General features: G+C 41.0%; 4 protein-coding genes across 16 annotated transcripts in view; 2 read left to right on the forward strand and 2 right to left on the reverse strand.

Moving 5' to 3' along the window:
• Positions 1-62786, forward strand: part of kcnab2a (potassium voltage-gated channel subfamily A regulatory beta subunit 2a) — a 279869-nt gene extending 217083 nt beyond the window's left edge. For 9 of the 11 annotated variants that reach the window (XM_052039399.1, XM_052039396.1, XM_052039405.1 and 6 more), the window contains 14 exons: positions 1396-1439; positions 3035-3072; positions 4494-4573; positions 21452-21496; positions 23681-23725; positions 23850-23893; positions 25168-25254; positions 30912-30956; positions 42281-42366; positions 51287-51407; positions 51793-51887; positions 52446-52566; positions 56334-56422; positions 61807-62786. In XM_052039399.1, the coding sequence (XP_051895359.1) occupies positions 1396-1439; positions 3035-3072; positions 4494-4573; positions 21452-21496; positions 23681-23725; positions 23850-23893; positions 25168-25254; positions 30912-30956; positions 42281-42366; positions 51287-51407; positions 51793-51887; positions 52446-52566; positions 56334-56422; positions 61807-61896 (1030 nt within the window). In that variant the 3' untranslated portion in view covers positions 61897-62786. The remainder of the gene's footprint in view (positions 1-1395; positions 1440-3034; positions 3073-4493; positions 4574-21451; positions 21497-23680; positions 23726-23849; positions 23894-25167; positions 25255-30911; positions 30957-42280; positions 42367-51286; positions 51408-51792; positions 51888-52445; positions 52567-56333; positions 56423-61806) is intronic. The other 2 variants (XM_052039407.1, XM_052039406.1) reach the window with 1 other exon arrangement.
• Positions 62787-72647: 9861 nt separating this feature from the next.
• On the reverse strand, positions 72648-149691 carry chd5 (chromodomain helicase DNA binding protein 5). 3 transcript variants are annotated; one of them, XM_052039345.1, is made up of 38 exons: positions 149353-149691; positions 134003-134145; positions 127679-127791; positions 123506-123756; positions 122830-122960; positions 122460-122586; positions 120547-120713; positions 119626-119850; positions 118233-118436; positions 115745-115953; positions 114812-114943; positions 113523-113631; positions 112983-113174; positions 110096-110296; positions 108727-108864; positions 105139-105260; positions 103878-104051; positions 103643-103784; positions 102034-102165; positions 101395-101512; positions 100073-100197; positions 98734-98962; positions 96172-96341; positions 95265-95439; positions 94506-94592; positions 94311-94399; positions 92576-92709; positions 91905-92049; positions 89672-89837; positions 87406-87467; positions 85798-85936; positions 84991-85134; positions 84172-84280; positions 83146-83278; positions 81216-81411; positions 76895-77055; positions 76223-76349; positions 72648-75413 (listed from the first exon to the last, which is right to left on the reverse strand). In XM_052039345.1, exons 1-38 carry the CDS (start codon positions 149411-149413, stop codon positions 75292-75294), a joined length of 5604 nt encoding a protein of 1867 aa, XP_051895305.1. In that variant the 5' UTR covers positions 149414-149691; the 3' UTR covers positions 72648-75291. The 3 variants fall into 3 exon arrangements, with proteins under 3 accessions (XP_051895305.1, XP_051895304.1, XP_051895306.1); XM_052039344.1 differs by having other exon boundaries at positions 127679-127797; XM_052039346.1 differs by lacking the exons at positions 76223-76349; positions 76895-77055 and having other exon boundaries at positions 127679-127797.
• Positions 149692-158955: 9264 nt separating this feature from the next.
• On the reverse strand, positions 158956-170257 carry rpl22 (ribosomal protein L22). Its single transcript, XM_052039298.1, has 4 exons — positions 170193-170257; positions 168720-168821; positions 163577-163698; positions 158956-159161 (listed from the first exon to the last, which is right to left on the reverse strand). Exons 1-4 carry the CDS (start codon positions 170202-170204, stop codon positions 159017-159019), a joined length of 381 nt encoding a protein of 126 aa, XP_051895258.1. The 5' UTR covers positions 170205-170257; the 3' UTR covers positions 158956-159016.
• A 223-nt stretch (positions 170258-170480) lies between these two features.
• On the forward strand, positions 170481-217769 carry rnf207b (ring finger protein 207b). Its single transcript, XM_052038999.1, has 18 exons — positions 170481-170522; positions 180220-180410; positions 186200-186332; positions 187470-187614; positions 189814-189895; positions 190545-190620; positions 192547-192672; positions 194297-194343; positions 195355-195427; positions 200250-200318; positions 203907-203975; positions 204071-204195; positions 210201-210387; positions 212697-212882; positions 214132-214183; positions 214848-214965; positions 215634-215729; positions 217478-217769. Exons 2-18 carry the CDS (start codon positions 180220-180222, stop codon positions 217659-217661), a joined length of 1959 nt encoding a protein of 652 aa, XP_051894959.1. The 5' UTR covers positions 170481-170522; the 3' UTR covers positions 217662-217769.
• Positions 217770-222798: the final 5029 nt, after the last annotated feature.

Consider the following 222798-nt stretch of genomic DNA (forward strand, 5'->3'; position numbering starts at 1 on the left):
CAGTGTAGAAAGCCAAAGAGAAAATACAACAAGAAGGGGAGTGATTATTGGAGGTGCAAGGAAGAGCCAGGGAATGTCCCTTCATAATTCTAAGAGGCAACGGGAAAAGTAGATGCATCTAGTAGTGGATCCTCATTGGAGGTGCAGGAAATTACAGAGGTCAATCCATTGAATATGGAGACTGTCATGTTGGAAGCTTGAGACAAGAGGATCCCTTGCTTTGGCTAAGAGAAGAGCAGAAGTATGGGAAAGAAAGCTGTGATTGTTGGACTTGTCAACCATGTTAGTGGAGGAGCCGTGATTAAGGAGAAAGGAAGACACCTCAGAGGTACTGGTGTGGAAATTCGCGTTGATGGAACAGATGCAATGAAAAAGAAGAAATAAGGAAAATAGAATGGAGTCCTTGCAGAAAGGTGTAGTTGACATAGCTGTGGGAGTGTATAGGCTTGTAATGAATATTGACTGCCAGTATATCCCCTAAGATGGAGAAATCAGGGAAGGGAAGGGGAAAAGCAGATGTCGACCCTGTAAAAGTGAGAGCAGGGTGGAAATTGGAAGTCAAAGTAATTAAATTTTCAATATCCATATGTATAGGAATCAATGTACTAGAAAAAGTAGGAGAAGGCCTGAAACAAGAACATTTCCGTGTATCTCACTAAGAGGAAGGCATACTCTGGACTTGTGTGAGTTACCATAACTACAGTCTTTGATCTGGAGAAAGTAACTGGAGTTGAAGGAGAAGTTGTTCAATGTAAGAACTTGTTCAGCCAGGCAATCACACTGGGATCTGAAATAGTTTGTGTCTAGAATTCCCCTACAGCTATTTTTTTCCAAAGACAAACAAGTTAGCAAATCGATAAGGTGTTTAGTTTGTAAAAAGACAATCTATCTGTTATTTATTGTGTGGTCAAGGTATATGTCGATCTTGAAATGAAGAATTGGCTTCTTGCTTAAATAGCAGTTGACGAATATACAGTGTGTTTCTGTTAACTATATTAGGTGACAATATTTAGTGCCGTCATATCAGCTTCACAGGAAGGATGATGTAAGTAAACTGAAAATCTGGAATGAACTATATGGTGAACTTACCAATAAAGCATTTTTCTAGATTTCTACAGTTTCATTACCAGGTAAATTTTTAATATAATGTAAGGATCTCCTTTCTCACTAAAGGATGAAATATTGAATTGCTAAAACCAGATTATGATGTTCAAGATCCAACATTAATAGTGTCAGTGAAGTAGGATATTTGACAAACATTTAGGATTGGGGAACAATAAGATACAACTTGATGGGAAAAATTGGAACGAGAACTCTAGTAATTCCTTTATGATATTTTTGACAAAATATTGTCTTCAATTATTGAATTTACATCATCTCTTTATTTTATCATAGGAACCTTGGAAAATCGGGTCTCAGGGTGTCCTGTCTTGGCCTAGGTATGCAAATATTGTTCTCATGCACAAACTAATAACAAACATTTTGATAACTTGCATATTTTCAGCTGGTGATCTTTTAGATTAAGAATCTATATGATATAAAAATATAGTAATTCATTAAAGATGTCAGTATTGTGAAAATATCATTTGGTTCATTGAAGATTATATCTCTGCTATGGTTAAAGGTTTCATTGAAACATATATATGTGTGTGTGTTATCTCTTCTATCATGAATTTTGATTTCCAGTGTTTATTTTCTATTACTTTATTTGAAGAGGTTATTCCAAGTTATATTTTTCTCAGTAGGAGTTTTATTACTCATACTATCTTATAACAGAAGTCTATGCTGATTCTAACAGCACACCCATCAGCTCCATTCCCCTATTTATCTCCCTACAACCTATTCGCTCTCACATACCCATCAACTCCCCTCTGATTCTCCTGTGACCCACCTACAGTAGGGGCAATTTACAGTAACCATTTCACCTACTAGCACATTTTTGAGAGGTGGGAAGAAACCAGAGCACTCAAGAGCAATGTACCTCGTCACAGGGAGAACTTGCAAATTCCGTGTGGATAGCAGCAGAGATTAGGACCAAGTCCAGGTCATTGGAGCTCAGGTATCGGCACTACCCTCTAATTTGCTCTGCTGCCCAACAGTTGGATGAATTTGCTTATTTCTAATTTCCCTTGGGCCTCTGCTTTTTTTGAAGTTCTTTGACATATTCAAGTTTATCTTACCTGTACTATTTGGATCTGAACAAGGCGTGGACACCATTGTCACTTAAAGTTAAAGGAACATATTAGGAGTTGTGCAGAATGTGACTGTGGCAACTCTGATCAAACTATGGACAGCATAGTGGTACCCTTCCTTTTTATTTAAAAAAACCTGACACTCTAGGGATGCACTCCCTCAAGACCATTAGCTGGTTAAGTAAGCTTTCACTGGATTTATAATTGTTGCAAGTGTGCTTTGTGGAGGAAGAAGAAGAAGAAGACGATTTAATATTTAATAGACTTTGAACATAGGAAGGTAGCAGATTGATTTGTTTCTTGGCCCAATATGCTGCTGAGTCCATAAAAGTACTTAATATTAGTTTGTCATTTTATTGATCTGCCTTGTGCCATAGGCAGTGGGTAGAATTTTCTTAATATGTTACTTCAAATGATTCTACAAATAGCAGTGAGTTTAAAATAATGGAATAAAACAAAGTATTGGAAATATTCAGCACATAAAGAAGCAACTCTGGAGAGAGGAACAAAGTTAATGTGCCAGGTCAGTAACATTTTGAGATGAAAGGCCATTGACTTGAAAAACAAGTCTGCTGATATTTCCATAGATGTTGCCGATCTGACTGATTAATTCCAGCACTTTTTGTTTCTGGTGTACAACATCTTCAGTATCTTGCTTTAAAACAATGGATACTGAATAGAAAAGATCTTTCCTTCCAGGTTAATGTAAATTGTTGAGCCTGCAGCTGACACATCAACTAAAATTTAATTAAATAACATTCAATACAATTGCATGTTTTATTTTAACATCTTATAAGCTGAAAACAGATTTTAAAGTTCTTAAACTTTTATCATTCCAACAGGAACATGGGTTACCTTCGGAGGGCAGATCACTGATGAGGTATGTCTCAATCCTGCCTTGACACAACGTGAGTTTCTTGTCACTATGGGTAGATTGAATGAGGTGGTCAATAGCATACAGCAATCAAAATATCATAACTTAAACTTCGCAGTTTTTGTTTGTTTGTAGGAATCAACTGAATCCCTTTTGCTAGTAGCTTGGTATCTCTGGGAGTCATCATTATAAAGCCACCAAGAACAATGGTAGGAAGACATGCCCATGCTATAATCTCAGTGCCATTTTTGGTTGGTTAGCAACCTAGCTCTGTTAAAAGATATGTATGGAAAAACAAAATTACTCATACGTGTAATATTGGAGTGTGTTACAGCAACAGTTTCCCAATGTACTCAAAGCTGATGAATCTAATGATAAATAGTTTGAAAGTAACAACATGCAACATGCTTTGTATTTCTCCATGTTCTTAGATTCTTGTAGCTCTGGTAGTAGCAGGCGAGAAGCATGTTGCTAGGTTTCACATTGCAGTATATTTGAAGGCCAACTTAGTGAATTAATATTTACTCCTAACTGTAAAATCCATTAATAAATAACAGTTAAAATAGTATTGAAAAATAAACTTGGCAAAAGGCTCAAAGGCTAAAGCAAACTGGAAAGTTTGCGAAAAGGAACATCAGTGGTTATTCATAATCGAATTTTTCAAAATCTTGAAAATTAAAGGAAAAACAAAGAAAAATTAGTTATCAAATCACTGCCAACTATTGTGAAGTTATTGAGTACTTCAGTAAATGTTTGACTAAACAGGGCTGTGACATCCTGCTTGTCCCCTGCCTGCAGGTGATTGTACCAAGGGGTAGTTTATAGGTAACAGAGGTAAAGGCAATACAGAACTATCTTGGAGATTCAGGAGTTGACAGCATTAGACACTGAAGAAAAACCATTGCTCAAGTTGCTGTGGTTGCATTCATTAAATCCTAATGGAGCCATGTGAGAGCAGTACTGGGCTGTAGAGCACTATTGGAATGGGATTAATCATACAGTCCAAGGACATTTCATTGGGCATCAGCTGTCACTGTATAAATAAACTGAATGAAAATAAGGCATGCAAGTACCTTCAAAGATGTACTATCTAATCTGAAATCCTCCTTTTGAAGCAGAGATTTTTCATCAGTATTACATTGAGTGGACCAAGAAAGAAATCAAAATCTTCAAGTATGTCAGTTGAAACAATCAATTATTTGTATCTCTGGTTAGGAGCTGTCTAGGTGGTAATCAAAGCATGGCAGAGGAATTTAGAACTAGCTCCTCTTGCCTAACCTCCCAAGGGCACATGCATCTGTAGGATGGTGTTATTTGGGTAGAGGATACAAGAGAAATACTTATTTAAAATATCATAATGGTTGTATGTATAGTGTTTATAAGAGCTGTCTGAATGTGTTCAATAATTATTTTTCCTGTCATTTCAGATGGCAGAACAACTGATGACACTGGCCTATGAGAATGGAATAAACCTCTTTGACACAGCAGAGGTCTATGCAGCTGGCAAGTAGGTTATGTGACCTTTGCGATCACTGTGGAGTAAAGCATGATGCACTAGTCAAGCATGTTTTTCTGCTTTACTTTTAATTAGGATAATTTCCCAGCCTAATAACTCAATAAACAAGGAATGCCCAACTATATTACATCCAGGCTGGGATTTTCATTGCAATAGATTGTTCTATTCCTCTTCTGCAGTGCTGGGATATCATAGCAGTTGATACATTTTCTATAGGTGCACTTCTTACAGTTGGTATTTAGCTCTGGACTTTGAGAACTATTGCTGGTAAATTCAAATATTTTACTGTGTTCCTTAACAAATACCCTGAAATAATAATGTCTCGGGCAGCAGCTATTATTAATTATAATGTAAATCATGTTGACCAATCCATGGTGCTTTAATACCTTACTATTTAACAATGAGGTTGAATTAAAGGAATGTTGAGAATGAATGATAGAACTGAAAAAAGAAATGCACAAAAATAGTCATGTTTAAAGGAAAAATATGTTAAATAATTACTGTATTACATTGCCACTTCATCAAATGCTGTCTGTAGATCAGCTGAAGGTCATGTGTACCACAATTCAATTTTAACTTTTTTTGATATTAATAGTTATTATTTTCTGATTTACTCAAATTTTGCAAGATACAAGAAAATGGGAACAGGTGTAGTCCATTTAGCCCTTTGAGCCTTTCCGCAATTCACTGGAATCACAACTAATCAGTAGTACAAGTGCATTCACGCACTTCTGCCATATATGGTTTAAAACCTTTGATTAACAACAGTCTATTACTCTCAATTTTAAGATTTGCAGTTGACATTTTTCCATAAACAGAATGGTTTCAAGCTGCTACTTACCTTTGTCTACAGAAGTATCTTTCCATTCATGAAAAGCCTGGCTCTAATGTTTAGACCATATCTCTTATCCACTGCTTGAGCAGCATAAGGATGTGTTTTCTCTGTGTTTATCCTTTCTGTTCCTTTTGAGTATTGAAAACCAATCGACTCACTTTTTAACATTCTAAATTCTAAGCTATACAACACTAATTTGCGCATTCTCTACTTGTAATTAAACCCTTAGAGTCCAGGTAGCATGATGGAAATTCTATACTTCATTCCATTCAAAGCCGGTAGGCTAGAAGTTTTTTAGTGTTTCAGTGCATAATGCAAAGGAATTTAATCTAAAGCCCTTCAGTCTGAGTTTTTTTGTGGAAGGGTTGCACACTTCTGAAAAACTTTCCTGGTCACACAAAGGCAACCACCCTGTGTGCTAATGTCAAACAGTGTGCAAACCATGACATTACTTCTATAAAAATACATTTCTACATTTGAGGTCCATGAACGGATGGGGCCTGCTGTTAAGGAGTCTTGTTACAATTAAATCCTCTTGTATTTTCCACGTTGTTCAATTTCATCTCCATCATCACTGTAGCCTGATGTCCAACTGTTTTAACCCCTTAAGATCATAAGAATAACCATTGAGTCCCTTGAGCCTCCTCTGCCATTTGATACGATCGTGGCTGATCCAATTTCTTCAAGTCAATCTGTCTGCCCTTTCCCCAATCATTCTCTATTCCCTTACTGATTAGCAATCTGTGTATTTTAGGCTTAAATATACACAAGGACTCTGCAGCAAGAACGTTCAATGACTTCAATGAGAGGAGAAATTTTTTCTCATCTCAATCTTAAATGGGTACCCCCATACTCTGAGACCACGCTTTCAAATTCTGAACTCTCCCATGAAAGGAAACATCCTCTCAGCATTTTCTCTGTCTAGCCCCCTAAGAATCTTATATGTTTCAATAAGATTGTCTCTCATTCTTCTGAATTCCAATGAGTAGAGTCACAAACTGTTTAGTCTGTTCTTCTAGGACAAATACTCCAAACCCGGGATCATCCTAGTGAACCTTCCCTGAACCACCTTCGGTGAAATGATGCTCACTAGTGCCTTGTATAGTTGCAATGAGACTTCCCTATTTTTATACTTCAACCTTCTTGAAATAACGTCTAATGTTCCATTAACTTTCCCTATTAACCGCTATATTTGTGTGCTAGCTTTCTGTGTTTTGTGCACTAGGACCCCCAAATAAATCTCTTTATGCTATAGCTTTCTGTACTTTTCTCTCAATTTAAATAATAGTTCTTTTGTTCTTTCTTCCAAAATGAACAACTTCATATTTTCCAACAATATTCTCCATTTGCCAACTTTTTTGCCCACTTACTTAACCTCTGTACTTACCCTTTCCCTCAATGCTGTCTCTTGCTGTAATGTCCTCTCCTAAACTGCCCCTTCTACTGTCCTCCCTGCCAGATTTCCTCCACAACCTCCAAGTAGTAGCATCTGTTCTATTACATGTGGTGCAATAGGATTTGGCTTCTGGGGGGGTCCTTGCACAAAACTGATGTGGTTCCCACATGCTGCACCATTTCATGTGCCTTTTGAGACGCTGAAGAATTCAAGCTCGCTATGCCCTTTCTAGGATGTGCAGAACCACATACATTAATTCAGATGTCGTCTTACTATGGCTCCAACTTTGCAGCATGACTTCTACATCCTTTTTATTTAGTCCTTTGGGTATAAAGGCCAGCTTTCATTGATTATTTTCTGTACCTATCCATAATCTATTTAAGTGGACCGGTAAGTCTCTTTGGACATCCATTAATTCTAGATTTTCACCATTAAAAAATTACTCTGTTCTGTCTTTGCTGAGTGCAAGATAGCTGGCAATCTTTTAAGGCAATTTACTAACAACGTCAATAATGTGTCTTCATAACCTTTAACTTTCAACAACAGCGTCTAATGGGTAACTTTATCAAATATCTTCTGTTCTCTTTGTGACTGTATGGTTTCCTCTGGGAGCTCCAGCTTCTTCCACAATAGAGTGGCATGATGGCACAGCAGTGGTGTAGCTAGTAGAGACAGTGCCTTGCAGTGCCAGAGACCCCAATTTACTCCTGAACTCGGGTGCTCGTCCCACATCCCAAAGACATGCAGGTTGATAGGCCATTGTAGATTGTCCCTAGTGTGTAGATATGTTGCAGAATCTTGGTGAAGTCGATTAGAATATAGGAGAATAATAGAAAGGATTAATGTAGGATGAGTGTAAGTTGGTAGCTGATGGTCAGTGGAAATGTGGTGGACTTGAAGGCTTGTTTCCATACTATATCTCGCTATGACTCTGTGAGTTTGCTCCCACAAAATGGTGGCACAACAATTAGTGATGCTGCCTCGGAGCTCCAAGGACTTTGGTTTGATCCTGATTTGGGTACTGTTGGCGTAGAGTTTTGCACGTTCTCTCCAAGCCTGCATGGGTTTCCTCTGGGTGCTCCAATTTCCTCTCACAATGGGGTAGCACTGTGGCACTGCAGTTCATGCTGCTGCCTTTGATCCGGAGACCTGGATTCAATCCTATCCCCAGATTCAATCTATGTTGAGTTTACATATTTTCTTTGTGACCATGTGGATCTCCTCTGGGTGCTCCTGTTGTCTCCCACATCTCAAAGACATGCTGGTAGGTTGACTAACTTTAGGAAATTGTTTTTGCCATTAACCCACATTAAGAAACAATCAAATGGGAATTGAAGGACACAGGGAAATAAGGACAGGGGAATGGGACTAAATAGATAGCTCACCTGGGAGTTGGCATTCGCCCAATGGAGTCAGTGGCCACCTCTTATGTTATTATAGATATGATTAGTCACTTCTTCAAAATAAATCAATTCTTTGAGCCACCTTTTACTTGTTGCCTCACTCTGATCAGCTGAAGATATTAAAATTTTTCGATTCTCTCTATTCTTATACTCTTGTACTATCCAAAGAAAATGTGTTAAAATTATGATGGATTTTAACTTTAATATGGATTGGGACAGGCATATAGCCTATATTCATCCTGATTTTCTCTTCCTCTTCACCATTTTTCCATGGTCATATTGCTATGTTGCTGGTACTAAATTAGCTGAATCCCCATAACTGTTTCAATATGCTGTCCTGTTTCTCTTACTGTTACGCTGATGCAGATATTCAATCTGTCTGCATTAATTTATTTTTATTTAGTTATCACATAAAAGTTTTCATGGGTGGGGGGGTGGAAGTCAAATTTAGTAACAATACTAAATTAGGCGGGGTTGTGAGTAAGATGAGCAGAGGAGGATATAAGGAGATTTCAAGGTGATGCGGACAAGCTGAGTGAATGGATGTGAACAAGGCAAATGGGGAATAATGTGGAATATGTGAGGGTCTCATTTTGGGTGCATAACAGAGAAAAGCAGAGTAGATTAGAAAGATGAATGTTCTGTTGACCTTTATTGCAAGAGGGTTTGATTACACGAGTGAGGATGTGTTATTGCAATTGTATAGAATCTGAATAAGATCACACCAGGTGTACTGTGTAAAGAAAGACTGAAAAAAAGAAAGTCTACGTATTCAAGCAAAGTGCATTGCAGAGATAGTAAATGAGTTCTTGGCATCACTTTCCCTCTTGGTAAAGAGAAATGCATAGTCTCAATAAAAAGGAGATATTTGAAAGCCTGGATAACCTGAAAATAGATTAAGATGTGGTACTAAAAAGGCTGGCTTCACTAGGTCCAGATGGAATGCATTTAGGTTGTTGAGGGAAGTAAGGTAGAAATTGCAGAGGTATTAGCCATACTATTTCAATCTTCCTTAAAGACCAGGATGGTGCTAAAGGTCTTGAGAAATGCACATATTATATTCTTATTCATGAAGAGATGCAAAGATATACGCAGAACGATAGGCCAGTCTGTCTAACTCTGATGAGGAAACTGATGGAAACGATAACCAGGACAAAATTTATTTGACAAGTGTGAATTAATGAAAGAAAACTATCATGAGTTTGTTAAAGCTAAACTGCATTTAACTGCAAATTAATTAACTTGCAGATGCATGTACATTTAACTTGATTTTGAGTGTTTTAATGAGATAACAGAGAGTTGGAGGGGTAATGTGTATATGGACTTTCCAAAGGTGACAGGTAATCACATCAGTAGAATTTAAGCCCATGGAGTAAACACAATATGGATACGAAACTTGATAGGAAAAATGAAGAGTGATAAACAGTTGTTCTTCAGACTGGAGGGAGGTATATGATGGTGTTCCCCCGTGCTGATGACATGAGCTTGGTGTATAAAATATAATTTCAAAATTTGAGATGACACAAAAATTAGATTGTATTGAAAATAGTGAAGAGCAATGTGACATAGCAGAATAATTTAATGGAGGAAAATGTGAAGTGATAACTTTTAATAGGAAGAACTAGGAGGGTTAACATAATCTAAAGGCTGAAAGGTTGCATGAATAGAGAGACCTGGATATGTATGTGCACAAACTTTGGCCAGTATCAGGACAAATCAAGAAAGCAATTTAAAAAAAAATTGTAAGGAATTTTTGGCTTTAAAAACAGACATGTGAAGTACAAAAACAATTTATTTAAATCATGTCCTGGCCACAACGAGAAGACCTGGGTCCAGTTCTGGGTACTGCATTATAGAAGGATATGAAAGCCCTAGAGTGGGTGGAAAAAAGATCTACCAGAATAGTTGTAGGAATGTAGCATTTTAAATAGATTAGGGAAGATTGGGAAGAGATTTGATAGAGGTGTTCAAGATCATGAAAAGTCTAGACAGAGTAAATAAAATGAAACACTTTCCCTAGATGCAGCAGATGAGAACCTAAGGGCATGGATTTAACATGATTAGCGAAGAGTGAAAGGAAATATAAGGAAAAGTTTTTACCAAGCAGTGATTATACAATCTGGATTGCACTATTTGAAAGAGTGGTGGAAGTAGATTCATTTGTGGCTTTAAAATGGATATTAGAGTGTTTGAGGGAAAAATAAAACAAGTGCTTGGCTAAGGTGAAAGAACTTTGAAAAGGACTAAATGACTTATGGCTATTAAAAAGCTGACTTGGCCTGGACGGGCTAAAGACTACCTAATTTTGCTGTATTGGTTCTATGCTAAGGGAGCCATACATAAAATGTAAATTCTGTTTTCTCCACAAGTGCTGACTGTTTCAAGTATTCCCAGCATGTTATCTTTCAGATTTCCTGGTATCAATAGCTTGTCCTTTTTGTTAAGTGATTTTATTAATGCATAATACAGGCATGAAAATCTGGGGAAGAATGTGCTTGATTATTGAAAAGTCAGTGACTATTTATAATTATCATATTTTAGTTCAGGTTGGTCAAACTAATGGTCATTTTTAAACCCATCTAAAATGGAATGCATGTTTTAATATTTTAAAAGCTCAGACTGATGTAGCCTTGTGCATTATTGATAGAGTTTGCTATTTTACAGCCACATTTCTGGAAAACTGCTGAGATTGAGAACTTGGGATCAGCAACCAAAAAGAGATATTTGGAAAATATTAGAGGAACATATATATTTAGGAGAATGTTACTAGTGTTCTTTCAAGCACAAGTCTCCCATTTTTATCTTTTGTTTTTCTGAGTATTCTTAATTGATGCATATTTGCAGGTAGATAGAAGGCCTTATAGAGAGTTCAATTGATCTATGAAAGTATTTTAAACTCCATTAATGTTATGAATATCCTGATCTTTTTAGTATAGATTATAGTATAGATGAAGTACTCCAAATCTACCTTAAATGATGGCTTGCCAAATTAAAATACTTTGTCATGATCATCTCCAGAATTACACTGGCAAAGAAAGAATGTATGTGTTTCCAGTCATTGGAGCCTTGTAGAAACTAAATTGGTTCCTGAGTTTTCTATACAGCACTGATTGTATGTCTATTGTAATTTTGGTTGTAAATCACTTTGAGGCATTGAAGATTTGTTAAGCAACTGTACAAAACATGTTCTTTTTCTACTTGCATAATTCTGGAGGTGAACACAACAAAGCATCTTAATTTGACTAACTACCATTTAAGGTAGATCTGAAGAATTTTACAATCTGAGTTTTACTCACTTTAAAGTACATAAAACAGCAAATTAAAATGTATAATTATATCAAAGTAGAATTGAAAAGTTGGCAGATAAAATGTTAAATATTTTTTAAAGGGGAAATTTAAAGCAAGCACAATTTCAAAAAACTCTGGATAATAATTGTTTGGAATAATCTGCCAGATAAGGCAATAGAGATTCATTTACTGAGGTTTTTGCCAGAATAAAACAAGATATCACAGGAAGTGGGTTAATGTACTAAAAAAAAGAATTCCTCTGGATTCACTGTAGGTTGTTGAGGGAAGTAAGGATGGAAATTGAACCTAGATTGCATTTATTCAGCACTTCTCTCAATCTCAAGGTATCTGAAAGGCCTCTATAAAGACTTTGAAGGTTTGTTAAGCTACAGTCACTATTGATGCAGGAAGCAAAATCACCTTTTTGCATGCAGCAAACTCTCAGAAAGGAATCTAATGAAGAGCAGATATTCTGTTTTTTTAATCAATTGAGCTACTGGAGTTGCTCCTCTTTGAAGTAGTACAATGGGATATTTTCTATTCCACAGTTGTATCTTCTATGTGTATTTTTGCCTTTTCATCCCTGGAATGGTGCAGCAGGCAGTAATGCTGCCTCACAGCTCCATTGATCCATATTTGTCATTGGCCTCCAGTGCTGTCTGTGTGGAACTTACCCGGAAGCTCCAGTTTCCTGCCACATTCCAAAGGCTTGCTGGTTGATAAGTTAATGAGCTTCTGTAAATTACCCTCTGTAGGTGGGTGATAAAGAATCAGGGTGGAAGTAATAGGCATCTGAGAGAGAATAGGTTGCATGGAAATAAATGGGGGATGGGATTGATGGGGTTGCTCTGAGAGCTGATATAGACTCAATGGGCCAAGTGGCCTCCTTTGTTGTAAGAAAATGTGAAATGAAATATGATTGGAGCCATGGAATGAAATGAATATTTGTTCCACATCATGCACATCATACTGTTCCAAAAAAAATCTAGAGGAAGAAAATTACAGACACTATTTAAAAAAAAATTCTTGTCTACAATGATTTGATGTACTATTTCAGCAGACGTACTAGTAATTTGAAATCAAGATTGTTTATTTAAATTAGCAAACACACTTTGAAACTAAATGATTAGTAATTCACATGCACTCCCATGCACAATCTCATGCGCACAAACACGCAAACACAGGGAAGCTACTGTGGCGACTCACCGTCCGGTCAGGCGAACCGGCTCGGCAGTCGGGTCGCGCAGCATCAGAGCGACGAGGCCCAAGATGGCAGCGGGCCTCGTCTTTCCCGAGCGACGGGGAGAACCTGCACGCGGGAAAGTCTTGATGACGTAGTACTTACGTCATTGCCGGTTGCTTTGGGCGGGAACAGTCTCCCTTAAGGGGCCCGCGCAAGGCGGGAAAATAAACCACTTCTTGTTCGACAATCCTCCGACTAGCATCTTGTTTTATTTCGCGGTAGCAACCGCTACACTACCAACATTAAGATTGTGGAAAATGACTAATTGAGCTTGCAGATACCCATTCCCATGTATTTGAGAATACTAATTACCTGATAGGATTCCTCATCAATAACACTAGGTCCAGTTGATTTGTTTGTTTCACAGATTGAGCACCTTGAATACATCCTTTAAAGCTGGTAATGAAGATAATTGTAATATCTTAATGAAGATTAGCCAGCCAGAAACAGAAAATCCCATCATTATTAATTTGGTACGGCACTGAGTATGACATTGTTATAAATGAAGGTATTTAATCAGAATAAATCAATGTAAAGTTTTGGATTGGGTGAGAACACATTGTAGGGGATTTCCTTGGGTAAGACTGTTCAAGACATCAAGTTCACTTTGAGAACTTTTTTAATTCTATTCTTTTTTAATTCATTTCTTTTATAGTTCACTGCAATCTGTTGTGTTACTGGTCCTTTCCTAGTGTAACAGCTAATTAAAACATGTAGGTGAGCTGATTACAATTGGAAGGCAAAGGTTTAGTTCAAGAGCTGCGCTGCTCAGCTTTGGGGCATCCTAGGCTTGGCCTGAGTGTTGTTCAGAGAAGTCACATGCGCTCTTGCTCCATTATTGTTTAATGCCTGTGAGACTGCACTTATAATACACAGTACAAATACTTGAGATTAGCATTTACTGTGCACATTGCATAGGCATTTATGAGGTTTGAATGGAAAGTGGCCTTCAGGTAAAAAAAATCAGCCAAGTTCCAACTGAATTACCAAGAGGAACCAAGGAGCCAAATGGCATATACCTTAAATTGCTGTTGTTATGTAGGTTCCTCACATGACAATAAAAGGTAGAATGTTCCAATAGTTAGTCCCATAAACAACAAAGGAAAGACAATAAACTTCTGGATATTATGTGACTTACAGGGGAACTTAAAGATTTTGGCATTCCCATATATTGCTATCCTTGTCCTAGGTGGTAGATGGGGAAGGTTTGTTTGTTTCTTAAGAGGCCTTGATGAGTAGATGGTATAGGTTACAGCCAAGGTGCATTAGTGGTGGAGACGGTGAATGTTCTAGGTGGTGGATGGAGTGCCAAACAGGCCAATTGCTTTGTCCTAGATGAGATCAAGTATTTGAAATATTTTCACCTAGAGAGCTTAGCTTGTATGCCTGGAGTTATATTCAGTACTTTTATAACCGATAAATTATTCAAAGAAATGAGGAGAAAGCATGTTTTTAATAACCTTACCATTTGTTTTGCCTGGATCATTTGCAGCAGTATCCTGGAGATCAATTACTGGTAAATCCAAATAATCCTACAGGTAACACTCGTCTATACAGAACTACCAATTATACACCTCCCATTTTCTTAAAAGCCCCGTGAGATTAAGTGCCAGGAAAAAACTTTAAAAATGGCTTGATTTGTGGTGAGTTGAATTTCATCGCCTGATCATCATGCTGGGTATTTGTTCTAATATTTATTTCCTGAAGCTCCTGTCTATATGGAAGGAAATGCTAGATATTCTATTAAAGACAATCCTTCCCAGATACAGTGTATCTGCAGTACTCACTTCATCACAAAGCTATCTATTCAGTCCTATCCCACAACTTTTTCCATGGAGCTGTCTGTATTTTTATTGTTAGATCTTTTATCTAATCAGATGCCAGGATTTTGATTAGATTTCCTTTATCCTTCTTTGCAGTAATAAAGTCTCTGTTTTAAAGTCTATTTGAAGCCTTTCCTCTCATTCCTAGTGTCAGCCTAACAGATATATTGTATTATTACCATAGACTTATCTTTCCTATAATTGATGCTCACTACCCCAATTGCAGTTTAGCCAATATCAGTTACGGTACATTTCTTCTTTACTTTTGTATTCATTTCCATTTATAAAAGCCTAAATCCATGTTGTCTTGTTTAATTGGCAACTGAAATCTTGTCTTTAAGATCTGTTTTCTTCTACTCTGAATGTTCAATCATATTTTGTCAATTCCATTCCTCTTTTTTTTCTACTGCGTGCTACGTTTGACCATATTTTTGCCCAATTTCCTAACCTGTAATATTTCTTTACATTCTTTTAGTTCAAAATGCCCCAGAATTACTGTCGTCAGCTATTTTTGATAGGCCCATTCAGGCTCTGAAAACAACTCTAGCTTGAGTTTTATCTTCTTGGAACTATTATGTGCCAATATTTGGAAATGGTATAGACAAGGACCTTGCCAACACTTGCTAAAGAATTTTCCAATATATGAAATATCTATCCTTCAGTTTGTTGCCACCACATTATTTTTAATGCCGTGAGCTTGAAATCATTTTAACAGTTGCCTGATGTATCAATCCTGATACAGGATTCCTGGTAAAATATCTTGCTTGTCATGCATGAAATCAAGAAGGAAAAAAAAACAAATAATTGATCTGTTCTGGAAAAGGACAATTAGCAATGTAAATGATTATAAAATTAATTACCTTGTTTTCTGTTTAAATAACTGATATGGCTAATTAAGATGGCTGCCAAACCAGTATATCTGGCTTCCAGTGTTATCTTTACTGAGGAGTAACTCAGTTTAGTTAAATAATCCTTGGTACAGGGAGATTGGGGGAAAAAGTTTTATTCTTGATTGGTGTCGAGCCTATCGTGATAAGAGGGTCAGGTAAATCTCGAAATCTGCTCTCTTGCTGAAATTTGATGTCTAGTTTCAAGAGTGGGCCATTTTAACCTGACTTAAATAAAATGTAATCTCAGCTGGCATAGAAAGGCAAAGCTGCTTTATAATTGCATGTCATGAATATAGTACTTCCTGCAAATTCTGATACTGTCAGTCATGCAGCAGTAATTTTCCAGGCTATAATGCATTGGAACTATTGTATTAATGGCATGTATAAATAGAATCTATACAGCCATAAAGAGCCTTGCGCACAGAGTTAGGATCTGTTTTAAAAATGACCAAACATCCTTATCTAATTTATTTTACAAACTGGATTTCATACAATTGAACAGTAAATAGGTTGCAAATATCTTCGACCTTCACACTTAAAAAATGATTCTAGGCTTTCTGAATAGTAATCATTAATTTGCGTGAACTGGATGACCGTTGTTGTGTTTCATTGCTGCAATGCTAAGGTAAAGGTATTTAAAATTCTGCACCATTAGAGAATGCAGGAGTAGGTCACCAGGCTCTCCTTACATTTACCTTGCCATTCAGTATGATCATGGCTGATCTATACCGGCCTCAACTCCTCTTCTTGCCAGTTCCCTATTACCCTCAATTCCTCGAACCTTTATATCTCTACCTTAAAAATATCTAATGATTTGGTTTCCACTACCCTTGGGGACAGAGAATTCCAGAGGTTCAGTACTCACTGACAAAAGAAATTTCTACACACCTAAGTTTTAAATGATCACCTCTCTATTTTGTAACAATGTCCCCTTGTTCATGACTCTTCCACTGGTGAAAACATCTCAACATCTACCCTGTCAAGCCCCCTTAGGATCATGTATGTTTGTTCCAGACCACTTTAATGATTCTTCAAAAAAACCTGCATGTAGTCGATGGATCCTTTTAAGTAATACAGAGGCAGGACTTCTGCGTACATCTTAGCCCTTATTTTTCATTTAGCCCATTCTGTTATAATCAATTTCAAAGAGGAAGTTGCATAGGGATGGGTGTCACTCATGCTCTTCTGTATCTTTGGGCACACATCACACACTTGCACAGAATGTTCAACAGTTGATTTGATAATAGATTTCAATCCCATAGAACACAAAAAAAACACACTTAATCTTCATCTAAGGGATGGAAGGTGTCAGTACAGAGTGCTATCAGGTGGCACTTGCTCTTCAATTACCTGCTTACTGATGCCAAGTCTGTGATATCCCAAGACCTCTCTGTTCAATGCTTAGTCGCAGCTTTGATCCAAACTTGGACCAAGGAGCTGAATCTCAGAGGTGAGTGAGAATGACTGGTTTTGACGTAAAGGCAGCATCTCAAAGTGTAACATTAAAAAGACTGGTGAAACTGAAAATCAGTGGACATCAAGAGGAATATACTTCAGTAGTTGACATAAAACCTCACACAAAGGAAAATAGTTTATAGTTATTGGGTCAGTCCCAGGTCTGCTTCATTCTTGACCTTACTTCCATCATTGGCTCAGAAGTGGGGAAATTAGCTGATGATTTAAAAAAATGTTCAATTCTATTTGCAATTCTTCTACAAATTGTCCATGCCATCATATAGAAAGACAAAGACAACATTCAAACATGCACTGATAAGTGGTAAATTACATTGGAGACCTAAAGGTGCCTGACAGTAACCATCTCCAACAAGGTATATTCTTGCTCTCGCCAAGTCCCCCACCATCAAATTTCTGACAGGATACCATTGACCAGAAACTCAGCAGGCCCAGCAAAATAAAAACTGTGGCTACATGGTCAGGTTGAGGATTGGTATCTTGCAATGTGTAACTGATCTAACACCCAAAGCCTTTCCACCATTTATAAGTCAGAAATCTGAGCATGATGGAAATTTTTCCACTTGTTTCGACGAGTGCAGCTCCATCTCAGAAGAAGCTCAGTACCATTCAGAAGAAAGTAACATTGGCACCCAGCCACTCCACTAAACAATTGCTTCCCTCCTTCACTGCTGTGCCGTGACTGTAGTATTTACTTCATTTACAAAAAACACTGCAATTTACTTCCTGAAGCTACTCCAACAGTGCCAACCAAACCAGTGACCTCTATCACTAAGAAGAGCAAGGGCAGCAGGTACATGATAACTCTACACTGCACATTCCACTCCAAGTTGCCCACCTCCCTGATTTGGAAATATACCACAGTTCCTTCATCATTGCTGGTTCTGACTCCTGGAACTCTCTACCAGGCAGCTCTGTGGGAGGACCTTCAGCAGAAGTACTACAGCATATCAAGAAGAAATTCTCAACTCCCTTCTGGAGGGCATTTTGAAATGTGCAAGAAATCAAGGCCTTGCCAGCTAAAACCACACTCTGAAAAATAAATTTTAAAAGTGCACTGTGCTTGATTTTCTAGGCCATTGCTCATTGCACAGTTCCCCTACTTGTAACACACTTTTCCTTTAAAATAGGTCATTTGTTGCTTTGTGCATGTTGTACTTTCATTGGTTTTTATGACAGGCTTAAATTATTTTCAGGTCTCTTATGGAAGGTAAGACTGTGTGTTTTAGGCAAGAAATAATAGCTTCTGAACTACAGGAAAGTGTTCAACTCTCATTTGTCTTGTGAATATTACTACTACACTTTAAGTCATGTACTTCACTTGGAAAATAGTGCATTGAGTTTATTATGCTTGTGCATGCATAATTAACTGAGAGTATTTAGTAACTAGAGCAACATTTTGCTATTGATTCTGAGGTTTCAGCACGTTTCAAGGGACAAATATTCTTACTTTAATTACCTATTCATGTTGCTGTTGTTGTTGTTATGTCAATGCTAATGATAATCTGCTCCTGGGCGCTTCTCCCATCACTTGAAAGGAAGTTTGGTTGATGGATGTGAAGTTGCACATTGTGAGCAACATGAATCTTTAAAAAAGAAATAAGCAGCATTGTATAACATAGTGGTTGTGATTAAAGTCAGAACATAAGCAGTGAAAACTTACTGAATATTCCTCCTTATATCCTCCAGTTATTCATACACTATTTTAAATACTGAAATTTTTGTAAGTTGGTGCATTTATCGAATGAGAAATGTCTTGATTTATATTGGGCTACTTGCCAGGGAGAAATCTTGCAAATAGCTCAACATTCAAAAGTACATGAATCAGCAAGCTAGAAAATTGCTTTACAAAATGCAATGTCAGCAAGGTTATAGTGAAATTGTTACTAAATTGGTATCTCTGAGACTGCCAATGGATAGCTGCTACAGGAAACGTGAGATTAATGTTTAGGTACATTAGGAATATTCTTCAGAAGAAACTGAGGCACATTGTGAGGAAAGTAAGGGGAACTTTCTTGTTTCTAATTATGTTGGGGCCAACTCTGTGTGTGTTGGAAGGGAAAATTCATCTTTGGTTGCTAATTCTAAGTGCATCCAAGCACGTATCAGCTGCCAGTTGTATTTATCTACACATTTGATTCCATTTTTGCAGCAGCTGATACATCCACATGCTCTTAGCTCTAGGGAATTTTTACTCTGGGTGGCTGAAATTTTCATTCTCCAGCATTAACCTGTCTTTGCATTAAAGTGTTAAAAAAAACACATCAATTATTTTACATACACAGCAAATTGATGAAATAGATTTCCTGAATTTTTTTAATTTGTGTGATTTTGTTTCCAAGCTAGTGTTGGAGTGATTGGCCTTGACTTACTAGGGGAAATTACATCTCAGAATACTTGATTGATGCAGTGGCCTTCAAGGCCAAATTATGCTCTTCATGCACACTATATATACACACACATATTTTTTTGCCCCTGGTTCACTTCCTGGACTCTGCTCAGCTGGGCCCAAAAGTAGATTGCTGTAATCGAACCCTCTGCATCACTTTCCAGCTATCCAATGTGGATGTCAGGTGAGGGTCAGACTCACTTGTGAAGCTGTCATAGACAAATAACTCATGTCATTACTCAGTTTTCAGGTTAATGCATCTACAGTTACTATTTGGTCAAATATTTTAATGGCACCACCCTTGAAACCATATCACAATAAAAGCCTATGACTAGAATTCCAATGTACCCATTACAGTGTACCACAATGGTGCAGGTGCTGGTCTCCAGTCTCAGTTTTTGGTTATTGGTCCACTACCTAAAACTTCAGTTTCACTCAAGGCCCAAAATCACAGACCAATTGGGAGTGGGAGGGCATTGGAATCTTTGGTTTTTAGGGTGGATTATTGGGATGTTTTCAGGATCTGGAGCAGGGAGATAGTAGATTGTTTGTGAGAGATGAAGGCTGATCAGGTACATGCTAACAGATTGCTTGAAGGGGGTAAATGGAATTGGGAAGATGGAAGCTGGCAGATTGCTTGGGGATTAAGGGGGAATGGAGCAATGTGCTGTGTATCTGGAGGCCAGCAGCATTAATGGAATTGGATGATTTTCAGACCGTCACTACGAGAGTGTCATGAGAGGTCAAGTGGTCAGGCATGTGGGAAACATGGTCAGAATGGAAGCCTGGAAATTGGCTGGTGTAGGGTGGGTTGTTTTGATGTGGGAGAAAGCTCCAATAAGTAGGTAATGTCTACCTTATCAATTTTTTTACCAATTTAATGGAGTTCTATTAAGTACTAATGTATGCTGTGGATAAAGGGGAACAGGTAGATGTACTATACTTAGATTTCGAAAAGCATTTGATAAGGTGCCACAACAAAGCTTGTTGCTGAAAATAAGACCTCATGAAGTAGGAGATAATGTATTGGTGTGGATAGAAGATTGGGTGGCTAATAGGAAATGAAGAATGAGCATAAATGGGTCTTTTTGTGGTTGGCAAGATGTAAGAAGTGGTGTGCCTTAAAAAATATGTTTATTACAAGGGGAATTGAATACAAAAGCAAAGAAGTTATGCTTTGGTTACATAGGACATTGGTGAGATCACACCTGAGGCTGGGTACAGTATTGGTCTCCTTATTTATAGAAGCATTAAGGCATTGGATGCAGTTCAGAGAAGATTTACTAGATTGGTTCCTGGAATGGGCAATTTGTCTTCAGTATTAGCTGGAGTTTGGAAGGGTGTGAGGAGACTTGATTGAAAACTAAAAGATCCTGATGACATGGAGAGAATATTTCAGTTGTTGAAGATCTAGAACTATTGGTCAATTTAAGATAAAGATGTGACACAGTTTTTCTTTGAGAGCCATCAGTCTTTAGAACTCTGCTTCCACCATCCTTTGAGAAACTGTTTTTTGATGGATGGGTGGATGGGTGAAAGATACATTCTTGATAAGCAAATGGGTGAAAGATAACTGGGGCTTGGCAGTAATGCGGTTATGGTCAGATCAGCCATGATCTTATTGAATGGCAGAGCAGGCCTGAGGGCCTGTGTGGCCTTCTCCTGCACTTAATTGATTTGTACCTGCTAGGCCTCCCAGTTTGTTCCTGTGATATGATGACCATGTTGTCCAAGTGTGCACAGTACTGGGCTCCCCAGGACACAGAAATGTGTAATTTCCTGCAGTGCTGAACAATGGTATTATCCTGTGCTGCTCCAGTGCAGAAATTGCATTGGTTCACAGGGGTGACTGACATCAGGAAGTGCCTGGCCTAATTTTTGAGTGGTACAAAATGACCTGGGAATGATTGTCATTGTGGTTCGCTGAAAATAAATTCTATTTTGTATTTAAAATAATTCATCTTAAGTATTTTTAGGTTCAAAACCACTTGGGAATAAGGTGAATAAAAGAGGAGAGAAAAGGGAATTAAAGCAGTGATACTAAGATGGAAGTAAATCTAAAAAAAATAACCTCCTTATCCAAATAAGCAATAAAATGTATTTAACCTCACTTTCTTCTTTTTCCACAGGGCAGAAATTGTATTGGGGAACATTATCAAGAAGAAAGGATGGAGGTAATCTTACAGTTGTTAGCTTGAAGTTTTGAGAATAGTTTGGAGATTATCCACAAATAATTCTATGGCATTACTGTGCAGCTTAACATTTAAGACTTGCATCGCTAATCTCACATGTTTCTCTAAGGTTATCGTTTATGACAGAAATGACCCTTTTTTTTAAACCAAACTGACATTGGAAAATTGGAAAAAGGAAGCCAAGTTAAAAATTGTTTCCTTAGCACTGCTATTTGTTTATGTAATTAGAGAATAACTCATCAATGCCATAACAAAGTTAATTGACATTTCATAACAATAGAAAAAGCTGTCACTGAATTGATCATGTTGTACAGGTAGTTCTGGTATAACGCATGTTTTCATAATGTGAATTGGTTATAAAGCAATTGATAGATTAGGGAACACTATTTGCATTATGCAGGCCACATTGGTTATGGTGTGGTCGCGGTTGAGAAAACCTGTTTAAATCTGTGCTTTGAAGGCATCTGCTACTATAATGCGACTTTCTAAAACACAACGTTTCTTAGGAACGTAACTAGCGCTTTATAGCAGAACTACCAGTATTGAATGTGTGCTCTATGTGAAAGTTTTAAGCCTTTAACTTCTCTTGTAGAATGCACATCAACAATGTTTTCATCTAGTAATAGATTAGGAAAAAAACAGAAGTGGAAGCATATCTCCATTGACGGATCAGCTCTACCTTCCACCATTCTCACCATGTGCTTTAAACCCTTTGCGCCTTGGAAACCTGCCCTCTTATTACTCAGCTTCATTGCATCTGTGATGAAGATAATTATATGTATTATGTCACCACATAATGCAAATTCTTTTTTTAACCTTGGACCATTGCTTCCTTTCAAGCATTGCCTGTTTATTTTTTAGTCAGGGACATTAGTGACATTGGCAAGGCTAGAATTTATTACTAATTTCTCTGGAAAGGCAGTGATAAGCAACCTTCTTGAACTGCTTAGAAGAGGTCACAGGTTTGAGAGGTGCTGTTGTGGTGGCCTAGGCAAGATACTAAAAGCAGTACCACAGTGCTAACGTGTGGTGGGGGAATAAATGTTTAGAGTAGCAGGTGGAGTGCAAATCAATTTGGCTTCTTTATCGTGGATGGTGCAAAGTTCCTTGAGCTTTATTGGAGTTGCACTCATCCAGGCATCTGGAGAATATTCCATCACATCCCTGGTATGTCTTGTGTATGCTAGAAAGCATTTAAGTTTCAGGAGGTGAGCCACTCTCCAAAGTACGCCCAACCTATGACACTGTCTTGCAACTGCAATATTTGTGTGGCTGATCCAGTTGAATTTCCAGTCATTGGTGGGAGTGCAGGATGTTGTCCAGTCAAGGGTAGCTCGTTAGACTTACTCTTGTTTGAAATGCACATTGTCTGGCATGTGAATGGTGCTTGAATGACTAGGTTTAACTGCATGCAAGCACAGACTCTCCTTTTCTGAGGAGTTGTGAATGGAACTGAATATTGTGCAATCATCAGCAAATGCCCCCTCATCTGACCCTAAGGTGAAACAAAGGTCATTAATAAAGCAGCTTTTGGTGTTTGGGCTAGGATAGTGGCTTGAGGAAGACACATAGAAATGTCCTGGTGCTAGAATGATTGGAATCCAACAATCACAACCATCTTCCTTTGGGCGAGGTACAACTCCAATCATTTGAGTGTATTCCCTTTGATGCCCATTGAATTCATTACCAGAACTCCAGAACTCATCGAATGCTGCCATGATGTCAGGGTCAGCCACTCTCATCTCACTTCTGCAATTCAGTTTTTTAGTCGAGGGCTGTAATGAGATCAGGAGCTGAAAGGTTCTGGTGAAAACCCAAACTGGATTTAGGTTATTTATTGAGTAAATCCCATTTGATAGCAAAATTGATGGCACCTTCCATCATTCTGCTGATGATTATGATGCATGTCCAGGGAACCATAGATTCAGAACAAGCCAGGGATCACCTGCAACTAGTCTTCACTGTTGGGACCTTTGTAGTGGTCCTTTTTATAGATGTGGCAGAAGACAATGTCAAATAGTATCTCAGATTACCTGAGTTAAACCCAAATGTCCTTTGCTGTATTGTTTGAACATTCCCATTGTATTAGCTTTGCAACACTGTACATAAAGCTTCAAATGTCAAATCGATTAAACCATTTGTCAACATGTTCTTTTCTCTTTGCAGACGTTCCAGCCTTGTCATCACAACCAAAATTTTCTGGGGTGGAAAGTATGTAACTAGTTATTTATGTATGCTTTAATGATTAAAATTGTTGTCTTTGAATAAATGCAATTAATAAGCTACCCAATGTTTATTTGGTAAGTAAACTTTAACTAATACTGTTCTTTTGCAGGGCGGAGACTGAGAGAGGACTCTCCAGAAAGCACATTATAGAAGGTAGCGTGTCATGCTGGTTAAAAGAAAATGCTGCTGTTGATAATTGGTTAAGTGTCCTCTTATGGAACAGTTATTTAAGGAAAACATGTTAAGAGTTTTTATGATAACATTATCAACCCTATTAACATCAAGAGTGGCAGATAGAAACTGGAATCTGCTTTAAGCAGAAATCCCATGTTCCAAACCAGGGAAAAGTGAAAAAGACTAAGGAGATGGTCATCATTTGCAAGGTCAACATTCATGCACATGCCTAATTGCTCTTGAAAAGGTGGTTCTGAGCTCTCTTCTTGAACTGTTGCAATTGTTCTATTGAAAATACATTCCTGTAATGCTATTGGGTAGAGAGTTCCAGAATTTAGATACAGTGAAATGAAGAATGGCAATTGTATTTTCAAGTCTTGATGGGGTGTGAATTGGAGGACAGCCTGCAGGTGGTGGTGTTTCCTTGTATCTGCTTTCCTTGTCATCCTCTGTGGTAGAGTTACAGGTTTGGGAGGTGCAGTCAGAATAGCCCACCTGAATAAGTGCAGTGTATTTTGCAGATGGTGTACAGTGCAACCAGTAAAGGAAGGAGTGAATGCTTCAGGTGGTTGATAGAGTGCCAGTCAAGTGGGTTGGTTTGTTCTGAGTGGATGAGCTTCTAGTTTTGTATCCGTCTGGCCAGCTGGAGAGCGTTCCATACATCTCTTGACTTTTGCTCTGTAGAATTATGTAAAGGCTTTGGGGGAATCAGACAGTGAATCACTCTCCACAGGATGCCAAGACTCTGATTTGATCTTGTAGTTACAACTCTTATGCAGCTGATCAAATTAAGTTTCTGATCAATGGTGATCCCCCCAGGTAGGGAAACTTGGGCATGGTAATGCCAAAGAATATCAAGGTGAATGGCTTGACTGTCATAGGTGAGTTAACATAAATCTGCATTGAACTCGAATATAGATGGCTAGACTCATTGAGGAGATGCTATTATATATCTAAACAGAAAACTGATTTCATCTTGTGCTATGCTGAATAAATGATGCTGACTTGCCTTCAGTCAACGAAAGATGAAGCTTTTGGTACAAGCATCATGATATTAACCCATTTCTACAAGCATAAAACATCCCTATCTTAAATTTCCTCATAGAAGTGAATTATAACATAGTTGATTTATTCTTGTTGTACAGCAGTTATCAATTTATTCTGCCAATTACACTACATTCTGAGCATGATAAGGCTCTGTAGTTTTGTTAATCCCATCTGTTTTTAATGGATATTTGTTTCTGCATTGGCAGGACTGAAAGCTTCCCTTGAGCGGCTACAGTTAGAATACGTGGATGTGGTATTTGCAAATAGGCCAGACCCAAACACACCCATGGAAGGTGAGTCGCATTATATAAGTAAAGGTATAACAACAACTTTTAATCTGTAGATTTTGAAAATGCACTCACTTTCTCTTCCTTTTCACACTCTACGTCAATGAGAAACTCTTACAGTAAAGGTTCAAGAAACATAGACTGGCATCTTCACAGCAATGACAGACTATTTACTGATGATTAAGCTGAAGTTATCTTTATATTAGCAAAATAATTATAGGGTCTCTGATCATTTAGTACAGAAATACAAATGTTGAGGATCATTCATTAGTGCAGATTATCTGTCTTACATGGGATTGATTTTCAATACCTATGCCCAAGTTTTCTTTTTTTCCGCTATCTTTTAAAGAATATATTCTTGTAATAATACAGTACCACAGATAGCAGCCAAATATCTAGTCCATAAGCTCTGTGTTTGAGGGGACATCTCAGTAGTGTTCCTACGTTTCTCTGTACACTAGCCTAATGTGGCTGGGTCTGATTTGTAAAACCCAACTACTGGCCTATCTGAGATCAGCTAAATCGGTAGAGAGCAGAAATTAAACCAAAAATCTTCTGGTCTTTATAGCTTATTGGTCATTCTAGATTCCAAACCTTTGATACGGTATATTTGTTAGAAACGTACAAGTGAAGTTTGAGGTGCATGTTCCATTTAACTGACATCTTAGTCACAGTGGGCTGAAGGGCCTGCTTCTATGCTGTACACCTCTATGACTCTATAACTCGCATACTAGACAATTCACTGGAGTGCCAAGAAATAGCATGAATGGACATGTGTAAATTCCATTCCAGAATTGATTTTAGTCATTTTGTTATGGGAGCATCCATACTCTTGTTCCATCATAGACAGGAAGAGAATTTATCACTGGATTATTGCTATGTACCACCTTGCAGATTTGGACAGAAATTGCACAACAGAACTATTCACTGCATTTAAAGGTCCAAGAGATCTGTTTTGGGAACAACATCAACAAGAAAAAATTGAGAACAGGGCTATTTTTGAGTTATTAAGGTATCAGTATTTATTTTCAATGGAAAATATTTTTAATTGGATGATTGGGTCTGGTGGTACTCTGTCTGATGTTTTGCTGCATGAGAGGGACGAGCACAATACCAGACTATTCTGCAACCAGTAAATCCCTATTCTACCACCCATTGATTTTTCGTTTATACAATCCAGGTTAATGTGTTAATGGATGCATCTGGAAATAAGTACTGAGTAGGACTTCAGGTGATAGAGGCAAAGTGAACATGAGATCATTTTTAAGTGCAGTAGAAGAGCTTGGGAAAGCCTGAAAGTGGAATGTTCGGACATCCTTGCTGCAGTTCTTAGATAAAGTGTGTACCAACTTCTTATTGGATACATCTACTTATGAAATTTTCTAATGTCAGGTGGTTTAAGGGGAGATGTGGTGGAAAATATACAGGATATAATTTCCATGAGGAGAAGGTTAGAATATTGGAGTGGGAGAGGGGTAGGATGGTATACTGGGAGAGGTAGCAGCTTGAGGATGGCAAGGTCAACATTATTTCCATTTCAAATTGCCCTTGAAAGGGTGGTGATTTGCCTCCTGGAACTGCGACAGTCCTTCATATAAAGGTGCTCCCACTGTGCTGGTGGGAAGAGAGTTCTAAGAATTAGACTCGGCAACAGTGAAGGAATGCTGATGTGCAACTTGGAAAGGAATCTGCAGAATGCTGGAGCTTGTTCTCCTTGGTGACTGCAAATTTGGGAGCTGCTGTTAGAGCAGCTGTAGGGAATAACAGCCGTGCATTTTGTGGGGATTGCCCACTGCAGCCGTACTGTGCCAGCAGTGAAAGAGTTGAATGCTTAGATTGGTAGATACAGTGTCAGTCAACAATGGTGTTTTGTCCTGGATGGTGTTGAGGTTCTTGAGTATTGATGCAGCTGCACTCATGTAGGCAAGTGGAAAGTATTACATCACATTCCTAACTTGTGTCTTGTAAATGGTGAAACTAATTGGCTTGTAATTGCATCTTTGTTCAAAGAGCTTTGGAATGGTTAGTTTTGAAAATATTCTGGTGCAATGTAGGGTGTTCTTGGGATGATGAATTGGAAGATCATTGGTCTAAATCTCTGTGCTTTCCACATATGTCATTCTTGACCGAGGGAATGTTTGTCATTAGGATTGAAGTGGAAAATATTCTACTTGCCAGAACCAATACCATTTAGGTGAGCACAGAATTTATAAAACAAAATGATAAATATTATCTCAGAAGTCCATTATGACTTTAGAATAATATGTTATTGAATTCCTTAATCTATTGCACTCTTAGTACAGTGATATTCTAAAGAACCACTGTTTTTGTTTGATGTGACAAAGCCTATGACAGTGCCACTTATGTGCAACATCATCACTAGATAAAATGACAGGACCATTTTTCTCCTCCTGCCAACAGCAACTGCTCTTTAGGAAAAGTTCCTGTTAAAGCTTCACTTCATCCAGCTATGTTTAAGTTATTTGAGGTATGATTTCTGGAACCAGGTCTGATACCTTTGAACCTCTTTTCCCTTTACTAACGTGTTAACCAAAAAGAAAAGCTTTGCTGATCTCAGCTGGGTTAGTAGTGGATAAGGGATAGTACAATCAACCAGCATTCCCATTCCTGGTGACAGAAGCTGAAAATTAAATGAGGATACAATCTTATTTGGTTATGATACTTTACATAGTTGAATAGCCTATTATCAGCTAGGCTATTGAGTTTTTGTGCATGGATACAGAGAGGTTAACAACTGTGGAATTTACCCCAAGATGGAGTCAACATCTTTGCAAGAGAAGGAAAATAAAGGAAAATTGGGGTGGCCAGAATAAGATATCTTTGAGTCTTCATACCAGCTCTGCAGCTCCAATCAGTGATGATTTACTTGGAGTTTTGAAACATGCCTTCTACTTTGCAATGTCTTCATTCTCCCCTCCTCCTCCACATTTTCCTCTGCCCCATCTTGTGTATAAAGATGGGCAGGATGTTCACCCTGAAACTCATGTATAGGGGATCACATTGGTGGTATGAAATTAATTTCCATCCCTCATTAACTATTAACTCTGGATGATCAATTGCCCTGTCATTATTCCAGATTTCCAGTAGCTCTATTGAAAGTAGCTGAAATGTGTTTGGTAGACATTTTGCAGATTGTTTTTGTTCTTTTGTTTCTACATATAATCAGATATAGAATATACATAAAGGAATTATGTTGCATAGGATGACTTTTGTAATACTGTATAACAACATGTTAACAAACTGCTAATACATTTTTAAATTGTCAGATTTGGAGAATTATTATAGTGAAAGTCCTTCACAGTTCAGTACAGAAATGCTCTTATTCAAACCAATCTGATAATGGTAGAGTTGATTGCTGGTAGTACTATTGTGGCATCACCATTAGTCTACAACAACTGGTTTATAAAACAATGTCCCTTTTGTCACCCTACATGAACTGTGAATGTGTCTGCTGGTTGAATGGATTAAACCAACTTTCAACAGGTGCCTGTCTAAAATTCAAATTTAAGGCTGTAATCTTAACTTCCCTCATGTAAAACTTGAAGTGGAATTACATCTGTATCATTTAATCATTGGCAGGCAAATTCATGGGTGTGAAAATGCAATTTGGTGTGGAATTTTGATTGCATGCCACCAGGACACATGATTTTGCACCAGAATGCAAGCAATTCATTTGTAAGATGTCTTGTACATTTTATAATAAGAATTGGCTGGATGTGTGTTTCATGTCACTTTGTTTTTGTGTCTTCATACACTTTACTCGGGTGATTGTAATATAAGGACATAATATGGAAGTAATATAAAGATTCACAGACTAAGTAACAGTCTGAGAAGAACTTCAAGTGATCATAATCCTCTGTATACCTGCTATTGATTAGAAAAGGGCTAACCCCAATCTTGAGAGGAGATCCCACAATGATTGGGAATGGGCATCTATACAAGTATTTTACAGGGTGTCAATCAGGTCTTTGGAACTGAAGCTCTGATCGTGGATTGTCTGGAGCAAGGTTTGAGTCCTGTACCAATTTCAGAGGTGTAAATGCTTAGCTGACAAACAACCATTCTTTCCTGAAAAGTGAGCATGATTTTTACTAACATCAGCTGTTCAGTGTTATCAACCAGCTTAAAGCATTTTTGTACTGAAAAGCTTCTTGTCAAATAATTAGAACTGATTGCCTCATTACAGCAGTTCAGCAACTCAGAATGTCATGTCTCCAGATATAGTCAATGTTTGAAGAGACAAACATTTGAAAAACAAAGACTTGGTTTTGCTTGGCTGGCTTGGCTAGATGTTTTTCATAATTTTGGTTCCCACGATATAAAAACTTTGCAAACCCAAATGCATTTTTTGGCATCCTAGTAACAGCTGTGAATGTCACATGTGTGACAAGTCACAAGCAGTTTTTATTTGCAGTTTTAGATTTTCACCATTTTTAGTAATTCTATTGAATCCTTTTTTTTGTATTTCTTGCCACTATAATTTTTTTCTCAACTCTCTTGAAAACCATTAGACATTATACTTTGAGATACATGCTTCCCTTGAATGCAAAACATTAAGAACTCCTGCTTGGAAAAAGTAGCATTGAGTTTTATATATCCAAACTCTAGTCTATGCTGAGTTAGCTGATATCGAATTCAGCTTAAAAAATCATAAAAACAGTTGAATAAACTACAGAAGAGACAATCAAATACATTCACTCTCATTCCAGGAGAATTAAATCAGGAGCAGGCACCTTGAATGAACTCTTCAACTAAAGGAGATAATTGATCAACCTTATCTGTGTGGCTCACCTGCTCACTCGATAAACTTATTGAACCATTAGGGAGCTAACTGAGATATTTCCTTGGATGCTTTTGTGTTTGTATTGCGCTGTTTGAAGCAACAAACTTAGTTCCTGCCTCCACCCCCATATTTGATTTTTGCACAATGGCTCTCCTATCCAAGTTTGGGAAGTGTGGTACTTTGCATGGACATTGGAGGGAATGAACACCAAGCAAAGGTTCATAAAAGTATCTGAAGATGTAGATTTAAGCAGATTTTTGAAAGGAAAAGAAATAGAGAGGTTATGAGAGAAGCAGAGAAGTTCACACTGCAGATGTCTGATTGCTGAAGGCTCTCTGCATTGGTGGAGAGAAAGGTACAAAGTCCAGAGGCAGAAAGACATAAATTAGGATGTTGCTTATTTTGGTGATATTTAATTGTTTGACAATCTAAATTTGTAGCTGATGTTTTACTTGCTGCCACTCCTACCATATTAATCATCTATTTCATGGTACATTTGCTCTTCCAGTTAATTTTGTCAAGTACGTTGATTGGTACTACATTTAAAATTTAATCTATGTAGGTAAACAAAAGGGATACTGTCTTTTAAACAGCATTTTTGTACCTCAACTGATAATGCTCTGTTTTTATTTTTACTCATACTATATTTAAACTTTTACAAGTTGAATGTATTTTATGACATGTGTTTCTAATAAAGGCAATCATTTCACAAGGCTACTGTTTTCTGAGCTGGGAAGTCATGTGTATATGTATGTATATGTAGAATTTAATCTTGCCTCTCCCATGCCCTAAATTCTGCAATGTAATGTGCCTTCAGCTATAAACTCTGGTTTTTTTTTAAATCTTTTTTTATTACCAGGGGATCCATTTAGTTCTTCAAAGTCAAGAACATTCATCATTGAAGGTACACAGTACCCAAGAAATGAGTATTAATACTTAGCTGTTCCGAGGCATTTTATGGGACAGATTGTTCGTTCACTCTGCTCCTACTTCCTCCCTTTCACCCAGAGAAGTAACCTCCCCATAAAATGCAACTTACCTGACTTAAAAACATCTTGCAAGTAAACAAAAATGATTCTGTCCTACCCTTTTTGCTTCTTATTTTTGAACATGTTTCTTCCTTTTTGAACGCCTCTATCACATTCCTAAACCATGCATGTTGTACAAATGCCAATCCATTAGGGTTTAGCACCTTGAATTTCTGTTAACTACATGCTTTCAGGTTTGCCAGCATTCATTTTGAATTCCTCTCATTCTGTGAACAGTAGTGCTGTGTATGGTAATGTTATGTAGATAGAATTAACATACTCTTAGAAATTTATGTGCTTCCTTTGTTTTACACAAGTCTTGTTTCTGATTTTGTTTGAAATTAAATTGAAAATCTCACGGCACCTTTAGTGAGTGTTTGCTTTGGCTGATTTTTTTTTAATTAAGTGTTTGCGAGATGTTAGAATTCATTTTACTTCTTAACATTGTGATCTTTGTTCCCCTCATTAACTTGCTCCTTAAGTTTTTTGTTATACTTATGAGGAATGTGTAACATGCAGGCTGTGACAACTTTTAGTCTGCAACAATACATTGCTAAAATGAATCCCCGTGAAAAGCAGCAGGCAGCCTTGCCATTTCCCTTTGCTAAATGGCACACGTCTGCTGAGTAGAATGGGGATCAAGGAAGCTGTTGCAGTTGTTTCTAAACTTGGGTAAGTATGAAACTACTAAACTGAAACCTGTTCTTCTGGTCACTTTGATTAAGCAGCAGGAAGTTTAGTTTATCCAAGTCATTTACTACCTCATGTTTTTGGTCATGCTAACACTACCTTGTAAACTAATTGCCTCAAAAAGGTTATGCATTACTAATATGCAGCTCTTAGATGGTGCTAGTGCATTGATTCAAAAAATAATTAAATATTTATGCTTGAAGTGAGCACATGGATCCCTACTCACCCTCCCACTTCTCCATGTCCTGCTTCTTCAGGAAATCTGATGGTGATTTTTGTGAAGTTTTTACCATTGGATTATATCAAATAGTCTTGAGTAAAATGTAAGTGCTGCAAAATGACCAAGTACCCAGTAAATATGAAGCCAACAACCAGATTAACCGCTTTACCAGCCTGCAATCATCTGCTGGTATGATTGATATGGTAGGAGCAATGGAATCCTCTCAAGAGCAATTGTCAAATAAGTGAAATGTGGTTCATTAGAAGGAGTGGGGTCATTAATACTGAATACAAAAAAGAAATGTTTGTTCAGCACTAATTACTGGCTGTTTGAAGCAGCTAACAATGTTTTTACTATTCCAGTTGAAGTGTTAACTATATTCCTAGAGACATCTAGTGTCACCAAATAATCTTATCCCAACTCCAGAAGAAGTTTTGTAGGCATGATCAAATCCACGTAGAAATAAATAAGGCTGGGCAAAATAAATGAAAAATGAACATCAGATTGAAATTTAAGTGTTTAAAATAAGTAGGATTTGATTCTATTTTCTGAATACCAGGTACTAGATTACAGTAAATAGAAATGGTTTCCTAACATATTTTGTGATATGTTACATGAGTTCTATTCAAAGCTGCCTAAATGTTAGCTTAATTCTAAGTAAATTTTCTTCAAACCTATAAACAAATTTGTGACAGTGAAGGGGTTTAGAATTGTTAAAAGCCATTTTGACCAAAACCACTGGGCTATGTTTAAAAGAATGACAGCTTGTGGTCCTGCTGGTGAAGTGAATTTATGGATGAGTAGCTGCGCCATTCAGACCAGGGAGCTGCTATGTTCATTTCTGAATCTGCCTTGAGTCTACTTACCATAGTCAAGACCTTAAAAACTGACATCAGTGGTCTGGGAGGGGGAGCTCTGTCAGGGTACTGCCCTGTTTACTGTCCAGTAACGCCTAAAAGCACATGTGCAGCAAGGACAGTATTGAACTCGGTTGAGATGTTTTCCACAGTTGAATAACCAAAATCACTATTCAATATTGTCTAAAAGAATTGTGGCAAATTGAGGCTTGCCAAATTAAATGTTATAATCACAGCCTAAATTTGCCATTATCACTTAATTCAGGACATGGCATTTAATGCCTATTCAGCCATCTGTGGCCAGTTGTTTGCATTGGTGAAAGTGACCATTTAGTGCAGGTTTCATTGTAAATTAGTAATTATTGCAGTCATTGCTATAGGTTATTTTAGTGATAGACTGGTACTGTTTTCAGCAAAGTGGGTCTGGGAAAAAAATTACTAAGTGAAACCACCACTGCTGAACAACTTTACAATATTTATTCCTCATTCAAACTATCCATGCAAATTTGCACCAAGATTTATTGTAAGGAATTGTTCAGCTACCTTGCAACTGCTTGATTCTGTTCCCAACCCTGACTATGTAGTAGTAATGGTTATAGAATTTTGGAATGAATAACTAATAGTAAGAAGGGATGAATAGATGGATTGTATTAATATTATGTTCATCCACATTAGTTTATTTGAGAGACCTGACATTTCAGAACACTGAAACTAAAGTGCAAAAGGAACGCAAGTCTAGAGAGAAACAGACATTCAATGAAATATTGTCTACCACTTAAATGCAAAGTTAGGGTTAGTGGTATAATAAAATATGATATTACTGTGCTAAGTATATATTGGGGATTGCATTAAGACATAATATGGATAGAATTGATGTTGGGTGATTTTATTTTAATTATCCCAAGCAAGACCAGAATAAAGGTACTGTGTGTGTTTAAATTCGAACAATAAGGAAACAGCAGTTAAAGCATAAAGTTTGATGTAAAAACATAATAGAATGAAGAATCAAAACTAAAGATGCTGTGATTGAAGAGGACAAAGTTCAGTTAGGCAAGAGGATATCTGGCCTAAATTAACTGGCAGAAATATCAGTAAACAGGTCAACAGTGGAAAATCTTCAAATACAAGATTGATCAAGTCCATATGTTCCAGCAGATATAAAAGAGATTTATCAAAGATTTGAGTTTCTTTAGTAAATACATAAAACCTAAACTAAGGGTTAAAATGAAGGCACATGATAAACATGGGTCAAACATGATAATCATGAAGAATACAGATGGTGTAGGGAGAAGATGAAACGGGGAAATTAAAAAAGCTAAAGGGGAATCAAAATTAACTAATAGATTTGTTAAAAGCCCATGTTGAGTCAGTTGTGATGCTATATTGTTTACTCAAAGTTGGTTGATGGGGTCTCATAGGAAATATGTTAGAAAAATCCAGATATTTGCCGTTAGAAAAAAATTGTAGCAGTATGAACACCAAGTTGGTTGACAGGAAGCAAAAGATTAGAGTAAATAGGCATACCCCCGGGGGTTACTGCTAGATACACATTAGTCCTCGGTATATATGGTTGATTTGGACGTGGTGGACTGCAGTCTCAAATTTGCTGATAACACCATCTTTCCATCGGTGAGGTCTGCAATAATACAAGGCATGGACACTTAAGAGAATTTTCAAATAAGTGGTAGGTGTGATTTAACATGCATTTATGAGGAGATTTATGAGAAGATCCATTATGAAAGTAGAAATAAAAAATGGTAACAAATAACATGTTATTTTCTGTAACTTTTCTAAAAGTAACATAATCTTGAGTTGAATAAAAGACTAGTTAGAAAACTTTTGAATTTGTATAGTTTCAAACTTCAGAATAGCCCAGAACAAATGAAATGCAATTTTGATTCATTGATTCAAAGGTAACATAAGTTTTGTGGCTACAGAATACAGTTAGATTTTAGGCATATTGTGATTGGAAGGACATTTAAACAATGGGGAATGCATGTCACTTGTTCTGCGGGTGACGTCAGGAATATGAAATTATGATCACAAGGAGGTACTTAAGATTTTATAACATTTTCAACTTAGAATACTCAGAATAAATTCAACTGATGCTTTTAAAATTATATAGTTTTTAATGGAGTGAATTGTGAAAGGACTATTTCCTCAGTTGGAGGAGTCAGAAATGAGGTGTCATTAATTTAAAAATGATCACAAAAAAGGGGTGTTTCTGAGCAGAGTAGTTTGTTGTCATGGTTAGTACAGGCACAATTAACAACAGAATCCAGAAGGTGACTATTCAGTTTATTGTGCCTGTGCAAGTTCTTTAAATAAGTTGTCAAATGTGGCCCACCCTCATACTTATCCCACATACGTTCCCTTTTCAAAAATTATTTAAAATTTCCTTTTTGTTTATGTAAGATCCGATGTTTTTAAAACCTGTTCAGGGAGGATGCAGTCCTGTGACCAATTGAGAGAGTCAAGCCATTGCAATCCTGGTAGCAGCAGCACCTCTGTACAGTCATGTAATACACATCTCCTCTAACTATTGTACCAGTCCATCACTAACAATTTAGTCCTAGCCTTCATGTTTTGTTTTAAAGCCTTGTCTATATTTTCCTTTCCATTTGATTAATTAAGAGTCTGCTAAATCATTTAATGCATCATCTGTGTGGTGGCAGTTCTAGCAGAATTACTGCTGAATTATTTGTGCTTTTGTCAATGGTGCATGTTATGCATTTCAACCATTGTCCTTTTCTTATTTTATATTTGGCCTATATATGCCTGTGCATAATTTTATGAAAAAGCCTGCATGATAACAGATTGGGCTGAGAAGCCGTGGCGGGTTTATTGAATGTTTTTTGGGGTTGTTTTTTTTTAAATATTTTATTCCACAAGTCTGGCAGTAAAAATTAAGATGTGCCTTGCAAGCAATGTATTCATGTAACAGAGCCAGACGGGATGGAGGGTTGAAGGAAAAGAGAGGGAGAAAATGGACGAGCTGTATTATGTAATTCATTAACAAAATATTTTCTTTTTAAATATCAATATTTAATGCTGCAATCTACTCTCAGCCCTACTGACTGTCTGCCGGATTCAGGCCTAAACATTTACTTTTGTACCATTTTACTGAATGTTTTTTTTAAATCATCCCTCTATACCAATTCACTAAATTCTATAGGTCCTACTGAGTTAGAGCAGCTTCGTCCCTTATTGTTGGCCTACATGAGACAATAGAACCTTTTTGTGGACTATATTAACAATTTTTGCACCAAAATACTACAGGAATTTAAATAGATTGCATATAATGCACCTGTATTCCAGGAATAGGGGTGCTCTAAGATTTTTTTTATGTGCTAGTGTATTTATTACCACATTAAACTGCTGATTTTAACAGGTTGTAATCATCACATCAGTAAGTTCTACCCCATGATGTGAATAGGGAGCAGTATCATCAGATTTCTGCTCCTATTTGTAATCTCACTAAAATGGAATATCATTATGTTGCATGAGGGAGATTCTGCAGAAATTATCTGATCCCAGTTTGTGTCAGTTAACTACACAGCATCAAACACCAATAGTGTAGAGCTGAGAGATATCAGCGTATGTACAAACAACTTTTAAATTAAAGCTTATGAGACAATTCTAAAATGGGCAGTAACAATCATTTTTCCTGATGTTTCCACTGGGGAAAAAATGCATTGTGTAAGTTTCAGAAAAATACTCCCATCATTTTTAAATAAATTAGGAATGGAGTGGAGTCAATTCATATCAAGATATTTCCATTTCAGTAGAGGGAAATGTACTTTACAGTATAATTTTCTGGAGACAAATGAAACAACAGTTAAAATATTGTTAGAAATAAAGCTCATAAACTGAGAATGGAGATATCTTTTTGTCCTAATATTTTAAAAATTGCACCAGTTCAAACAAATTTATAGAGTATTCTTTCAAGTACTCAGCATGTAGCCTCAGAGCCCATTGCAACAAAAATGAGAAATCAGTCAGCCCCACATTCTGTTCATTATCTGCAGACCATGCCAAGATAAAATAGAATCCATTTTTTCGGGTAGTTAGTCTGCTAATACACAATGCAAAGGCTCAAGAATGAAAAATGGCCACTAGGGCAAAGATACCAGGAGGAGTGCAGAATTATGAATCTGGACTCCTGCAAGAGGTCAAATGGCATGAGAAGGAAAGAAAATTGGCAAGAATTGAAGAGAATATCGGGTACAGTTTTTGAAGTGCTGCTTTGATTTGAATGCTTAGCACGTTAGACTATACTTTTTTTCTACATCTCTTAGCCCAGTCTTAACACATTGCATACAGGAATTCGGTACAGCTGGTCTGATGATTGAAACCAAGGCAACACCAATTTACCCTTAGGAATAAATACCTACTTATCCTTAGTGGTCCTGACATTCAGATTTTCTCAAAATTTGTGTGTTTGGTCTCATTTATTTTATCTATGCATATGTTATTGTTTATGTCTGTAATTTAATTTTGCTCTATGCTTTCATTTTCCCATTGATTTCTCACCCAGCTTAATTCACATGGGAGATGCTCTTTCATAGTTTGTTTTCATATATTAACATGGCAGCCTTTTGTGCAGCGGAAGGGTAAGATGAACCGTTTTCTCCCATCATTGGCTTTCACCCAGACACCTTGAACCACCCACAATTCGGATGAGTCTGGATTTTCCCACAGCCACCTTTCCCAGTTATACTCTATAAAGGGGATCTGTTACCAAGAACAGAGGCTTTTGGCCATGTATTTGTTACTTGTTTCCTCAGTAGTAGTTGGTGTAAAGTGATCCAAAATAAGCAACCGCGAGAAAAACAAGAATGTTTTTTCTCGCATGCAGCAGCTAAAAAAAAGAAATATCAGGTTAAATGAGAACCTATGACAGTTCTCTCAGATTAATGGATTGATTATATATAGCATATAGCTTATTTGTAACAAACGGGTAATTGCTAGTGAACATGAACATTTTACTGGGATTAGAGAGAATGATGAGGCAACAAATGTCATTAATGTAACAAGTTTAAAAATTTGTACTCTCCCTGCTACTCAAGTTAAAAGAATTTGAATTTATAAAGCACTTTTAATCCCCTCTATATGCTGCAAAGTGTTTCTTGTCTAATTTTTGAAATTCATTTACTAATGTTACATGGGCAACCTTGGCAGCCATTTTGCACCAACAAGATCCTGCCAGCTGCAGTAAAACAAAGTTACAGGCAATCTGTTCTGATGGTGTATACTAAGAGATATATTTTGACTGGGATATCAAGTATTATCCTTTTATCCTTTCTCCTCCAAAGAAAAGGAAACTGCTTAAACCTATTTTGAGTTTAAATTGATTACGCACCTGAATGATGCACCCCCAGTAGTGCAGCAAGCCGGTTTGGAGCAATGATATTGGTAAAAGCTGTGTGCTCAGTTTTGGAGGTAAAACAATACAGTTATTCCTGATGCTGATCTTAGCAAATACACAGCAACTTTGCATCAAAGTTCAGAGCTTTGTGCATTATGACCTGACTCCATTAAAGTTGATGGACATATTTGCCCTTGCATACAGTCAGGAGCACTTCATAAGAACTCCAATCAAGTGCAAACCACATTTTGTCAGCCAGTATGAAAAAACACTGACAACACCTACCACTTAGTTGTATTTGCCATGTGCCAATCATTTTGCTCTTTAGAAGGAGTGATCTACCTTGTTATATTACATTCTTGAAAAGAAATGATCCTTCACTGATTTTAAATGTAATATAAATGTAAATTTCTCTAATGTTGACTGTATAGTGGAAGAAAGATTCGGAAAGCTAAAGAGTCATCAAATTGGGCACGGACTAATCAAACGCAAGGCAAGAAAGTGATAGATACCATAGCATTAACTATTAAATATGGTTTCCTATTGTGAGTTCCTGTAGGCTGAGATTGCTAACAATGCAAATTAGGAGGACAAATTTTTCCAAAATTGCTGAATGCAGTTTTTCAACTCAAAGCCAAGTTCCTAGCAGTTCATAATGGCCCATCACATCATAGGAATAATCTCAACAAAAGTAATCACTTTGATTTGAAGTGAGGCTGATAACCTACCCTCATCCCCTACTCCCCAAACTCTGAGACTACCAAAGCTATCAATATGATCAGGGACATTGAATGTCTGTGAATATCAATGACATTTTAAAACAAAATACAAAGTTATTTAAATTTAACATCTTAAAAGCTAAAAAGTACTTCCATGTACTAATAATCATTTAAAATCATTAAAATTAACTTAAACATTAATAAAAACAATTGCTTATTTTTCTCTTGGGAGTCAATATCTCTGAATCATTTGAACCTGGCACAGGCCCAGCAAGCAGAGTTTCCAGTCTGAGAACTTGGACTCTGTGAGGAATCTACTGGAGCAGCACAAGGGCAGTTGTGGTAATGGGCCAAATGGAGATGCCAACACTAGAATCAAACTTTCAGATACATACCCAAATAAGTCCTGGTATTTGCACTGGTGTCAGGGCAGAAGATCTGCCTTAATAATTTTATACCAATTAACACCATGCCTGTTAGGAATTTTATTGAAGCTTCCCAATTTCACTTCACTTGCCCTTAAAGCTGGCAGCTAAAGAGACATTCAACAGTGATGATGTGCAGGTCCCAGAGTTGAAAGGTCAGTATGTGATCAACTGCATTATCCAATCCACCTCTGCAGTCATTTCTCGAGTAGAAAATGTGAAAGGAGCAAGGGTTTGAAATCTTCAGTTATTTGTCGATTAACAATCTTTAAATGAAGGTTGTTAATTTGTAGCTTTTAATCATTTCTACATGAGGAAATTTTTGTAAATATGGAATGCAGCCTTGTTTAAAGGAAGCACTCCATAGGAAGTTAAATCATTTAAACCGAAAAGGAACTAAATTGAATTACCATGTTGTATTGTGTTGGTTGGCTTAAGCTAAACTGGTATTTGGGACACCACCTTGATCTCAGCATTGTTAGGTTATAAAGAGAAACAACCAGGCAAAGTACCCTTCACTGACTGCTACTCACTGACCCTTGGTAGATAGTGTGGATGTATGAAGCGTAAGGATGACTAGATTGCACTTTGCTATGAATCCTCTTGTAATCCTGTTGGTCATCACTGCTTGTGTACAAATTTAACAGGGCAGAAGGAAGTGCCAGTGAAACCTTACAGCATCAAAGCTTGAGTCATTGGGAGAGGCAGAGAGAAATAGGAAGAATATTGCTGTTCCTTAGACATATTGAGTTTGGTACGGGAGGAAGGAAGCCCAAGATGTTTGCCATATATGAAAATCCAACTTGCAGCAAAGGCAATAAGTCATAATGGAAGAGGAAGAGTTTATCTTAAATACATCATGTTTGTGCCAGTGATCTGGCATATGTATATTTTTTTATCTGCTGCAAGTAGTCAACAAAATAAAAAATTGCAGTTAGATTTTTGAGTCTTAATAACTTGCAAATTTCACTTCCTTCAAGCCCAAGCAAATTTTTTAATCAGCTTACTTGAATTTAGATTTTGCTTTACTATTGCAATTTGCATTTGTGCACTGGGATTGAATTGTAGAGCAGTAATACTAGGAACTATTTGTGGCCTTACTCCCCTTCATTTCAAATAAATTGTGCTGCTTTTATGTGTCCCTGTTGTTCAATTTGTGGCTTGCTCATCTTCAGAGCATTAACCTAACAGCACTTCAATGATGTTCCCTGTTTTTCTTCCCTCCCAACAAAAAATGACAAGCAAGCACAATTAAGGAATACTATCAGGAAGTATTATTTCAGTTAAATAACAGGATTACTCCAGCATTTATAAAACAAATTTTGTTTTCCCTGTAGAGAAGTTCTGCTCTTGGATAGTGAACACCATTGAACAGTAATGTTCAAGCAAAGACAAGTTTAGACCTGCAGGCATTCAACCTTTGTTGCGATGCTCCCCGGCCCTTGAGCAATTTGTTGAAAGATAAAGCAAACACATTTACCTAGCATCTTACATTATCTTGTCATGTCCCAACATTATCATAATTAACTTTAAAGCTTTAATGTTGTTGTAAGGCAAACATGTTGGCCAAAGTCTACACAGCAAGATTTTGCAAACAGTGAAGTGAATAACCAAATGGTTTGTTTCTGGTGGTGTTGGCTGAGGGATAAATTATGTCCTAGGCACTGGGAGAACACATTTCTTTCCAAATGGTGCTATGTCTTTTTCACTTCTGTCTGAAAAAGTAGATGAGCTTCATTTGAAGTCTCATTTAAAAGAAGCCTGCAGTGAATGCATCAGTCTACATTATATTCTTAAATCCTATCCTTTCAGTGGGCAACACAAGGAGGAGGGAACACACCCACTGTTTGCTTGAGAAGTCTTTTAAAGTCATTAAGTACAAAGGAGAGGTTTTGGGGTGGCTGATTTTTTTTTCTTTTTGAGACATAGTGCAAGGAGAACAAGGGATGAACAGGTCCCATTTACCAATGAAAAAGATAATCTGCCTGAGCTGTCTTCTGAAGACTCCAAAATGCAGTTAAAACTTGCATGTTAAATCTTTTTTTTATCTGCTCTTGCAAAGTTTTGATTACTTCGTACTCATTAAGGTAAATGATACTAGTGGAATTCTCTTAAGTCACCAGGATTAATAAACGATGCTTTCAGGTCAGTTGTTATTAAAAGTTACTCGATTAACCTCAAAAGGGCATTTCATACTGAACCAAAAAGGCACTTTCACATTTCTTACACTGGCCATTCAATAGCTCCACTGAGATCACCAGCATATTGTCAGTTTTGTGCTGTGATTTTGTGCCCAACAAAAGAGCTGGACAGAACATGAATCCAGGTTCCAGAATTGAAAGGCCAGTGTCTGCACCACAGTCTATTTCAGAAGCAATTACATCTTCAAAATCTAAAATCTGCATTAGTTAAAGAAGTTGATTCAGATAAACAGTCTATTGTAGGTAGGCCTTCAAAAAAGGGATGTTGTCTCCTGGTTCATGCCAATCCTCACCATTGTTCTTGGTTTTACCAATACTTAATGTGGCAATACCTATCAGCTTTATTCAATAATGTACATGCCTTCTCCATGTTTCCTTTGCCTGATGCAGGAAAGTCAGATAAATTGGCTCATTCTTTCTTTTAATTTTTTCCCCATGTTTTCCCCCACACGTTTAGCCAAGGGAATCACTTTCATCATACACGCCTCTTCCTCATTTACTTTTTTAATCCAGCAATACAAAGGAATTCTGAGGGAAAGTAAAAGGTCAAAATGCCTCACGATTCCACTGTTGCAGGACAGATGTACACTGCTTGCAAGATGTCTTGCGGCAAAATCCCTGTTGTGAAACCAGTAGCAATACACGTCCATTGTATGGCACAGCCATTGTTATGCCACTTTATTAAAAAAAATAAATAAATTGTGTTTTCTCTTCTGACAGAAACGGTGAGAGCAATGACACATGTGATTAACCAAGGAATGGCCATGTACTGGGGCACCTCACGATGGAGTGCAATGGAAATCATGGTAAGATGAACATGAAGTTTGAATGTTAGGACAGTTCATTATATTTTTTTTAGAAACCATCAAGCCACATCTTGATTGCAACCTCAGCTTCTGACCTCCTATCCTCGGGTTTAATGGTTTCCTATATTATAGGTTTCAGCCCTTCACCTGAAGTTCAATTTTGAAATTGTCCCAACAGGATATCTCCTTATCACTGAACTCCCTATAATAAGCATGTATGTAATTTTCTAGCTAGAAAAAAATGTTTTTACATGTTGATAAGATGCTTGAAGAAATGAAACAAACATTTCTTTTAAATCTGTAATCTAACACATACCTTTAAGTTAAAACCAAATTAATTACATGGGTGTAATTGGGCAGCGCAGGCTCATTGGGCCGGAAGGGCCTGTTACCGTGCTGTATAAATAAAGTTTAACTGATTAGGAAAGTGATTTTGTTCAAGAATATAGGGATTAAAGGCAGGAACACCATGCACAGTTTGTGATCACCAAAACTTTGCTTTCTCCAACCAGAACTTTATGTATTTGATCAAATACAATGGTCTAGAAATTGCTCCATACCTTTTTGTTGTAACAGTAAATTAGCATTGTCAGTCAATCAACATTGTTGAGTTTTCCTGTGTTTCAGCACAAAGTTCCATACTGATATGTCACAAGTTCTCACAGTTGTACGATGTAACACAGCACGTGCAATCTTTGCAGGTAGTTATTAAAAGGAAATGTCACCAGACAAGCAACACTCTTCACACTACCATAAATGAATGAATACTACAATGGGGTGATCCCAGAATCATAAGAACATGGTTAAGCTGGTGAGAGTACCCTCAGAAGGCATTCTCCTTGTGCATGGGAACCATAGAGGCCTTCCAGGACCACAGCTAGAAAGATGTCAGGCTGGTCCCTGTAAGGACACGAGTACAGCCTATGAAAGTCTGCATTTTGGGGAAGCCTGTAATGCAGGCAAATGCTCATGCCAACCCTACGTGCTTCTGTGGCCTGAAGAAACAGTAGTTGAAGTGTCTCCTCCTTGAATATGATGTTTGCATGACCACTTCAATGCAGCTATGAGGAGTGAGCTTGAGATGTGGCAGAGATCAGCAGCAGTTGCCTGGAATGATCGTGACATTACAAAGCTGAGAGTTAGATTGACCCTGGCCTCCATAGGCAAAGCATTCAAGGTGTACGTGAGGTTGTGTTTGAATTCATAGAAGGGCCACAGGCTGCAGTGATGACAAAGAATGTGTTTGGAGTGTTGGCCCTATAACTAGCATGGTTTTGGGGGAAACAAGTTTAGGAAAACCTGGTTATTCTGTGAGTGAAGAAGAGCTGTAATTTTTCAGACTATTAAAGATGAAAATCTCACTGCAGATGAATTTTGTGTTGCACTACTGTTGATGTCATGTAGAGGAGTTTTGTGTTAGAAACAAGTGTCAGGGAGAAAAAGTCCCACTGAAAAATGAGGAGATGAATTACCCAGTGTGTGCAGAATTACTCTACCTTGGGTTAACCTGATTTTTCAACTGCATAGCACTGCACAGTTATCTGAATTAATTTCTAGCCCTATGTGTCCCTAAGGAGAGAGTATGCACTCATAACAGGCACACGTGGATCAGATCAAACCTCTGCAATCCTGCCATGTCTATTTGAATGGTGATGGATAATTGAACTACCATCAGGAGGAGGAAGCTTCAACTACATCCCAATCCTCAGTGAGAGTGGGTCAGTATATGAGTTCTAAATTAAAGGCAGAAGCATTCACATCTATATTTAACCAGGTGCGCCAAGTGGATATCAGCATTATCACGAGAAGCCACTCTCAGCCAACTCAAGTCATTCTTGTGATATCACAACTGCACCATGTTCAACTCCTTACACAGCTCCTTAGCAAATGAAGCAGTCTGTGTCACGTGCTGCAAGACCTACATAACATTCAAGCCTGGGCTAATATGTGGTGTTACTTGCCACATAAGTGCCAGGTCGTGATATCTAGAGGCATTGCCATTACAGATTCTCCCCACATCAACAGCCTGACCAGAAACTCAGCTGGATGAGCCGCAGAAATAATGTGGCTAGAAGAATAGTTTCAGAGGCTGGGTATCCTGTGACGAGTAAGCCATTCCCCGATACCCCAAAGCTTTTTCACCTTTTACAAGGCAAGAGCATGATGGAATATGCCTAGACGAATGCAGCTCCAACAATACTCAAAAAGCTTAATGCCATTGAGGACAAAACAACTCCCTTGACTGGCACTCCATCCAACACCCTAAACATTCATTCCCTTCACTACCATTATACCTTTTCAGTGTGAACCTTTTTAATTAATTCACAAGATGTGAGTATTACTGACAATGCCAGCATTTATTTGTGTCACATATTGGCCAGGCTGTAAAGATGACAGATTTCCTTGCCTAAAGGACATTAGTAATTTTTTTAATGATAATCCAGGAGTTTCATGGTTATTGTTGCTGAGACTAGCTATTTTATAAACTCCAGATTTATTTAATCACATCTATTTAAATTCCCCAGCTGCCATGGCAGGATTTGAGAAACCAAGGACTGCAGATGCTGGAATCTAGATGAAAAACACGATGATGCTGGAGGAACTCAGCAGGCCAGGCAGCATCCATGGAGAAAAGCAGGAGGTCAACATTTTGGGTCAGGATCCTTCTTCAGGACTGAAGATAGGAAAAGGGGAAGCCCAATATATAGGAGGGAAAAGCAGAGCAGTGATGGTGAACAAAAGAGGGGAGGCAGGGTGGGCACAAGGTGGTGATAGGTAGATGCAGGTTAGAGATAGTGATAGGCAGGTATGGGGGAGGAGGGGAGAGCAGATCCATCAGGGAAAGCTCAAAGGTAAGGAGGAAAAAAGGGTAGAAAAAAGAGCTAGGTTAGTAAAGGGAAGAAAAGAAGAAGCATGGTTGGGGGTGTGTGTGGGGGGGGTGTGGTTGAGGGGATTACTTAAAGTGGGAGAATTTAATGTTCATGCCATTAGGCTGCAGGGTTCCAAGACGGAAAATGAGGGTGCTGTTCCTCCAGTTTGCGCTTGGACTTTTCCTGGCAGTGGAGGAGGCCAAGGACTGACATATCAGTGATGGAGTGGAAAGGGGAGCTGAAGTGACTGGCAGCAGGGAGATGCAGATCACAGTTACTACGGAGCTCAGGTGTTCTGCAAAACGGTCACCTAGTCTGCGTTTAGTCTCGCTAATGTAGAGGATGCTGCCTGGCCTGCCGAGTTCCTCCAGCATCATAGTGTTTTTCATGGCAGGATTTGAATTTGTTTCACTGGACTTGTGGTCCAGGATTCTGGCTTCTAGTTCAGTAGCAACCACTAGACTATGGTTTTTACATAGGCTACTCCAACAGCACATCCCAAACTTTGAAAAAGGCATGGGGTGCATGTGAGCATCACCAGTTGCAGATTCCCTTTATCCAAGTGGCGCAACATCCTGACCGATATTAATCATCTCCCTCTTGTAGCCACCATACATTCAACTCCCCACACAGTGTTGTGGGATTATTTCGCCAGAAGAACTGCAGCAGTTCAAGAAGGTGGCTCACCACCACCTCCTGAAAGACAATAAGTGCTGGCTTGACAGTGCTGTTTACATTCCCCTAAAAAATTCTGCAAACTTAGATTTACTTTTCAGTATATTGGTAAGGTTTTGTGAGTATTACAGTACCTAGATCACACAATAGATTCAGTGTGAATTAAACTCAATCTATACATTCTATAGAGGTTGCAAATTGTTAATTTGAAGTATTGAATAAATTTCTCAAACTTTTCTGAACATCTTAGACCACCTGAGTCATGTCAAGTATGCCTTCTTATTTAAACCCCTTTTCCTCACATCAGTTCATCATCAAGTTATAAAAATATCCTAAAACCTCATTAGAAATGAGGATCATTCATCACTTAGCATTGTGATTTTTTTTAAATAGTGCTGTTCCTCAATGCACTGCCATTGACCTTTTTTTTTAATTGACTTAAATGATTTTTGTTTTTATTCCTTATGTGAGGCACATCCTAAAATATGCTTCTTTTGACAAATAATTATTCTTATTATATATTTTCACTGTAGTTTTCCATTGCTTTTTGCTTTATATGTACTTTCCTCTCTGCCATAATTTGAAGTAAATAGTGCAGACCAACATCAGTGGAGACACTAGACTGGAATCTGAAGCAAAAAATGAGCTGCTGGGGGAACACTGTGTCAGGCAACATATCTGGAGCAAAAATGAGCAAAACCCCTTTCTGCTTTCTGCAGAGTCCACTTCCTCCATGACTCCCTAATTCACTCATCCCTCCCCCCCCCCCCCCAGGCACTTTCTCCTGCAACCGTAGAAGGTGAAACACTATCCCTACACCTCCCTCACCTCCATCCAGGGACCTAAACAGCCCTTCCAGGTGAGGCAGAGATTCACATTCACCTCCTCCAACTTTATCTATTACATTTGGTTCTCTCGATGTGGCCTCCTTGATCGCTTTGCCGAGTATCTACACTCTGTCTTCCATGGGCATCTTAAGCATCTGTTCGCAAGCCATCTTAATTCCCCTTCCCATTCCCACACCAACCTGTCTGTCCTCAGCCTCTCCCACAGCTATCCCTCTGCCCCCCTCTCCCTCCCCCCCCCCCTCCCTCTCTCTCTCCCCCCATCTGCCCAGGTCCTATCTCACATACCCTTCTTTCCGAGCTACCTCCCCAGCACCCCCACTCAGTGTCTTTCCACTCCCCCACCTACCCTATCTGCCCATCGCCCACATACTCTTCCCAGTGTCCCCTCCCCCCACTTCCCTTCTGCCCATTATACCTCCCTTATTTGGTTCTTCTTAACCTTCCTTTCTTATCAGATTCCATAATCTGCAGCCCTTTGTTGCCTCCATCTATCACCTCCCAGTCTCTCTTTCTATCTCCACCCTTTCCTTCCCCACCTGACTCTATCTGCCACAGCCCTTCCTCTCCCCTCTACTCTTCCATTTCCCCATACAGATACTGAGTTCCTCCAGTAGCTTGTTTTAGGCCAACATCGGTGATATAGCAAATGGCCTGAAATAAAAGAGCCAAGGAGCAGCTGTTAATAAAAATGTAATCAGAAAATATTTTGGTGTGGTTGCATCTAAAACTTTGAGAGATTAGCGATATTATGATTGACCGAGAGAAAATTACTACAAGTTTTTTTTAAGGGATGCATGTCTTTGATACCATAATCTGTACTGGATTTGTTTTGGTTATGGTGAATGAGCCAATTAACCCACAAGTGAGTCCATATTGTTTTAAATACAATGTTGATTTTCTTATTGCTTTTTCTCTGGAATTTTTCCATTTGTGCTTACATTTTATGATGTATTTTGAAATTTGATCATTGTGATAAAGTTACTTCTTTTAATGAACTTTTACACATTGAAACCTATAACCTGTGATCAGATTCCCTCACTGGATTCTATTGCAGAAGCTGAATAAAACATAGATTGTGTTGCTGTATTGCTGAGTTAATAATTAAATCTCATGATGTAAATCACCTCCCTCATGTAGCCAGACATGAGTAATCCATCAAATCAGCATGTGCCACAGGCTGTCCTTGTAACTATTCAAAGAGCAGAATTAGATAGAACAAGTTTAGGGAATCCTCAATGTTCCATTACGAATGAAAAATGCAAGTTAGATATTGCGAACAGGAAGGATTCCTGTAAATTTACATAAGATTGTCTTATTCGTGCAGGATTTTAGAAGAATGAGAGAGGATCTCACTGAGACATAAGAATGTGAGAGTGATTAATAGGGTAGATGCTAAGAAGCTATTTCCTGCAGCTGGAAGTCTTAGGGTAGATCTTAGTCTCAGAATAAGCTGCAGGGTAGACCTTAGCCTCAGAATAAGTGCACGGCCAATCATGAGTGAGATGAGGATAAATTTCTTTGCTCCAAGAGTTGTAAATCTTTGGAATTCTATTCTCTAGAAGGCTCAGTCATTGAGTACATTCAAAGCTATGATTGATAGGTTTTGGACACACAGGGAATTAAGAGGTAAGGGGATTGAGCAGGAAAGTGGAGCTTAACTCAAGGAACAGGCTTGAGAGCCCTAATGATCTACAGCTCTGTTGCTGGGTTCATTCTCTCTCCACCAGCCAACTTCTTCCTCCAAAACTTCATTAGACAATAAATGAGAAATCCCAACAGGAACCTGGACAGTTCACTTCAAATCTACCTCCCATTCTCAGACCCTAACTATGCATTTATCCTCTTTTGGTACTGAAGCATACACTTGCGTATGCACACTTGTACTCCAGTGTAACCCAGACCCAGACCGGACATTATCTAAGACTCCCTCAGCCTAGGTTAAAAAGTGCACAGCCTGGCAGAGCAATAATGTATTAATTCCCTGAAATAGAGCACTGAATCTGCAATGCGTTTTTTCTTAATGTAACAAATAAGGGCGACGACGTCGCTGTCTTCTGCTCGGACCCGAGGTCAGTCGGCAGATTGATCAGCATCTGCGACCGGTTTGAGTCGGCATCAGGGGCCAGAGTCAACCGCGTGAAGAGCAAGGCCATGCTCTTCGGCAACTGGCCCGACCGAGCCAACGTCCCCTTCACCGTCAGGCCTGACTATCTGAAGGTGCTGGGGATCTGGTTCGGAGGGGCCGGGGTGTGCAACAAAAATTGGCGGGAGCGGATTGGGAAGGTGAAGCAGAAACTGGGACTGTGGGAACGGCACTCCCTATCAATAACTGGGAAGAACCTGGTCATCAGGTGTGAGGTGCTCTCAGGGCTGCTGTACTTGGCACAGGTGTGGCCTGTTCCTCGCTCCTCCGGCTTGGAAATCACCCACGCCGTTTTCCGGTTTGTCTGGGGATCCAAGATGGAGCGGGTCCGACGGGTCACCATGCACAAGTCCCTGGACAATGGGGGTAAAGGTGTCCCCAATGTCGCCCTCATGCTGATGACCACCTTCGTCTGTGGCTGCATCAGGCTCTGTGTGGAACCCAAGTACGTGAGCACCAAGTTTCACTATGTACCGAGGTTCTACCTGTCCCGGCTGTTGCGAAGGATGGGCCTGGCCCCGTGGCCACACGGCGTCCCAGTCAGCTGGACGTTGCCGCACTACCTGTCCTTTGTGGAAAAGTTCTTCCGGACCAACCCCTTGGACCATAAGTCCATCAGGAAGTGGTCAGCACGGAACATCCTGCAGACACTGCAGGAGAAGGACTCGATGGACACCATGGGGTGGTTCCCTGAGCAGACCCTCCAGACCATCTGGCAGAATGCCTCATCGCCAGAACTCACCAACAAGCACCAAGACCTCACTTGGCTGGCAGTGAGAGGGGCCCTCCCAGTAAGATCTGTCCTGCACGGTTGGGACATCACCCCCAGCGCGGGCTGCCCCCGGGAGGACTGCGCCGGGGACGAGACGGTCGCCCACCTCTTTGCGGGCTGTGGGTTCGCGAGGAGGGTGTGGCGAAAGATGCAGGGGTCCTTGTCACATTTCATCCCCAGCAGCAGCGTAACGGAGGATTCTCCGATCTACGGGCTGTTCCCGGGGACACACACACAGACGGACATCAACTGCTGCTGGAAGGTCATCAACTCGGTGAAAGACGCCCTTTGGTCTGCCCGAAAATTGTTGGTCTCCCAGCACTGCGAGATGTCCGTAGGGGAACGCTGCCGACTGGCACATTCCAGGCTGCAGGAGTACGTGCTGAGGGACGCACTGAAGTTGGGTGCAGCCAGCGCGAGGGCTCGGTGGGGAAGGACGACAGTTTAGGGTTCTTCTGCCACAGCAGAAGGAGAAGCGGGGTCAGGCGAGGAAGCCGCTCAAAGGTTGTAAATATGGGATTGGGGTATCACCCCAGGGAGCCACACGTGTGGCAGCGGTGCTGTTTTTTTTATATATAAAAAGGTAACACTAAGAATTGAACTGTACACGAATGTAAAGGTTTGAACAGTTTTTATTATTGTATATAGTTTCCTTTATTATGAATAAAGTTTATTTTGTTAAAAAAAAACAAATAAGGGTGACTACAACACATTGCTGACTGCTGAGATTTGCACCATAAACCATCCAGTACCACAGACTATATTGTAATCTTTTCCAAATCTTTCTGAAAATTTAAAAATTGTTGCACCTAGATCTTGCTGGCTCAGTCCCCCTGCCTGGAGTTATCACCCATGGCCCCCATACCTGCACTTGTCCAGGTGTGGAATGTCTATCTTACTGGCTGTATGTGCACTGGAGTCCAGTAGTGTGCTCTCAGTGGTGACAAGCTGTGAAATCCATAATTATTTCTAAAAGTTTTTATGTGTCTCTGATATTCAGAGATATTTAAAAACTACTAAAATTGAAGTAATATTTTAATGTAAAGTTTTAAAACTTTAAAACTAAAGCACAAACCCTTATAAATAGAAACAATAAAGGCAAATAAGTTTCTAAAAATTAACTTGCTTTTTCCTTTGTCTCTTAAATGTTTGCCCTGCAATCCCCATTGAAATCAATGGAATATCAAATCCTCCATAAGTTCTAACTTGATGTATGATCCAAGAGGCAGTCCCTTTAGCAGTTCTGGGGAGTCCCAGCAAACTGGGCTCTGCTTCTGAATCATTTTAAATTAAAGTAGTTTATTTCCAATATCCTTTGCTCTCATATCCTTGCATTTTATAGCAGTATTCTGGGTTACTGAAATGAATGCTGATTTTTTGGTAAGCAGAAACTCCTGAGAAGTAGTGTTGGAGGATGCAACAGAGAATGTACCTTAAGGTTTTGTAACAACAAGGAAAATCTGTGAAGCCTACACAACCTGGAAATAATCCATTATGTTACAGTTCTTAGCTTTTTTTGGAAAGTATTTTTGATGAAGGACCTTTTCCAAGATGAGTCACAAAGTCACCTCTTTCATTACTCTGTCATACATTCACTATCTCTGATCTGCAGGAGGCTTACTCAGTGGCTCGTCAATTTAACCTCATCCCCCCAATATGTGAACAAGCTGAATATCACCTCTTCCAAAGAGAGAAAGTTGAAGTGCAGCTTCCAGAACTCTTCCATAAGATCGGTAAATATTTTGGCAGATAAGTTTTCATAACAATCAATTGCTTTGAATTATTATCTTTCCTCTGTTCAGTTTTGCCTTCATTCCTATGTGGCATACTTCCAACGATAATGGACCATTTGTGGTATCTTGTACAAGTGCCCATTCTAGAAGTTGGGAAGCGTTTCGGCAATTTCTGAACAGTTTGCATTTTAGTAATTTCCGAACAGATTGTTCAGTGGAAGCTGCAAGAATGAAACCCCCCCCCCAATGATACCCTAGTTCTGAATCTGCCCAAGATTATTGGATGGCTGCTACCCTTAATTACATTGTCTTTAGTGTATTACTGGAAAACCCTGAGTTTCAGTGTACCTAACCTTTTTCTTCTTGCTTATATTCCTTCTTGAAGGTGTTGGAGCAATGACTTGGTCTCCTTTGGCATGTGGCATTATTTCTGGAAAGTATGATGCAGGTGTTCCTCCCTACTCTAGAGCTTCCTTAAAGGTACAGTAAGTAATTGGAAAAAAATATTGTCAGGCTCCAGTTTATTTCTGTGATCTAGTGGGTTAAGCCAATTTCTGTACATTATCCTGGGTAGAACATCACAGCATAGAATTCAGGTGGGATGTTCAGGTGTCAGTATTCGATTCTTTTGCTAAGCTATTTTAAAAATCACATTTCACTGTATTTGGTATGAAGAGTTTTGTTGTGTTTTTTTTAAATCAGTAAGCTTTTCAGATGAAATTAAAGAATTTTAAAATCAAAAGGGAAATTAATGTAACTGAGTTTAGGGAATTGGAATCATCCAAGTTACACCTTGTAATCTGCTCTCTGTGTTTTAATGTGAATTAATGAGCTGATTGTAATATAGTGGAGAACTCGTTTCTTTTGCATTACTCTCCTCATGTACAATATAACTACCTCACTGATTCATTCGAAGAGAATGACATTGCCTAACTATAAAGGTGTGACATAGAATACATAGAATGAATTGCCTCACCTACTCCAATAGCCAAGTCAGTTTGGAGCATAATCATGAGCTAAATCATTTTGAATTCACAGGGTTACCAATGGTTGAAGGATAAGATTCTGACTGAAGAAGGCAGGCGACAGCAAGGAAAACTAAAAGAGCTACAGGGCATTGCAGAGCGACTTAGTTGCACCCTCCCTCAGCTAGCAATCGGTAAGGATTTAAGCTTCATTGCCTTTTGGGGGGGTGGGGGGGATATTCTCCTGGCAATGCACTGGAGTTCCAACCCTTTTTACATATCTGATACCTTTTCACTGTAAATACTAAGACATACTGCATTATTGTTATACCTGTCATCCATCTGGATTAGAAAATGTGAGCACTTGAGTTTCTAGCCATTTAGAAAGTTAGGCACAGCACACTCTAGTTTCCAACATGTGCCTAACCTTTTAAACATTCTAACTGGTAGGTGAGATTCCTCACTGGAACACTGAATTAGATCTTAGAATTTTAATCAGACAGAAGATGTTTTTTAGAAAGCTTCTGCTGTCATTTGGTGAATTCAGTCATGATCGAATAGCTTTTATGGTCTTTTATTTGCAACACTTGGGTTAAAATCAAACTGAAAAAGAAATACTCGCCTCTCATTGAACTGGAAGAGTTTATGCGTTAGAGCTTTGCTCTTTTGCATTTAAATTTATTTCGGATCAAAAATATGTTTTTCAGGAGGGGCAGTGTTTGAATACATCTTGAGAAAAGGGCGAGAGAGTAGGGTTAATTGTCAGCATGGGCTGAATGACTGCCTCCTGTGCTGTCTCCACAAAGTGTTCATCAATTCAACTCATTTCCTTTCAGCTATCCCAAATTAATCAAAAACCCATACCTTCCTGATGGTATGTATGATTAACATTAAAAATCCCACTTTGCAAAGGTATAAAGAAAACTGGAGATGGAAAGAAAGAAAGAAAAATTTGTAGGGGAAACCTTAAGATGACATGGGGTTGTGGAGAGGTTTGTGGAAGCAAATTGAGAGGGGCTTAGAAAACTGAATGCACAATGCTGGTGATGGGCGAAGGAAAGAGAAGGAAGTGCAAGAAGGTAGGGTCAAAGGAATAAGCCATGGAAAAGTTGTAATGTGAATTGTTGATGACAGAAGGCCAAAGTAGGTCAATAAGCAGAGTAATAGACAAGTGAGATTTTGTGGAATTGAACAGGAGCATCTGTTTTGGATTAGCTCCACCCTGTAGAGGTTGAAAGAGGCCTGTCAGAGGATCATGGGAGTGACTGAGTCCAGAGGTTACAACAATTTTGATGAGAGTTTCAATAACAATGGGCTAAGGTGAGCAATGTTATGAAGGTGGAAGTAGCCAGCCTTTGAGTATGTATAAAATCAGAAACACTACTTGGCTCAAACAGGTTTCTGACTCCCATGAATCTGGTTCCATCTGAATCAGTGACCTAGGTAGGGTAATCTATAGCCAGGATAAAGGAAAAGTCAAATATTATTTCAGTCTGTTATTCTGATGTTGAATTTTAAAATAATCTGAAAGGATCCAAGTCATTTAAATTTCATTTAAAATTTTTCATTCATACAGAACATTTATTTAATGATGGAGCTTTAACATTCAGGCTTTGTGCAGCTGTTTATCCTTTCAAGAGTAGGAAATGCTTAAATGCAACACAGGCTAAAACAATCTCAGTTTACGTTTTTTGAAACTGTAATAATGCATTGGAAATAACAAAGGTATTGGAATATTGTGATAATACAAATAAGAAATGATTTTTTGGGAATCCAAGATATAGGCTTTAAAAAAATGCCTCTGAAGGTGAATGATTTTTTTCTCTTTGAGAACTCACCTTGGTATAAATATTGCAGTTGCCACTGATCTCATTTAACACAATCAAATGCCATTTTATTTTCTGTTAAAAATGGATTGACATGAATCAACAGTACAGAGAACTGTTTAGTACTATGAAAACCATAATCTCTACTCTTCAAAGAGACCCTATAACTTGCCAGAAGTAAAACTTTTAATGAATACAGTCCATGTTCATTTAAAAAATATGCAGAAATTCTACAGTATCTTAAAGGAGAAATAAAACCTTTGAATTTCAAGTATCACAGAGCTGACAGATTATTGCTATTTAAGATTTTCAGGGATGAATGAGGATTATTTATAACAGATGTGTCTTCTTCTGTGGAGAATTACATTGCTATCCAGGCCTGTTTCATCCATGTTATTCAATGTTGTAGATGATGATCTGCACACTCATGATATTTAATCTGACTAAGTAGTTGACATAGGCAGATTTTCCCTAAAGTAAATCTCCAGTCTGAATCACTGACTACAAATTTGTTATATCCACTAACTGGGCAGTAACACAGTGGATAAGAAGTAAGTTCAATTTCCTTGCCTCTCCAACTTTTCATTCTCATCTATATGACTGCACAGACTTCCTACACAGAGTTGTGAGCAAGTAGGACACCAAAGATTGTTCTGTCTAAGTGATCATCGTGAACTCTGGGACAGTTATCTTCACCATCACAAAGAGTATGGGTTCAAAGTAACACCAAAAAGAACACTTGAGTCTTACTCTTAAGCTTTTTCTTAAATCAACTCTCTCACCTAACGATGAAACCTGTCTTACCATTGCTGTAAATGACTGAAATGAATAGCTACTGTCCTCAGACACCTCTATAAATGATGCATTTAAAGTGTTTCTCTATGATACTGGACAGTAACAATCAGACAAAGATATATCAAGAGAAAGATTTCCCAATCTAGTTTACCTGTATACCACTTATGATTGGGACTTTCATAGTGAAAAGAAACATGCTTTCTATGGCTTCAGACAACTGGGATCAATAGCTCATGTCCCAGTCATTATGAGAATAGTACTCACCATTTTCTTCTTGTCCTGGATGTAACATGGATACGCTTCTGACTATACATTATCAACAGAAGAGACCCCCATACATATAGATAATTTTAAGTGGGAACCAATGATTCAACTTGATACAAGAATGGTTGAGAACATTTAATTTATTTGCTAGCACAAAGTTAATACATATTAATGGTTAGAAGGTAATTATCAACATTAAATTAGATTTTAAACCATATTAGCATGTTGTGTGTTAGGGAGAGAGAAAGCACAATAACACTGTTTATCTGGCAATGTATCCCAGTTGAACCCAGCAACGATTCTCCTCTTTCCTGTGACTCCAGCAGCATTGATTCCTCTGTGATCTGAAGTCAAAAAATTAGACTCCAGTTACAATAACATCTCTCTAAAAGGCTCCTGGTTACTGTTTGGTTCTCAACCAATATCAACTCTTATGACCAAATCGGTATTTTAGGCAATTTTAGAAACTGGCCATAAATTGGAGATGGCTGAGGAGAATGCTGGGGAGAAAAACTAACACAATGAGGCTATTTGTAAAATGCTGTAACAGCTAAAAGCATAGACTGCAGGAATATACCTGATAATATAGAAACCAACAGATTTGGGAATGTTATCTCAGAGCAAGTTGAATAAAAGATACAAGGATCTATCACTGAAGGAATGGAGGGAGCATGTTTCTCACAATTGGTTAGGCTTTTTGGGGTAGAAATTAAGCTTTTTACAATTGAGAACTAAAAGGCAACCTTGGCCTTTGTGAGGGGTATTTGTGCAGTCTAGAACCTAATCTCTCTTTTTGTCCTTGTGGGAAAGTGCTGACTGGGTTAAGCAGGCCACATTTGCAGGACTTGATCCTGATAAACGTTGCTGGTGTGTATACTCTTTACCCAACAGTGGGAATAAGGGCTTAATACTTGGTTTAGCTTTGTTAACTGTTGCCTTAATTCTAGTGTATATTAACTTAGTTTGAACAAATAAAGTCCTCATAATCATATTGGTATTGGGTTGAATCATTAACCTTAAGATCAAATCTTGCATACATTATTCATAATTTAATTAATCTTGTGTTCTTCTTCCAGCCTGGTGTTTAAGAAATGAGGGTGTTAGTTCTGTGCTAGTTGGAGCTTCTAACACTGAACAACTTTTGGAAAACATTGGAGCAATACAGGTCAGTATGGCAACTTAAACCAAGCAACTACTGCCGCTCTCACTACACACTACGGCAGCCATGTGTACTTTAAACCTCTTGCTTTTGGCTGTTCATTAAGCTCTACAGTTTCTGTAAGTAAAAACCCACAATGACAGCTATTGAAAATATACACAAATTGCATGGTACTTGGAGGAGATTCAGACTGACTGTAGGCAATGAGCACCACTTACATACAGATAAAAATCTACGTCAATTTTTCCATCATTTGCACAACTTATTCAAACGATAGTAAGTCAATCAGTTATGTGAATGCTAAATGAGGTTAATGGTTCCAAGTGGATCACCCCAATTCTGTGTCCTTTTATTCAGACTTCCTCCTTTCCAGTATTTCAAGCACTTGCTTGTTTTTGAGGTTGTGCAGGTTGTGGTGGATCTTTTTAGGGAGTCCCTCAAGATCAAGGATGATCTACTTTAACTCCGGTTCTGTGGGTTTCTGAGGTCACTGATGCCGCCAACATGGGAACTGCGGGCTCTTCCACAAATGGGGCAGGTGATGGCTGAGGGTGAGCGGGTGGTTTGTGAGGTGATCTGCTCCTTCCATCACGTATGCAGGGCCTCTGTATGCTTCTGATGCATGACCTCAAGATTCTCAGTGCCATCCCAAATGATTCTTCACTACCTTAATCTATCATGAGCCAGAGATTCCTAGGAGTCGGTGATAATGTTGCATTTCTTCAAGGAAGAAAATATGAAAGTATGTAATATAACTAACATGAAAGGAGGCTTTAAGCACATCCTTGAATCTTTTCCTCTGACAGTGCTTGGAATAGAATGTCTAGTATCAGACATGTGAGCAACGTGGCCAGCCAAAACAGCCAGCTAAGTGTAACGAGAGCCTCAATATTCAGTATGTTGGATTGAGAGAGGACACTGACATTGGTTTGCTTGTCCTTCCAGTGGATTTGTAGGAATTTGCAGAGATAGTATTGTTTACATTTTCCCAAGTATGTTGAGATGCCTGCTGTAAGTGGTCCAGATCTCAGAAGCACGTGGAAGGGCAGGGATCACAGCTGCCTGGTAGACGTGACTTTTGTGCCAGGTCTGAAGCCTTGATCTTCAAATACCCTTTTCCTTAATCAACTAAATGGTATGCTGGCACATTGTAAGTGTCTGCCCTGGCCAAGAAATGACTCCTGAGGTATGGGTGTTGCTGTAAACCTGTCAGAGGACAGTGTGATGTGACAGGGCCAGGTTTATAGAAGACCTTCATCTTTTGGATGATGATTGTAGGGCCCAGCCTCTCAAATGAAAGTGTCGGTGATAGCTTGGAGCTCGGCTATCATCGACACTTTCATTCGAGAGTGTCGATGATAGCAAGAGCAAGCATCACCTGACTACTGTAACATGACTACTGAGGTTTAGGTAACCTTGGCTTTGAGATGTAGTTGCTGTAGGCTGAATAGCTTCTTAAGATTTGCTCCACTCCCACAGGAGGTTTATCGGAGGTGAGGTGCAACATTGTGGAAAAAAAGGTTGAGGAAAGATTGGGGCAAAATGCAGCCTTCTTTGACATAGCAGTTCACTGAAAATGGTTCTGTTGTAGATCCATTGGTTAATATCATTGCTTGCGTGCCTTCATAGAGCAAGAGGAAGATGGAAACAAATTTCTTGGGCAGCAGGATTTGAAGAGGGTATTCCAATCCTTCCTCATTAATGAGGTCAAAGCTTTAGGCAAGGTTGAAAAAAGCCATTATAGTGGCTGTTGCAGCTTCCTGCATTTTTCTTGGAGGTAAAGAAAAATGAGAAGAACATAAGAAATAGGAGCAGGAGCGGGAGGAGGCCATCTAGCCTGTCGAGCCTGCTCCACCATTCAGTAAGATCATGGCTGATCTGGCCGTGGACTCAGATCCACCCACCTGCCTTTTCCCCATAACCCTTAATTCCCCTACTATGCAAAAATCTGCCTAACTGTGTCTTAAATATATTTAATGAGTTAGTCTCTACTGCTTCCCTGGGCAGAGAATTCCACAGATTCACTACTCTCTGGGAAAAGCAGTTTCTCCTCACCTCTGTCCTAAATCTATTCCCCCGAATCTTGAGGCTACGTCCCCTAGTTCTAGTCTCACCTACCCGTGGAAACAACTTTCCTACCTCTATCTTATCTATCACTTTCATAATTTTATGTTTCTGTAAGATCCCCTCTCACTCTTCTGAATTCCAGCGAGTATAGTCGCAGACTATTCAATCTCTCCTCATAGGCTAACCCCCTCATCTCTGGAATCAACCTGGTGAACCTCCTCTGCACCGCCTCCAAAGCCAGTATATCTTTCCTCAAGTAAGGAGACCAGAACTGCACTCAGTACTCCAGGTGTGGCCTCACCAGTACCCTGTACAGTTGCAGCATAACCTCCCTGCTCTTAAATTCAATCCCTCTAGCAATGAAGGCCAACATTCCATTTGCCTTCTTGATAACCTGTTGGACCTGCAAACCAACCTTTTGTGATTCATGCACAACGTCCCTCTGCACAACAGCAAGCTGCAATCTTTCACCATTTAAATAATAATCTGATCTTCTATTTTTCCTTCCGAAGTGGATGACCACGCATTTACCAACATTGTACTCCATCTGCCAGACCCTTGCCCACTCACTTAACCTATACTCTCCGTATCTTCTCAATTTAGTGTCATCAGCAAACTTAGATACGCTGCACAGTCCCCTCTTCCAAATTGTTAATGTATATCGTGAACAATTGTGGGCCCAGCACCGACCCCTGTGGCACCCTGCTCACCACTGATTGCCAACCAGAGAAACTCCCATTTATTCCAACTCTCTGCCTTCTATTTGTTAACCAATCCTCTATCCATGCTAATACATTACCCCAACTCCATGCATCCTTATGGATAAGTCTTTTATGTTGCACAATCTTTGGTAAAGATGTTAAGCATTTTACCTCTGGATGGAAGGAATCCACACTGATTTGGGGAGCAGCTCTTCAGCCACTCGCAAGAGGCAGTTCAGGAGGACACTGGAGGTGACTTTCCTTGTGGTGGACAGCAGGGAGACCCCTCTGCAGTTAGACTTGTCTCCTTTCATGATTGTAGCATCTTCTGCGGTCCCGTGGAATATTTTCCTCTTCCCAGCGGAGGGAGTTGAGCTTATGAATTTATGCCTGCCAAGTTTTAGCAATTCAGTGGGGATTCCATCTGCTCCCAAGGCCTTGAGATGGAATGTTTTTTTAAACGTATTATCATTCAGGAATAGTGGTAAGGGTGGCATGAATAAGTTGCTGTGAGATGGAGTCAAAGGTGCTCATGTCAAGGCAGAGGCATGATTGAGGAGGTCATTCAAATGTTCTTTCCAACAGATGTTGACTGCCTCTCTTTCAGAACTGCCTTATACTTGTGCTTAATTAACTCCTCAATCTCATGATCATTTTCATCAAACCTGTGCTTTGTGAAGCCAAGAGTCTCTTCTCAGATGCCAATTATGAAAAACTTTGGGGCAGCCCATAACCTGTGGACACTTTGCAGATCTTGTAGACCAGGAATTGTGAGGTCCTTCAGAGCTTTGACGTTGATCTTCTTGCAGCAACACTTCTGTTGACAGTGATGTTTTGGGACCAGGTTGATGGAGATAATGGACAGAATCAGGCAGTGGTCAGTCCATCAGTTATCAGTGCCTATTATGACAGGGGTAATGTGGACATCTTTGCGGTCCCTTGTTTGCAGGACATATTTTAGCAGGTCTCTGTGCTTGGACCTGGGACATTGCCATGATGCCTGTGTACACCTCTCTGATGAAACAAATTACAGCCATGCTCCATGTCCTTTGTTAAGAGAAGAACCCATTCAAGATGGCATTCCCTATTCCCTCCCTGCTGATCATGCATTGCCGGAGGGTTGCATCGCTCCTACCCTGGCATTGAAGTCATCCAGAAGGATCAGTTTGTCTCCCTTTGGGATGCTGACAAGGATTATTTCAAAGTTGCAATTGATGTCCTCCCTGGCCCTCAATGTCTCAACAGTTCCTGCTTGTGAGCAGTTGTGTCTGAATCTGTGGCAGTTAGTGTGATGGCAGGCCTATTTCGATTGCTAGTGATGCTACTGAGCCATTCTTGATGGATATTGAAATTCCCCACCCAAAGTTCTTTCTGTGTCCTTGTTTCCTCAATACTTCTCCCAAATATTCTTCATCATGGAGATGTACTGATTCATTAGTTGAGGGAGTGCAGTGGGTGATAATCATCAGAAGGTCTCCTCAAGTTGACCCAACACCATGATATTTCATGGGGTCCCTGTTGAGGATTCTGAGGGTTACCCGTGAAGAGGATAGATGCAGAGATGCTGGTGGAGGAAGTTGGTTCAAAGTTTTGATTTTGGTCAACCACAGCCTGGCAGTGTTTGCGAATATTTGTATGCGAATACAACTGTTTGTGCCACACATGTATTAGTGAGGAAATCGTTGTAGGGCCAACTGCATTAGGTGACTTGGTTGTGTCCAAATCCAACATCTAGCTTAATGCTGAGTGTTCTGTGTAGTTTTATTTCTACTAAACTTAATCTTCCAGTTGGTACAACTGTGTGGCTTATTGGGCTGTTTTAGTTTTAGAGATCTGGAGTTGTATGTCAGGCAGACTAGCTTCATTAAAGATTCTTAGTGAACCAGAAAAGCTGTTATGACAATCTGGTAGAATCAGCAATAGTGACATAAATCTATCATTTTATTTCCATATTTATGCACTGAATTCTAAGATTTGGTCAGGTTTGAGCTACTATCTCTGGCTCATTAAAAAAAATACACATGTATACAGCACCTTTCAAGTCTCTTTTAGGAACTCCTAAAGTAGGCAATAAAATAATTTTTAATGTGTAGTTTATATTGTAAAGAAACATGGTAGCAACTTTGCATACAGCAAGCTCCCACAAACAGCAATTTAATAATGAACTGATCATCTATTTAAGTAATGTTGAGTGAAAAATATTGACCAAAATGTTTTTTTATTATTTTATTAAGTATTGTCAGATTATTCTCCTGCTCTTTGAAATGTTGCCACAAGATCTTTTACATCAACCTGGGAAAGGGGGACCTTAGTTTAAAGATGGCACCATGGACAGTCTGCTCCTATCCTGCAGTTGAATTATTGAAATCTTTGTGCTCAAGTCTCCAGCATGGAACTTGAACCCACAACCTTCTGTCAGAGGTCAATGAGTTGCTAGTTGCATCAAAACTGACATTTATTCCCAGTTTTTGATTTACCATTCTACTATGCTAACTAACCTGAAAAGCTTCTCCAAATCGTATTCTTAACATGTACCAGATTTGCTGGGAATAGAATGCAGTTTCACTGTGTCCACGGGGCTTTGATATAAAATACATTATTGATATGCTTTTTCTCCCACAGGTTCTTCCAAAGTTATCCTCATCAATTGTGCATGAGATCGATAGTATCCTGGGAAACAAGCCATTCAGCAAAAAGGATTATCGATCCTAAAAAGGATGTTCAATTATTCTTGACTATTATCATTTCAAAAGCAATCTTCTTTGCCTGCTCAAGCTATAACTGAATTGAATATCAGTATGCTTTTGATGAAGGAATTAGACTTCAAATTCCTGATGCTACAGAAAAGGATCAAAAAGGAAAAAGTGAACCACAAACCAATGCTGGCAAGGCACAGTTGGTTCAGTGGACTGCCTGTTACCTTTGCTAATTTAAAAAAAATGTTCTTTTCCTGGAATTCCAAAATGTCACAGATTTGATTAGTTTGCCGTGATGCCATAACTTTTCTGCATTCATTATTTTAAAGAGCTACTGCTGGATATCGAGTTTGGTTGAACAAGAAATATAATCTACGGCACTCTGCTGGAAACAGCCTTTAGCAGGTTTGACTGTAATCTAACTGCTTCATAGGAAACCAAATCAACAAGGATTGCCCAACCCCTGAAATAAATGTTGAGGGGTTCCAAATCTGCACACTGCTGTATATGTTGTATACTTCCAATTGGCCTCTGGCTCAGTGACTTCTCAGAAGGCATCTCTGATACCTACATCTATTAATTGTCGGAAATGTTCATTTGAAGAAATAGAATAAATGAATACTGTAACATAATCTTATGGCACAATAGAATATTGTGGCAACTGGCTATGTATATATACACAATAATAATGTGATCATTATTACAGAATCAGAATTTAGTTCTACTTGCCAACAACTTGTAGGACTATAGATTTAAAAAATAAGCAGTGGCTCTTGACTGAACTATGCATGATTCTATTATAATCAGGATCCGTGTGTATGTATATGCTGCTGACTATGTAAATGCTATCAATCCATGGGCTGTTTTGACAAAATCATACAATAAAGATATTGGATAGATTGGGAATTGGACATTCAGAAGAACTATTATAGCATATAATTGAATCTTTCCCTGCACATTCTTAGTTTATTCCATTGCTGTCCTATCAGCCCCTTCCACCTGAAGCCAAACAAACGGCCACTTAGTCAGGTGATAGGCACAAAACAAAGGTCTGTTTTGCACAGGTGTATTAAATATTGTTTGAAAAGCTGGTGGGGAGGAATTTCACCTCATTATCATAGCCAACATTTCTCCCTTCCCTCATAGGCCAATAAAGGAACACAAACATTACCTGATCATTTTGATGTTTGGGACTATCTCTTCACATATAAAATAATTGCCACATTTCCCTAAAAAAAAATTAGCTTTTTCCTTCAAAGTAAACTCACTGCAATGAAGCACTGAGTGATGTCATTTCACTTAATAAATGAATACCTTTTTAGCCATGTTCCTCTTTTGCTCCCAATCCATACGTAGATTTCATAAGGCCAGACAAGGAATGGTTGGAGAATATGGGATAAAATCCATCCTTTGCCAATTCCATCCAACATTGCAGCTAGCCTTTTAACCATACCATTGCAGTTCTACTGAATCATGTTCCAGAATAACAGCTTAAATATTCTTTAAATTATTACAGTAGTTCATTTAGGAGATAACTGGCTCTAAACTTCAAAACAAACTTATTGTAAACAGCAAAGTTCTGGTTATTTAGTCTTCTCATATATCCTTCTTGTACCCTATCCCTTCCCCTTTAAACCTGAAGCACTTACCCCTGGCCAGAGAATCGAATCAAAGATTGATTCAACACAAAATGTCATTTGGCCTCACCCACTTATGCTGGCTCTTCATTACACTTGTTCAATTTAGGTTGTAGACTGTCATTTTTCGTATCCCTTCTAAGTTTTTATCCAACTCTCTTGCCTCCACCTCTCTCAGGTAGCGATTTCATTATCATCTTTGCCAGTAACTTTAAACCTGTGCCTCCTATTATTGACCATGGAAAAACTTTTGTTTATTCTATTAAAACTGTCTATGATTCTGTTTCTGTGGTTACACAGTGTGAAATTGGACAGAGTGCAACTTTAAAAGAGGGCTAAAGTCAAGATTTTGGTCAGCATGGGAAGTGGTGGGTGAGTAGCCTTATTCTAAAATTTAGTTTAGTTCACTATTTAGAGTTAGTAATTTAACTTAGAACTTTAACATCAACTGCTAGTATGTTTAGTTAGTAATCAGGCTGCCTGCTAGTTGCTATTAACAGTTAACTGGGTAGTCAGCTTTAACTGGTAACCTGACTAGGTAGTAATTACTGTCAGCAAGGATTAAGTACTTGTGTGTTTTGAAGGTCTCAAGTAAACAGGTTTTGTTGATTTGTGCAGAGTGCAATTGTGCCAGCTTCTAATGTCAGCACTTGAATTTGGTTCAGACAAAAGCAGCTGTTGCTATATGCCTCAAATACTAATAGTTTGTGGAAGCCTTGGGCAGTAAGTATTTAAATTTTGTCAAATGCTTAGTCTTTAAGAAAAAAGAACATGCAGGAGCCTAAAAGTTAGTTATATACTCGGAGTTTAGTTAAGAGTTTTACTGTTGCTATTTGAATATATTAACCAAGATTTGATGGTGATGAGAAAGCAGATGATGTGTTGCAACTGCAGCATGTGAAAGTTTGTGGAAATCACAGAACCCCAGCAACCACAGCTGCAGTAGGAAGTTGAAGTGTGAGTTACAGCCATTAGAGAATATAAAAAAGGGGACAGGAGTTATCTGGACATTCTGATTTACACCCTTATAGGTAGAGACCTGGACTTGGGCAATTTTCATGGACAGAAATATGACAGAATTAAACAGAGATGGGGATGTAGCAATGCAAGGGTCTCTTTACAATGGAACATGGTAACTATTACCTTTATCAATGTGCAGAGAGGATAAGCAATCTGATGAAGTCATGGTGGCACAGGAGACTATAAAGTGGAGTTAATGAAGGGGACTGTGGTGGTGATATGGGACAACATAATCAGGAGGATAAACGCCATTTGCCACAATTGTAATCAAGAGACTCCAGAGGCTGTGTTGCCTGCTTGGTTCCAGTGTCCAGAACATCAGAGTCTGGAAGAGAACTTGGTCTCAAGGGTAGGTTCCAGTTACTGTGGTCCACATAGGAACCAACTACCAGTGTCAGTCTAGGAATGAGGTTCTGCCAAGGGACGCTGAGGACCCAATTAAAATACAAAAGCTTGAGTAATAACCTTGCTAAGCACTCAAACCACATGTAAATTTACATAAGAGCAGATAATTAAATGCATCACTCAAAGAATGGCATGGGAGGACAGGATTTCTACATGGAACTCACCGGCACCAGTTATCGGAGAGAAGGGGTGCGAGGAAAGACTTTTGTGATGGGCTCCACTTTTTCTTGGCTGGAACTAATGTCCTGTAGAGGCAGATACCTGGGGCTGAAAATAAGGCCTTAAGCAAATAAAACAATGGTGTGGAGGGAGAGGAGGCAAGTTTCAAGTGAGGAAACATCTTTTTAGATTTAAAGGGAAAGAATGAGACCAAAGAGGAAAGTAGCTGTTTGCGTAATGAATTAATCAGGAAGGGATGATGAATTCAACTGTGATAGTGATCAATGCAAATGGATTGTGGAGCATCCTTCTCAAATTTGCCTGCCTGCAAAAAAAAGTCTCCATCTTGCTTCTACTACATGATGGAATTCGAGCCATGATCTTAACCACTGGTTTCAGAACAGAACAGACTCAATCTCAGTGCAATTCTAAGACTTTTCTCGGTCTTTCTCACCACAATGCTGCACCTCCAACCAGCTTCCTATTTGAGTGGAGCTAATCCATAGGACAAATGGGAAACTTCAACCTGCACCCAGAACAAAGATCACAGTAACTTCAGTCCTTGAGCTGCAATATGCAAATGACAGTTGCATATGTGCATGTTCATAGGCCAAGCTGCAATTCATCTGACTCATTCACTGAAGCATATAGGAGGATGATCCAGACAGATGCCCCACTGTAGAATGCCATTTCTCAACAAAATTCACTGTCACCTCAAATCCCACCAGCACTGCCTATGACTATCTAAGGAAAAGGATCACTGAAGACGATGTATGGCACAAAGCTCATGGTCTATCAGGTAACAGTGATTTCCCCATTCCTCTGTGTGCATCTGAACCAAGGACTGCCTACATCAGGCATCGAGCAACTGGAGGGGTACAGTAACACTGTCACTGCTAAAACCTGTAGCAGAGGTCAGTCAACATTAAAGTCCTCTTCCCAGGCCTACATTCCCAGCAGTGATGCCTTAATTAAACTCAGTTGGCTCTGATGGTCAGGTCACATTGTTCAAGTGTCCAGCACAGGATTCTTGAAATAGGCACTACAGCCTCTGTCACAAGATGAAATTACCAGGTGGAGAGAGGAAATGAGTAAGAGATATGAGTAACAGCTTTCTTGAAAATGTCCTCACTGACAGATGGGAATATTGGCCCAGGACCACTCAAAATGGAGGACATTAGCACACAGAAGTCTGGCATACACAGTAGAACTCAGCTCCCAAACTACCCACCCACCTGCCCCATCAAGTAGTTCCTGTCCCACCTGTAGCAGAGTCTACAGGTCTCACAATGGAAGCAAGCCAGGCTTGATTCTGTGGAACTGCTTAAGAGGTAAATGATAAATGCAGCAGGAAACAAAGACAATTCAAGACTACATTTAAAAACCTAAAATTAACAGCATTTTTTCTGCATTTACAAATCATTTGCAACTAAATAGACAAACATGATGACAAGTACATTTGACCTACCAATAGCTGTTACATACACAAGGTGACCAAGGGGTGGAAGTTTAATATTCAAGGTTTATTTGAGAATTGCAAGAACTGAGAATGGAAGAAGATAAAAGGTAACAAAGAACAGTTGTAGGAATTATTGTGGATCAGAAGAAAAGGAAACCAAATCAGCATGGTTGGAGATAAGACATAACAAAGGTCTAAAATATCATTTGGAGCCCCCTGAAAAGCAGCAAGATAATTGGAGAAAGAATTAAATCAAGAAATAAGAAAAGCTTGTAATAAACATAAGAGTTTAATTTTATTTGACTTGACTTGACAACTTAAATGTCTAGAATCTTTTGTGGATTGATTCCTGAAACAAAATCAGGGAAAAACATTTCTTAGGTCCTGTCAGCTAATCTCATAGGAAGGAATCCCCTCCTAAAGGAATTGTGGTGTTTTAAAAAAAATGGAATTTTATATACAGCTCAGGGGAGACGATAGGATAGAGCTGACTGCTGTACCGGCTTTTCAGTTTGAAGCTAATGGTCATAGTATGAGGGATGCATTGTTTCAAGATTAGGACTGAGAAACTAGATTAAAATGTTTGCCAGTAGATAAACAGTGGCAAGCAGTTTGAAGAAATATTTTAGAATTCTCAATAAATGCACATTCTGTTGAGAAATTAAAAACTCCATGAGAAAAGTTGACCTCTTTAGTTAGCTGCAAATGGATAGGGTTAAATTTAAAAAGGTTTACAATGCTGTCATGAAGAATAGTGGGAGCAGCAATGAATGACTAAAAAAGTCATGAAGAAATAAGAAAAAGTAGCACGAAACAAAAATGGTTGTTCCTGCAATATGTACGAGTAGCAACAATGAAATATAAATCCCATGAAGGAAATGACTGGAGAATTAAAACAGGGAATGAAGTGGCTATGGCATTAAATATTTTGTATGTCTTTACCGCAGGAGATGTATAGACTGTAAGAAGCTTAGTCATTAACATCACTATAAAAAAATACTGGAGAAATTAAGGTAACTAAAAGTAGACAAATTTACTCAATCTGATACCTCCCGTTGCAAGGTCTGAAAAGAGACAGCTGCAAAGGTGGTGAATACAGTAGTATAGATTTTCTAAAATTCCCTAATTTCTCCAAGTCTCTGCAGATTAGAATGTAGCAACTGTATCATTGTTATCTAAGACATAAAATAGGTTACTATCGACAAATTAGTCTGGAATCTGTTGCTGGCAAAATCATTTAGGATTCAGTGATATAGCAGTTAGAAAATTGTAAGATTCACGCTGATGCCACTAGTCATATGAAGAGAAATTTATCAAGAGTTTGAGAAGGTATCTAGCACTAAGTGATGTAAATACAAATTACAGAAAATCATAGGGATAAACAGTTTTCAGGTGGGAGACTGTTGTACTAATGATTTTGATGAGAAGACAGAGCAACCAATTCAAGTTTGTTGCCAACACAAAAGCTTCATAAGGATGTGAGCTGTCTAGAGAATACAAAGTCTGGGAAGAAATATAGACAGTTAGAGTGAGTGGGTAGAAAAGTGGCAGATGGAGTATAATGTGAGAAAATGGGAAACGGTTTAAGTGGCACTGTAACTGTTGCTGTACAGAGGGCCATTAGTTTGCTGGTTCATGAGGTGCTGAAAGTAAACGTGGTTATTAGCAATGTTAGGAAGGCAAAATGATATGTAGGACTTTATTGTAAGTGTTTGGAGTTCAAAAGTAAGAAAGTTATGCTGTGATTGGCAAGAGCAGTGAAGTGCTGTGTGCTGTTTGGGTCTCTGTACCTGAAGGAGGATATGCATGCCTCAGAGGTAGTGCAACATAGATTTACCAGATTGGGATGAAGGGGATGACCTTTGTGGAGAGCCATTAAAATTGGGGATACTCAAGTTTAGAAGAATGAGAGAAGATATCAGTGAAATAATTAAGATCAGACAATGCAAGGATCAGACAGAAATTGGACCTAAAGCACAGAATCAAACCCGATCTTACTGAATAGCAAAGCAGGCTTGAATTGCTGTCTGGATTATTCTTGCTTCTCTTATTAACACATCATATCTCTTAACCACCTACACAAGGAAGACAACTACACCTTCACCAGTTCATCAATATACTTGAAGTGTCTGATAACATTCTAATAAATGCCTTCTATAACAAGGCCTTAATAGGCTTCCCTAAGTTTGATGCCATTATTGAATATAGTACTCAAGATGTAACCAGCAAGGTATAAAGGTTTAGCAGATCCACGTACCTTCTGTACTCTAGTCAGTGGGAGGCAAGGTTCCCAAATCCCTTTACAGCCTTCTCAACTGGAACTGCCATCTTCAAAAAGGTGAATGTACACCGCCTCAGATCTGTGTTCTTGAAACTGTCAGTTATTTAATCACATTGAACACCATCTTGGCTAACAGTTCCAGCATAGATTATTGAGTGGTGAATGGGGCCGGAAACCAAGGGCAAATTTTTCACTGGCCTCAACAAGCTTAAAGATTGACATGAAACTAAATGACCTGTCTAGTTCAGCTCCTCATTGACATCACAGCTGAGCAACCAGGGAAGCCCCCTTTGTTGCTATCACCCAATCATGCTTGCATTGTTTTTCACGTATAGAGTTGGTTATTGTTCGGAGAGCAGTGTGTTAATTCCCATCTGCAGTAAAACGCTGGAGTGAGGAAAAGGAAGGTATGAAGGAGTGGCTTCACAAAGAAAGGTGTAGAATGCCAGATCTCAAGGCTCAAATGGTAAAGAAACAGAAATCATTGCAATGCACTCTCAAAAGAAACTGAGCTGAGTAACAGAAGCACCCCATTTTCTTCCATATCAGCTGAAATGTGGGGTTTGGGAATGGACTGGAGATATGGGGAAGGGGACCAATAAGATGAAAACAGAAACATGTAAATGAGAGAATTATCTGATGAGATCCATGATTTCCCTCCCCAAAAGGGTGGCACTGTGGAACAGCAGTTAGTGCTGCTGCCCGATTGCTCCAGGAACCTGGGTTCAGTCCTGACCTTGAAACTATACAGTCACAAAGTGAGGGTGCAGTTTCCTCCAAATGTCCAGTTTTCTGCTACATCTCAAAGATGCGGTGGTCAGTTAATCAGCCACTATAAATTACCTTTTAGTGTGGGTTAACTATAAAAAGAATCAGAAGGGAATTCACAGTATGTACGAGGGCAAAGTTGTACGAGTACGGGGAGTTAGGACTACTAATGGGACTGATCCCCAGGGAGCTGGCGTCGACCCGATGGCTGCCTCCCTTGTTATAAGAAATTGAACTTAAAGCTATTTCAAGGATTCCTGCACACATCAGCAACCGTCAAACCTGTTTCAACAGTATCTTTGCTGAAATATAATGTTTTAAAAACCATCAACAAATAAATTCAAATTGATTCTTAACAAGTAAAACTTCCTTAAAGGTACATAGCTCTACTTCAATGGAAACAGAAAATAGTTACCCAGCCTAATCTCACCTTCCATAGCCTTGCAGGCAACAGCTTTTCATATGCACATTGAAGTACCAAGTTCTGCTTCCTACAACCAATAAGTACAAAAACTCAAGTTCCCTCTAATTCTTCTACCAATTATTTTACATCTTTGCCTCCTGGATTTTGACCCCTCTAAGGAAAACGTCCTTTCTAATTACTTTAACCAGGCCCCTCAATTTTATATACCTCCATTGAATCTCCCCTTCAGCCCTCTTCTAAAGAGAACAACTCCCAGCTATCTTTTATGTAGTATGGTGACCAGAACTGTACATAGTGCAACTGCTGCCTTAAGCAGTTCTAGCATAACCTTATTACATTCTATGTCTCAGCCAAAGAATAGCATCTCATGTGTCTTTTTACCCACCTAACTGACCAGTCCTCCTACCATTAAGGGCCTGGGGACATAAACTCAAAAGCTCCTGTTTCTCCTGAACACTTCCTTAGCCCATTGCGCCTCCCCAAATGCCCTGCCTGACACTTATTCAGATGGAATTCTAGGTGCCATTTTCTGCCCAAATGACCAGTTCATTGAAATCCAACAATATAAAGTATTCCTCAGTGTCACCCACATGGACAATGGTTGTATCATCAGTGAGTATATTCATACACCCTACATTTAAGTGTAAGTCATTAGTATAAACTACAAATAGTGAGGGATCAAGCACCAAGTCCTATGAAGCATCACTGGAAACAGCCTTCCACTTGCTAAAACACCCAACAACATAACCCCTTGCTTCTTGCTCCCAAGCCAGTCTTGAATCCAATATGCCACTTCCCCTTGGACTTTAATGTTTTAAAGCAGCCAACATGGCAGGAACTTCTCAAAAACCTCACTGAAATAGACTTAGATTACTTCAAAAGCACTGCCCTTATAAAACCTCCACAAAAAATTAAATTTAGTCAGACTGTCTCTTAACAATTCCATGCTGTCTGTCCTTGATTAATCCGTGCCTTCCTAAATGAAGCTTATGTTGTCCTACAAAATTGATTCCAATAATTTGGCCATCACCAAAGTTAAACTAACTGGCCCGTACTTCCTCCTTTAAACTACAGCTTAATGTTGACAGTTAACAATCATTAGCAGTTCTGTACCCTCTGGTTCCGCATCTGTAGCCAGGGAGGATTGAAAAATGGTGGTCTAAGCTTCTGCAATTTCTTTCCTTGCTTTTAACAACCTGGGCTGGATTTCTTCCAGGCCAAGCCACTTCCAGAGATGCTCGTTTCTTTAATACTTACTCTCATGTTATGGTTCTCTCATCCATAGTTCACTCTTCCTCTTCAAGTACACGGACAGCCTCTTTTGCAAAGATAGACACACATAGAGGTTACCTTTTACTTTATATAATTACTGCCCAGATAAACGACCACATCGTCTGCCTTACCTTAGGCAAAATATCAAATGGAATCCTGTGAAATCTTGTGGTGTGAATCACTGAGACATTTTTATATACCTGGCATGTGTTCTAGGTGTGTAGTCATAAATGGGAGAATTTTCTTTATTATTTTGAAATGAATTTTTGTGCTCAAGACTGAGAATAATTCCCAGTGTTTGCTTCTGAGCTCAGTATTGCAAACTCTCATGTAACCAATGTAGTATAGACATGATTTTCCACAAAACTCTTTCTACCCAGGCATTGTCCTGTAATGCATTGCAGAGATCTCTCCATTTTGCACACACAGCCATCTGTGATCTGTCCAAGGAACACAGACAATTCACATGCAAGCCCTATGTCCACAGAAGAATACTGAAACTGTTTCAGATTAATTCTTGGCAATCTTCTTTCCTTCAAGGCCATTCAGTCCCGCTAGTCTGTCCTTCCATTCAGTTAGAGGACTGATCCATACTTTAACCACATTTAGGTAAAGATCAGACAATTTTTACCTCTCAATATACTTATTTAATAAAAAAAATCTATCACTCTTAGCCTGAAAAGTTCTAACCGCCCCTCAGTATCCACAGCCTTTCAAGAAAGACTGTTCCAGATCACATGAAAGTGTTTCTTCAATTTGCCTCTAATTGTCAGACTGCAACCATTGCTCCCGATTCCCCCAACCCCCATCCAATGGTTTCCCCATCTTATTTTCCAATCCTTATCCTCTGTTTTGGGAGAGTTTCTATCCCCCTGGAGTTAGAACATAGAGAAGACCAATAGTGAGTGGAATATTCCCCTTTATACAGGAATTCTTGTGGGGAATTTTCTTTGTTTAGAGGGGGAGTGGTAAAGTGGAGCTGGAGGATACTGTTCTTTACACATTAGTGACCACATTCACCTGTCCACTACACAATATTTTTTCTTTCACTTGACATTTCAGAGGTGATTATACAGATGGTTAACTTGGCATTGTCTTGCCCAAATATGCCCTTACAATCCTCTGCAGCCCTCCCCTGCAACCCTCCACATGCTTCCCTCTCCATAGCTCATGAGATCTTGTGTGACCCAAATGGCTTGCCAGCAGAGTACACCTGTTACCCCAAAAAACCAGCAGAGGGAAGCAACATAAAGGTTTACAACTTTATAAATAATGATTGAACACACTGGCTTCAGCCTCAACTGATGTGGAGGATTAGAGGAACGAGACAGGAGCACAAAGCTGCATTGTTTTTAGGGACTGTATTAAGATGCACTTTGAATTTATACAGTCAACTTAAAGCCTTTCAATTTGAGAGAGACTTTCTTACCAAATAGCTTATTAATCTCAAGTAGGACAGCAGTAATGTTCTGTACACAAAATTGGAAAATACAATAACACCTGACAAGGTACTGTTTTTAAAAAAAATAAACAAGTTAAAACACTGGGATTTGAACGGATATGTGCAAATGGCTGGTATTTCTCTCAATAGGTCTCCCATGTATTAAGTGAGCAAAACAATACCTACCATTTATAACGTAACACTGTTAAGCAAAAAGATGCTTTATCAAATCACCCTCAAACCAACAACCTTGCATTGGATTGGAGATAGTAGGGAAAGCAGAACCGAACTTGTGCCAAGTGAGAACCTGGCTAAATGTAAAAGTACAACCTCTGTAGGGTTTACAACTCCAGACACTTGTGTCTGGTTGCTAGTATGCATCATCCCTGAAGCTTAGTTGATTGGCTTTAGAAATTTAGGATGAATCTGCCAGAGAAATTGACCCCACTTATATTTTGTTTTTTTACTTCCTCCAAGAGTTAACATCACTGTGATTGGTAATATCTAATGGATGGATCAGCTTCTCCTTCGCGAACCTGGACCAAACACATCATCAGCCCTTGCCCATGATGTGTAGGCACAGGGCTGAGAAACTGGAGGACACAGACTTCCTGGAACAAGTATGCAGAACAGTCAGTACCTTTACAGAGGAGAACAGTAAGGAGAGCCAGGGGTGGGGAGGAGGGAAATTAGAAGCGTGGGTGAGAGGGAAATGGGAATGAAAGAGGAGAAAGAAAGAAAATAAGGAAAAATGAGGAGCCAGTAAGCATGATGGAACAACTTTAATCTATATAGAACTTTGAACAGAACCAAGGATGAAAAGCAAAGATAAAAAGCAATGAGAGAGGGATAGAAAGTGTGGGGAGGGGCCTCGCATACAATCTCCTAAATGGGCATCCTCAGAAGCTTAAACCTTTTGAGTTACAACACTTCCCCTCAATTTATATACTCTGGCTTTAAAAGGTAATTGGAATTTCAATATTCAAGCCTTTTGATGCTTGTAATAAACCAGTTTAATTGACATTTAGCAAAAAAAAAAATTGCATCACAAGGTTCATAAAAACATCAGCTTCAGGAAGAGTGAGTCATTACCAATAGCAATGAGATTTGGGGCTTCCCCCTCTCCTGAAGGCACCAATTCTAATTTGGCTGTGTCGGTTCTGTGATGCCAGGGTAGGTGGGGTCCAGTATGGTAGGTGCAAGGGGAGGAGAGTGCCAGGGTCCCTGGCAGCCCACCATTACCTTATCCATAAACCATTTGTTATCCTTGAGCATCAGCATTGACTGGGGGGAGACCTTACTGCTGAGCACAGCCCTGGTCTTGTCCTGACTCAGTCACTTTCCAACTAGAGGCACGACCAGGATTTCTCCATTCTGTGTGGCAGAATTCTACACTGTGCACAGCTACAACCTGCTATTGTAGCATAATTTTGGATAAGTACCTCCAGATTACCAGTAACGTACAAGAATTATTGGATACAGCATTCAGATATGGAGAATTTTCCAGGGATGTGGTAATTCTGAAAGTGGGTCAAAGCCCAGTCTCAGCAAACATCCTTCAAAATACAAGAAGATAGTCCAATGGCACAAATTTGTTGTTCCAGCACCTAAAACACTGTAAATGGGAGGCCATGTAAGGGGAAAATCCTGGCTCTGCCCTGCTAACACAGGAAAGAAGCTGAGAACTATGAACCCTCACCAAGAACAAGGATGTGTTCTTTATTCCAAACCAAGCTGAATTAAATCCAATGTACAATATGCAAGCTATGGACTTCCTACCTGGAATGTAGGGTACCAGAATCGAGTATTCCGTCTACATGACAAACTGCAGGAGTCTCCAAGTGCCCCCAAACCAACATACGAAATGTGACTCCTTTTCACAAGAATCCTGAAGAATTCTGAGTTCTCAGGGGAGCAGGGTAACCCTGGCTGGGTTCACTTTGTGACCTAGGATGGTGTATGATACTGAGGGTGATTGATAGTGGTAGGAGTTATTTATGGTAGATTGTACTGGACTTGATAATACACCATAGGTGGGGTGGGTGGGTGGGTGGGTTAGGCATGGTATACTTTGGTTGGGGGCAGAACACTGTAGTGGGCCAGTACATTAGAGAGGGGTGGGGTTAGGAAGAGTACACTGTAGCTGGGGAGGGAGGTAGTTTACGGACTGTACACTATGGAGGGTACCGGGGGTTAATGACGGTGATGAGGGATATTATGCTGAGCAGAATCTGTAGAATCAGTTCCAGAGTTTACAAGTTCTGGTTAGGATCATGCTTTTCTTGTCCCTTGGCCCTATGTCCCTAACCTCTGGCGTTATTCTCCCTGAAACAACACTCAATGCAACAGGAACAGCCTTCCACGAGCGTGCAAAGAAAGTGCAAATATGTACAAGTGAGCACAGCACTCCCCCCACCTCCTCACCCCACCACCCTCTCCCCAGATGAAAACACATGATGTTTCCAAAGAATGTTTAAAGAAGGTCAGGAGTGCAGTGGCTGGCTGGACTGGCTGTTAGCTGGGAGCTGCTCCTGGTGACTTGCTGTCAATCTTCAATGCAGATTACATCACTGACTTTATCTTTCCTTTCTCCTGCTTCCATTTCCTTCAGTCCTTCCGACAAGTGCTTTTTATCTGGGACATTCACAGCAGAAATATTTGTGGTCGCTGCAAACAAGCAGAATTCCTTTAGTATATTTTTCTTCTAGCTGGCAAAATTCATTGTTTTTCCCTAAACTAAATTTCTATAGTGCCTTTAATGTGGCAAAACTTCCCGTGGAGTTTCACAGCCACATAACAGGCGATAAGTTATCCAGGACGAGACTTTAGGACCAAATACTCGGTTAAAAAGTTTTTAAGGAGCATCTTGAAGTGGTGAGGTGAGAGGTTTGCAGAGGAAATTGCAGATAGTGCCTTGGCAGCTGAAGGGACAAGGGCAAAGGTACAGGGGATCCAAGTGAGGAAGAAACCCCACCCCAAAGGTTTGCATTGCACCAGTTTTGCTAGAGGTATTTAGTTTTATCCATTATTTGGCTCACTAGAGCTGCATTGGCCATGATCTTTAATCCTAAGATTCCCTCTGGACAATCATTTAATCTAGACCACTGTGTCCATGAGGCCAGTGAGATGTCCTGCCCCAGATTATCCTGATTCTCAGCACAAGGTTATCAGGGAGTGTGCCATGCCAAATTCAATCCACTCTAGCAAGGGAAAGAATTTCTTCCTCTTGAGCAATGTTCTTCATGATCATTCATTTATTAGGACTGGGCATCTTCTTATTGCCCAGACCGAGATGCCCTGGATAGAATGAGTGTCTTGCTATGCCACCTCAATGATTATACATGTGCTAGACTGGGGTAGGAGATTAGAGTTACAAGTCTGGTAGCTTCATGGTCACTTTTACTGATACCAGCCCTTATTTTCCAGATTTGTAGTTGAGGAATTTAGATGCAAGGATCTGCACTTCTCAGACCTACCGCTGATATAGGGACCCAGTGGCATCTGGTTGTAGTTGATGAGGGCTCCTGTCCCTGGCCCTCGGAAGGTGGGCCCAAAGCTGTTACCGTACATCTGTGCCGCTCCATACTGACCCTGTGGGAACGGCTGCAAAACATGGTTCATTTAAACAAAAATAAACCAGGTGGTCAAACAAAGTGTGGAGCAGAGAATTCACAACTTTAACCCTTTCCTTGTCTACAGGCATTGACTAAGTGATCAGCCAAGGGCACTGACCATTTTGTGCTTTGGACTTTTGACTATGGGTGGAATCTCGGTCACAAGTGACCCTGCCCTCACCCGGTGTAGACACTCACACACTCACACCCTCCACAAACAGGGAGCTTTACTGTATCCAGCTTGTATTGTATCTGCCCTGAGACTGATGGTTCATGTGGCACCTGATGAGGGAATATCTTCTGCTAATACCTTTCTTATTAATAAGGAGAAAATTCACACCAAAATAATGCCACAGAACATGTGTACTGAGTTTTTCTGACCCATCACTGCTGACTGGAGGAGTGAAACCCTCCGTCACTCCGGCCTTTTGGATTCTTTGGGATGTGCAGCCCAAGGGAAACGAGAGCGGATTAAACAGTAATGCTCCCTCACTCACAGTCCCCAGTGCCCACAGCCCTGATCCCATTTCTTACCTGCTGTTGGGGCTCATTCCCCCGATTTGCAAGTCGACTCAGGATACTTCGCTCTGACATCTGGAGCCGTGCTGCAACGGGTGGAACACGGGACAACATGTTGGGTAACCTCGTCACGTCTGCCTTCATGTCACTCAGGAGCTCCTCCAGCTGGTTCAGGACTGAAAGAAACAAAAAGCAAACAAAGGGCGAGGTGCTCAGGGCCAGGGTTTCAGTAGGGGACACACCAGCAACACATCCCAACAACAGCTGGCAACACTCAGAGCTGTACTGTGGCTCCATCTATCACAGTAACAGCACACACTAGGCACAGCAACATTCAGGAGGGCAGTGACAAGAACAGCAGCCATTAATAACAGAAGCTGCTACTAACAGCTAGCAACAAGAGGCCATCTAAACCCTTGTTCTAGATGTAGAACTTGGCTCTAATATTATGCTCAGCAACTTGCCTTTATATGGACTCATTTTTGCTGCTTTACCCTGTTATGAACTTCAATCCTTGTGTGTGCACTGGAGAAATGATAGATTGTGCAGAATGAATCACAACATCCTGAACTGGCGTCTGTACACAAGTCACAGGGTTCGGGGGGGGGTAGTGGTTTTGTTTTTAGAGTAGTTCAGAAAACAAAAGATTGAGACATTAAATTAAAAACAAAACTGTAAGGATCTGGCATCAGTGAAAGCGACCATGAAGCTGTTAAGACACAACTGATTCCCTAATGGAAGGAACCCTGCAAACCTTGCCTAGTCTGGGCCACCATGCAACTCCAGTCTCAGGTCAACGTTGGTGATTTTTAATTAACTCTGAAGTGGCGTCTCAGCTGTACTAAAACCTGTGTAGGCAAATGGTTCAAGTCAGCCACTTTTCGGGTCATTTGCTAGGCAATAAAGTCCAATCCTGGGGAGGACTTCCACACCCCAAGGACAGCACTAGAACACCGCTGCTCAACCTCGCTTTACTAAACTGCAGGTGGAAGCAGGCTGCTGTTGGAAGTTAAAGGGACATAATCTCTGAGTAGTTGATTGATCCTGAGCCAATCAAAGCACAATCCCAGGTTCAGAGTCAGGCTCAGTTTGCTAAACTTAGCTACAATGGTAAAATCTTGGTCCTAGGGGCAATGGGGGAGGAGTGGTAATTAAACTTGATGTGCACTTCCCCTCTCCTCCCTACCCAACCCAACCCCTTCCTAAGATAAACATACAAATACTGGAAAATCTGTTTGTATCTCAGATTTCCAGCATCTGCAGTTGTTTTACTAGCTTACAGTTCCGCTGCACCTCCCACACCACCACCATGCTCAGTCTCTTACTTCTGAGCAGTTTGATTCCACCGAGATTGCTACCCTTCTACCTCAGGAACAAGAGACACAAGGAGACTCGAGAGAGGAAAGTATGCTGGGCAGGGGAGGTTGGTGGCAAGAGGGAGGAAATAGCTGATAATTCATTGCTCTACAGACTGAACAAGTACAAATCACCTCCAATTGCCTCATAGCGAAATCAGGGCTTCAAATTAACAATACGACAGAGAATAGCATCAGCAGTCAATGAGATCCTAAGCAATTAAAAGCCAGGTTTACTAGTACATGAATATAAACACTTCCTGCATCAGCTTCAATGGAAAGTACGGTGCAAGAGGAAAAATTTGTAACTTCAAAACAAGTTCTACTACAAAAATACAAATTGGGGATTATGAATAAATATTCTCCTTAACCGTCCCTGCTCCAAGGAGAGATACAACACCCATGCTCAAATCATGAACAGCTTTGAAAAGTAAATAAATTATTTCCACTTGCAGGAAGATCGGTAAGCAGAGGACTCAAATTTAATTCAAACTGGCAAAAGACCTAAAAGAAAGGTGAGCCTTTACTTAATTTATGCAGCAAGTTCTGGAATATACTGACCTGAATGAGTGGTGGAAATCAATCCAATAACTTGCAGAGTACAACCATGCAAATATGCACAGGGGTGTAATTTACAGGATTTCAGAAACAAATAGGGGAATAGCACAGGTATACCTGGTTAGGTAGCCACCTTCCGTGCTGTAGAATTCTAGGGTTCGAGATCAGCACTTTACAATATACAGCATTAAGTATATTATCCCTCTGTATTTTACAGAACAAGGAGAATGTTGCCTCTGTGCATTGAACAGAATAAGGAGAATGATAGTGTAATGAATGAGAACACTATCCCTATATACAATCCCAAGTAACAGCTTGTAATTATGCAACACCTTTAACTTAATACAATATCCAAGTGACTCACAGGAACATTATCAAGCAAAATCCACTAAGTACACATAAGGAGAGGTAACTGAAAGCTTGCTGAAAAAGGTAGTTTTATGGAGCATCTTTGAGAGAGTGGGAGAGCGAGAGTTTGGGGCAAGGATTTCCAGAGCTTGGAGCCTAAGCAGCCAAAAGTACAATTACCAATGGATTGCAAGAGCTCTAAAGTGCTGGAGGGCAGAGATCTCAGCCTGACTTACAGCTGGAGGTGGCTAAAGAGAGGAGGCGGGTGAGACCAAGGAATGATTTGGAAACGATGCAAATTTTAAAACTGAAGCTTTACTCGACTGAAAGGGAATGGAGCTGAGGGACCGCACAGACCAGGCGGGCTGTGGGCAGAAATTCAGTCAATCACAAGATTATGAAGATGGGAGTCTGGCCAGGAGAGGATTTAATGGCCAATTCTAGAGATGACAAAGACTTGGATAAAGGTTTCTGCGGCAGAGATGAGGAAGAGCTGGACGATGTTACAAAAGAGTGGAACGCAATCTCCCGACATGCAGTCCAAGGATGATGAAAGGGTCAAAAATGACCTATGGCTGTGAACCATCCAGTGCAGCACCAGACAACAGCAAGGGAGAGGACACGGTGTCCTGTATCAGCAAACGGCCCAACAAATCAAAGGCAATGGTGGGGCTGAGAGGGGTGGTGGGGAGGTGAACCAACGTGATCATCCATCCCGGGGAAAGATAATGACTATTTCTGGATGTTGTTGCTGCGTAAAAGGAAGAACTGAGGATCTGGGGTTGGTGGAGGGAGGTCAAACTCGAACGTTAACTGTGCTGGAATGGGAAAAGATGCTGTTATTGCAGATGATTCTCAGGCTGCAGTTGGATCAATAGAAGCAGAAGCAGCTGAAATTGACAAGGTATTTTTAGAGACTGGAGTCAAATGTACCTAACACTGCATCAAGAGGAGGGGTGTCATGCAGGAGAATACATAACAAAGGGTACACTCTCTGTGTAGTGTACAGGGTTATACAGGAGTAGATTCCCCAGGCACTGAAGTGAATAAGTATAATTTGTGTACTGTATAGTAAGGCATTATGCCTGAAATCCAGTTCTTTCAAGTGCAGAGTAACTAACGCAACCCACATCTGCCCCCTAGTGGGCTTGGCATGCCGTACCTCAACAAGTTGAGCAGTGAAACATGGAGCAGGTTGCCGATATGGAGTGAGACTTACACTAATCGCTCACATTTCCACGTCAGCCAGAGGCTCGGTGTGGTTCATCCATGCATGGTGTTAGTTCATTTACCACAGGCCTTGAAGCTCAAAACAAGTCCACTTTAGGTCATTTCTTTAGTTATTGTTAAATTTCCACCATAAATCATTCCAAACAGGAATGAATTAGCTGCTCCCTCGGCTGGTGCAGCTGGTCAATGAAGACCCAGTTTTAGATACTGAGATAAACAGATTGAGGGAACCCAGGCCCAAATATTCAGCCAGAGACGGAGGAGTCAAGCTCCCTCTGCACTGTACCATTAACACTCCCAGAGCAGGTACAAACATTGATCATACAATAGAGTACAGGTCTCTCCACACTGAGCCACCAATCACTCCCAAGGCAGCTACAACAAAGCCCCCGCTTCACCGTCTTATAACTATGCATTAATTTTCCCCAACTTCAACCCACCCCCCTCACTCCACTATGTATTATTGTCTGTACCATGCAACCTGGCAGCTTTTGAAACTCAGGCTGAGGTGAGCCAGGCTCAGCCTGGTTGTCAGCAGAGCAGCCCAGCATTTTTAAGATCAGTGTGATAATATACCTCTTGTCCCTACTGTTTCAAATCTTTTTTATATCCAAAAATAAATTAAGATCACAATTACACCAGAGGCACTTCATTACAAAAAGCTGAATTTATTAGCAGATTTGCTAAAAAAAAGGAACAATTTTTACAAGATATTGCGGGGCAGTGCAATGGTGCTGAAACTATTCTCTTATCTTTCAATCTCTACGATGTCCAGGACCTGTCTGAATGGTCACTATGGAGACGGGAGGTAGACGGGAGGGGGGGGCCGAGCTCACGCGACAAACCTTTGTGCAGCACTGCATTGGCGGGCTTGTTGCCGGCCAGAGACTCCTTGGAGAGATGCTGGTGACTCTCGGCTAAACATTCAACCTCAGCAAAGCGTGCGTTGAGAGCCATGGCGGGATGATTGGGATCCTGGGTCATGTTGAGGTAAGCAGCTCGCCGTAGTTGCTCTTCAATCACCAGTGCCTGCTCCAAGAGCTGAGGTTGGGAAAAGTGAGATGGAGACAGGAATCAATGCAATTGATGAAAGCAGTTAACCAGCTCAACAACACCCCACCCACACCCACCAATAACCCACAGGCGGTGCACTGCAAACCCACACCAGGTTAGCCAGTGAGAAATGAAGGGAAGGGAAGGAGGAGCTGGGGGGTGGGGGGGGGTGGGGGTGGTGGTGGTGGTGGCAGGAAGTTGCAGAAAGTGGGCACAGGACCAAGGAGGGTACAGGGGCTTGCCAACTGGGACGTACTGGGAGTGTTGTGCAAGAGGGAAGCAGAAGGGTACAGTAGGCAGGTGAGACAGAGGAGCTGCAGGGTAAAGGCAGCAGGGTGACAGGGTGGGGATGGGAGTGAGGGAGCTGAGGGTGAGGAGGAAGAACAAATGAAGATGCATTTCTGAAGTCATCCTACACCACCACAGACTCCCAAACTGCTTTTCAACCGATAACTTTGTGAATGTAAAAACAAGGCCACTACCTCACACAATGCAACTTCCCACAAATTGTAACAGCCAGACAATCCGGAACAGCCAGATAGATATCAGCCTGGACACCCAGGAACATTTCCTGCTTTTTAAAGTAGGCTATGGGATCTTTCACATTCCCTTCAGAAAACGAAGGGTGGCGCTTCTGCTAGTGTTCCCACAGTGCTGCACTGAGACACCAGCTCCACATCAGCCACTCAAATTTCTGGTTTGAATCAACAAATTTCCAATTCAAAGGCAATTGTAAAAAGATTTGTTCACAGACACGTGGACGTGGGATTCATGCACATGCAAAGACATGCACTTAAAAGTCAAAGTTGAGTTTGTTGTCATATCCACACATACAGTACATGTGTGCACAGGTGCAATGAAAAACTTACTTGCAGCAGCATCACAGGCACATAGAACCTAGTGCCAAGACATGCACGTAAGCGCACACACACACGCAAAAACATGCTGCTTGTTGCCAACAGCCCCGTATTACAAGGGACTTCCCATAGTTCAGTAAAAATGTTGGCAGTTTCCTATGATATTAGAACATTTCTTTTATTAGCACTCCTCACCCAAACACCCAGGCTGGGAAAGACCTGAGAGCCAAGATTTTGAGTTAGGGGAGGGAGCAGAGAGTGGGGAGCAGTGGTGAAGAAGCAGGGATATCTAGGATTGTAAATGGCCTTATTCTGGTCGAGACCCCCAGTACCTAAATGTGAAATTGGCTGTCCCAGATAACATCAGCACAAGGCACCAGCTTTTCTGTATATATTTTTCATCCCAGCTACCTGACCTGTAAAGGATTGAGTGACTCCAGGACACTGTCAGCTGACAGACACAAAGAACCTGGATTTTGCATTCAGTGGCAAACTCCTTGGAGTCATCCTCTCAGCCAGGGATTCCAGGAATCACTGACTCCTTTCCAGTGTGAAAGCAGAAGCCCATCCACAACCTTATGTTTGTAGTACAATGTCAGCAATAATAAACCTTGGTCATGAGTAATGACAACCACAAAAGCAGCAGACTGTTGTAAACAAGGCATCTGGTTCAATGTCCTTCAACAATTGGGAAGGATCTGCAGTCTGCCCTGTAGACCCACCAATGTGCTGACTCCTTCAAGCCCCCTGAAATGGCCCAACAAGCCACCTAGATCAAGGAATGAGCAATAAAAGCTGTCCAGGTCCTGAAAAATGAATGAATAAACAAAAATTGTAAATACTTGTGCGCCTGCAGCCAAATTACCTTGAACCTCCTGGCTAGGAACTTGTTCTTCATTTCCAGGAAATTCCCCTTGTTCATCTCTGCTTTGAAAGGTTCATTGATGATAGTGTATCTGGGATCGTTTTGTATATCCTGCCATCGAGCATAGCCATGACTGCACAGAAACATTAAGGAGAACAGAACAACCGTAGGCAAGATGTCAACACGGTTCCTGCAGGGGATTTAGGGCAGGTGGATAGTTCATGGAAAGACTGTGGCTGTGTCAACAGAGCACCTTGTTCTAAATCTCCCTCCTGATTCTCCCATTAAAAAATCCCAGGGAAAATACTGCACAGGGTAGACACTACAAACACCTTTGTGACACTGTCCTGGTCTTTACCTTTAATGCAGAAATGTGACATTTTGTGTTTCACACGAGCTACCTGTGCGTTTTCCAATCTAATGCTATTTTCCTGATAAATAAGTAGTAAATAATTCATCCGGTGGAGAATATATGCCACAGATGGTTAACAAACTAGTCGCAGTAACCTTAGACCAAACTTGACACTTTGAAAAGCTCTAGTCGTCATGTCACAAACAGGAAACTGAGAGGTACAGGGGAACTTAGACCAGGAGCAGGGAAACTTTTGCTGGGAGGTTATAAACATCTGAAAGATCAGGAAGGGTGCTATTTCATCGAAATCTGATTAACTGAAATCTTCAAGATCATGAAGGGATTCAAAACAAAGGGTAGGAATGACGATTGTCCCATTTGCAGGCATGACAGGACCGAAAAGTATCGAAGGGGAAGCAAAGTTAAACAAAAGAAGGAGAAAGGAAGGGGAGGATAATCTGATGGAGTTTGAAGAATTCAGGGTGTAGCTCACAATGACGAACACTGCACCGTGAGTACAATGTGATTCTGTGATCTATAATTCAAACACCGTCTCTGCGAGTTCCCAACACTTTCCCTCAGTCTGCAGAAGTGTGTACAACCACCAGGGTGAGTTATTGCTGTCCTGCCCCCACCTTTCCACTTCCCCAGCCCCAGGCTCAGCAATAGGATACGCAACAATGCCAGCCAGTAGCCAATAGTCGTGCCTCCTGTGCCAGATATCATAGATCTTTCCAGAAGAAACAGCAGCTCGTTCTTCATTCTGCCAAAGCGTATGCAACTCTGACAAAACAAAGACAAAGTTGTGATCTTGTAAAGAGTGAAAACATTCCATTCAAAGATTGAGCCCAACTGTTCAAGTAACAAAGTTCTGTGGTTAGTCTCCAATATTACAAAACTGTTTGTCTCCAAGGAAACTGATGTGCTCAGGGAGGCAGGGTAGGGGAGGGAAGGAATCTCACCAGCACCGACACACAGTGATAGATTGGAAGAGGAGAGGGGTCCACCAGCACGGACCCAGGCTGAGGGAGTGGGTCCCACCAGAGGCAACAAGAGAATTAATCCTGTAGACACAAGAGACTGCAGAAGCCAGAATCTGGGACAACAAACAATCTGCTGGAGGAACTCAACAGGTTGAGCAGCATCTGTGGGGGGAAAGGAATTGTCGACGTTTCAGGTCAAGTCAGCTCAGGACAGAGTGGAGAGGGATGATAGCTGGTATAAAGAGGAGAGGGGCAGTGGTGAGACAGGGGCCAGTAGGTGATTGGTGGATCAAGGAGGAGTGAAGGATGACAGGCAGATGGAGCCAGGTAGGGGAGGGAGAGGGGTGGAGGTGGGAGGCAGAGGCAGAGGCAGGCGGGTGATAAGAGGAGGCAGATGGAGTGAGTTGGGGGGAGGGGAGGGTTAGAGAATTAATCTTGTTCCTCTCTAATGTCAACTTCAATGAAGCGGAGGCAGCAGGATTTATAGACCAGGCAGACACGGTTCGGTACCTGTGAAACCTCCATCTGCGATGTTGAACATAAACTTTCCTTTGGCAGCCTGCTCCTTTCTGCTCTCTTCCTCCGTCATGTCTTTCATTATCTCTCCATTCTGCAGACTTTCTGCAACATCTTTGTCCTCACTCGTCTCTTCAGCTTTCAAAGAAAAGTCAAATAAATACCATTCTGGGCAAAGTTCAATGATCAGAGCACAAGTGCAAGCCCATCTCAGCCCCTCCTGTCATCGTCCACCAGCGGACTGACAGTACCAGGGCACTATCGCCAGTAACTCTGTACTGCCCACCTCACCCCCTTCCCCTTCGCCTGGTGCCTGTGTCAGGGATCAGCAAACTCTGCACAAACACAGGTCAGGCAGCACTCTTGCCTCTGAGTGGGCAGGTCACCAGTTTGCTCCACTGCAGGAACCGCGGCCATAATGCAGGGCGACGCTCTGCGATGTCGTACCGAGGGACTGCCGCGCTGTCAAGATATATTCCTTCAAAGTGTGAAATCTCACAACTGCCTGTGGATCAGTTGGAAGATCACAGGGTATTATTGTGGAGCATCTGACCAAACTGCTCATCCTAAAACCAGTCATCATATCGCTATTTGTGGGATCTTGCTGTGTGACACTTGTACAGTGCAGCAGTGACTGCACTTCAAATGATCTTAACCAACTGTGGAACCTCCTGAGGAGGTAAATGTGCCAAAGAGGCAAGTGTTTGAGTCCAGGTGTGGGGTCATGGGGGGGGCAGAGGGCCTCATGCCCAGAAGCAACATACTTTCAGACCCATCCCCGCCACTGCATTTAATCAGCACCTTTGGGATGAGGGGGTGCAGCCTGCTCCTGCAGCTCACGCTCCCCTTTCTCCTCTGCTCCGGACTCGCTCACTTGCTTCTTGCACTCCAGTTCCTGAGGCTTCTCACTGCCGGAAGCAGCTTTCCCCCCGCTGGGAATCTGTCACGATAAAACCATTGGAAAACATATCAGTGCTGGTCCGGACGTTCCACTGCCCAGGCTGACCTGCTGGGCTCCTCCTCTGGAGCAGGAGAAGTTTCACAGGGGATGCCCCTCTCTGGGTCAGTGTTTGTAGATCCGAGACCTCGGTCCGGAGCCCATTGTTTGTGAGCGAAGCCAATCAGTGTGTGTTCAGACACTGAACTCGGTGGAAGGATGGTGACTGGGGACAGAAACCCTGACAGGTTTCCTCCTCCCTACACTAAGGTGTGGAGAGTTTCCAGACACAAACCAGCTAGAGCCAACAGTGCAGACTGGGGATTGGGGGTGGGGGACGTTAATGGGCAAATGCAAGGGAATAGGTTACAGGGAAATAAGTGAGGGAATGGCATCGATGGGATTGCTCCAAGCCAACACAGCCGGCTCAACGGACCCCCAGTGTGGTAGGGAAATACAATATGAAATAGGTTCGTGATCTTTTAGCTTTTACTATTGAAAGAACAGTTTGAGTAACGAGGGGATTCCCTCCAACAGCTGAGGGTGCAAAGTCACAAACTCCATGGCCACATCTTAGAGGGAAGGAGTGTTCATCACCTTCAGCTTGAGCCTAAACTTCTTATAGACTCAGCTTGTTCAATGGCTGGGCATGATTTTAGTTCAAACCAAAGTTAATGCTTCCATTGAAATAAAAAACAAAATGCGAGAGATACTTGGGTCAAGAAGCAGCTGTGGAGAGAGAAGCAGAGTTAGTGTTTCAGGTTAATGACCATTCATCAGTCCACAAGCATGACTCCAACTTCCAATCACCTGTCAGTTTAATAATCCATCTCATCCTGGCCTCAGTCCCCTAGAGTCTTCCAATAAATAGGCACATTACAGTCTCCAGACTCAACATCCTTGGATAATGACTCTGGGGTTCTCATTTATGCCTCCTCTAGACCCACCTGGTGCTTCTTCACTTGTGCGATGATTACCCACCTGCCTTGCACCATCACGCCTTCTGTCATTAACCCACTCCTGCCCATCTCTCCAAAGCTCCCCACTATGCCTAAAGCCTGTTTGTATTTTTAACTCTGTTGAGCTCTGATGAAAGGTCATTGAGCCAAAATGTGAACTGTTTCTCTTTCACAGATCTCACCGCTCTGCCAGGTTTTTCAGATTTCCAGGACTGTGTCTTTTGCATTAATGCAGCGATTGGCTGACACAGTGCCTCATGTAGCCAGAGTGAAAATAACTATCTTAGTATAAGTGTAACTGTTCATAACAATAGTTATCACTGCTTAATTCACTGCTTAAGACCAATAAATGTCTTTGAATCTCATTACCATAAAATAACTTCAAGTGAACAGAACCACTCTGACTTCTGTTCCAACCAGAGCACTGGGCAGCTCTCATTCATCAGCTCTGAAACTCAGTCATTACCCGTAACTCCAGGCACAGAGACTTGCTCACGCCCCTTCAATACTTGCCTCACACTCTTCCTTCTCCCTCTCGTTATCATCCACCACTTCTGCACAGCAGCCATTCTTCTCTAAGGAGGAAAAGAATTCCTTTGGTCAGATTAAAGCTGCAACACCACATGACGAAGCTTCAACACCCCACACTGGAAACAAGGTGACACAGGCCCAGCAACAGCTGATGGCCAAGGCTCTCATTGCTATGGGTTAAACTACTGATTGACTTAATTTAGAAGAACCACCCAATCCTTGAAGCTAGATAGTAGTGTGAGCTTGAAGCACCCCCATCACCCACTGCTGAGACTCCCTCCAATCGAGCTTCTTGGCCACTGGTCCAAGGAGCTACATATTATAGAGATGTTAAACTCTGGCTCAGTGGCAGCACTGAGTCTCTGCCCGAATATTATGGGTTCAAACCAAACCCCAAACTTAAGGCTGTAATGCAGAACTGACCTCCACGCTTGCCAAAAGGACCAAAGTGACAGACAGCAGAGGGCAGGCACACAGTCACGTCTATACCTGTGGAATATCTGGAGAGTTTATCTCAGCCGGTCAGCAACTTAATCTGCTGTAGCGAAAGCAAGACAAGCACACACTCACCGTCTTTCTCCAACACACCCTTCGCACAACAATCTTATCCCTCCCTTCAAAAACCCTCCTTTCCTTTCCAAGAACTCAGTGAAAGGTGAGCAGTTAACAACAAACACTTGACACTGAGTCACACAATGAGATAGTACAGCAACTGCCCACAATCTTGGTCAATGAGGCTGTAAGCAACATCCTATAGGAGGAAAGAGATGGAGAGGCAGCAGGTTCTGGGAGTGAGGTCCCAGACCTGGTGGCCTTGGCAGCAGAAGGTCCAGGAGCCAGAAATGCAGTAACGGATAGAGGGGACTAGCAGGAGGTCAAAACTGGAGGAGCACAAATATCTCCTAGGATTGTGCAGCTGGAGAAAGTTTGAGAGGTGAGAGATCTTGGAGGAATTTGGATAAAAGAATAAGAATTTTAAAATTTGAGGCAGTGCTTGACTGGGTCCAGTGTAAGTCAGCAAGTCCAAGGGTGATGAGTGAACAGTACTTGGCCTGTTAGGACTCAGTCTGCAGAGTTTTAGATGATCTCAGGTTTAGAAGGTAGAATGAGAGAGGATGACCAGGAATGGACTGGGATAGAGTTAACGTTTCAGGCTGATGACCATTCACTGGCCAGAGTTCTGATGACCAACCTGCAACATTAACTCTGTTCCACTCTCTGACCTGCTAAGCTTTGCCAGCACTTTCAAATTTCATTTCATGCATCTGCAGCATTTTACTTTTATTTAAGCACATTGGAATAGTGAGTTCTAAAGCCATGGATAAGGTTCAGCAGCACGCAAGCTTAGACAGAGGCAGAGTCTAGAAAAGTTAGAGGTTACTAGTTATCCTGGAGTCTGTCAGATATGTGGGCTGAAGCTCACCTCAGGATTATACAGGACCCGAGACTGTAAACAAGGTGGATCACTTTCATGGAGAGGGATAGAATCAACGACCTGGAACATTCTCTGTAACAGGGACTGAACACGATGGTCTCAGATTCTCCATTATTTGGGGGAGGAAATTTCTGTTCATCCAATACTGTGCGCTGGACAGGCAGACGCTCAGTCAGAATGGTGCAGGGGTGAAGCTGTTTACCATCAGCACGTATACAGCTACCGATGCGGTGTTCTCAGATGCTGCTGCATGAAAAGGGAAAATAGATGGGGACTAAGGGCATGACCAGAGAGAAACAGTGGGAAGAGAAGCCACCACGGCTAATTCTCTGGGTACAGCTGGCGAGATCTGAATTGAGCAGCTGACAAAGAATGGAGATTTCAGGTCAACAGACAGGTCTGAGGGACAAGCTGCAATACCTTACCTTTGTCATAATCACCCAGAAACATATTAGCCCACCAGACACTATCCTTGCCCCCCCCCCCCCACCAGACACTATCCTTGCCCCCCCCACCAGACACTCCTTGCCCCCCCCACCAGACACTATCCTTGCCCCCCCCACCAGACACTATCCTTGCCCCCTCCCACCAGACACTATCCTTGCCCCCCCCCCCCACCAGACACTATCCTTGCCCCCCCCACCAGACACTATCCTTGCCCCCCCCCCACCAGACACTATCCTTGCCCCCCCCCCCCACCAGACACTATCCTTGCCCCCCCCCCCACCAGACACTATCCTTGCCCACCTCCCACCAGCCATCCCCTTAGACAGGCAAACACTGGCCTTCGGAATCTGACCAAGCGGAACCCACCAGTGGAGCTGTGAGCTGGTACACCGGGCAGAGGACAGGAAGGACTGGTAGCAACAGGTGTACTGGCATCAGAGGACATGCAGTCGATGGGCTTCTTGCTCTCCACGTTCTCAGGCACCATCTCCGGCGTGCTGTACCTCCCATTGATATATTCAAACTCCTGTACCTTAGATTTATTTTCCAGAAAGTTAATTTTAGTGACAAGTGAAATCAGAAAACAGATACAAAACAGAACTGGGCAAGGGAAGAGATGAAACTCAAATCAGACCTAGGTGGCAGGGACAAAATGCGGTTACGAAACAGGTTGGGAAAATGTCCATCCAACTCACTGTGACTTCAACTGTCAATCTCACTCAGAAACTGCCACAATGCAACAAGTTGGGAACATAAACCTACTCGCAGGACTATGTAGAGGGAGCATTACTCCATATCTAACCCATGTTGCACAGGCCCTGGGAATGTTTGATAGGACATTACAAATACAGCTTTACTCCATCTCTAACCAGTGCTGTAGCTGTCCTGGGAACATTTCATTGAATGGTGTGTGGGAGCTTCGTTTCTATATTGTGTTGTATCTTTCCAGGGAGTATTTCATGGGAAAGTGCAGAGAGCTCTTTACTCTCATCTAATTCATGCTGCTGCTCACTCAAGAATATTTGAAACTGTCACTAATTGCCAGAACGTTCCATTTTCCAACATTATGTTCACAAAACTTAAAAGAAAATCACATGAAAACACTACTTTATCAGAATGCTGTCATTAACCTTTCTTGGCTTATCAGCCAAGCCTGTATTTGATGTATTAGGAGATATAAATTTATATGTCCTCTTATAACTTGAGCCGTAATAGTGGTTGGTTGTGGAGTTAGTGTCTGGTCTCAAGTCCACTCCTGATCAAAGGACAACCTGCATTTGTGACATGTCCTGCTGCTACTTAAATTGACCACCAGTGGGCAGTATTGCTGGCCAATCTGCTGGTTCTGATTTAGTCCACTTTGCTCAGATTGAAAATTTTGAAATGGTACAAAAAATCCTGGAATCCCTACACTATCCAAGTTGGTGAACATCTTTCACATTTTCTTCTTTTACTTCATATCTCCAACATTCATGGTATTTTCCTATATAACTGATGTTGCTAAGTACCGAGATATCTAGGCCTCTTGTTGACAGGGACGGTATTGGGTACCACAGGTAGAATTCAATCCATGCTCTAATGATTTGAGTATATCTGAAGTGCATCAGACACCTTTCCACGGACAGATGTAGAAAATACCACAGGATTCTCTGAAAACACAAAATGTCTGGGCCAATATTTGTCTCACAACCAATGCCAATACTACAGCAACTGATTTCATTTTGCATCTTGTTGCTGTTCAACAGATTTCAATGAATCCAAAGAATGGGGCTCCCACATGCTCCTTTACAATAGCGACTGCACTGATAAAGTACTTCAATGGCTGTAAAACATTTTGGGATATCCTTTGGCCGTGAAAAATCCTTCAGACCAGGAAATATAACCCAGTGAATAATAATAATAAAAGCTTTTTACCAAACCTAAATTCACCAAACCTAGTTCAAACAGAATGAAGCAGTAAATAAGAAACACAAGAGCAAACTGAGCAGAGGTTCCTCAAAATCAAGGATTAGGTTCCCAGAGTGTGCAGGGACAGACTGAACAACCTGCTAGAGCCTTCGCTTGGAGATCACTGAGAGGGTTGGTAAACTGAGGAGGTACAGGAGCCTGAAGACCCACACTCAGTGTTTTAGGAACAGCTTCTTCCCCTCTGCCATCAGATATTTGAACTGTCCATGAACCCATGAACACTACCTCGTTATTCCTCTTTTGCACTGTTTATTTATTTGTGTAACTTATAGTAATTTTTATGTTCCTCCAGGAACATCAATGCAGGGCAATTCTTTCTACCATTTTTCTTCCAGCTCAAAACCCAGATACTCCTGCCCTACCGTGCCCAGCCCACTCGAATGTAGCCCACACATCAATGGGGGGAGGGACTTCATGGTCTTCCCATAAGCACTGCCCCTTTCCCCCAAACTCATTTACCACAAACTCAATCCTTAAGCAATGTTACTGCTTTTAACTTGAGCTTGAGTGAGAGGAGCTCCCAGGACACAAACATTGGTATTTCTACTTAGCCTTTGACCCAGTAAAGCATGTCAACAGTTTCAAACACTGCATTCACACAGTTGACAAGTGCAAGGTTGCTCAAGCTCACCTTCTTCCTGACCAGTGACATCACACCTATCCTGGTGAGCACATGTTGCCGGGACAACCCTTCACGGGGTACACCGTCTGCAAAGGTCTCGGATCCGTCTGCACCCGGCTCACACAAGTGTCTCATAAATAGCGAGACGTAGGCTCTGGGGAGAGAACAGCAGGTGAGCTTAAACCCCTGACACTGGGGATACCGGACTGTTAGCAGAGGAATTTGGTGAAACATTCTCCTTAGAGCCTTCCCTTGGGGGCCAGTGGGAGGGTTAATAAGCCGAGGAGGTACAGGAGCCTGAAGACCCACACTCAATGTTTTAGGAAAAGCTTCTTCCCCTCCGCCGTCAGATATCTGAACAATCCATGAACACTACCTCGTTATTCCTCTTTTGCACCATTTATTTATGTGAGTTACAGTAATTTTTGTTTTGCACTGTACTGCTGCCGCACAGCAACAAATTTCATGGCATATGTCAGTGATAAACCTAATCTCTGAACCATGTTGCACCCTGGGCCCCGAGTTTTGGGGATGGGGTTAGACAGTGTGGAAGTGTAGGCCAGGATGATCCGAGGGGAATGAGGAGAGCTGGACATGCGAGGAGCTGGGGGAAAAAAGTGTAAGGGAGTAAAGGAAGTGGGCGATAGGGATCCAAAACAGTTTACTTAATTTAATCATACCGGAACTCCTTCTCACTCTTCCCCCGGAGATCCCGCACCAGCCAGTGAGAGTTGAAAGCGTCTTGCGGCGGCATCCCCCAGCGCATGATGGCATTGACAAAGGCTTTCCGCTGACGAGCGTTGAATCCAAGAACCTAAACACAGACCGGATTAACCATCACAGGGAGGGGAAGGCAGGTCAGGAAGTTTTGTTCATTCTTACCTCTGGAGCTTTCTGATTACATCTCTGACCCCCAGCCCGTGAATTTCCATAACCTAGAGTGGGCACTCACATGATCGTGTACCATACACATCATTGGTATCTTCTCCCTCCTCAATGGAACCAATAACATTTCCACACCAGAATTCCAACCAATCCAACCATGCTATTATCATTCCACATCTTCCTTTGAGTTAGTGAGTGATTTTCCTGCTGAGGGTAGGGGGTTTTTGGACACAAGTGTGACCTGGATTTATGGGACATTTCTCGGATTGCACTGCCAGTAGTTGTGGTGATGACAGACTCTGTAGATAGGAGTGGATTGGTTCTTAATTGAGGCAAAAATAACATCTTGTAAAAGGGAAAGGATATTGCAAGCAGGCCTGTGAGTAATCCTGGACCAATTCCTGTTGTTCATGGAGGAATCAGAAAGGAATTTTTAGCAGAAATGTTCCCTTTTTAGCCTCTATTTGTCTGTGAGGTGGGGAAGCATCCAATACAATACTCCTGACATCGCTTCTATGAAGCAGACTGCATGGACCAACTGGTTTTGTCCTTCCAACTTAGCTTTGTGTTAATAATTATCCATCCAATCACGTCTACCAGCCCCATCCTCCCTACCCCACAGGACATAGCCTGGGCTGGAGGCTCTCAGTTATGCAGAGAGACAGGATTGGCTGGGTTTGTTTGTCTTGGAATGGAGACGTGACAGAGAGAATCACAATAAGAGCACAGTTTTTGATACTTCTTAAATGTTACAAGAGCCTCTGCCTCCACCAGCCTCTCAGGCACTGCATTCCGAACTTCAACCACCCTCTGGATGTAAATGTTCTTCCATATCTCCCCTCTGAATCCCTTGAGTTATCCACCTGGTCCCTCTGGTTACAGAGGCCTCGGCTGTGGGGAAGTGCACTACTGTCTACTCCATCTATGCCCCTCAACTTTGTTCACCGCTACCAGGTTCCCCCTCAGCCTTCTCTGCTCCAAGGAAAACAAACCCAGCTTGTCCGGTCTCTCCTCATAACTGAGGTACTCCAGCCCAGGCCACATCCTGGTGAATCTCCTCCGCACCCTCTCCGGAGTGATCACACCTATTCACCCTGTATTAGCTCAGCCAAAAAATAAAAGCTTAAAAATGAACAGACCTGGGCTCAGATATTGTCCTATTAGATGTTTGTTGGGACTGAGTGACAGGTGGTTTATTCTGTAACAACCAATGCTGTACTTGACCTAGGAGCATTTGACGCAACAGTACAGAGAGCATATTATGCCGTCTCTAACCGATGCTGTCCATGATGGGTTTGACTTGGAGAGAGAGCCTTGTTCTGTAATCAGTCTATACTATACTTGGCCTGTGAGTATTTGATGGGACAGTGTAGAGAGCACCAAACTGTACCTAACTCATCTTTATCTATTCTAGCAGTGTTCAAAGGGACAGTGTAGAGAAGGCTTTACTATGCATCGAAATCCTGCTGCTCCTCCCCTGAAAGTGATTGTGGTTGAAGGTCGATGATGAGGATTAGGAAGCTATTTTACCTCAATATTCCCACCAACTCGAGCCAGTAAGGGTGGGAGGGGCTTGTCTCTTTCATTCTTAAGTTGCCTCCGTGATTGTCGTCTCCCAGCTGGAAAACAAAAATTCAGGAATCGAAGTTCTGGAAACCAAGCTCACAATTTCAAGATTAAGTTACTACCCCAAGTTAGAAAAAGGAAACATCACAAAACCCTCACCTTCCAGCTTCTCTTCAAAGTCTTCATCCTCGTCCTCTGAGCCCACAGAATATTCAGACTGGTTGTCTGATAGGTCGTCCTGCCACTCTGAAAAAGAGAATGCGAAAAGGGAAAAAGAGAACGGTGACCAAAGGGGGTTGAAGATTCAATGGAACAAACAGAAAAGGATTTTTCACTACCAAATTGACCTTGCCTTCTTTCCAAGTCACCTTTTACCCTCCTTTACCCTTGGTTTCACCCAATATTCAGTTCTCCAGCACAATCTCAGACATTCCAAATTGCTTCGCAGCCAATGAGGTATTTTTATGAAACGTTGTAAGAGATTCTTGCACTGTAATATAATCATCTGGTTAACTGTTGTTGTTTGAGGGATAATCCCCCGCTCAAAACAACAGAGGGAAGAGATGGGGCCTTAGTTTAACATTTCACCTGCCGAGTCAGTGAATCAACAACATTGCCCTGGGCTTGTGGTCAGTTAGGCCCAAACAGGATGAGGAAGTCAGATTTCCTCCCCAAAGGGCATCAGTAAATCAGGAGGGTTTTTGATGAGACTCTGGTAGTTTCATAGTCACCGTCTTTGATACCACCTTTTAATTCCACATTTATTTCCACAAAAATCCTGCCTGTCAACAGTGGGATCTGATTCTGAGTCGCCAGATTATCAGTCTACAATTATGAGCATGGATTCATAACCACTTATGCTACCACACCCTACTGCAAGCTCTCCTCATCACACTGCCCAGGTTTCCACACAATTACCTTGGTCCTCTTGGGAGGCATCATTGTAATTGACTTGTTTGCGAATGCGTTTGCCTTTGCCCAGGTTCCTGGCGAGATCCTCTTGTTGCTGCTCATAGTGATGCCTCAGAAGCTTCTCCCAATAATCAGGGTCCACGTTCTCTTCCTGTTTAATGATTTCTCTTTCAACCTCCTCCTAAATATTGCAAGATTATCAATAAATCAGTTTCACTAAAGAATCATCCATGGAAGATTCATTTTAAAGCAAGGAGCTTAATCCAAAACCTACATGTGTAATTAATCCTGGTCATTCACACCCGTATCATTGATCACTTTTCACATGGTGAAACGTATGCATCTGTTGAGGTGCATATTTGCAATTCCCACTCAACCTATACGATGAGCTTTAATATCATTGCAACAAAGGACATTTCTTGGATACATGTCAAAGAGAACAGTTAACCAAAGAAATTAGCACTGCGATCAAAATCTGTGCCCCACAAACAAGAAACCACATTAAAAAGCACATGCAAGTGTCTTTGTTACTTCGGGAAATCAGAGTTCCATTAATGTTAAATTATTTTATTTTGTGTAGTCCAAATTTCAAAGAAACAAGGTTTGCTCCAAAACTTGAGCACAACTTGAAACCAGCACAATTTCACCACCAATTTGACCTTGCCTCCTTTTCAATCCTCCAGCATAATCCACTGAGCACAAGAGACAGATTCATCAAAAGCAGGGGTCGAGACCAGATGCTGCAGAGCTCTCCCTCCCCACTCTGCCAGAAAATGTTCCCCGCCACTTGATAGTTTCTTTACAAATTCTGTTCTTCACCCCACACCACTGCCCTGGGATAGTCCAGCTCTGCTTCACAGCCCTAATCGACCAAGCTTTCGTTAATTTGAACCCTTAAAGAAAAGGTTGTTACCTGCTCATCCTCTTCCCGCACCACGTACTGAGCTACTTTGAAGGAGCTGAGATACTCGTTCATATTCTGAATGTCAGCATCATCTGTTGCGTTCTGATTGCGATCCAGTAGCTTTGAGATGGCACGGTCATCGTAGTGGATCATACGCATCTCCTCAGCTTCCTTCTCGGCTGGAAGTTAAAGATCAAACAATCAGCAATTTCCCTGCATCAGTGCTGAGAACCTTAGGATTCATAGAGCTCGACTCATAGGGTTCAATGATGTTTAGTTATTCCCCCTTTCACTTAAACTTCATCTGTCATTCAGGCATTCCATCATCCCTCACCTTATTTCTCTCACTGTTTGTCTTCTGCTCCATTGCCAAGAGGTTTTGTTTAGTGTTTAAATGCATGTGGGGAAAATCTAAGCTTGTAAATCTACCCCTGCGCCAGGTCCGTTATACCTCTGACACTGTTTGCACATTTATCCATCAGGGGATATGTTAAAAAGGATGAAAAAGGGCTGGAGGAATTTTTTGGAGCATTGACACCAACATAAACCTGGTGATTCCAGCAGCCTGTTTCTATGCCGTTGTGTGTTGATTGATGCAATCGTTCTCCACAACAATAAAAGTGAAGGAATGTAACTGCAGGAGGCCATTCAGCCCCTCAATGCTGTTCCACTATTCTGTCAGAACATAACTGATTGTCATCTCTGTTCAATATTCCTCTGTATCCCTTTAAAAACCTTTCACAGTGCTGAAAGCTCCAATTACCATTCACTCCCATATCCACCACCTTTTCAACGATTTCCTGCCTTTACTCTCACTCTTCCCAGAGCATTTCTCCCTAATAAGTATATATTTTTTTTAAAAACTTGGCACAGAAATACCTGTGTAACCCAGATATACTTAGCCATCAATTGTCTCCTCCAATAACTTATTCATCAAATCCCTTAAGATGGTGAAAAATTCCCTTTTACTGTTAGTTTTTTTAAGAAAAGGAATCTTTTCTCATCAAAATAAGTAAAAGCAGGAGTTGGTCATTTGAGACCTTATACCTGCTCTGCTCTTCAAGTTCATGGCTATTCTTTAACTCAGCACCACATTCCGGTACCAAACCCCATATCATTTGATCCCCATTAACATCCAAGAATCAAGGAACCTGTTTTGAATCCAGTTACTGAACCTCCACTGCGTAAAGAACTCCACAAATTCACTATTCCCTGGGTAATGAAGTTTCTTCTCATCTCGTTCCTGAGCAAGTATCCTTTATTTTCTTGATACACAAGCAAGGGAAAACATCAGTCCCATGTCCATCCTGTCAAGTCCTGTAAGAATTTTGTACATTTCAATAAGATCACCCTCATTCTTCTAAACTTTACAGAGAAAAGGTCCAGTCAATTTAACATCTCTTCAAAAACTAATATCCCATTTCAGATATGCACCTGCTGAGCCCTTGTTGCACTCTCTGTCCCAAGTGCATGCTTCCATAGGCACGAATTCAGACTCATACTAGGTTAACATGATATCTCCATTGATTTGTGGAAGTAGTTTTCCTTGACAATCATGAAAACATCACTTGAAATCTCTTCATTCCCTTTGCAAATAAACCTAGCTTCCTTAACATTTTGCTCAGAATATGAATTCCCGATACCCTGATCACTTTTCATCCCATTTCCCTCCTTAGATGCCATAACCAGCCACTTGTCCCTTCTCTTTAATCTCTGAAACCCAAGATCAAACCCAGCCCAGCCTGTGGCAAGTTTCTCTCACTCTCTCACACAAAAACACTTTGCTCTCCAGTATTATCTCCTCCTCGGTTGGAGGCAGTGATTGGCTGGAACTTATTTCAACAGGTGCTAATTGTCATTCACCCAACCAGCCCATCCTTCATGTCCCAGCCAAGATGCTAAGTGCTGGTAGACTATTCATCCATGGACTCACCCGAATCCTACACAATTTCCACTCATGGGTCATTGGAGAAGGACCACAACAGACCATGATCTCCTTCACTACAACTGCTACTTTAGGCACAGAAACTTATTACCAAGGCAGCAATTGACATCAACTGACCCACCAGACAACTGAAAATGACTCTTCCTAATCTGAGGTGTGTATCCAAGACCTAAAATTAATCAATCTTTTGTACACAAAGGTATATAAGGATATGAATTGCACAAAATATACAAGGCAGGATACAGGTGGGCCATTCAGTCCATCACACCTATGCCAGCTGAAAACCAGCCACCCAACCTAGTATCATCCTCCTGCTCTTTATGCAAATCCTTGTGGGTTACAGTTCATCAAGTCTACATCCAAGATAGAAACACTGAGCCAAGATAGATAGTTGGGGCTGAGGTACAGAACAGCACGTTACCATTGATTAGACTCAAAGGGTTGAATGGCCTCATGTTCCCACTGCAAGTTTTTTTTTAAATTTTCACTAAAAGGCTTCATTAAATTTCTGAACACTTGGGTTGAGCATCGACAACCATGGGGAAAAGGCAGTAATGCAACCTTGGGCTCCCCTCCTGGACCCACATATCTGTCCTTCATGGCTGCCCCACCTCTCATTTCCTCACCTTCATCATCCTTGAAGAGCTCCTCTGTGCCAAACTTGAGGATATCATCCAACTCTTGTTTGGACATTGAACCAGACTTGGAACCCAATCCAGGCCGCACTACCAGATGAGTCAACATCATCTTCTTCTTGGCCACCTGGGTGATACGTTCTTCTACCGAAGCCCGAGTCACAAAACGATAGATCATCACCTTTTTGTTCTGGCCGATACGATGAGCCCTGCTGAATGCCTATAGTACAGAGGCTGGGTAAGATTTGACGCTTGCATTCCCTTACTGAACATTTCACCCACAGACAGAACATCTGACATGACCCACTGCCCAGATTTTGTAACTGGCTGCCTTTATGCTCAAGGAAGGCAGCCTAGAGAGGTTTAACTTTACGATTTCCCCTGCCCGAGAGAATGTTCCTGGCCTCTCACCAAAGGCAGGGTTAGCTGATCAGCAAGCTGAGGTAATAAATTGTCCCTGATTGCAGCCAGGTAAGCAGTGAGAGACCAACCTCACAAATGGTCAGGTTTTACCACTAAGTTCCTTTTAAAGATAATGATTCATACAACATGGGCTTAAAGTGGCAAGGCAACATATCTTGGCCATCCACACTCACCCTGAGCTGGTGGTGGTTAGATACTTCCTGAATTGTTGGCTGCAGTTTCCCATCATTCAATAGATTGTCAGGGCCACTTCAGATGACAACTAATCATCAACTGGAGCTGTATACTGGCCCAGAGTCATACAGATGTTAAAGCCCCTAAGGAACATTGATCAACCAGCATCATGGTGACATTTACTTATGTTCTTTTTCTGGTGTTTTCACATTGGATACACAAAGCACTCACCATTCCAATACACAGCCTCTCTCAGCCCCATTCCCACCCTGGTCTAAACACCATCAAGTGAGCAAGACCAGTTAAAATGACCTTATTTATAAATATACTTGTTCTCAGGGATCTGGAGGAATGGGTGACGTTAGTCAGACCGCCCCAATTGTCCGTCATTAACTGCTTGGTCTGTGTCCTGAAGCACGAGAGTTGACTAAGTACTGCCGAACTGGAGTCACTTGTAGGGCACAGTGAGCAAGTCCCTTCTTACAAATATTGACAAAGCAACTGGAGTTTTAAATCTAAACCTGGCACCTTTCATGGCCAGTTTCTCAGGTTCCAATTTGTCAAACTTACCCAGTCCAATTGCAAACAGATCAGAACTCTGGGTTCCTCACCTAAAGTAGCTCCTGATCACACAGCATCACATTTTACAGAATTATTTCAAAAGTTTAAAAAAAAGAACATAAATAATCCCCCAAAGTTTTATCTAGAAGTCTTGGGCAAACCATGTTCTGACCTGAATGTCGTTGTGGGGGTTCCAGTCTGAATCGTAAATTACAACTGTGTCCGCAGTGGCCAAGTTAATTCCCAGACCTCCGGCTCGAGTGGACAGAAGGAAACAGAACTGTTGGGCTCCTGGGGCTACAAGGAACGAGACAGAGATGGGTGACAAAGAAACGGATGCTACTACATTTGATGCAACTTGTACTTTTTTTCCCATCTCAACACAGCAAAGGATCCCAAGTGCTTCATAGGGATATTATTTTTAGAAATTGTGCACCAAGTCATTTGAGGTGGTTCTTAGAGAGGTGACCAACATCTTTATCAAAGAAGCAGACTTTAAGGAGTCCTTTGATGTGAATTGAAAAGAGGAACATCAGTCAGAAAGGTCGAGGGCAGAAACTGTAGAGTTTTAGCCAAGGCAGCTGAAGGCACATTTGCTAAAGGTGCAGCAATTAAATTCAGGATTAACACGAGGCTGAAACTGAAAAGCACAAGGACCTTGGACAGACTCGAGGGAACATTAATTCAGTTTTACTTTACTGGCTGGCCTTTTTGACCCTCAAACCTTGTCGGGGCAACATCTGTGGAAAAAGAAATACAGTTAGTGTTTTAGGTTGTCAGAACTGGGAAGGTGGTAAAACAAATTAGTATTTGGGTGCAGAGAAGGTGGGGCAGGGGTAACCAGGGCACAGGGAACATCTGTAGGAGGGAGAGGACAAGATTGCTCAGGGGATAATTTGTGACCCTGGCCTCAGCCAATCACAGATGTTTCCTTTATCCTTCTCCCATCTTCTCTGCAACTAATAGATTTTCTCTTTCCCAGTTCTGACAAAGGGTTTTTTAAACCTAAAATGTTAACTCTTTTTCTCTTTCGACGAATGCTGCCTGACCTGCTGAGAGTTTCCCACTTGTTGTGCCCTCACCAACCAATGGAAACTAGTGATGCTTTTCATCAACACCCTTCATAATTGCAAGCTTCAAGTTTCTCACTAAACTTCCTCGTTTGTAGACACAGACCTTTTCCTTTCATATCTCTTCTCACACGATCGCATTGTCTGGATCATCATACGGATCCCTTTTGCAATATCTCTGGACATCTTTCCCAAAGTAAAGCAGCCCAGCATCGAAAGCAGTATTCTAACCGTGGCCTAGGAACAGAATCGGGCTACTGTTGTTTTATAAACTCATCCGGGGAGTTTTCAATCTCATCAGACCTGGGGCTGCCTCAGCAGTGAAGCACACACCAAGACCATTGGGTGAAAGGTAAACTATTGTTTTTCCAACAAGCACAAGGAATGAAAATCAGTTTCCACTGAGCCACTGACTCCTACTCACCGTTAAACCGGTCGATAGCCTCCTGCCGTTGATTGCCAGTGATGCTCCCATCTATCCGCTCGTATTTGTATCCGTCATACTCCAGGAAATCCTCCAACAGATCCAGCATTTTAGTCATCTGTCAGTCAAAAACCAGATACTTATTCAGAGCTGGACCCCACAGCTCCAATACAAACTCTCACCCATCACCCACATGGAACCTACCCTATTGCTTTCAATTCTTTTACTAACAGTGAAATCCCTCCATAACCTTAGCAGTGCAATCTCCATTGTAATATGGCTAATGCAGCAAACCTGCACACAGCAGGATCCCACAAAACAGCAGAGAGATAACTTACTAACTGAGCTACACTGAACTCTGAGGCATGGATTAAAAATTGGGTAGAACACAAGGGGGCACTGCTCTGCTTTCCTTCCAGCGATGCCTTGGGACCTTTCACGTCCATTGAAGGCAAATGGGACTTCAGTTTAAAAGCTAATGCTTAAGATGCAGCACTGCTGGGAACATCTGGATTACATGCTCAGGGTGGGCTCAAACATAAGTGTTGACAACTAGACTGACAGCCCAGTGAGGGATTTATCATTTCAGCTGCTTGAGAGCAGAGAGAAAGGAACCTATTCAATTTCACCCCTAGTTACCTGGGAGAAGATCAACACTCTGTGGCCCTGGCTGTGCAGCTTCTTCAACATCTTCTGCAAGAGTATCAGCTTCCCAGAGGATTTCACCAGTGAATTCCCATCATATGATCCATTTGGCAACACGGGGGCTTCCTGTCAATACCAGCAAGGCAGCAGCGCCGTTAACACAGGTTCCAGAGAGCAGAATACTAATTAGTGAGCCAGATCACACAGAGTCAGATCCCATGCTTGGCTGTCCACCACAGGGTGGAACCTTCACACTTTTGTCCAAAACCACGCTTCCCTGCTTGAAGCAATTCAATGTTATTAATAATAATTCCCAGGATGTTGCATCAAGACTGACATTTATTTTCCAGAATGGTAGCCTTCTGATCCAACCAACCATTCCTTGCTAGAGGGAAGTTCATTGTCAACCAAATTGTTGTGTGACTAGAGTTACATATAGATCCACAATGGGCAAGGACAATAGGTTTCTTTCCCAGTAATAAACCAATTGTTTTCTTTTAAACGACAATCCAATACATTTTTATTGATATCAAACTCTTGAGAGCCAAATCCTATACAGTCAGTGCCCTGGTGGGATATGTACTCGTTTTCTGGATTACCTGACCAATAACAGAACCATTACACCACTCCCTCTATATTACACAAATAGCAAATACCTCAACACAAACTGTGGGATAAGGTCAGTCAGACTGCCAAACGAAGAGACTGCAGATGCTGGAATCTGGAGCAAAAAACAAACTGCTGGAGGAAAACAGCGGATCAGGCAGCATCTGTGGAGGATCATGGACAGTCGATGTTTCGGATCGAGACCCTGCATCAGACTTGCTGTGCTGATCTGCTGGTACCTTTGTCCTGAACTGGGAACAACTCAAACATCTTAGTGTGGTCACTGTGAAAGGTCAGAAATTCACTCCCTCCCTCAGTCACTGCTGGCAAACCCAAGTCACTGGGGTGAAAATTTTCAGCCTTCTATGCAACTATATTCTACAACTTAATTGATCCTAAATGTACAAATTGGATTCGCCTGAGTTACACAAAACAGAAAAAAAACCATCACTGTAAACCAGGCAAAATGTGGGATTGCGGCAGGGGGTTAAAGACTGCTAGGCTTCTGATGGTCAGTCAGTGATGCCTACTTAATAGTCATGTATGGCTATAAAGTTGGTTTCCAGAGGCTACGCAGTTCCTGTTGAATTTGTTGCTGCACCTCGAGAGCTGTGCAACACTCCCTCACCACTGCACGAGTGTCAACCTGGATTACATGCCTAAATGATGAGAATATGCAACTTTAACTGGAGTAGTCAAAGGAACAAAATAATGTACTATGGGGAATCTAGATATATACATTAAGGAAAAGAGAAGTGCACATTGATTACTTGATACGAAGTAATTTGGAAAGAGTCACACATGAAGCAAACACTTCAGCAGGGACTGGATGACATGTTTCTGTATTGTAATATCTATGCAATTCTCTGAAGTTGATCTAAACGCACGATCTTTTACCTCAGAGATAAATATGTGAACTGACATGCAGTTAGAAATTGTAACACTGTGCACCCACTGGAAGGAAATCTTTGCTGCACTTTCAGCATTCAATACATACCACTGCAGCCACTGGAAACAAGTAGGGATGGTTGCAACACTTCTTCAGATCCATCATGATGTTCAGGAGTGATACCTGGTTCCCACCACCTTTCGAATTCAGAGCCTCAAAGTTTTTGGTCAAAATGAACTTGTAATACTTCCTGTGAAGGCACACAGAAATGTAAGAAGCAGATTCCAGAGATAAGCTGCTTGCACCCAGATACAGACACCCCACTCTGTTTCTCCCAACTTACTTCTGCATGGAACTGAGCTCCACACGGACAATCAGCTCGGTCTTTGATGGCATGTTCTTAAAGACATCAGCCTTAAGACGCCGCAGCATGTGTGGACCCAGGAGGTCGTGAAGCTTCTTGATCTGATCCTCTTTCGAGATATCTGCAAACTCTTCCAAGAATCCTTCGAGATTACTGTAACAATATAGAAACAGTCACTGCAGCCCCGTATGTGTCTAGTGCTGGTGTTTGTCTGCATTAAGACTCAGCAAGTGTTACCCATCTCTAAAACCAGTACTACCATACCCTGACACCCCTCCTTATGCCTCTTCACTCAAACACAAACTCCGGTTCTACCACTGCCCACACACTCCTTCCCCACGACATCTAAACACCTGGGTAATGCTGGTGGACCAGACGCTGAGCAGCAGTGACCAGTGCAGCAAGCTCTGAATCCCAGCAAGGAGAGATAGAATTTGCTCCTTAGCTCAGCAGGTGAAGGGCATATCCACTGACCATTGTAACAGGTGAGCTTGCAAACCAAGCTGAAATGAATTCAATGTCTGTCAGATGTATTCAATGAAGTCAATGAATTCCATCCTCAACACCAGCACAACCCCTCTTCTCTCCAGCCAATGTCTTCTCCTCAGAGTTACCAGATCCTACACCAAGTCTGCGCCCATTAGTGGGTCTGAGATCACCAGATATTCCCACCACCATCCAGCTGCTTCTACTGACTGAGATAAGGATCTCCATTGAAACTGGACCACTCTTCTCACCATGCACCTCCATGACTGAATAGGCTAGGCATTGACTGGGATCATACAAGGAAAGAGGCCATTTGGGTCAGAGTCAACATCCTCAGGAGAGGAAAGAATCTCTAATTAAGATGTCAACCCTGACTTAGTTGGAGGCAAGTGTACAGAAGTTGTAGGTTCAAATCTCCATGCCAGAGACTCAAAAACTTAAGCCACAGTGCGGAACCGAGAGAATGCTGCACTGTCACACATGCTGTCTTTCAGATGAGATGTTAAAAAAGGTTCTTTCAACAATTTGACCTTCAAGCCTTTTCAAAGAAGAGTGATAATTTTCCCCTGATGTGCCATGCCAACATTTTTCCCCTCAGTGATCACTAAAACAAGGTTACTTGGTCACCACCACACTGCCATGTGTGGGAGCTTGCTATGCACAATCTGACTATGACGCAAGGCACTTTTGGCCACTTGGTTATTTTCCTTTTAGTGAAAATGAAAGATGTAAATTTTGAAATAATGAAACTTACTTGAAACGCAGAGGAGTGAGGAAGTTCAGCAAGTGGAAGAGTTCCTCCAGGTTATTCTGCAGTGGTGTCCCCGTCAACAGCAGCTTGTAATCGATTTTATAAGCATTTAGCACCCTGAAATACTGAGAAATAAACAACTTCTCACACACAGACACATGGAGACACTCAGTGACATCATAGAAACAAGTGAACCGTGACCCAGGTATGTGCCAGCTCCATTATACTTAACGTCGTGGGACTGTAAATACTTTCCTTTTACATATTTAACCTATTCCTTTTTGAAAGTTATCACTGAGTCTGCTTGCACTGCAGATTACAGCAACTCAGAATAAAAACACATTCTTTCTCAATTAAACCTCCGGTTCTTTAGCCATTTACCTCAAATCTGTGTTCTGGTTAAGGATTCTTCTGCAGTAGAACCAGTTTCCTTTTATATACTTAATAAAAACTTCATAATTCTGAATATCTATGTTAGCTTTTCTGCTCCAAGATTAAAACAACCCTACTTCTCTAGGTTCTTCATGTCATAGCTCCAGAGATCAATTGCTGCACTCTTTGAACAGTTATTATTGCAGGTTGCTGTTTGGGGGTGTAATACAGTACGGAAACAGAACCTTCGGCCCAACGCATCCATGCCGACCTAGTTGTCTACTTGAGCTAGTCCCATTTCCCACGTTTGGCCCATGGCCCTCTAAACCTTTCCTATCCATGAACCTGTCTAAATGCTCTTTAAACATTGTAATTGTACCTGCCTCTACCACTTCCTCTGGCAGCTCGTTCATATATCCACCACCCTCTGTGTGGAAAAGATGTCCCTCAAATCTTTCTCAAATCTTTACATGGCAATAAATTGATAAGAGCAATTATAACTATAAAACAAAATAAACATACTTACACAAATATAAAGTATAAAAAATATAAAAAGGCAGTGTGCAAATGAACCGTGATAATAATAATGATAATCAGCAGTATATCAATATATTAAATAACACCATGAGTCCAGCCAGTAAAGGGGGGAAGACATAGTATGTGTATGTATGTATAGGAGGTGTCAGTCCATGTTCAACAATTTGACAGCTTTGGGAAAAAAGCCATGTTTCAGTCTTGTAGTGTGTGCATGTATTGTCCTGTATCGCCTACCAGAGGGTAGTAGTTTAAAAAGATAGTGAGCAGGGTGAGCTGGTTCTCGAATGATGTTTAAAGCCCTGCTCTGACATCGAGCCTGATAGATGTCCTCCATCGCTGGTAAATGAGTCCCAATGATGTTTTGGGCCGTCTTGATGACCCTCTGCAGAGCCTTCTGCTCCTTCCTAGTGCAGCTGGCATACCAAGCAGTAATGCTGGTAGGTCAGGATGCTCTCCACTGCACACCGGTAGAAGTTCACCAGAATGTTCTGAGACAGTCTGACTCTCCTCAATTTCCTCAAAAAAAAGAGGCGTTGCTGTGCCTTCCTAATGACAGCTGAGGTGTGTATTGCCCAGGAAAAGTCCTTGGTAATGTATGCCCCCAGGAATTTAAAACTGGAGACTCTCTCCACAGCCTCGCCACCAATGAACACTGGACCAAGATCTATCTTCCTTGACTTCCTGAAATCCACCACAATCTCCTTAGTCTTTTGGGTGTTGAGAATGAGATTGTTGGCAGAACACCAGGCTGTCAGGTTTTGTACCTCATCCCTGTATGCCAATTCATTATTGTTTGTGATCGGGCCAATGACTGTCACGTCATCTGCAAACCATACATAACTGGTTTTGGGCAAGATTTTGGGCAGCAATTAGAGAAGCTGTGTAATAGAGCAAGTAACAAGTGATACAAATGAGAGTAATGGGAGATTCTACAGGCAAAGACAATGATAAAGATTCTTTGGAGTAGCAAGTGGAAATCCCAGATAACTGGGGACCAGATTAAGCCCATCACAGAATGGACAGAACTCAAACTTTTGAGAGCAGCCAAATCATTGCTGGGTTTGGAACCAGTGAGATACGTAGCGGGAATTTAGGAGCTGATTGAGAAAACAGTTCTTGGACCACGCTCCAGATTGGATCCTTCTCCACACATGGGACCATTCAGGAACAGACAGCTGGAGTGGTGGTGCAGAAGAGGCAGAGTGGGTGGAGGTTGGAGGGACATTCATTGTAATGTCAGACAATGAATGGGCAAAGATTAAGTCCTCTGGATGAGGAATCAATTAAAAATTACCACGTCATCAGAAGGAGAGAATATTATTTTCATATAGAGTAAACTTTCATTTATCCAGTATTTATGCATCCAGAATTCTCATACAACCAACAAAAAATTCGAAGAATATTAAGCACTTTGACAAGGATGCTCCTGTTATAGTGACATTAAGTACTGCTGAAATCATAGAAGATGTTTTGAATCATAGAAAATGTTTGAATCATAACAACCCTAAAGTTCAAGGGGAGGAAAGCAATCAAGAAGGGAAGACAGGAAAAAAATCTCTTGGAAAATTGCTGCCGAAGGATTCAAAAATGCCTTGGAACTCCTCCAGCAACAAAATTGCTTCATTCACACTTTTTGCACAAGGCAGGCAGAGAAGCAAGCAGAACAAGCGATCTGTTCAAGAAGGTCAGTAAGCCTAAATCTCCTATGCCTTTGACTTCAACTCGTGAAAGTTCTGTTGAACGTGATGAAATGCTGTTAGAGTATCCAGAACACAGTGAATAAATTGCACTGCCCTTTGGACATTTAGAATTAAGTGATTTTAGTTTAAGTGGGCTAGGCTCGGCTGGTAACAGTCTATGCATAGACTTCATAAAATTGTCTTGTTTTTAATGAAAATAAACTCCAATTTTATTTCAAATGTTATGCAAAATAAGTGTGAAAAGACATTTTTAGTTTATTTATGTTTATACACAAGGGTAGTGCTGTTGTTGGCTGATTAGTAGCAACATTCTCTGACAATTTGGCACTTCATGTGATGGTGAGTACAGTCATTCATTTGATTTATGTTTTCTGTATTTTACATCAATACTCTTTGGCCTTAAAGTACAGAACTGCAGAGTAAACCATTGTTATTTATAAGGGTAAGGAGATGACATGTAGGTCAGCAATTTATTTAAAGCTTTAGACATAGATTAGCGTGATGTGCAGTAATGTTTTTTCTGAGCAATTCTCATGCAACCAGACCCCCATTCCCCATGGATGCCTGATGATGACATTAAAGGAAACTTCCACAAGCACTGGAACAGGAAGATACAGCACAGCGGGGAGAGTACAATTAGTTTTAGATTGTACCAGCAAAATGCCAGCGTCAAAATGCTGAGCTGAATGACCACCAGAGGCTGAAAACCTTTACACTTCGACGATCCTCCATTAGCAGTAATCTAATTATTTATCAAGCTAATCATTACTTCTACCTTCCTCTCAATTCTCCGACTATACAGTATACGGATTTCAAAGACATCAGACACCATTCTTCACCTGTGAGGATCGACATGGAATGTTGAAACCCCAGAATTATTGCTGCACAAATTCCTCCCAATGGAGGTCACCAGATTAGAGACAATGAACCCACCGGCCCAGCAGACTGTCCTCCAAGGGCAACGAAACCACCTCATACTTACTTTGGACTGGTTATTTTTCAGCCTGTGAGCTTCGTCTACCACGAGACATGCCCAGTCAATGGATCCGAGAATCGTTTGGTCAATGGTGATCATCTCATATGATGTGAGCAGAACATGGAACTTTATTTGTGCCTCACTCTGAAAAAAGAAAATGGTTTCTCTCAGTTTTATAAATCCCAAACATACTGATCACTCGGGCAAGAAGACAGGCCCAGGGTACGCAAATCAAACCAAGCCAACAAGAGCAGTAAATGCACAGTACGTTACTGTGAGGGATAATGGGTTTCTTCCATTGGGATCACCAAGTAAATCCACCTCATTTTCAGCCCCCATACTCAATTAGACCCAGAAAGAAGGAAGGATATTTCACTGCCTTTCCCACCTCCTCCCTTCCCCCCCAAAAAAACACAAGTTTCCTGTGTTCAATTCAATGGTTCCCCCTTAAATTCCTCATCCAGATGGGCAATTTTCACAAGCCTAGACTCAGGTCCAGAAGGCTATTTGGTCAGAGTGCATCACAGGTGGGGTTCAGCTCTGTCCTTCCCAGCATAGGTCACTTGACTACAATCAAGAGAGAGAGCCCCAAAATATTTTTCCTATCCTTGCCCATGGGCACTGAGCCCATAATACTGCCGAACCTCATATCCCAGCAAACATTAGTCACCTCAACATTAACCAGAGATTAACTACGTACTACAACTGATTTACTAAGGCCATAAAAAAAAATGTTCACATTCAAGTGAATCACGGTTTGCTGACCAGGACAAGGCAGTTCACTGGATTAGCATTCTATCCACCACGTTAAAAATTCATTCACTTCACCACCTGGGCACCACGGCTGCAGCGTGTACCAACTTCAAAGTACATTGCAGCAATTCACCAAACCTTCTTTGATAGCATCTCCCAATCTTCATCAAGCTGAAACCATTGGGAACACCACAACTACCAGACAGACACCAGAGTCTACAAATGCTGGAATCTGGAGCAACAAACAATTTGCTGGAGGAACTCAACAAGTTGAGGAGCATCTGTGGGAGGAAAAGAATAGTCTTTTTCTTTTCAATTCCTTTCCTCCCACAAATGCTGCTCGACCCATCGAGTTCCTCCAGCTGATAGTTTGTTGCACCACATCCAGGTTCATTTCCAAGTCCAACACTAACCTCAGATGCATATCAGTTATTCCTTTAGTCACCGAGTCCAAATCCTGAACCTCCCAACCTTAGAGTGGTGGGAGCATCATCACCACAGGAACTCATGGTTCAAGGCAGAGGCTCACCACCTTCTCAAGAGATGGACATCAAACGCTGGAACTCAATGACAGCCACATCCTGTGAATTAAAAAACAAAGGAAAAAAGGCGAGACACTCACCTTCATCCTGAAGGTTTTTTTCCCACTCTTGAAAACATTCTCATCAAAGCAGAATTCGTTCTCACGGATGACAGCTCTGCAGTCTTTGTCTCCAGTGTAAGTTACCACATAGAAGTACGGAGCCCACATCATGAACTCCCGCTCCCAATTAATAATTGTTGACAGTGGGGCGCTCACTAAGAAAGGTCCCTTCGAGTGTCCCTAGTAAGAATAAGGCAGAGGTAGATATACAACTGAAAAACAACAGGGTGAAATTTTACCACAGACAGAAAGGAATGTGGATAGCAGCTACAGTTAGACCAGCAGTGGCCTTTATCTGCACCTAATTCTTAAAATCATGTTAATTTGTACAACTCACCCATCCTGTTAAATCTTATCATTGTGCCTGTAATAAGACCTTAAGATATTGGAGCAGAATTAGGCCATTCAGCCCACTGAGTCTACTCTGCCATTCAATCATGGCCAATTTCTTTCTCCTCACAAGATCACAAGACAAGGGAGCAGAAGTAGGCCATTTGGCCCATCGAGTCTGCTCCAAAGAAAAGAAAGGGAAAAAGAAAATGAGAAACGGGGGAATGACCATGAGAAAGAAAAAAGAACTATTCCTTTCTAGCCCCAATTTCCGGCCTTATCCCCATATCCCTTGATACCTTGACTAATTAGATAACTAACTATCTCCCCCTTAAACGCCTCCAATGATCTGGCCTCCACTGCTGTACATGGCAAAGAATTCCATAAATTCACTACCCTCTGGCTAAGGAAATTTCTCAACTCTGTTTTAAACCTGTACCCTCTAATTCTAAGATTGTGCCCTCTGGTCCTGGACTCACCCACCAAGGGAAACAGCTTGACCACATCTACTCTGTCCAGTCCTTTCAACATTTTAAATGTTTCTGTGAGGTCCCCTCTCATTCTTCTGTACTCCAGTGAGTACAGTCCAAGAGCCGACAAACGCTCATCATATGTAAGCCCTTTCATTCCGGGAATCATCCTCTTAAATCCCCTCTGAACCCTCTCCAATATTAGCACATCCTTCTTAAGATATGGGGCCCAAAATTGCACACAGTATTCCAAATGAGGCCTCACTAGTGCCCCGTAGAGTCTCATCAACACCTCCCTACTTTTATACACTATACCTCTCGAAATGAATGCCAACATAGCATTCACTTTCCTCACCGCCGATCCGACCTGGTGGTTAACCTTTAGGGTATCCTGCATGAGTACCCCCAAGTCCCTTTGTACTTCTGTACTTAAGAATTTTCTCCCCTTCTAGATGATAATCTGCCCGTTTATTTCTGTTTCCAAAGTGTACAACTGCACATTTCTCAACATTGAATCTCATCTGCCATTTCCTTGCCCATTCTCCTAAACTATCTAGGTCTCTCTGCAACCTTCCTGTCTCCTCAATACTCTCTACTCCTCCACCTATCTTGGTGTCATCTGCAAACTTAGCCACAAAACCATTTACTCCATCATCCAAATCGTTAATGTACAAAGTAAAAAGAAGGGGCCCCAACACCGACCCTTGCAGAACACCACTAGTAACCGGTAGCCAACTAGAACAGGATCCTTTTATTCCCACCCTTTGCTTTCTGCCAACCAGCCAATGCTCCACCCATTCTGTTATCCTACCTGTAATTCCATGACCTCTCATTTTATTAATCAGCCTCTTGTGCGGCACCTTGTTGAAGGCCTTTTGAAACTCTAAATACACAACATTTACCGCCTCTCCCTTATCTACCCTACCTGAGATTTCCTCAAAAAGCTCCAATAGGTTGGTCAGGCAGGATCTTCCCTTCATGAAACCATGCTGGCTTGGACCTATCTTGCCTTGCACCTCTAGGTATTCCATAACCTCATCCTTGAGGATCAATTCTAATAACCTCACCCCATTCTCCCCGTAATCCCTAACCTATCAATCTCTGCCTTGAATACACCCAATGACTTGGCCTCCACAGCTCTCTGTTGCAACAAATTCCACAGATTTGCCACCCTCTGGTTGAAGAAATTCCTCCTCATCTCAGTTCTAAAAGGGACATCCCCTTATTTTGAGGCTGTGCCCTCGGATCCTAGACTTTCCTACTAATGGAAACATCCTCTCCACGTCCACTCTATCCAGGCCTTTCAGTATTCAGTAGGTTTCAATTAGATCCCCCCTCTCATCCTTCTGAACTCCACTGAGTACAAGACAGAGCCATCAAACACTCCCCATACGTTAACCCTTTCATTCCTGGGATCATACTGCAGTGAACTGATTCACCAGGTGTGTTGTCCATGTGACATCACAGACTGAAAAGATCCCAGACAAACATTAAGCAGCATTTGCTATTCCCTCAATATCCTGACTCAGGAATCAGAGCAGATGACACAGCTCAAATTATATAATTGAATAATACTTAATGGAAACTTTTGTACCAAACTGTGATTCAAGGAAATGTAGACCAATATAATAATGAAATTATATAAATCCCAAATTATTTCATCACAGCACAGGAGGAACAAGTGATGCATACCGAGTTCAAAACAGAAGGTTCAGAAGAAAATTCTTGACTACCCATTAAACAGCTGGAATAGTCTAGAGACAATTCAGGGTTATTCAAAGTACAAACTTAAACCATGATGGTTTGTAGCAAAGAGATATTGTTGGGATATTGTTGAAGGACAGGCTCCAAGAAAAAGTCAGCATTCTGGGGTGATGAGCTAAAACGTCTGTCCAACACACAAGCTGAGAAGAATGTTTACACAGGTTCACCTGAACCACACAATCTAGCCCCAAATCTTAGATGCTCACCCAAGCCCTTGACTCCTGACTGCTTTAGCCTCTGCATCCCCAACCCTTGCACTCACCACACCCCACCACCACCTGTCACGTCCCACTATTCCTCACCTCTTTGAAGAGCGAGTACAGAAATACAATGGTTTGAACAGTTTTCCCCAATCCCATTTCATCGGCCAGGATGGTGTCTGTGCCCTGTGCCCAGGAGAAGCGCAGCCAGTTCAGACCCTCCAGCTGGTAAGGGTGCAAGTTGCCTCCAGTAGCATCAATGTAATCCGGCTGCTTGTCAAACTTCACGGTCGGCTATGGTTGGAAGGAAAGGTATTTACATAGTCATTTGGAAAATAGGATCAGCAGAGTGTGGCAGCTTCAGCTGCGTTAACTGCATAACTAGTCCCAATCAGGTCTGATCTCCCAATCAGGCATTCCCCCTATCTGCCAATTCTCAATGACACATTGGTTTACAAGAAAACTGACAGAATGCAGAGGTTTTATTGTACCTAAACCTGGAAGTGTTTGTAACGATGTTGTAGAGGAAGTTACAATCTATATCAAAATGAATCACTTTTGAAGTCTGGCTTTTACTGTCCAGGGCCTGAGAATGGGGCAGCCCCATCAGTGCTGAGGTCCTGTCCCAACCTGTTCACTTACATCCACAACAGGCTGGCATGGGGGGGGGTCAAAGATCAACTCCCCAGCTTTCCGTCCTTTCTTGTTCAGCTTCCTCACTGGTCGTATGTCTTCACCCATAATCAACTGCCTGAAGGGAGAAGAGAGGGGAAGATCAGAGCAGGTGATGTCCATTGTACCATTATCAAAGGAACAAAACAGCAGCAATAATTAACCTCCCCTCCCGTATCTGTGCTGCACAGTCCTCCTGCTCCTCTCCTGGGGCTGCCTTAACCCTGAAATGCCACAAAGGTCACTAAACAACCTAGAGGGACCCAAGTCTCTAATGCAGTGTTTCAAACCAAAATGTCAACAATTCCTTCCTCTACCCCCCCCCCCCCCCCCACCCCCCAACAGACACTGCTCAACCCGCTGAGTTCCTCCAGCAGATTGGTTGTCACTTCAGATTCCAGCATCTACAGTCTCGTGTCTCCACTGATCCATGTCTCTCCCCGCTTTTTTTTTGTGTGGGTAATGCTTGCAAGCTTACATTTACACATACTAAAGTGAGAGCAAACCTATGGGTTGAAGGCAGTTTTAAACATCAAGAGTCAGCCGAACATTGACAGTTCCTTCTTTTACTCCCCCTCCCTCTGCCACCTAGAAGCACCGGGATAACAAGTGCAAGATCACCCTATACCACCAGAATCACACATCACTTCAACTGGGAAATGCACATCATTGGGTCAAAATACTGGAATTCCTGACCCAAGAGGGTTTTGGAAGCACCTTCACCATGCAAACTGTTCAAGCAGTTCAAGTGGCAGATTACAAGTGCCTTCTAAACCAGGAATGGTCAATCCACACTGGTTTACCCTGCAACACTCACATCCCACCAACAGATTTAAGAAAGCAGATTCTGGAACTGGAGTTACACGAATATCTGACCAGGAATATGTGACAGGTTTCTCTTTCTGAAGGACATTGCTGTTTTTCGGTAAATGTCTGATTAATCCACCAGTCTTGCTAGCCCATGGATTACCAGATTAATGAAATTCAGTTCCATGCCCGGAGTATCAAGGGGTTTTGCTTTGGTTTACCAGTACATGCTATGCTTGGTGAGCAGTGTTTGGTTGTACTAAACCAATTAATGAGTTCACTAAAATTTGTTCGCCTTCATCCTGAGACATTAACTCTTCCCACAGATGCTGCCTGATCTGCTGAGTGTTTCCAGTATTGTTTGCTTTTTTTTATTTCAGACTTTCAGAATCTATGGGCTTTTTTTGATTTTCATTAAAAGTTGCCTTCTGCTTCTGTAAAGAGACACTGACCTGTGATTCCAATACATCTCCTTCATGGTGTCATAATCTGGAATGTCAAACTCTTCAAATTCCCAGGTAGCCTGATCATATGGCAAATCCCTCCATTTAATCAAATAATGTAAGTCACCCTTCTTATCAAAGCTGGAAAAAAAAGAGAAAAAATGATTTTTTTTTAATCCTGTTACATCAAGAGTAAAAGTTAGATGCAGATCTGAGCAGAACCTTCCCTGGGAAGGTTTGAGTGTAGCGCAGGCATGACTCCATAGCTAACCTGTCCAGTACCAGGCATGAGTCAGGATATTCAAACAGTAAGGTTGTATTATGGCTTAGTTTCCAAAGACAAATTAACAATAAGTTCAACTGCATCACCAAATCCTTGCTTCAAGTGGTTTCTTTTATTTTAAAAAGCACCCTTTTACAGGTAATGCCTTTGAAGAATTAACCAACCCTGTGCAGCTGGATAGAGAGGAACTGCTTGTTCTGGTGGCAAAGGAGCACAACGTTAAAATAAAACCTTGATTGTTCAGCAGTGATGTCAGGAACCATTTCTTCAAGCAAACAATGGTGGAAATCTAGAACCCTCTCCCTGCTGATATGAAGCTCAAATCAAAATGACAAATCTTAAATCAACAAGAGTTTTAAGAAAAACAGAAAATGTTGAAGATACTCAACAATCAGGCAGCATCTACGAAGAAAGAAACAGAGTTAATGTTTCAGATCAATGTCTCTACTAACTCTGTTTCCACTCTACAGATACTGCCTGACCTGCTCAATTTTCTGTTTTTATTTCAGATTTCCATTATCTGCAATTTTTCGCAGATTGATGGAGTTTAGTGGACAGAGTTAGAGACCACGACAGGTGGATGGGGCTACAGTACAGGTAACCCATCATCTAACTGAATGGGGCAGAAAGGCCATACCTTTCTCTGATTGGTTCCTCACCTGTGGTTGATGATTCGTTGGATGATCAGCCACTCAGGTTTGATGCCATATCGATAGAACCGCTTCTCCATTGCCGCACACTGTGGATCTTTATTCTTCCGCTTCTCGCTCTTCTCATCATCGCCAGAGCCGTAGTCGAATGGTGGTGGCTCATCCATGTCGTTCTTCCTTTGGAAGTTCCGGAACATCACCGTGTGGTACAGCTCCAGCTGCAGTGAACCAACAGCAGCTTAATATTTAAACACACTCGTCTGCTGTGTCAATTGGCTCCCCCCAAGATTACCTCGCTTTCCACCTAACCGAAGAGGAAGCAACAAGAGTGCATGTGCGTGTGTATGTATTGTGGACGGAGGCAGAGGGGAACAAAGAATTTGACAGGGTTCTCAGAAGATATTTCCACTTGCAGATGACACCAGAAATAGGGGCAGTAAATAATACAGACACTAAAAAATCCAAGTCGGAACTTAACAGAAATCCCTTTACCCTGAAAATGGTTAAAATGTGGAACTCACTTCCACAGACAGCAGCTGAGGTTAACTGCATTAATACTCTTAGATATAAACACAAAGGTGAAAATAAGAGGAGGATATGCTGGCTGGCTTGATGAAGAGACATGTGAGAAGGTTTGTGTACAGTTTAAAGAATAAAATGGACAAGTTGGGGCAAAAGTGTGTTTCTATGCTGGTGTCCAATTACCATAGCTTTTGGAAATCTGATTCATATTGTCCCATCACTGAAGGCCAGGCCTTCTGCTATTGAAGGTCTAAGCTTAGAAATTCCTCCCCAATTCGCTACTTTCTCCTCTTTTCAAAATGTTCTCTTGTAACCCACCCTATTAGGAAATTCAGGAGAAACTTCTTCACCCAGAGAGTGGTGAGAATGTGCACTCCCGGCTGTTAGCAGTAATTGAGGCATCATTCCATTTAAGTGGCAGCTAGTTAAGAACTACAGGGAGAAAGGAATCTAAAGATACGAAGGATAAAAGGACATTCATTTGGAACATGAATCATTTGAGCCAAATGGCCTATTTCTCTGCACTTACACAGTGTAACACTGCATCATTTTTTTTTGCTGGATACCAAAGCAAAGCCAAGCATCCCAACAGCATTGACCATGTTTTGTCACCACATCAGACCCTTAAAGCAAGCAATCTAGGCCCAAATTACAGGAGATGTAACCTTTAAACTCTCTCTGCCCTATCAAGTGGATGTTAAAGCTCCAATACAATTAGTTCAAAGAAAAACAGAAAGTTTTCCCTACTGCCATAGCCAAGATTCAGACCTCAATCAACTTCTTTACGACAAAACAGAATAGAAGTTCTTCTGCACTTAGATTGTGCTGTGCAGGGTATGACACCAAGGTCTAACATGCATATCCTATAATGTGCCATGCACACAAGTATCATAAATCGCCAGCTTTCTGCACAAGCTTTCAAAGACCAGCGAAAGCCATAAATTGACGTGACAATCTCCTGAACTGGTAGTAACTCTTCAGCAGCAGCTCCCATTAACTCATCCCTTAAGAGGTAGGCATCTTGGGCAAAGTTTGCTGTGGCACAGTCACTTAAAGGAGAAAGCCTGGATAAGAATGAGTCAGTTAACCAATGCTGAGACTGATGTCACCCTCCCTAGGCGGCTTGCTTCCGTGTTCGAGGTTCACATGTTTTGTGTCTATGATTGTTGCTGCAACACTGCAAACTTGCAGCACAAGCCTGTCAGTGTAGCTACTTTGCATCAAGTGCTCTATTCTGCATCTATACAGAAGTTCCTTTAGCTTATAGTGATCTTATTTTCATGCCTAAGCTCTGCAGTGTGCAATGGAATTTCAACTTTATTTAAATACGTATTATATCACTACTGCTAGTGGGACCTTGCTGTGGATGTCGCGTTTCCTCCATTACAATGATGGCTATACTTCAAAACAAAACTCTGGAATGTCACAAAGCTGCAATGGCAGAAGATACAGGAGCCTGAGGGCACATAACACCAGGCTCAAGGAGAGCTTCTATCCCTCGGTGATAAGACTATTGAACAGTTCTCTTTCAAGATGGACTCTTGACCTCAATCTGACTTGTTTGACCTTGCAGCTTATTGTCTACCTGCAATGCTCTTCCCTGTAGCTGTGATACTTTACTCTGTATCCTGTTATTGTTTTTACACAGTGCACTGAAGTAGTACAGGGTAATGAATTGACCTGTACGAATGGTATGCAAGACAAGTTTTTCACTGTACCTCGGTACAAGTGACAATAATAAACCAGTACCAATAGACACAATATACAAATCACTCTTTGCCATAAGAATGGGCACAGTATATATCAGCTGTAACAAAAAAAAGGTGCTGACAGTGTTGGATGCATGTATAACTAATGAACACTTGAACCAGGTAAACAGAAGATAACTGAGAACCGATTGCCTCAAAGAACCTCAGCTATTCTGGGGCAGGGATGAGCTTGTAGCAGGCCAGAGGACTTTGCTCACTCAACCTACCTGCAGCTCTGTGGCCCAAGAACAGTGCCAGTAGGATCGCCCCACCCATTTCACAAAGAACTCTCGCTCTGGTCGTCCTTCCAGGGGCTTGGGATGTTCAGCATCGGTAGCTCCATCTGTTAGGCCTGAAGGAGTGCGTGGTGGCGGTGGAGAGCCCCACGTCCAGTGCAAGATTCGCTGCACTTTACCTTTCAGGGGTGTGCACTAAAATAGCACAAAGACATACACAATCACTTTTGACAGATTGATATAACTTGTACACAAATACCCTAGCAAACCTTCAGTAAAAACATTATGTCTTCTCCCTAACCAATCTGTTGCATTCCCAACTCTCTTCTACCTTTTTCAGCTCCAGTTGTGTTTTCACATCACAAAATCTTATCCCACACCTGCAGGGGACTTTAGGACTTCAGTCGAACAAGATTTGTACGATCTAAGAGACTGAGTCTGCTGTATGAACATACACAAATGCAGGCGTGTACACACACATGGCTGTAAATACATCACATGCAGTCCACCGGTACTCAATGGATAACTTTTCCTTTCCCATGTATCTATGTATCTATTGTATCTTCGGTATCTATTATTCTCCAGTTTGTGGTACACCCAGAGGTCATAGGTTCAAATCGCCCGAAAAGTATAATGAACTTGGAGGAAAAGGCCCAGCCAATGGTATGGAGAGGGATGGCCAAACCATGATTTACAAGTCAAATCTGACCCACAGCAACTTTGGAAGTGGCCAGTTGAATGGTCTCTGACATTCTAACACACGAGATTCAAGGATTCCACTGTGGGGAAATGAGTTTTAGAGAGGATCACGTGTAGAAAGTGATCAGGCAATTGATCATTTTGGGAGGGGGAGGCATGTCCATGATGGGGAGGGTGGTGGGGAGAAAAGAGTTGAACAGATGATATGGGTTGGGGGGTGGTAGGAGGGCTAAAGTTAGGCATACAATTGGGGACAGGGTAGTTGCTGAGTACATCAACATGAGGGAGGGGCACGGGGGCAACCAGCAACAATGGAAAGTACCAGGAAACTGATGGGTACCTCAAACCAATGGGTGCCCAGTAGCAGCCCAGATAGGGTGGACCCCTAAAACTGACAGTCATGCAAACGTCAGTATTCTCACAGAGAATCATGGCAATGTTTACTACAAGCAAGCTTTGTGCAATGTTTGATGTCACTGCACATGTTCAGTAGACTCAGAGCACTATTACAACATGTTGTCAAAGGTGCTGACAATACTCCAGCTTGTTAACTTCTGATCATCCCTGAGAATCATATCCAACCCAAATATCCAAACCCCTGCTTTAGAGAAATAAGCAAACAACAGGATGGAAACCTAGAGGCACTTGAAGAAGGTCAGTACACCCTGTGCTCAGTTAGACTCACCAGGCAACGAGGACAAATCCACTCCCCATTTGGGATCTCGGGCAGTGGGGGGTTAAGGCAGTGAATGTGATAAGAGGAAGGACAAGAGTCACAACACAGCAGCTCGCCCCCATCCTTGCAGACACGGCAGAATTCCATGTGATCGTCGTCTTCTTCATCCACACCCTCGTCTTCATCTTCATCCTCTTCATCCTCTTTGGCCTCCCACTGAATTCCTTCCTTTTCCTGGAGTGATTGATTGCAAAGGATAATTTTTACGGGGTGCATGATACCACAATCACAGACAGCCAGCAGCATCATCTCACCAAACTAACTTCAGCCACAGCTGGAAGGAAAACAGACTCTTTGTCTTCAGAACATGAACAATTCTGAGTCTCACACCTTCCTGACTTGGAAATATCTTACCTCGCTTTCCTCAGTACCACACTGAAATCCAGGCACTTGATATCCTACAGCATTCTGGCAGCATGTTCACTGGAATGCAATGGTTCAAGGTAACATCCCACCACGACTTTATCAAGAGCAATGAAAGATGGGCACATCAGCATTGTCAGTGACACCCACATCCCAGTCACAGTGAATGCGGCAGTGGGCTGAATATTCAGTCATGATGGGCATTACAGCATTAGGGCTAAATGAAGGGAAAATGGAAGATTCATTGAATTTCTGTGCCAAAGCCTGCATCACTGATTTCACGCAAACACATCCATTTTCTAGTACTGGGCTGTCATCAGGTCACTTGCTTGCTTATATTGGGGTAAGGTGGAACACCATTGTGGGAGCTTCCTGCTCTTGTGTGGTTGAGTATCAAACTGTAGGTGGGAGGTTCATTTATCTATATATTTCTTAAGATTAACAACATTAAAACCCACAGAGCAAATTCACACCAACAATTGCAACCGAACAGAAGCTGATACTTACACAGTGCAGACAACTCCACTTCCCTTCTGGGGCCTTCTCCATCTCAGGGTCCAGGCAGACTAAATGATAGGCCCTGGGACAGGTATCACACAAAATAATTTCCCCTCCTTGCTGGCAAACTTCACAGTAGTCCTGGTGATCTGTCTCATAGCCATCACCTTCTTCCACTGGGAATTAAAAGAAATGAGTCAGGGAAATCATGGCATCCCAACACAGTGCACTGAAGGGGTAATTGGACTGCAACTCCAAATTGCAACTTTATTTTTTGGGGGTAATTTTTATTTTTTTATTTTTAGTGTTGGAAATCTCCAGGGTCGAAGACACTTTCTTAAAGAAAAGTGAATTAATAACACTGCACTAAGGTTTTCAAAGACATGGGGAGATTCTGAGAAAATGAGATGGAGGGGGAGGCAGCATATTGTGACTAGATTTTAATGTAACCCAGATGCCCAGAGGAGGAAAAGTATGCATTAACATGTATAAGGAACTAAACAAGTTTTAAACCAGAATCAGGAGCTCATGGGGTCAGTGGTGGTGAGGGGGGCTTTAAAAATTAAAATTTTAGAATTGTGGAATTAGCCTACTGTTTTCCTCGTAGATTGTTCCAGACCTGAAAAATTCTGAGTGAAAAGAATTCTCCTCATCCCTACACTGAATCTTTAACCGATCATTTTAAATCTGTGTCCTCCGGTAATTGACTCCAGCCAGAAGAGTTAGCTCTTTCTTCTCTATCAAAATCTATCTTCTCAACAACCTTTATCAGGTCACCTCTTCATCCTCAATCTTTTCTGTTCCAAGGTGAACAGTCCTAGTTTTTCAAACTTCTCAAAAGTGAAGTCCTTCATCCTCAGTGCCATCCGGGTAATCCTACTTCATCTCCTTTCCAGAGCCTCAACATCTTTCCCGAAGGGTGCAGCCCTGAATTGTCCACATTACCTAGCTGAGTCCTGTTGAATTCTATAATTATTTCACTGCTTTAATATCCTGTTCCTCTTATTTATAAAACTCAAGTGTTTTCTTTTAAAAACAAAAACACCTTGTTAAGTCTTGTTGCTCCTATATCCCATGTGGGAATCATGTACAATCCCAGGTAATGAACATTATGCCCAGTCTACATCTTTTAAAATTTTGTCCTCATCAGTCCCCAGGCTTAGAAGGTTAAGTTGCAAGGGTTGCATAGGGTCAGATTGTATTTCCCAGTATACAGAAGATTAAGGAGTCCTTAGAATGAGACATTTAAAATGTTAGTAGGGTAAAATGGGTTGATCAGAGAGAAGCTATTCCCTTTGATGAAGCAAATCAGGGACACAAGCTTAAAATTAGAACTGGACCTTTCAGGAACAAAATCAGGGAGCATTTTATCCATAAAATGAGCATCGAACACACTCTTTCAAAAGTTTGGGAATCAACAGATGTTTTTTTTGGACTGCAGTTTTACTAGGTTTAGGAAAGTCAATGAATATAAAGCACAAGTGTATAAACTGAACCAAGGTCCAGATGAAATATTTTCAAATTGAATGATGGTATGGGCTGGAGGGGCTGAATAGCCTCCTCCTGTCCTGTATCCCATGTGGGAATCATGCACTTACCCAGGCAGAGAACATTGTACCCAGTCATAGCTCAAAAGCACAAGCTCTCGTCATATTTCTCACTTGCTCACTCGACAATAACAAGGCTATCTCCGAGCATTGCACCACTACAGCCAAGATCAGATAGTTCACTACAGACCAGGAATTGATCAAGACTCCTCTTTCCATCTGCCTTGGGTACCTCATGTGCTGGATCTATTGATTAGACCACAATTGGTCCCCATCTATGCAATTGCCTTGCACAGTGTAGCAAGTGCTTCGAGGGAAAACACTGCGACTCAATGCATCCAAACAGAATCTTTCAGGAAGGAGTTGATTGTTTACATTTCTTCTTTCTCTTGCCACCTTTCCTCCTCCTCTTGCCCAAACCAGCCGAGCCCTCGGATCGTACGGAGCAGCTATGGACACTGGCACTGTCCAGATCAGATTCACCATGGTCATCTTCATCACTCTGTGGACATGAACATAACAAGTACAAGGAGAATTTAAGGTTTCAGGTTGCCACATTCCTTTATTAACCCTGCTGGGATCGAGTTCCATAAGTACCAACCTCACCATCACCTCCTCCAAATGAGATATCATTAATTGCCACCTATGAGCCATGTACAGATACAAGTTCAAGATTAGTGAAGGACATGCCATCAGAATTCCTCAGTCAGGAACATCAACAAGCCTGAAACAAGTCTCATCTTACCGAAGATTCCTTTTTCCGTTTGCCACTGAATCCTCCTAATTTGATTTTCAGGGAAACCATCTTCTTCCCTTTCCCTTTCTTCTTCAATTCAGCAGCTCGAGTACTTTTGCTTTTCTTCCGGACCCCTGGCCCTGGGAACAAACAGTGATAACCACAGTTATACACGGGACGCAGTGGATTCCTACAACAAATCCATATTTTGATCCTTCCTTCGCATTTAGCTTTAAGCCCTCCTGTCCCGAGAACAGTGACTCGTAGTGGATTGCAGTTCCTAACCACCACACCTGATATTACTTGCCCACAATCAGCCTCTTTCCTGTGCAAGTATAGATAGTGAACATTAGAAGGTTATTTAGCCATAGGGGTTAAAAATCACAACAGAGCTCAATCCTGTAATTAGCAACATCCACACATGAGGACATCCCATTAGGACCCAGTGATGCAAATCTTTGTCAATTCCTTGGCAAGGCCATCAAAATATTGCAAGCATTCTATTGTCAAGTATTTATCCAATTCCCTTCCAAATGTCACCTCTCAGGCAGTTATTCCAAGTCACGACAAATTTCTGCACTTAAATTCTTGCGACAATCATTATACATTGCTTTCCTCTGATTAATGACTATTCTGTAATTTGAAACAGGTGGCTGTGCTCTCTTTACTGTCACGGAACTATTACCTTTTCCTTCTTTGGTCTTGGCTTTCCTTAGAGGGGCTGGAGGCTGTACAGGGGGCGGCACCTGAATTGGTACGGATGGAGCCACGATCACCTGTTCTACCGCAGCCGCCACAGCAGCTGCTGCCACCTCTGCTGCAGCCACCGAGGTCCCTTTGAAAGGGTTATTGGCACTGAATTCCCGCCACTTTGCACCAAGCACTGTCATCATTTTTGACATGGGGATTTTTGGATTTTTCTTGGCAATGAGTGGCCTAATGGAGAATAGAGGATACAACAATGAACATTGTATTTAAGGTACTTAGATAAACTGAAGGTAACAACTGAGCACTAACAATTTCAAAATAACTTGCACTTACATAGCACCTTTCATGTAATTAGGTGCCTCAAAGCACTTCACATGAGCATTACCAGATCAAAATTGACACGGATAGTGAGGAATAATTACAGTGAAATTTTTACATTGCATTACGTAGGCTATTCAGTCCAACTGGTCCAATCCAACGTTTACGCTCCTTAGAAGCCCCTTTCCAGCACAATCAATTCATCCTTCTCATTCCTTTACCCAGGTGCTTATCCAGCTTCCCCTTAAGAACACTTGTGGGCATGCTATGTTGGCACCAGAAGCGTGGCGACACTTGCGGGCTGCCCCCAGAACACTCTACACAAAAGATGCATTTCACTGTGTGTTTCAATGTACATGTGACTAATAAATAAATCTCATCAACTTGTTGGCTCAATTACGCTTGTGATTCTGAGTTCCACCCTCTCACCATTCACTGGGTGAAGAAGTTTGTCCTGAATTCCTTTGCTTGGTCAGATGGGTAGATTTAAAGTAGCAATTTAAAAAGCAGAGAATAGCAGTTTTCCAAACCTCGGGTCACAACCGAATCTGAGTTTACAAAGACACCTGACAAGCATTGTAATGTATTTTTATGACATTGACTGCCTCACTTCAGGGTCAGAGAAAAATTCTGCTCTTAAACCAAATCATACAAAGCAAAAAAGTTTAGGAAGTAGCAGAGAGAGAAGTTGAGGGGTTCGGGAGGAAATTTCCAGAGATTAGAACTAAGGCAGGCCTGGTGATGACAGAGCGATGAAAATCAGATTTGTGCAAGTTGCCAGAGTTAGAGGATTTCAGGCTGAGGTGTTGTTGGGCTGGAGGACAGTACAGAGAAAGGGAAGTTTGAGGGCATGCAGGAATTTAAAAAGAAACATGCACATTTTAAAATCAAAGCACTGCTGAATCAGGAGCCACAAGGTGAGATGATGTATGATCTAGAGCAGGTGAAAGGTGGAATAAGGCAGCAGAGTTTAGATGAGTTCAGACTTGTGCAGGATTGAGTGTGGTCAGCCTGCCAGCAGCACAGTGGAATAGGTGATACTGGAGTTAACAAAAACATAGGTGGGGGTTTCAACAGAAACAGTTTTTGCCCTATTCAATATTCACTTTTCAATCCTCTACCAATTTCTGGGGTACAGGTCATTGGCACCATTCAGAAACTCAAGAAGAAATAGCTGACGTCCCCAAGTTATCTCAAGTGTAGGTAGTCTAGGGCTAGTTCAACCTGGGAATATCACCAAGTAGTGCGAAAGGAAGGAGAGGTGGGGTGGGGGAGAAAGGTTGGGGATGGAGGAGAGAGGTTTGGGGAGGAGGAGAAAGAGGAGAGAAGAGGGATGGGATGAAGGAAGATGTGTCCACAGTACATTAATTGGGGACAGTAATTTCCACACTACCATTCCTGTTTAATTTAATAGAAAGTCTTGCTTGACATAGACCAAAGATACATTATTAAGATTCTATAACGACTAAAAGAGAAGCTCAGAGAATGAGTTTTCTGTGGCAAATGACTCACCAAAAGCTTTCCACAAGAGGTTCGACAGAACACGCTTCCCCTACCTGATCTGGGGAGCTCCAACACCAATGAAGCTCAATATCATTCAGGACAAAACACCTGTTTAATTAGCATGCTGAATAGTCACTCCCTCTACCACCTATACACCATGGCTGACGTGCATACCACCTGAAGAATGCACTGCAACAAGTTAGCAAGACTTAGTCAACAACACCCACTTCCCACAAGTGAATTAAAACACCCTTCTGAAGTGGTGACCTTACCAGTTCAGAGTTGGGGTGGGGGGGAGGAGGGGAGGAGAAGGAATAGCAGGATAAAAGTGTTACAACCTGCAGGTTTCCTTCTAGTCACAAATCATGCTGACTTCAAAATTTATCACTGCTCTCTCACCATTGCAGAAGCAAAATCTTGGAGCTCCCTACCCAACAGCACCTTAGAAGTGCCCCCACTTTGTAGATTAGGAGTGGTTCAAGGCAACAGGTCATCTGCTCAAGGAAATAAAAGACGGGCATTAAATGGTGGTGTTGCCAGCAATGCTAACATCACATGGTGGATTTAAAAAAATGTATAAAAGAGCAATAGACAGTGAATTGGAATGGAAGGTTGTCTAACCTGCTACTGAATTAGATCACAGCTGACATATAACTCAACTATATTTTTCCAACCTGGCTCCATTTCCCTAGATCGATTTATCTAGCAAAAACCTAGCAACCTCATCTTTAGAACCCCAGCTGCTCTCGAGCATACACAGTCTTTGGTGGGGTGAGAGTTCCAGATTCCAAGACAGGCAACGTTCCACCAGGAAGCTGGCTGCAAACTTTTAAATGTTTAGTCAGGGTTTCAACATACAAAAGTGTCCCAAAACACTTCACAGGAGGCAGAAAGATAAATGGGCCATGAGACAAACAAGGAAATATTAAGGGTGACCGGTAGTTGGTCATAGAAGTGAGGATTTTATAACAAAATATTATGAAAAGCCTTGGGGTGCATGACAACAATGATATGGCAGCCCATCTCATTCAGCCCATGGATAAGATGCTGCTTCTCTTCCAACAGGCCACTGCTCTTTCCCCACAACACTACAGATATTGCACCTCCAACTTTGTATCCAACACCCTTTAAATTTCAGTAGCAAGTCTGCTGCCATCACTCCTTCAGATGGCAAACTGTGGTCTGGAATGTAGTCTGTTCAAAAAAAAACTTTTCCTCATTTTGCCTCCAGTTCTTTTACCAAGAATCTTAAATTTGACCTGTTACCTTAAAGTAGTAACCGTAAGAAGGGAACTGTGGTGAGTGGGACCACCAACGATGGAAGAAAGGGAGAAAAACCCAGGCGAGACAAAGCCATCAAGCTGAAATATTATATTTGTCCCACAGACATTGTTGATCTGAGTATTTCCAGTATTATCTATTTTTATATCAAATCTCCAACATTCACATATTTTACTTTTATAAAGAAGTATTGTTTTCAGTAGCAAAGGGTTTGATAAACAGAGGATGTACTTAAAGTGATATGAGAAAATCTCTTCTTTTAATTTACACAGAGAATATTGTGTTCTTAAACACAATGGCTGACAGGTTGGTGCAAGGAGATTAAACAGTAACAACCATATCTAGAATTAGACAAACTTGAAAAAAAAACTTAAGTTAGTTATGGGGAAAGAGCAGGAATACAACTAATTGAATAACCCTGTCAACCACCCTGCTCAGGCACAATGGACTGAATAGCATCTTTCTGTGCTGCACCATTCTAACTTGTACAAATAGATAGGTCACAACCCCACCTCATATAGACCACAAAGGAAATCAACACACTTTAATTCTAGAGAGTACTTACATATGGAATCTTTGCTGGCACCAAAATGTAACTAACATTTCATTCCAATGAACCATACAGCACAAAACAGGCCCTTCAGCCCACCATAACCACCAGCTCTCCTATTAAGACACCCTGAAGATGCAGCAAAGACCTTTAACTGAACACTTTAACAATGTAATGAAAGACTGATCCTGCCAGTAACTGTTATTCATACACATCCAGCGAACAATTCACTGTGTCAGAACCACAGGTATGTTAAGTGTCACATGGGGCCTAGAAGTGCACCTAATGCTTATTACTGCAAATTGGATTTGATTCAGACTTCTGAAATGAACTGCATTTGGGTTTCATTTAATAAGATAGGATCAGCATGGAAAATCTCAGCAACCTGACACTGTAATAGGATACAACAGCAAAAGCAAGTCAAAACAAAAATAATCCTTTTTTTAAAAAATGATTTTTTAAAAAATATTCTTAACCAATTATTCCAGAGAAGTGTACCTCAGGAACTGGCTGAAGGTTTTATAGTTGGTCAGGGTGTGGTAATCCTCCTCTGTGAACTCATAATCCACATCTTCCAAACCCCAGTCATCCATCAAGTACGTGGAGGACTTCTGCTCCTGAAGAATTTGGGCAAAAGAGTAAAACAGATTGTGACCAAGAGACTGGACAATTCTCACGCAATCACTCCCAAAACTGGGGATCCCCTCATCTCCCCATTTCTCTTCTGATCTTCAGACTTTTGAAACTAAACATTGACAATGAACTGGAACACCCATCTCACTTTCCATTCAGTATTTCCAGTCATCCAGGTTCAACAACTTCAGGTGGTATATTTTGCCCTGGTCTGGTACTTCCAGCAATTTTTGTTTATATTCCTAACTCGTTATTACTTCCCCCTCTCTCCGTCACTGAATATAACATTAATCTTTCATTGAACAGGTTCACTTAACCCCTGAAGATCCACAATGCTATGACTGCTGCAAGATCATACAGATGTCCATATTCTTGCCATGTAAATTTCCCTTTATTGCAGAAAGTGGTGACTGTACTTGGGTACAAAATGGCAGGTACTCTTTGCACCAGTCCAAAGCCTTAGTCTTTGCAACCAAGACTACATAGTAAGAGCAGGTTTGGTAAAAGACCTAAAAACACCAGAACTTAGCTCAGTTTGATACTTGTCCCACACACAAACATATAACACAGAATACTAATGAAGCAAGAGAAAGAACTGTTTTTATTTAATCTCAACTCATCACATCCAATCCTTTGGTAGAAAGCCAGCATGGGCATGATGCCTCCTTCTATGTTGTAACCTCTATGTTGTAATGGCCTCCTTCTATGTTGTAACCATTCTATGGCCAATCAAGTACTTACAAAGTGTAGCCACTCTTGGAAAGAAGATTTCAAAATTCCTGTTTACAAACTGCTCCATGCCCTTATCTCTGTAACCACCATCAATCTGTATACCCTTCTGGCCCCTTTCAGGTGAATTCCTGATTTTAATTATTCTATTTCTGATGGTCAGACCTTAATAGAATTTTGTTGCTAAACCTCTCTGTGCTCTTTCTTTAAGGTGCTGCTTAAAACAACTCTTTGACCAAGCATTTCACCACCTGCCATAATATCTCAAATGGCTTGGTCTCAAATTTTATTTGATGATTTTATTTGAAGCCCCTTGGAACACTTAACCTTATGTTAGGCACAGAACAAATGCAAACTGTTGCTGGAAACATGGCTACTAATTTGCACACAGCAAGCTCCACAAATAGCATTGCGATAATGGAGCAAAAAAATCAAACTGCTGGAGGAACTCAGCAGGTCAGACAGCATCCGTAGAGGCAGAAGGAAGTTTGATGTTTTGGGTCAAGACACTACATCAGGAGTCCTGGTGCAGATGCTGTCTGTGCTATCTGACCCACTGGGTTTCTCCAGCTGTTTGTTTTTTGCTCCAGATTACAGCATCTGCAGTCTCCTGTGTCAGCATTGTTATAATTATGATAAATGTTTGGTAATGTTAGTTGAGATGCAACAGACAAAATGTAATATTGGCCGAGGACAGCAAGGAGGTACAGACAGAAACTCTGGCTGAAATATCGCCAATGACCAATCATCCCCCTAACCCAGGGATACCAAGGCCAGTTTAAAAACCTCAACTGATATATTGAGTTTCAAGACAGTTCTGCAGCCCAGACGAAGTTACACTTGAAACCATATGAAGTTAATTACCTTACACAGCAGATTCTGCAAGCTGTAAGTGTTTGAATATGCTCGCTAGGATGGCCATTTAGTCACTGTGAATTTCCATTTAGCCTGCCTTAACATTTGGCAATTACTGCCCTTGATTGTTGGCTTAAACCAAAAGGCAGGAGGAATTATTCCAAAAAGGTAAGGACAAATTTTGATGGTTCAATAAAGGGTTGATCTGGGTTGTTTGAAGATCAGTAAACAAGTGCTTCGTTTAAGGGAATCACTGATACAGGAAGGAAATATGTAATACCATCAAACCAAAAGCACACGCTTCCTTCCTGTACTAGTAGTGTGCCAAGTTCACCAAAAACCACAAAGCCCACGAAATGCCAAGGGAATCTTCCTGATTAAATCACAAATGTTGCTGGTAACATCAGTTACATTTATACATTAAATAACTAGATTTTAAGTTATTCTTTCGCATTAATGACAGTGACCAAAAAAAATGAAAGTTCACAGCAAATCTCCTGTGGTATCAAATAGATCACAGAATGCCTATTACAAACAATAACTTGCAGTGAGGGAGATGTCCAGCATGGAAACAGGCCATTCGGCCCACCACATCCACGCTGACCAGTGGCACCCATCCATACTAATCCCATCTCCCAGCACTTAGCCCATACCCTTCTATGCCTAAGCAATTCGCATGGTCATCTAGAGACTTCTTACGTACTGTCAGCAACCCCGCTTCAACCACACTCTCAGCAGTGCCTTCCAGGTACTTGCCACTCTCTGGGTTTAAAAAGGTCCCCTTCATACACCTCTGAATCTCCTCCCACATATCCTAAATCTATGTCCTCTTGCTCTGTCTTCTTCTGATACGAGGTAAAGTTTCCTGCAATCTACCCTATCTATACCTCTCGTAATTTTATATACCTCAGTGATGTCTCCTCTTAATCCCCTCCACTCCAAGAACAGACCTAGTTTCTCCAGTGTATCCTCATAACTGAAATATTCCATCCCAGGCAACATCCTGGTGAATCGCCTCTGTACCTTCTCTAGTACTATCACATCCTTCCTGTAGTGTGTGCCTAGAACTGCGCACAGACTCCAGCTGAGGCCTAACCAACATTTTATAAAGTTGGAGCATAATCTTTCTACTTTTGTATTCAACGCCATGACTAATGAAGGCCTGTACTTCGTAATCTTTCCAAACCACAATTACTACTGTGCTGCTACCTTCAAGGATGCCTGGACTTGTACTCCAAGATCCTTCTGTTCATCAATGCTCCCCAAGACCCTACCATTCATGCTATATGTCCTAGCCTCATCAGTACTCCCAAAATGCATCACCTCACATTTATCAGGATTGAAATCCATCTGCCAATTATCAGCCCATTTCACTAACACATCGATATCACTCTGTAGCCTAAGACTACCCTCCACACTGTCCACTACTCTCTGCCAACCTTCATGTTATCTGCAGTTTACTGATCAGGCATCCTACATCCATGTCCAAATCATTCACATATTACAAACAGCAACAGGTCCCAGCACTGATCCCTAAGGAACACCACTAACGACAGACATCAATAAAACACCCCTCTGCCCTCACCCTCTGTTTCCTATTGCTGAGCCAGTTTTGGATCCAGTTTGCTAAAGTGACCTGGATCCCATGAGCTCTAACCTTTTGAACCAGTCTCCCATGTGGGAGCTTGTCAAAGGTGTTAATGAAGTCTATGTGAACCACATCAACTTTTCTGTCCTCATCAATACACTTGTTGTTTACCTCTTCAAAAAATTCAAGCAGATTCATCAGACAGGATCTGCCCTTGACAAAGCCATGTTGACTGTCTCGGATTAGATCTTGTCATTCCAAGTAATCGTTAATCCTGTCCCTCAGCATTTTCTCTAATAACTTCCCTACTACTGATGCTAGCCTCAGAGATCTATAATTACCAGGCTTTTCCCTACTGTGCTTCTTGAAAAGCGGGACCACATTTGCTGTCCTCCAGTCAGCATGAACCTCACTTGTGGTGAGCAAGGATCTTAAAATCTCCGCTAAAGCACCGGCAATCTCTTCCCTTGCCTCCCTCGCCTCCCTCATCAGCCTGGGATAGATCCTATCCAGCCCTGGGTATTTATCTACTTATAAACCCATTAAGTCATCAAATATCTCCTCTTTATTTGAGACTTGTACTAAACTGGCACCTTCTTCTTTGCTAAATTCTTCACCTATTGTCCATTTCCTTCGTGAATACTGAAGGAAAATATTCATTTCAGACCACTCCTATACCTTCTGGCTCCAAACACAGATTATCCCTATTGTCTGTAATGGACCCTCTTTCCCTGGTTATTCCTTTTCCCTTTAATATACTTATAGAACACCTTCAGACTAACCTTAATCCTGTCTACCAGTGATTTTCCATGACCCCTCTCTGCCTTCCTAATTTCCTTTTTAAACAACTCCCCACACTCTTTGTACTCCTGATGGGACTTGCTTATCTTTAGTTCCCTATTCCTGACATATGTTTTCTCTTTATCCAAACCTCAATAACTTCTGACATCCAGGGTTCCCTGAACTTGTTATCCCTGCCTCTTACCCTCATAGGAACATGTTGGTCTTGAACTCTTGCTTTGAATGCGTCCCACTGTGCAGGTGTAGACTTGCTTTCAGGTGGATGCTCCCAGTCAACTTTAGCCAGGTCCTCCCTTAATCTAAGGGAATTGCCCTTCCCTCGATTTATTTCTGATCCATTCCTATCCTTTTCCATCATCAGTTTGAAATATGCAGTTCTGGTCATTATTCCCAAAATGCCCCCCACCCCCCCCACACTGACTCTCTCCACGACCAGCTTCATTCCCCAAGATAAGATCCAGTACTGCTCCTCCTCCCATTGGTCCATCTACATACTGCGTCAAAAGGCTCTCTTAAACACACCTCAAACCTTCCGCCCCAATTTAGACAGACACATGAACAGGCAGGAAATTGAGGGATATAGACCATGTGCAGACAGATATTCAGTTTCAATTGGCATCATGGTCAGCACTGACCCTGTGGGCCAAAGGGCCTGTTCCTGTGCTATACTGTTCTAATTTCTAATGTGAGGGATAAGCTGAAGATTTCTCAAGCAAATCATTTATCCTGAAAAATCAACTGTTTTTTTTCCCAGCCAAAACATAAATGTTAAAATCTACCACCAACAATTCTACATATTTCCTGCCTGATTGCAGATATGCCCAGTAGCCCCCAAGCTACATTGGAACCAGAAACGGAAACACCACTGCTGTACGTGACAAGCGAAGGAGGCTTCTGTGCTGTCCTCCTCCACTGGCCTATTTGTCAACTAGTTTTGTACTCAGAAATCACATTCTTCTGACAGACACCAAGGTAAGTTCCTTCTGTCAGTGCATGGACCTTTTCACCTTATAATCCTGGAACAATGAACATTTAGATGACACTTTAGTACACAGCACGGCAGTTTAACAAAAAATCATCGCTAAAACAGGCCAATCTACTGTGGAATGGAAGTAGGTGGTGGAGTAGCGACATGACCTCAAGACCAGGTCAGCCGTGCCTTAGTGGTTTGCACTCCCAAACCCAAGCCAAACAGAACTGCGTTCAAACCCCATTTCAGAATCTCGGTCTTGTATCCATAACTGACACAAAAGCAGAAAAGCCTAAGTGGCAGAGAAGGTAGGGGAGGGCAGTGGGTGGAACACAGGAAATTTCACTGGTAAGGTGAAATTAAGGGGCAGTTAAGCTCCTTTTTCTTTGTAACGCATTGCAGCACTGAAGTAATGCAGTGATTGACTAACAGTGCAATGACACCTTCTCTCTTACTTCCCCCCTGTCTTGCCTGAATATTTTATACCCCAGCAAATTGAGTTTCCTTCCCTAACTCACTGTCACTGCTACATTTACCTTCACTTTTGGTGCCAGTTGCCTCCTTGTAAACTTCCACAAAGTCCCAACAATCTATGTCACTCCAGCTTTCACTGCTCTAGAGTGGTGCCGCTCTCCAGTGTTACCAAATGAGAAATCACCACCTTCAAATTCACCCACTCTACATTTGCAATATCCTCCAGCCTTGCACTTATCCCCACAGCCTTCAGAGCCTCTGGCTCTCAGTGCATTCCCCTGCCTTTGGAGACAGAACCAGTCAGACTCTCTCCAACTCTGTCCATAAAGCCTTCTTCATTCTCCCATTCTTCTATAGAAATCTTCACAAAAGCTGGCCAGAGTTCTGAACCATTGATCCAGAAATAAGACTTCAAATCCCATCATAGCAATAACACAAAATGTAAATGTTAAAATGTGGTCTCAGTAACATTGACGGTGAAGCTGCTGGATTGTTGTAAACATCCCTCTGGATAACCAATGTCCTTCACAAAGGTAATCTACTGCCCAGTTTGGCCTGTGTGTCTCTCCACACTCATCAATGTGGTTGACTCTTCACTGTTTCCTCAGTTCAAGGACAATTAAGAATACACAATAAATGCCAGTGTTGGCAGCAACATCCACATCCCCTCTTTTTCCCCCAAGTACACGTTAACTGCAACTCCATGCCTTCTCCCTTGATATTTTCCAACTGACCTAACAGCTATAATCCCTTCCATCCTTCCTCACATTACCTCCTTCTTTCTCTTCTTCATTTTGGGAGTCTTGTTCTCTTTCTGTTTCCGTGGTTTCCTTTTTTTCTTCACTTTGGCTGGTTCTTCTTCTGGAAACATTGCTTCACGACCTTCCTCTTCCTCCTCCTCCTCCTCCTCTTCCTCTGAAAATTAAGACAGACGTTCAGGATTCAGCCAAGTCCACCAGGACTTACTGCATCAGATTGGAAGACATCTTATTTTCCACAGAACATAAACATTAAAAGAATGAAGCAGAGTGAGATGTAAGTGTGTGCAGTTTCCAATCATCTATAATCTCAGTTACCCCAATTACGCATTAAGACAATAGCCAGCAAGCACATCAAAAATGAAGCCCATGTCCATAATCGATTGTCTTGCTAGCCTTACAAAATGAAAGCAATAGCTTCCATTTATATAGTACCTTAAATGTTACAATATACCCCAATATCACACAAAATTTGACCTTAAGCCACAGCGAGAGCTTGTTAACATCAGGCAAAACCAAAAGCACAATCTGGAAAGATTTCAAGGAGCATCTTCAAAGAGATGAGAGGTAGACAGTTAAAGGCATTTTTGGAACAAATTTCCATAATTAAGAACCTAAGTACTTGAATCTTCTTCACTCATCACACCTGCCAAAGGTCAAGTGAAGGACAAAGAGACCAAAACTGGAGAACAACAAAGACCTCATGGGGTTTCCAGGAATGGAGAAAGGCCATGGAGGGATGAGAAATAAATGATGTTTTACTGGACGAGGAAGCAGTGAGCACTGGTATGATGAGTGAACAAGATTGTGTATCACAGTTTAGGACATTTCCAGGGAAGGAACTGCCTGGGTACAGGCTGCCTGATATTCATCCTTGAGGCAGCTCATGTCCATGAGAGGAGCAGGGCTCACAATTCCATTTAATCCTTTAACAAACAATTCCAGAATCATTATGGTATCATTGATACCAACCAACCAAACATTGTAGAATCATTAGCAAATTTAATAAAAAGCATTCTACTTCAAATCACCAAGGAACAGCAAAGAACCCAGAATAGATGCCAGTGAAACTTAGCCAATCATTGGCCATGAAAGAGAGTTACCCAACCTAACCATCAAACCAGGAGTCAGTGTAGATAGTTGTAATGAGGACCATGACTCAAGTAATTAACGCCATTAATTACTTGAGTCATGGTCCTCATTACAAGGGTTACCTATGAAACTTATCAACAGCCTTCTGAAAATCCAAACAAATAATATCACCCGCTCTTCAGGTTTCATTAACTCTCCAGAAGTTTCCATCCGATGCTGACACATACAACTCCTCCTACAGCTATGCCCTTTGTCCTTTCAATTGTCCATGCTGTACAATGAGCAATAATTGTGTCCCATTTTAAGAACTTGTGTACATGCTTGATTCACCGCTCAGTAATTTCCAATTTCAAATTACTCAAATATTTATTAAAAGTAGATCGTTCAAAACGTCCAGTCAGTTCATTAACATTCAAGGATGAGAGGTAGGTCAATGTTCACCCAGCTTGAAGCCCTTTCTGTACTGTTCTGAAAATTATTTTACCAATCCAATCTTAACTTTCTTGCAAGTACAAACCTTTCATTACACAATAAATGAAGAACTCCTGCAGATCAAGGTAAACCCCCACCACCAAGACATGGATAGCAAGTGCCAGTCTTGCCACCATTTATTTAAAAAATAGCTTCACTCATTTGTTTGAATGGCGAGTCAGCAAAGTCTGGCCAGAGTGGACAACTCCTTACAAACAAGCAACTAGTGTTATTGGTCGTGTGACTGAATACCACATTGCTCTAATCCACTAAAACTAATGGAAAGAACTTTTATGATGGGATTCATCAATAGTGGCTCTGCCATTGCTCTAAAAGACCTCATAAAGCAAAGCAGGGACCTCCCCAAGTCCTGCCATTATTTACCTTCCCAGCAATATCATCATAACAATGTTTGTCCTTATTAGCACATTGTAGAGTTTGGGAGCTTGCTGCAATTTAAGAGATTGCCTTGTTTCCTACAGGGCAATAGCGGCCACACTTCAATAGCATCTACAGGCTGGAAGCAATTTAGGATCTCCTGGGCCTATGAAAATGTGATAGAAATACAGGTCTTTCTTCAGACCAACTTCAATGTACCATACAGACCATAATGTAAAACAAAAACAGTAATACTGGAAGAACTCAGCCTGTCAAGCAGCATCTATGGAAAGAGAAACCAGTTAGTGTTTCATGTCAAAGACTATTCATCAGAACTGAGAGAGAGAGAAAAATCAAGTTAGTTTTAAGTAATAGAGCAGGTGGGGAGGGGAATGGGTGGAAGAAAGGAAATATCAGTAATAGGGTGAAATGATGGAGCCACTGAATGGACAGTTAAGTTCCTTTGTGTAACGTGTTGCGAGGTCTGAGTGTTATTGAATTGTCTGGCCTACATGGACTTGCTGAGCAGGCCAGAATACACAAATGGGAAAAAAAAAGTGGGGCAGGGGAGGAATAGCACGCACAAATAGCCAGTCCTGATACAAGAAGAAAAGAGTCATCTGAACTTTAAGAACTCTATATGTAATCCTACAGGATGCAACGTGTCCAGACCAAAACTGAGGTGTTATTCTTCAAGTTTGCATTGGGCCTGACTGTAACAGTGGAGGAGGCCACAGACTGAGAGGGGGATGGCGAATTAAAATGGCAGGCAACCGGAAGGTCAGGTTTGAGAGCAGATGCTCCGCAAAGCGATTGCTCAGCCTGTATTTGGTTTTTCCAACATGGAGGAGACCACATTGACAACACCGAATACAGTAGGCTAGATTGGAAGTGGAAATGGATCACTGCTTCACCTGGACCATAATCTCATTTAATCAATGAGTCACCTCACACACCGTGAAAATAAAATGAGACAAACCCATTTTACCACAAACAGTGTACATTTTATAGTCATTAAGTACTTCATAAAAGAGAGTAACAAGCTGGAATCAAATTGAGCTGTTCAAATTCAATGCTCCAGATACAAAATAACTTTCTTATTCAAAGTTAGCTGCAAGTATTTCAAGAAGTAAATATACATTGTGTTCACAGTCAGATTATTCTTTTCAAAGTGAGAGTTAGACTTTTCTTAAAAACTAGTTATTTTCTCTCTCTACAACTACCAGTAGCATCAACCATTGCCAGCAGCAGGAACAGCACAAGTTAAGAGTAAAGTTCTTTCTCTCCTGTCCCATCAAACATTTCCAGAGTAGCTACAGTAAGAGTTGGATACAAAGTAAAGCTCCTCCTGCTTTGCATCAAACTCTCCCAAGGAAGTACAGTAACAAAGAGATACAGAATAAAGCACCACCTTATCTCAGGGCTAATGGAACAAGGATGAAAGTTCCTTCTATATTGTTCCATCAAACATTCCTAGGGTGGTTACCACACTGTAGGCTTAGCTCTCACCAATACAGTTCCAAATCAGAGGGCCTAATTGATGCAGTGTAAAATCCATATTCCCAATCAATTCTCCTCAGCATCATACACAGCAAGATTCCCATTCTTATGTATTCAATATTCCTTCATAAGTCTTTTTGCCAACAGTAGCTCAATGAAGTGCACAACAATTCTGTCACTCATTAATATCTGAACGATTCCCAAACAGTTTGCAGCTCAAACTATTCAAACCTTGAATAATAACCTGAAACCCAATTAATAAACTTGGTAAAGTCACTACTCTGCTTGGAACTCAAAATTCTCATTTAAGGTATTTTTAATTTGCTCACTCCCCCAATGTGGATGCCACTGGCTTGGCCACCATTTATGTACAACTCAACTGATCCCCAATCTGAATGGGCTGGTTTAGAAGGCCGTTAACCACATTGCTGCAGGTCTGGAGTCCTTTATTGGCCTAACCAGGTAAGGATGGCAAATTTCCTTTTCTAAAGGACATCGGAAAATCAGTTGCGTTTTTACAACAATCCAGTGGTTTCATGATTAGCATTACTGAGTCCAACTTCTTAAAATTAAAGAACATTAGAAATTTAAGGAGAAAATTCAGCCCTCACCTCCTTACGGGGGAGATTTCACTTTGACAACAGACAAAGATGTCCTCTGCCCTCTGTATCACTAGACCAGGTTTGCAAATTCCCAAGAACATCAGTCCTGCTTCACCAGATCATACCCATTTTTAATGAGTTAACTTAAGCTCTCCAGCTGTTCCCCAAGTAAGTTTTTCATTGCAGCTGTGCATGCATGTACTTGTACATTTGGCAATAAACTCAACTTTGACTTTGTTGTCAAGGAATCCAAGCTTATGTTATTGAATCAAAAGCCCAGGCCTCTGATTGCTAGTCCTGTAATTTCACCTTAGTGTTAACTAGTAGTCTTGTTTTCTGCAACTGTAGCAGTCCAGAGTTTAATAACTCTAAAATCTAAATCCCCAAACATCAAATGACTCTGTGCTAACAAAGAGGCAAGATAATTCTGTTGGGATTGAGGTCAAAGAATAGCAACAAAACATAAATCTCTCAAGATCATAACAATGTGTGAAGCCATTCTCCGGTGAGTCACTGTGAAGCTGAGCTTTGTTTATCCTGCACTGCTATCACAGATTTATTTAGCAATTGATCCCTCAAAATGGCCATCCCTAATACTGCAAATTGCTGCTAGATTTCTATAGCAATGCTTTAGCTCAGCGCTGCACAATGTAATTAACCAAATGTGGCTGAGTTGAACTCCAGATGTGGCAGACTGTATTGATCAGTAAATAAAAATGAGTAACGTCCACCATCTTCAGTCATGTGCTCTCAATTTACTCACACACACGTGCATGTCAACTTCTTTTGTACATATCTTGGAAAAATAGTGAGACAGAAGAGAGTGTGTTTTGATCATTATGGGTTTTATTTTCTTCGTTGCTGCTCATTGGTCATCTGCTAAAATGGTGCATATCAGAAGTGAAAACACCAGATATCAGCACCATGGAAACACCATCCACATGGGATGGAATGGGGAGTGGCTATGATGGTTAATTTGACCAATTGCAATGACACTTCAGGCTGCACAGGATGGTAATCCTACCAATATCAGCCAGTTCCAACAGGGTGAGATCTTCCAACCGTAATCTGGATGGAAACCAGGCAGATGGCAGGGAAACAGGAAGAGGACAAGAATGAAATAACAGGAGGAGAAGGAGAATGGAAAGGTGGAAACAGAAGCAAGAGAAAAACAAGTAGGCAGTCACCAGCAAACAAGTTAGAAAATGATAGATTTATACAGAATCTTTCAATATTTCTAAAGCATGGCATGGCCAGTGAAAGTGTGGAGCAAGAAGTTGGCATGGATTCCTTTTCAGGACCACTGTCCAGCTCAGCTGGATTAAGAAAACAGCATGAACTCTCTCTCGGCACCAAAGGTGATGACTGTTAGACTAGATGCATAATATCCGGTCAGAGGTACAGGCAGTATTGGAGTGGGATAAGTGAGCGAGAGAGAAGGTTGGCAAGAGCAATTTTCAACTTTGATACCCTTGACCACTGAATGGCTCCCTGGTATTTTCAAGACTCACATTTGACGAATGGATACCAGGGCACTGTGCAAGTACTGGTCCCTCTGGGCAAAGAGGTGGCAGGGAGGGGCATGGAAGGACATTTAAAAATAATACGTCTACAACAATCACAATGAAGAAAATGCAATGGACTGCTCTTCCATTGCCGCTCAGCCAGAACAGATGAGTCAGAGTGAAGTTACTCAAGGGCAACAGACAGCAACTGGTGTCCAGTCTGGAAATTATCACTCAGGAATATTGTGTGACTTAAGAAATAGAAGTAGACCTTAGGGCCCTTCAAGGTTTTGCTACCATTCACTGAGGTCAAGGCTGATCCTGTACTTTCCAACCAGATCTTACATCCTTCGATTCTTCTTGTAGTGAAGGAATTATTGATCACACTCAGCAACCGAGCAACCAGAGATTTCTGGAAGGGTGAATCCCAAACATCAACAATCTCTCCTCATCCCAGCCCTAAGTGACTGACGCCATATCCTGAGACCAAACACACTTGTTCTAGACTTCAGCCAGAGGAAACAGCCTTAACATCCATCTCGTCAGTTGGTTTAGCATTCCTCGTGCAATGACCAAATGGGATTACTGTTGCAATCTGGATATCGATGGGGAAACTGCCCTCAAAACCAACTTTGAAAATAACATGCAACTCAACTCAAGTGTTAGGAGAAAAAAGTGAATATGTGGAAATGCGCAGATTAATTAGGGCAAAAGCAAGGTTGTGTGAGGGGTGGAGGTTATGGATCAGATCTCCAGGCTTTTGACATCTTCTACATCAATTTCAAGAAATCATGGCAGGCAAGCCATTTCTCATACACCTTGCACAACCAGCACAATCACAATAATAGAATTGGACTTTGTTATCATGACAAGGTGACTTAAGAGACAGTAACCTGTACTTATAAGGTATCTTAAACATAGCGAAACATCCAAAGACCTTTGCAAGAACATTCTCAAACAACACAAGATACTAAGCCACATGGTAGGCTTAAAGGCAGTTGGAGCAAAAGAACTGCAGATATTAAAAATACAAAATGTAAACAGAAAATTCACGAAACACTCAGCAGTTCCACATTCTGACCCTTCATCAGAAGATGTCCCTGACCTGAAACATTAATGTTTCTCTGTCTATAGATGCTGAACTGCTGAGTGTTTCCAGCATTTTCTGATAGTATTTCAGATTTCCAGCATCTGCAGTTGTTTTTTTTAATTTTCAAATACTGGAAGCAATCAAGTCAGACAGCATCAGTGGGGATAGAAATAGAGTCCGCATTTCAGGTCAAGAACCCTTCATCAGAAGTGCCGAGTGCTCCCAGGCTTTCAGGAAGGTTAGGTCAGCAGAGGGAGAGGTTAAGAGGTAAAGGGCCTTGGCAGCTAAAGGATAGACTACCAATAGTGCAGTAATTAAAATCAAGAATGAACAGCAGGAGTTGGAACAGCACAGATAAACTTTAATAGGAACTTTAAAATGAAATCATGAAATGATACAGCATGCAAAGTAGAACTGTCCAAATAATCACACTCCCATGCTCCTTCCCCGTTGCCCTATCTCACAATCAAGCAGGGTGGGGGAGGGGGAAGAGGGGAGAAGGGATAGGCAGAGGAGTATGAGGACATCGCTGAGTGAGGTGGGTGAAGGGGTCACAGCCAAGAGTGGGAGGTGGTGGAGACGGGTTGGAAGAAAAAGAACTAGACACAACAGTTCTTTGCTCCTTGCTTAGTACAACTGGAAGGGCTCCCCTTCCCTTTCGTTCATGATTGATGACTACATTCAGTTGCCAAAACCTTGAGCCCTGAAATTCCCTACATGAACATTCGACCAAGCTCAAAACAGATACCTCACGGTAGGTCATCAACCCTAAACAATAACTTCCTCTGTCCATAGATGTTGCCTGATTATTCGCAGTATTTTTTGGTTTTACTTCCAATTTCCAGCATTTGCATCTACTTGTGGACACCTGTCCTAACATCTTCCACAGCAGCTCTGTGTCAAATTTCAACTGATTATGCTCCTGGGAAATCTTGGTCAAGCAGCATTACCTCAGCAAGAACTAGACATTCAGTGAATGATACAGAACAATGACAAAATTGGAAAACAAAGTTAATTCAGTGTAGTGGCCTAAAATGTTTACCCCCCCCCCCCCCCACAAGATGCAGGAATCACAGGAGAGGCTACAATTTATTACCCATTCCCAGATACCCTCAGGAAGTTGTGGTGAATCACCTTCTGGAATTCTGGGACCTCTACAGTGAAGGTTTTCTCAGTGTTAAGTAGGGAGTTCACTATTTTTAACAGGCATTGGTAAAAGATACAGCAATCTATTTCCAAGTCAGGGTCATGTGCGACTTGGAAAGCAAGTGGTCTTTCCATGTGCTGGCTAACTTATCCCATTTTGATAGTAGAGGTCACAGAACTGTTAAAGAATCCTCATCAAGTTACTGCAGCAGAATTTGCAATTGGTACACATTGCATCCACAGGGATTCAATGGTAGAGGGAATGTATGTTTAGAGTCGTTGATTGGTACCAATCAAGTTTGTTGTTGCGCCCTGGATACCATTAAACTTCTCGAACATTGCTGCACTTGTTCAGGTAAGGCAGGAGTATTCCATTACATTCCTGACTTGTGCTTTGTAGCTGGTGGAAAGTCTTTGAAGAGTCAGGAGACAACCACCTCATCATAGAATACTCAGCCTCCGAGCTGCTGGCAATGTCACAGTATTTGCATGGCTTGTCCAGTTAAGTCTCTGGTCAATGGTGACAACCAAGACATTAGTGGGGTTTTCAGCAATCACAATGTGATTGAGTGCCAAGGGGAAGATGTGAGGCATCGGGTTAACATCTCGTTACTGGATATAGTCAATGCCTTCCACTTGTGTGGCACAAATATAGTCTGCCACTTATCAATCAATGCCTGAATGTCATCAAGGTCTTTCTGCATGCAGGCATAGACGACTCTGATGTGAAGACTTGTGAAAAACAAAAAAGCTGCATAATTGATGAAGCACCTGATGATTGAGCTTCAGATGCTGCAGCAAAATCTTGGGCCTCCACAAATTGTAGCCCTCTTCCTTTTTACCAAGTTGACCCCACCTATCACAGAGTTTTTCCACAATATCCAGGACTCCTTGATGCTGTCTGGATGTCAAGGAAAGCCATCATCACCTCATCCTTGAAATTCAGCTCACTTATCAATATTTGGACCAAGACTGTAACAGTGTCTGGAGCAGAGTAGTCTTGACCAACTCAAAATGAATATCAAAATGAGGAGGTCATTGACAAGCAAGTGCCACGCATTAGCATGTTCAAAGATGCTTTTCATCACTGTATTGATGATGAGACTGGTGGGTATGAACTTGCTGGACTGATTAGCCCAGCTTTTTGTGAACAAGACATGGTTGAGCAATTTTCCACATTGTGGGATAGATGCAAATGTTGCAGTGTACTGGAACAGCTTGCACAGTACACCTTCAACAAAGCAGCTGGGATGTTGTCGGAGCAAATAGCCTTTGTTATATCCAGTGTGCACACCAACTTCTTGAGTGAACCAATTGGCTTCTGTTAGCAGCCACAATGGATGATATACTTTCCAGTTCTGATTGAATATGGTTGCAAATGCTTCAGGCATGTCTTTTGAAATTAGTTGCTGGGCCCTGCTGTCATTGAGGTGAAGGATGTTCATGGTGCATCCTCCCACCTGCACCAACCCCATTAGCTGTTTTTAATTACGTTGGATGATGTAAGACTGCAGAGCTTTGATCTAATATATTGGTTGTGGCTTCAGTTAGCTCTGTCAACTGCATGCTGCTTTTGTTTGGTGTGCACATATAACATATAACTCTGTTATAGTTTCAGGTTGGTTCCTCATTCTTAAGGCATGCTGTGCTCCTTCTGCCATGTCCTTCTATGCCCCTTCTTGAACTTGGTTTGAAGGTAATTATAGAGCGAGGGATATACCAGGCCCCGAGGTTATTGCTTGTGGTGGAGTACAATTCTGTTGCTAATGAACAATAGCACCTCACAGATGCCCAGTGTTGAGCTCTTTGATCCATTCTTAACCGTTCCCATTTAAGGTGGTGGTAGTAGCACAAAACATAGTGAAGGATGCCCTTTGTGTGAAAGCCGAAATTTGTCTCCACAAGAATTCTGGTCACTCCTACCAATACTCTAATGGAAAGATGCATCCACAACAGATAATTTGGCAAAGGTGAGATCAAATATGTTCACCTCTAGTATGGGATTTCTCATGTACTGCAGATCTAGTCTGGCAACTTGGAGTCATGGAGTCATACAATATAGAAACACGTCCCATAGCCCATCACATCCATACCAACGATTGTACTTAATTACCCACATTTGGTCCATATGCTCCTAATACGCTGGTAATTTAAGTGCTTGTCTAGATGCTTCTTAAATGTCCTTCGGAATCCAGCCAACATATAGTCCATCACCCAGAGTTGCTAATGATCAACTCTAGGTGAAGGACTACAAGGTCCCCCATCCAAAGCTTCCTGCTCTGAGTGCTTCTTCCAATTGATGTGCAAAAGTATGGATTTATCAGATGGGTGAAATCAGCAAGAGAGTTCCTTGCCTGAGTTAACTCAAGGCTTAAAACATTATGGATCCAGAGTCAATGTTGAAGCGACTCAGAGCTGCTCCTTCCCAACTGTCACCTCAGGTGGGAACAGTCTGGTACAATGGCAGAAAGTTGCAATTCCAAGTGTGACTACATCAGACTATTGTTTGAATAATCTGTGAAATAGCTCTATTCATGCACATCCCCAGAAGTTCACATGGGAGCCTTTTCAGATGTAACTGGCTAAATGTGTTGCCATATTCAAATCCAATGCTTGGTTGATCAAGTACTATTCCTGATGATTTTTCATAGCATTTTGATGCATTTGAGTTGCTTGATGTGCCATTTCATGGGGCAGTTAAGAGTCATCCATATTGCTTCGGCTCTTGAGTCACATACAAAGTTAGAATGATTCAGGAAGTCAGATTTCCTTAAGTGAGAGACATTAGTGAATCAGGTGCATTTTTACAACAATGCAGTAATTTCAAGGTCATGGTTACCATTAACTATATTTTCCCCCAGATTATTTCATTAACTGAACAAATTAGCCAGCTGTCATGGTAGGATCTGAACCACTATGCTACTGCTCGGAACAACAAAGTCAAGCAATGTACCTGGGGTCACGGTGCACCCTGGAACAATGTACAAATTAGGAGCAGTGCACTCAGCCCTTCCATGCCTCCTCTACCATTTAATATAGTTGGTATAACTAACCTCAACTCCATATTCCCACCTACCCCCAAAAACTTTTCACCACCTTGCTTATTAAGAATCTATCTGCCTCTACCTTAAAAATATCCAAAGATTCTTCTTCCATTAGCCTCTAAGGAAGGGAGTTGCAAAGATTCACGAACTCCAAGAAAAACAGCATTTTATCTGTCATAAATAGGTGACAGCCTACCTTTAAATAGTGACCCCTACTCCTGGATACTCCCACAGGGGAAAAAATCCTCTCCACATCTACCCTATCAAGACTCCTCAGGAGTTTGTTTCCATCAGGAGAAAAAATACTATACACAGTTTTCCAGATGTGGTCTCACCAATGCCCTGTACAACTGAAGCATAACATTCCTACTTTTGTGGATCATTAGCCAGTGTGTGCTGGACAAAAGTTGTATGGACAGATATAAAGCCAGAAAATGTAGACATGGAAGCAGATCATTTAACTCCTCAAACCTGTTGCACCATTCAATGAGATATTGGCTTATTTGTGACCCAAATCTACATACACATCTTTATCCTATTTTGCTGAGTATCTTAAGTTATAACGTAATACACAGAATTCCATTAAACTTTTGAATTTTCATCATTTCTAGTTTTTCACCACTTATAAAGTACCCTGATCAATCCCTTTAGATCCCTAAACTGGATGACCTCTCACCCATCTACAATGAAACCCATTTGCTGATTTTGTTCGTTTGTTTGATGTATTTGTAGATCTGTGAAATTTAATACTTGCTTTTATCCTGCTCATGATGCGATCTACCTGTTTGTTGTTGGTAAACTTGTGAGATATTCTTTACAAGCACAAAATTCTGTAGGTCATAAGGATAAATAGGTAATGCACATACTTTACAAAAGACAGTAAAATTGCCAAAGATGAAAATGAAAGATATCTGTAAGTCTAGCACATCTAACATACAAAGCCAATGTGAGCAGAAATAAAATAAAGGATGTAAAGCTATCAAGCCAAAACAGAATGCAATTCAGAAGAGTTAACAGTCAAACTGTTCAGGGTATTAGTTAGCACCTGGGTTCATTTCTGATTAAATATGGGTCATAGTGTCAGCAGTTGGTCAGTCAATAACACTGTTGCTTCCAAGTCAGAAGATTGTGGCTTCAAGTTCCAAAGTTCAGGGCACAAAAATCTAACCTGGCTCTTTAGTGCAATAGATACTGAGCTGTTAGACCAGCCCACATTTGAATGAGAAATTAAACCAAGGCCTGAACCTCTTTTTCAAGTATAACAAGCCCAATGGCAATAATTTGATGAGCAGAAGTTATATTGATCCAAGAGCAAAATACTCCAGATACTGAAAATGTGAAATAAAAACAGTATGTTGAAAACAGTCAGCAGGTCAGGCAGCATCTGTGGGGAGAGATAACCTTTTACAGGAAGAGATAAACTGATTAGGGGTCACTGACCCAGAGCATTAACTCACCCCATAGATGCTGGAATGTTTCTGGTCAACATTTATCTCTCAATCAACTTTGCACAAAAACATTATCTGTTCATTGTCACAATGAATTATCTGGAACTTCCTCTGAGCAGAGTGGCTACCATATTTCCCACATACCAACTCCACTTCAAAAGAACTTCACTGGCTACAAAATTCTCGGGACATCCAGATAGCATGGAAGAGAAGTCTTTTGTAATAGATTTGATTCCCACTGTTGCCTAGACTTTGACTAGGTCCCTACAGATTGAAAAACCGCAAATGTGATATCACTTCCCTAAAAGGGAGAGAGAAAGATAGCAGGAAGCAGTAGGCCAGAGAGCAAAAATGTTGGAGCCTATTTTGAAGTAGTAACAGGACACATAGAAAATCATAATATGGTTAGGCAGGCAAAACATGGTTTTCTACCAGCAAGTTAGTTAAAAGGGAACTAATGGATATAGTGCATGTGGATTTCCAAAAGGTGTCACATAAAAGATGACTCCACAAAAACACATGATACTGAAAATAGTATATTAACATGGATCGAAAAATGGTTAACTGACAGTAAGCAGGGAGTACGGATAAAGGGTCATTTTCAGGTTGATAAGTGGTAAAGTGCAGTGTGCTCAGCAATTTCCAATCTATATTATAGATAGACAAAGAGATCATATTATATGCAAGTTTGTTCATACAAAAATGGGCAGGAAAGCAAGAAAATAATGCAATGCAAAATTAGCCAGTTTAGTGGAAACAGAAAAAGTGATTATTTAAACTTTGTGTGACTAACACATGCTGATATTCAGCAAAATCTATGTATCTTCATACAAGAAACAAAGTTAGCACAGTAGTACAACAATTAACAGAGAAAGCAAACAGAATATTGGCCTTTTTTGCAATAGGGATGAAGCACAAATGTTATAAGTACAAGATAAGAGTACAAAAAGAATGAAAGTCTTGCTGTAATCATACAGGGCTTTGGTGTGTCCATACCTTGGGTACGGCATACAATTTTAGTCTCTTTACTTAAGGATATGCTTGTATTGGAATCAATCAAGCGAATCTATGTGGGAAGAATGAGTAGATTAGACCTATCTTCTCTTGAGTTTTCAAAGAATGAGAGGTGATCTTCACAAAGCATGCAGATTCTGAGGGATCTTGACAGGTTAGTTGCTGCAAGGATGTTTTCCCTATTAGGAAAATGCTATTTAAGACTGATCCAAGAAAGATTTTTTTTCTCTCAGAGTTGTCAGTTTTTGGAAGTCTTGCCCAGAGAGCTGTGGAAGCATAATCATTAGAGGTATTCAAGGCTTAGATAGATAGCTTTTGTGACTATAGCAGAATCAAGGGTTACATGGGACAAGCAGGAAAGTGGAGTTAAGGCCACTATAAGATCAGACATAATCTTTATGAACGACAGAGCAGACTTGAAGAATCATATGGCCTGTTCCTATGTTCTTGCCTGTATGTGTGCATGCATTTCTGTGAACATATGGTGTGCAGGTGTGGGGATGTTCCTGCATATAGTCACGCATCTATACATATCACTCATGGCAACTGGTTCTAAATAAAGCTGACGCTTGAGCGAAATACTAATGAAGACCTCATCACCTTCAGTGAAGAGTGGTAGACCCAATGAAAATAAAAAAATGAAATTTAAAAAGGGTCTGGCACCCCCTAATGACAGGCAATGGTGTCAAGCAACAGCAGTAATCCTGAGCGGTGAAACAGCTGAAACAAAAGATTTTTTCTGCCTTTTGGATACAAGTAATTGCTACATTCAGTGCCGCTCAACCTAACCTATCCGATCTCTGCGACTGACCTATCACAAAGCCGGGCAATACTCTGCGGGCCAATGGGAGGGCAAAGGAGGAGGCGGAGCTCCAACCATCAGCAGGGTAGGCTGCAAGCCGGCTTTGTGACGTCATAATGGGCCTGCTTTGAATAATATTTGTAGTTCAAGGGAGAGAGGGAGAGATGGGCAGCTAATGGGGCAAAACAGACCACAAATCATTGTGCAAACCCCAAACTCTTACCCACCTCTTAACTGTTACTTAGTGAACTTTTATTAAAAAAAGTACAGCTCCTGCTTCAAAATACAATGCAAGAATTAGTAACTAACAGTATGATTTTTCAAGATTAAAGCATTCCTCCAAAAAACCATTACTCTCACTCAGAAATTGCCCCCCTCTTTCATGCATCCAGCAAATGCAACAAGTAAAAGATCACTAAAATTAAAAGCTGTGCTGGGATTAATAATTTGCATCTTGAGACTGAAAAACAATGATGCATGTGTGTTCAGATAGGTATGTATCCAGTGTGAAAATTGCAGCAAATGTCAACGCAATGTTAATTTATAATTATTGGTGGGGGTGGCGGATAAAAACAAGATCACAGGTTAGTATACTATAAAAAGCAATTAAATTGCAATTTAAATATGAATACTGTTTGCTCCACTGATCTAGGTAAGATTTATCAAATTAAAATGAATTAAAATAAACATGCAGAGTTTCAGAAAAATACGCGGATATTATAATTAATATTTTCGGGCACTATATCATGAACTCCGGTTTGGTGAATTTTCCCGGTTTATTTGTTAATATAAAATGTACTGCTTTAAACGGCCACTTTCCGTTTCAAAGACGCGGATCAGAATTTTTTTCTAAAATTAGTAGAAACAAAAGATCAGTCTTGCGTATGCATCAGCCCCTTTACTGGCTCCAGAACCCTGTCTGTCATCGGTTCGCATCGAGCACAAAGTGCCGGCGGCGGCTGTAAGGGAGCGAAGGCCGACAAAAAAAAAACTTGCAAATTAGACCGAGGAAAAGCCCCCGAATCGCGGCTTCCCGCGGCCCTGACTCCCGCTCCTACTCCTCCATACACTTTCTGCAGACACTCCGGGCTTGACCAAACCCTGAAGTTGCCGGTATTCCGCTGTGGGGCTGTAGTTTTTTTCAGATATACATGTTCTTATTTACATATATAATATAGAAAGGGGGTTGTTGCCTGGTTCTTACTCTAATCTTTTTGCGCCGACAACTTGAGCATGAAAATGATTATTAATGAGAACCTCATCAGCACCTACCTGGGGCTCCCTCATCGTTCTCCATCCCGTCCTCCTCATTGCCAAAAGATGCCGGCATCATTGAATGTTAAGTTATATATATATATATTTGTATTTGAAGAGAGATAAAGCTATGGGGGGGGGTGGTCACAGAAAATTTACATTTAAAAAAAATCCTGAAAAGGAAACATATATTTAAAAAAGGAAGGAAATGCAAATAAGGAGGATCTTAAAAAAACTAAATGAATAAAAGACAGGAGGGAGCCCTTGTTGGATATTTTAAAAAGGACAGGAGCGGATGGAGTGACTATATTGACAGATTTGTCAGGGTGAGGTGGAAAAATGGCCGCCACACACCAACAAAAAAAATCTCCTCAGCCCCCCGCCTGAAAATAATCCAAAAAAAGAGACAGAAAGAGGGGAGAGAAAAAATTGGAACGCACATGCCCAGTTGTGACGTCTCGTCTGGTTGCCCCGGTAACCATGCATCCCATAATTATCCCTAACCTGCTAGTTATGGTAGTAGTTAACCAGTTTTTGGTGCTGGTAGAGTGTTGTTTGGAATGGGGGAAGGGAGAAAGTTTTCGTCTGTCTCTCCATTACTAATGATATATTCCCTAATTACTTTGAACTTGTTTTGGGCACACATTTCTATTTAAATATATAAAAGGTTTAAAAATATAGAGTCCATACTGGTGCTGTAAATAATTTTTAAAATGCACCATGCAATCATCTGAATTCATCTAACTGCACAACTGTGTTGCCAGATTTTTGACAGATCAGTGAGGGATTTTCTCAGAAAAATTATGGATAGGGTAGAAGTCACAGAGCAATATATATTTCTCTCAGAGATGATATCATTAGCCAAAACAAAACCCCTGAATGAGATTATTTTCACTGTAGTTTAACCTATAAAATCATTATTCCCAAAACAATATATGTGGCATTTCTGTATGTAACTTTGGCAGCTGATCTGTTGCAGTGTTAAAAGTTATTTTTGATTCTACCTTACCAAATTGCTTAACCAGAATGTTCAATGTATCTGACACACAGAAGATAAGATTACTGGACCTGGATCTACCGTATATCACAGGAAAATACCACTGATATTTATGAGGAACAACGTTACACTGCAAGGTCATTGAACCCAGCAACTCAATTTCTATCACTATAACCTTCCATCCTTTTACTCTCTAGGAAAATGTCTAATTACCTCTTGAACCTACTTGTGTGCATTCTTGGTAACCTATTCCACAATTCATTTTACCCAATACATCTAAGTGTTCTGACTGGCTTTCCATCTTACTCTGAATTTGATCAGCTTTTGATAGTTAAGTCCCGTGCTACAGTGAACATTTTTTCATAGATCAACTGGGGTCAAAGGAGAAACTCTGCAAGCTGTTTATCCACTCTCAAATTCCCAGTGAATAAAAAGTGAAACAGTTTTTTTCTTCCCTGTAAGGTTTATATAAAGTCCTTTTATTCAATGATGTATTCCTGGCAGGGTTCTGAACACTGGGAGATAGGAGGGTAGTATGTAATCTGCAGAAATGTTTAAACCTCACACCAGGTATGACAGGTAACTCAGGTTTTAAATCAGTGTGATACTGAACAGTTAGGCTGATTGCAGCATTACAAACTCATCATCTGTAGTCAGGTACACAGAATGTAACAGAAAGAGAAAAAATACACTACAGATCTGTCAGCAACTGAATGAAATACATTTGTAAATTTATAATGATTTTGTTTCCTATTTGCTGCACCCTACTAAAAAGAAGGTACAAACAAGATGCTGGAGGAACTCAGCAGGTCAGGGAGTATCTGTAGAGGGAAATGGACAGTCAATGTTTCGGGTCAAGACCCTTTATCTGGACTGGAATGCCCAGTCCAGATGAAGGTTCTCAACCCAAAACATCGACGGTCCACTTCATTCCTTAGAAGTTGCCTGACCCGCTGAGTTCCTCCAGCATCTTGTTTTTTGCTCCATATTCCAGCATCCGCAGTCTCTTATGTCTCTAAAAATAAGGTACGTTTGTTAGTCTTTTTGTTTGATGGCCCTCAAGTAACTCAGCTTCTTCCTTGATGGATTTTTCAAGGAAAAGGTAATTGAAAGACACAGATTTAGATATGGATTTTGACCTGCTCCAAAATTCAAGGTTTTTTTTTGTTAATTTTTTTTCTTAATTACAATATGCATGTTAAGTTGACAGTATTGTTGAGTGCATGGAGGTTCATTGTAGTTGTAAGCAGGACTTATTGAAGGTCTGCATTCCTCTGACCCCAGTGTATTTCCCAGGCTGTGTACGTGCATTGGAGTGCTCACCCATTGTTAGTACTTGTTAGGGTTTTGGCTGCAATCAGTTCTTTCTGCAACTTCTGCAGCATTTGTTACAGGTTTTTGGCAAGCCAATTACTGGAAGAGACCACATTTTGTGAAGAGTTTGTTCTCATCCATCTTTAAAGTGAATATGTTTTCCTCAGCTTCAACAAACCTACAACAACCTTTGAGTATTTCTCCTACTGTTACCGAAAAGAAAGAAAGAAACAAACATTTCAGAGGAAACAGCAACCTAGAATGCATTTGCTGAGGAATCTTTCAATGAAAGCCTTCTGATTTAAACTGAATCGTTATTTGTAATTTATGATCAAATCACCAGACAGAAACTAGCTATATATAGTATAAGTTGCTGTTAGCCTTTAATTGTCTTCCTAAAAGGTCGTTTGGCTTTTAGATCCACATAAATGGATTTTAGAGCATAATTCTTAGATGTAATCTCTAGCAAATTAGATCATCTGAGTCAGACAAGCCTCAATAAGGACCTCTTGATTGGAATGGGCAACAACCAAACAAAACCACCTGGAGTGCTGCTCTTTTTTACGAGCTATGAGTCCCAGGTATGCAACAATCTAGGGCTGAGGTCACATTTCTGTGGGGAAAGTATGATTACATCCCAAAAGGTAAAAAAAACACACTACGTATAATCACTCATTATCTCACTGCATGTTTGATCATCACAATCTATTGAAGGTCTCTGTTTTCCTGCATTCACACACAACCCAAGATCTACCATCCATTGTTGAGGGGATGATATTACATGATCATATCCCTGAAATGAATACCGTGGCAGGAAAAATAAAGCCAACACCCACAGGCTACACTCAGGTCAGTTTTCTGGAGATAACTGAAAGGGGAATGAAAATGATACAAATTTAACTTATATCTGTTAATGCTGTTGTTGGTGTTTGTTTCAGTTTTCTATGTTTAAAGTACTTTTATAAAATTTTAGAAATATGGACATGTTTACCTCCCATTAGTGGTTATGTTTTTCTGATATTTCTTACCGAAGTGAGTTACAGCACCACTTAAATGTTATAGCATCGAAGGAGGCCATTCAACCCATTAAGTTTTTACTGAGTTCATGCAAGAGCAATCCAACTAGCCCTATTTGTTTTCCTTTCAAATACTATCAGGGTTCCTTTTGAACATTGTGATTGAGTCTACTGCTCCCAGCCAGTACGTTCCAGATTCTTCATACTTGCTGCAGAACAATTTCCTGAGGCTATTTTTTGATTCTTATGTCAATCACATTCATTCTATGTCCTGTGGTTCTGGACTCTTCCAACAATGGAACAGTTAATTTCTACCTAATCTGTCTAGACCCTTCATGATTTCAAATATCAGATTCCTTTCCAATCTTATCCATTCCAAGATCAACCCTAGATGCACCTAGCTAAGGCCTTCAGTTATCTCCTAAAATTTGGTGCATGATGCTATATTCCAGTTGTGCCTGGTGACAATCATGATGGCTAGTTTTGCTCCTGTACTCTGTGTGCCTATTTATAAAGTCCAGATTTCCATAAGACTTAAACCACTTTCTCAATCTGCCTCTTTCAATGAGAACACCCCCAGCGTCCCCTTGGAATCATGCCCTGTTGATATTATCTCTCCACGTTCTTCCCAATAAAATCTAACACTTAGCATCCATTTCCATCTGCCATGTGTCTGGTCATTCAGCCAGCCTACCATATCCTTACCATTACTATTCTCTTATGGTGCACTACACTTCCAAGCTTGCATATTTGGAAATTGTGTTCCTCTACATCCAAGTTCAAGTCATTAACATATGTTAAGAGAAGCGGCCATTCTAATACCAATAGGGAACGCCACTGCATACTTCCCTCGAGCCAAAACACATCTGTTCATTGTTTCCTGTTACTTGGCAAATTTTCTAGCCAGGTTACTTCTGCCTCTTTTATTCCATGGGCTTCAATCTTGATGTTAAGCCTATAATGTGGCACCTTATTATATGTGTTTTACAAACCATAATTATTCACTCATTGACTCTATTATCTCATCAAAAACTTTTCAGCAAAAAAAAATAAACTGCTGGTTAAGCAGCATCCATGGAGGCAAAGGAATGGTTGATGTTTTGGGTCAAGACCCTGCAGCAGGACCGAGAGTAAGGAAAGTATAGAAGTGAGAGGGAGGGGTGGGACAGAGGCTGGTAGGTTATAAATTGAACCAGATGGAAGGAGGGATGATGGGCAGATGGTACCAGGTGGGGGAGGGGATAGGAAAGGTGAACCAAGGGAGATAGGTATGTGGGTGATGGCCAGTTTCCAAATACACAGGTGCTGCTTGACCCACTGAGTTCTTCCAGCAATTTATTTTTGCTCCAGATTCCAAAATCTGCAGTCTCTTGTCTCTCCAAAAATCTTTCATGTTAACCAAGGTTTGCCTTTAACAAATCCATGCTAGCTTTCTCTAATCAACCCACAATTGTCCAAGCGACTGCTAATTCTGTCCCTGATTATCATTTCAAAAAACTTCCCCACTGCTGGGCTTAAACTGGTTTATTATTGCTGCATTCTCACTCACAATCTCATTTGAATGACGGTATAACATTAGTTCTCCATTCCCCACGTACCATCCCCATCTCGTCAGATGTTTGAAAGATTATAGCCAAGACCTCTTCAATTTTCACCTTCCCCTAGGCAACCATGGATGCATTCCATCTAATTGGTCCTAATTTTAAAAAAGTGTTATTATGTACAATTTGTAATGTCACAGAATTGGAAGTTACAATCATGCAAAAATCTGAGACAATGAATAAAGCACAAGGTAAACTGTACTCTATTTAGATTTTTTTTTCCATTTTGTTTTCATACATTAATTTAGTTAAATATTTTAAGGGACTATATTGTAAACTTGTTTACATTACAGATGCGCTCAAGACATTATTTTAAATATTAGAACGATCTATCTTCCCACAGAAACTTCAGTGGCTTCACTACTCCTCACAAATCCCTCCCCTATTTTTAAAAGTTCTGGTAGCTTTTGGTAGTTCTGGTCTTATTAATCCCCATGCCTGTAGTCAGAATATATACCGCAAACTGATCAGAGCTAAATTTGTTCTCACCTTTCTGACATTTTGCTGTCAGGAAAAATGAACTGGGAGGGATGTGAAAAGTCTCTGAAAGAATATCCATGTGTATTGGGAAACTTTCATCTATTTATTTAGCATTAGTTAAAAATCACTTGTTATTTGTGAAATTGGTTTAGTTGACTGTCAAATTTATTTTAACAGTTCTAAGTTGATGTCCTAACTGTGACACACTGCAGATACCATATGGTCTCCTTTCACACGATGCATTATGTGCAGTCGACAAAATCCCACAAGATGTAAACACTGCAAAGTAAGAGAGCAACCATAAATACCAGATTCTTTATTCAAGAGAAAAGCGTTTTCTATAGTCCCAGGAATTTCTCAGAATTGATGTTGCAGATAAATAACATGAGCTGAACTACAAAATACTTATTTGCCCTGGACCAAGAGATCAAAATTTCTGATTTCTTTACCTAGAAGATCAAAGCTTTATTATTTCTACATGTATTCTTTCTATGTTTGTGTAAATGGTGTGGAGCAGCCAGTCAAATAGCCACAGGAATTACTGCAGAGGACCATCTTTTGGAATATCCAAACCTTTCAAGCAAGGTTTATTTCTCAGCAGGCAAGAGCTGAACACTAGCAGATTCCTACCTTTCTATATTCAGGGAGCACAGTGGCCAATTATTTTGTTCCTTCCCTGTCATCACATATAACTTTAGCCAATACAGCACAGAACAGTGGTCAAGAATCACACCTATTTTGTTGCCTACAGTTGGGATCCTCACAAGCTAAAGCAGCTTTCTGTGGAGCTATATGGTACACGTATCTGATAACTTCAAGAACAGCTGAAAAAAAATTTCTTGAGATTAGAGGGTAAAAACTAATTGATTGGAGCACTGGAAAACAAGTACTACTTGAACTGGAAGAGAATAAATGGGCATCAAATGAGAAAATGAACATTAATCCTCAATCAGAAAAGCCCACAATTGCAACACTCTGATTGTAATGGTAAGAACTGATGCCATGGTTAAAGTGATGACTGATGGAGACGATCAATCAATGCCTCCCACAACCCAAAGCTTGCCAAGGGAAGTTAAACCTGGATTAGCGAGAGAGACTTAAGTGTTTCTCAAACTGAGTGGACAAGATAAAAATGATCCATTTTGCTTAAAAGATAAGTCAAACACCAGAGGGGCATAGATCTAAAGTATCTGGGAGATGGATTTGAGGAAAGAGGGGGGGAAAAAAACACCCAGAGTGCAATAAGGATCCAGAACTCACTGCTTGCAGCAGTGTGATAAAAACTCTCATGACTTTTAAACAGTACTTGGTTGCATTCTTGAAGAGCCACAACCTGCAGGGCTACAGACTTGATACTGGATGATATGTTTTTCAACCAAAGGCAGTGGACCAAATGGCCTCCTCCAATATCATCAATGTTCTATAATTCCAAAATATACCAAGTAAGCAGAAATTGGGAATGGAAATTAGTAAAAAAGGAACAAATACAAACGGGTGGACCATTCAGCAGTATCATGGCCATATTCATTTTACCTTTCAGCACTATCCTCATCTCCATTAATTTCTTAGTATACAAAAAAAAATTTTGAACTTGTCTTGATTTATACTCAAAAACCATTCCCTCTGGGGTAACAATTTCCAAAGAGTCACAAAAACTTTGTCATTCCTATTCATTGAATCATACACAGGATGTGGCCCTTCAGCCCACTGTGGCTGTACCAGTACAAGTTCAATTCAATTATGCCCATTCCTTTGTTCCTTAACCAGTACTGCAAATGTTTACTTTTTAAATGTATATTCTATTCTTTTAAAACAAGTAGCAAAGAAAGCCCATGTAAAATTACAGATGAAAATGAATTTTGAAAAATTCTCTTGAGAAGGGATTCCAAATAGTTTATTGCAAATTGCCAGAGATAGAAGTGAGGCTGTGTTAGTATGAATGGATCTGATCCTTTTCATAACGGTACTACTTAATTATCTAGAGATGCTGCTTGAAAGGCAGGAACAAGTGCAGCAGAGGTGGGAAGACAGGATATTTAGAACAGAACCAAGCCAGAGATGGATACTTTGCCCTGAAGTGCATTTTGCTACATGCTGGGGGAACAGATAACCAACACATAATTTGCAATAAACATTCCAAAGATCAGGCATGATCTGCAGAAAGAGAAAATTAGTATTTCAGGTTAAAGACCATTCGTCAGAACTTGGAAAAAGAGAAATATTAGCTTTATGTTGCAGAGGAGGGGGGGGGGGGAGAGGATGGATAGGACAAAGGGAATATCACTGACAGGGCAAGGCCAGGGTTGCCATGGGGATGAGTTGTAAAGATCATCTGGTCAATGGGGGCAATTAGAGAAACAAAATTAAAAGCTATGAAATAAAGCAAGTTAGAGTGAGAGTACAAAGAAAAAGTTACAGTATGCATGGTTGTCAGATACCCAGCTCAGGCTGTGCTAATGGGAGAGAAAAACTGAGCCAATATCAAAGCTGGATGAGTTATAGACGAATAGCCATTTCAGATACAGACTGTGAAAGCAAGTTGCTGCAAGTTGTATAATTCAATGTCAAGTCTGGAGATTGCAACATAACAAGAGGGAATATGCTTTGCTGTTCCTCTAGCTCATCTTGGGCCTCATTGTAAGAGGTCACAGACAGATCAGTCAAAATGGGAGTGGAGAATTTAAGTGGCAGGCCATAGGAAGCTGGGACGTCCCTGCAAAGTGGTTACCCAATCTGGGTTTGGTTTCTCTGATATAAAAACCATATAGTGAACACCAAGTGCAGTATTCCAGATTGGAAGTGCGAATGAATTACTGCTTCATCTGAAAGGACTATTTGGGTCCCTGGAGGATGGGAAGAGGGAAAAGGAAAGGTGTTGCATCTGCTGCAGTTGCATGGGAAAGTGCTGAAAGGAGAGTGGACCAGGGAGTCCTAAAGGGAATAGTCCATTCAAAATGCTGAAAGGGGAGATGTTTCTGGTGATGGAATCTTGAAGCTGGTAGTACTTGCAAAGAATGATCTGTTGAAGACAGAGGCTGTTGAGGTGGGGAGATCAGGGGTACTCTATTCTTGCTTTTCCAGGAAAGTGAGAGAGCAGAGGTGAAGTCAAGGGCTGTCAGTTATGGTAGAGAAAAGCCAAGGTTTAAGCAGACAACATATCAGAGGCACCTGCATGGAAAGTCTCATAATTAGAGCAAATAGGATGAAGAAACTGGAAGAAACAGAGTGGAGTCCTTACAGGATGCAGGGTGGGTCTGTAAAACTGTTATACATGTTTATTACCAGCCTATCCCCCCAAGATGAAGACAGAGATTCAGTAGGGGAAAGATTCAGATAGACCATGTGAAGGTGAGAGCAGGGTGGAAGTGAGCTCAGTCATCAGCAGTTAGTAAGACATCTCAGAGACAATCTGTAACCTTGTCAGATGAGGCCATTCAATGAGGCCAATCAAAATGAAATTAATTATCCTGGATATATCTTAAGAATGATGGCCCCAAAAAAGAGGAAATCTGTAGAACTAAATATTTAGCATCAGCAAAGGCTTATCTGCAGTGAGTCAGCTGAAGCAACATTAAGGATGATTAAACTCAGCATCACTAAGATATCTGGCGTCATCCTCCAGATTGTTAGCCAGCCATTATCCCATCTAGATGTCAAGCTGTCATATAGCTTGGCAAAAGATTTAATATTAACTTACGTTTATGCTGCTCCCAAACAGGACAATAGGTCATAAGGCATTTCACTGCAGTGAAACTAGATGGCGTTTGATTCTGAATCAGATTAGGACTGGCAATCAAATGCTTGGTCAATGAGCTAGGTTTTAATAAGCATCTTAAAATGAGAGGTGAGATGGGTATTCTAAATCCAAGAGCCAGGTCGGTTGAAGGCAATAACAATGAATTAAATAAATAAAGGAGGCATAAGAATCCAAAAACAAATTCCAAGAGGGTAATACAAAACATGTAATCAATAATGGCCAGGAATGACCATGGGGTGCTTAAAACACAAGGATAAAGAGATTGTGGGAATTCAAATAAGAACAGCGAATAAGAGAGCTGGCATAAATCACACCACTGGAACTCCACAAGTGTCAGAACCTACAGATCTAACAAGGAAATGAACAAATCACAGTATTTGTAAACATTTACATTAATACTGAACTGAGAACATTGCAGGAGTTTTCCGAGTAAAAACAGAACCCAAAGCAGCACGATTTTCCTTTTAACCAATTTTATTGAATATAATTTGTACAAAAGTCCAGACCAGGGTTGGGTTTAATCTTCATCTTCCTCTTCCTCTTCATCCTGGTTAATCTGGAAGTAACGGAGCTCATAGCTCTCTTTACTGTTTGCAACCACGCGAAGCCAGTCACGCAGGTTGTTCTTTTTGAGGTACTTCTTGGTGAGGTATTTCAGGTACCTGCAGAAATGGAACAGAAAGTTTAATAATTGAGGGACTTGGACCTTCTCAGTCTCTCCCATTCAATAACCCAGCCACCCATTTCTCTCAGCCTAAAACTCCAAGCCTGTCATATGCAGACACCATTTCCTTTTCACTCCTTTCAACCCCCTGGAAGTCTTGTACCAAGGTTCAATCATTCAAATCTGAAAAAAATAAGGAATCACATCATATCTAATGCATGGACAAGAACCAGTAAGTTTAGATGAGTTTATTACCAGGAGAGGCAAAGGAGAGCTATTATCTAGACAAGACTTAAATTCTAGCTCCACTTGCCCAACCCAGGCTCATATTCAACAAAGATCAGAGTGTGGGGTTTACTTTGGTCTTTCATCTCATTAAACCTAATCCCTCATAAGGCCCTCACTAAGTTGTGTATTTTCAGGATCTGGATTATTAGGCACCTACTGCAAACTTTTCAGCTCCATTCATCAGTACCAAGTTAAATAAACACATATCTCTCATCCAGAGAGCACGACAGCAGAGAAACAGCAGTGGAAAGGAGTTGGGCGAGTTTGCAGAGGAATCAGTGGGCACAGGGCCATGTCAGCACCAGAGAGCAGAGAAAAAAAAATCAGCATGGGACTGCCTGAAGATGTTTCAAGGAGTCAGCTGAGATGGATAATCAACCGGCAGTTGGGACCTGCTCCCAGGGCTGAATCAGGCCAAGGGTTGGTGCTGCACTTCCTCTAGTCTGGGTCTGAGAGGAAGCAATGCAACTGATAACTCCATCCATCCCAGCACCTTCAGGGCCATCAATACTGAATGCCACCCTGCTCATACATCAGCTGAAGCATGATGGCCAAAGGCATAGAAAGGACAACGCCTGGTTCTCAACATGAGCCACAATAGCCTCCAGAAACAAATACACCTATTGACTTTTAAGTCAGATTTAACTTCCCAGAGTTGTCAGTCATGTCTGCAATTCAGTCACTTTTTGTTTGAAAACTATCCGGCAATTTAGCTAAGGCCTTAGTTATGATCATAGTGAGATAAGCACTACAATCGAGGAGGATCAGGGCTAGAATAAATTTACCCAGTGCATTGAGAACACAATACATTCAAGTCCAACAAGTGGGTGATGTCCAGGATTTAAAGCAATGAAATTGGACAGATAGTTAAAATATCAGTGAGAACATTTTGATGGGAGTGATCATAATTCAGTGATATTCAATATAGTTATGCAAAAGGACAATAATAAATGAGAAATAAACCAGAGCAAAGGCTAATTTTACCAGCCTGAGGCATGATTTAGCAAAGACTCAAAACTATTATTTGGAAAATAAAATTAGTGTCAGGAAAATGGAGACACTCAACAGGGAATATTTCAGAGTTTAGACTAAAAGATCCATAAAAGGGAAGGGTCTAAATCTAAGAACACCATGTACATTTTCAGGACTTTATGAGTAGAATAAAACCAAAGAAGTTTCCACCTTGCACTGAGAAACCAATTCTGCAGAGAGCTATACAAAAGTGGAGGGGTAAAATTTTAAAGGTAATTCTGAAGGCAAAAACTGCATGGAAAATGGAGAAGTTATAGAAATTTTTTAAATCATATTCTATATAAAGAACAAGAGGACAACAGAGATGAGTATTGCCCATCAAAGATCAATAACCTTATCTCTATACAAACTGGGTGTGGCTCTAAATGAACTCACCTTCACAGGAAAGGGGGACCATACCAATGAGGAAATATTAAAAGTAAATTCATTCAAAGCTGGATGAAATGTATCGCAGATTATTGATAGCAGGATCTCCAACAACCAGAATTATTTTCCAATCTTGTCTGGCTGAAGGCATGCAGACTGGAAGGTACCTAACATGGTATCGTTTAAGGGAGAAGGAATATACCAATTGCAGGCTAGTCACTTACATCTATTATGCAAAACAACAGAAAAAATTCTGAGTCTGTTTAAAATTATTAGAAAAGGACAGTCAGCAAGGAAGTTAAAGGAAGACTATAATATATTGAATTGAAATAATGAGACACAATGAGGGTAGAACATGTTTTAAAGTTCTACATAATAGACTGATCAGAAAAGTGTAAGATCATGGCATCTGAGAAGTGATAATGAGCTACTTTTGGAACCAAATGATCAAGAAGCAAAGGCTAATGGTTGAAAGTTGTTTTAATGAATAGAAAGCTTTTCCCAAGACTTGCTGCTAGTCCCCTTAATTTTCATAATATGCACCAATGATTAAATATGCTTACATTGCAAAGAGTGGTCATTATGCATCACCTCACACTTGTCAGGATTAAGTTCAATCTGCCAACTCTCCACCCAACTTTCCATCTGATCTGTTTCCTGCTGTAACCATAGACAACCTTCCTTGCTATCCACACCACCAGGTTTCATGTCATCCGCAAACTTACTAATCACCAAAGAAAAATGAGGTAATGTGCTTTAACGACTACCATCCAGTGTCTCTGACATCTATCAAGTGCTTCAAGAGATTGGTCATGGACACATCAACTCCAGCCTCCCGGTCAGAGTCAACCCCAAAACAGGTACATGGCAGATGCCATCTCTCTGGCCCTAAGCTCATCTCTGGAGCATCTGGACAGTAAAGACACTGACATCAGACTACTACTTATTGACTACAGCTCCCCCTTCAATATCATAATTCCAAGCAAACTCATCTCCAAACTCCTAGACCTGGAACTCAACATCTCCCTTTGCAACTTGATCCTCGACTTCCTTACCAATAGACAGCAATCAGTAAGGATAGGCAGCAACACCTGGACCACAATTACCTTAACACTGTGCCCCACAAGGCTGTGTCCTCAGCCCCCTAGTTTACTCCCTATACACACACATTGTCTGGCCAGATTCTGCTCTAGTTCCATCTACAAGTTTGCAGATGACACCACCCCGTAGTGTGCTGAATCTCAAATAACAGTGCGTGCGAGTACAGGAAATAGATAGAGAACCCAGTGGCATGGTGTCATGACAACAACCTTCCCCTCAATGTCAGGAAGGCTGGGGGGGGGGGGGGGGGGTTTTGCACATACTCCTGTTTACATCAAGGGTACTGAGGTTAAGAGCTTCCAGTTCCTAGGAGTGAACATCCTGCCCTGGTCCAACCACATAAATGTCATGGCCAAGAAAATGCACTAGCGCCTCCACTTCCTCAGGAGACTAAAGAAATTTGGCACGTCCCTGTTGACCCTCATTAATTTTTATAGATGCACCTTAGAAAGCATCCTATCCAGATGCATCACAGCTTGGTATGCCAACTGCTCTGCCCATGACTGCAAAAAATTGCAGAGAGCTCTGGACACAGCTCAGCACATCACGAAAACCAGCCTCCCCTCCAAGGACTCTCTACACTTCTCACTGCCTCAGTAAAATAGCCAACATAATCAAAGACCCCATCCACCCTGGACATTCTCTCTTGCCCCACCTCCCCTCCACCCCCCCCCCAAAAAAAAACATTGGGCTGAAGATAAAAGCCTGAAAGCACGTACCACCAGGCTCAAGGGCAGCTTCTAAGACTGTTATAAGACTATTGAATGTTCCCCTCGTACAATAAGATGGACTCTTGACCTCACTATCTACCTCGTCATGGCTTTACACCTTATTGTCTGCCTGTACTCTCTCTGTAATCTGTAACTGTAACACTTTATTCTGCATTCTGTTATTGCTTTTCCACCAGAACTACCTCAAAGTACTGATGTGATAAAATGATCTGCATGGATGGTATGCAAAACAAATATTCACTGTATCTTGGTATGTGACAATAATAATAAACCAATTTACCATACCTTCTACATTCATATCCAAGTCCTTAACATACCACAAACAACATAGGTCCCAGCACCAATCCCCAAGGTACAGCACTAGTCAGAGACTTATGATCATATAAACATGCTTTCACTGCTACCCTCTGCCTCCTATCACCAAACCAATTTGCCATCACTTCTCTAAGTTAGAAGTTTCTCCTAAATTACTACCATATTTATTAATAATCCACATTTTTGACCCTTAGTTTCCATTTTCCCAGAATGGAAACATCATTTCCTCACCTACCAAATCATGTTTCCATGATTCTAAAGATCTCCAGTATGGTACTACTGCTGCATCCTCAGTTTTTCTCCACTTGAGATCTCGAGAAATTAGAGGTTTGTTTGGATACTGTATTCTCATTCTACAGATTTAGTGCATTCCTTGTAAATTATAAAATTGCTTACAATTCCCAAGGCCAAATTTTTAAAAAAATTCTAATATTTATCCTTGTGGAACATCACTTCCCCCCTTTTGTTGTCTAAGTAACTAGTTTTAATCTGTCTGAAACATTTGGTTTAAGAGACATCCCTTGAAAAGGAATCTTTCATTAACACAGCACACCATCGCCTCCCTTGCCTTCCAACTTACCTCTTTGAGAATGGGACCTCAGAGGTAATAGTGATCTTACTCTTGTTCCTCTCAATGGTTACCACATTGCCCAAGTTCCCAGCTTTACCATTCACTTTAATGCGTTCCTGTAGGAACTGCTCCTGTAAAGGAAAAAACAGTGGTGAGTTATTAAATTCCCTACTGTGCATGTATGGGAGAAAATGCTGTATATGCCAATATGTTTGTCAAAAATCAGCAAATAGGGAAGAGCCATTTCTGGTGTATTACCAAGCTGTACAAACAGTAAGATCTCATCTGCCAGAATTCCCACTCTTGATGACAACCCATTGATCTTCCTGAAAAGCAGGCAGGTATGGACACAAAAACTGGCTCAAATATAATACTTGCCTCAAGCTGGTTGATTTGACAGGCTGCACTGCCTAGACATGAATAATGGTGAAGTGCAGTGCCTGTATAATCTGCAACTTCACCAGAACAGCTAAAACATTTTCCAGTTTCACACTTATTTTGTAAATCTAAATTTGACAATTGACGCTGAAGAATATCTATAAAAATTTATCCACACTGTATCTAAAACAAATGTGGGAAAGAACCTTCCAATTACATATGATCCAGTGTTTGAACTAATAGAATGCAACTCTGCCCCTTGATTCAGCCATTCTAACGCTCACAGGCCAGCACAGTCTATAGAAATCCAGCAAAGTGCGTGAATGGATAAAGTACTTCTATGAAATGCCTCCACATTACAGGCATCGTGTAACATTGTTACCGGGCCATTCCACTTGGATTGTGAAACAAAAAGTTGCAGAATGAAGTTTCCAGATTTCTTCCCATCAAATTTAGATTGTCAAATTAGATTTATTATCACTGACATATAATGTGAAATTTGCTGTTTTGCAGCAGCATCAAAGACATAAAAATCTATAAATTACAAAAGTAAATAGTGCAAAAAAAAGAAATAATGAGGTAGTGTTCATGGGTTCACTGATTGCTCAGAAATCTGATGGCGAAGGGGAAGAAGCTGTTCCTGAATCGTTGAGCTTGCATCTTCAGGCTCCTGTACCTCCTCCCTGATGGTAGTAACAAGAAGAGGACATGCCCTGGATGGCGAGGGTCCTTAATAATGGATGCTGCCTTCTTGAGGCACCACCTCTTGAAGATGTCCTCGATGGTGGAGAGGATTGTGCCTGTGATGGAGCTATCTGAGTCTATAACCCTCTGCAGCCTCTTGCGAGTACAGCATGCCAAGCTAGTCCAAGACACTCGAGCGGAAGAGTCAATAGTGCAAGCAATTAGAAGTGGTGGAAAAGAAACCAGGCCAAGCACTGTAGGCCATAGGACCCCCTGAATAATCTTAGCTGATGATTTATCTTCAAAATCAATTCCACTTTCCCACCTTTAAGAATGCCACAGCAAATGGTGACATGACACTAAACTGCACTTAGATGTGGTTTACTGCAGAAGCTTCCAATGTGCTGGATGTGAAGACATTTGCAGACAATATAGAATATCAGCCTATATTTAGGAGCCCTTATCAGTTCCTCACTGGGAATCTGTAAGTAGAACAAATGCCTATCTTCTCACTTAATTTACCCTGGATACAAAATAATTACATTTTCTTTTTAAAAACAGCAGTGTTCAGTAAAATTGCCCATATAAAGGAAGAATGCACTTAGATTTGAGTGATAATTCCTAGTGTTTATTAATTCTCTTATGATGCCACACAATTGTATGGTAACTCCAATGACTTGGCTTAGAAAGCTGGCTGAAACAAAGTACTCTAAGAATTCATCACTCAGATTTGAATCCCCTAGCATCTGACTACATAGCTGATGTCAATCTTTAGAACGTACAACTAATTAATTTGTCATTAAAACATTAGAAAACAAAACACTTCTGACCCACGCCAGAAGAGACCAGGTCTAACCAAATGGATGATAAGCCAGAAACCAACTCAAAACCATTCCACATGACTACCCCTATCCTTCAGCATAAAAACTCAAACTAAAACCCGAATTTTTGACATGGGATATCAGACAAAGGCAAGGGCAAACATCATTTAATTACAATCAAGTAATGCCAAATCATCTTGTTTTAGTTTCAGTAAACCAATATTTTGGATAGAAAGCAAAGTAAAATCCAAGTTTTCAACAAAATATTGTAATTTTCAACATGTTTCCCAACTGACACATTCACAGGATAAATGCACCCTTGGTGTAGCCGTCACGGGGGAACATCTTGCACAGTCTGTGCTGAGTGAGCTGTCTCAGCCAGAAGTTCAGCTTTACATCTAAGCTTAGAACATGGGAGAGAACACAAGCTTGGTGATCAGGTATCATTCTTAAAATTCAGCAAACTGTACAGAAGTATGTGGCCCTAAAGTCACCAAATTGTCCAGACTTACAGCATCAAATCAGAAAATGTCTGATTCAGGAACACAGGTGAGAAAAGGACCAATAATGAAGAGAAACTGTTATTGTATCTAGGCATAGGTCAACCTATTTAGTCCAAGGAGAGATAAGAAAATGTCAACTTGGTCATCAGTTTGATATCAAAAGTTGCTGAATAGCACTCAATAGGATCTATACTGTAGCTTGTTTGTACAGATGCAGCATAGCAGCCAAGCCTCTACAGATGTGGTATGAACATACAAAAAGGCAAACAACAGGAAATCACACTGCACCGCTACAAACAGACTCCATGATGTTGACGTTTATAAGCACGGAACTACAACCACAGTTCAAAAAAAGTTCCATAATTATTAGTCCACAAGCAATCTTTGGAGAGGAGGAGAATGAGGGGAGACATGATAGAGGTATAAATATTAAGAGGAATAGAGTGGACAGCCAGTGCCTCTTTCCCAGGGTACCAATGCTCAATACAAGAGGGCATGGCTTTAAAGTAATGGGTGGGAAGTTCAAGGGAGATATCAGAGGGAGGTTTTTCCACCCAGAGAGTGGTTGGTGCATGGAATATGCTGCCTGGGGTGGTGGTGGAGGGAGATACGTTGGTCAAGTTCAAGAGATTGTTAGATAAGCATATGGAGGAATTTAAAATAGGGGGTTATGTGGGAGGAAAGCGTTAGGTAGTCTTAGGCGTGGTTTAAAGGTCAGCACATTGTGGGCCGAAGGGCCTGTATTGTGCTGTATTGTTCTATGGTTCAATCTCTCCCCGATCCACCACCCACTGCCTCCCTGCTGACCCAGCAGGATGTGGAGTGCCAAACGTGCTGGCCCAAAGAATGTAGATTCCAGCAGCATGGCCCAAAAAGTGACGGGGCTCTGGCAGGAAGCCCTGCCACAAACTGCCCTGAAAGCTTTGACAGTCAGCAAGTCCCTACCCTCAGCTATAACCAGCTGATAGTTATAAACTGATATTCAAAGGCATTTAAACCAGTAACATTGAAACAATCAAAATTAAATAAACCAACATCATTTAGAAATACACACAATTCAAAAAAAGTTAACCAAAATAATTAAAAGATTTTGTCTTTCACCTCAACCTGCCGCCCCACAGCCCCCACTGAAAGCAATGGGGTATCCTGCCACTAGCACCCAGTATCCAAATTGCAGTTCAATCTCAGAAAGACTGGAATCCACTGCTGGACTCCTTTTCTGTATTCTCCATTTGTCATTAAGACTGGAACTTCCACATTTGAGAATTCTGGTCTTTTTCAATTTAAATTCGTGACTCTATGGGAAGATCCAAACCTATGTTGCAACAGAAAGCAGCCACAAAAAAACATCTGGGGAAGACTGTCTATCTTACTTAAATTGAAACAGTTTAAGAATTTGGACAAACAACCTCCTGCTCAAGCAGTGACAACTCAAGTAATCAAATCAATAAGATCACCAACCACTTCTCTCATTCAGCACAATCACATGACATCTCATGCATCTATCCAGTGCCCTGTCCACTTTATCATCTTACACAGATACCATAAAACATTGCTCTCCAAGCATTTGATTAACTGTTGCATTCTATAATTTTGTGGATCTAAAGATCAGAGTGCCAAAAAAATCAAGCATCTTTTTCCCATGGATCATGATCCCACCATCATGGTTACTTGGTGATTACAGGAGATGTTGGTTGCCATGGAATTAATTTCTTGAAGCTACAAGCAGAATTTGAATTTAAAGCCCAGTTTGTACTACTCACTCAAATTGGCTTTGGGCAAGTATAAACAAGTACTTTAGCCTTTAAATATTACTGGTAAAATTTATTAAAGAGATGAAACTGTCAATATATGTCCCTGCAACAATTGCAAAATTTGTATATAGCCACATTTCATGACATTGGTTCATCTGAATAATTGTTTTCAAAATTAACTCTGACCATCACCAAGATAAAATACCTGCAAATTAATGGAATGTGTATTTAAATTTGGGCATGTGAGAGCAGGTATAGGGAAATGGGGGGGGGAATAGGACTGATGGGGACGCTGAGAGGACACTAGACTCGATGAGTCAAATGGTCTCATGTCTAATATATGAGAAAATGGAATACAAAATCTTAATTCTCAAGGTTCCTAGATGTACATTTATACAGGCAGAATTCTGGAAAATAATGCATAATATTGCATCCATTTGGATTGCTAAGAAAATTACACAGATCTTCCAATTTCAAATTTTGATTGTCTTTAAATCATCAGTTAACATCAACATAGAGAAAGTGGTTATACGGTTTGCAATTCATGGAATTAAAAGAACTGCATATACAACTTGGAAAGTACATTGCAGAGACTATGCTTGGTACCAATACGTCGAGCAAAAACATTGCAATTAGCACATATTTTGCCACCAGGATAACGTTTTGTATCCACCTATGCAGCCCTGCTATCCAAATTTGCTTTTATGACAAATATTAAAGCACAACATCATCACAATGAAAAGGCTATACTGCCATAATACCCCACTAAAGTTACATAAATAACAAGGTGAATAGAAATGCACAGGATAATGTAAAGTCTTGAACTCAAAACCTTTGATTCAGAAGCAACAATTGCACCAGCTGAGATCTCAATATCACCTCCAAAAGACAACTGTTACAATAAGCCATCAGCAGAGTTTTGGTGTGACATACAGCATTAAGACAAAACCACATCTGTGGCCCATACAGCACTATGTTCCCATGCTACTTAAGAAAGGCTATGTCGACTTACAAAATTGGAAGCATCCATGATTCCATCTTCTACTGGATGTGTACAGTCCAAGGTGAACTTCAGCACCTGCTTCTTCTTCTTGCCTCTCACTAGAAGCTTTTTCTGCAAAGCAAAAGTCAGACAGGAAATTAAACATTAAAGAGGTGTGGGAAGCCAGCATCCTAAATCATAGCCAGTTTCCAGCATCACAACTGTCATAAAACAGATAGTTCAGCTTTCTCATCTTCAGGACAGCAAGAACTTTCCAACTTTTGATTTGGAGACCCAGATTTCTAGCATCTGCAGTCTTTTGTGCCTCCATTTTGATCAGGAGACCAATGCATTTGCAGAATTGTGATCTTCCACGCAGGATCCTGAAGACAGAAAATACAGCATTGTACCCAACAGCAGCCAATAAACAAAAACCATGAGGAGTGTGTGTGTGTGTGTGGGGGGGGGGGGGTGGTGGAAGAAGGGGGGGCACTGACTTAGCTAAAATCCAAAGCAAAATTGCCATTCTGCAATCCACATGGATGCAATTTACAGCAATAATGAGGTAAATTTTAATTCACAGTGTGAGATTATTGCTAACATCCTTTGTCCATCCCAGCTTTTTCAGAACTGAAGTGGTTATACAAGTTGACCACATTTTCATCATAAATCAGAGAGATTCCCTTTGTTCCACCCATCCCTCTGACATTCTCTGCTACTGAAATGTTAACTGTTTATATTTTCAGAGATGCTGTCTGACCTGCTGAATATTTCCAGCATTGTCTGATTTTAGACCACACTGGTGTGTCTGGAAACAAAGATAGATATGACTGACAAGCATGACAGACTTCATTCCTTGAAGGACGCGTGAACCAGCTGGACTTTTGAAGCAATTCAGTGGTTTCATGAGATTAACTTTTTAAAGTTCCCCAGTTGCCTTGTTGAGATCCAAACTCAAGTCTCCCAATTGATGTTCCACAGCTTTGCCTCCTAGAACAATATGGAACTATAGCACTTAACATGTGCTGTGAAATCACAGCAACGACAAATGTGGCCTACTAACCTGCAGGTCGGAAAAAATGAAAACCGGCCTCCATTGAAAGTTTTAATTATTTATTTTGTTGATTTTTAAATGTAAATGGGTTGAAAACTTTCCTAAACACGTGCAACACACGGGGCGCAACATCAGCCCAACACCTCAACCCAGAAATGGAAAGCAACTAACCCCACTAGTGATAAGGACGGTGTTAACCCGCGGACCAGCGGATATAAAGCCCAACTCTGGTCTCCACGTTCAAACTTCCACCCCAGGCCACGGCCTAGTCCTCAGGCCTACACCCACCAGCCTACCCACTGATTGCTTGCGCAGGGTGGGGAGGGCAAGTCGGTCCAAATATCACAATAAGGGGAACACAAAATTTCATAGTTTCGAAGCGTGGCAAAAACCACGCGGTTTTTCCACCACAGCTATAATCATCAACTACAACGCGGCGGCGGACTCACCGCAGGAGCCATGTCTCCAAAAAATGGCGAAGCCACAGAGAGAGAGAAGGGGGAGCGAGCGCACGCATGCGTAGTGATCCATCAGACGCCTTCACCCTGAGCACCAATCACCGTCCAAACACTGCGCATGCGCCGAACCTCCCCAGCCGCGGGTTCGGGAACCGACCAATGACGGAGCAGGGGAAGACGTCTGCGCGGCAAGGGGCAATCGCAGCGCGGCGTAAGGCGCATGCGTCTTGCTGAGGCGAGGAGCACCAATCAGAGTCCGAACGATTCGGGCCGCCTGAACGACGAGTTGTCCGAGTGCGGGCCTGAGAGCACCAATAACAGGTAAAGTGGTGCCTCTGCCCCTCCTCCTGGTTACCATGCAGCCGGCCCCATGCGCCTAATTAATGTTTCCATAAGCCAGTGCAAGGGACTGTCTTTAAAGAAGGCGGCATGAGGTATATGGAAGCACACAAGCGGGACTGCAGATGCTGGACATCTGGAACAACACAAAATGCTGGAGGAACTCCATAGATGTTGCCTGAACCGCTGAGGTCCTCCAGCATTTTGTGTTGCTGGGCTACATAGAATCATGGAATGATTCAGCACAGGAGGCTGATTCGCCCAAAGATGCCTGTCAGATACTTGGACTGCGGTAGCCCTCCAGGGAGCCCCACGAGTGGCATCGGTGCTGTGTTTTTTATATGTAAAAAGGTAACACTAATGATGGACTCGTACACGAATGTAAAGGTTTGCACTGTTTTATTGTTGTATATAGTTTGTTTTTTATGATGAATAAAGTTTATTCTGGAATTAAAAAAACAAATATTCCTCTTTCCCCCTTCAACTTATCGAATGGCTTTACCAATTCTTTGTGAAAGTTATTTTTGAATCTTTTTTACCATTATCTCTGTTTAAGATTCAAGAGCAAGACTATTAATCTGAAATGTTGATTCTGTTTCTCTCTCCACAGCTCCTTCCTGACTAGTATTTTTTATTTTTATTCTCTCAAGATGCTGGAAAATAGTCAGTAATTCAAATTAATAACAAGGAGACTTTATTTTTTAAAAATGCTTACGGTGTTATGGCAGCATTCTTACTGTACTTTTGCACACAGATTGGAATATTCCATACAAAATATTATTGCAACAACATAGAGAGTGGTTAGCCATATGACATCTTAGGGTACACTTAAAACAACAACAACCAATATTAGCAAAATGTCACATCTTCATTTAAGAACAAAAAAAAGTAAAAGAACTGTCCAGTCTGTGCTTTACTTTGGCACAAAATCTTCCAGATATTTGGGTTGATGGACTTTCTTTGTATATATGGCCCTAACTAGTTGCATATTTCCTGGAGCTAGTTACATAGCACAGAAACAGACCCTTTGATTCACCATGACCGTGATGGCCATCAAGTACGTTATGAATAACATTTCCCAGTACACAGCCCATAGTTCTATGCCAAGGTTCATCTTCTTAAATGTTGTCAGAGTATCTGCCTCCACCACCTGAACTGTCACTCTGCTTACATTCGCAATAATGTATATAACAAACAGTAAGGGTCCTTGCATCGATCCCTGTTGACACCACTGATTGCAGGCTTACAACTGCAAAAATAACTCTCCACCTTCACCCTTTGCCTCCTATCACCAAGCCAATTTTGGACCAATTTGTCAAATTGCCCTATATCATAGGCATCTTTGGACAGAATATCAAAGGCCTTACTGAAGTCCATGTATGAACTACACTACCCTCATCGATACACTTGGTCATCTTCTCAAAGAATTCATTCAGTTTAGTCAGATAGGACTTCCCTTAACAAACCCACGTTGACTCTTTCTTATCAATCCCTGCCTCACTAGATGCAGATTAATTCTGTCCCTTAGAACTTTTTCCCATAAATTCTCTACCTTTGATGTTACACTCATCTGCCAGTAATTACCTGGCTTATCCCTGCTGACTTTGAATAAATATACCACATTTGTTGTCCTCCAGTCATCTGGCACTTCTACTGTGGCCAGAGCAGATCTGAAAATTTCTGTCAAACTCCCAGTAATCATTACTGTTTTGGCTGTCTTCACAATGTCTCTGTCTTTCCATTGCTCTGTGAAAATGAAATGATGAAACTGGTCAAATATGAACTTTTCTCATCAAGCTCTACATACCAGAATGCTTTATTTGCGTCCAGCACACTGAAAACCTTTGCTCTTCTCAGGTCTGGCAGACTGCTTCAATTGTCTTTGTAAGGTAGTAGTGTTCTTCAGAGCTCCATTAAGAACTCTTTTATTGAAGGAAGTTTTCAGCTTACTGCTTTATTTCTCAACACACAGCAGGCCATAGTAGGTGTTCTGGGGTTACTATTTCTGCTTGTCAATGTCTCCAGCTGGCCTTGTGTTTCTCCTTAAGAGCTACTAGAACATGCTTTGATAGGTTTACTACCGTCTTCTTCCTCACATCTAGGACAAATGGTATTTACCTTCAAGTTTTCCTGTTTCAGGAAAGACATCTGTATATTCCTCTGTGAGAAGTGATTGCTTGTGTGAATCCCCTTGGTCCTGATTGTATGTAAAGAAATGGTAATTGTCAACTACATTATTTTTAGGCAGGTTGCAGTGTGCATGCACTGCATCTAGGGCATTCTGCAGGGTTTCATTTGAGTGGTTTATGGTATGAACATTCCCTCCCTTCATGTCCAATGAGATACAATAACATTGATACTTTGCTCTAATTTATTTGCCATCACCAGTTCAATATATAGTAGGATCTCTTCCTCCTCTCTGTTCTTTAGACAAGTTACTTGCCTGGAATCCAATGATTTGGGGAGCTTTATTTGTTCCATTCTTTATTATTTCAGTTGGATTTTACACAGCATGCAGACTTTTAGTACATATTCATGTGTTATCTCAATTAGGAGGGATCATACCAGGTGTTTAGTATTCCAGTCAGGTGTACATTCTAAATTTCAGTTTCATCAATTGCTACTTCTGGTACCGTGCTGCAGTATCATTTTCTAAGATGCTGGTAAATAATCAGTAATTTAAACTAGCAATAAATAAAAGACAATCTTATAGTGTTAGGACAGTGATCATGCTGTGGTTTTCTTCACAGAAGCAGAAAGACACTGGAATGTTCCACACTTAACATTGTTGCAGCAACACAGAGGGTAGTTGGTCACAATCCATAAGGTGTGCAGCCTTAAAACAGCAACAGTCAGTATTAAATATGTCACTTATATTACACTTATACCTCTCCACTTCAGTTTAGGCATTAAGTTTCAGATCACAACTAGTTGTGTACAAAAAAATACTGTTTATCAAATCTCAGGTTCCTTTGCCAGTTCCTTAAGTCTACACTTGCTGGTTTATACTGACCCTATTGTCAATGAAACTAGTCTCCCTTTTGGGCATGTATAATAGATTGATCAAATATAGCATATGGATCTAAAAGTGTACTTTCTAAATGGTTAACATACTAGAAGCAGTGGAGGCTATCAGAGACTCGGAGGATTATGCATATTGATCATTAAAATGTCATACATAATTTGTTTGAATTAAGGGAGAGGATAGGCCACTCCATCCTTTCAGGCTGCTTTGCCATTTAATGATCTGATTGTTCCATCAATTCAACATTCCAGTCTACCCATGGTAATCTTTCAACCCTTAACTAATTAAGAATTTGTCTACCTCTGCCTGAAAAGTATTCAAAGACTTTGCTTCCACATTTGTTTACCTGCACTGCATTTTCTCTGTATTAACAACACTATATTCTGAATTCTGTTTTTCTTTTACTACCTCAATGTATGGAACGCAAAGAAAAGCTTTCACTGTATCTTGGTACATGTGACAATAATAAACCAATACCAAGAGAATTCCAAAGGCTCACAATCTTCTGAGAGGAAAAATTTTATTTCATTACTGTCTTAAATGGGCGATCCCTTTTTTTAAACAGTGACTCCTCAGTTCTAGATTCTCCAATGTGGAAACATCCTTCTCACATCCACCCAGTCAAGGCTGTCATGATCTTACTTGTTTCAATCAACATCCTTCCAAAAGTATATACCATACTCCATGAGTGAATGACCGATGTGACTGAAGCATAACATGTTTGTATCCAGTTCCTTCAGCAATAAACAATAAGATTCCTATAGTTTCCATAATTATTTGCTGTACTAACATATCCTGCAGTAGGGCACCCAGATCCCTCTGCATCTCAGAGCTGTACAACCTCTCACCATTGAGGTAATATGCTTATTTATTTTTGCTGCCATTTTCCCACATTATACTCCATTTCCCAGATCTTTGCCTACTCATTGAACATATCTAAATCTCTTTGCCGATATCTTCTTCGCAACTTTCTTTCCTATCTTTATGTCGTCACATTTTTAACAATGATATCTTTAGTATCTTCATCCATGTCATTTATATAAATTGTAAACATTTGAGCCCCAGCACTGTTCTTTTAAGTTATTGATAAACTGGGAGGCACTGTAGGTCACCAAGCACAGGGGTGAATTACAATATGGACAGCAGTGCATTGGACATGTTGAAGTTTACAGAGGGTGCAAGATGGGAGGCTGGCTAACAGAGCATTGGAATAATCAGTAATAACAAAGACATAGATGAAAGTTTCAGCAGTTTCTGAAACCAAGGTGGAAGTTATGGTTTTTGTAGCAGAGGTTTGTGTTTGAAAGTTCAGCTCAGGGTCCAATATGACACCAAGGCAGTGGACCATTGGCTTAGCATGAAACAGTTTCTAGGAAAGGGGAATGCAATCAGTAACTTTTCCAGAATTGGATGTTGCATGAGCAGTTTGACAACACAGAGGCAGTGGAAACATTGAGATAGGTGTCTGCAAGGTACCACAAAACTTCAGATGATATTGTGAAGGAGTAGTATGTACATGAGAAGCAGGAGTGGGAACCAAGGATACAGCTACATTAGCAAAATACTGTATGTGCTGGAAATCTGAAAGAAAATCAGAAAATGCTGGAAAAATCCTAAGTGCTGTAAGATGGGTTTAAGTGAGAGAGCATTTTTTTTCCCATGAAGCAGCATCTACAGAGAGAGAAATATTTAATAATTCAGGCCAGTGACCTTCCATTAAAAGCCTTTGGGGTCATGAGGTAAAAGTATAACAGCAGATAGCAAAGCCATTTCAGGCATTTCTCTGGCTATGTTATGATGGAGTCAGATGAGACTGGTCCATCCATATGATGAAGGAAGAGATGCATTGGGGGAGAATGGTGTGATCAACACTTCTCAAAAGGTCGGAAAATAAGGGATAATTTACCACAGTCATTTTGAGAGTGTCAGTTGTGACTCTCATTGGCAGTCTGTGGCAGGAGGAAACTTGATTGGAGTTAGGAGAAAAGTTTAACAGATCAGACTAAACTGAAACAATTCCTTCACTCAAAATAGTAAGAGCTGATTAAAGTTACCATCGCTTCTACAGCAGCATTTTGTGCAGAAGTAAAACACACTAGGAGTAAGACCACCCCTCGGCCCAATCCCCAGCCTGCTGAAACCAGGAGCCTCCCAGTGAAGGACACAAGTTCATGAGGCCCTGACGTCAATGGGCAGCTGCTTCCTAAAAGAGATCAGAGAGTTCTCTCATACCAGCCTGAGGCCAGAGAGACAGAACTGAGGTAAGGAGAGCGGAGCTGAATCCCAGATAACATCTCCAGCTACTCTTGTTAAAATCACTTTAATATCTGGTATTATTATACAACATAGTCACAGGATCTGCTCTGTGGAGTGGGGACTGCTGGATGCAGCTCCTCTTTGTGCCGTTCATACCTGTTTGAGGATTTGACCTTTGTCTTTTGTGTGAGCTTGCTCTTTTTAGAATTCCAGTGCAGTAGTGACATCATTGGATAATATGATTCACAAGTATTTCTCTAGAAAGTTAGAAAAATTACAACCTAAATCAGATATTTACTTCATTTTCATTCATACTATAGATTTTGAAAGAACATTTTAAAGTATTGCATGTTGATTGTAAATATTGGTGTCTGGATTGGCATAGTTTACAATATTGTAATTAATAAAACTTATATTCTGGGTGACATCTTTGAATGGGTTAAAACAAAATTAAAAGAACCAAAGTGGGAGACAGTTACAAAATTCTGTATCAGAATGCTTCAAAATAAATTGATTTTAATTTACTACTTTTATAATGCAGAAATCTTTTTAAATTTTATTTTTATACTTTTTAAATATATGGTATTTGCAAAATATTTTGTCAACTTTTTCAATTCTGTGAATACATTTGTAATGGAAAATGGCAATGTAAGGTGGTCATGCTGAAGTGACACCTGCTTTCAATACAGGAGCTGCAGTGCCTCAGCTGGTAGGTAACTATGATGACAACATAAGCTAGGTTATGGTGTGGACTGGTGATGAGTATGGAGAGAGATTTCAGGGGATGCAGACAGGTTAAATGAAGGGGCAAGGATGTGGCAGATGGAATATAATATAGCAAAATATGTGGTCATTTAAGTTGATAGAAAAAATAGCATGGTGGAGTATTTTTAAATAGCAAAAGAATGAAAAGTGTTAACATTCAGAGGGACTGAGTTTCCTTTTATATGAATCACTGAAATTTAATATGTAGGTTTGGCAAGCAATTAAGCTTGCAGAATGGTAGCAAAATATATACTGCTGAAAGAACTCAGCAGGTCAAACAGCATCTGTGGAGGCAAAGGGATGGTCAATGTTTCAGGTCGAGACCCTGCATTAGGACTGAGAATGTAGAAGGAGAATAACTAGTATATAGAAGTGAGAGGGAGGGGTGAGGCAGAGGCTGGTAGGTGATAGGTGGAAACATGAGAGAAAAAATAATTATGTAGATGGAGCCGGGTGGGAGGAGGAGAAAAGAAGAGTCAGAGGCTGGTAGGTGATAGATGGAACTGGATAAGGGAGGGGTGATAGCAGATGGAACCAGGCAGGGGAAAGGATAGGAAAGGTGAACCAAGGGAGAAGAAACCCAGGTAGATAAGTATGGGGTGATGGGCAGATGGAACGGTAAGCAAAATGCACCTGGACTCCTGTCTCACTACTTACCTTTTCCACTTTATACGGGCCGTCTCCCCTCTCAATTCTCAGTCCTGATCCAGGGTTTCAACCCAAATTGTTAACAATACCTTTCCTCCCACAGATGATGTTCAACTTGCTGAGTTCCTCCAACAGATTGTAGCTCCATATTCCGTCATCTGCAGTCTCTTGTGTCTGCAAAACGGTATGCTGGTCTTTATTGCAAGAGGATTTAAATTCAATTGTAGGGACATCTTGCTTCAATTATATAGAACAGCAGTGAAAGTGCATCTGGAATATTGTGTACACATCTGGCTTACCTAAGGAAGGATATACTTGCAACAGAAGGAGTACAGCAAAGGGTCACCAGCTTGATTCCTGGGATTGCCGCTTTTTATATGAGGAGAGATCAAGCAGACTAGGCCTGTATTCTCTTGTTCAGAAGAATGAGAGGGGTCTCATTGAAACATAAAAAATTCTAATTGGACTTGACAAGGTAGATGTAGGGGTGATGTTTCACTTGGCTGGGTAATCTCGAACTAGGGATCATTCATGATTGGGGGATTGTAGCGAAGGTTCACCAGATTATTTTCAGGGATGGGGGTTTTTCATTTGAGGAGAGATTAAGCAGACTGGCTTGTACTGTCTTGTTTAGATCTCATTGAAGCATAGAAAATTCCTAACGGGCTTGACCTGATGGATGCATAGTTGATGTTTCCCCAGCTGGGGTATCTGGAATCAAGGGTAACATTATCAAAATAAGTGGTTGGCTGTTTAGTACCCAAATAAGGAGAAATTTCTTCATCCAGAGGGTGAAGAATCTTTGGAATTCTTTACCCAAGAAGTTTGTGGAGGCCCAGTAGCTGAGTATATTCAAGACAGAAACTGATAGATTTTTAGATATTAAGGGAATTATGGGGGTTAGCGCAGGATAGTACTGTTGAGGTAAGAGATCAGCTGTGATGTTATGAAACAGTTCTTTTTTGCAGATACGAGTCTGCCAAATAGTCCCTTGCTTCTGATTCTCATGCTTTAATATCCTTTTGTTCCTTTTAAAAGAAACTACACTGTTTGCCTCAACTGCACCATGTGGTAGCGAGTTACAGATTTTCTCTGAGTAATGTCTCCCCTGTAATTTTTATTGTACTTATTATGAGTATCATATGTTTGTAGCCACTACTTTGGACTGCCCCACAGATGGAAACGTCTTCTCTACATCTACCCTATCAAATCCTTTCATTATTTTCATAATTAATTGGTCAGCCTTCAGCCCATCTTTTCTAACAAAGAACCCCAATCTGTTTAGACTTTCCTGGTGGTTATAACCTCTCTATTGTGGTTTTCTTCTTATAAATTTATTTTGCGTCTTCTTCAGTGCCTTTATATCCTTTTTGGAATTACAGAATCACAAAATGATTATGCCATGAAAGGAGGCCATTCGGTCCATTGAGTGCATTTCCAGCTTCATGTATGAATAATCCAGCTAGTTCCACCTTCCTTGCCCTCTCCCCACAACTCTGCCAAGTCTTTCCTTTCAGATACTTCTCTGGCTCCTTTTTGAACACAATTGAATTTGCCTCCACTACTCCTCCCAGTAGTGCATTCCAGAACCCAGCAACCTGCAGTGTAAAACAATTTGTATTGTTTTGGTTCTTGACCCCTACCAATAGGAACAGTTTTTCTCTATCTGCTCTATCCAGACCCTTCAGGATTTTGTTAATGATAACCCCTTCCATTTGAAAAAGAATCCAACCTCTCACGTCTGTCGAAAGTCCTTCATCCTTGGAATTACTTGAATAAATCACCTTTCCTTAAGTATGGCACCCAGAGTAGGATACAGCACTTCATATATGACTGATCCAGTATTTTATGAAGCTTCATCATGTCTTCCTTGCTCTTGTATTCTGTACCTCTTTTTTTAAAGGCCCAGGATCCCATATGCTTTTTTTAACCACTTCCTCAAATTGCTTTGCCACCTTCAGTGAACTGTGCACATATACTCTGTTCTTGTATCCATTTTAGAATTGTATTCTCTATATTGCCTCTTCTCAAACTTCCTGTCAAAATGTAACACTTTGCATTCCTTGCCATTGAAGTCAATTTACCTCTTATCTGCCTATTCCACAAGTCTGCCTGTAGCTCTTTGATATATATATATATATATATGTGTGTGTGTGTGTGTGTGTGTGTGTGTGTGTGTGTGTGTGTGTGTGTGTGTGTGTGTGTGTGTGTGCGTGTGTGTGTGTGTGTATATATATATATATATATATATATATATATATATATATATATATATATATATATATATATATATAAATAAAGTCATCATACTGAAATGACACCTTCTATCACCAGAGAAATTATGCTGGAGACCAGAAATATTGTACTCCATGTAGTTGGATCTCCTATCCTCTAAGCCAGTTTCAAGTGAAGTCCATACTTGATCTTGACTCCCTATATGCATATCCAGAGGAGAAAAAGTACTTATAAATGAACATGTAGACTTGCCCAGTGACTAATATGTAGTACCAAAATATAGAGACCAGGAAAGGTCCTGGAATAACATCAGTCTGTAGTTTTATTTAATCTTAGCCATTCGTGGGGATGGGTGTTACAGCTGACAGTATCATGGGGTTGTGTCAAGGCTCTTGCTCCAGTCACAACCGACACATCCCTGCTGGAAAGTATTGAGTAGTGATAGAGAAAAAGCTGTATGTGACTGCTTCCTTCCTCTTACTTTCCCTCAACTCCCATGGTAAACTATCCTGCCAACACTCATGGTCTAGATTCTTCAGCAAGGTAAAAGACAGAAATTGCTGACTTTTGATCCAAAGTTCATGAAAGAGTTGGTGCCTCCACTGCCCTGTAAAGAGTCCAATGCTGTGATGCTGAGCCATCTGGAGCAGAGTGTTACAGAACAGTCTGAGTATGAAACAGGGCAGGATAGTTGACTATTTCTATTTCTTATACATAAAAAGGACTTCCTGAAAGTTTATTTTTTTTCAGATGTCTGGTGGAATATTCTCCCCCTTGGATAATCTGTACGATTTGGACAATGCAAATTGCCACCCCCTGGTCTGTCATCTCTGCTATGAACAGTATGAACATCCTTGCCTGCTGGACTGCTACCATACCTTTTGTGCCACCTGTCTGCGGGGTAGGGCTACAGAAGGACGCCTCTCCTGCCCTCTCTGTGGGTAAGAACCTTGAGTATAATATGAAAGACAACCAATTCCATTTCAAATAGAATGCATTTGGCTTGTAAATATACAGCTCATGGTTACGGTACAGTAGCAAAGAATTCTGGACCACTAGTCAACAGGCATAAGTTTGATTGGGGAATTTAAATTTCAGGTAATTAAATAAACTTGAAATTTACAAATAAAAGCTAGCTTCTTGAAACTACCAGATTGTCTTAAAAAAACCTCCTGATTTATTAATGTCATTCACGGAAGGAAATCTGCCATCCTTACCTTATATGTAGCTCTAGACTGCCAATATGGTTGACCCTTAGCTGCCTCCTCAGTTTAGGGGCAATGACAGAAGAAGAATAAACATTTCTAACGACGTCCATATCCTGTGAAGGAATTAATAAAAAATCTTGTGTGGCTCCAATAAAAAGAATAGGGAACTTTATGCAGCATCTGAAATAAATCTTGTGACATTGCTAAATATTTAATTGACACTTCATAAATTGGCTATAAAGTTGCTGTTAATTTCATCTCACGAAGGACCTACAAACAGCAATGTGGTAATAAATAACCATATATCATTGGTTCATTCATGTGATTTAAAAACAGGGTGCACTCCTGCTCTTCTTTGTGATCATGTGACCTTTTGCTTCCACTTGAAAAGCAGACCACATCTCAGTTTCAACCAAAAGACCTCTAATAATGTAGTGCTGAGGCAGGAAAGATTCTTCATAACTCACTGACCATGAAATTGCCAGCCTGATTGATGGAGCACTAGTTAGGGAGAGGTGGTAATGTGGATGATGGGATAAATAAGTGAGAGGAATAAGAGGGGCTATAAGGGGTTTGAGAAGAGAAACCATAGTTCCTCATCCTGATTTAGTGACCCTGATGGCAGAATCAGACATGGAGAGGTTCAGAGCTGCCTCTAATTCCATCACCCACCTGCCAGCAATAACTAGCCATCTACCACACTGTGTAACCTAACTCACTGTTTAGGAATTCTATGGAATCAGGTGGAATTCATGTTTTGCACTTCAACGTATCCCCTATTGTGTAGCATTTTCAGCGAGGTGAGGAACAGGAAGGGACGGCTGTTTAACAGTCAGTACCTATCGAGAATCCCAGAGGTAATACTTGACCCTCACTTTGGGCCCAGATGAAATGACAGATCTCAAGTGGACAGTTAAGTCATGCTAATGAGCTGCAGTCACCCACTCAGTTCTCTGTAACTAAGAGGAAGCATCAATCACACCAGTCCCATTGTCGAACAGCTGCACAATAATAGCCGGGCTACTTTTAGAGGGATCGGAATGCAAGGCAGATCAGGCTCACAAAGCCAAGATAACACAGGCATGCAATCCCCATGACAATAAACAAAAGACGTTCTAATCTAATAGTGGACTTAAATCCAGCACTGACCAATTAAAACACGCCTTGACAGCCTATCCGCCACCAAATACCTCCACCCCATGCCACCCCCACCTCCCAAAAAAAACAAAACAAGCGTTTGTTGTTGAGAAGTCCTGGTGTGCATCTTTTAGGTTGTAACCCTGGGTGACATTTACAAGGTGATCTGATCCTCTTGTCAATTTTTAATTTTAGATTTGACATTGCAAAAATCTAAACGCAGTGGGATTAAAAAAAATACATGTTTGTGATTGGACTAGGGTGTGTTTGTTTCAGGATTTGAAAGTTTCTTTTTAAATTTCCAAAGTAATGTTGAATTATTGTTTCTGGTGGAAAATTACAGTTAGACTGTGGGCATCACCATGAAGATTAGAGAGGCCAGGAGCTGGGCCAGCAATATAGGCATAGTACAGGGCAGCTGGAACCCTTTCTCATGAAATGCAATCCTGCACAGGTGACTGACTGGCTGTGTCTTTTTTAGTCACTGTACTGCTTCCCTTGCCAACCTGATGTTCATTTTGTCCCTGCAAGCTTCTCCAGTCACCACTGATCAGCCCTCGATAGTCCGCACCGACGGATATTCAGGACATTCCATTGGTGGGAAGAGTACGGAGGGCGGTCAGTGTGAGGTGGGGGAGGGGGTGGCTGTGGGGTAGGGAGGAGGGCCACGAGTGCTGTAACCTGGATGATTCAGAAGATCGAGGATCAGAGATGAGGCTGGATGAAACTGATGACCACAGGTGAGAGCTCCCATTTCTTTCTGAGTCTTATGCCTTGATTGGTGAGTTGTTTGAGGTACAAGGTGATGTTTAACATATCCACTGTGACGAGCTGAGTTGGGTTGGGGCTGTTCTTATCATATGAAAGCAAGCATATGGCAATGTTTTGTCTAGTGTAGTAATACGGGACCACCCCAGTTTGAAACATTGCTGTCTTGCCTCTGAAAATATTGTGGTTCTCCTCCAGAGACTTGAACATGTAATCTGACGCTTCGTCAGGGTACAAAGACAGTCACATTGCCAAACATGACATCTTTTGGATGGGCTGATGAACCATTTGCCCTCTCAGATGATTAAAAAAAAATCCCAGGGCGTCCAAGTATATAAGGGGCATTCTCCTTGGATCCCTGGACAATATTTGTCAACTATCATCACTAAAAACAGGTTAACAGGTTGTTAACACATTGCTGCTTGTGTAAAGTTGCCATTTACAGATTTGTGGTCACATTTCCTACGTCACAACAGTGACTAAATCTCAAAGGTACTTCACGGGCAGTAAAGCACTTGGGGACAAGCTGAAATCCATTTTTTTTCCATTATAAAAATAGAAAAAGCTGGAGACATTTAGCAGGCTGGGCTGCATCTGTGGAGAGAGAAACAATTAATGTTTTAAGTAGATGACTTTTCATCAGAACCGGCTATTAGAAAACAAACATACTGTAAATTGCAGAGAAGGAAGAATGATGGAAATAAATGAAATAAATCAAAGGGTGGAGACCAAGAAAGTGTGATGCAAATGTTTGCATCTCTTTTCTCTCTCCAGTTCTGATGAAGGGTCTTTGACCTGAAAAGTTAACTCTGTTTTCCACAGATACTGCCTAACCTGCTGAGTATTTCCAGCATTTTCTGTTTTTATTTCAGATCTCCAGCATCTGCAGTTTTTGAACTTTGTGATGTAAATAGAGGTTGACTCGGCTGAGGAAAAATGGTGAACGTTTGTTCATCATTGATGAGCTGTCAGAAGGAGATGTAAATAAAGGGAGATGAATGAAGAAGAGAGATAAAACAATGCTGAAACAATGAGATACTGAACACTGTAGTTGCCAAAAAATCAGAAAGAAGAGAATACTGGAAATACCCAGCAAACCAGGCAGCATCAATGGAGAGAGAAAAAATGAGTAACATTACATGTTGATGATCTTCCATCAGAACTGCCCAGAATTGAAAGGAATGGTTGAATTCAGAGTTGACTCCTGATGGCTAGAACATGCCTAGTCAGAAGATCAGATGCTGTTCCTTGAGCTGACATGGAGCTTTTTTGTAAATGTGTAAAAGGCCAAAGATAGAAAGATTGGAGTAGAAATGTGATGAAGAATTGAAGAGACAGGCAACTGCAGGTTCAGGATCACATCTGAGGACTGAATGGAGGTGTTCTGCAAAGTGACCACGCAATCTGTGTTTTGTTTCTCCAATGTAGAGAAGATCACATTCTGTGCACCAAATGCAGTACACTAAATGGAAGAATGCAAGTGAATTGCTGCTTCATTTGAAAGGAGATTTTGAATCCCTGGGTGATGGGAAGGGAAAGAGTAAAAGGGCAGATTTTGCACCTCATGCATTGCATGGAAAGATGTTGTGAGAAGGTGGGGGTGATTGTTGATGGAGATGGAAGAGTGAACCAGGGAACTGAAGAGGGGATGGTCCTTTTCAAATGCTGAAAGGGGAGGGAAGATGTGATTGGTGATGGCATCAAAATTCATGATGACATTGAAAGTGGAGGAGATTACAGAAGATGATTCTTTGAATATGGAAGCTGGTGGGCTGCAAGGTGAGGACATAAGCCATCTTAACCTTGTTCAGTATTAAAGGAGATTGTGTGAGAGTAGAAATACAGAAAGTGTAACAGATATGGTTGCGAACCCTGCCAATTATTATGGAAGAGAGGAAGGCACAGTTAAGGAATAAGGAATACATCTCAGTAATACCTGTGGAAAGTGTCCTTATCTGAACAGATACATCAGAGCTACAGAAATTAGTCAAATGTAAAGTAGGAGTTGCAGTCAAAATAGCTGTAAGAGTCTGTTGGCTTGGATGTTGGTTACTAACCAATTCCCTGAGATGGAGATACAGAAGTTGAGAAAAAGACAGAAAGGTATGAAAGCAAGAGCAGGAAGAAAATTGGCAGCAAAGATGATGAAGTTTTGTATGAGAGCAGCAACACACTGATGACTGTAGTAGGAGTAGAAGTGAGGGATGCTCCCCAATCGGACTGAAACAAGGATTGTTCCATACATCCCAAAAAGAGACAGGCGTAGCTTGGATCTGTGCAGATTCCCACACACTCATCTTTGATTTGGAAGGAGTTAAGAATGAAGTTGTTCAATATAAGGTTTAGTTCAGCCAGACAACATAGGGGTGGTGGTGCAAGGGGATAGGTTGGGCCTCTGCTCAAGCAAGTTCCTCAGGCCATCTTGGTGTTAGATGGAGATACAGAGGAATTGGATGTCCATGGTGAAAGTGAATGGTTGGGATCAGGAAGCTTTCTCAAAATAGTAAAGACATCAGACATGTCATGGATATAACTGGGAGGAGATTCGACAAGGAGTGAAAGGATATTCAAAGTAGGAAGAAATAAATTCTGTGTACCAGAACAGACTGACATAATGGATTTACCAGGAGAATTCTGCTTGTGGATCTTGGGGAGGAGGTAAAAGTGGGCTGTGCAGGGTTGGGGGATTGTAGGGCTGAAAGCTGGAGGAAAGACCACCAGAGGAAATGAAGTCAGTGTCTAGGAGAGGATAGCCTTATGTTCAATGGTGGGGTCATGATTCAGAGGATGGTATGAGGAAGTGTCCGAGAGCTGATGTTCAATCTGATGACACTGCTGGGGGTTGGTCATTAGTAAGCAGAGTCCTGTGAGTTCAAAGTGGGACAGGTCAGAGTGAGTAAGGGCAGTGGAAAAATTGAGGTTGTGAATTTCACGCTGGCAGTTAGCAGTGAACAGAAATAGAGAGGATAAGTGGGCAGAGGAAGGTGATCAGGGAGACTGGGGATTCTGAAAGCGAGAGAAAGAGTCCACAGTCTGGAGTGAAGACACCTGATCAAAGAAACGGGCAAGCAGGTGAACTTGGTGGAAGAAGCGATTGCTAGCCTCAGAATTCAATGAGATAGGAATGTAAGGGGATAAAACTGGGGCCTCTGCTGAGGACAGATTATTCGGGATCTGAGAGGGGAAGATGAGAAGGGAAAGTGAAAACACAGCAAGAGATAAGACTGGGTGGAGAGGTGGGGTCAGAGGGAAATGAAAAGGGAGAAAATTCTGGAGGAGTTTTAGAATTCAACATTTCTTGACATTTGTAATCCTTGGTGCCTAATAGATTTCTTGCCTCTAACATTTTTCCATGTTAATGATGTCTAAATATGGATTGGTGTTATTGTGAGCATGCGTCCAGAGATGAAAGGTGTTTTGCATCTTCAATTTGTGGTAATATTGGTCCACATAGTTTGAACAATTTACTGATCTTTCCAACCATGTATTATTTTGTGTTACATACAGCTGCTTTTACCAGCTCCCATCCTGCAGCTGGTTGCCAGATATTCCACAGGAACATTCCATGTACCTGTTTGATTTTTTTGCACTAGGAAGTGTCTCTGTTTCTATTCCAGACGTCTGTCAATTGTGAAGGGTACCAGTGGGCTCCCAAAGGTAGATCGATTGTTGAAATTCTTGGTTGATAGCTCAGCCGACTGCGAGGAGATTGTGCAGTGTGCAAACTGTGACCTGGAGTGCAAGAAGCAGGTGAGGTGTGGGAAATCTTGTGAAACCACTGAAATGTTTAAAAAGTGACAATAACATGGAATTCTGGAGGTTCCCCTTCTCTTCTAATGCTGGGGACCAGTTCCATGAGGACCAATCATGTTGTCAATGTAGACATGAGTGAGTTTGGATATTGAATCATTGCCCTTTGTTTATGAACTGTGTCTTTATTCAAACCAGATTCAGTCTTGAACCAACATCTTTTCAGCCAGTTTCAAAAGATATCAAGGCAGGAGAACTGTAACAAGTGCTGCCCTCTTCATTTTATGTAACCTGGTACAGACTGGGCTCTGTTAACCTTATTTACCACTGTGGATCCCCTGCAGGATCTATCCATGGTCAGTGCTGAATTAGCCTCTCATAGCCTGGTGTAGAAGTAGAAAATTCCACTTGTGACACATTTCACTTGATCGAGTGAGGAATTATCTCTGAGCTTGGAGAACTACATTGGTTCCCAATCCATCACCATGTTGATTTTAAAATTCTCATCCTTGTATTCAAATCCCTCAATGGTCTGGCCCTCTCTCATCTCTACAACCTCATCCAATGCTACAATTTGTTAAGATCTCTGAGCCCCTCCAAATCTAGCATCATAACAGTATCCCAGTTCCATCACAGCACCACTGTCACTGTGACATAGCTGCCCAGAACCTAAATTCTGGAATCCTATCCCCTTCACACCTAAATCCTTCAACATATAAAATTCTCTGTCTGCCTCGCTGCCTCTTCTCCTTTATCTTTGATCAGTCTATCTTTCTAACATCTCATTATGTGATTCAGAGTCCAATTTTATTTGGTAGTGAAGTATCTTTGGATGTTTTACTTCATTAGAGGCATTATATACTTGATAGTTGTTATGGCATAACAGAAATTATCGACTGGGTATTGATCATTACCCTGTGACTCATACTGAGAGCAGGTTTGGGTTCTATCATGATGCATCCCTGCCCCCAACCTGGTTGAACACTCTGTAGGCATCCATTACCTTAACTCAGTCCATGTATAGGAGGCCACACACAACCAGCATCTATACCAGTGGAAGGGACAAAATGCTTTTAAAAATATAACTGAGTTCTCCATTTTGTGGAGTGTCTCATGTTGGCACTTTCTCCCATTCAGGACGCAGATGCCATGTTTTACTGCAACACATGTAACCAACCTCTCTGTAGTTCCTGCCGAGATGATACCCACAGAGCAAAAATGTTTGCTCGGCATGAGATTGTCACTCTCGCCAAACGCACCAAGGAGCTGCACAAGAAATGTCGTAAGTATCTCTAGTCTTAACTCGGAAAGCTGCAAACTCTGAAAATCTTTCAAAAAGTTGGATTGTGGTGATGTACTTTTGTGTTTTTGGATGATTAATCCTTATGATGTGGAATAGTATGCCAGGGCATGAGTACACATTCAGTTTGAGAATTTGAATTCAGTTTGGAAAAAAATTTGGGAAAACCAGTTTGGACTATTGCAAAAACCTCTGGCTCAGAAAGTCCCTTCAGAATGGCCCTTATCCATTCTGCAACTCAGTACTCCACCAACATCCCCTGAATTGGCAATAAGTGCACCCATGACCATGCTACGAGAATAAATTTAAAAATCAAAATCAGCTTTAAAAATGTTAATAAGCCAGAAAGCCTCTGAGCTGCACAGATCAGGGAGGCTTGTGGTTCATTCCCTGATTTGTGACAAGTGTCTAACCTGAGCCAGAGTATGAAATAAGGAGTTGCAGTTTACAGAGCCAGCCAGAAAACTCCCAGCTGGAAAATGTGCATCAATCAACAACGGGATTGGACTTGATTTTGATGCACCCCAAGGCCAAAAAATCTCATTGTCTGAGCTCTCAAATGTAGAGTTGCCTGAGGGCAACTGGTAATTTTATACACCTGAATTAAGCCTTCCCTCAACCTCCTCTATTCCAAAGCAAAATAAAATATAGCATATCAATCTTTCCTCACTGATAAAATTTTCTACTCCTGGCAGCATTCTCATGTGTCTCCTACAGCACCCTCTCCTGTCCAAGCACATCTTTCTTGTAATATGTTGACTGCAACTGTAAGAGTATTTGAATTATGGTCTAAATAGTGTAGTGTACAATTCTAGCACAACATCCTTGTTCTTATGTTCTGTGCCTCGGCTCTGAAAGGAAAGCATCTCATGTGCCATATTATTTACCTTAGTTCCCCATCCTTCACCTTTCAGGATCAGTGGATATATATTCCTTCTCTTCCTCTACATTATTCTGAATCTTCCTATTTATTGTCTGTTCTCCTGCCTTGCTGCACCTCCCCAAATGCATTACTCTGCCCTTCTCTGGATTGAATTCCATTTGCTACTTTTCTGCCCAACTAACCAGATCGTCTTTATCTTCCTGAAGTTCAAAGCTTTCCTCCTCACTGTCAATAACACATGGCCAGGTTTTACATCAGCTGCGATTGTTTTATTATTGCCCCTGCATTTAAGTCTGAATGTTAATATATACTACAAATTCAAGGGACCCATGGAACCTCAGTAGAAACAGCCTTCCACTTGCAAAACCACCCACCAGCCATAACCCTTTGCTTCCTGCCACGAAGCCAGTTTGGTATTCAACTTACCGCTATCCCTTGGATCTCATGGGATTTTTTATTTTTTTAACCAGACCTTGTGGGACGTTGACAAAAGCCTTGGTAAATTCCACTTCGATTATGTCAAATCCACTACCCTTATTGGCCCTCTTTGTTACCTTCTCAAATAAAATCAGTCAAGTTTGTCACACATAACCTTTCTTAGCAGATCCATGCTGAGTCTCCTTGATTAATCTGTGCCTTTGTAAATTATGTTTTACACTGTCCCATAGGATTGTTCAGTAATTTGCCCAGTACTGTGGTTAAACTAATGGCCCACAATTGCCTGGTTTATTCCTTCCTCTCTTTTTAAAAATGGTACAACATTCAGCAGGACTGCTAACAGCAGTCATTAGTGTTACAGCCTGGGATATGTTTCATATGGGCCAGAAGATTCGCCCATTTTCAAAGATACTAAATTCCTTATTATTTCATCTCTTACTATGTTTATTACATCTGATATTTTACTATTTCAATAATTGATAACTCTCTAAAGAGTTGGTACAGTTATGATGGACTGAATGATCTTTTGAATGATTCTATAAACTTTATTCATGGGTTTTTGATCCCCCACTGACCTTCTACTCTGGTTCTGATTAAAACTTCCTCATCCTCCATCTTGTTGGACCATTGGTTCAACCCTTCTTTGGTCTTTCTGTGTTTCTAAAAGCCAACAAACATTGCCAGGCAGCAGATTCTGATAGCTGAAATCAACAGGTTGTTTGGGCACTGAGAAAATCAAGGAATATGAGGGATAGGGTGAAAAAAATCAGTTGAGGTAAAGGATATACAGAAGCAGGCTCAAGGGGCCCATTTCTGTTCCATCCTCTTATGCTGTTATATCTTGTGCTTTAACTCCACAGCTCTTCATGAGGAACCATACATCATGTTCTCTACGGAAAAGAAGTCCATGCTCTGCATCAACTGCTTCCGGGACATGCAAGTGTGAGTCAGGCATTCTTGGCCCAGAGCCCAGGACATTTTACACAGGATCATACAGAATATAGTGTCCAGAAACAGGGCATGCAACCCATTAGAAATTAGCAAAACATTTTCTTAGCTGGGTGTTAAAACAGAATGAGCTACAGGCTCCCTGCCATTGAGTCTGTGAGCTCCATGGTACAGGAAGGCCCCAGGTTCAATCCCACTGTGATCAGTGACAGGGTGGCACAAGGAAATGCTTTTTCCCTCAGCACCTCCAATCAAAGGAGAGGAACACCAGACAGATCTCTTCAGCAAAAACTCAACCTGATCTCCAACCTGATCAGCCATATTTCGCAGCTGCCAAGCTGGATAATACATCATTGACCAATAACTGCGCCAAGGACCTTTACGTTTTTGCTGTGAGTAGAATATTTACCCTTTGAAACAATGATGAGAAGGCCTGGAAGAACAAAAGCAAAACCCTACATGCATTGAAAATCTGAAATTGGAAGAAATTGGTAGCACCATCAGAGAGACGAACTGAACTAATGCACTAAATCAATGATAGTGAGAGAGGCATGGATTTATGGATTTATTTTTTGAAGTGAGGTTATATTAAGGGTGTCTCCTGAGCTGTTTCACTCATATGCCAACTATTTGCCTCTTCCAGTGAGAGCCGAGCCCACTGTATCGACATAGAGACTGCCTACGTGCAAGGTTGTGAGAAGCTGGACCTAGCTGTGATGGTATGCACACTGGAAATTTCATTATGGGAGAGTAAGAGGGGACGTAACTCCAAGACTGCTCTGGAGTCCATAGGAATCAAAGATTAACCTCCAAGGCAATTCTGTGAGAGAAACCCTGGAGAAAAAAAACATATTCCATTGAATGAAATAGTCTTTTTTTCAAATTTATCATGTTTGCCTTATCAATTGCAACATTATTGGCACGGGAAATAAGGCTCTGGTGCAGAACCCAGTAATCAAATAACAAAGTGACTGTTCACTTTCTAAGTGGTATAGGAAAGCAGGGCAACTTGATGATGTGCGTATCAGGTGACCTGTGGCAGGAATGAAGGGGAAGAGTGTTTGAAAATGAGAGGCTAGGTGATGAACCACTAAGAAATGCTGTATGTTTCACCAGAATTGCAGCTGTAGACATGATTCTCAACAGCAGTGAAGTAACAAGAATTGGTCAACAATGGTAATTACAAGAAGAATAAAATTCACAAGCTTAATGTTACACACGGTGGGCATACCCAAAAGTTATCAAGGAACTGAGGCACTGACAGAAGTGAGTGCCACATTTGCATCTCCTCCTTCCTTTCACTTACTCTCCATGGTAGTGTATGCTAAGGCTCCCAAGCAGGAAAGAGTGTTAACGTGGAGATTCAACAGTGTTAATTTAGAAACTGTGAGGGAAAAAATAAAGAGGAATAAAACCTCACACTGAAAGTCTTTGATAAATATCAAAGCTATTTTACAGCTAATTGTACAGTTGACTCCAATAATCTAGCAGTTGATTGTTTGGAAATCCTAATGATGCAGGATTTGGCTTGCTCATTAGATGGAATGTAAGCCAGGGGTCCAGAGTGCAAGTGGGGTATGGAGCCAGAGTCGAGGGTCAGGAGTGCAACAGGGCCCAGAGTGTGGACTGTGAGCTGAATGTATGGCCAGGACCTGGGTTTGGGTCCAGAACAGTAGGGGTCAGGAACGTGGGTAGGTTTACAGCTGGAACGGGGTCAGGAGTGCTCGTATATTTCCCCTTCTGTTTAAACTCATTGGGTGCACCGGAAAATGTATTATTTCCACTGTGTATCCTGCAGAAAAAGTGAACTAAAAGTGTATTTGGGTATTAATATGAGTACCATTCAACAGCCCAACAAAATCTGTTGGTCCAGCACTACCAAAGTTGCAAGAATGCTGGATTTTCAGAATTATGCTGTACGGTGAGAAATTAAAGTGAGGAAAAAGAAAATGTTCAATCGGTAAAAATTAATTTAATAGAGTCAAATATATATAGCATGGAAACAGGCCCTTCAGCCTACTGAGTCAGAGCCAAACCATTAAGAACGTACACAGGTAGTATGCACTTTTACCTAACAACCAAAATCCCTTTTGCATAATTATAAACTGTCCTTTTTAAATCAATCAAGTTCTTGCAGGTGTAGAGTGACACCTTTGACCCAGTATCTCACACCCAATACTGTACATTTAAAGTGCAGTCATTGTTATAATGTGGGAACCGCAATAGCTAATATATGCACAGCAAGCTCCCACATACTGCAATGTGATAACAAGAAGTAGTGTTCAAATAAGGTTGGTTGATGAATGGCCAGGGCACTGGGGATAACTTCTCGGCTCATTTTCAAAATAACATCATGGGAATGTATCTAACTGAAAGGGTAAGTGGGACCCTAGATTAATGTCTCATCTGACAATTTCTACCACCTTTAAACTGCACTGCAAGTGTTAGCCTAGATTTTGTGCTCTAGTTCAAGGCAAAAGTGTTGACCACTGAGCCATGGGTAATAGTAAGTTTAATACAGTAGAAGTTTGACAGCTCAGTGAGAAGGAAGCCCAGCTTTTGTGGAACAAGGGTGCAGGTGGTGCTTTTAAAAGAGCAACTGGAAAAAGACTTTTTAGGTCATTTTGTTGAGTTTTGTTTACTAGGCAGTAAAGGAGCTTCAAACATCTACACGAGAGGCCATCATTCTTCTGAAAGCCATGATTGACGAAGTGAGACTCAATGCCAATGAAGAGGAGTCGGCCATCAGCTCACTGTTCAACAGTATGCAGGTAAGGCACCAAATCAACAAATTACATGAGAGGCATCATTGACTGTGGCCCATTGGTGAGGGTGAGGATCTAGGGATCCTTCTTGACACAGATTGTTCTTCATTTCCCTAAAATCACCAGATGTAGCCCATGTTTCATTATAGTAAAGATGCTTTATCAATATAAAGATGCTTTATCAATGTAGTTGTTTTCTACTCTTTTATGGCTGCGGTCCTTCGCCAGAACAATGTAGAATATGGTTGTTCTTCCACTTCTACAGAGTGCTTTTCACTTTCTCAGCCACCATGTCCTCCCTGAATTAGATGCCAGGGCATATACAATTGGGAAACATGTTCTTGATCTGTTGATAATGCCCATCAATAATCTGGAACTGGAAGGCCTAGCAGTGATTCACCTCTCCTACTGTTAATTGAAATATAAATGAGATAGATTTATCTTAGAAGATAACATTTTGGGATCCAGCATGCAAGTTACCTGAGTCATGTTATGAATGCTTGAGAGGAACAGACTCTCCATGCTCTTCACCACTAGGGTCTATTGTGAAATAATTCATAAGGATATTAATCATTGTCATTGTAGCTTGTAACCAGTAGAAGGATAAAAGGTGAAGAGATGATCTTCGTGTCCAGCAATTCTGATCCTCTTAAAAGCAGCTGGGATCTCCTCATTGCCCAGTTGTTGTTCAGCTATGGTGGGATGAAGCAGGAGCCTGTGCGTAATTACAGAGATACACACCAGTCCAAGTCATCTTGACTTTATACAAATCTGGGTTTCATGCTTCTACATTAAAAAATAACAGGTTGCACAAACAGATGGAAAGAAAAAAGAACCTAACAGTTAGGTTTGCAACTAGGCCTCAGTGCCACTAAAATAGGAAGGAATAAATCATCCAAGGTTCCTGATCATAAGGGGCAAGGACAGGATCTAGGACTCCAAAGTAATATCAGCATCACTTCCATAGGCATTAAGTGCCAGCATCATTAACACCAAAAGTTGTGGCAGCATAAATCTGATTTGTTCACGAGAGGTCATCTGTCTGACTGGAGTGAGGAATGGCAACAGCTGCATCAGGAAGTGTTCTCCTGGGAGCTTTGACCCAATCTAAACCTGTCATCTCGTTTTGAACAAGGTTATCTGTGAAAATTGACCACAGTTTAAGTTACCAGCTTCCACAAGCCGGCTGCTTTGATGCTGCAATTAGATCCTCTCCTTTTTCTTGCTCCTGTATAGGAATTCTGGTACATTTCAGTTTGGCTTTCACGTGGCAACACAAGAAACCATTTCAACCCCTTGAATTGTTTCTGCCACTTAATTAGGTTATGACTGGTATTCCTCCTCATTTGCCTCCCTATTTCTTGATATCCTCACCCAATCAGGCATGAAAATATCAACATCCACAGTCATTTTGGAGAGAAATTTCCATCCTAAATTGTTTCCTGATTCACTAACTTAGCGATCTAGCTTCACTTTTAAGATTTGAATCTAGAAATTCATCTTTAGTTGCATGTGTAAAATGTGTGGGAAGGGACTATGTGTGCAATGCACACGTATGTATGGAAAAAAAAAGGAAGATCCTTTGCAGTGCTCATGTATTTTATATCTGACAGTTGTTTTCATGTTCCAGGAAAAATTAGCTGAGAAGAAGAAAATGTTGCTCAAAACTGCTCAGAAGTAAGTGTGTCCTCAACAGCCAGGTGGTAACAGTTTGGGAGGGCAGGACTGGAATACAGAATATTGCTGGGCATCTCCCTAATGGCCATGGTATGAGGACAATGAGTAGCTGAACTGCCCAGACCAGCTTGCAGAGTGAAACTGAATGCTCTTGCAATTCTTTCTCTTATATTCTATCAAGGCTCCAGCACAGGAACAAATCATTCGGGGCAACATCACTATCACAATGCTTATGCTCTATGCAAGTATCGTCCTGACCTATTTCGTCTTACCTTATCAGCAATACTTCTAAGCTTTGTCCCTTGTGTTTATCCAAGTTCCCGCAAAACATATCTGGACAATTCATTCCAAGCTCTCCATGTAGTAGTGTGTTCTACCCTCTAATACAGTATTCTACCCTCTAATATACGATAACAGTATTTTCAAACTCATTTTTGGGTGCACTGGCTGAGTGTGGTACCAGATTCAGGTTCCACAAACATGTACATTGAGTTTCAAGAACAAGGAACTTTTCCGGGAATGTTGTTATGCAGGGATTGTCTGGGGGAAGCAGGGACATGTAGCCATGTTTGTAACTGCTCTATGGGTAAAGTGATTTCTCCCGAATCCTTATTATATTTATTAGTTACTATCTTATATTTACAGTCTCTAATTTTAGACTTCCTTGAATGTTATATGTAGAGGTATTTCTTGAATGTTATGTGTCGAGGTAATATTCCAGAAAGTGTCAGACACAATCACCTATTATCCCTACATCAATTCGAATGTTCACCAGACAAAACAATAATGAGATAAGAACATAAGAAATGGAAGAAGGAGTAGGACATACAATTTGTTGTTCTTGCTCTGCCACACAATAAGATCATGGCTGATCCTATGCCCCAAGATCACCTTCTGGCCTGATCCGCATTCCCCTGACCAAAGGTCCACTGATCTCAGCCTTGAATGACAAAAAAAGAGCAAAATACAGAGATGTCTAGCGCCATTTAAATCTTCTGGTTCTTTTTCCAGCCAACATGAAGAGAAAGAGAAAGCTTTTAAAGAGCAGCTTTCGAATATGGCTGCACTCCTGCCCACTCTTCAGGTAGGTGAGTGAGGAAGTGGTCTGTGGAGCAGAGGATGTGGTGGTCGGGGACTGGATAATGCACAGGCTGTTATAGAACAACTGCTGCTTGGTGCAAAGGAAGCCAAATTGAAAAATTCGGTCAATTTGACAGGTGAGAGCGGATAATGAAAACTCCTACATAAACTGGAGTTAGATCTGGAGCAGCAAGTACAGGCAGTAACTGGTTATGAATGCCCGACTTATGGACACCCCTATACATGAGTGAGCTCCCATGATATTATTAAATTCAAAAGTCCGACGTACATACATACGACTAGTTTGCTCTCTCTCTCTTATAGTAATTGTTCTTTCAAATCAGTCTTATGTGCTTCTGCTGCCATTCTTTACAATAAAATGAGAATATGGTCACTATATTGAGTGATTTTTATGTACTTTCTAACTTATGGACAGAATTGATTTAAGGACATCTGTAAAAATGGGACCCGTTTGTTACCTGGAGATGGCATTATGTTACATTAATTTTTCTGCTCACAGTCATTCATCTGTGCACCCAGACAATCGCATCATTGTGTCACTCGATATCGCTGTGCAAACGCACTCCAGCAGGGGCCAGTGGGTTGCAATCAGAACAGACTGTTTTGCCCAGTTTAACTTTCCTGATTTTCACCTGGATTGAAACCTGGAAAGGTTCCCATACTGAGCAAATCTGAGAACAACTGGTTCTTGCATATTTATCGAAAGTTAAAATAAATCCAAAGGTGGTGTGTGAACTTAAAAGAAACAGAAAATATTGGAAACACAGGTAGGCAACATCAGTGGAAAGAGAAGGTTAATATTTCAAATCAGACTGTTCTGATGCAGGGTCACGTACCTGAAACTTTAACTCTGTTCCTCATTCAACAGATTGCACCTCACCTGCTGAGTACTTCCAATATTTTATGTTTTTATTTCAGATTTCTAGAATCTACCTTATTTTTATTTTCACTTACTGGGAATTTTATACAAGAACACAAGAAAGTACAGGCAGGAGCAGGTCACTTGTCCCCTGAAGACTACCCTGTTATTCAATATGATCATGACTGATCTACCCCAGGCCTCAACTCATGCTCTACGTAGCCCTCAATTCCCAAGTCTTTCAAGAAACTATCTACCTTCTCATTAAATACCTCCAGTGATCAAGCCTTCACAATTTTCTGGGGTTGACATTTACAGAGATTTACTACCTGTGTGAAGAAATTCCTAACCCTCTGTTTTAAATGACCAATCCCTTCTCTTGTAACTATGTTTCCTTTTTTGAGACTCTTGCATTAGTGGAAGCATCTCAACATCTACCCTGTCATGCCCCCATAGGATGTTAATGTAGGATTGTGCAGAGCTGGTCTGAGGAAATAGATGAGCTTCTACGCGACTGCTTTGAGACAGTGGACTGGTCCATGTTCAAAGACTCAGCTGCCAGCTTGATGAGTATGTCACCACCATCACGGACTCTATTAGCAAGTGTGTTGAGGACTGTGTACCAAAGAGGACAATATGGGTGTTCCCAAACCAGAAACCATGGATGAACCAGCAGATCCACTCCCTACTGAAGTCGAGGACTGCTGCATTCCAATCAAGTGACCCAGACCTTTACAAGAAATCGAGATACGACCTCTATAAAGCTAACAGAGATACCAAGGGGCAATACCAGTTCAAAATAGAATCCCAGAACAGCCATCAGTTGTGGCAGGCTTACGTGCTATAACGGGCTACAAAATGAAGTCGGGCAGCATAGTCAATAACACCGCATCCCTTCCTGATGATAATACATTCTATGCACGTTTTGAACAGAAGGGGATTGGTTTGTCATCACCCACCCTGACAGCCTCCAATGCAACTGAACCCATGGTCACCATCGAGGATGTAAGATCAGTCTTCTGGAGATAGAACCCAAAGAAAACATCTGGCCTGGATGGTGTCCCTGGCTGTGTCCTCAGGTATTCTGCTGATCAGCTGGCGGGGGTATTTGCAGACATACTTAACCTCTCCCTGCTTTAATCAGAGGTTCCCATCTGTTTTAAGAAGACCACTATCATCCCGGTACCTAAGAATAACAAGGTAACATGCCTTAATGATTACCGACCGGTGGCTCTGACATCCACCATCATGAAGTGCTTCAAGAGGTTGGTCATGGCTCGCATCAACTCCAGCATCCCAGACAACCTCAACCCACTGCAATTCGCCTATCGCTGAAACAGGTCTACAGCGGACACCATCTCCCTGAACCCTACACTCATCTTTGGAGCATCTGGACAGTAAAGACACCTATGTTAGACTATTTTTTATTGACTACAGCTCTGCCTTCAATACTATAATTCCAAGCAAACTCATCACAAAACTCCAAGACCTAGGACTCAACACCTCCCTCTGCAACTGGATCCTTGACTTTCTAACCAACAGATCGCAATCAGTGAGGATAAGCAGCAACACCTCCAGCATGATTATTCTCAACACTGGTGCTCCACAAGGCTGCATCCTCAGCCCTCTACTCTACTCCCTATATACTCATAACTGCTTGGCCAGATTCTGTTCTAACTCCATCCAGTTTGCAGATGATACCACTGTAGTGGGCTGTATCTCAAATAACGATGAGTGGCAGTACAGGAAGGAGATAGAGATCTTAGTGATATGGTGTCATGACAACAACCTTTCCCTCAATGTCAGCAAAACAAAAGAGCTGGTCATTTACTTCAGGAAAGGGGGTGGTGTACATGCTCCTATCAACATCAGTGGTGCTGAGGTCGAGAGGGTTGAGAGCGTCAAGTTCCTAGGAGTGAACATCACCAATACCCTGTCCTGGTCCAACCACGTAGATGCCAAGGCCAAGAAAGCTCACTAGCGCCTCTACTTCCTCAGGAGGCTAAAGAAATTTGGCATGTCCCCGTCAACCCTCACCAATTTTTATTGATGCACCATAGAAAGCATCCTATCTGGATGCATCACAGATTGGTATGGCAACTGCTCTGCCCAGGACTGCAAGAAACTGCAGATAGCCCAGCATATCACGGAACCCAGCCTCCCCTCCATGGACTCTGTCTATATCTCTCACTGCCTTGGTGAAGCAGCCAGCATAGTCAAAGACCCCACCCACCCAGGTCATTCTCTCTTCTCCCCCCTCCCATCAGGCAGAGGGTACAGGAGCCTGAGGGCACATACCACCACGCTCAAGGACAGCTTCTATCCCACTGTTATAAGACTATTGAATGTTTCCCTTATACAATTAGATGGACTCTTGACCTCACAATCTACCTTGTTATGACCTTGCTACCTGCACTGCACTTCCTCCATAGCTGTGACACTTTACTCTGTATTCTGTTATTGTTTTTACCCTGTACTACCTCAATGCACTGTGTAATGAATTGATCTGTACGGACAGTATGCAAGACAAGTTTTTCACTGTACCTCGGTACAAGTGACAATAATAAACCAATACCAATATGTTTCATCAAGATCACCCCTCATTCTTCTAAACTCCAAATAATACTGATCTACATTGCTTATGCATGAAAAACATTCTTTTCCTGCCTTAATCTCTGTGTGGATTTTTGTTTGAGGTTTATTTGTCTTCATGTCCATACCTTTTGTTTTTCCTTGGCAAATTCCCCCAAGGTTTAAGGTATAGATGAGCAGCTTAATCAGAGATCCCAGAAAGGAGCACAGGAGAGTTTAGGAGGGTAAGAGATAAGATTCCTTTATTAGTCACATGTACATCGAAACACACAGTGAAATGTATCTTTTGCGTACAAGTGTCGCCACGCTTCTGGCGCCAACATAGCATGCCCACAACTTCCTAACCCGTACGTCTTTGGAATGTGGGAGGAAACCGGAGCACCTGGAGGAAACCCATGCAGACACGGGAAGAATGTACAAACTCCTTACAGACAGCGGCTGGAATTGAATCCAGGTTGCTGGCGCTGTAATAGCGTTACGCTAACCGCTACAGTACCGTGCCTGCCCTCAAAATTTCTCAGTTGCTGTGGGTTTTGAACTTGTCACCAGTGCTCTTCCCCGGTTACCAAGCCAGTAACTTAACCACTGTGCTACCTCTAATTATAGATAGTTCTGCTGGGAGGAGCTGAGCTAATCTCACCATCATCCCTTCATCCTCAGTACCATAACCAACACTGCTCCACACCCACTTCCATAAAATACATCAGAATCAAGCAGTTTCAAGTAATTGCATAACCATAAAACATGACTCTTATTCAGTGTGCAAGTGGATATTTGGGCAACAATGTTCTCAGTTCTCCTGTGTCCTATCCAGGGATGGAAGCTCCATTGCAGTACTGAGAGAGTGATATACTTCTGGAGGTGTTGTCAGTCAAATCATACATTAAACCTAGGTCACTAAGACAGATTATATGGTCATTACCTGCTATCTGTGGAACCTTACTGTGTACAAATAAGTCTCTGCCTTTCCCACATAGTAACAATTTTTTCAAAAGTAATGAATTGTTTTTTTTAATGTTTTGGATTATTCCAAGTTGGGGAAGGTAATACAGAAATGGAAGTTATTTCTTTCAAGTTGCTTTCCTTTTCTGTTTCTGTTTCCAAATCTGTTTGTACCTGTTTACCGGTTTCTATCTGTGTACTTGTCTCTATTTCTATCTGTATATGTGAGTTATGTCTCTCTGGGTGCCTCACTCTTCCACCTAATCGAAACAGGGGCATTATGTGAAGTGCTTTGAATTGTTTTGAAGATATGATTGGGCCCAGCTTACCCATGGTGTTTCTTTATTTTGCTTCCCTCTAATAAATGATTGAGATAGATTGATTGCTCTCTTCTTCTTATCTTGTGATGCAGGTCCATCTCGTCACCTGTTCTGCTTTCCTCAGCTCTGCCAATAAATTTGAGTTCCTGGACTTGGGCTATGTAAGTAGGTGCAGTGAGCTGTGTGACATGAGTGGAGAGTAAATGCGTTCTAGCCCACAGAAATGGCTAAAAATTGGGATTAGTGCTGATATGGAGTTAGTAGATAGGCTATCGACAACTCGGTTTCCCATAAACAGTCACAAAAGCCCAAGATGGAAGCTTAAATATCCCTTTGAGTTTTCTTTATACGATGAGATCATATAACTGCCAGGTCCAGGTTTGATTTCCACTCTGGTGATTTCAATCAGGTCAAGGAGAGGAGCTGTATTTGACCTCACCACCCAGATTTTGAAGTGGAAAATTGTTCCTGGGTACATCCCATCACTTAGTGACCCACCTTCCACCCCCATCCCACTGATCGCCTAGTAGCCATCATTTCTTATTGATTCTTCAAAACCAACTGATCCTCTGGCACATCACGTTCTTCAATGTCCCCACTCACACACCTCTCCCTGCTACATTCCATCTTCCAGTCACCTCACCCACTCGAGTAAATCCATCCCTGAAGGACTCTCCCTATTCAATAATCATTTTTGCTTTTTACGCTCCTGATAATGCCAAAGGCAGATGAACTTGGAAAATGTAACTCTTTGGGTCATCACAAAATGCTCCTGAGCCAATGTGCCACTACCTGTGCACATTTTTAAGCAGGAGTCAAATCCAAAAAGCTCAGCCAGTGGTAGAACTTAGGAGCATCTTGAAAGGAGAGGCAATAGAGGAGCAGAAGTTTAGGTTTAAGAAAAGGAATTCCAGAGTTTGGAAGATTTGCCCACCAATGTTGAAGTGAAGAAGGTCTTTGTAAGAGACAGAATTGGAGGAGCATAGACATGCTTCTGAGGCTGGAGAGGCAAGGTCATGGGGCAATTTGAAAGTAGGAATGAGAATCTTAAAATGAACTCATAGTGGGACCAGGAACCAGTGTATATCAGGAAGTGATAGATGAGGGGTGTATATGATCATCTAGTGAAACATGATCATAATATGACAGACATTTGAATACATTTCAAAAGCTGCACAGATCAGTCAGAAACTGGACCACAAGAGCACAATTATTTTGTGGGTGGGACGGATTGACAATCCAAACATTTTTGAGAGCTACTCTTGTGAACAGGGAAGCCTTGAACTTCCTGAGAGGTCCTCTCCGTCATTCTCATTCCACTCAGATGTTGGACTCCTCACAAAGTCCACTAGTAGCATGCTAACTTTCTAGAATTTTCTAGTAGTTACACTTGGAATTCTGTGTATTTAACCTGTGTCAGGTTTGAACTGCACAGGTTCAGTGACTGCATTCATTTCAATGGTCAGTAACAGATCTGAGAGAGTTAAGATTTAGATCATTTTTTTTTTATTAATTGTGTTAAGAAATATATTTAAACATGTAATTGCTTTAATTATTTTGAAGTTGATTTTTAAGTTTCATTTTTCAATTTTTAAATATTTTAAAAGTTTTAACATGATGATTAATGTTGGGTAGGTTTTGACTATTTTTGAATGTTTGTGATGCTCTGTGATATTCACAGGCATGGAGTTATAGTCATAGAGTTATGCAGGACAGGAACAGGCCCTTCGGCCTACGCATCCATGCTGACCTTTATTTTGTCGATCTACATTAATCCCATTTGTCTGCATTAGGTCTTGTTTCCTTCTAAAACTTGCCTAGTTAAATGCCTGTCTAAATATCTCTTAAATATAGTGTTTGTATCTGACTCCACCATCTCCTCTGGCAGTAAGTTCCAGATATCAATCATTCAGTGTAAAAAAAACTTTCCCCTCAAATCCAGTGACCTGGGTTCAATTCCCGCTGCTGCCTGTGAGGAGCTTGTACGTTCTCCCCGTGTCTGTGTGGGTTTCCTCCAGGTGCCCCAGTTTCCTCCCACATTCCAAAGACGTACGGGTTAGGAGGTTGTGGGCATGCTGTGTTGGCGCCGGAGGCGTGGCAACACTTGCGGGCTGCCCCCAGCACATTCTCAGTAACGCAAAAAGACATATTTCACTGTGTGTTTCGATGTACATGTGACTAATAAATAAATATCTTATCTTATCCTCTCACCTTAAACCTATGCCCCCTATGCTGTCTTTTGATACCTCTTCCATGGCAAAAAGCTTCTGATTATCTACCCTCCCTATTCCTCTTCTATCAGGTCACCCCTCAGCCTCCTTCACTCCAGGGGATACAAACCCAGTCTATCCAATCTCTCTCCATAACTAAAGTCCTCCAATCCAGGGAACATTTTGGTGAATCTCCTCTGCACCCTCTACAGCAGAACCACATCATTCCTATAGTGTGGTGACCAATACTCCAAGTGCAGTCGAACCAGTGATTTGTAAAGTTGCAACATAATGTCCCACCTTTTATATTTTATGCCCCTACCTTCGGAGGTAAGCATGCAATATGCCTTCTTCACGACCCTATTGACCTGTTTTGCCACTTTCAGGGAATTTTGGACTTAAATCCCAAGGTTCCTCTATTCATAAACATTCCTTCGTGCCCTACAACTTACTGTCTATGTCCTACCACTATTTGATTTCCCAAGATGCATTACCTTGCACTTGTTGGAATTAAATTCCCTCCGCCTATGATCTGCCCAACTTTCCATCTGATCTATATCCTGCAGTAGCTTTAGACAACATTCCTCACTATCCACAACACCAACTTTTGTGGCATTCGAAGAGTTCTGATAGCTGATTCCACCTGGCCTTAACCAGCTGTCAAAGCTCTGCAGGGCTTCACTGATTAAAACTTGGCTTCATTGACTTGGCAGATATGTTTGTCTTTAGCTGTCATGAAGATCATTGCCAGCCAAAAACCATTACACAGCAACCTCTTCATCCAGAAAGTGCTGCAGATGCGGTAGTATGGGAGACGCGAGTGTGGCTGGCTCACTATTCACCATGATGGGGCTGATGGGAACATATCGCCAGCTGGATTCAACACACATCATAGAACTAGATTTGTTCATTTATTTAAAGCTAACTGTTGCAGTTTAACCCTCAGTATGAGACAGCAATGTGCATTAATGCAAACCCTCTGACATAGTTATCATATCTCCAGGAACATTATCAAACAAACTTTAATACCAAATCATACATGAAAATGATAGTCAGGTGACCAAAAACTGGTCAAAGGCCAGGTTTCAAAGAGATGTATAGGTCTCACAGGGAGGATTCTGATTTGAGACCCAATGACACCAGGCAAGGACAGTTTAGTTGTTTTGTGCTGCTTGAGGCCTTTGAGATCTTTTGCTTATTCTGTATTGTGCTGAGTCCTTTAATAAATGGAAGTGAGATTTGTTAAGGATATTTGGGGTGGGTTGCCAACTTTCCAGGGTTGACCTAACGTATGCAGGAATCGGAGATTAGTCCCCAGTACGTTGCCACAGACAATTTGTCGGAAAACACATAAGTTGACATAAAAGATTTCTTTTCCTAATCTTTGAACAGTTTTGTCTATTAGTTATTGAGATATTAGAAATGGGCTATTTGACCATGTGGAGGTAGAAGCGCTCATGATGAAACAACTACATCCAGCTAGAGTTGGCATCCCTAATCTAAAGGAAGAACTTCAGACTTTTTTTTACTTCTTTGTAGCAACTGATGGAGAGGCTGCAGAAGATTGTTAAACTACCCCATCACTTGAGGCCAACACAGAGCAGCAAGGTAAAATCAAAGTCATCAGTTCTGAACACTGACAATTGCACATCATTGAGTAAGTCAAATAGTTCAAGTTTAAACTGAGATAATTTCTTTTCCAGATCAACACAGAGTACAGGTCAGAGTTTGCAAGGTGTCTTGAACCTCTGCTCTTCCTGAACCAAAGGCGTTCTGGATCAGTGACAGGAGGTGGCTCAGGAACAGGAATTAACAATGGATCTGGAATGTAAGCTGTTCTAAAGACAACAACATTTCTGGAACAATATCTTAGATTTATATGGAGCCTTAAATATGGTAAAATTTCAGAACCTATAATAGGAGAGATGAGAGAAAGTTTTGTCAAAGAGACAGATTTTAAGGAGTATCTTAAACAAGAAAAGAGAGGTAAAGTAGTGGAAAGGTTCATGGAGGGAATTTAAGAGCACAGGTCAGCTGATAGCATGGCCACTAAAGGAGGAGCAATGAAATTAGGGGTGTACAAGGGAACAAGAGGTACCAGAAGTGGATGAATGGAAAGATCACGGCTTTTGGGCTAGAGGAGGTCTCATAGTTAGAAGGGGGAAGTCGAGGAGGGACTTAAAATCGGAAGTAATGATCAACAATCAAAATTACCATAGAACCAAGTAATCATTGTAGAGATGTGGGCAGATGTGAAGATCTATTAAAGTAATGGGAATTAGGAGATTGCTGGGTATTTTAGAAACTTTTGGTCTTGTATCAGTAAACATTTGAATTTAGAACATAGAACAGAACAGCACAGGAACAGGCCCTGAGGCCCATGATGTCCGTGCCGAGCACAATTCCAAATTAAACTAAATCTCTTCTGCCTGCACATGATCCATATCCCTCCATTCACTGCATATTTGAGTGCTTATCCATCTGCTTCCACCTCTACCCTTGGCAGCCTGTTCCACTCTCTGTGTAAAATAACTTGTCCCACACATCTCCTTTAAACTTTCCCTCTCTCACCATAAATGCACGTTCTCTAGTTTTTGACATTTCTACCCTGGGAAAAAGATTTTGTCTGTCTACCCTATCTATGCCTCTCATAATTTTATTAACGTCTATGAGGTTTTCCCTCAGCCTCTGATGCTCCAGAGTAAGCAACCCAAGTTTGTCCAACCTCTCCTTATACCTCATACCCTCTAATCCAGGCAGCATCCTGGTAAACCTCTTCTGTACCCTTTGTGAAGCCTGGAGAAACCAGAATTGAATACAATACTCCAAGTGTGACCTAACCAAAGTTTTATACGACAGCAGCATGACTTCCTGACTCTTATACTCGATGCCCTGACCAATGAAGGCAAGCATGCCATATGCCTTTTTTCCCCCTTACATAGTAGTTTTCCACATTACACAAAAGCAAAGATTATCTTTTGACACAGAATGGTTCTGAGGGCACTGTTGATGCTGTGGTATCTCCTCCAAAAGTCCCTATTTTGTACTTGGTTTTATTCTGCCTCTCACTCAGTCAGGCCCCGAGAAGTGGAGTACTTGATGAAACTTCTGCACAAACTATTCGGCTAAATTTGCCCAATTCGGAGTGTTTCTGATTCATTCATATGGCTCTTGATGTACGTAGGGCCTCGTAACTCATTCAGAGCCATCTGATTATACGAGTCTGGTAACATATTCACATTCAGCAAGTGCCCAAACACACGTTCCTATCTACTTTCTGAAAATGATATTCTGGTTCCATTCCTTTATCATCTGGCTACACAAAGCATCTTATTCTTCTATCTGCCACTCTTTCTTATTATCTTGCAAGTTCTTCAGTTACATGCCTTACCCAAAAGATATCTTAGCAACGAAAGCAAGAGAGAGGCCCTATCTATGAAACTGAAGAACCAGTAGAAGAAATAGGAGCTAGAATAGGCTGTATGATGCCACAAACACACTGCGCCACTCCGTACGTCGTGGCTATTTTTCCACCTTAGCCCCACTTTCCCACACTGTCCCCATATCACTTGATTTTCTTGGTATCTAGAAGTGTATTGATCTCAGGCTGAATATACTCAATAAATGAGCATCCACAGATTCTGGGTAGGGAATTGTAGAAGATTCACAACCCACTAAAGCAAAAGAACTTCTTTTTGATCCAAATCCTTAACAACTGATCCCTTATCTTCTAGCTCTTGGGTCAAGACTCTTCAGCCGATTGAAGCAACCTCTTAACATCTACCCTGTCAAACCCTCTAAATGTTTTATTTGTTTCACTGAGATCTCGTCTCATCTTTCAACACTGGAGAGAATGAAGGCTAATTCTACTTAAGTTATATAGGTCATTAGATTTAACCTTATTAAAGAGGTGAGAGTGTATAGCTGAGAGCTTTTCTATGGAGTGGTATCAACCTCCAATAATGAGGCTTTAGAATCATCTGCAATTCATCTTGGTTTTGCATGCAATATTTTGGGCTCACATCTGTGCTGCAAACACCTTTGCCCATGAATAACACTAAGCTAATGTGGATGAGTGTGCAATTCAGTGTACCAGATACAGCCTTTACTTGTCTAGAGTGGCACTGCATTCCTTCAGCTAACAGGTGGTGCTTGGGTAATCTAAATACGTGGAATAATTTTATTTCCAAGTTGTGGCTGCCAAATCTCACAGTTCTTGGAAATGTAGATATGAAACAGTGGAGAGCTGTGGTGTTGTGTGGGCCATGAGTGCTGGGCATGGTTACACATTCCAGAAAGCAGCAAGCCCACCTCAATCACTTTTTATTCTTTTCCCTGTCTTTCCTTTTTCAGACTCACACCAGAGTAATATTCATACTACAAGCCATTATTCAGTAATTCCATGAGATTGGTGGTTAACCTTCGGGACTATAACTACCTGCTCGATCCTCACCTGCACAGTGTGATTGGTCGGAAGCACTGTGGGAGTTACTGTCTTTAGAACAACCTGCTAAACCCAGATCCTGTTTACCCTCTCCAGTTACCATATAGAAATCCCACACCGTTATTTTGGAGAAGAGCAGGGTAGTGCTGCTCAATATTTATCCCTCAACTAACAACAGAATCAGGTTTATTGTCACCGAAGTATGTTGTGAAATTAGTTGTTTTGCAGCAGCAGTACAACAGAAACACAGACATAATCTGTAATTATGTTTTTTTAGGGTCTGACAGTGTGCAACTTGACTGCTATTTGTTTTAAATCAGAATAGTGGCTAGACTTCAAAAATACTTTGTTGATTGTAAAGTGCTTTGGGATGCTTTGAGGTGTGAAGGGTGTGATATAAATGCAAGTTCGTTCTTGTTTAACCTGTCTAAGATCACTTTGAACCAAGCTTTTAGTGCACTGAATTGTTCAGAGGATGAAACATCTTGAACACCACTGTCTAACCTTTTGCTTCATGTAACCTCTCAATATGGCAGCCTTTTATAGTCAGTGTGTTGGTACGGGCCCTACTGCACAGATTAGTGTGTTATCTTCTCTTTGCAAAGCAATGATGTGAATCCCAATTATTTTCCACATAAATCCTGTGCCGTGCTCAGCCCTGGTTTCTTCTGGGAATGATTGACAGGCATCTCCAGTGGCAGACTGAGACCTCAGGAGCAAGGCCTTGCCTGTTGCCACTATTTTTATCAGAATTTCAGGGAACTCTCTAGGACACAATTCACTGGGATTATTTATATTTAGTCTTGTTGATGTCAGTATGTCCCTCACAATGTGAAATAGTTACACAAGAACTCAGACAGAGGGGAACATCAAGGGGACTGGGATTTGGAAAAGGCAAGATTGCTGTGAGCGATTTCAGAGCAGAATCCTGTATTACTGAAAGACCGGAGACTAGAGGCAGTTCCTTTGCAGGTAGGTTGCTGATTATGGTTTAACTTGCTGATTTATACATTTGAGATAGTTGTCCTTCACGCTGTAATGGTTTACAACCTCTTTGCACATCCTTTACTGTTAGCTGTGGTTGCATAGTCACCAGCCCACTTTCACTTTGAGTGCAAACCTTTGTGTACTTGCTCCTATTTTTCAGTGAGAATTCACTTTTCCTATTAGTTATTTTCTGGTGCATTTTGTATCAAGTGTATCAGGTAAAGCTTTGCAGCAACCTCGAGCTGAAGGGATCTGAGGCAGCCCTGAATTTCCAGCCAGTTGGCTTTACCTCATACTTCCAGCATTTGGCTCAGTACTTCTGTTTCCTCATGAAAGCTTCCTCATGACTGAGAGCCAATGCACCCATAATCTTAAAATATAGTCTCTAGGATCATTTGCAACTATTTCCATGTGCTGTCACCCTCAACGCCAACTTCCCCAAACCTCCATCCCAACCTTAGATACTGTACTGCTACTTTGACAGTTCCATGTCTAGGTGTTTGTGATTTAGTAGCTGTCCCAATGGTTCAGTCAGTTTAGTCAGTGAGTAAAAGGAAATAAGGAGTCACATTTATATAGCACCTTTTGCATCCCTTTCAGGTCTCACCAAAGTGCTTGCAGCCAATAAAGTTCCTCTGAAATGTAGTCACTGTTGTAATGTAAATGAACTCTACACCCTAGAGTGACCAGTTTAATGTTCAGTCTGCAAAAGTTAATTACTCACATTTAGAAAATCAATTAAACTAAAGGAGGTGTGATCGATTGAGGAGTGGGTGGGGGTGAAACCGGCTAAAATTTATGTTCCTAACCACTCATCTAAAATGCTTGTTGGATTGGATTTAATTGTGTTGTCACCACAAATGAACAGCCTGCCAGCACTCGCTGTCTGGGTTGATACAAAGGAGAAAATAGAGACTTTTACTTATTCAGCATTTGCCAGAAGCCCAGGATATCTTAAAAAAAAATCTCAACATACTTTACAGCCAAATGTGTATTTTTTTTGAAGGTTAGTCACTCTTGGACTGTCTGGGAAAAATAGCAACTAATTTACACCCAGTAAGGCCACATAAACTGCAACATAATAATAGGAAGGTAATGTGTTTTAGTGCAAAAACTAAACTGCTGGAAGAACTCAGCGGAACAAGCAGCAACTGTGGAGGCAAAGGGAAGGCTGACATTTTGGATTGAGAGCATCGGGACTGAGAGTGCAGAAGGAAGATAGCCAATGTATAGGAGGGGTGAGGTAGAGGCTGGTAGGTGATAGATGGAACCAGATGGTGGAGGGGGGGGCCGGGGCGGGGTGCGGAAGAGATGGGGTGTGATGGGCAGGTGGAGCCAGGTTGGGGTGGAGGGGGAGGAGGAGGGAGTTCTAAGAATGAGGCTGGTAGGTGATAGGTGGAAGCAATAGAATAAAATAAGCTGATGGTGCAGGATGGTGGAGGGGAGGGGAGGATAGAGACTGAAGCTAGTAGGTGATAGGTGGACCCAGGTAGTGGAGGGATGATGGGTAGATGGAACCAGGTGGGAGAGGTGTTAGGGAAGGTCAACCAAAGGAGAAGAAACCCAGGTAGATGGGTATGTGGGTGATGGGTAGATGGAACCAGGTGGAGGAGGGTGATGAGTCCAGACAATGAGGGTGGGAGGGGTGGAAAAGGTAACCAAAGGGACAGAGAGCCTGGGTGGACTGGTGGGAGTGGAAAAGGAACACGGGGAGTGGGTTACCTGACTGGGCTGTAGCATACCCATACTGGGCTGTAGCATACCCATACTGGGCTGTAGCATACCCATACTGGGCTGTAGCATACCCATACTGGGCTGTAGCATTCCCATACTGGGCTGTAGCATACCCATACATGGTGCAGTTCTTCTAGCTTGCCTCACAGTGACAGTGGAGAAGCTGTTGGAAGGGGAAGGGGAGCTGAAGTGCAACCAGAATTTTCCCAGTGGTGTGAACGTTAAATGTTCCAATTTCTCCATCTGCTTAATCTTCCCCCTCCTGGTTCCATCTACCATCATCCCCTCCCCATCTGGTTCCAAGTATCACCTACCATCCTCTATCTCACCCCCTTCTTACTGCTACTCACTGGTAATCTTTCCTGTTCCCTCTCATTCTTGATGCAGGGTCTCAACCTGAAACATCAACTTACATATTTTGCCTCCACAGATGTTGCTTGACCTGCTGAGGTTCTGTTTAGAACTGTTGCATTTAATCTAGTGTGTAACTCTCCACATAAATGTTATTCTCCATATAAATTACCCAAATCCTTCAATTTAATTTTGTTTGGGATTATGTTTTAATAACATAAAACTCTATATCCAAAAAGCACATTTTTTTTCTTTTGCAGATTTTTACCTTCTGCCTTTAACTGTGTTCAATATTCTTTGCCTTTTTAAAACTAAAGGAACTTAGTGGGCACGAAGACATTTCCAGCTTCTGCCTCTCCTGCATCCCTGAGGGACATGTCCCTGACAAATGCTGTGACGTGCAAGCCTACCTCCCATCGCTACATTAGCACCAAGGTCCTGCTGGCAGAGGGAGGGCACAGCCCCTTCATGGAGCATTGCCGGAATTACGAGAATACTTTCAGGGTAAGGGAGGTTATGAATTCGGCAGCAGCCAGAAAACCAGGTTCAGAAGAAGCCCACAGCATCCAAAGGGCTTAGTGCTTTTAATTTCATATTGGACATCATCAGGCAGTGTGTCTTTTAGGCAGGTTATCAGCCCAGTAGAAAGAAGGATTTCCATTTTAATGCATCTTTCTTAACTTTGCAGTATCTCAAGGTATTTTGTAGACAATGTAGTACTTTTGAAAAATGTAGTATAAAAAGAAGTCAATCTGCCTAAGAGCTTGATGCTGCCACTTATAATTAACATCTGCAGCTACTGGTAAGCAGCTATTGTTCAGGAACACCAAATCATATCCAGTTATTGGAGCTGGATGACTCAGCTAAATGTCTATATTTTAAGGACCCGATCAGGGATCTGGTATTGCCATGCATATGTGGTATTACTGATTGGGTTATGCTATGTGAAATTCGACTTCTGGTCTGTAAAGTCTGAATATTCAGACTGTTTAGTGTCAAACAATTCAGAGCAGCAACACAGCAACCAGGAAGAAGTGGACAGATAAAACAGGATAATCTCAGGAGGCACACTTCTGTTAGGGTGAAGCAGGTGATCTACTTTCTGTTTGGTTCATGAAATAGTTGAATAGATACTGCAGTTAAGTTTTACAAAATTTAAACAAAATGTCATTGCATCCACTGATGTTGGATTCCCTAAAAATTGGAGAGTTGAGTCAGGAGTTCTCTGGAAAGCTTATGAGGGAGAAATTTTCTGGCTTAACAACACTAGCATCTCCGGTGCTTGACCAGGATTTACACAGGAATACTAGTGCAGAAATAGCCTCTTCAGCCCACCTGGTCTACACCACTCGTTATGCTGAACACAAGCCTCCTCCCACCCCTCTTCATCTCACCTTTCATGTATCCTTCTTAATTTCTCAGCCTCCTTTAATCTGGTTTCCCCTTCTGCCTTTTTTAGAACTCCCATATTTTTTTACAATTTGAGCAGTGAGATCTTTTACAACCATCCAAGAAGGGAGGTAACTATTGGTTTAACTTCTCATCCAAATCTCAGCTCCTCTATCACGGCAGCATTCCCTCAGCACTGCACTGGGAATTTGAGAACTTAACAAATATAAACTGGATCAGGCCATTTGTTCCTGCTTCTCTATTCAATGAGATCATGACTCAGTACCTCTAACCCCATATCCCTTAATATCTAAAAATCTATCAATCTCTTTTTTGAATAAGCTCATCCACTAAACCTCCACAGCCTTTTTGGGTAGCAAATTCCAAAGATTCACTACCCCCTTAGTGAAGAAATGTCTCCTCATCTCTGTCCGGAAAGGCCAATCCCTTATTTTGAGACTGTGACCCCAGGTTTCAGACACTCAGCTCAGGGAAACATCAACTCTGTATCTACTCTGTTAAGTCCCAAAACAATTTTGTACATTTCAATTAGATCATTTCTCATCTTCTAAACTGTGGACAGTTTAGGCCCAGTCTGCAGTCTAATATGATAAACCCTCCATCTCAGGAATCAATCTGATGAACCTCGGATCAGGCTAGATTATTAGTCTCCAGAGTGGGACTTCAATCCATGATAGCACACGGTTTGGGGGAACTACCCTCTGAGACATAGCTGAAAGATGAAACAAACCTGTAGAATCATGGCTTTGTACTTACAAACAAGAAACAATCCATTAAGTCATTGGTTCATGTTCTGTCTGCAGCAACGTTTACTGAATTAGAAATCTTGAGTTAGTGATGCAACATTGGAGGCACACTGGTATTCCATTGGTGACCATTCCACCCCACATATAAAATAAAACAAAGAGTTAATTTTAAATAAACATTAAAACACTGAAGGGAGGGCTGGATGAGCGTATGAAGAAGGAGGGAATAGAAAGTTAAACTGATATTTAGATGAGGAATGATGGAAGGAAGCTCAAGTGAAGCATAAATCCCATCATGGACTGGTTGGGCCAAGTGGCCTGTTGCTGTGCTGTGTATCCCATGAAATTAGGTAATGGATCACTAAGAATGCAAAAAGGGTATTTTTGGATTTTTAGGTTAATGGAGAAGGGGATTATTCAATGACCTGGTATAGGCTTCATGGGCTGAAATGCCTCCGGTATTGTTGGTAAATATGTATTTTAAGCAGAATGCTACAAACGGTTAGGAAGCATCAGAAAAGATACATGAGAGAACCATCAGAAATCATTTTGAGTAAGAAAAGCTCCTGGTGAGGGAAGGGATAATCTATTCATTTTGTCTAATTATTATATTGATCCCTCAATTGACCTAGTCAGTTAATTGTTTTATTAACCCAGGCCCTACAGACAGAACTACAGACACTGAAAGACCAGGTGCAAGAGATGCACCGTGATCTGACCAAGCACCACTCGCTCATCAGGACAGATGCAATGGGTGAGATCCTACAGAAGTCACTGCAAATGGATACTCAGATTTCCTCCCAGTACTCCTCTGTGGAGACCATGAGGACCATGTTTGAAGAGGTATGCTCCAGTCCGTACCGTTTTACTACCGAGGTTTTCTTGTGTGTTTTTTGTGCTTATCTAACAGAAGAATGTTACTTAATGTTTGGGAATTGAATGCTTTCCATTCAAGGACATTGTATAAGGAACAAGCACGCTTGGGTCAGAACATCCTACTTTTCACACCTCCACCAAGTATCATGCATCTCTTGGCCAATTAGTGCCTATGTTGGTGGCTCAGAAACAATAGTGGGCCATTAAGCTGTTTGAGGCTCTTAGACCATGGCAGTGTATCTTAACTCCATTCAACAGGCTTTGATCCAAATCTCCAAAACACGTAATCCATAATTTTCTATCTTGAAAGTTTCATGGCCCTGGGCATCACATCCCCTTGGGGGAGTGAATTCCAAGGTTCTCCGATCTTTTTGTGGAAAGTGCGCTTTCTGATTTAGAAATATAGGAACACAGAAAATAGGCTCGGGACTAGGCCATTGGGCCCTTCAAACCTGCTCCACTGTTCAATACAATTATGGCTGATTAGCTGTCTCAATACCATATTCCTGCTCTGTCCCTCAACCCATTGATGCCTTTTGCATCTGGAAATTTATCTATCTCCTTCTTTAAAATACTCAGCGACTTGTCCTCCACACCCTACTGTGGTAGCAAGTTCCACAGGTTCACCATCCTCTTGAGTGAAGAACTTTTTCCTCATTTTTGTCCTAAATTTCATTCTGGAATGGTATATCTAATTTTAAGAGAATTTTTCTGGACTTCTTACCAGAGGGCTTTGTGAAAGGTGCAATATAAACAGAGATCTATCTTTCTCCCTTTTCCCCACCATTATAGCTTCTGCCTCCTGAACTCCATGCTAAACCTCTCTACTGCACACTGTTCTTTTCCAACACTACTTAAAATCCAGTTCTCATATGGTCATAGAGTTATACCGCAGGGAAACAGGCCCTTCGGCCCAACTTGTCCATGCCGACCAAAATGTTCAACCAAGCTAGTCCCATTTGCCTGTGTTTAGGCCATGTCCCACTATCCCTTTTTTCTCCATGTACCTGTCTAAATGTCTTCTGACCAATGACATATCCTAACATTTCCTTCCTTAATTAGTGCATATTTTTGCTAATGTACCTTTGACATAATTTGAGGTATTTTATCTAAGTTAAGGGGACCAAATAAGTGCAAGTTGTTATGAAATATGTTGCATCTTTTAGATTACATATGAAGGATAAACTAATGCTTATCTTTCTGCTTTGGTCTTCAGGTTTGGGAGGAAACCTATCAGAGAGTTGCAAACGAGCAGGAGATTTATGAAGGTACTGATGTAGGTTATGTCCATTTCTCTTCCACACATTACTCATACACGTTGTTGTCTGGATTGTTTCTTCTAAATTCTTCTATTGTGGGAAGAAGAAATGATAGAATTTATTGTAGAGCTCAAACAGATAGGAGTTATAGTTTCAGCCAAATTTTGATAGGATTTGTCAAAGACTTCCCTAAAAAAAATGTCAGAATACCTGACCCAAATTGCACAACTACAGCAAGCTTAGTAAGACAGTCCCGCTGTAAGGTGTGTGCACCTTTTTGGTGAGGTAGCTGTGTAGTAAGATTAGACAGGATACGGAAACTAAAATTACTTTAAGAGTGAAATGTTTGGATCTTCGTGAGTCAATTACCATCTGCCTTGCATAATCTTATCTACTTATTTACAAATACCCTAAACATCCCTCCAGTGTTGGTGCACATTTACACCATCCACAAGATGCACTGCAACTCCCCAAGATGACTTTAGCAGCACCTCCTAAACCCACAATCTCCTTCATCTAGAGGGCAGCAGGAGAACAGAAATACCATCACCTAACTCCAGCTCCTCTCCAAGTACAATAACAGAATATATCTGTTTCCTCATTCCCACGCCACATTACACGCGACTAAAGTACAACCAGGATTCTTACACAGGTTCCACATTTTATTTTTAAGCACAACTTCATGATCTGATGCTGCTCAAGCAAGAGAACCTGTACCTAACGACAATCACCCGCCAAATCAGCCCATACATTCGCTCAATTGCCAAAGTGAAGGAACGCTTGGAGCCCAGGTTAGATATATCTGTTGTTACTACTTTTATTCTCATCATCACCTCTGTGCATTCCTTCCCCACCTCGCGACCCCCCCCCCCCCCCCCCCCCCCCCTGGAAGGTTCCCAGTGTTCCTGAGCTGGCTGTTATGGACATAAGCCACCCTCTGCTAGCCTTTCTTCATTAAAGACTGTTAACTGCTTTTCTGCTGTGAGGCATCACAGCCAGGGCTTATACTGACTCCAGCTAAACGCAAGTAATTAGTTCCAAGCAGAGATCGCTTTGTGATTGGAAGTGGGAACCCAGACTAATCGTGTTCTCATTGAATTTCTTTCCCAGAATGAGGTAGAGTAGATGCTGTAATCAGTCATTATTTTCTTCCTCTTACAAGCATCAAGGTTTTCAAACCCTAAGCTTGATGTTATTTAATCAATGCATCCTCATTACTTTTAAGTCTTAATGCTGTCTTGCATTATAGGCCTCTGTGTGTCACCAGAATTATGTAGGATTTACAGCACAGAAATAGCCCAGAATGATTATAAGCTCCACATAAGGTTCCTCCCACGCATCATAATTTAAGCCTAACTGTTTAACTTCCCATTCCCTTCTAGTAGAGTAGAATAGAATTTCATCCTTGACTTTATTACTGTTCTTTTAATGAAATTTGTACCTTGCTTGTTGTTGACAGACTTAAAGAGCCAAAGGAGATGAAGGATGACAGAACAGATAACATGCTGAAGATTTATGATGAAGGGTCTATTATGACTTCAGATGGACAGTACAGGTAGGATTTCATCTGCAAAGTTTCATGTATATCATTCCAAATGGCTCAGAAAATGTATTTAGTGAATACCAGGCCCATTTAGATCAGCAAAGATGTACATTTATGTAGCACCTGTTGTTACCTCAGGTCATCCCAAAGCACTTTACAGACAATTAAGTACTTTTGAAGGATACCCTTTATTGTATTTAGGAAATGTGGCAGGCAGTTTATGCACAGTAAGATCCCACAAGCAGCAATGTGAAAATGGCCAATTGTGGTTTCTTTTTCATTAATGTTAGTGGAGGAATAAATATTCACCAGGACACAAAGAAGAAGCCTCCTACTCTTTGAGAAAGTCCACACAATCTTTCACATCCATCTGAAGGAGTAAAAGGTTTCATCAGGAAGACAATATCTTAGACTGTTACGAGTCCTCTGTACTGCATGGAACATCGGCCTAGATTATGTCCTCAAGAACATAAAAAAAATTCTGCTGCAGGAACTCAGCAGGTCAAGCAGCACCTGGGGGGGGGGGGGGGGGGGTGCGGGGGAGGGAAGTCAGGAATTTTCAACATTTTGGGTCAAGGCCCTGCATCAGGTTCCAGAGTTCCTCCGGCAACTTGTTTTTTGCTCCAGATTCCAGCATGTGCAGTCGCTTGCCAGCATCAACCCACAAGAATGCAGTTTGAGCCCACATCACCTGACTGACAAAGCTACTGCTGTGATTAATTGAGCTTCATGATTTGTTCTTAACTAAAAAATCTGACCTGGCTGTGAAGGAGAACTAGATTTCCCACTCCTCATTATTGAAGGACTACTACAGCTGGAAAATACATTCACTCAGTTCAAATAACACAAAATATTTAGTTTTGTTCCATATCATTAAAGTCCATTCCAGCAACCTATTGGAGGAAGGAATGTGGAAACATACCCCACTATAGCAGTGAGTGGGACCATCCTGGGGTGACTTGCTTATAACAGTGGCCTGGCAGCTGCCCTGAGTGCAATTCCATTCCTACCATGTGTATGGTACAAAGTACTGACTTTGCAGGTGTGTTACTGAGCTATTATCACAGTGAGAGAGAAGAGCATCATAGAATCTTACAGCACACACAAGAAATAGTCATTTGGCCTTCAAAACTATGTGATGACTCAGAAAGACAATCCAGTAACTCCACTCCACCATTCTTTTCTCACAGCTCTCAATTTTTTTTCCCCTTTATTTATCCAAGTCTCTTTTTTAAAGTTACTTTTAAATTAGCCTCCACTCATTCCTTTTTCCAGCAGTGGTCTGCAGATTGTAACTTCGTGTAATAAGAAATTCACATCTCTCTTCTGGACCTTTTCCCAGAGCAGCTTAATTCAGAGTCCACTATTCATAACTGTTGCTTGTGAAAACTGTTTACCCTCTTCTCTACTAAATTATTTCCTTGGAAGAGGTCTCATTTATGGCTGTTTTGCATTCAGTCTATAGTCTATATTGAATTAATTGATTTCAAGCTAAGTGACTTCTGTTGGAATGCAGTTGGAGGGTGGGTGGTGAAAGAAGGGAAAGATGTAAAGTCAACCAGAATGTGTTTGTTTATAGTGTGAACATGTGGGCAGGTGGCAAAGCTGACACTTAAAATATTGTCAAACAGCCTGCTGACATTCAGTTTGTCTGCTCCTACCTGTAGAACAAGTACCTGGGCAAGACTCTGATAGCTGGATCTCAACGGGGATGGGGAGTAAAACCAGAAGAAAAGTGTAATATTTCAATTTTCTTTCAGGAATGACCTTGCTTGCATGAGTGAAGATAAGGAAAAACTGATTGACAACAAAGACATGGTTATTGACAACCGAACTCTAAATATTCTGTCCGAGGATTCTGAAGTGAAATGCAAAGACTTGTATCGCACAACAAAGCTGAAGAGTGGATTGGACAGCCCTGACAGAAAGGAGCTCACCTTATAGTACAGGAGCACAAGAGACACATCCTTCCATTAATAGTGACAGCTACAGATTGTAAATACAACATATTGATTTTACCATGGCTCTGGAAGCTGTTTCCTATTCATAAACATCACAGGTCTGGTTCACAACATTTTGCTTAAATACAAACCTCCTGGTTATGTACCTGTGGTTAAAAACATAAATATTTGGTTCCATTATCTTTCAGCAGAGAATAAATCCCAAGAGATGATGTCAGTTTGCTCATAATGTTTGTTTGCTTTTGCTCTGACCACCCATGTGTTTTATGCTTTCTTGCATTTCTGGTCACAGCATTACTTATTTGAACAAAGGCATGAATTATTATTACAGGATTCTTCTACAAGGAGCACCAATATAATGAAAGAGTGGTAAACCTGTGTAGATCTCAGGTTGATCAGACAGTTAGGAAGGCAAACGGTAGGTTAGCCTTTATTGCAAGACAACTTAACTACAACAGTTGAGACATCTTACTCCAGTTATATAAAGCACAGGTGATACCACTTCCATTGTAATGTGTATATCCCTACCCAAGGATATACTTGCAAGGGGGTGTAAATGAAAGTTCACCATATTGATTGGTGGGAGGCAGGTTTGTCAAGTAAGGCACCAAAAAGACCTCAAAATTCTTCAGGGGCATGAAAGGATAGATGTGGAACTGGCGTTTTTCCTGGCTGGGGGTCTGGAACACAGTGTCAAAATAAGGGATCCACCATTCAGGACTGAGATGAAAAGAAATTTCTTCAGCCAGAAGGTAATGAATTTTGGGAATTCACTACCCAAGAGGGCTGTGGATCCTCTACTGCTGAGTACATTCAATATTTAAAAATCTATTGATCTTTCTTAATCAAGAGATGTGGGGTTAGTGTGCGAAACTGACACTGAGATAAAAGATCTCTGCAAGCATTAGGAGCGGAATAGCCTGCTGTTTGTATATCTATGTTCTGATGATTAAAGCCAAGGATTTTTTAAAAGTATATTGCCCACCTCCCTCGAACCATGGATTTTTATTATTGCTTCAGGAGATTATCTGGCTGTGGTAATGGATAGGAGTTGCAGAGCTATTGAAAGAGAAATATCACTAAGGCCTGAATAGTTTGCTTCATGCAATAGCTGGTCCTTTTTTTGTTCCTCAATGTTATGCCCTTACTCCTTGTTAGTATTGTTCCACAGGTATGGCCAAGTGGTATACCATAGGTATACCAAGATACCTAAGATTAGGTATCTTAGCTACCTAAGATTTCCAAATCCTGATTTAAACGGGGAAAGAGGGAGTGAACACAAGGCATTGGGGTTGAATCCTTTGTTTGCAACCAGCTCAATTTTACTCTCTATTAACTTCAAATGAGTCCAATTCCCATTCTGCCTGATTTAGACATCCAATCCATACCACCTCATTCTTCTCTGGTGTACTTAAGTTAAAGTTGGGGCTCAAATGTCAGCAGAGAAGGATAATGAGCAGCACAACCAAGTCTGACCCTATCCTCAGCAGGTATCCTGGTAATATATTTTGCAACAAAACTTGATGGACGGTGATTAAGAGTAAATGAGCTGGCTGATTTTTTCCCCATTCATTGCTCTCTCTCTCCCCTCCCCTCATTTCCACAATATGGAAGTGCTGAGGTTAAAGTGACTGCCCAAGCCTGTTTGGCACCGAGATATGAACCAATTATTTCATAGAAGTGTTCACACCTAGTATGTGCATGCAATGTGGGCTTAAAAGCTTCACAATTACAAATGCCACATCACTTGAACTTAAGTATAAAAGATCATCCATAAAGTAAACAAGTCACTCAGAATATTACTGATTTTGGTTGAGTAAAGTACCAATTAACAATGGACACATGGGGCATGCATGTTTAAATACAATAATGAAGAATAAGCGAATAGCAAAGTGTATAAATTGCAAATGCTGTTAAAATAAAAATAGAAAAAAATATTGGAAAAGTACTGGTCAGTTAGCACCTGGAAAGAAAAGACTAATTCATATTCCAGGTGTACATACAAGCAAGTCTGATGAAGGGCACAAACCCTAAATCTCAACTTTTATATACCTACAGCATTATCTATTTTTGCCAGTAAAAGTAAACAGTAAAATAATTACTAGAAAACAACTAGTACTAAGGGAACAAGGAAATTGAAAAATGTTCTCTATTTTTCCTTAGTGACTGAAGGATAAAGTTTAAAGTTTCTGTCAATAAAACAGAAAAGTGACAATGAAGTTCACAAATCAGTAAACTTTGTCTCCTGCTTCTCCCTCTCTCTGATACTTTGGTCTTGCTACATTCCTGAAGCCTCTATTGTTTTTGCATCTAAATTAAGTGTTGGATGATTCTTCCTTTCTGGGAATATCATACCATAGAATTTCCTGAAAGCAACCTTAGACTCTGAACCTTGTGTTGGGATATGAATGGTAGCTAGGTTTAGGTGATGGTTGAAATAGTTACGTTCTGACTTATTACTACAAATCATGTAATAAAATTGCTTCACAAATGCAATTTATTTATATATTTAGAAAATGTTCTCAAATCTTAAGAAAAAAATGTAAAACATTGAAATTGCCACCACTTGTTCACAAGCAATCTAGCTTTTGGAATTGTAATTTTAAGATTATACCCCTCATCCTAGACTCCAATGCCATTGTGTAAACAAGCTCAATTCATGTCCTCGAGAAAGATATTGACCATACCTGCACAGCCAAATAAAAAGGATGATACCTGAGAAGAATGAGCAGGCAAAGATTATTTTCTCTTAAAAAGATTGAGGGGTAAATTGACAGAGGTCTTTAAAATTGTGCATAGGTTCAATAAGATCAACAGAGGTGTTTACACTCCAGTGAATCCTAAAACTAGAAATACAAGATCATCACTAATAAATCAAAGGAGAAATTTAGGATAATTTTATTCACTCAGGGTATTACTACATGGAATGACTGAATAGATGCACTTAAGGAAGCTCAATATATGCATCAGGAAGAATAGAAAAATAAAATTGTCAATAGTTTGGGGGGGAGTTTAAACACTAGTAAATGTCAGTTGGACTAAATGGTCATCATCTATGCTGTAAACACTGATTCCAGTTTACTTTGTGCTCTGTGCTGACTCAGTCCAAGCATAGCTGGGTAACACAACTGATGCCTGCTGAAAAGTGCACACCCAGTGATGGTAGGATCAAATCAGAGTTGGAGGTGAAGTTTGGATCATGGTTGAATCTTTCTGAAATGACAGGCTTTTCTAAGAACAATCATTTGGCAAGGAATTACAGAGAATGTTGTAGCCCTTGGCAATGTATCCCAAAGAATCAATGCTGAGGAAAGTGAAAAAACAAAGGTCAACTCTAAACTGGGGGATATGCTGTAGGCACCATCTCCAACTTTCCTCAGAGCTGTTTGCAAGCTAATAATTTTTAATACTTGCTGCCTCAATAAAAGGATTGTGCAACCTAAATTAATACTTGGCTCATTCATTGATATTGTTTTAACTAAAACAATTCAACATCTGTAACTTTCAAAGGCAACAACTGCTAGCTATGACAGTGATGGCCACATCCTGAATACAAGACAGTAAATTACTTGAATGTGGGGAATGTGTTCCCATCCTTCCCCAACCTCTACACATATACGTACACACATTCATGAACACAAATCCTAACTAAGCTTTCTTTAACTACCATGGCTAATTGCAGTTTCCCTACACCTAGTCTACATATCAAATGGGTGACACCTTGCTGTTTTTGATGGGTCACAGCCTTTACCATCGAGTCGTACAGCATGGAAACAGGCACTTTGGCCCAAGTTGTCTATGCTGACTGTGTTGCCCAGTGAGCTAATCTCATCTGCCCGCATTACCAGTTAAGTAACTAGAGGAATGTCTGTGTTTTTCAATGTTTCAATTTAATTTGGGAACCCATGCCCCCAAAAAATCATTAAGACATTGTAATGTTAATGCACCAAATCAGATAGCTGAATTATTTAATTTCTAATCACTGATCTGTTTGACGCAAGTCCATTACTTTTATTTGCTTTGTCTTCCCACTTAGCTCCTCTTGCAATCTTCCTTTTTATTTCTACCTTTACGTCAGTCAGTCCAGGAGGAAATAGAGGTGGAAAGCTTTGCCTGTGGCTGTCTTCCTATCACAATGCACTCCACGCAAAGCCAATACTATTCTGCCTTCCTATTCTGAGCATAATCCCAGGTTGGATTACCCCTTTGATAAATGTGGTTCACGGCTCTCAGCATAAAGACAGTTTACAAACAATTAATGGCCCCATCTTGGTTATCTATCCATGCTAGCATATCTGCTGCAGAATGATCTAACTAATCTTCCTCCTGTGCTATTCACCCAACCATTGCCCCTTCAGTTAATCAATAATCGCTAGTAACAGTACTTGCATTGAGCTTGAATAACAAAACAAGCCCTTCAATCCAACTGCTCTGTGCTAGGACCTATATTCTATACCATTGTAATTATCTCTTTTCAACCAGCCAAGTATATACTGTGGTTACTAGTACACTTACAGGTTGGGCATCCAAAAGTGAGCAACTCACCTACTACTGCCCCAAAACCTTTCCACCAAGTAGGAAGCACAAGACTAAAGCGTGATGGAGTACTCTATATCTGCACAGATGAATGCATTTCTAACCATACGAGAGATTCAACCAGCCCAGTTCATTAGCATTTTATCCATCGTCTTCTGCAGCACCTGTGCATTCACGTTGCAGTCTGCTGGATGCAGCAAGTTGCTTCTTCAACAGCAATATCTAAAGGCATGAACTCTACTACCTAGAAGGACAAAGGCAGCAGGCACATAGGACCACCCTACTGAAAATGTCCTCTCATATACAAAACTGTATATCCCAATCTTTGGAGTCCATCCATTCAAGATCCTGAAACCTCTGCTAACCACCATAGCTTAGATATCTTTACCTCTTCATTGCAAAGGTTCCAGACAGTGGCTTACAACCAACTTCTCAACCGTATTCAATGATGGGCTTTAAATGGATGTTAGCAGTCATGCCATCTGCAATGTGCCAGTGCTCATTGCAAGAGTTTAAATGTAGAAAGGCCACTTGAATGAGGTAGTGGACTACAGCCATAACAACAGAATAATGTCCACCTTGAT

The sequence above is a fragment of the Pristis pectinata genome, chromosome 26 (assembly GCF_009764475.1).
Source record: "Pristis pectinata isolate sPriPec2 chromosome 26, sPriPec2.1.pri, whole genome shotgun sequence".
Taxonomy (NCBI): Eukaryota; Metazoa; Chordata; class Chondrichthyes; order Rhinopristiformes; family Pristidae; genus Pristis; species Pristis pectinata.

What these genes read in the sequence shown, in the direction of transcription:
- rpl22 (XM_052039298.1), bottom strand. An exon ending in TCATGGATGCTTCCAATTTT is followed by an intron (nt 163,699 to 168,719) that starts GTAAGTCGACAT and finishes TTTCCTTTACAG; the next exon opens with GAGCAGTTCCTACAGGAACG. An exon ending in GAGGTCCCATTCTCAAAGAG is followed by an intron (nt 159,162 to 163,576) that starts GTAAGTTGGAAG and finishes CCATTTCTGCAG; the next exon opens with GTACCTGAAATACCTCACCA.
- chd5 (XM_052039344.1), bottom strand. Translation starts at nt 149,413, where the DNA reads ATGATGCCGGCATCTTTTGGCAATGAGGAGGACGGGATGGAGAACGAT. An exon ending in CAACGAATCATCAACCACAG is followed by an intron (nt 114,944 to 115,744) that starts GTGAGGAACCAA and finishes TTTTTTTTCCAG; the next exon opens with CTTTGATAAGAAGGGTGACT. An exon ending in GAGTGTTGATCTTCTCCCAG is followed by an intron (nt 101,513 to 102,033) that starts GTAACTAGGGGT and finishes TTTGACTGACAG; the next exon opens with ATGACTAAAATGCTGGATCT.
- rnf207b (XM_052038999.1), top strand. Translation starts at nt 180,220, where the DNA reads ATGTCTGGTGGAATATTCTCCCCCTTGGATAATCTGTACGATTTGGAC. An exon ending in ATTACGAGAATACTTTCAGG is followed by an intron (nt 210,388 to 212,696) that starts GTAAGGGAGGTT and finishes TTATTAACCCAG; the next exon opens with GCCCTACAGACAGAACTACA. An exon ending in TGAGGACCATGTTTGAAGAG is followed by an intron (nt 212,883 to 214,131) that starts GTATGCTCCAGT and finishes TTTGGTCTTCAG; the next exon opens with GTTTGGGAGGAAACCTATCA.